At 43.2% G+C, this 288,358-nt stretch overlaps 7 protein-coding genes across 7 annotated transcripts; 3 read left to right on the top strand and 4 right to left on the bottom strand.

Annotated features, from left to right (window-relative positions):
• Window positions 1-79,379: 79,379 nt before the first annotated feature.
• SULT6B1 (sulfotransferase family 6B member 1) lies at window positions 79,380-93,345 on the bottom strand. The gene is made up of 7 exons (XM_056852882.1): window positions 93,098-93,345; window positions 91,068-91,180; window positions 90,046-90,135; window positions 88,181-88,307; window positions 82,655-82,749; window positions 80,095-80,251; window positions 79,380-79,655 (listed from the first exon to the last, which is right to left on the bottom strand). The coding sequence occupies exons 1-7, from the start codon at window positions 93,291-93,293 to the stop codon at window positions 79,525-79,527; spliced, it is 909 nt and encodes a 302-aa protein (XP_056708860.1). The 5' UTR covers window positions 93,294-93,345; the 3' UTR covers window positions 79,380-79,524.
• Window positions 93,346-97,260: 3,915 nt separating this feature from the next.
• CEBPZOS (CEBPZ opposite strand) lies at window positions 97,261-99,958 on the top strand. Its single transcript, XM_056852504.1, has 4 exons — window positions 97,261-97,384; window positions 99,328-99,372; window positions 99,548-99,632; window positions 99,720-99,958. Exons 1-3 carry the CDS (start codon window positions 97,279-97,281, stop codon window positions 99,628-99,630), a joined length of 234 nt encoding a protein of 77 aa, XP_056708482.1. The 5' UTR covers window positions 97,261-97,278; the 3' UTR covers window positions 99,631-99,632; window positions 99,720-99,958.
• Window positions 99,651-125,853, bottom strand: CEBPZ (CCAAT enhancer binding protein zeta). Its single transcript, XM_056853349.1, has 16 exons — window positions 125,731-125,853; window positions 122,287-123,788; window positions 120,317-120,548; window positions 118,387-118,546; window positions 116,878-116,966; window positions 116,448-116,501; window positions 115,456-115,558; window positions 115,136-115,204; window positions 113,802-113,868; window positions 111,256-111,356; window positions 110,401-110,461; window positions 105,907-106,097; window positions 102,562-102,645; window positions 101,818-101,879; window positions 101,649-101,730; window positions 99,651-99,820 (listed from the first exon to the last, which is right to left on the bottom strand). Exons 1-16 carry the CDS (start codon window positions 125,851-125,853, stop codon window positions 99,681-99,683), a joined length of 3,120 nt encoding a protein of 1,039 aa, XP_056709327.1. The 3' UTR covers window positions 99,651-99,680.
• Window positions 125,854-126,146: 293 nt separating this feature from the next.
• Window positions 126,147-138,232, top strand: NDUFAF7 (NADH:ubiquinone oxidoreductase complex assembly factor 7). Its single transcript, XM_056852503.1, has 10 exons — window positions 126,147-126,219; window positions 126,942-127,105; window positions 128,589-128,669; window positions 129,296-129,406; window positions 130,829-131,036; window positions 132,754-132,812; window positions 133,652-133,765; window positions 136,702-136,845; window positions 137,253-137,426; window positions 137,923-138,232. Exons 1-10 carry the CDS (start codon window positions 126,147-126,149, stop codon window positions 138,136-138,138), a joined length of 1,344 nt encoding a protein of 447 aa, XP_056708481.1. The 3' UTR covers window positions 138,139-138,232.
• Window positions 138,233-145,294: 7,062 nt separating this feature from the next.
• On the bottom strand, window positions 145,295-203,804 carry PRKD3 (protein kinase D3). Its single transcript, XM_056853210.1, has 18 exons — window positions 203,131-203,804; window positions 182,312-182,450; window positions 181,294-181,425; window positions 180,230-180,387; window positions 178,971-179,160; window positions 175,821-175,893; window positions 173,784-173,978; window positions 171,860-171,983; window positions 163,951-164,028; window positions 160,456-160,732; window positions 158,911-158,963; window positions 153,787-153,859; window positions 151,811-151,917; window positions 150,741-150,902; window positions 149,236-149,334; window positions 148,632-148,899; window positions 147,364-147,449; window positions 145,295-145,869 (listed from the first exon to the last, which is right to left on the bottom strand). The coding sequence occupies exons 1-18, from the start codon at window positions 203,419-203,421 to the stop codon at window positions 145,696-145,698; spliced, it is 2,679 nt and encodes an 892-aa protein (XP_056709188.1). The 5' UTR covers window positions 203,422-203,804; the 3' UTR covers window positions 145,295-145,695.
• Window positions 203,805-236,749: 32,945 nt separating this feature from the next.
• QPCT (glutaminyl-peptide cyclotransferase) lies at window positions 236,750-263,658 on the top strand. The gene is made up of 7 exons (XM_056852723.1): window positions 236,750-236,884; window positions 247,705-247,851; window positions 251,787-252,068; window positions 252,160-252,339; window positions 253,023-253,122; window positions 255,874-255,990; window positions 263,458-263,658. The coding sequence occupies exons 1-7, from the start codon at window positions 236,750-236,752 to the stop codon at window positions 263,604-263,606; spliced, it is 1,110 nt and encodes a 369-aa protein (XP_056708701.1). The 3' UTR covers window positions 263,607-263,658.
• A 4,303-nt stretch (window positions 263,659-267,961) lies between these two features.
• Window positions 267,962-285,937, bottom strand: SLC30A6 (solute carrier family 30 member 6). The gene is made up of 14 exons (XM_056852574.1): window positions 285,918-285,937; window positions 284,324-284,410; window positions 282,503-282,587; window positions 282,033-282,075; window positions 277,430-277,495; window positions 276,696-276,776; window positions 276,399-276,434; window positions 275,821-275,915; window positions 273,903-273,951; window positions 272,411-272,530; window positions 272,223-272,325; window positions 271,311-271,358; window positions 269,228-269,296; window positions 267,962-268,501 (listed from the first exon to the last, which is right to left on the bottom strand). Exons 1-14 carry the CDS (start codon window positions 285,918-285,920, stop codon window positions 268,004-268,006), a joined length of 1,383 nt encoding a protein of 460 aa, XP_056708552.1. The 5' UTR covers window positions 285,921-285,937; the 3' UTR covers window positions 267,962-268,003.
• Window positions 285,938-288,358: the final 2,421 nt, after the last annotated feature.

Here is a 288,358-nt window from a genome sequence, read left to right as displayed (position 1 = left end):
CTATATACAGCCTTCTTGGATCTAAAGGGTGCCTTCAATTCCATATCAAGAGATCTATTATGGGATAAATTAATTGGAATGAATATTGATAGAAGATTACTACTTCTCATTAGAAGGCCATACACCTATAGTTTGGCATTGGATCTGACTTTCCCAGGCTCATGATTGGCCCAAGAAATAAAGTTGAATTTGACTGGGCAGTCTGAAGGTAACCACCCCCAAAATTCAGCGGGAAGAGTGAAAATGACACCTGACGTTCCAAGGTGAGGTCATTGATGGATATCATTAGCATACTGACAAAGAACCAGACGATTGAAATGTAGGTAAATTGTAGCAGGAGTGGAGGTGATACTTTCCCCATCAACTGGAAAATGGCCCCTTCTGATGAAACATCTTTTGAAGCAGGGTATATGATCGTATTACGTGTGCTATGGAGATGGAGGGGAGGGGTGTAAATGCCTCATCCTGCCTATGTGCTGAGATGTGCTCTGGACATGGCAAGCCAGATATATTTTCTGAAATCTATTCCAAGAAAATCCCCATTGCACCTTTAGGTTTCCAAAGAGGGGTGCGCCCTTTAGGAATAACTAAGAAGAGATTGGGGATCAAATTGGAATCTCAACTGAGGAGAGGAAAGGGGCCTTGCAAATAATTTGACTGGTGAAAAAGTATTTTCGAAGGCATTTACCTACAACATACAGGTCCCTAGAATTTTCCCCCAGAAGACTAACAGCAACTATAGAGTCCATCCTCCGAAGCAGCCATTTTCTCCATGGGGACAGATCTCTGTCATCTGGAAGAAAGTTGCAATTCTGGGAGATCTCCAGGTCCCACCTGGAAGCTGGCAAACCTAGACCTAGCAGCAACCTCTGGGTGACTTGATACCACCCAATTTGCATGACTCTACTAGGAATGGCTGCTTCCTCCTGTTCAACATCAGCCACCCTATGAAAGCCAGTGTGGTATAGTAGTTAGAGCATCATAGTAGGGTCTGGGAGACCCTGGTTGAAATCCCCATCTTGCTGTGGAAGCTCACTGGGTGATTTTGGACCAGTCACATGCTTTCAGGCTAAGCTACCTCAAAGAGGGGACAGAGCAAAGGCGAGGGAATCTGATCACTGCTCCTGTAAATTTTTGGCAGGTCTCCACTTGTTCCCTTATAAGTCCATCAAAATCAGTGGGCTTGGAAGGATAAAACTCTGCTTAGGATAGCACTGTAAGCCTTACTGTGAATCTTGCACCACCAGCCCACACGTACTGAAATAGCTCTTCTCTTCTGTCCTTCTCTCTATTAAGAATGGCACGTGCTACTTTAGAGGAGGCCAAGCCACATATTCTGAGTAGGTTTCAATATGGCCATTGTCTAGTAATTGATGCCTCCCTGCTGTTTAATTCTTTTTGTAATTGCACATTGCTATCTAGGATTTTTTGACCTTCAGGTCTTGAAGTTTTTCTTTTGCATTTCACATGGTATCGGTGATATCATGCAGAGTTTAAAACAGAAGACAGGTGTTTTTCATTTCATGTCAAAATCGGTGCTTTTCATTCAGCGGTCTGTTAGAGAGTTGGGGGGGTTGCTATGGTTGTGCTGTTTGTCTTTTTCACATCTGTTCAGTTTAGTTAAATCTGTGTCTTTTTGCTAATGGTAGTATCTTTTCCAGTACTTTCTTTTCTCTTTATTTCTTCAAAGATTTTAATGCAATTTCCACATTTATTGTTTTCGACTGCTGTTTTATTAAGTGCTTGTCTGTTGTCTGCTATTACATCCGAAGTCTTTTCAAAAAGTGCTTCAAGAGTGCTTGAAAGCTGACCTGAGGTGAAGATTTTCTGACAGTACTGGGGAAGGGGGTAAACCATGGGCTATAATTTTCTTCTTATGAAGGCAGTTAAGGATGGGTGTCCTGGTGTGTTTGTACTAAAGTGCCTGGCAGAAGCAGAAAGCACGACAGTCCTTGTGTTTATTCATTCAGAGATTATGACAGAGTTTTTGGCAAAGTGAGTGTTTTGATACCACTAGGTTGTTTCCGTCAATCTCTCGTTCGTTTGCGGTCTGAGAAATGACTCCAGTTTTCTTTTAAATGGGTGGATCTTTCTCAGCCTAGTTGATGGCCAAGTCATTGCAAGATTTACAGTCCATTCCTAAGGAGAGTTACTCCAGTCTAGGCCCATTAATTTCAATGGGCTTAGTCTGGAGTAACTCTGCATAGGATTGCACTGTTAGTGTTTAAGTCTGTTGAACCCACCTACCTCCTGCCAAACTCAGCCTTCATGATAATGACTACTAGCATAGCTATTACTAATAATATTCATAAAGATTCATTTAGCTCCAACACTGCTCTAGGTGATGCACAGATGTGAGGAAGCGGGGAAGGAGATTCTGTTCTGGTTTCCTCACCTTTATGGACCCTCACAAATTTCTCCCTGTTACCAGTAGCTGAGAGGAGGATTTAATACTCTTTCTACCCCCACCTTCTGTCACCCTTTCTTGAGTGAGGAGAGTTTCCCTTTCCTTCCCTTTCCAGTAGAAATAGAAAGGATTAGAGACTGAAGCGGAATTTAAAAGTCTGAATAAAAGGATGTTTATTATTTACAGAGAGGTTTTTAGATGGTTGGTTTTTCTTCAAGAGAGGCACAAAGCTTAAACGGTTACAGGCGGTTCAAAATCTTAGATGGTTTCAGGCACAGTTCTTATTTCAAAGTTCAGTTTCCTCAGGATACTTAGATGTTATTCAAAATATTCATAGACTCAAAATACTCGGTGTAGACTCAGACTAACCTTGCACACTAAATACCAGTGAGTGGAGGTTCATCCCCAACCTTTCCCACGCCTTAGATTTGCCCACCTCCTGTGGAAACAAATCACTCTTCCCCAAAACACGGAGTTAGGAGTCTCCCTGTTTCAGAAGCCACCTCCCACCAAGAGACTGAAGAAAGGGCTATCACACACTGCCACCATCTTCCCCTTTTCACTACTCAGGTTTGGTTCTAAACAAGCTAGGTAGTATTTGAACAAATGTTCTCAGAGTCTCTCCACACCACCACACGGTTCAGGAGCTCAGAGCTAAGGACTCAAGATCTCTTCTCTCCCTCCAAAAAGAAGCCTGTCAGCTTTCCAGACTCCGACCACTGCTTGCTGGCATTGGCTGACGGTTACCAAGACTCAGGGTTTAACCCTGTATCCGTCATAACAGGCAAACAACGCACACAGCCCTGCTGTGTGCTTCCAGTCCACATTTACAAAAGATAAGAAGGGGAAAGTGGAAGATGTTGTGGCCTGATCACAAGGGTGGGAGAGGGAAAGTGAGTCTTGTCCTATACTCATGCAGCAGAAAGAGGTGGTGGGAGAGTGCTGAGGTACTTTTTGTGTATGTGCTGTCAAGTCACAGCTGATTTATGGCGACCTTGTAGGGTTTTCAAGGCAAGAGTTGTTGGGAGGTGGTTTGTCATTGCCTGCCTCCACATCATGGCCCTGATCTTCCTTGGAGGTTGGTCATCCAAATACTCACCAGGGCTGACCCTGCTTAGCTTCTGAGATCTGACAAGATCAGGCTAGCTTGGGGCTATCCAGGTCAGGGTGTTGTGGTACTAGAATGGCCTGTATCAGTGTAGACTGCAGGTGGGGGCTCACGTCTTTTTTTTTAGTGTCTCCCTACATGAACAGACTGTTGCGAGTACAGTGAGAGAAAAGCGGAAATGGTTATTGCTGCAGGAAAACTCCTCCCTGTTTCTTTTCCACAATGGACTGTATTCTATATGAATAATTTGCACAGCACTCTACAGGAATGGAGAAGAGGGTGTGGTTTATGAGAAGGGCTAAAATGGTGGGGAGTTGGAGGGTGGAGCTTGAGGATTTCATTAAGAGTCCTCATACCTTTTCACCCTAAATTGATTTCTGTCAAACGCAATGGTACCTATGAATCATAGATGGCACACATTTCTGTAATGGCAATCTCATGTACACAAAGCAGATGCCCTCTAGCCACTGAACATGAATCTCTGGCACGTTCCTGAATGCCTGCTATGATGTGGCTGTCTATCTGACTACTCACTGTACTTCAAATCATTTCAATTACCTTTGATGAATAAAGCTGCCATGGTAGGTCATGTTGTACTATCACACTATGATATGAGGAGGCAACTGAAAAGATCAGTTTCACCTCCTGGAGGGATTAACCGAGCATTTTAATGTCCTGCCACCTTGTACCGCATTGCCAAGCAGGGTTTTTGTACCAACTGTCTGACATGAAAGAATCGTTGTTCTGTGTGGTGCTTTTTATGGGGAGAAGGGAGAGTTCTTGCCATTGCATTGAACAGATATTGATGCCTACAGTGTTCCCCTGTGCAAAGAATTGAGAACAATCAGAATGCTTCTTGTTATATATCAGCAAAGGGAAAATATGATATTGGGAAAATGTGAACTTATTAAGCAGCACAAAAATATTAGTCTGGAGAAAGAAGCCCTCCACCCAAGAGAATGAACAAGCCTGAACTAGAGAAAGGAAAGATTGCCAATAGAAAATGTGTCAAAAAGTTCCAGTACATACAGTTAATCAATTATTTTGGCAGCCGTTCGAAAGCCAGAAAGAGAAGAAAACGAAACTTCAGCTCCGGTATATGTGAAAAGGCGATGACCTCCAAACCCTTAGGCACGAGCCTTTCTCCTCTATCTCTTTTCATTGACAGTATCAATCAAAAGACTTCTATTAAAACAGAGTTAAGGTTGGATATCCACTGATTATTCCACAAAAATCTGGAGCCAGGCTTGGATAAAACCCTTAAAAAAAACATTTCTGTCTCCTCAAATGTAATCACAATTTTTTCTCCTTCCACATGGCTAAAATATAATCAGGGCACAAAATCAAATTGGTAATCCCTGCTGGAAGCTGGTTGTCAATTTCCAAGCTGGCCTCAGGAGGTTATTCTGAAAATTCATTAGGCAAACCAGGATTTGTCATATTTAAAGCTTCAGTTCCTATTATAGTCACCGACACAACTCAGTAGATTCCAAATGTATTATGGCACAAAAATGTTATGCCTCGAGGATATCCAAGTGCTAAACTTATTGAGCACAGCAACCTTTCTAAGCAATTTCACCATCATATTGTTTGCTGTTAACTGGAGCTTTTCTCATCTCTTGCTCAATTACTTTACGGTCACTACTGAAACGCAGCAAGAGACTTCCCCATCCTTGTTAGCAAACTTCCATTTTCAGGATCTGTTCTCTTTCTCTAACCTTATTGATAAACCTTCATCTAGATTAGATTACTGCAATGTGCTGTAGGTAAAGTTGACCTTGAAAAGTGCTCAAAAAAATTGATACACAGTGTGGCTGCCAGGATTTTGACTGGAATGGGTCATAGGAATCATATCACTCCATTCTTGGCCCATCAGTGCTAGCTTGCGGTTTGTTTCCAAGCTCCATTAAAGCTGTTTGTATAGAACTTTCAATCTCTATATGGCTTGGGACCAGCATATCTGGAAGACCACCTACTTCCATACGAACCTATCCAACCACTAAGGTAATCTTTGGGGCTCAGCTTCAAGTGCCCCTGCCTTCTGAGATTAGGCAGGTGGCAACCTGAGAGAGAACCTTCTCAGCTGTGGCACCAAAATTATGGAACTCTCTCCCAGCAATATTCTTCTGTCACCAACTTCTGCCAGCACATGAAGACTTTTTGTTTCATCTGGTGCTTCCTCAAAGATTCCTTTTTACTGCCCTAAAGGGAGAGAAAAGAAGCCAGCATGGTGTAGTGGTTAAGAGCATTGGCCTCTAATCTGGAGAACTGGGTTTGATTCCCTACTCCTCCACAGCAGGAGCAGCAGACTCTAATCTGGCGAAACAGATTGGTTTCCCCATTCCTTCACATGAAGCCAGCTGGGTGACCTTGGACTAGTCACAGTTCTCTTAGAGCTCTCTCAGCCCCACTTTCCTCACAAGATGCCTTTTGTGTGGAGAGGAAGGGAAGGAGATTGTAAACCAGTTTGATTCTTCTTAAAAGGTAGAGAAAGTCAGCATATAAAAACCTTCTTCTATGTTTTAATTACTGTTTTACATGCTTTTAATATGCAATTTAGTTTAGTTTCCAAGTGTTTAACGATATGTTTTATAGTTCAGTTCAATTTTATTGCATATGGCCAAAGGCTGTTACAAAAATTAAACACTATAGATCCGTATGGCAATCATTAATAAAAGTTACATATTAGGAACAAATTAAAGCCTTTATGGGTATGTTTCTCTTGCCCTCTGGATCTTATCAATGATATGATATGTTTTATAATGTGTTTTTTTAAAAAATTCTTAGCCTCCTTGGTGGCTCTGGTTGGATAGAAAGGCAACATAAAAAATTTGTAAATAAAAAAAATATTTGGGGTTAGGGTCAAGGCAATGCTCATGGGGCCCACTGCTATATACACATAAAACCTCTCCCCCCTTCAGACCATCCATAATTCTTTCCTTTTAAAAGTCATAGAATCATAGAGTTGGAAGGGACCACCAGGGTCATTTAGTCCAACCCCCTGCACAATGCAGGAAATTTACACTACCCTCCCCCCACACCCCCAGTGACCCCCACTATATGCCCAGAAGATGACCAAGATGTGTTCCCCCTCATCATCTGCTTAAGGCTATAGAATCAGCATTGCTGACAGATGGCCATCTAACCTCTTCTTAAAAACCTCCAGGGAAGGAGAGCTTACCACCTCCCAAGGAAGCCTGTTCCACTGAGGAACCGCTCTGTTAGAAAATTCTTCCTAATGTCTCGACGGAAACTCTTTTGATTTAATTTCAACCCGTTGTTTCTGGTCCGACCTTCTGGGGCAACAGAAAAATAAGTCCTTCGGTCCGTATGCTGTAGTGTTTCACAGTTCCCAACCCCTCATCCTTATTTTTATTCATTTGCTCTTTCCCCTTATATTTCTTGGCTCTGCCTGGTCAAATGTGCTGCCTGATGGTTTGTACTAGGATGAACCAAGAAATGACAGAGATTGTGAGAGAAAGGTACATAACCTTTCGCCTCCTGGAGATGCAAAGGGGCTGTGGCTCAGCTGTAGAGCAGAAGGGCCCAGATTCAGTCTCTGGCATCTCCTGTCAAAAAGGTCAAGTGGAGGTGATGTAAAAGACCTCTACCTGAAACTCTGGAGAGTCACTGACAGTCAGAATAGACAATACTGACTTTGATAGACCAATGGTCTGACTTGGATTGATAGACCAATGGTCTGAGTCATTGCCTTTCCCTTGATAAGTGCAATTCCTTGTGATTTGAGTGACACCAATGTGATGATGGATTATGAGCTGGTTGGCATATTACTCTCAAATGAAAGTTCTCTGAAAAGGGGGGAGCCATCATTCAGATATGCACATGGAAGGTCCCGGGTTCAATTCCTAGCATCTCTAATAAAAAAGACCTCAAATAACCATGCTGGGAAGGATCTTTGTCTCTGTTGCTGCACATCAGAATAGATGGTATGGGTTTAGACCAGAGGCAGCTTTTTATATATCCTGGCTAAAATAGGTTTGCATCTATGGTTTGGAACACTTTAGTTATTCCATCTCCATCCTTGGAAAGTCCTCCACAGTTACCTCCTACCCTTTTAACCCCTTCTCCCCACTTTAGAGACAGTCCCAGAAAGTGATTCAGAGCATGTATTCACACATTGCATCCTGATCTAGTTGACAGTGCAACTGACCACTGAAAAGGATGGATATATAAGCACAGATCTTCTCAACATATCACACCTACTCTCTTTACTCATTTGACTTCTGGTTGGCCCAACTTGTTTCCAGGCCATCCAATCAGCTTTCCTCTCAATGTGGAAAAGGGAAAGGTTGAATATTTGGGAGAGAGAGGAAAGGTGGTTTTCAGGTGCAACAAGCTAAACTGGAATAGGTTGTTTTTCAGTGCAGCTGTGCATGGGACATTCCCTCAGAATGGAGAGGGTTTGAAATGGGGGGGGGAATTGGAGCCTATTGCACTAGAAATAAGTGCAGGGAGATCAGTGTGCTGCAGTGGTAATACTAAGGGTTTCAGTGGTAAATTGTGAAGAGCTGTGCTGGTCTATGACTGTTTTAATAAAGACTGATTGTGTGCTGCAGTAGGGGGGGGGGGAGGCAGGAATGTCCTATCCACTGACAGAAGTGCCTTGCATGAGCGGAAAATTCAGTCTGCACCCAGCCCAATGAATCGCCTGCCAATTTCCCCAAAAGCCAAGTCTTCTTTGTAAGAAAGGTTTGAAATAAGCCAGACTTGGTCATGAGTCACACATGTCCTGCTCCCACCTTTGTGCCACAGTGCAGGCTCAGAGAAAGAATGATTTCGCAGCACTCTTTTTCCACACATAAGAGTGATGGGAGAAAACCAAGGATGAATAAGGGCAAAAGACCTAGGAGGGAGGAGACGGATCAATGTCAAGTCGTTTTTTCTTCTTCTTCGCTGTCTTCCTCGTCCTGCTAGAGGAGACAAAAGAAGAGAGAGGACAGTGTACTGGATAATGGAGACACCACCATACCTAGTGCAGATATTACCCTATGCAGGGCATGTTGCAATCAGCACAGATCATATACTCACATCCAAAAGGGTCTGGTGAGAATGGAGTGACAATGAAGCAACACTCCCCACTCCCTCTGAAGGTACGCCAAAGAACACAAAGGTCTTTTAAGCATGGGTTGGATCTCCCTGCTTGGACCTGGGTTCATCACACATTAAAGTAACCCAGGTTGGGGGAGACTGTATGCATTGGCTTGAATGATCAGGGACGAAACTGTGTGCTAATCGAGCCATGAATACAGAAAAGCAGTCTCCCAAGCGCAAATCAAGTCCCACCCCTTTAAATGCTGCTCCATAATTGGCTTACTTCGCAGTGCTCCCCCATAACCCAATTGCCGCATTAAAAAAGCATTTTAAGAACAAAAAACGAAGCTACCTGAAAGAAGGGGGAGAAATCTAAGCCTCGTTTTTAAAAAGCCTTTCTTTTGCTCAGAAAGAGCTCCGAGGTAGCAGGAAGCACTTGAATCCACGCCTCTTTACACTCTGCTTTGTGATTGGCTGTGAGAGAAGCCAATCTTCTGTTTTCCCCTGTTTAACCATCTGCATGCTATATTGAGGAGGGGGTTGGAAAAGGGTGGGGCATGATGGCGCGGGGAAGCTCAACCCAAGAACAGAGTATGCACACTCTGTGACTCCGGAATGAGCCAGGATGAAGGGTTTAATTTGGGCCAGAAGAGGAATGGGAAAAGCCGGGTTCATCTTGCATCAAAACAGCATTGAGCTTCCAAGGAATGAGATATCGTGCATACTGAAAAATTTGATCCTGACTGAAATGGGTAATAAAGGAGGTTAAAGCGACCATGCATAAAACACCAAAGAGCCTATTTTCAATTCATTGCAAAAACAGCACCTAGAAACTGAGGCACAGTGGTGATTTGAAGAAAACAACATAAGCAGCTACAGGGTACATTCTTTGATCTGACATTTCGTCATATTATAAACTTTATTTCTGTTTTCACCTTCAGCAAGTAATGAAGCAGAAGCAAGAAGAATGTGGCTGTTATATGGCATAACTACTCCAGTGCATGTAATTTCCAGCGTAATGGGGAGGAAATCCATTTGCTCAACGGCAGAGATGCTGGTATCTCAGTTCAGTCACTCCTTTCCTTGAGCCACTGTCTAAATCCACTTGTAAGAAATCAGAGACATTTGGGAATGTGAAATACTTGACCCTCTGTAAAGTCTTAAAACAAAGTTCAGTTGGATGCATTTGTCTAGCAGGATAAGTATGGATTTCTTTTCTTCTCTTACAGATTCTTTTACAGGCTGAGGATCAATGGAAGCACACTAAAAAAAAAACCTCTCCAGGAACTCTGTTACACAACATTCAATTGCTAACTTTCTAGCTTTCTTAAATGATCAATATACTTTGTCTAATTGAAAAAAGAAAACCCTGTACACCGGTATCTTTTTCAAGACGCTGCTAGGAAGGCCAGTGAAAAACCTACATGATTTGAACATCATTTTAGGATTTTAGGCTTACCAGAATGTCCATGGCTCCGTGACAGATTATCGGTTTTACTTGCAAGAGGTCCTAAATTCAGTCCCTGGCATCTCCAGTTAAAAGCATCAGGCAGTGGGTGATACGAAAGAGTCACTGGAAGCTTCATTATACTAGAAGGGCTTTGATGTATTTTTCTGCTGTACATTATGACACTATTATATTATTAGGATGTTTACTAGATTACAATTCTATGACCACTGAGGATTCATTAGATTCAACTGAGGATGTGGGTCATCCCTGACCATTAGCAAGTGATAATCATCAGTTATACTGTGTGGTTCATAGTAACAATGGTGGAGCCATGGCTCAGTGATAGACTACATGATGTGCATGCAGGAGGATCCAAGTTCAATCCCTGGCAACTCCAGGTTTTTTAAATTTGAATTAATGTATCAAACAGAAAGCCACCACCCAAACAAACAACAATAACAAAACAAAACCTTTTAACTTCAATTAAAGGGCTCACAAAGCAGGAGCTGGTATTCCGGGGAGTCGCAGATGACACACAGGGCTGATGGATGACATTCTAGGACAGCTTCATATGTTCAGCTGACCAACAGATGGTGTACTATTCCTTGACACACCAGACTGGCATTCTTGTTATGATAAATATTTCTTGGTAACAGAGAAACCACATTGGGCACTGCAGTGGGAAAATGGGTATAGCAGGACACTGGCCCCCCCACCAAAAAAAGTGTTTTTCTACTCTATGTAGAAATAAGAAATTCTGGCCAGGCTGCAATTCTAGACGTACCAATAACCTATTCCTTTGTATGCTTACTGAGAGGAGTGATATTACCAAATTAATACATTCAGGAGCAGGGCCCCATCTAGGGTTGCCAGCTCTGGGTTGGGAAATACCTGGAGATTTTGGGGGCAGAGCCTGAGGAGGGCAGGGTTTGGGGAGGGGAGGGACTTCAATGCCATAGAGTCCAATTGCCAAAGTGGCCATTTTTCTCCAGGTGAACAACCAATCTCTATTGGCTGGAGATCAGTTGTAATAGCAGGAGGTCTCCAGCTAGTTACTGGAGATACCTCCAGCACCAGACAGAATTTTTCTTGTGCAGAAGTCCTGAACTGGAAGCAATTCCACTAAAATCAATAGGGATTCTTTCAAAGGCTGTAGTCACAATCACTACACATTGAGTGTATTCATCTGAGTTTGTTTGTTTTTGCTCTTCTCATGTCAGTATCCCCCACTGTCTCACAAGGCGCCCAAGCAGTCTTCCATACCATGATGATTTACTTATGTTACAATAAATCTCCATCTGTCTGTCTGTCTGTCTGTCTGTCTGTGTCTCTGTCTCTGTCTCTCTCTCTCTCTGTCTCTGTCTCTGTCTCTCTCTCTCTGTCACTCTCTCATTCACCTCACCTCACCTGCAGACCCCAATACAAAAGACTGTAAGGAACTTCACAACCTGCTGAAGAAGTTTCCTGAGGGGCAAAAGAGCAAATCTTCATAGACATACCCAGGAATTTCAATCAAAGGTTTCTATTGGCTCCCTATGATCCATAAAGTGATTCTTTGGCACCCTGTTACCCTTCTGGTATTTGTAGCTTTGAATGCCTGTATGTGTGTTACCTAGGGTTGCCAGGTCCCTCTTTGCAACCGGAGGGAGGTTTTGGGGGCAGGGCCTGAAGAGGGATGGAGAGGGACTTCAATGCCATAGAGTCCAATTGCCAAAGTTGCCATTTTCTCCAGGTGAATTGATCTCTGTCGGCTGGAGATCAGTTGTAATAGCACGAGATCTCCAGCTACTTCCTGGAGGTTGGCAACCCTAGTTACCTTTTTTATTGACATTATTGATTTCTGCATGTGCTATCATTTTTAATATTTTATTATGATCTTAACATACCGTATGCTGCTTCAAGCATTCCTTTTGAAAAACACGGATTATTAGTTTGCTTAATGAATAACTTTTTTTAAAAAAAAAGAAAGGCCTGCTTACACCCATTTTGTATATAAAAGCAGTGTGTGTTAGAGTAGTTAGTACTGGACTGGTGCTGAATAAAACCCTTTGTTCCAAAAGAGTGAACTAATGGGTGAGATGCTCAAGGTTATTGCAAATGTTTTAACCTGCCTACTGATCTTGCACTAGGCTAGTGCTACAGATACAAGGGTAGTGTCAGATCTCCTTTTTGAAAAAGAAAGTGTTCTCCTGCACCAAAGCTTTCTCTAGCTTTGATGATGACTCTTCTGAAATTGCTTATTTTTCAGATCAGTGGAGAGTGATACTGAAGGGTCTCGGATCATTACAGAACATGAAGATCCTTGCACTTCTCACTATATTGTGAGTGACAGCAGTATATAGACTGAGCCCCTGACAATATAATCAGCAAGCTGAGTTACAAAACTGACATCTGAAGGAATTTTTCTACTTAAAATACTTCCTGTATGTAAAGGGAACTGAGTTAATTCCATTCCAGGGCTCATATTAAATACTGTACATAGATCACTTCCAGGTTGCAAGATCAAATATTCATAGATTTTATATTCCCTCTCATGGCTATGAAGAACCATTAAGTATTATTTCTCACTAACCCTCACAAATTAGCAATGATATTACAAAGATCTGCAGCTCTCAAATTGTTCGCCTCTCCCCTTGCTCTGGTGTTTCTAATGGTACTAATTCTAACGCTCCTTCCCTGGAGGTTTTTAAGCAGAGGCTAGATGGCCAACTGTCAGCAATGCTGATCCTATGACCTTGGGCAGTTCATGAGAGGGAGGGCATCTTGGCCATCTTCTGGGCATGTGTGTGGGAGGTAGTTGTGAGTTTCCTGCAGTGTGCAGGGGGTTGGACTAGATGACCCTGGTGGTCCCTTCCAACTCTATGAGAAGAAGAAGAAGAAGAAGAAGAAGAAGAAGTTTTTACACCCCACTTTTCTCTACCTTAAGGAGTCTCAAAGCAGCTTACAATCACCTTCCCTCTCCCCCCCACAACAGGCACCTTGTGAGGTAGGTGGGGCTGAGATAGTTCTGAGAGAACTGTGACTAGCCCAAGGTCACCCAGCAGGCTTCATGTGGAGGAGCTGGGAATCAATCCTGGTTCTCCAGATTAGAATCTGCCACTGTTAACCACTACACCACACTGGATATATGCAGGCCTTTGGCACTGATTGAATCAAAATGGCAAGGATTGGAAGAAATCCTGCAATAACAGCCTCTGACAAAACTTCCCCTCACTATCAAAGCCTTCCCCTTGACCATCATCCTGGCCCACCACAAGACTGCTCTTGTCAGAGTTGCGAGTGTACACCTGTGTCCTGGGGACTTGTTGCTTTCTCAGCAATCAGCAGTGCATTTTGGAGACTTCCAAGGAGGAGTTTCAGGCTAGGGCTCAAGGAAGAGTACTCTTGAGCTGCATGATTGTGCATGCAAACAGTTGGGGCGGGGGTTTTCCCCCTTATGAGTGGAACCCAGTCGTGTGCAATCTGGTTGCTTGTAGGAACCAACAGCCTTTTCATAGCATTTCAGCAGCTGCTTAACTCTACAGGCAAAATTAATATCCAAGTCAACACATTAATTTCTGGGCTCCTTCAGCTGAATCCACAGATTCTCCCAAAGCCATTGGAACAATCACACAAAATAAGATCAAAAATTAAGCAATCCATAGTTCTCCTCAACTCATAGTATTATGTAGGGTCAAACACAATTGGGGTCTTCTGATGGGATGGGTCTTTTATTGTAAAAACTCATTTGGACCAGTCTTAGACAAGCTATGTCCCCCAAAAAAAGAAAAACAAAAGCTTTCTCTCAATATTAAGATATGATTTTCCAGCGTTTACAGCCACTCACAGTTAGATGTTCCACATGGAATGCACAACAATCTCCCAGTGCTATATTGCTGCAGTCTTAGCAAAAGCCACCATTTCTAGTGGCAAACTACACAGAAACAGGGTCTGAAATCCATTTTGTTCAAAGAAGGAGGCTGTAACTAGGCCAATTCAGAGCTGAAAATCTCGCAAATTAACATCCAGTTAGGCAATTATTTTTGGACTCCACAAACCCATTCTACTATGTGATTTACTCTTCAGGCAACAAGAATAGATGAAGCGTACAACACCTGTACCGGAAAATTATTTAGCACAGTCCCGCGTTAATGATCTGACCACAGCTCTTGAAAAAGTAGAAGGCAAGCTGAGGCAGAAACATGAATATCAAAACAAGGTGAACTATACTCCGGTCCAATTCAAAAAGCACGTCTTTTGCAGGGAGGCCTTACAGTAGTTAAGAAACTGAGCAACCTATCCTTTCTAAAAACAAAGGCCAATCTTGCCCCTTTGTAGTACAAACAGACCTGGTAAAGTAATTCATTGAAAGAAAATATAGGACATTGGTTGAAAAGAAGGAGCAACGCGTTCAAGATGGAACAGCAGAATAAGACTTGATCTATATGTCATTGCAGGCCCCCTGTACTTTCTGAGGGGCATTGTCTGAGGAGGAATTGTGAGGAAATTCTGAGGACTCAGAAGTCTTGCTCAATTCAGATGGGAAAGGCTGGAATGCTTGAAGGTAATTCACATGGGATGGTGCTTAGGGGGATGCAGCATGGGGAAACATTGCTTGCTGTAGGACCTCCAAGCTTCACTGTGCAACCCCCCACCCCCAAGCACCAGGGAGGTTTTGGGGGGAAAGCCTGAGGATGGCAGGGAGTCCAATGGCCAAAGCGGCCATTTTCTCCAGCGGAACTGATCTCTATCAGTTGTAATAGCAGGAGATCTCCAGCTACTACCTGGTGGTTGGCAACCCTACACAACAAGCATGCAATCATGTTCCTCATGAAACTGAGCAATCCACAAATCATGAAATGTTGACGTCACATATTGCAGTGTCAGCATATTTGAGGGGGCATGGCACCTTCACCATGGCAACAGGAACTTCATCCTAGCTAAGCACAGTTCAGAAACTTCAAAGATAGAAAATGCAGTCGCTGAAGTGATAACAAAGAGCTTCCATAAAGACCACATGATGATACCAATGCTATACCCATAATACTGATTCTCAGCTTATTTGTGAATCCTATTCAAAGTGCTGGTTAAAAGCCCTTCATTGCTAGGGTCCAAAGGACCTGAAAGACCACCTGCACCAGCATAAAATAGCCCAGATCCTGACTTTGTCTGGGATAGGCCTCATTGCAGGAACCTGCCCTTTCAGAAGTTTAGTTGGTGGGTTCATCTGGAATGGCTTTCTCAGCTGCCACCCCTTCATTGTGGAATTTCTTCTCCCAGGAAGTAGGCATTTAAATGTGTACAAACTGCCAGAATATTTCGAGAGAGGAGGTTATTTTGTTGGCTTTAAACTGTGATGTTTTTATTGTGATTTGTAAGCTGCCTTGTGCCACAAGGAAGAGCAGGATATAACTATACTAATACATCAATAAATAAATCAGCCAGATGCATCCATCTGCATCTTTATAGACCTTTGGGATACATTTGAAGACCACTTTGCTCCTGAAAGCCTTTATTGTTTTTAATAGTGTTTTATTCTCTGTCTGGAGTTTTAAATTGGATTGCATTTTTGCTGTAATGTTCTTGAAGTGCTTAATAATTGTTATATTTTTTTGTGTCTATCATAATTCACTTGATGCATTATGATGGGAAAGTGGGATACAATCAATAAAAATGAAACCAAGCATTTTAACTGGACCACAGGTCCTGGGATCCAGTGTTTTAGCCTCAATTCTTGTTTAATCCTCCATAACAATCCGGTCCAATGCAAATATTTGTGGTATAATTATAATGGAAAGGAAGCCATAAATTTCTTCCCACCAAAGAGTAAATCATAAATGTTATAATTCCCATGATTTTATTGGGATTCCAGGCACTTAGGCAGTCCTTGTGTGAAAACTTGCAAGTAATTATATGAGTTGAAAACATAATTACTTACAGTTTATAACGATGTGACCAGAAGATTATTGTTCTATCTGTGAGCACTACATGTGGAAAGGGTCCTGATAGCATTTTGCTGTTGTGTTCTTTTGGTCCTGGAAGATCTTAACCTATGGTTTTTTCACTACATATAAAGGTGAGACTATCACCTACTGTGCTTGTAAGAATGAACGTAGAAAATACCATCCATTAAGAAGTGTGTTTCTGTAAGCCTTCTAAAAATGTCCAGAGGAGGGCAACAAAGATGGTAAGGGGTCTGGAGACCAAATCATATGAGGAAAGGTTGAAGGAGCTGGGTATGTTTAGACTGAAAAGGAGAAGACTGAGCGGGGATATGATAACCATCTTCAAGTACTTGAAGGGCTGTCACATAGTGGAGGGTGCCGAGTTGTTTTCTGTTGCCCCAGAATTTCGGACATAAAACAACAGGTTGAAATTAAATCAAAAGAGTTTCCGTCTAGACATTAGGAAGAACTTTCTGACAGTTAGAGCGTTCCTCAGTGGAACAGGCTTACTCGGGAGGTGGTAAACTCTCCTTCCCTGGAGGATTTTAAGAAGAGGTAACAGCCCATTCCTGAGCTGAGGCGTACTGGGACGGCGGGGAAGAGGCACCTCTTCCTAAGCCACTCCTCGTACACCGTTAAACAAAAAAAAGCAGTGTTGCGGCTTTTTTGTTTTGTTTTGTTTAACCGGTGCCTTTCGCCCCATAGGGAATAGCGAGGCTGTACCTGCTAAAAAGCAGGTGTAGCACCGCCATTCCCGGCACCGGTGGAAGTGGCCGAAAGGGGATAGGGAGCCTCCTAACTGGCAGCTCCTCCCCCCGCCCCACCCCTGGAACACCCCCCTGCGCCGGCGTGGCCTCTCCACACCGTTGCCGGCGCCATGGAGAGGCCATGCCGGCGGAGGGGAGAGGCTCTGTCCCGCGGTGCTCAGCCGCCGCCGGGACTGGCCTCACCGCTGGTGTGAATGTGTGTAAATGCATGATTACACACATTTACGCCAGCAGCGAGGTCACGCCGCCTCCTAACAACTTTCGGCCCCATTCTCAGGAATGGGCTGTTAGATAGCCATCTATCAGAAATGCTGATTCTATATCCTTAAGCAGATGATGAGAGGGAACGCATCTTGGTCATCTTCTGGGCGTGTAGTGGGGGTCACTGGGGGTGTGGGGGGGGAAGTAGTTGTAAATTTCCTGCATTGTGCATGGGGTAGGACTAGATGACCTTGGGGATCCCTTCCAACTCTATGATCCTATGATTCTATTCTATGGCATCCCATGGCATATAATGATGAGTCAATGCAAGAGACCAAAGAGGAAAATAATAATTCAATAGAAACCTAAAATGACAAAAGGGCCCAGATTTTGTTAATTTCACAGTAGCAGTTCTATTGATCGGGGGGGGGGGATTCAGTTCTACCTACACATGCTCATGGCTTTTATTGATGTAACGAACTCCCTTCTTATTTTGTTTCCGCTGCCATCTGAGAGGCTGAATCCATCTTTAAATAAAATAGCGTAAAGCTTTCAAAATCACCCTGATTACCAGTTTGCTGTCATAACTCCTCTCTTGTAAGAAAAATAGTTTAATGCATTGACTGTGCTTGAGTTTTCCGGCAACACCGGCAGAGAGCACTGGATGTACTGGGTGCAGGAAACTGTCCACCCCATCTTCAAGATTTATTTGCTGGCATTCTAGGATTACAGTGTTAGAAATAAAAACAAGACAAACAAGCATTCCTTCCTAGAGTATCTATTTATACACTGTGGGTACCAGAAAAACCATGTTTCTATTTTCCCCATTTTGATGGCTGTAAAATAGCTGATGCATCACGTCTGCCCTCTGTGGCCTATCCTTTACAACAGCCCTCCAAGCAGAGCAGTTATTATCTGCAGTGTGCTCTGACGGCAGCTCTGGCTCTACTTTATCACAATCTCAGGCAAAGCAGAGGCATCAGCAAAGTCTCCATGTGCATTTCAGACTCTCTCTGATCGCCAAGGTACTCAAACGCATCTTTAAGTCCCGTTGGAGTCCGAGAGAGCTTTGACATGTGTTTAAAGCTAAAACTGCTTTGTTGACGAGGGATGCCCTGCTAAATGGAATCTGGAATCTGAATCAGAAGCAACCGCTTGAGAGCTGGAGTCCTGTCCTGTGCAATAGCCTGGTTAGTTAAGCTCCCTTTGCCAGACCCTGAGAGCAGGTGCACTTGGAGTGAACAACAATCTGGAAAATCGACATTAGATGAGGAGCTATTTGCCCACACACTCAAAAATGAAGGCATGGCACAGAGGTACAATGGTTAAACTAGATGTTATTAAAAGGCCAGACTGCAGCCATTTATTCACATTACTTAGTCTCTATCTCTACTGGGGTTCCCAACTGCCTGGGGAGGGTGGGCAATTGCCCACCAACTCACCAGGTTGCCTGCTGACCCTCTGCTGGCTGGTAGGTGGGCCAACTGCCGGGGGGGGGCAATCCGTGTGCGCCATGCATGCAGGCTACACCGCCAGCTCTTTCGGGTTACCCTGGATGTGACAGCAACAGTCTAGCAATCTCCCCCAAACTCTATGGTTTCCATAGAGTTTTCAGAAGGGAATTGCTAGAGAGTCCCACCCGCACATGGCTCTTCGAGGGTAAACCTGAAAGTAACAGAATCGCACTGTGCACGCTACAGAGAAAAACTTTCCCTCATGGACGCATGCATGAGGCTCCCATCGAAGGAAAGGTAGGACCTGGCAACCCTAATCTCTACCCAGCTGGTGCAGGTTAAATCTAAAAGCAGCCCACTGAAGGCTGTTTACGGAAGGGCAAGCCCACCCTGGTTCAAAATTCAGCACAGCTAATGCTGCTGTGCCTAGCCTTTTATTGCCTGCACAGACAAGTACTGAGCCTCTCTCTCTCTTCTCCCCACGCCAACTGCAGCTAGGGTTTGAGTGATGCAACTCAGCACTAAGGGAGCTCCACCCCCATCCCTAGAGTTGCCAGTCTCCAGGTACTAGCTGGAGATCTCCTGCTATTACAACTGATCTCCATCTGATAGAGGTCAGTTCACCTGGAGAAAATGGCTGGAGATCAGTTGCAATAGCAGGAGATCTCCAGCCACTACCTGGATGTTCAGCAATATAATCTTCTTGGTAATTGATTAACACAGTTCTTAGAACTATTACTATGTATGGGTGTGAAAGCTGGACAGCGAAGAAAGCTGATAGGAAGAAAATAGATTCCTTTGAAATGTAGTGTTGGAGGAGAGTGTTACGGGTTCCGTGGACTGCCAAAAAAACAAATCAGTGGGTTATAGATGAAATCAAGCCTGAACTGACCCTAGAAGCTAAAATGACTAAACTGAGGCTATCGTATTTTGGTCACGTCATGAGACGACAAGAGTCACTGGAAAAGACCGTCATGCTAGGAAAAGTTGAGGGCAGCAGGAAAAGAGGAAGACCCAACAAGAGATGGATTGACTCAATAAAGGAAGCCACAGCCTTCAATTTGCAAGATCTGAGCAAGGCTGTCAAAGACAGGACATTTTGGAGGACTTTCATTCATAGGGTCGCCATGAGTCGGAAGCGACTTGACGGCACTTAACACACACACACAGAACGATCCAATGATTAGTATCATGCAAAGTAATCCCCCACCCCCATTTATCTAACAGATGGGATTACTTTGGATGATACCAATTATTGGATCGTTCTGAGAACTGTGTTAATGAATTACCAAGAAGATTATATTGTAAAATAGAGATTGCACTGTACATGTACTGTATACACTGTATATATTAGTAGTAGGATAGTAGTTAGTACTGTTGATTGTGATGTATACATTGTTGTGTCGTTATATATGTGTAGCATAATACGATTTTTGCAATTATGAACTATTTTATCCTGTGCTGATTTTCTAACCTATACGGTATAGGCACAGAGGTGCCTCTTTTTTTGGTTTGTAACCACCTGGATGTTGGCAACCCTACCTACCCTTGACAATAAGAGCCCAAGTGTGTGGTTTATTTTGTTTGCTGTTATTTTCTTCCAGGCCACTCAGTACTAGCATGTTGCCTCCTCAAAGAGTTTTGCAGGACAATGATTAATGGAGAAGGGGGAATCATTGTAGTACTTGTTGATTAATGATGACTTTTCTCCAATTCACTCCTCATCTATTACATGTGACATTCGTAAAAGGCAACATAAGGTTGACTTTGTCGGTTTCAAGATTTTAAAGTGCCTAGTGATGAGAGATCCATTTGTACTCTCAAAAAAAATCTATTATTTAATTTCCTTCATCACAGAGGTTAACAAATTATTTCCATAAACCAATTTCCCCCATCAAATACCAAATAAGGGGCAAGATAAATGAAAAGTGATTTCTTTGTGCAAATATTAAGTATACTCAAGGCTTTCTCCTACCTTCTTTCCTCCTCTTGTCCCAAGAGGCACTATACTGAATGCAAACAGTTTGATTTAACCATTTGCTTCTCCTCAAAATGCAAGGACAAACATATTGGACTCTCCCAGCTTTTATTTTGTAATTATGTTCACGGGTATTAAAGTGGGAAGATGTGGAGGTATGGGATGTTTGTGCTTGTTATTTAAGAATGGCCGTCAAAACCAGAGAAATCGCTCTAACACATTTTTTATCCCACCCTTCTTCTAAGGGTGGTGTCCAAGAATCTCCCTTCCCTGTTGTATCCTCACAGCAACACTGTAAGGCTGAGAAAGCGTGACTGGCCCAAGGTTGCCCAACAAGTTTCTTAACAGGCAAGGGATTAGAACTCTGAGCTCCAGATCAGACTTTCTAAACCAGGGGTGGGGAACCTTTTTCCTGCCAAGGGCCATTCGCACATTTATAACATCTTTCGGGGGCCATACCAGGTGTAGATCTCCCGGTGGGGGGGGGGAGAGGCTAGGGTTGCTAGGTCTCCAGCCACCACCTGGAGGTTGGCAACCCCAGAAGAGGCCACACAGAGAAGGCCTGCAGGGCGCCCCTGCTCCCCCCTCCCAGGTGGGAGGGCAGCCAGCGGTGAGCCCCAGAAAACGAGGCACCAGGGGGGCGCAGCCCACAGTCGATTGGCAAGGGAGGAAGGGAGGAAGGAAAACAGAGAAAGAGGAAAAGGGAGGAAGAGAGAGAAAGGTAGAAAGAAATGGAGAGAGGGGGAGAAAGAAAGAAAAGAACGGAGGGAGACAAAGAAAGAGACAGAAAAAGAGGGAGAAAGAGAGGGAGAGAAAGGGGAAAGAGTGACAGAAAAAGAGGAAGAAAAGAGAGAAAGGCCTCCCCCACACACACACACACACGCGCATGCTGGCTTGCGCGACCGGGCCCCAGCCTCCCCACCTCCCCCGCCCACACCCACGGCGGCGCATGGAGCCCCAAGCAACCGGGCCCCAGTCTCCATGCCCTCCCCCCCCCAGAGTCCATAAAAAAAAACCCAAGCCCAATCAGCTCCCGCATGCATGCTCTGCCACCGGGAGCCGCTGGCCTCTCCCCCCCGCCCCGCTGCTCAACAGTCGACAGGCAGCGAGAGGGGCTTACAATGTGCCGCAGCGTTCCTGCATGCCGCAGCGGTAGGGGGCAGCCTTGGGGGAAGCGTCCCTCCCCCTCCCCTCTCTCCGACCAACAACTGACAGTCGGTGAGAGGAGGTCCAAAGGGCGCTACAAGGGCGCTGTAAGCCGTGGCCCCAGGAACACCTTCGGGGAGGGCCGCCCTGCGCCCCGCCTCCGTGGCAGGGTTCCCGGAGGTCCCGAGGGCCACAAAAAATGTCCTCAGGGGCCGCATACGGCCCCCGGGCCTGAGGTTCCCCACCCCTGTTCTAAACACTGCCCCACACTTCCTCTAATGTTATACTGCTTGCTTGCTTATAAAAGGAAGAACTTCAAGATTTGTGACCCTCCTATCTGAACCCTACTTGCCACATTCAATCTGACAGCACATTCCATCTCAGGCAGCAGCTGTTTTTGGTCATACCAACCATATTGCCTTGTACATTCTTGTGTCATGTGTTCTAAGGGCTAGTCAGAAGTTCTAAAGTAACTCAATTGTTACGAGGGCCAGATATGACATAAATGTCACTTGGTTGGGCTGGGCCATGCCTCCCCAGCCCAGATCGAGAGTAAGGGGGTGGTTGCCTCGGCTGGCTCGTAGGCTGAATAAGTGCTCTCAATAGGGTTGCCAACCTCCAGGTACTAGCTGGAGATTTCCTGATATTGCAACTGATCTCCAGCCGATAAAGATCAGTTCACCTGGAGAAAATGGCCGCTTTGGCAATTGGACTTCATGGCATTGAAATCCCCCCCTCCCCAAACCCCGCCCTCCTCAGGCTCCGCTCCAGAAACCTCCCACCAGTGGCAAAGAGGAACCTGGCAACCCTAGCTCTCAAGGGGCGGGATCCTGCCCCCGGAACTTATGTTTGACACCCCTGTTCTAAAGTGTGGTGGAACACGTTTACTGCATTCATGGGCATTTGATATCAGGCTAGAGAATGTGTGTGCAGCCCATTCCACCATCCTTTAAAACATTTGTATATCTTCACGTGGTTTATCCTCCAGACAGCCTCAGTCCATGTGTATGTAACCCAGTCCCTCCTGGTACAACTAATGAAGCAGGATGCTGCATATGAAGGCTCATTACAATGTTGTACCAGGAGGGACTGAGATTTGTTCTTGGGGGAGAGGGGGCTCCCAGGAACAGGATTTCAGGGGGCATCTTGTGCTTCCATGGAAGGGGGGTATTGTGTTCTACAGGCAAAAGTCCTTGTACTGGCAGAAATGTTAGTCTGAATGCAAGCCATAACTCTGAGAGCCAGAGATCTCTGAGAACATTTTCAGCACACTCTACAGATACTAGGAGTCCATGGGGAAAGCCTTGACAACTAAAAAGGTAAAGGTCCCCTGTGCAAGCACCAGGTCATTCCTGACCCATGGGGTGATGTCACATCCCGACGTTTCCAAGGCAGACTTTGTTTATGGAGTGGTTTGCCAGTGCCTTCCCCAGTCATCTACACTTTACCCCCAGCAAGCTGGGTACTCATTTGACCGACCTCGGAAGGTTGGAAGGCTGAGTCAACCTTGAGCCGGCTACCTGAAACCGACTTCCATCGGGATCGAACTCAGGTTGTGAGCAGAGCTTTTGACTGCAGTACTGCAGCTTAACACTCTGCACCATGGGGCTCCTATGACAACTAAAACTGTGCAAAATTAATATGAACTTTATTGTGCAGTCATGCCACAGAGTCAGTTTCTTTTGGAAAGTGCAAAACACTTATGATGCCTTCAGAGTGAGTTCACAAAGCAGATCTCTCCACATTCCCTCTTCAGCCTCCTGCTCCCTTTAAAACAAAAACAACTGCTGCTAAGGATAGGAAAGCCCTCAGGGTGGGATATGACATGGAAGGCTACCGCAAGAAGGAAGAATTCCACAAACTCTTTCACAGTTAATTGCATCCAACCCAATATGTTTATCTGTAGATGTACAGGTTGAGCAGGTATTAAGGGGGTAGAGTAGCAAATACATAGGCAGTGTGAATTCCTAGTTTAGATTCTATATCCCCCATAAAACATAACCATCTCTGAGGGTTTTCAAGAGGTCTAGAGAAAAATGTTCTGTTCTTTTAACAGAGGTTTAACGTGTAGAAATGTGCATCTAAAGCTTTCCACCGCATGGAGATAAATAACATCACTGGTTAAAAAAGCATGGCATTGATCCTTTATTAAAGGGGCAGGATTTTTTTTCTCCTAGCAGTTGGCAATCCAGTCTCTGAGTCTGGTAATGTCTTAAGCTGCTTCTTTAAATATACTGCTTGAGTCTGTGCCAAAGGAGCACCATTAGCCTGACCAAGGATGGTATTGGTACCTTGCACATCTTAGGGCAGGCAGAAATTGCTTCTGCAGAAATAATCACATTTTTATTTTTCCAGAAGTTCTTTATTAGGTGTCTTCAGCCTTAATTTTTTTCAGACTGGAAGGGACACCATGTGTATAGCTGGCTCCATCTTTATTCTAACATCCTTCATGCATGGTTACTTTGACTCACGTTTGCCCCTGGACTGACTCGGTTGTTCCTTGGAGTTATGCATGCATTTTCTGTCCCTAGGAGTTGACCTCACACCTGATACTTCTTCAGGGCAAACAACCACCATGCCTAGGATTTTGAGAATTCAGATCAGAAAAGAGTGGGCCAAGGGAGCGTCAAACCCAAGGTAAAATTCTCATGCATAAAAGACCTATGTTGGAGAAGTAGAAGGGCTTTATACACTGTGGTTGTTGTATTACATTCCTTTTTTCCATGATCCAAGTTCCTCTAGAATGCATGGTAAAGTCGCACCTTCGGCTTTGCCTACAACTGAGAGCACAGATGTGGCTTATTATTGAAAGCTGCCAACATCTACTTGTGAATTCATGAATCCCTGGGTGAGAGCATTTAGTAGATCCAACAGCAATTTAGGAAGATGAGAAGTTGAATATTTGGCTGGTGTGAATGGCACTGTGATAACGGTGCCTCTGTAGAATCTCCCAAAATAACTCTCTCCGTCGTTCATCTGGATGAACAGGTAGGGAAACTTGTGTGGCTGACTGATCTGTGTGACTATAGCTATGGGGAGAGGCATGGTTCAATGTCGAGTGTGTCATTTGCGTTCAGAATAGGGCTCAGTTCCTGGCATGTCCATTTAAAATGATGGCAGGCAGAAGAGCTGGAAAAGACCCCTGCTTGGAACACCAAAGTGCCTTTGCCAGTCCAAACAGACAATAAAATGTCCAGTGTTCAAATGGAGGATTCTTCTACACAGCAGTGATTTCCAGGTTATCTGTCATCAGCTCTGTAAATACAGAGCCTCCACGTGGCAATTTTCCCTGCACTTTCCTTGCCATGCCACCCCTTCCCCCCAGTAGACAGATCTTTGTTTTCTTTTTTCCTTTTTTGTAAGAGAAAATGAGGATATAACAATAAAAGAAAATGGAAATATAACAATATAATATAACAATAATCACACAAAGGCTTGAAGAGAAACTAAAACCGTGATGCTAACTTAACTAAAATACCCATAACAGTGAACCCAGCAATACTTAGGGCTGCCAGGTCCCCCCTCACCTCCAGCGGGAGGCTTTTGGGGCACAGCTCGGGATCACACACACGTCATTTCCAGTTTACAACTGGAAGTGCCACCTTGCGAGGAGCCTTATGCTTGGGTGGTAAAAGGCCCTTGTAATGCGTTTACACACGGAAGTGCTGCATCGCAAGCGACCCTTTACCACTCAAACTAAGAGTTTGAGGGGTATAAGGCCCCTCACGAGGCGGCATTTCCAGTTGTAAACCAGAAGTGACGTGCTGCGGCGTTTATGTGAGCATGCACATTTACCTGCCGACCCTCAGCTGGTCAGCGGGCAGAGGGGTGAATTGCCGGGGGTTTGCCCGCCACCACCGGGCACCTGGCAACCCTAGCAATACTCTGTTTGTCTAAAATCCGCATTATTATTACATCACTACCTCTCTGCAATTTACACATTGGAGTGTTTTTTCCATCCTTGAAATTGTTAAATTCCAGTCAGCGTCCAGTTCTTCCGTATTTTTGTCGTTATTATAATATGTCAACTTAATTAAAGCATAGGTTTATTTAACCTTATCAAGCCAATTATTTAAATCAGGGAATTTATTGTTTTTCCAATATCTCGCAAGATTTGTTCTAGCATCCGTTAGCATACGAGTAGACAGATCTTTGTATTATTATAATGTTCTGAATCTGATGCTGCTAATGACGAAAAAGTGTTGAGTGCCCCTCCCTGTACACACTGTACTTATCTGGTATTGACCGAGTACAGGACATGTGCCCTGGCTTCCCCACCTTGCTGCTAAACTTGTACAGAGGCTTAACTTACCAGGCCTTTTCTTTCACTTGTTTCAGAGTTCATCCAGAGCTCCACACACTTTTAAAAAGAATCTACCAACTGTTGTTTGTTCAGAAGAATGCTATCAAAAGAACTGCTGAACCATGTTATTTGAAATTAAGATGAAATTTTGGTAGAGCTGAGTTTGTGGGGAAAGCAAAGCACACGGCAAGTCAGTAGCGTGCAAATTAAAATTAGCCTTGCAAAACCTGAGCGCTCTTTAGCTGCCCTGCAAGGCGGTGCTGCTAAATCTGTGAAGCTATGAGTTCAGACAGAAATTTGTTAGCCGATTCATAGCTGCTCCGAACCCAGCAAAATGAATTCATAACAGAATGATAGAGGCATCTGAGAGGTCTTGCGATTATGTGCATTAGGAACCATGAAGAATTAAGATACGAGATGTCATCGGTAAATTGGTATATTTTAGCAGGAAACCCATGAGAATCACAACAGGGGGGAATCCTATCTCCCACCTCCACCACCACCCCGCTTGCTTACTTGGCCAGCTGCTCACTGGCCAACCCACCCAACTGCAGTGCCACCCCCTCCATCTGCCTGGCTCACACAGAGGCAGAGGTGGCAGGGGGCGATGGCAGCTACCTCTCCTTCCCTTTTCTTCCCCCCCCCCCCGCCTACCCACCCATCTGCAGGACCAGCTCCCAATGCCTGCAGCACCGGCATCACCCGCTCACCTCCCCTGCCACCCACCTGGCATGGTGGCAGATCCTGCCGCTTCCCCCTACCTGCCACCCACGCAGCTCACATAATCATGGGCAGCTGCTCCTTCCTTTAAAAAAACAGTGACCAAGATCTCTCAGAGTAGCATCGCAAGATTTTGGTGTTGTTGTTAAAACTTTAGATTTTTTATTGTGTTTTTTGCACCCCTAGGGGATGCCCCAAGTCTTTACAGTATCTGTACCTATAGCCCCATTGTCTGGGGTTTTTGACTGGTTGATGGACTTGCTGCTGGATTCAGAAGCAACTCTCATTCATAGGGAACAGGCAATTGTTCCCAAATGAGAGTTCCAGCTGGTGACTGGGAGGAAACCAATAAGGGTTATTACCAGGGGCTAGCAAATGAGTAAGTATAATAACATTATCAATAGTATTGACCTGCCTCAATTTTTTTAGTGCCTTGGAGAATGATTTGCTGTTGGCTGTCCATTTTTATGTCTCTCGGCGACACCCTCTAGTGACAGATTAATTCAGCAAAGCTTTCAATATAATAGTGTTGTTGCCCAAATGGCCTACCTCTGAGTGACCCCCTTGCAGGTCAAGAGCACACACACACATCTATCTGGGTAAAATTAAATTAGGGACCACTGCCTAAGTATACCAAGGTCCAGAATTTGGTAGTAGCACTTTTCTATGGGAATGGGAAGGTTCCCAGAAATAAAGCAGGTGGAAAATAAATCTTTATTGAGTCTAAATCTTTACTGAGAAACATAGATCAAGAAAAGCAGAAGGCAGACAGCTGCAGGCTGTCACACACATACACGCACACAGAGAAAACCTTAACCCTAGACAACCTAATACTTAAGCAATAAAAGCACACAATAAAGGGGAAGGCAAATGAAAACATACAAGCCTGACACAATGAGAGAGACCTGGGGGTTTAGAATCATAGAGTTGGAAGGGGTCATACCGGCCATCTAGTCCAACCCCCTTCTCAATGCAAGATCAGCCTAGAACATCTCTGACAAGTGATTGTCCAGCCTCTGCTTAAAGACTGCCAGTGAGGGGGAGCTCACCACCTCCCTAGGCAGCTGATTCCACTGTTGAATAACTCTTCTCTCACTGACTTGCCCTCCACGGCCTCTCAGGAGATTTCTGATTAGTCCTCGATTGCGAAGGCCTCCAGAAAGGGTTTGGCCTCTTTTGGTCTACTCAGGGCCCGCAGGATCTCCTGAAAGCAGGGGGCATCTTGCAAATAGGACTGGGTATGGGATGGTCTTCACTTGGGCTAGGTCCACTTGATATTGCCAGCCTTCCCAGATCATTGGGATTTTTACTACCAGGTATTCTTCCACATGCCAATGGAAGCAGGCCACCGCAGCTTGGCAGACCACTGACAAACAGGATGGTAGCAAGTGGGCTCTTATCAAAATTGAGCTCCCACTATCCACCAAGGCCTGGACCAAAGTTCCTTGAACCAGGATTGAAATCAATAATGGGGAAGGTTTGGTAGATGGAGCCACCACCTGCATTGTTTCATCCCACCCTAAGTTACACTCCATTGGGGGGCATTCTTGTCGCAGATGACCCCATTCCCTGCAGGTGTAGCAGGGTCCCACACCAGCACCTTCTTTGGGGGTGGCCCCTCTTTGGTTTTGCCGCCCCCTTAGGGCAACCGGGGGCCTCCACCCAAGTTTCCAGACCCAGGGTTACCCATCAGGGCCATGGAAAGCCTGCTATGGGTAAACCATTTAGGGGGTTCTGGGGTGCCTGGAACCAGGGTTCGAGCTTGGGCATCTCCCTGCTGCTTTCTTGGGGCTCAGAAGCAAGCACACTGTTTTTTTTAATACATTTTTAATTTTCACACTACATACTACACAATAAATATACAACACATACAGTACCAGATTTACATACAATACATTCAGTACCACGTTTACTACCTACTGTAATACAAACATAACCACTAACAGTGCACTAAAATATAACCTTACATAATTTCATTATGAATTCATCTAAGATAAAAAATATAATATACTGATCATTACTAACAGACTTATTATAATAATTATAGTATTCTTACAGTCATAATATTTATGCTCTACCTTTTTCTCATATTTTACCACCCCTGTACCTCAATAACTTTTACCATATTATATGTTCTCCCCAGGGGTGATTAACCATCTCATAGATCTACACATAGTTGTCCTCTCTAATAATTTGCTTGTACAAGATCCTTAAAGAAAAAAAGGAAAAGAAAAACTACTCAGTTTTCTTACTATTAAACATGCCATTACTAAGCACATAAGTAATACAATTCCCATTTTAAAAAATTCTTCATTAGATCTTTTGTTCACCAGACTTGTCACTTTTGCCATCACTGCATATTCTGCTAATTTGCTTCTCTAATCCTCATTGTCTTCTGACTTCCACTTTGATGCAATAACATTGTCCTCATTGTCTTCTGACTTCCACCTTGATGCAATAACAACCCTTGCCACTGTAATCATATAGCTCCCCAGTTCCTCTGAAAACCTCATTATATCAATTGGTAGTATTCCCAACAACATGCTTTTAGCATCCAATGGAAATTTCACTTTTAAAATTTTCTGCATTTCTGAATGAACTTTTATCCAGAACTTCTTAAACTTCTTACACGTCCACCATGCGTGGTAGAAAGTCCCATCTGTCTCCTTACATTTCCAACAATGACCACTTACACCTTTATTCATTTTCTGAATATCCCTTGGTGTAATGTACAGAAGCAAGCACCCTTTCCATCAATTTCGTTGCCTACCCCAGGTCAGAGGGTTTGTTGTAGGTGATCCACTCTTGAGCCTTCAGCCAGATCACCTGGAACAACTGCTTGATGACCACTTGGTCCACTATCTTTTTGTCTCCGGCCGTCTTGGGTTTTAGCCACCAGTAGGCAGCATCCTTCAAGGTGGTCACAAAGGTTCTTGGCTGCTCGGATGTTCTCCAATTAAGAACTCAAAATTTTTGCCGATACATTTCTGGGGAGATTTCATACCAACTGAGAATGGCTGCCTTGAGTTGGTTGTAATCAGCCCCTTCATCTTTGGATAAGGCTTTCAAGGCAGCCTGTGTGCGACTGGTCAGATATGGTCTGAAGATAAAAGTCCAGTGATCCCAAGACGTGGCCGCATTCTCAACCACTTTGTGAGGTCCACCCCCTGCCTGCTGGCCTTTGACACCTTCTACCATTGGTGATTCCAGCTCAAACAGAGCTTCCTCGGCCTTAGACTGGGACTGGGAAGATAAAGTTGTTCTTTCTTTGTCCCTGGCTGAAGTGTTCCCCAGTGTTGAGGGAACCTTTCAGCCTATATCCTCCCCAGCCACAGCTGCTGCACTCACATTTATAGGGTTAGCTCAGTCCTCTTCCTTCCCTGGGAGCCGTCCTGGGTCCGCCTCCGGGGAGAGCATATACAGACTTTTCAGCCTGACAAGCTTTCCCAGCTCCCTGCCTGGCCAGTGCAGGGCCTGTCCATTTCCCTCACCCTGCCCCGGCCCATGCTCTGCCACCACCAATCAGCTGGGGAATCAGCTGCTTGGTGGTGTGGACAGCTTTACATGCATCCAAGCCCATTTCCTCCTGCAGCAATCCGGGGCGTCGGGCCTTCTCCAGAGGGGAAGGGTTTGAGATCTCCGTCCTCGAGTCTATCTCTCCTTGCCTCCAGTCTCCACTGCACCTCGGCGTCCAGCTGTGGTGGTCCCAAGGTAAGTGCTGCCTTTCATCCTGGCTGAGGGGGCGAGGGTTTTCCTCAGCCTGTCCCAGGCCCGGCTCACTCCTCGGCCTGCAGGGGGGGGGGGGGCTTGGAAAGTTCAAAGACCAAAGAAGAAGAAGAAGAGTTGGTTTTTATATGCCAACTTTTTCTACCACTTAAGTCAGAATCAAACCGGCTTACAATCACCTTCTCTTCCCCTCCCCACAACATACACCCTGTGAGGTAGGAAAGGCTGACAGAGTGTGACTAGCCCAAGGTCACCCAGCTGGCTTCATGTGGAGGAATGAGGAAACAAATCCAGTTCACCAGATTAGCCTCCACCGTTCATGTGGGAAAGTAGGGAATCGAACCCTGTTCTCCAGATCAGAGTCCACCGCTGCATTTGTTCAAAATTTCAAACAAATCAGTGGTTCAAGTGGTTTTTGACTAAGCAGCTGGTGGTGGGGGTGCAATTCACTGGCTTGTTTGTCAGTCCCAGGCCAAACAGGGCTTTAAAAATTAAAATCAGCACCATAAAATGCAACTGGAAACCAAGAGGCAACCAGTAATAGGAAACCAATAGGCAACCCATGACACATTGCAGTAGTCGAGGCCTGAGGTTATAGTCACATAGCTCTGAGTGGGTATATTGGCTGAGTCATGATCGGGGATCATCTTAAAAGCAAGATATCAATGTGAAAAGGCCTCTGTGTCCTGGCAATCCATAATAGCTCACTTAGCTTCACCTCATGCTCAAAACCTAGGGTTCAAATTCTAGAGGCTCTGCAAAAAAAAAAGCTGCAGATATTCAAGCTCACAAAGCCTACCATTACAAAGTAAACAAGGAAAATGTTAAATATAAATTATGGGGGGGTGAACTTTCTGCACCAGTTAGTAATTCCACATTAGTTAATCCATCATTAAAAGATGTGACTTCGGGATTCGGAAGGTGTTGTGGTTGCCACAGGAAGAGGATTAGCAATGAAGACTCTGGTTTAAATGGTATTTAATAGACATTTAAATTTTCACTCCCTTCTCTTGGACAAAGCAACAACTACACGTCTAGCTAACAAGTTTATTAAGGTACACAGGTGACTGCCAATTGCCTAGGAGCAAAATAAGTTGATCACCTTTAATACCCTCAGAAAAACCAGCAAGTTCCTGGATCAAAGTGAAAGTGATCACATCGTTTTTATTCTGGCAGCATCCCTAGAAAACTAGGAGATTATGGATGGGGGGAGTCTTTGCTATTTCCATTTAGATGCCTGGACCAAAGTCAAGATATATACACGGTCTTTACAAAAGTGTCTTATTTTTCCTGAGATAATTAACACCCCCAATGCTTTAGAATTATGCCATTATAGTCCATAATCTAAGAACTTTTTAAAAACTGTGCTGCATTCCGCAAAGGTAATGCTGGCAGAAAAAAAATGTGATGAGCATTTTATAATACTTGGAAATAATAACACCGTTTCTGAACTTTTCTAAGTGAAACCTTTACATTCGTTTTCAAAGCCAAGACACCTTGTCAGTGGACAGATGTAGACTAATTTGCAACCAATGTACCCCCACTGGGGTTCATAGTCAACGTGGTGTTCAAGGAACCATTATAGTTAATGAGTTGCTTCTAATTGCACCTAATTTCCCAAGCAAGATATTGAAAATAGATCCCAGAGAGACAAAGCATGTGTTTCGGTCATTCATACACATCTTGGACACTAATGGGCTGCTGTGAGAATCAAGGCACAATATGTGTTGCGATTACAAGTTTTTTTCTCTTTTAAAAAGGAGAAAAATATTAACCTCCTCCATCAAGAGCACGCCTGTGCCTACAACCAAACTTTAAAGTATTTCCGTTCAAAGAAGAGTTTAGCCTTAAAAAATATATAAAAACAAATCTGCATTTCATGTTCCTTGATCAAGTATTTCATATGAAATGACCTGCAGGTGTGCAGTGGGCAGGAGACATTTAGGACTCATCCATCTGTTTGTGAGCCTTCAAGAATAATCCCAGAGGGAGGGAGGGCCTAGGTCAGGGGTGGGGAACCTTTTTTCCGCCAAGGGCCATTTGGATATTTATAACATCATTCGAGGGCCGTACAAAATTATCAACTTAAAAATTAGCCGTCCAAGCCCCAAGCAGGCAGCTGCCCCAGATGATCCACCCACGTGGCAAGCAGGCAGGCATCCAACCGGTGGCACACTCACCCGGTGGCACAGGATGGTCTGTTGCACCAGCTGGGCGTGGCCGTCCAACCGCACGCTGGAGTTGCTCCTGCTCTGCACAGTTGGGGCCGGATTCTACAGCCGGCTCCTGCTACCTCCGCCTGCAGGGGTGAAATGAGGACACACTGGCTAAGAACTCCCCCCACACACGCATTCTGGCCCTGACCCCTTTAACCCCTCCATTGTCGCCATTTCCGCCCCCAGCCCTCTTGTAGTACAGAGGGAATACATTTCTCCATGGCCCGGGTGGAAAAGGGTTAGCACAGTTTCTTGGGCGGTCCTAGCAGCTCCATAGCTAACGACTCTTCTGCAAGGAGGGGGAAAGGTTCCTTTTCTTGGCAAAACAAACTCACATCCGCCTTAAATAGAGGCTATTCCTGTCCGCAGGAGGGGATGGATTGCCAGTCTTAGATCCTTCTGAGCTAGAGATCTGCCAGGACCCACGAAGGGCCAGACCAAATGATTTTGTGGGCCTTAAACAACCCCTGGGCTTGACGTTCCCCACCCCTGGCCTAGGTAGACATTTTCTGCCTGTTGACTATCTCCTGTCCTTTATACATGAGAGCTGTAACTGGGCTCCAAAGGTTGACTGGCAAAATGTAGGCAAAGGTAAGACAATGTCTCCCCAGATTGCTAGGGCTAAGACAGGATCACTGAGTCTGGGTTCAAAGAAGAGGCTTAAAATGTTTTTCCAGCAAAGGCTAAAGGCTGGCTGAGGATTTAAATAGTTCTGACAGTAGGTATATATTCAAGCCTTGCCTTTCTGGAAAAGATTGCTGGTTAATGTTGCCAACCTCCATGTGGGGCCTGAAGTTCTTCCAGAATTACTATTGATCTCTGGACTACAGAGATCAGATCACCTGGAGAAAATGACAGCATCAGAGGGCAGACTCTATGGTATCACATCTCCACTGAGTTCCCTTCCCTTCCCAAACTCCACTCTCCTGGGGCACTGCCCTCAAATCTCCAGGAATTTTCCCAAACTGGAATTGGCAACCCTACTGCTGGCAATTAAAAGTGTCGCATTTGATTATGATGGTGGGTGCTCTGGCTGGGGTGGGATGCTTCTTAGACTCGTGGAACATAACAAGACTGTTATGTATGTAGATAGTTAGGCCGGTAAGCAGGGGAACACCTAGGAGCTTGAGTCCCCGACGAAGGATCCTAAACCTGCACGTGCCATTGGCCCTAAGCCGGCGCACGCCATTGGTGACCCGGGGTTGTTTCCCCCCTATCACGGATCAGGGGGGAGTGGCCACGGGCTACCAGGGGGGCATATAAGCAGGGCCGGTTCTCTGTGTTCTCTAGTTCTGTTCACAATAAACACGTTGCTGTTGGAACTCCGTCTCTGACCTCATGTGTCCTCCCCACGCGGACTTAACAAAGACAGTCGAGGAAAGGCCTCAGGGGCCACAACTCGTTCCGGAATGGTTTGTTCAGAGTTTGAGTCTGAAGAGGAAGGCAGGACTACCTCCTGAGGCGAAAGAGATATCCCAGTCTCTTAAGGCTTTTTGTAGGCGTTGGGGGAGCTTCTGGAGGTTTCCTAGATGCTGCTGTCTATGGTTGTTCCAGGACCCTAGCTTCCTCATCATCAGAGTCTTTGGGTAGAAGGTTCCAGTGACTTGGTCCTTGAGAATTTTATACTCACAACAACTCTTTTGAGATGCAGCTGAGAGAGAGACCAGCTCAAGGTTATCTAGTCACTTTAATTAGCAGGGACTTGAACCCAGGGCTCATCAGGGGTTCAATTGTCTTAATGAAGTTATTCTGATGGTTTTTTAAGCCATTGTGTTATTATGTGTGTTTTAATTTGCCAGCCACTTTGGTGGCCCTTATGACGGTAGAAATGTGGGGTATAATTTTTGTAAAATAAATAATCCAACGTGAATTCCTATGCCACATTCCCTTGGGTTTTAATTTTTAACGAAACCTTTGTAAATCCGGTTGATTTCTTAGGAAGCATGCTTACTCCTCTCCTTTTAAATCAAATGGACATGAAGTACCTACACTGAGCGGAATTGTGCCCAATTTTTTTATCAAATGCCCCACTGAAAAATTACTTTAACTGCAAATGAAATGATTCAGATAATAACTACGGTACCTTTCCACTTCTGAAAAAATACAGTGCGACATGACAGCATCACGTTCTTCCCTCTTTTTTAAGGAACATTAAGATAAACTACTCTTTCCTGAAGGTAACTAGTCTAGAATAATTTAGCCTCATGATTCAGACAAAAATCCACGTGATACCAAGGCTGGTGATATATTATCCATCAGATAAAATCCAAAAGGCACCACATACAGCAGCTTGCAGATCATTCCTGCAGGGCTAAATGCCGTGATACACAAATTCATAAAAGCAGCTACATTTTTTGAGCCCATGCCTGCTTGAAGGGAAATTGTGAAAGTGATTAGAGGGGAGGCATTCATCCATTCCCTGAATTTCTCCCTCGTGGGACTTTTTTAAAAAATAAAAAAAAATTCCCTATCTACAATGGCCCCTTTCGCCTCTAGCGAAGTGTGGATGAAAACAGCTCTGATATGGTACCCAAAGGCAAAATGGATATTAAATTGTGCAATCTTACTGCTAAGCTTTTGCCAAGGGGCTGTCCATCTTCCATGATCAAGAGGTGCTACCTCATGCGCTGTCTTTGGAAGGCTGAGACAGAGTATCAGATGATGAGACGCCATTCTTTTTCCTGAGGCTTCGTTCTTCCACATTTCAAAAGCAGACACCACAACCCTCCCCAGAGATTCCCTCATTATAAACAAATTGAATATTCCTGACACACTGTCTTAAAACTACAGGACTTTCTTTGCTTTTTTTTTTTAAGGCAAGGAGAACTGAGCATGGTTTTGAAGAGTAATTTTCGCTGACAAATTTGCACGTAAGCAATGTGCAAATACAATTTTATTTACTTCCGTTTTCTCCAAAGCAGCTTACATTGTTCTCCCCTCCGTTTTATCCTTACAACAAGCTTGTGCGGTAAATTTAGGCTGAGAGTGTGTGACTTCCCAATGTCCACCCAGCAAGCTTCCATGGGGATTCAAACCTGGATCTCCCAGATTCCAGTCCAACAGTCTAACACACCACACTGACGAAACAGGGTTGCACCTACCTGTAACTTTTGTTTATAGGGTTGCCAATCTCCAGGTAATAGCTGGAGATCTCCTGCTGTTACAACTGATCTCCAGCCGATAGAGGTCAGTTCACCTGGAGAAAATGGCCACTTTGGCAATTGGACTCTATAGCATTGAAGTCCCTCCCCTCCCCAAACCCCGTCCTCCTCAGGCTCCACCCTAAAAACCTCCCGCCAGTGGTGAAGAGGGACCTGGCAACCCTAGTTGTTTATCTAGTGGTCTTTTGTGCGTGCATACACTGAGGACTGCACAAGGACAGGCCAGCCACAGAGACATATGTTCTAATGTTTCCGCTCAGGGACTGCTCACCTTCCCAGTTGCATGCCAGCATTTTTGCCAAAACTGACATGTGGCCAAGGAAAGGGAGTGCTTCTTCCCTCAGTTCAGAGACTGTTTCCTCCAAGCACCAATCAGATCCTGAGTGACCAGCCCATACATCCTTGGTGGTTTGGGCACCATGGATGCCAGTATCAGATTTGTCCACTCTCTTCACTCCAAGTACACCATCGGTTCTGAAAAGTGTATTGGAACCTTATCCCAAAAATGATTTAAAATAGTTCTAAGGGTACATCTCTCTGCTTGGGAAATGCAAATGTGGGAGAGGGGTGCTCATATGTTCAGGATTGCTATAAAACACAAAAATGCTTCTGCAGTCTCTGTAAGACCCCAGGCTTATTAAGTAGTGCATTCTGTTAGTCTGCACACAGAGCTGCTATTAATAACAGGTAAGAGATGAAGCAGAATAAATAGTCGGTGTAACATCATCTTGCCTTTGTAATGGTTTTGGTTTTTTTTTTTTTTTTTTTTTCAACACCCTTAAAGGAATGGAGAATAACAGAGCATTTATCAAAGCTCTTAATCTAAATTCAGTGCTGGGTGACTGCTTTGCTTAACAATGTATTTATTACAAATTATACTCCTTTCCTAAGTCAAAGTTTATTAGTTTACCAAAAAGTGGAAAAATATTATTGTGACAATACATTAGAAGGGTTCCAAACCTGGACTAAGTTTGTATAGAAAGAATTACATTCATGAGGGTACCTGAAATAATGCACACACACAAATATTCACTATTACTTCTTCAGCCTTGAGATAACACATGAAGCTGCCTTATACTGAATCAGGCCCTTGGTCCATCAAAGTCAGAATTGACTACTTAGACCAGCAGCAGCTCTCCAGGGTCTCCGGCTGAGGTCTTTCCCATCACCTCCTTGCCTAGTCCCTTTAACTGGAGATGCCGGGGATTGAACCTAGGACCTTCTGCATGCCAAGCAGATGCTCTACCACTGAGATAGTTCCCCAGAGGTCAAATGTAGCACAATTACCATCATTTGTATAGACAGTTGTAAGAGAGGAGACAGATGAAGCTGTCAACAATCCATCGTTTTCCTCTTCTGCCCCTGTTGGGGTCCTGGGTTGTTTTTTTCCAGGAGTTGATTTGTTATTTTTTTAAAAAAATATTTCCTTCTCTGTGAAATAGAAGTATAGACTCTGTGGTGACTAGATGGTCTTTGTACTGCTATTTCTTGGTGCTTGTTGGAAAACAGCTCCAGTTGCTGACCTCTGAACTGCTTGGTTGTTGGTTCTTGTAGGTTATCCGGGCTGTGTAACCGTACCAAGACCACGGTCACACAGCCCGGATAACCTACAAGAACCAATGAACTCTGACCGTGAAAGCCTTCGACAATATTTTGAACGCCTCTGCGGGGAGGAAATATTTCAACAGACCCGGAGGTTGGAAACACTTCAGAACAAGAAAGCACATCTACTTTGTTCTTTAACTTTTCTACTGCGATGCAGAGAACCAAGACCACGGTTACACAGCCCGGATAACCTACAAGAACCAATGAACTCTGACCGTGAAAGCCTTCGACAATATTTTGCTTGGTTGTTGTTGTTTTACATTTTTGAAATGGGCACTACTACACTGTTGTAAATTGGCACCATTTCGCCTGCGAGGCAATATTCCTGATGTCGTGACACAATAATGCTAATCAGCTTAAACTAATATATATATATATATATATATATATATATATATATATATATATATATATATATATATATATATATATATATATATATATATATATATATGATGGTATACCTCTGCCAACATCAGTAAACAGAGGGAGAAGTGGATTCATGATCCATAAAGTATATTATTCCAAAAGCACAATATCCACGGATATAACTCATGCTGCAATATAGAGAGGAGTCCCAGTGTGGAACCACCCCTCAGATTGGTAGTAGTATTTTAGAGAAAGAACTAGTGGAGTTAAGGGTCCCTGGACTGGACTCAGGGCAAGGCCAGTGGAAGCATGAGGTTGGCAGAAGTCCCTGCCTCAGGCAGGGAATTTGTGGAGCTACTGAGAGAAAGCAAATGCTGGAGGGGAAAAAATGTCTAAAACTCGCCACCTCTGGACTCATTGGGTCTTGTACAAATGGCTCAGAAGCCCTTCCAAGATCAATTCCAGAGAGGCTGCTGTGTTACTTTGTTTGTAGCCAAAACCACAGAGTCCCTGTGGCAAAAGCTTCCATGAGTGAGAGCCCTTGCCATCAGATGAATGTAAGCATCGCCTCAGTGATCAGAAGTGTAAATCCACTACATTGTAAACAGGAAAATGGTATGGTGTACTGGTTGCCGGGTCTTAGGCTTTGGCCCCCATGAGTCTCAGGGTTCAGGATGCTGGGAACCTGTCAAATCTAAGTGTGAGGGGGGGAGTTATCACAAAGAGAGGGGAGCAAGTTTAGCAAAGCAGGACTTGGACATTGCAATGCAGAGCACAAATGAAAAACAATCCAATCGAACAGTAAATAAAGCAGAGTGGTTATAAACCGCTTCCAAAATAAGTATGTGTACAGGCTTCCTAGAGTGGCAATTTAAGGGCATTACCACCTTTTCCAAAAAATGAACACAGAATATAAATGTCCAGGTTGCAAATGTTCTCAGCAAATTGCATAGGATGCACTGTTCTAGCACCATCTTGGACCTAGAACCCACTGCTGCCGGCCACCGGAGAAGGCCAGCCGCATGGATGTGCATGATCAGAGAGGCAGGCAGCCTTAGCCTTTTCATCTAGGGTTGCCAACCTCCAGGTACTAGCTGGAGATCTCCTGCTATTACAACTGATCTTCAGCCGGTAGAGATCTGTCCACCTGGAGAAAATGGCCCCTTTGGCAATTGGACTCTATGGCATTGAAGTCCTTCCCCTCTCCAAACTCCGCCTTCCTCAGGCTCCACCCCAAAAACCTCCTGCCGATTGCAAAGAGGAACCTGGCAACCCTACTTTTCATCTGATGCTCAAGGTGGCTTTTCACTGAATTACTTAATATCCAAAAATGCAACAAAGTGAATTAAAATGTACCTAGCCCTTCATGTATCTCAAAGGGCTATCTGATTCCACAGAGAAAAAACATGGGGGGAGTAATTAAATGTAACCTATATCATAATTTTTTTAAAAACACGCTGTTTGGATCCCTCAAGCCGTGAACCAACTCTGAACATAACCAATACAGAAGCATTACAGAGGTTTAGCAGATATAGCTTTGGCAAGTTCTTCTTTCTGTCGAAATAACAGTATTGATATTAAGATATCTCAAAAGATAACATTACACGGAACAGAATTACATGGTGGAGACGTAAGATACATTTCCATAATTTTCTACGACTGGAACGTTTTGGCTGGGTTTCACTCGTTTCTTGATTGCAACGTTCTATATAAGAAGTACAAACCATCAAGCAGAAAGAGAACTAAGCTTCCTGATAAATATTGCAGCTGGAAATACCTGGGCTTTTAATGAGTCGCCAGTTTTGAACCATCTTGCTTAAAGGGCTCACCTCTGAGCCAGCAGCTGTGCAAATACACTTTTATTTGGCCAGACATTTTGTACTTCAAATGTCTTCTCTTCTAAATAAACTTTACACTGCGGAAGGGCCTGGAGGGGCCTCTGTTGTCCCCTGGTGTAAGTGAATGGAAATCACATGAAGTCAAGCGGGATGGGCACCAGGGCTAAATTTGCCCCACAGTCGACAGCCATGTGAAATTAAATCACTGAAGTCTTTCTCGTCTCTGCCTAGAGACATCAGCCAGCTCAGAACAGAGCAGGCCTTTAGGGAACATGGAGAAATGGAAGTGATTAATACAAAACTGCTAATCTCCTCTTTGGTTGCTTTCAGAAAAAGGGTGCTTTCCTGTTATGGCAACATAGCTTTAACAGTACTGACCATCCCTGTTCCCAGTTTAGGGAAAGAGGCAAGGCTATGCTTCCTATCAAATGACCGCCTTGGTGCAAAGCAAAATAGGCTTTTTTGCTTCATTTGAAAGAGAGCTACATTCAAGGGCAAGAGAGGGTGAGCCGCCAAAGAAAACACAAAATAAGGAGAGGGAGGGGGGTTGGCTTTAATATTAGTTCAAGATGTGGATCGTTCAAAATGTTCCAAGTAAGGTATATGTGGCAAATTACGGTGATGTCACAGGCGCCAGCCAATAGTTACCCATGAAGAAGAAGAAGAGTTGGTTTTTATATGCCGACATTCTCTACCATTTAAGGAAGAATCAAACCGTCTTATAATAACCTTCCCTTTCCCTCCCCACAACAGACGCCCTGTGAGGTAGGTGGGGCTGAGAGAGTTCTAAGAGAGCTGTGACTAGCCCAAGGTCACCCAGCTGGCTTCACGTGTAGGAGTGTGGAAACAAACCCGGTTCACCAGATTAGCATCCGCCGCTTATGTGGAGGATTCTCCAGATCAGAGTCCACCGCTGCAAACCACCGCTCTTAACCAGTACACCACACTGGCTCTCGTGACACTATGGGCGAAAATGCATGGTCGCTTTAGACTCCTTTATTCCCTGGCCATTAACGCATGTCCGATTTGGTCTGCTTCACCCCCCCCCCCAATGTAGTGGTTTTCTAGTGGTCACACGCACGCTGGCCCCGCTCTGCGGATCAAATCTACTACGAGCGCGGTTTACTTGCATGTTTTCCAAGACCCGTCTTATCACGGAATAGAGATCACAATCAAGATAAATCCGGTTGTTTCGTCATGTGTGAGCTTCCGGGTCGATATTCCATCAGTCCTTGCCACCCAAAACTCATATAGGCACTCCCACCGCCCCTCCCATCAGCATTCACAGCGTGGTAGAGTCAGTAGCACACACTTGCTTCCAGCCATTTCCCACTCTCTGATCTCTTTCCACTCCGTCCTGTATGAAACTCTTCCTCAGTGCCTGACTGACTGATGGCAGCTGTCCTTACTGCGTTTATATTTCTTCCGTGGCACAAGCTGCTCGCCACACATGGCCACATAAAAGGAGAAAAACCAACATCAGGAAGTGAGGTATGTTGGTATACCGGCATATAATTATAGGGGGGGGGAGGAAGACGCCAAGCACGCACAGTCGCGTGACTGTGATGTAATGACATCGGTAGCGATGAACACGCCTTGAATATCCCACGTTATCCCATGCCCCAAACACATGGAACATCGGGTGGTGCACATAGTGTGGGATGGGAAACGGACATGTGTTTACTTTTATGATCCCAGATTAAAGTAGTGTGAGATGAGAGAGAGATTAACCGGTGACATCTTGCCCATGCGTTAATGGCCAGGATCGAACGCACGTTCGGCGAAAACGCATGCATTCGATCCTGGCTGAAACAGGGAATAAAGGAGGCTAAAGTGACCATGCGTTTTCGCCCTATGAGGACCAGAGTAAGAAACTGTCAAGTGGACAGCAGGCATAGAGCTTTGGTAGCAAACTCCCATTAGTGTTGTGATTCAACTGAGGTGCGTGCTCCTTAGCAGCATTGCTACCTGGGCAATGTCACCTGTTTTTAAGATTACACTAGCACCATGGTATTCCAAGTTATAATACAGGCATGAACTTGAATGTTGAATCAAGAGCCAGTGTTGCAAAGAGATTGGAGTGCTGGACTTGGGTCAGAGTAACCTAGATTATTGTGTCTGCTCAGCCATGAAGCTGAAAGCGGGCAAGGAAGGGGCTGTGGCTCAGTGGTAGAGCCCATGCTTTGAATGCAGAAGGTCACAGGTTCTGTTTCTGGTATCTCCAGGTCAAAGGATTGCAGGCGCTGGGAATGACTTTTCTCTGTGTCCCTGAAGAGCTGCTGCCAATCAAAATAGATAGTACTGAGCTACATGGGCCAATGGTCTGAGTTGGCATAAGGCAGATTTTCACCCTTGTCACAGTTAGGGAATTTCCAAGAGAATGTTAACTCAACTTCGAGTTCAGTTAATATTATTAAAAGTAATTTCCAGGCAGTATAAAAATATTCCATATAATCTACATGTTTGTTTTTGTGATAATGGCAGTAAAGGTAAAGGTAGTCCCCTGTGCAAGCACCAGGTCATTACTGACTCATGGGGTGACGTCACATCTCGACGTCTCCTAGGCAGACTAGGTTTACGGGGTGGTTTGCCAGTGCCTTCTCCAGTCATCTACACCTTACCCCCAGCACAAAGCTGGGTCCTCATTTTACCAACCTCGGAAGGATGAAAGGCTGAGTCAGCCTTGAGCCGGCTACCCGAAACTGACTTCCGTCGGGATCGAACTCAGGTCATGAGCAGAGCTTTTGACTGCAGTACCGCAGCTTACCACTCCGTGCCATGGGGCTCAGCAGTACAGATGAATATTACCACTACTTATATTGGTGTCTACCTCAGTTAGTCTCTTGCCTTGAAAACCCCATAAGGGGTCACCATGAGTCGGGTGCGACTTGACGGCACTTTACACACACACACATATTGGTGTCTAGCTTTAGAAAATCCAAGGCAGGATTTTCTTTCACAACTTCCAGAGGGACAGAGGTCTTGGCCTCTATTTCTTTGCTTTGCAGGTTCTTGTGTGAAATTGCAATACTATAAAATTGCAGTCGTATTTATTACATTTTATTAGGGCAAATACACTAGAACTGACTGATCAAAGTGTTTCAGTCCACAGCATGTGTCTGCCAAACCATGTTCCCATATGGGAGTTAGGGCGTTTGGCTGTTGTTAGTAATAAAGGAAATGGGCTCTATTCATACTTGGGTGCCATTTCTTCATTATTAGTGGTATTAGATCACCTAATCCCAGCCTGAGCCCATTCATTCCATATGAAGCCTGGCCCACACATACAGCAGAAGGAGATGAGAGAAGTGAGGTGGTAGAGGACTGTACCACTTCAAACACAGGTGGGGGTCATGTGTTTCCATTCCTCCCTTACGGAAAAAATGTTCTGCAAGGAGAAAATCAGCACAACAAAGAACATGCTGGGCTAGAACCCTTATCCTTGTTGTGCACTTTTTAAAAACTTTGCAGGTTATTTTGCTTTAGATGTGGAAGTATTAAAAATGCCACCCCAACCAGAAACCTGAATTGGTACAGCCTGTTCTTCCCTCTCAAGAATCTACCCTCCCATTCTGCTGCATTTGTAGGCAGACCTTAGTGGTTGATAGGCTGGTTGTAGTCTGAAGACGAAAGCCTGTTAAGACTGAGGATCAAGAGGCAGCCCAATTGGAAGTACAGTTGTCAAGTGCCCATTTAGAGAATGACGATAATGGCCCTTTACATTTTAAAGGGTGGGCATACTAGCTATCAGCTGTAAGGTGGTGAAATAATGCGCTGTACATAGGGTTGCCAGGTCCCTTTTTGCAACTGGCGGGAGGTTTTTGGGGTGGAGCCTGAGGAGGGTGGGTTTTGAGGTGGGGAGAGACTTCAATGCCCTAGAGTCCAATTGCCAAACCGGCCATTTTCTCCAGGTGAACTGATCTCTATCGGCTGGAGATCAGTTGTAATAGCAGGAGATCTCCAGCTATTACCTGGTATTTGGCAACCCTAGCCATAGACCAGATTCCACTGTAAAGAGACCTGGTCTACAACCCACAGGAAAGAGTCCAGAACTGACTCTGGACTGACCTGGTTCCTGCAGCCTATCTTTGACACCACTGGCCCACCCCAGCAATGGGGAAATGGCAGGTGGGCCAATTAGCAGGCTCCCCAACTCTCGCAAAGCTTGGATGCCTTGCAGGAATTTAGAACCATGCTTCATGAGAGTTGATGCGCCCACCAGCAGGCCCAGCAGCCTGCCTGCCATTTTCCCACTCTGCTGCCTCCAATGCTAGTGGCCAGACCTTTATAGGGCAGGAAGGCCTGGAACACCCCAGGGCCTCTGGCAAGGTCCAACGCAACCCTGAAGCCATCAATGGTAAGTCTGGGTGTGGACAGCCTCTGGAGTACAGAGGCCTGGAGTGGTATACCACCTACAGGAAATAATGGGCAGTAACCCTGAGGTCTTCCCATAGAAAACAATGGACCAGGTACCAACTATCAGCTGTAAGGTTCCGGGGGCCTTCCTTAGGTTCCATTCTTACCACTTCCCCCTCCCCATTTTAATTCCATATGGAGAAGTAGAACAGGGCATAAGTAGAACAGTTTATAAAATATTAGGAGTATACTGTTCCAGTATTTCCAGAACAACTTTCTGACACAATAGCAATAATCCCAATATTTAACATAATGATAAGCACACCCTTCCTGACTTCCTGATACAGAATTATTATTTTTTTACCTGCATACCCCAGGAGCAGATCATAGTTGAACGTTTACTTAGCATCATAGGCATCTGGGAAATCTATAGGCAAACTAATGACCACAGCTCCCTAACTTGGCACTTGGTTCTTTTTTTTCTTGGTTTTTTTTTTTTGGAAGGGAGGGAGGGAGATCTGGTGAGAGAGAGGGAGGGAAGGAGGGAGGGAGGGAGAGAGAGAGAGAGAGAGAGAGAGAGAAAGAAAGAAAGAAAGAAAGAAAGAAAGAAAGAAAGAAAGAAAGAAAGAAAGAAAGAAAGAAAGAAAGAAAGAAAGAAAGAAAGAAAGAAAGAAAGAAAGAATTTCTAAGTTATTTTTCCTCCGAAGTTCTCCTTAGAGAGTTCTTTGGGTAGCAGATTGACAATGTTGCAGGAGTATATATGTTTAAAAAAATTAAGAAGCGAGTAAAAAATAATAATAGGAGATATTTTAGACTGAAAGTGGATAATATGGGGAAGAAAGGAGAAACTGAAGGAGAATGAGAATCAGCTACTTGATTATGCTTCTGGGGCAAAACTGCTCTAGTAAGCATAACAACTCGCTGTTCCCTATTTGTATCTTATCACATCCATGTCAGGATTGCTTAATTTATTATATAGTTGAATGGCCATATTTGTATTAGTCTGTGCTCTGCACTATCAACTTTGCCTGTTCAATGCAGCCTACAGTGTTTCCTCATACATCAGCAAAACCAAGAGCCGAGAGAATACACAAGCACACGCGCACATATTCCAACACAATTTTATAAACCAGGGCTGATAAATTATACAGCAGAACAAAGACAGCTTGAGTTTATTTTTGCTGGCTTTCAAGACTGAACAACAAACTTGATTTTGTCATTCACGTCGCAAGATGGCACGAAGAACACTGCTATGAGAATACGAATGGGGGACTAGAAGAGGCGGGTTTCCCACACACTCCACTCAGAGAAGGTCACGTACATGATCACAAAGAAAAACTGTATTTTGTTACACAAACAAAGATATAAGACCCAATCCTGCATTTCTGACATACACATGCCTGAAATCATAAGTCATTTGGGATGCCCTAGGGCAACAGGGACAAGCCAAGTCCAGGGCCATGGCACAAATGGCCATGCTCCTGGAAGCGAATTTGTTCTCTGCATACTGAATAGCAACCCCTTGCTTCTGCTCGGAACTGCAATTTTCAATTCAAACTGCTGCTCAGAATATTCAATAGATATTATAACAACATGGAAATCTCAGTAAAAGCCAACATTTTGCTCTGCTTCTTTATGGGCTCTATACTTTTGTTGCTAGACATATAATTTCAACCACCTGAAAAGGTCCAGATTAAAAACAACATATGCTGAGGTGCCTATAAAATGTAGACATGGGTGAGTGGATGAATGGATGCAGAGACAGACGCTAGCAAATCAGGTAAAGGATGCTTCTTTAAGCAGATACACAGCAACCTTAGAGTTACACCCAAGGCCATTTTACTTCAGACAATTAAAGAGTTAATAGGCTTAGAAGGGTATAACTGTTTGGGATTGCACCATTCGACTCTGCAATGCAAACTTTTTGTCTTACCTGTTTCAATCACAGCAGCCCTTTTCAGTATAAAGAATAATAAAGAATAATAACTTTATGTATCCCTCGACACTGTGGGCTATGCTAACCTTATTCAACTCGTAACATAAGAACATAAGAAAAACCATGCTGGCTCAGACCAAGGCCCATCAAGTCCAGCAGTCTGTTCACACAGTGGCCAACCAGGTGCCTCTAGGAAGCCCACAAACAAGACAACTGCAGCAGCATCCTGCCTGTGCTCCACAGCACCTAACAAAATAGGCATGCTCCTATGATTCTGGAGAGAATAGGTATGCATCATGACTAGTATTCATTTTGAATAGTAGCCATGGGTAGCCCTATCCTCCATGAACATGTCCACTCCCCTCTTAAAGCCTTCCAGGTTGGCAGCCATCACCACATTCTGGGGCAGGGAGTTCTACAATTTAACCATTAGGAATGTTGCCCTGCCCTCACTTCTGCTCTCATTTGGTTGCAGAAATTCCGCAACTCTGTCACAGAAATTATATAGATGCAGCCTCTCAACTGGAAGAGGTGTTGGGCCTAGATGCAGAGCAGAACGGAACTAAACTACACTTCAAACCTTCAGTAAAAAGAGCTGTGGCCAGAGTGAAGGACCACTGAGAAGATTCTGGCAGGTAGATCTGGACAGGGAGCAGTAATAACTTTTTAAGAGCAGGAGACTTGATGTCAAGACACCTTGGAAGCTATTGGACCTTAATATAAAATACACTTGAAAGGGTTAAATACCTCTTTCCCCCCCCCCACTCATACACACATACATTGAAGCTGCCTTATACTGAATCAGACCCTTGGTCCATCAAGGTCAGTATTGTCTACTCAGATCAGCAGCGGCTCTCCAGGGTCTCAGGCAGAGACCCACGCACACACACACAAACCCTGTAAAGAGTCACCATGGACTCTGGAGAAAGATTCCCTTTGCCCCTACCTTACATATTTAAAGAAACACATTATGCTAGAAAAGAGAGAACTGGGATTGCAGACAGTGAGAAAACAAGCTCCATTGACATCAGTAGGATTTATGTCTTATGATAGTGATTCCCCCACATTTTGAAGTGAAGAAGTGTTTTGTTACTGTCTGAATCTACGACCAATCAACTTCATTTGGTAACCCTGAATGCAAATGTGCAGAGGGAGAAAAAAATCTTTCTCCACTTTCTTCATGATGTATATTTTTATAAATCTCCATACATAGAAAATGTACACTTTCCTCCTTCTGTGGGGCTATCTCCACCTACATTCTGCACTACGCGTGTAATGCTATTCAACTGTCACAGCTCACTCAAAGGAATCCTGAAAGTTCATTCTGAGATATGCCTTGAAATCCAGCACCCACAGACATTTTAAAAATTCCGAGGGCATCGTCCCTGGTTAAGTATGTGAAGATGTGCAAAAATTACGGGAAAGGAAAAACATGTTGAGAAAAGTGGTGATTGCTAATTGCCAGCATGCACAATTAGATCAAAATGATATGAAATAGATTTTAAACATCACGCGACGATGGAAGACATCGACGGTTGAGCAAGGAAAAATTTAGAATGATTCCCCCCCCCCCACATAAAAAGGATTTTGAACAGCTATGCCAGATTAAGGATTCTCAAACACTCACAGGTTCAGCTCACCATCTGTTTGCCAGTGGCGAGCAAGGATATGATGGTTCATCAACCAGTTTGATGTTTGTGCATGTTTCCAGCCTGTTTGCCAGATTACTTTTCAAGTATTAAAAGTACAGCAGAGAGCAAAGCAATCAATAGTGTTTCGCATATTATCAATATTATTTTGTGCATGCACATTTTTGCACAGCCTTATGGGAGGTGTAGTTCCCCCTCATGTCATCTGATGACCTGCTGTAACCATCCATAACCCCAAGCAGAATCAATCTCCCCTACTGTGCAGATGCAAAAGCCTTCCTAAAGGGGGGGGGGGGGCAAACCTGAAATTCCACCACTGCAAGGAAATTAAACTCTACCACTTCAGCCAGAAATCAGAAAGAGATTGAGACTGGGAAGGGCAGCCATGAAGGAGCTAGAAAAGATTCTGAAGTGTAAGGATGTGTCACTGGCCACCAAGATTAAGTTAATTCATGCCATCATATTCCCTATTACTATGTATGGGTGTGAAAGCTGGACATTGAAGAAAGCTGATAGGAAGAAAGTAGATTCCTTTGAAATATGGTGTTGGAGGAGAGTGTTACGGATACCGTGGACTGCCAAAACAACAAATCAGTGGGTTATAGACCAAATCAGGCCTGAACTGACCCTAGAAGCTAAAATGACTAAACTGAGGCTACCGTATTTTGGTCACATTATGAGAAGACAAGAGTCACTGGAAAAGACCGTCATGCTAGGAAAAGTTGAGGGCAGCAGGAAAAGAGGAAGACCCAACAAGAGATGGACTGACTCAATAAAGGAAGCCACAGCCCTCAATTTGCAAGATCTGAGCAAGACTGTCAGATAGGACATTTTGGAGGACTTTGATTCATAGGGTCGCTATGAGTCGGAAGCGACTTGATGGCACTTAATACACACACACTTCAGCCACTGAGCAGGTGCAAAGCTGCTTGACAGACACTCAAGGTGGCCAATGGCTATACAAACAGATTGGGCAGCTGGCTTACAGGTCATTACAGCTGTGGAACCAGGTGTGTTTTACTATTAAATATGTTCACCGTGAAATTTGTAGCCTCTCTATTGCAAATGAATTTTGTAAAAACAGAGGGATGGAAGTTGTTAAAACTGGCACTTAGTTTGCAAAGTGTAGATTTTTATGGCTGGAGGAGGACCTTGTGATAGGGTATGAGAACACACTCAGGATTAGGAACGGAATGTGCAACCCACACATTGTGCATTATGATGAGTAGAACAGTGCCGGTATCATGTGAAAATTGATCAATGCGGCCTTAACGGTAGCTATGTGCGAAAGAATGCAAAGAGAAGGGAGGAACTCACAGACCCTTAAGGGAATAGGGGGGGAGCCTCTCTAATAGTCCAGATTCTCTCACTTTAACCCTTCACTTAACTGGAAAGCCTAGCAGGTGCTCTTCTGCTGCATCGAAGCACGTGCTATGATTTCAAGTCTAGGAGAAAGTTAAAGTGAGCAATTACAAATTCCCTAGCTTTTGCTGAAGCCCTGAGATTTACAGGCACTGGGGCAATGGCTGCTTCCTTGCTCTTGCATGAATGCAAAATAAGGCAGGAAGACTGCCTGGTTCCTCATTCCCCAAACCTGCCCAGGCCTGGGAGATTTTATACCCTTTGTTAGGGTTGCCAACCTCCAGGTACTAGCTGGAGAGCTCAGCTCCTGCTGTTATAACTGATCTCCAGCCAATAGAGATCAGTTCACCTGGAGAAAATGGCCGGCTTGGCAATTGGACTCTATGGCATTGAAGTCCCTCCCCTCACCCCACCCTCCTCAGGCTCGTCAGTGGCGAAGAGGGACCTGGCAACCCTACCCTTCATTCTTCCACTCAGCAGCCTGGCCCTTGCCACTGCTCCAATCAAATTCACAGCTTCCTGTGGCTACAGTTTATTAAAAGTAAGAAGTGTCAGGAGACTTCTCAAGCATCTCATTGAATGCACTCATGCTTCGTTTGAAATGCAAGATTATTGTATTGATTGAATACTGGAGATATCAGAAGTGGATTAATGACTTCTGACAAATAGCTGGTATCCTGCTTTTTTTTCCCCTAAAAGAAATGTTTGGGGGGGGGGTTTGAAAAACTTTTGCATTTTTACATTCTTTTTCATTATCTTGAGGTCAGAGCTGCGGAATTCCCTAATGCATACAAATAAGGCTCTTGTTCCTAAAATCTGCACATTTGTCTTGTGCTGAAGAGATCATTCCAGGACACTGCTTTTCCTTTACAGATGAAATGTTAGGCAAGGATGAAAAAGGCTCACAGAATTTAGGAAAGATCAGCAAGTGGAATCTTAGACTTCCACTAGCTGCTGCTTTGGGATTTATTTTTCTTCCATGTCCACATCTTTCTGTTTATCTGATTGTCTTCGGCTGCTCTTGAGCTTCCATGCTTGGAGGTACGTGGTAAAAATCTGCTCCTTCCTTGCCGCTGTCTCTTAACTTGGCTGAAAATCTGCCATTTGATATCAATCTTCCGGTGAAACACAAGCGGCCCCTGTGGAGAGATAACCTTTGCTTTTATTTGCATCTGCCTAGTTTGACTTATTGCAGAATTATGCCCCCAAAATAACATTTTAATAAGTGTTTACATGCTACCACTCCCCAAAGACTAGGCTGATAAAATTCTTCCTCAGAACTAATTATGCTTCAAGACAAGGTTACTCTCTGTGGGTAGCGCACAAAGTCGTACTGCAGCAAATGGACCTTTTGGCAAAGGCAGGGCTCCTCCATGTGGACAGCGTTGCAGATTTGTACAGGTGAACAAGTAAGCAAGTTAGCCTGCATTTCAGAACTTGGAATTGTCCTTTTTTAAACTATTTGGGACTTTGAGAACATTGTTTTAGGATCAAACCATACATTACTCAGAGTTCCATGTTCCAATCCTTTCCTCCATCTTTTTTAGAAATAATAATAATAAATAAATTTTATTTGCGGGTAGTATGCCAGATAAAACAGGTAAAACAGAAACTGACCATACAGAGTAGATGTTTACAACCAAGGCCAACGAAATTAGGAATCACCCAATGTTACATTTCGCAGATTAAGGATGTACATTAAGCGACGTAGCTTCATTGCTACTGCACAATCTTTTGCAACCTGGGTGTTGACTGGAGAGCTGTCTCCCAGCAGAAACCTTTTGGTCCATTCACACTGATCACCAGAGCCCATTTCCCTAATCAAAGGGTCAATACTATTGAAGTGGGCTGACTTGTAGAGGGGACATCTAAAAAATACATGCTCAATGGTTTCCCGCTCCCCTGTGTTACACGGGCAAAGTCTCTCCACCCTGGGGATCTTCTTAAATCTCCCTTCTAATATGGCAGGTGGTAGGGCTGCACATCTGGCCAGTGTACTGGCCCTTTTTAGAAACTCAAAAGTGCCCTGCTAAGCTGTGTCTGAATGGAAGAAGGGTAAAGTTCCAGGAAGAAAGGACATCCCCACATTAATGTAAGCAAAGAAAAGGAAAGAACCATGCCCATAAAATACAAAGACCCCCAGTTATCCGAATGGGTTTGTTGGGGTGAAGGACCACTGAGAAGATTCTGGCAGGTAGATCTGGACAGGAAGCAGTAATAACTTTTTAAGAGCGGGAGCGTTGATGTCAAGACACCTTGGAAGCTATTGAACCTTAAAAAAAATACACTTGAAAAGGTTAAATACCTCTCTGTGTGTGTGTGTGTGTCTCTCTCTCCCAGCCTTGAAATAGTTGATCCAGGTGAGAGAAATCATGCGCAGGCATCACTCTGGCACTGCTTTGCAAAAGCAGTATTTCCACAGCCACATTCACTCCTACTGCCCCTCCCCGCCACTCCCGTGCCAGCACTATTTGGCGATCTTTGGTTTTCTTTTAAAATTCAGTGGAAGCTGAGATTCCCCTGACAGGAAAGGAAGCCCATCAAGGCTTTTAAACGAACCAAGAAAAAATATGTTAAGGTTTAGATTTACCCATAGCTGTGGCCTCCCATTCATGAGTGTTAGCTTTTTGCTTTTTCCATTTTTTTTTTTTTGATGAAGCATTGGAAGGATACTTGATGCTCTTCTCTTTCCAGTGTGAGATACACACCTCCTGACTACAATTCCCTCACAGCAAGGATCCCCTCCCCATGCAATTAACTAATTACATGTGGACTGGATTTTGCAGTATTGCCCTTGCCTCTGGACTGGCATTACTATTGCAGATCAAATCAAATGGATGGAGCATACTTTGAGCATTTTCATGTGTGAGCCTCAGAACTAAGCTGCACCATATGTGAGAGCTCCATAATTGGATTGCTCAGCATGTTGTTAGTGGTTAGAACGTCAGACTAGGATCTGGGAGACTCAGGTTGAAACGCCCACTCAGCTAGGAACACTTGCTGGGTGACAAGACCCCTTCTGGGCCTGACGCAGACTTGGGAACAGACTTCTCAGATGATGAACAGAGAAGCTAGAGACTATCCCGGAGGAAGATCTTGGGGCTCAGGTGATAGTATCACCAGGCTGGACCCAGAACCTAGGGTTGCCAACCTCTTGTTGGGGCCTGGTGTTCTCCCAGAATTAATACTGATCCTCAGACTACAGAGACCAGTTCCCCAGGAGAAAATGGCAGCCCATCCCTGTTGAGTTCCATCCCATTCCCAAACTCCACCATCCGCAAACTTTGCCCTCAAATCTCCAGGAATCTCCTATCCTGAAGTTGGCAAGCCTACCGGAAACTCTGGACTCTGAGGTGTTGGGTAAGGGGCTGCTTCTGAAGCCTCGGCTCCAGAAGAAGCTGCCGACCCCCGTGAGGCAGCCACCCATCTTCCCTGTACAGCTAGACCCCAGACCACCAACCCTTCAGGTTCCCTACCATGTGTAGGGTTGCCAGCTCCGGGTTGGGAAATACCTGGAGATTTGAGGGGCAGAGCCAGAATAGGGCAGGGTTTGGGGAGGGGAGGGACCTCAATGCCATAGAGTCCAATTGCCAAAGCAGCCATTTTCTTCAGGTGAACTGATCTATATCGGCTGGAGATCAGTTGTAATAGCAAAAGATTTCCAGCCACCACCTGGAGGTTGGCAACCCTAACCATGCAGCATGAGCGATGGAGACTATGGGCCTATGAAGAGGTAGCACAACAAAGAAGAAGTGCTAGGCTTTCAGCTGGTTCTCCTGCTACTGAACCTGATCACTGCTGTGGCATATATAGTTCCTTGCAGGATCTGGTCTCAATGCAGCCCCAGCTGGATGAAGGCCAGGAAGAGGTGGGGCCTCTTTCCTTTTCAGGATATTTAAGCCCTAGGCAGCTCAAAGGGCCTTGCTGGTTCAGCCAGTCCATAGAGATGGGTGTTTCCATACTAGACCCAGAGTTTACTGCTGTCCTGAAGGGAAGATTCTAGCTCCTGTGTGGATCCTGTTCTGGAGAGGGTGGAGTTTGGGGAAGGGATGGACTTCAGTGCCATAGAGTCCAACTGATGAAGCGGTCATTTTCTCCAGGTGAACTGATCTCTATCGGCTGGAGATCAGTTGTAATAGCAGGAGATCTCTAGTGACTACCTGGAGGTTGGCAACCCTACCAGCAGGCTATAAATAAAGTACAATAAACATCTATGGTGTCCATGCATTTTGTTTCTCTGGTAATCTCTACCCCACATACTGCTATTAGCCATGATAGAAAAAAGACTGGGAAATATGTTTTCCCTATTGCAACTAATTTAAGGTCTATGGAAAACAGATGTGAGGAAACAGCCCAGCAGACTGGGTAACAACTAGGGTTGCCAGCCTCCAGGTGGTGGCTGGAGATCTCCTGTTATTACAACTGCACTTCAGGTGACAGAGATCAGTTAACCTGGAGAAAATGGCAGCTTTGGAAGGTGGACTCTATGGCTTTATACACCACAGAAGTCCCTCCCCACCTGAAACCCCGCCCTCCACCAGCTCCACCCCCAAAATCTCCAGGAATTTCCCAATCCTGAGCTGGCAGCCCTAGTAACAACTAACTGGGATCGTCGTTCTAATCCAAACGGAAAGAGCTGTGGCTTCTTTTTGATGCAAAATATAGTGCTGAGAGATCAAGTGACGGATCTCCCTCCCGACTGGCTCCTTTTGTGCCACTGATGTTAACATCTCACACTAGCAACAAAAACGACCTTTAAAACTAGTGTGTTTTTATTCCAGCATGAGTTACTCCATCTGCTTCAGGTGAACTAGACTCCAGTCCATCAAAGTTCACATTAGAGTCCAAATGTGTTAGCCTATAAGGTGCCGCAAGACTCCTGATTATCTTCTGGCAGTTAATGTAGGGCAGAAAGCTGAGGCAAAGTATTTCCAACATGAATAAGTATTTCCTCCAACAGAGGATTTACATTTGTGGATAACAGAGCCGAGAGCTGGCTTATGTCTCATGTGTGAAAGCACCCTTTGAAACACCCACTGCTAAATATACCTAAATATCCAGAAATAGATATGTTATCAGGGACCCCTGATAAAGTAGCTATTATCACATATATATCTAGCTTTAGATACCTGATATATTATCATTGTGGTGCCTGATATAGCATTCCAAATGGCATTCTTCCACATGCACATATAAACTATTTGGGAAGGGGCAGTGGCTCAGTGGTAAAGCATCTGCTTGGCATGCAGAAGGTCCCAGGTTCAGTCCCAGGGCCCAGGCATCTCCAGTTAGTGGGACTAGGCAAGTAGGTGATGTGAATGACCTCAGCCAGAGACCCTGGAGAGCCGCCGCCGGTCTGAGTGGACAATAATGACCTTGAGGGACCAATGGTCTGATTCAGTATATGGCAGCTTCATGTATGCTCAACATAAATCAAAAGAAAAATAATAAAATATTAAATAATTAAAATGAACAGTTAAAAACCCAACCAGTGACACCCCAGAGTAGAAAACATTTAGTACCCATGTCGTATCCATTCTCTTTGACTCCCTTCCCATCCAAGCCGTTTTCTCCCATGGCTGAGGAGAGAAAATGTCTTTTCGGGGTCACACACACACATACGACTTTATTTTCCTCCGCTTTGCTTCTCCCTACGTTGCAACTTGGTTGGGTCCTCCAAGCAGTCTACAACTGCAATCTGCCTCATAGCAGAGAAGACCAACTGTGTTATGTTAGTTCTCAAAAATATTCCAGCCAGAGCTGAGAAGCAGCCCCCCCCCCTTTCACCCGCCAAATACATTTAATTTTTTTGAAAATTCAATAAAACAGAACTTGTGCAAAGAGTAAAATTGTTGTGGAACATTGCCATCTAATGGCCATCCATACTCATTACATGTCAAAATATGAATTCCAAAATGAAACCTTTTGCGGCTCAGTCATACCATCTGGTTTTGCTTCTCTTTTTTTTAAATACGTGCACTGTATTCTTTCATGCATATTATTTTCAAGCGGGGACACAAATTACGTTAAAAGAAGCTTTACCTCTGAAAACAGTGAGAACTTCCCATCGATTTTAATGGCGATGCAGTACTTGTCAGAAACAGGGTTGCCGCTTTGAAGCAGAGGCAGAAAGAGCGAGAGCGTGCACTCTTGATCTTCTGCTTATTAATCCGTGCTGTCCTTTTAGATCCCTTTCTCTCAAATTATGCTGATCAAGCTAATGATAGTAAGATTAACTAGTTGTTATCCTCCCAAAGTTCTGAGATTATTGAATCTGTGGCTAAATTTCTTGGTGATGTAATTAAGAGGCGAGGTGAAATGATGTATAGTGGCTAGGTTATACTCTGTTTGATTGCTTGGTGGTGTGCCAATAAAGGTATTGAAATTGAATCTTCTGCTTATTGTATGGCACAGAGTTGTGCATCAGGTCTGGTTGCCTCCATTCTGGCACTCCAGCTGCCCGTCTCTAAGGCCATTTTTGCATGGTAATTAGCAGCGCGTTCCAGGCTGAATTGCCCTGCATATTTTTTTTAATTTTGCACGCTGAACCGTCATTCCGGAAGTGACTGCGAAGTCGGCGCATACCTGCTTCGCATTACAAAAGAGCCCACTTAACGCGACCTTTGATGTTGGCCCCAAAGAAACCCCCTCAAGGAACAATGCAAAACAGCAGAGGCTCTTTAGCTATGCATATGCTAATGACTATGCAAACAGGAACAAAGGAGCAGGCGAGTGGGGGGGAGTGAAGCTTCTCCTTTTATGACGGAACCGTGAAAAGGCATTTTTAAAGTCGCATTTTAAAAAAGAGCTTTAAACAAGCATCAAAATTGACCATGCAAAAATGGCTTAAGTCTGTTGCTCATACAACAAGGCAAGAATCCTGCTTCCTACAGTAGATGGAGACGAGTTATCAGATGGTTTGGATATGCTGGAGCATATTGCCATGCTTCCTCCATTTAGTCCTTGTCACACACACACACACACACTAGGGTTGCCAACCTCCAAGTACTAGCTGGAGATCTCCTGCTATTACAACTGATCTCCAGTCGATAGAGAGCAGATCACCTGGAGAAAATGGCCGCTTTGGCAATTGGACTCTATGGCATTGAGGTCTCTCCCCTCCCCAAACCCCACCCTCCTCAGGCTCCGCCCCAAAAACCTCCCGCCAGTGGCGAAGAGGGACCTGGCAACCCTACTCCAGCCGATAGAGATCAGTTCACCTGGAGAAAATTGCTGCTTTGGCAATCAGACTCTATGGCATTGAAGTCCCTCCCCTCCCCAAACCCCGCCCTCCTCAGGCTCCGCCCCAGAAACTTCCCACCGGTGGTGAAGACGGACCTGGTAACCCTAACACACATACACACACACAATATCAGTGCTGGAGCAACCTGCTTGCCTTCATGATTTTAATCAGAGCAAAGAAATACCAAAGAAGGCAGAAAGAAGGCTTGAGGAAAGGAAAGTAGCAGTGAAAACTTCTGGGTGGGTACTCCATTGCCACTGTGAATGCCTGTACATTCTCAGCAGCAACAGAGAATTATCTGTATAGCAGCAGCCTTGCTCTCTTGTAGGTACAGAGCATGGGATAGCAGTGTTTTCATTGTTTAATATTTGCTCATTCTCCTGTTGTGAAACTCCCTGCCCCAGGATATGGTGATTGCTACCAACTTGGAAGGCTTTAAGAGGGGAGTGGACATGTTCATGGAGGAGAGGGGTATTCACGGCTACTAGTTAAAATGGATACTTGTCATGATGCATACGTATTCTCTCCAGGATCAGAGGAGCAGGCCTATTATCTTAGGCGCTGCGGAACACAGGCAGGATGGTGCTGCTGCAGTCGTCTTGTTTGGGGGCTTCCTAGAGGCACCTGGTTGGCCATTGTGTGAACAGACTGCTGGACTTGATGGGCCTTAGTCTGATCCAGCAAGGATTTTCTTATGTTCTTACAATTTATTCTTCCCCTTAAGAAACTCATTTCTGATTTCATCCTATCTGGGTCCCAGTATTGCATCTAAACTTGTAATGGCTAAAGGACTTAAATCAGGAGTACAAACTCAGGAGTTACGCGGATGATGTAGTACTGATATGCCAAGATCCAATGCAGTCTATGGCTGAACTAAAACATCAAATTAATCAATTCAGCTACTACTCGTAAAACATCAAATTAATCAATTCAGCTACTACTCGGGATACAAATTAAATCAACAAAAAACTGATATGATTTCCTTCAATTTGTCAAATAAAGAAAAATCAGAATTATCAGAGATTTTACAATGCCCAATTCCAAAACAAAGTGTTAAGTATTTAGGAATCAAAATCCCAGTTGACTCACTGTTCGATTTAAATTACAAAGAGACTTGGATGAAAATAGAGAAGGACTTGGAACAATGGGACAGACTTCAAATATCTTGGCTAGGCCGAATTTCAACAATTAAAATGAATGTGTTACCAAGAATGAATTTTTTATTTCAGACATTACCAATTGACATCAATAAAGCAACGATAACAACATGGCAAAGAAGTATCAATAAGTTTGTTTGGAAAGGAAAAAAATCTAGAGTTAAATTTGCGGTTTTATAAGATGCTAAAGAAAGAGGAGGATCCTCACTACCAAATTTATTTCTGTACTATCAAGCCTCTGCACTATTGGCCGTGACAGATTGGATAATCCAACCTGAAAATAGAACAATTAGATTGGAGAAAGCCTCCCTGAAAAAAGGATTCCATTACTGGCTTTGGTCTAAAAACATCAAGAATTTACCAAAGAACGTGTCTCGGGAATCTACTTTTTACCATTTGATTAAAACATGGAATTTATTGAAACCATCTCTTAGCCCGAAAGCTCCCAGACTAATGTCTCCAACAGAAGCATATATGGACTTTGAGAGTCGGAAATCCAATGACTTTTTGAGGTATGGAGACTTAATAAAAAAGAATGGTCAGATCAAATCTCTTGAGGAATTGAAAGAAGAAAATATCAAAATATCATGGCTGGCATATCATCAAGTGGTACATGGGTTAAAATCTGATTATCACCCAGTCGACAATTTGACAAACTTTAAACAAATAATAACGAAATCGCAAGATCACTTATTATCTAAAATCTACAAGATGTTATTAACCATGGAGACGGCGGAGGAACAAGTGAAAACATGCATGGTTAAATGGATGCAAATTTTCGGTGAAAGGATTCCAATGGCTGAGTGGGAGAAAATGTGGAAATCTGAAATAAAATTCTCCAGATCCCAGGATGTCCGAGAAAATTGGTACAAGATGTTTTACAGATGGTACTTTGCACCAAAAGACTTACAAAAGATGTATAAATCTAACCAAGCGAATTGTTGGAAATGCTCAGAGACAGAAGGGTCTTTCTTTCATCAATGGTGGACTTGTAAAAAAGCTCAGAGATACTGGAAGCAAATAGATAATGAGATCATGACAACTCTTCAGACGAATTTTGACTTAAATCCTAAATTTATGCTCTTGGGGATGATCCCAGCTCAGTTACGAGCTGTACAAAAAGAATTTTTTCAATATGCGACCACCGCAGCGAGAATTGTTTACGCAAGATATTGGAAAAACAAAGAGATACCCAGTCTGACAGAATGGATTACAAAAATGATGGAATTCGCTACTATGGCAACGCTTACTGATCAGTTACAAGGAAGACAACATGAAGAACATCAACTGAAATGGCAACCCTTCTACAATAAGTATGGTTAAGATTGTTTATATTTAGGTGATTTTATTCTAATTTGGTAATTAATAAGACTTGTGTATATAAGAATCATATATCGAAATACGGTGTAGAATTAAGTATAGAAATATAATGATAGATGGGAAGTATTTTTTTAATTCAGAAGAAATATAGTGATATAATGACTCATAAATGATAAAGAAAATACTTGATTACAAAAATGAGTAATGACAGGGTCACAGGGCACACACAAAATGTTATCATATATTATGTTTCCCTTTTACTTATTATCCCTTTTCTTTTCTGTATATTTGAAAAAACAATAAAAATTATTTTTAAAAAACTTGTATTGGCATTTGCCCACTTAATAACAGATCCCAAGTGCTGGTGTGCAGTGCTTAAAACTGGAAGATTCTTTAGCCTGAGTTACAGTAGCCCCTCTCCAGGGAAGGAGCAAAAGATGGTGGAACAGAAGTAGTTTTCTTACACAGGGCTCTGTTGGTATGGATGTGCTCTCTGATGGCAAAGTGGGTTGTATTCACACAGACCCATCCAAGGTACCAAATTCAGTAACAGACAAGACACACCACACCTGGGCAGCATCTCCCTGCTTCTGAAAAGAGTTTCTGCCTGGATTTCACTCTCCTGTATCAGCTACAGATTCTAGCCTTGTGCTAATGCTGGGGCAGACTTTTTTAAATATCAGAAAGTATAATTTGTGAATAAAATTAACAATTAAATACAGAACAGCCATTATTTTAAGAAGGGACAAGAAGAACAAAATAAAACACTTAGGGCCGTTTAGCTTGGAAAGAAGGCGGCTAAGGGGAGACGTTATAGAGGTCTATAAAATGATGCATGGTTTGGAGAGAGTGGACAGGGAGAAGCTTTTCTCCCTCTCTCATAATACCAGAACGCAGGGTCATCTGCTGAAGCTGGAGGGTGAGAGATTCATAAATAGATAAAAGGAAGTACTTCTTCACACAACACATAGTTAAATTGTGGAACTCCCTGCCCCAGGAAGTGGTGATGGCTGCCAACCTGGCAGGCTTTAAGAGGGGAGTGGACATGTTCATGGAAGATAGGGCTATCCATAGCTACTAGTGAAAATGGATACTAGTCATGATGCAGACCTATTCTCTCCAGTATCAGAGGAGCATGCCGAATATATTAGGTGCGGTGGAACACAGGCAGGATGCTGCTGCAGTCATCTTGTTTGTGGGCTTCCTAGAGGCACCTAGTTGGCCAGTATGTGAACATAGTGCTGGACTTGATGGCCCTTGGTCTGATCCAGCATGGTTTTTCTTATGTTCTTGTAGCAAAACTAAAAGAAAGTTAAACTAAGGAAAAACTGTTTTCAGAATGCACATAAATTCAACTTTTTCTTTTCCATAATTCAGAACAGCCCCCACTATATGTGTACATTACCACATGCTGTCTGCTATGTTTTAATCTTATTGTTCGTTTCAATCATTTTGCCCCCAGACATACTTTATCCATTTTTTCACGGACAGGATTTTTTAATTACTCCCGTTCCTTCAAATGTCAACGTTACAGCAATCAACAGATTTAATATCATGATAAAGTTTTAATATTTGAACACTGTATTATGAATCTAGTGGTAAATCACAACCTACCAATGCCCTTTCCCCCAAAAAACAGTTTGCACCTTAGGGCATTTCTATCACATTTATAAGACATTGACTGATGGGTGATTACATCAATTGTGGAAGTTAGCATTACACATTCTATTGAATTTGTGAGAGCAGACCCAAAAGCACAATTATTGGAATGTAAATAGTGTGTTTGAAATGGGGGCGAACAGTTAGAATCTAAGACTGCATGTCTGTGCAGTCTACATTCATGTAGGCATGTTCTGCATTTGCAGATATGTCAACCAAACACACTTTCAAAAACAAAACAATCTTTATCCATTCATATGAAGCTGCCATATACTGAGTCACAGAGTGACCCCTTTAAAATCTGTTCCAGTATCTTCCCTGGGACAGAGGTCACACTGAGTGGCCTGTAGTTTCCTGGGTCATCCCTCCTCCTATCTTGTGGCACATCTGCTGTCCTCTAAGAGGTCTTGAAGATGATAGACAAAGGCTCTGCTAGCTCTCTAGAACAGGGGTGTCGAACTCATTTGTTATGAGGGCCGGATATAACATAAATGTCACTTGGTCAGGCTGGGCCATGCTGGGAGCAGGGGGGTGATCTCACCACCCCAGATCGAAAGGGGGGTTGCCTTGGCTAGCGAGCCCATAGAGGCTGGGAAGTGGCAGCCTTCGCTGGCAAACCCACAGTGGCCTACCCACAGTAGAAAAGGAACCATCAAAACATTATTACAATGGACACTCCTACACATTCTACAAATCAATTGATATCATTGTTGGCTGAATGATTCTTAGGGTTAGATTGTTAAGATTAGACCTGCATCTTCCTAGAAAAGAGGTTTAATTTTTCATCCCCCAATTCTTAGCAGGCCTAATGTGAGACATAACTATCATCTCTAACTATTCAGATGAAAATCAATATGTGTGCGTCACTTCTTTCATAGATATCTTTGTTCCTATTAGGTCTCCTTCATCTCCCTGCCCATGATTTATAATAGGAGTGCAGCATAAATTCAACAGAATGGAAGCAAAGCAGCTCTTGAGATTCCTGTGGGGTAGAATTATAGTGTATCTGTTTTTTGATCAGTGATTGCTTGGAAAAGATTACACCTACCACTAGAAAACGAGACACACACTGCCCATAAACACCAATTATTCCGAAGAAAGCACAACAGAGGATAGAATCATGCCTTTTTCTCTCTCCCTCCTCCCCCATACTGCAGGTCTAATTAAAACTCGGAAACAAAATTAAGAGGACCTAGATTCTCAGTTGGCAATTATTCAGTCACATCTGGCAATCCACAGAGAACGAAGATTACTGTTTAACTCTGGATATATATTTTTCCCTCCCAGCCTTGTATTCTCCCTCCATGCTGTTTCATTGTAAATATTTTAAAGAAGCTTATTCGTTGTTGTGTTGCTGGAAAACCTTGACGATATGGGCAAGCACTGTAAGCAAAATGTCTCTTCCAAAACCCACTGAATTAAGAAGAACGATCTCCAGCCAGGCACCAAAGCAAATCCATTATTTCTTGCATAGGCAATTTTCCAAATGCTGTTTGTTTTCCTTCTCTCTGAACAGTAAGTATCCTTCTTCATAGCTGATTTTTCTTGCCAATTTACCTTCATGTTTGGGATACAACACTTTTGTCATTTCAGTTGAACAGCGTCTTCAAATCACAGATCTCTTTTATCACCCTGGCCATTTATGCTTGGTAATTAGCAGCGCATTCCTGGGTGAAATGCCCCCCATATTTTTTTTAGTTTTTCACGGTGAACCAGGTGAACCGTCGTTCAGGAAGTGACTGCGAAGCCGGTGCATACATGCTTTTCATTACTTAAGAGCCCCTTTAACACTACCTTTTGTGTTTGCTTCACCCCCACACCGAAGAATCCCCTGAAGGAACCATGCAAAATGACACCCGCGTGTTAGCTATGCAAATAGCGGTTGGCTAATGGAAGGAAAAAAGGAGCAGGCGAGTGGAGGGGGTGGAATTTCTCCTTTTGCATCGGGACCATGAATAGTCATTTTAAAGGTCACATTTTAAAAAAGAGCTTTGAGCAAGCTTCAAAATTGACCCTGCGTAAATGGCCCCTGTCTGTTTTTTTCATTTGTGAGGTCTACAAAAGACCAATTCTCATATTTCCTCATTACACATGAAAGCTCACATATGTACAAAAAAAAAGGAAATATATCATAATAAAAATATGGCTGTGCAAGGGGTATTTTGGTCCCAGTATGCATCCAATAGCCAGCATCAACATCAGCTTCTCTTGACACATACAGGTCTGTCAAATGGTAAGGAGGAAGATTATGGCAGGCTTCCTTCCTTTGTCAGGTTCAGCTATGAGTCATGTCTTTTAATGCAGAACTCTTCCATGCCTGCTTCCTGCATCCCGTTCCACCATCTACTGGAAGCACCATTTGGTTTGAGAACAGCCAGGCGTGCCCCAAAATGGTATTGTGCATGGGGTGTAACCAGAGAAAGACTGGGGAGAGGTGGGTGGAGTCTGGGCCAAGAATACTCTGCCCAGTGGTCTTCTACCCTCACCTTCCAAAGTAAACTGAGCAGGAATGCAACACCGATTTTTTTTAATGCATTGTCCCATTCCCTGTACAAAAAAGAGCCATCGTATATGAACTATTCCTGAATTCCCCTCTGTTTCTGCAGGGCCTTCCTGTTGGTGTGAAGGTGACTCAGCATGTCTGGACACTGGGGGTGGGGGAAGACAACACACACACCATGGGTGCCCCCTCATTATCTAAACTGGAAGTTCCTCTGACTACTCCTTCTCTTCCCATCCCTTTGGCCATTTATGCAGGGAAGATTTTGCCGCTCGCTAGATGCACAGTTTTCTAATCCGAAGTTTAAAAGCACTATGCATGGGGGCGTCTCATCCTGAGGAGTAACAGGAGTAAATGTCCACCAAGAAGAAATCACTGGAGAAAAGCTGAACATTTGAGTCCTTCCCCCTTGAAAATGCTACTTTGAGATTGGATGTGGTTCCATTGATTCGTTGAGCTTTATTTACAACCTTCTGAGTTGGGTCCTAAGATTTGTGAGCAGACGTCCACTCATAGAGCAAAATTTTCCTACCACTCCCCTCCTGCTATAGCCCCCTCCCCCACCCCAATGCCTCCAGGAATTCACAGGAACAACACTGGGGGCAATGCGGAGATCTGGAGTAAGAAGGGGAAATGGCAAAAATCCCCACTACCATCACCCCGCTGCCAGTGAATGTGCCATTGTGTCAGTGGAAATAAACCATGGGATCCAGTCCAGTGGTACGATAAGGGTGGCGATGAGAAATTTTCCCTTTTCCCCACTCCCTTCTGAGTTCTTTTATCTTTGGTTTCCTCCGCCTGCTACTTACCAGAACAGAGCCAGAGAATGTAATAGGAAAGACAGACCTTTTGCACAGATACTCTTTAAACAATACACCAGACGTATAACAGTGAACCATCCTAGTTTATTAAACTTACAAGAGAAATATAAGGCAAAGAAAGAAGCAAATACTTGACTAAATATAGAAGACATAAATTAACAAACCCACACATGCAAGTTGATGTACAGACAAACAGTTACAGAGGCCTCTGGGTCACTTACAGAGAGAGAGACAGAGATGGCAACCATTCACTGGGTCCGTGGTCTCTCCATGGAAGGACCAAGGACTGGACAACTGGACCAGCCTTTTATAGGTTGAGCCGTGAGAAAGGGGTCTCAAACGGCCCCCTCCTGTCAAATTCTTGAGGAGATGAGTCTCCACAAATCATGACTAAATTTGTTTGGAAATATCTTGTTCCATAATAAGTTTTTCAGGTCCAGGTCTCTGATAAATCTTGTTCCGCCCGTCAACTAGTGTATGTAAAACAATCCCCCCCCCCTTACGTAAGCAGACAATTTGTTGCCTGCTCAAATGACCTTGTTACTCTAAACATGATTTGGAGCACTTAATGTGCTTTTGGGGTGACTTAGCTCCTAGCAATGCAATCTCCTATGCCCTTTAGGGTCAAGATCCTAATTGGGGATGGGGTCAGCTAAAAGTCAGGTCTTCATATGGCTTCTATGCTACAGATTAATAAGCTACAGATTAATAAAATTGGTTCTTCTTAAGCCAAACCCCTATAAAAGAATTCTCGCCACAGGTGGACAGACAGATAACAATATTTAATCAACTCCAGCAATTTCCTGTGGGTATAAGAAATCTGATACACACACTTATAAAGACAATACTGGCCTTGAAAGACACCGTTCTTTAGTCAGGACACAATGGTAGGTTTTCTACGCAACTGGCCTTTAGCTACTGGACCAGGATCCTCAAGTGGTTGTGTCCTGATCTAAGATGGGTTTCATTGTGACACAACCAGTATTTTCATTTCTTGGTATGTGTGTTTAGGTTTCTTTTGCAAGAGAAGGAGTGGGGTGATTTCGGAGGACAGAGGAAACTTTATCTCTAATGGTTGTCAAATAGATGGAGATATTTTGGGAGATATGACTTTTCAAAGCTTGGCATGACAACAAGCTGCACACATGAGAATTCTTTCTTACTTGCAGGTATTAAAATGAGCCCTGCTCTCTTTTGCACCTGGTTACACTGAAGAGAGAAAGAGAGATCTGGCATATTTGATCCCAAAAAACTGTGAAGTTTCAAGTTGCAGTTTGGGATTAAATGATTTGAACCTCCAACAAAAATTACAGCTGATAGAACTGTTTCCATCAGTGAAGAGTATTGTACCCCTCCATATGCCCCCCAAAACGGTGCTCTTGGGGGATGGGTGCCCCCAGAAGTTGCATGAGGATAGAGGTCTGCAATGGGAAGGACCATTGGGAAGGACCATCATCAAAAATCTCCCCTTCCCAAGACAGAAATGTTAGGCAGGTTTCAACCCAATTTCATTCATTTATATTCATCTTTCTTCCATCAAAGAGCTCAAGATACTTTATTCAGGATTCCTAAGATCTCTCCCATACAAGGATGCCAGCCTGCAGGTGGTATCTGGGGATCTCCTGGAATTACAGCTCATCTCCAGACTACAGAGATCAGTTCCCCTGGAGAAAATGGATGCTTTGGAGGGTGGACTTTATGGCACTGTACCCCAATGAGGTCCCTGTCCTCCTCAGGCTCCATCCCCAAATCTCCAGGAGTTTCCCAACCTAGATCTGGCAACCCTACCCCTTCATCTACCACTGGTAGCCAGGAGGAACCTGGCAACCTTACTCCCATATAGGCAATAAAAAAAAAAGACTGGCTTACCTTCAGCAAGATTCAGGTACCACGTCCCTTCAGACCATTAACCTAGGACTAGTGAAACTTAAACATCATTCTTGAGTCTGAAAAGAGTGAAGACTTCCCTGGCAAAATGTGGCTACCCTACAAAAGATATAGCTACTTAATTGCATCATATACATGGCAAGGACCGTCAAAGGTCCATTTATCTGTGCCTACTCTTATAAACTCCAGCCAAATGGAAAAGCTCTCATTGACATACTTTCTGACAAAAGAAATACAGTCAACTGTCAAAGCAAGACCACCAGCAATATTAAGAGTTGAAGAAAAGAGAAATCAATGGCCTAGATAGATTTAAAATATCAGGCCTCTGAAGGCATAAGAGATCTGTCTTCGGATGTGCTAACAGTGCGCCTAGAGAGTAATGTCCTCCTTTTGTTTTTAAAGTATTTAGCAAGACCCATCAGCACGCTCACAAAGGGAATCTGGAATGTTTTATAAGCAGTGAGCAATTGTGCACAGGGTTCAGCTAAATCTCTGTTGCGCCACATATTTCACAGCCGTATGCGTCAGATGTTTGCTCTCTGTACCTCCTTTCCTTCTCAGCCATTCTCAGTCCACACTCTCCCTGGGAATACAACAGGAACTAATTTAACTGTATGTATCACAGAAAATTAACATTTAATTACAGCAGGCGTTCCTATGATTGCTTTAGTGGAACAGCCAGATCATTCAGAATTTGGGAAACTGAAACAGAATTAATGAGGAGCAGGGACTGAAAATAAGAACAAAGCATCATGAGGAAGTACTGAAGCCTCGGAGAATGACTGGGTAGTATGTATGTACTGGGCCAACAATACGATCTACCCATTCGAGGCTTTGGCCCAAATCACTGCAATCAAAGGAATATATCTATGGTAAGATCCAGCACAACTTGACGGTTGACAATGAGGAAATTGAAATTGTTGAAGACTTTCTCTTCCTTGGCTCCATCATCAACTAAAAGGGAGACTGGAGCCAAGAAATCAGAAGGAGATTGAGACTGGGAAGGGCAGCCATGAAGGAGCTAGAAAAGATTCTGAAGTATAAGGATGTGTCACTCACTGGCCACCAAGATTAAGTTAATTCGTGCCATCATATTCCTTATTACCGTACTATGTATGGGTGTGAAAGCTGGAAAGCTGAGAGGAAGAAAGTAGATTCCTTTGAAATGTGGTGTTCGAGGAGAGTGTTACGGATACCATGGACTGCCAAAAAAAATAATCCACTGATTTGTTATAGATCCAATCAAGCCTGAAATGACTCTAGAAGCTAAAATGACTAAACAGAAACTATTGTATTTTGGTCACATTATGAGACGACAAGAGTCACTAAAAAAGACAGTCATGCTAGGGAAAGTTAAAAGCAGCAGGAAAAAAGGAAGACCCAACAAGAGATGGATGGTCTCAATAAAGGAAGCCACAGCCCTCGGTTTGCAAAATCTGAGCAAGGCTGTCAAAGATAGGACATTTTGGAGGACTTTGATTCATAGGGTCGCCATGAGTCGGAAGCAATTTGACGGCACTTAACACACACATAACACAAGATCCAGCATGTACCTTAATTATATTAACCAGGCTGCTACAGTTTTAGGAAACAGCCTCATGGCACACTCACATAACAATTATGATTTTGAGTAGTTTTGCAAATTGTTGTTTCTAGTGAAGTAGTCCCAGAGAATGGTCTGAAGGCATACTTTGCAGTTCTGTCACTGAAGTGAAGCAAATCTGTTCCAGTAAGCGTCATGGTATAACTTTGCACACACTCCATCTCATTTAAAGTGGGCTATTATACGGGCAGGTAGGGATGGTTTAGCCCCATCTTGTCAGATCGCAAAAGCTGAGCAGGGTCTATACTTGTATGGGCGACCACCAAGGAAGGCTCTGCAGAGGAAGGCAATGGCAAACCACCTCTGCTTAATCACTTGCCTTGAAAGCCCCTTGCTGGGATTGCCATGTATCAGCTGTGACTTGAAGGCACTTTACACGCATACTCACTCGCAATCCTTTCAGTGCAACAGTTTAAAACCAACCTGGGCTATTTGTCTCTGGTGTGCTAACATTCATTGTGACCAGTTTAAATGAGATACTGGGCACGTGGGTCTGTTCTTCCGTCCCCTAAATCAGGCCTAAGTTTCCTGCATCGAAGTTTGCCTAGAAAACATGTTTAAAGCTTGTTGGAGGTATAAATGTGAGCAATAAATGAAGCAAAATTTCTCAGATGTTTATGTGGTTCGCCTTTTCACAAACATTGGCCTAGAGACGAGAGTGGAGGAATTGTTACAGCATGCCCTAGCAGTGGGAGGTTTGGGTTAGACAGCCCCCTTACATCCTTAATTTCTCCCCTGCCCAGCAGAAGAGGGGCACCATCAAGGTTGAAGAGTGCCCCCTTTTCATATGCTCTTTGGCCGTTCCAATTTCATCTGGGACATTTGCTGCAGAAGGAAGAAGCCGTTGGGTGGAGGGTTATCTGGTGTTGTTTTTCCAGACCACCTTTTACGTTGCCTTGAAAACCCCGTCCTTCCATGCAAAGCTTTCATAAGGGGAGGCATCAAAGAGGCTGGTGGGACACAAGTGTTGCTTGATGGCTGGACAGTAGTAGGGCCTTTGAAACAGCTTGAGGCAAATCAGAGAAGCTGGGAATACTCTCTGCCCTGCTGGCTCTCACGTAGAATTGAAACGTAGTTCAGGCCGTGCTTCGGCCTCCCAAGGCACTTAGCCAGTTACAATAAATGGGTACCTGCACTATTAGGGGTTGCCTGAGGACAGCATGATGACAGCATTCACTGATAAGGGGAAAGCAGTGCCTTCCTCCTTCCCACTATGCTGAATCCGGAGAACAAAGGAATGGGACTTAGTGAAGCCCCCAATCCTCTCCTCCCTCTACACGATGAACTTACTTATTTCCGTCTTACAGGCCATTCCTGAGGCTGGGGGCCAAACAGCCTTAGGAGGCGACGTGATCCCTACGCTGGCGTCCATGCCACTTGCATCGTGCCAACTGGCACGGACGCCGACGTAGTGCCACTTATGCCAGCCCCCCCTGGACCGCACCAGCAGCGCGGTCCTTGGATGCTGGTATGGCCTCCCGCCAGCATCCTCCCAGTACAAATCCCTGGGCCACCCTCCCGGGAGGCATTCCCAGGGCATTCCGGGAGCGGAGCTGCCTTTAGGCAGCTTCCAAACCTCTTTTGGCCCAGGAATGCCCCCTGAAGCAAAAATAGTGCCCCGCCACCTTTTTGTTGATGCAGCATTGCTGTTTTCAGTAAGGCTTTCTCCCCCCACTTTTTTTTGAGTTTTCTATTTTTTTTATTACCCTTTTTTAGCCTCGCAGCAGCTGAGAAACTTCATTGGAGGCACCGAGGCAGTGCTGCGGCCACATCGTCCCCAGCCGCTGCTTCTGTCAGGAATGAGCTGTTGTATTGTGAAAACAACTTACAAAAATAGCACCATATAAGAAAAACAACACATTCTGAAACTTCACTGAAACTACACAAATGGTCAGAAACCAGGCTCTGTGTCCCAAAGCCTGTTCAAATGGTGGTGTTGTGGTGGTTAAAAAAAAAAAAAAGTATTCTTCTACCTGTCAAGGTATATGCTATTTCCATTTCAACACTCTACGCTACCTAGGTTCACTGTGGATCCTGATCAAGGTGAGGTAAATAGACTTTTTAAAAGACTTTTAAAACCTTCCTCCAAAATGTGATTTAAGTAGGGAAAAAAATATTTTAAAAAAACCTTCCTCCAGGAATATCAGAGTGGTGTGCATCGTCCCTCCTCATATTTAACCTCACAGCAACCCTGTCAAGTAGACTAGGCTGAGACGTAACTGGGCCAAAGTTACCTAAGAAGCTTTAAAGCTAGGGGAAAGACTTGAGCATGGGCTGACATCTTATCTGCGACTTCCGACTGGCCTTTTCAAAAACTACTTCCGTAGATTACTGTCACCAGTAACCACTCTTGAGTTTCCAAACTTGTTGCTTTTTAGGAACACAAAGAATCCATGCATGAGGGGACTTTCGGCTTCAGGGACTGGAGTCTGCTTGTGCACAGGGAGCACACCTTTTCTTCTGCCTCAAATGCCATCGCCCAGGCACCGTAAAATGTTACAGCTCTCTGCACAGTTTAAAGTTTGCGAGTGTAGACAGTGTTTTTGAGGGGGGGGGGATCTCACAAATCGGAAATGTTTAGAAGCCCAAAAGTTAATTTACACTGGAGAAGTTGAGTATCGATATATGTGAGATGGCAATGCAGGTAAAAGAAATCAATGTATATTTAACTTCCTGTTCATCTCCAGGTCAGAATCCTGATAGTCTTAAGTGTTGGGTATAGAAAGCGAATTTCGTTTCTGCCAGACAGTCATGGGTTAATTTGTTTATGTTGATTGTTTAGCCAGACTCAGGATGATGATGTAATGTAATGTGTCATTAGCCAAATTGGTCAAGCAAAACGCCATTGAGGACATGTCTTGGGTCACGTAGGAACAATTGTGTTTATTGCCCTCTTCTTTTGTTAAGAGTGGGAAAAGAGTTGCAGTTAGTCACCATTTTGGACTTCACAGCAGCAAGATGCACATCCCTGCTCCTAGGAGCCGAGATGGAGCAAAAGGCCTGCTTAGATGCCTGCTTGTGTAAACTGGCAAGTTTTATAGAGAACTAGATATGTAGAAAGGAATTGCTATTTTGTATCCCAGTTACCCTATCCTGCAGTGGTTCCCAACGTGGGGCACAGGCCCCACAGGGGGCAGTTTGAAAGCTGGTGTAGACCAGGTTAATGGCCTTTTAAAACTTCCTCCACGTCAATAGGAGTTAACTTTTTGAATAATAAGAATTATATGTCGGGTGGGGGGGGGCATCAGGATTTTAGAGATGCTTAGGTGGGGCATGGCCAAAAAAAGGTTGGGAACCCAAGTAAAGATTTTGATTTTCTTAAGACAAAGGAAAGACTCTGTCTGTTTATTGTGTGCTCTGATTGACTCTTTCCTAACCATAATCAAACGATTTATCGAGTTAAACCTCAAAACTAAGCTGCATTCATGCAACTGTAATCACTGCTAGAGGAGGTGATCTTTGCCTTGAGTTCTGATACACATTCTCCTAGCCCCTCCAATTAATTCAGCAGCTCCTATCATTGGACAGCTCCACTCAGCCATAATTAAGCCAGTCCTGCTGAGACACATGGAAAATTAAGACCATGCCCACTAACCCCCATTTTACAGGGAAAACTAAATGGTGATATTGACATGTTAGGGAGCAAAGTAGGACTCACTAGGGAAATCAGGTTTCTCTTTACGTTTCTTTGCATATTTAAAATACTTTTATCCCCAGTTATTTTTTTAAAAAACTACCAAAGGTCAAAATATAAATAATAAAAATAATGCATAATTTTTTTTAAAATAGTAAAAAGCGGCCGCATTTTACAAATCAGATTAATTAAAACGATAATTAAAATCGTTAAAAGGCAAAGATTAAAAAGCAAGAATAAAAAGCAACAGAACGGGTTTTACATTCTGTAACTGCTTGTAGATGGCAAATTTCTGTAAACGTTTTCACAAGACTAGCTGCTGTCAACAATTATGACACAGTCCCTCATCCAACAGAAAATATGTCTCTTTGTCATACTAATCATAGCTGATGTGAACTGCTTGTTTCACCTGGATAAAAAATTGGGTTCTATTAGAGAATCCGAAATTATTGGAATTAGAGGGATTTAATTTACGTTTCGGGTAGCATGCATATCTTTGGTATGAAAAGGAGAAAGTAAATAAAGAATTTAATTCCCATATTATTAGGCCTGCTTTATTACAAACATGGAAAAAGTATAAAAGATTTTTGGAAAATAAGACCCTGGATGGATTAATCCAATAGAAGCTTTTATGAAGAGAGGGGTACATTTCCGCGGGCAGACGTAAGGGAAAGTTTTGGTGACTCTCCGAATTTTGATTGAACGCGTCACCCAAACAAAATTGGAAAGCTGAGAAATACCCAGTTTTGCAGTTTCATTTGCAAGTAGATTGACCCCCTCGGGGCCAATCTAGCTGTTAGGTGTAGGTTCCTCACAGCTACACAGCAGCTTCAGGGAATGGCTATTAAAAAATAAGGCAGAGCACATTTGAGCTTGGAATACTGCCATGGGAGAACAAGGTGCTCCTGCCTCCCTCTCCCCTCTTCTGTGCTAAAACAGCACAGGTTATTTCCCTGCTTCTTTCCTTCACGTGCATAGAATACTCCAAGTGGAGCAGCAAAAATGGGGAAACAACTCCCCTCCCAAGGGCTGTTTTGGCATGGAAAATGGCTGGGGGGGTTGCCAACCTCCAGCTACTAGCTGGCGACCTCCTGCTATTACAACTGATCTCCAGCTGTTAGAGATCAGTTCACCTAGAGAAAATGGCAGCTTTGGCAATTGGACGCTATGGCATTGAAGTCCCTCCCCTTCCCAAACCCCGTCCTCCTCAGGCTCCACCCCAAAAATCTCCCACTGGTGGCAAAGAGGAACCTGGCAAACCTACTCCCCACCCCCCACAGTGGCATGGGCTATGCTTTATTTTTAATAAGCATTTAAATAACCTGGACCCAACTCTTTTAAAAAATGCAAGCATCTAGTTCGGCCCTTTGAGGCCAGGACAAGTGGAAATAAAAGAGAACTTGATGGGTTCAAAAGGGGAGCCAGGATGCATTAGAGCAGGGGCAAAGGAAAAACTGGTGCATGGTGGGGGAAAACTGGAAGGATTTGAAATTGTAAAGTCCTGTAGTTAGAAGAGGATTTTATTGATCAGACCAATAAATAGGGTTGACAACCCCCAGGTACTAGCTGGAGATCTCCTGCTACTACAACTGATCTCCAGCCAATAGCTATCAGTTCACCTGGAGAAAATGGCTGCTTTGGCAATTGAACTCTATGGCATTGAAGTCCCTCCCCTTCCCAAACCCTGCCCTCCTCAGGCCCCACCCCAAAAGCCTCCCACTGGTGGCGAAGAGGAACCTGGCAATCCTACCAATAAAATTCTGGCTGGCTGAGCAACTCTTGCTACCATTGTACTGATCAATGTAGAAGCGCTGACCAAGCCCCGTATGAAGCAGTAAAGAAAGACCTATACATTTGGTACTGTGTCCTACATTTCAAAGGGGCCCCGTGGCGCAGAATGGTAAGCTGCAGTACTGCGGTCCAAGCTCTGCTCACAACCTGAGTTCGATCCCGACGGAAGTTGGTTTCAGGTAGCCGGCTCAAGGTTGACTCAGCCTTCCATCCTTCCGAGGTCGGTCAAATGAGTACCCAGCTTGCTGGGGGTGAAGGGAAGATGATTGGGGAAGGCACTGACAAACCACCCCACAAACAAAGTCTGCTGGGAAAACGTCGGGATGTGACGTCACCCCATGGGTCAGGAATGACCTGGTGCTTGCACAAGGGACCTTTACCTTTTAACTACACTTTAAGCATTTGTCTGGGGGCTTGTGGAAACTGATCCATGCCAAAATGCTTTTAACCTGAATCAGTTCCTGTTGGGTAAAAATAACGGAGTACCACTTTAAACATGATAACACTGCAATACTGTAATATGTGTAGGGCCCCTCATTGCCTAAAAATTACCAGTTTTATTAATGTAAGAAAGCAATTTCATTGCTTTACAGCCATTATGTTAGTCATTCCGAAAATAGCCCCCAAAGTTAAACATCCCATCTAAGCACCTTGCTGACCCATTCAAGTACTGTGTACCAGCTAGAACGCACTTTTCCATTTCTCAGGTGTGCTTATTCTCCCTCTCTTACAGACCCTTGGAGCATTAACAACCATAAACAATTACAAAGTAATTTAATTTCAGCACTCCAAAATAGACAGCCATGAGTATAGCATCAAGGGGGATTAAATATAGGTGGGCCTGAAATAGAGGTGGGATTGAAAAATCACAGAGTTCCTTAAATTACAAATGCATTGCAAGGTGCTAGTGCTCTCGCCAAAGCACCGTCATTATTGGGAACACAATTGCAGATAATTGCCGCGGTAGTATAATAGATACAACTGTATTTCAAGTCCCCCTTTCATTATAAATCCATTTGGCTTCTGCTCTAATTGCCGGGCTGCCATCAGGATTTATTTGCTGTCATCTGTGCCTTGTACTTTTATGTTCCTTTTACTGTAATTTAACATTAATTATATTTCCCATTAAGATACTGGAAAATGCTGCCATTTGAACCGTCCGTGTTTTGTAAATGAGAAAATTGATTTCGGCGGCCTCACCTGCTTAGATTCTATTTCGCTTTGTTAGCAACCTGTGCCATAACTCTCTCCCTTTACGGGTTAATGATTGCTGCTCTGAGCTCACGGGTGCAACCATCTTTCTCACAAAGAAGATTTACAGTTTGCTCTCTTTTCCACAAACACCATCCTAGGTGTTTTTCCCCCCTCCTGTTCTGCCTCGTTGTTCATCTCTTTCCTTGCTTTGTTTTTGCCGTCATAACTTGAGTAGAAATTTGTTTGCTGGCCTGGAACACAAATCTGGCAGAAACTTCTGTGCACGACTTTTTAAAAAGCTCCTTGCCAAATGTTTCCCCCTCGGAAAAAACTCCTTCCCCAAATTTCCGTCATTTCACTGGTGATGCCTTTTACTTTTCCTGTCAGTATTCAGTGGAGCCCGTGGACTGCAGGCCTTTAAGAAAGGAAGGCAGCCCACGAAGACAAGAGGAGAGGCACTGACAGCTCTTCACTGCCATTCCTGACTTGAAGTGGCCTCCTTCAAACAGAAGCACACCAGATACGGAAGAAGCTACTTCCCCTAGGGTTGCCAGGTCCCTCTTTGCCACCGGCGGGAGTGTATTGGGGCGGAGCCTGAGGAGGGCGGGGTTTGGGGAGGGACTTCAAGGCCATAGAGTCCATTTGCCAAAGCAGCCATTTTTCTCCAGGTGAACTGATCTCTATTGGCTGGCGATCAGTTGTTATAGCAGGAGATCTCCAGCTAGTACCTGGAGTACCTCCAGTTAGTACCTGGAGCTAGTACCTGGAGTTTGGCAACCCTAACTTCCCCACTCACAGCTTCAAGCCACCTTCCCCCATTTGCTTGGCAGTGGTGGCCCTATGAATGGCTGGGTCCAACTGGTGACTGGCCCATTCTTGCATTTTAACACCACTATGGGGTAGCCTTCCATTCTTCTGAGGTCTGTAAAATGAGTACCCAGCTTGCTGGGGGTAAAGGGAAGATGACTGGGGAAGGCACTGGCAAACCACCCCGTGAACACAGTCTGCCTTGGAAACGTCGGGATGTGATGTCACCTCATGGGTCAGGAATGACCTGCTGCTTGCACAGGGGACCTTTACCATTTTATGGGGTAGCCTTATATCATCTAGAGGCAAGAGGATGCCTTCCTAACTGGATGTATAGTAATCCAAGCTGGGCTAATTTATACAATCATTGGCAGAGATTTAGGAAACGAAGCAGCTTGATAAAATACTACCACTAACCAGCTCTTTCCTATAAAACATTTGACAATGACCATAAATAATAAATGAAACTGATAGGCTCTTATCCTTAAAAATTTGCTCCCGCTATCAAGGGCTATCTAACTTACTGACACCAGTTGCCCTGCTCATGAATAATACTGTTATTATGGGGCTGAAAGGCAGTGTATTACAGCTGATAAATTGATGCTGGCTGCTACTAACAGAGCTACTCACCAGCTCAAAATAGCAGGGCTGAACAAATTCCAGTAAAATAATTCCCAAGGAATCTGCTAAATTCTCTTTAAGGGAGTAGACTGTCTTATGTTTATCTAAGGGGGTGCAGAATGTTGGCAGGATAATTAACAGCAAAAGTGCACAAGCTGATTAAAGTGTAGGTAAAGCTTTATTCGGGGACCAAGATACTTGATAATGAAGAGGAGAGACAGAGATAGCATCCCAACTACATCACTAGCTGAGAGGGAGAGAGACTAAGGGCACTTTCACACATGCCAAATAATGCACGTTCAATGCACTTTGAAGCTGGTTTTTACTGTGTGAAATGGCAAAATCCACTTGCAAACGATCGCTAAATGCACTGAAAGTGGATTCAAAATGCGTTATTCAATGTGTGAAAGTGTGAAACTTCTGAGAAGAAGCAGGATACTGCCCTAAGAGTAGCAATTTGGAGCCAGATGAGGAATGACACTTAAGAGAAGGTGCTGACCTCACTGTCCTATCTGATTGGGTGAAAACGCATGGGAAGTTTTGCCTTGGATTTGCCACTCTCTAGATGCACATTTTCCCCATCTAAAGTCTTAAAACTCTGCATGGGGGCTTATTTTTGAGTTTTGAGAATTTGGCTGGGGAAAACGTGGATTCAGAGAGCGGCAATTCCAAGGCAAAACCTCCCATGTGTTTTTGTTGTCTTCTTGCTGCCCCCTGCAGGGTCTTCTTCTCTTTTTCTTTGTACATCAGATATTGCTTGTTCCAACACAGAACAGGCCCTGAGATAGGTTCAGCCTCATTGAAGCAAGAAAAGGAAGAACATTGAGGCTACAATCTCTGCATGTGTATGTGGGAATAAGCCCCACTCAGCTTCTAAGCACGCATGCACAGGAACTGGCTGTATTTCAAGGTGGGAAATCCTCTCAGGTTGTAGTAGAAATGGGGCCTTTAACTGACTGGCAGGATTCAGAGGCTTGCCAAAGGCTACCCAGTGAGTTCATGGTAGACAGAGGGTTGGATCCAGAAATGTGTGAGTGGAAAGGAAAATGTACTTGGGGCGGTTCCACTGGTGCAAGCTATGGAGCGAGGGCTGCGGCAACACATGGCATTTAAATATAATTTCGAATGAAATAACAATGTGCACATGGAGCAATGCAATGTACAACAGATGGTTCTTGTGAGGTTGTAATTGGCTTTTGAAATTCTATCTGAAGAAATACCTTGTGCTCTGTCTTGTGCACTTAGAAAAGATAGTGGGGATAAAATCCCTTTCACTTAGCACAAGCAGATGGTGAGGAGTCATTGCAGCACTTCCACCAGGACTGTTGTACGTGTAAAATATTCCATGGGATCCAACCTATGATATCCGAACTGGGCACCTCTATAATTTCACAGCTTACTCTCTTGCAGCCCCAACCCCTCAGTTGGCCTTACTTCCATGTCAACTGGCCACAAAAGAGGGACTTGGTCAGAATTGGATCGGATCCTTGTTCATTAAGCCGTTGCTTGAAACCCACGGACCAGCCCTTTTCCTTGTTTTCCCTACATGATCAGTCACTGCCCTACACAAGCCTTCTCATCCTAACAACAAACTTCATGCAAAAATGTAAAAAAAATCAGCTCCTGTGTGATGTTCACATCCAGAACCCAGTACCACACCCTATGCATGTCTTGCTTCCTGCTTCTACTGTAATCTTTGTTGTTCCTGCACTCTCCCGCACTGTTGTCTTCCTATCACATCATCTGCTACTTGATCTTTTTAAACAGAGATAACAGGGATTGAATCTGGGACTTCTTGCATGCGAAGCAGATGCTCTTCCACTGAGCCATGGCCTCATGCCAAACTCTTGCTTTATCTGCTTGCGTTGTTTTTCTGGAACTTGGCTTGGCGCCTGTCCCTGTCCTGCCCCCTCTCTCTTAGGTGGGAAGATCCACCCAGGCAATGTCTGCCCTGTTTCCTGATCCTCCCCCAGTCCCAAAGGCCTGATCCTGCTACAGGAATAGCCATGCTCCTCCATGGCAGAATCAGGAGGAGGGGGAACCCCTTGATACCCAGTAAAGCATTTCCACAATAATGCAATTTTTTTCACACAACGCATAGTTAAATATTGGAACTCCCTGCCCCAGGATGTGGTGATGGCTGCCAACTTGGAAGGCTTTAAGAGGGGAGTGGACATATTCATGGAGGAAAGGGGTATTCATGGCTATTAGTTAAAATGGATACTAGTCATGCTGCATACCTATTCTCTCTAGTATCAGAGGAGCATGCCTATTATTTTGGGTCAGTGACGGCGAACCTTTTAGAGACCTAGTGCCCAAACTGCACCCCAAAAACCACTTATTTATCGCAAAGTACCAACACGGCAATTTAACCTGAATACTGAGGTTTTAGTTTAGAAAAAACAACTCATACATTAACATCGTTTGTCTTAAAAGAAAAACACAATAACAGAGCTTTCAATGACACAAACAACTTTTTATTGAAAGGTAACCCGTGATGGACTTTTCTTCCAGAAATTTGTCCGATCCCCTCTTAAAGGCATCTAGGCTAGATGCCATCACCACATCCTGTGGCAAGGAGTTTCACAGGTTAATTACATGCTGGGTACGTGGGTGTTCCTCTTTTAGTAGGGGATTTCACTGAAAGGTGGGAGGCGCCGCAAAGCCCTCCCTGTGGCCCAAGTGCTATGCTCCCCTCCAGCTATGCCACGCTGTGAACTATGCTCCCCTCCAACCTAGCTCCTCTCCAACCCCACCATTGGAATCACCTTCACCACAGACTCAACAGAATGCTGTCTGCGCCGCACCCTCATGCCGTATGTGAGCCGCCCGGCATGTGAGCCGCCCTGCCACATGTGATAGGGGAGGGAGGAAGCGCTCCCATTGAGCTGCTGGGCAGAGGGGCAGGTGATGTGAGAAATGCCCTCAGGCACGTGTGGAGAGGGGGAGGGGAGCAGCCCGGCTCCGCGTCCCTCTGGCTTTCTAGTAACGAACTCAGGCGAACTCTGTGCTGGGGCAACGGTGCGCGTGCCATAGGTTCACCACCACTGTCTTAGGTGCTGTGGAACACAGGCAGGATGGTGCTGCTGCACTCGTCTTGTTTGTGGCTTCCTAGAGGCACCTGGTTGGCCACTGTGTGAACAGACTGCTGGACTTGATGGGCCTTGGTCTGATCTAGAAAGGCCTTTCTTATGTTCTTATGTTCAACCACTGACTGCAAATGTAATCCTTTAAAATATACAAGACTAACAAAAATGATTACATTTAGTCAATGACGTCTTATTTATTTTTTAATATACTAAACACAAAAGTAGTAACAAAAGTCTGTAGATATTCTTTCGGAAAGTGGTTGAAAATTCATCTCAATGTGCTAAATACATTTCAGATTAATTTATCAATCTTGAGTACTGATAGCATACAAATCTTCTTTCTTGGTCTGTCCGGAGACCTAATGATGCTCCCTGTGGACATCCCATACCATTGTCAAACTTCACTTTCCTGACTGAGTTTAGTTATCCTATCCACATAGGAAAAATTATAAATCCAAATCCATCAGGATTATATACCCCCAAATTTAGAAAACCCAAAGGTGGAATTCCCCCCATGTTTGGTTTACACAGCTTTACAGTATAAACTGTACAGTATAGTTGATGTATCTGACCAAGTAACAAGTGAAAACCTTCCCACATCATCAGGAGCTGAACAGTCGACCTGCATTTATTTTCGATAGCAGCTCAGCCCCTTGTACTGTGATAACCTCAATATTTTATAAAGGCAAGGAAATGGTTCTCAAATGGTCTAGGATTGTCCAGTGTCCGCTCAGGGGTCCTGCCTGACTCACTAAAAGATCTCAACCGCAAGTCAGGAAGCAAGCATGCATTTCCTGCTCTGCTCTTCCACAGGTCCTTCCTCCCACCTGTCTCCACTGCAGTAGCAAACGGAAATTTGGTTTCGTCCCACAGCAGGTGGGAGCACAGAATGGGCAAAACCAGCCTGTGGAAGAACAGCGAAGGAAGCCCTGCAGCTGCAGCCTCTCTTGCCAGTTCTTAAAGAGTAGGGTTGCCAGGTCCCTCTTCACAACAGGGGGGAGGGCTTTGAGTTGGAGCTTGAGGAGGGTGGGGTTTGGGGAGGGGAGGGACTTTAATGCCATAGAGTCCAATTGCCAAAGCAGCCATTTTCTCCAGGTGAACTGATCTCTGTCGACTGGAGATCACTTGTAACAGCAGGAGATCTCCAGCTAGTACCTGGAGGTAAGCAATTCTATTAAAGAGGCAGGCAAAACCTCCAGGTTGACACCTGTCTGTCCTACCCACAGCCACCTTCTTTTGCTCCTTTGAGACATCATGATGGAGATTCTCTTAGTCTCTCTGGAACAGGCTATCCTGTGCTCTACTGAGTATCTTGACAAGGCCCAGCTTATGAAAAACGCATCCTAGAAATCTGACACTAAAGAATATTGCAATCTCTGAAAACTGCCACAGAGAAATGTGTGTTCTGATTTTGGTTTTTCTTGAGCGTTATAAAAGAAAATGTTAATGAAAATGAAACTATTCACACTTTCAGGCTTTGCAGTACACATCATACTTAAGTTTTGCTTCCAGCTTTGTTCCCGCTAAGCACTCCTTAAATTTTGCATCCATTTTCTGGTTTTGTGTTTCATTGAAAAGGCTCTTCCAATCACCTATTACACCTAGAACAAAAACGGGGGGGGGGGATTTTGACTATAAAGATAATTTGATAATCAAGAGCAATGCAAAAGCTTCACAACTTTAGGGTAACTGGGTACAAAAAACGTACACCTAACTTGCTTGAATTGGGAGCTGATTCCCCTCTCCTCCACATGAGCAGTTGGCGCTAATCTGGTGAACCGGGTTGGTTTCCCCACTCCTACACATGAAGCCAGCTGGGTGGCCTTGGGCTAGTCACAGCTCTGTCAGAGCTCTCTCTGCCCCACCTACCTCACAGGGTGTCTGTTGTGTGGAGGGGAAGGGAAGGTGATTGTAAGCCGGTTTGATTCTCTCTTAAGTGGTGAAAAAAGTCAGCATATAAAAACTAACTCTTCTTCTTCTACAAATCATACCGGGGGGAGAGAAAGCAGTATTACTAATTACATTTTTTTTAAAGTGTACCTTTCCGGAAGAGAAGGGGACCAGCTGCACCATGCGTCTCCTTTGATCTCTCCCTCACCACTTGGAAGGAAGCCCTATCAGCAATAGACTGACTTTGCTCCATGGTCGGAGCAAAACCCAAAAACTCAGCAATCTTCTTCACTCCAGCAAGCAAGTCCTGAAAGCAATATAGTGGCACAGTTGTTTATTTAGAACATTTTTATACTGCCTTTCCACCCTATCAGGGTCCACAAGGCGGCGGACCTTAAAGACGTTAAGCCATTTAAACAATGAAAATACAGTTAAAAGTATAACATCCAATTAAAACACATGTCAAGGTAGCAAGAGCAGTTCATTTCCCATTGTAAGCTAGACTAGGCGATTGTGTCTCAATATTGGATTCAGAGCACGAAGTAGTGCTGAGCGCAGCTCTGCCTTCTTTGGCCTAATCTCGTCAGAGTCAATAAGGACATCTCTATTAAACACAGGATCTAAGATCGTGATTCTTGGGTCCAGCTCCATCCTACGGACTGTCAATCAGAGATGCCCTTCCAAGTTTCTTGATGGGAATTCAGTTCCCAAGAATGCAGGCTCCATTTGCAGTGGGGATGCAGTACACTGAGAGAAGGGGCTCATGCCTTCCATCTGCACCATTTTCAAGACTTGAAGTGGCCTTGGGGGGGGGGGGCACTATTTGCCTGATTGAGGAAACCTTCATGTACCCCATCAGTATACACAGAGTCCTCAAGTGGGCAAATAGTGGCCCCCACTTGGCCATTTCAGGATGGGAAAATGGACAGTATGGCCGCTGAAGCCCCTTCTCCCTAAGCACTGTGATTCCTGACCTGGCATGCCTGGAAACTAAATTCCCAGCAGAGGACTCCTGAGTGAATTCTGATAGCGTAGACACAAGCAGGCCCACAAATACATACTGATTATATGGTATACAATACAAAGGATTACCATCCTCCACTTTGGGCCTCCTCCCCCGGCACCATTCAGTTGGCCGGCAGGGGTCTTACCAGTGTCAAAATGAGACCTAGCCACCGACACATTGACATCACTTCTAGCCCTCATCAGAAATCACATCATCACGTCGCCAACTTCGTAGGGACGCTCTGGTATTTGGGCAAAAACTCTATGGTAAAAACAGCTTCCACCATAGAGTTTTTGCGCAAATACCAGAGAGTCCCTGCGTCGTTGGCAATGTGATGACATCACTTCCAGCAAGCGCCAGAAATGATATCAACACGTTGCTGGTGACGTGGGGGCTAGGCCTCAGTTCGATGCTGGTAAGTTCTCCCACCACCCCCTCCCCTGCCGGTTGCCAGGGGGTGCCTGGCAACCCTAACAATTCATACTATTACAACTGTACTGCAGAGAGGTGAATAAGCAATTCAAATTGAAAACCAGGTGCATGAAGACTGTAGCAGTCAGAGGAGCATGGGATGTACCTCTGCTCCCCCTCTGATCCACATACCCAGGACAGACCAACTTATTTGGTCCGAAAACTTATTTGGTTCTTTTCTTTTCTTTTTAACATATTTATTTTGTAAAACAAACAAAACAATAACAGACATACACATCCACACAGTCTTTTTTCACCCTTTTCGGGGTTCCGGTAAATAATAAGCCTTTTTAAAGATTTCCTTTTTATATCATTAAAAAAAGGAAAGGTTAATCTGCCTTAATGTACAGTTCTGTAATCATAGCCATTATATCTGCTTTTGTTATAATTGCATTCCTAGCTATTCCCACTACTTCCCCTTCTCCACTTAAAAATTATACAATATTTATTATAGCTATTCTTGATTGTATTTATGTCCTAGTTTTGCAGCTACATCTAAATACTATTCTCTGCTAACTTCTACTTTACTGTATTACACCTTAAGTTTTGCATATTCATAATAAAACGCCCATTTCTTCTGGAATTCTTTCATCAGTTCTCCTATTAACACTGTTCTTGTCATTAATATGAATTTTGAGGAGAGTCCGCTTAATAAAATGGCTCAGGTATCGGAGCTGTGGCACAACAAAAAGAACTTTGTCAGACCTCGATAATGGGGTTCGCTCTTCATGCTTTCTTTAAAAATCTGGTTTGTCATACTAATCACAGAATTATAATTTTTGTTTTTTGCTGTCATAGCACAGCCAAAACGTTTTTTTCTATGATGGCATCCCAACAACCCCACACACAAATTTTCACCTGGCAGCTACGCTATCAAGTTTTGGGTGCAAAATTAAATTATTTTAATTACCCATATTTTAGTGAACAATTATTTTGATGTTTTTATAGTAGCTATCACTATTTTGCAGGCTGTTTTTTACTGGCTATATCATGTTACGATATTTTATTGCCTTAGTATCTTCTACTGTTTGATTGGAAGCCCCTCTGAAAATTATCTGAATTGAAATGCTGAGAAAAAGGGTATATATTCAATCAAACTAGGTGAGCCCTGACTCAAGTTAAGCTCTGGATCCTGACCTCATCCCCTTTTACAAAATCCTTGTGACTGCAAGTCAGGCCCTTTACCATCAGGAAGTAAAGATATCCCTTGCTAGTAAGTCGGAATAAGCTCACCTCTTTTAAGTCTTCGTATGTCAGCAGCAGAACATTTTCGTCGTCAATGTGGTTGTTCCAGGTGACTGCATGGTCAAAATAAGATCCCCAGGCAACTACAGATCAAAGACAGTCGGTATCAAAATGACCTTATTATTACTGGAAGGTGCCACAACCTTAACAGTAGGCTGATTCTAAAAAATGTTTTGTTGGGTGGGCACTCTATCCTTTCATACCCCACAAGAGTCATAGACAGTCAGAAGGAAAGGGAGCAGATTATTATTCTCAAAGAGAATCACTAAGTGCAATCCTAGGCAGAGTTACTACAGTCTAAGCCATCTTTTCAAAGGACTTAGACAGGAGTAATTCTGTCCAGGATAAATAACACTGTAAGAATCTTGTTAAGTTTTCCTCTACTCATGATAAGAGGTCAGTTCTTGAAAACATCCTGTACATTCACAGTTCAACTTGGTTGGAGACAGAGAATAGATTTTTCAGAGAACTGAAAATGATACAATAAAGTCATAATTGTTCATAGTGTGTACACTCATCCCACTGTTTCTCTGGTAAACAGGTTTTGCAGGGCTTTGTAGTGGTTCAAAAACCTGTTTGACCAAATGTGACAATATGACAAAAGGAATACCAGAAACAGCAATATCTCTAGTATAGCATTTTCAACTCTCTTCAAGTCTATAACCTTTTTCAGATAGATTTACCAATCAAAGCACTATGGCTGAAGGGATACAGATGTCTCAACTTCAGAATACCCCTCTGTATGGAAGTAACAGGTATATGACTTTAAGAACGTTACTTGCTAGAGGGTGATTAAGTGTTTAACCTTGATTGGTGGGGGAGGTTTTTTAAGGCACTTGCCTCGGCTTGGAAAATCTCTTTTTTTTTCTTTCTCTTTCGACAGCCTTTACTAGTTTGTGGAATTATTTTCTTTTGCTTGTTTTGAATGGAGAACGTTGCTTTTATCTTCTTGAAAATAAACCTTGTTTTATAAAATTAACGAGAGAAGCCGTGCATGTTGTGGTGCGAATTTCCCGGGGGAGAACCAAAGGCCGATGAAATAAGGTTTGGACAAAGAAGAGCCTTCAACCTTGTAGTCAGACGAACTGTACCTTGCCCAGGGGGAGTTTGGAAGGGCTGTTATCAGCATTCCAAACCCGGACAAGAAGTTGCTGGCTCATACATGGTGGCAGCGAAGGAGACCCTGGATGTGTTCGTACCGCAGCAGCTGTGAGTAGCTCTGAGGATTAACAAGCAAAGCAAGTTTGTTTTTTGTTTTTACTTGTCTTCCTAGTAAAGTTAACATGAGTTTGGGTCAAGGGGGTTCGCTATCTGGCAGCCCATCTGACCAAGTGATTTATAAAACAGAGACTATTGGGCTGTCTAGCTGCACTAAAGAATTTTTTCCTGAATCACCCTTGAAGCCACAATTCAGCATTGAAGATGATCTGCAGGGCCTAGGAATGAGTATGTTGGACTATAGAAAATTGCCAAGTGTTTCCCAGAGACGGGAGCTGTATTTGGAAACAGACCCATGTTTATGGCAGAGTGCAACACGAAATAGAATAAAGGAAGATTACGTGGGCACCTCACTTAAACAACTACAGTCTTCAGATAGTGCACAGCCAGCAGGTAATGGAGTTAACCCAATGTCATCTGCAGTCCCTCAGGGCCTGCATTCTCCAGCAGTGCCACCAGCAGCACCAATGGATCAGCTATGTACTTTGCTAGCTCAGTTGCTTGGGCAAAATGGACAATAGATGAATATGCTCCAGACCCATCTCATCCAGAACCAGGATGATAGATGGTCCCGTCTAAAGTTCCCAGAGCTGAGGTCAGGTGAAGATATTTCAGCTTTTTTTGCCCTGTTTGAAGTAACAGCAAAGGACTATGGTCTCCCTGAGAGAGAGTATATGGGAGTACTTAGGCGCTGTGTGCATGGAGAAGTTGCTGAGTTGTTAGCTCAACTAGCCCCAGATCAAGCAAGAGATTACCAGTATTTTAGGAATTTGGCCCTCCAGCAATTTGGGCTCTCTACAGAACAACTGAGAAGACGCTTTCGTACTGCCAACCTGAGACCAGAAGAGTCTTACAGTGCATTTGTGAGCAGAGTTCACAGAATGTGTGTAAGGTGGGCAGAGAGTGCACAGGCACACACATTTCAAGATCTGCTGGAGTTGATAGTACGAGAACAAATTTTTCAAGCCATTCCTCAAGAGCATGCAGTTTTAGCTCGGGCCCAGAGACCTATGAATACACAAATACTTGCAGAGGTGTTAGATGAAGTTGCTGCTGCAAGTCAACCTTTACAGTCCAAGCGCTTTGGGTTTATTAGGTCTGAGAGGGATTGGCCACCCCTGCCCCCATGACAGACAAGAACTGAAGAGTACCAGCAAAGACCATCAGCTCCAATTCCCAGACAACGCTTTTTAGCACAAGCAGAGGCTTTGGGTCAGGAACAGAAGGAACACATCAGCCTTATGCCAACAGTGGGAGTTTGTTATCACTGTAAGCAAGGGGGACATATTCGAGCTCGATGCCCTTTATTGGTGAAAAAGGGTGCTTCGCAGCAACCAAGGATCCATCGAATTGCAAGTCAGCCACTGACACAGCTGGCAAATCAAGACCAACATCAAGAAAAGCAAAGGGAGACAGAACATCAAGAGAGTCTTGCAACAACTCCCTTAGGAGAAGCACTTCAAACCCAGATGATATGTAAGCAAAGACCTGGGGGAAGTAGTGACTGGCCCGCTAGAGAAGTGCAATTAGGAAGAGAACAGCAAAGCCAGTCCCAGGGTACAGTCCAACTATCAGAAGATAGAATTGAGGTGAACAGCATTGATTTGTCTACTGTCCCTAAAAAACCCATTTCATGCTATATCAGCCAAGAACAAGCTGAATGGTGCTCTAAAAAGAGGAAAGTCTATGTAGAGGTACAAGAGAAGGCTCTCCTTAGAGCAACTTGGGACAGTGGGGCTGATATGTCATCTATTTGTGAAACCACATTTCATGATTTAGGGCTAAAACCAGATGGGAAGATAGAAATTCGAACTTATGATGCCCAGCCTAAAGAGCAGCTTGTTACTTATGCTAAGGTCACGGTAGGGGACTGGACTGATGATATTCCATTGCTGGTTCATCAAGGAGATGATCCTGCCTTTTTGCTAGGGATGGATGTCCATTTTAAAATGTCAAAAGCAGGGGAATGCATTAGGCAGTTCCCAGTGGTTACTAGAAGCAAGGCTAGGGTTGTTGAGATGCAAGTGCCAAGTCAGAGTGAGGAGAGCCCGCTACTATATACTCAGCAGGAGAAGGCAGGAGAACAGGGAGTGAGGGAGCAAGCTTTACAGCAGTTAGATCAAAGTGACCAGTCTCCGTTTGAGACTGAAAGTATGGCTCAATCTGCGGAATTTGATTCACAAGTCTTTAGGAATTTGCTAAAGACATCTTTAGATCTACAACAATGTCGTGAAACTGCTGAGAAAGTTAATTTGCCACTGGATAAACCTGGAGACAGTAAGATATTTTGGCACAATGATCTTCTTTATAGAGAGTTTATACCTAAAAGGAATAGATCATTGTTACAGTCACAAAAGCAATTAATAGTTCCTGAGCCCTTTAGAAGAGAAGTCTTAAGACTTGCCCATGACCTACCATTGTCTGGGCATTTTGGATTTAAGAGGACTCTTGCTAAGGTCACTTCAGCATTCTATTGGCCTGGAATAAGTAAGGATACTAAAGAGTATGTAAATTCATGTGAAACATGCCAAAAGGTAGGATACTCCTCCGACCATATAAAGACGCTGTTGGGAAAGATCCCGATCGTACAAGTACCATTTTCAGAAATACAGATTGATGTCCAAGGACCTTTTCCCCCTACTAGATCAGGGAAGAAGTTCATTCTTGTTATTATAGATCGGGCAACCTGCTTCCCTGCAGCTATTCCTTTAAGGGTTGTTACTGGCAAGAACATCTGCAACACTTGAGAACTGTGCTTCACAGAATTCAACATGCTGGCCTGACCATTAAGCCATCTAAATGCCAAGTTGCTAATTCTTCTGTTGTGCATTTGGGTCATCAGATTGGGGGTGGGAGAATTTCACCTCAAGCCATAAAGGTGGATGCAATTGTTAACTGGCCTATTCCTGGGACAAAAAAACAAATTTTGAGTTTTTTAGGAGCCTGTGGATTTTATAGGACGTTTATTCCTAATTTTAGTGGCCTGGCATCGGTTTTAACTGATTTGTGTAAGAAAAATGTTCCTGTCAAAGTGCCATGGTCATTGGAGTGTCAGAGGGCCTTTGAGCTTCTTAAAGAAAAACTTGCTCAGGCCCCAATTCTTAAGCCACCTGATTATACTAAACCTTTCCTTGTCAGGACTGACGCAAGTCGAATTGGCATAGGAGCCATTCTGATGCAAAAGGACGCAGATGGTTGTCTACACCCTGTGGTATATTTGAGCCGCAAACTGCTTCCTAGGGAGCAGAAGTACAGTGTTATAGAGCAAAAGGCGTTGGGGGTGGTCTGGGGATTGAATAAGTTGAAAACCTATCTAAGAGGGACACATTTCTACCTTGAGACAGACCATAGCCCGATAACATTTATTCATAGGATGAAAGAGACAAACTCTAGAATTCTGAGATGGGCTTTGTCCCTGCAAGATCTATCTTTTGAAGTTACTCATATTAGAGGGCAAGATAATATTTTGGCAGATTCTCTGTCGAGGTGTTATATTGATTCATAAGAAGTTTATTCATACTGTTATTTTGTGATGAATTTTTGTGAATTGTATCTTTGTATTCAATCCTGCAGGATCAACATTGATGCAACCCTGTTACTTCACATTTCAGAAGTTATGATTACAGAAAGCTCCTTAAATGTTTTACAGCTGTTGTTTTATCGCAGGAAAGTAGATACCTGGTAGATATCTGCTTTCTGCGTGGGGGTGTGTATGGAAGTAACAGGTATATGACTTTAAGAACGTTACTTGCTAGAGGGTGATTAAGTGTTTAACCTTGATTGGTGGGGGAGGTTTTTTAAGGCACTTGCCTCGGCTTGGAAAATCTCTTTTTTTTTCTTTCTCTTTCGACAGCCTTTACTAGTTTGTGGAATTATTTTCTTTTGCTTGTTTTGAATGGAGAACGTTGCTTTTATCTTCTTGAAAATAAACCTTGTTTTATAAAATTAACGAGAGAAGCCGTGCATGTTGTGGTGCGAATTTCCCGGGGGAGAACCAAAGGCCGATGAAATAAGGTTTGGACAAAGAAGAGCCTTCAACCTTGTAGTCAGACGAACTGTACCTTGCCCAGGGGGAGTTTGGAAGGGCTGTTATCAGCATTCCAAACCCGGACAAGAAGTTGCTGGCTCATACACCCTCACTGCAAGGAAAATCAGAGCTGCTACAGAACCCAATTCTCCCCCTGCTAGGGAGAGCAAACCTCAGATCAGATGGGTGAAGCTGTAATTCAGTCATCCTGATACATTTCTCCTGCAGCGTTGAAACTCCCAAATCCATACAAGAGTAACAAAAAGTACCTTTCCCATTCATAAATTCTGAAAAGAACTCCTCCCAAGAGTCATAACTTGGAACACTTGGAGCATTATTGTGAAAATGGAAAAACGATGCAGCTGTATCTTTAGGATTTCGAAACACCACCAGTATCTGGAATGAGATAAACAAGACAACAATTTTTAACTCGCCTGCTCATGAAGAAGACCACCATTTCACAGTCCACTATAGGTATCTTATAATATGTCAGCCACAGCTAGAAGTGATTGATTCTTGTGTCAGAGAAGCAGCAGGTTGAAAAGGTAGGCATGGTTAAGTCCACAGGACTCTCAAAAAGCACAATCTTGGACACCCTCGCGTCTTTGATTTTGCCTCCCTGGAAATCAGGGAGAGTGGGTGAGCAGGTATGAGCAGATATCCCACATACAGAATCTGGTAATCTCTTGTGGCCATCGAGGCTCTGTTGCCAGGGGGTGCCCTGGCTGCATTCTTTGGATAGCAATTAAAAATATTTCATACGCTGATGGCCAGCTTGGTGTTGTGGTCAGAGAGCAGAGATTAGGACATGAGAAACTTCCTGGAGAGAGGGATCATCTCTCAGCCTAACCTACTTCACAAAGTTGTTGTGGGTATAAACTGGAGAATAGAAGAATAATGTTACCTTGAGCTCCTTGGAGGAATTATGGGATTTTTAAAAAAATATAGAAAGCTATGCATTGTGCTAGCATGGCATAGCGGTGAGATGCCAGACAAAAATCCAAGAGACCCAAGTTCAGCTCCCAACTCCGCCACGGAAGCTCGTTGGGTGACCTTGGCCCAGTCACACACCCTTAGCCTAACCTACCCCACAGGGTTGTTGTGAGGATAAAATGGAGAAAGGGTGAATATTGTAAGCCACTTTGGGTCTCCACTGGGGAGGAAAATGAACTATAAACGAAATAAATAAGCATGTACCTGTATCCTACATGCCGAAAAAAGGAATCATACCTGTTGGGACATGCCACAGAGAATTCTTGATTGACTTGACTTCTATGAAGAAATAGAGGATGGTACTGAGTTGTTTTCTGTTGCCCCAGAAGGTCGGACCAGAACCAGCGGGTTGAAATTAAATCAAAAGAGTTTCCTACTGAACATTAGGAAGAACTTTCTAACAGAGTGGTTCCTTAGTGGAATAGGCTTCCTCAGGAGGTGTTGGGCTTTCCTCCCCTGGAGGTTTTTAAGCAGAGGCTAGATGGCCATCTGACAGCAATGCTGATTCTATGACCTTAGGCAGACCATGAGAAGGAGGGCAGGAAGGTTTGCATGAGTGTTTGGTTCTTGTGGCCCTTTCTTGCATGCCCAGGGTGTGCCAATCGCCACTTTGGGATCAGGAAGAAATTTTCCTCCAGGCCAGATTGGCCAGGGATCCTGGAGGGTTTTTTATTTTTTGCCATCTTCTTAGCCTGGAGCTGGGGGTCACTGGGGGTGTGGGGGTGGGGTTGTTGTAATTTTCCTGCATTGTGTGGGAGGTTGGACTAGATGACCCTGGTGGTCCCTTCCAACTTTATGATTCTATGATTCTATTAAATGCATGTTTTCCCCTCGGAATGTGACTGATCCAATCCACAGCTTAAAACTCCCCTACCACTTAACCACTTGCGTTGTACTAACAGCAACTGCCAGAAACATGACAAGACACACACACACCCAACAGGAGTGAAAGTAACTTGGATATCTGTCAGTACTTTCTAAGTAAGACTCAAAGCAGAAAATGGGAAGTACCACTTCAGCCACTTTCATGCTGTTACTCCATACCAGCCCGTACCCACTTATTTTCACCCCTGCCCCCCAAGCCATGAATCACTGCTGTAAATACCTCCTAATAAATTCTATAAATGAATCAGTCACTTACCTTGGCTTTATTTTTGAAGGTGGACTTAGGAAGATGGTTGTAATTGAGGTGTGTGGCCACGATCCTTGGAGATGGGAACTGTTTCATCCTCTTTTTTAAAAACAGAGAAGTAATATCATTGTACATGTACAACAGCAATTTGCTTTATGTTCACATATAGTATTTCCATACTAACCCAAAGGCATTTGAAATAAGAGGATTCTCAATAAGCCTGGTGACCCACCAAGCTGAATGTGAGCATCACATCTTGCAGGTGCTTAATAACCACCCTGTATCTGCAATCCAAGACAGGCAACCAAACCACAGGAGGGTTTGTGAGCCCTCGGTGGACTGTTATAAAGGGCTCATTAATTGAAACGGTTCCTCATGTCTTATTTTACTGTAGTTTCTATACAGAATCTCGTAATGAACTATTAAGCCCCCTGTTGGTTAATAGAATGTTTCAGATTCTTTTAACATTTCCTATTTATTGAACAATTGTTTGCCCCAAATTTTGGAGACGGTGGCACAGTTTTGCAAGTTCGTTTTAAAAGCCCTCCAAACAGTTAATTAGATGGCAGTATCAAAAAACAATGTTATTCGATGTAACTGTCTTCTAACCATTCTATAAAGGTAGGATTGCCAGGTCACTCTTCGCCACCGGCAGGAGATTTTTGGGGCGGAGCCTGAGGAGGTGGGGGTTGTGGAGGGGAGGGACTTCAATACCATAGAGTCCAATTGCCAAAGCGGCCATTTTCTCCAGGGGAACTGATCCCTATCGGCTGGAGATCAGTTGTAATAGCAGGAGATCTCCAGCTCGTATTTGGCAGTTGGCAACCCTATATAAAGGGCACCTTTTAATATTTCCATCCCTTTTGTATCCTTATGTATTGTCTTTTTATGCCAATAAAGGAATGATGATGATGAAGGTCTCATTAAATACTTTGTTTTGGTAGGTCACAAGTTGGGTGGGCCTGCTCCAGAAGCTCTGGTGCCCGTCATTCCATTGATCTCCTGTGAGGAGTGTTCTGCAACATACTGACCTGAAACTTTTCAGGATCTCCACACTCAATGAAAGGCAGTTCTGCATTCTCATGCTTAGTTTGCAGTGTTGTGACAATTAGATCATTCACGATTTGAATCAGCCAATTAATACCTGGAACAAAAAAAAAGGATTTAAAAAATGAGTAGGCCATATGCTTCTCGGCGGCTGCAGGTCCTTTCATGATATCGAGTTGTGCAAAGTAAACTGTGCCTGGATAGGTTGGCACAGAAGTGCTGCCAAGCTACTTCAAAGCCTTTACCATAGGCTGTGCTGACAACTTGAGTATTAACCAGAACACAGACAAGGCTGGTTAATGTAGATAGAAGTTTAAGCCCACGGATTCCTTCAGTTGTTGGAAGCTGAATTCGATGACTCAGAAAGAACTCCTGTGCAAATACAATAGGGGACACCTGTGCCTGGCAGTTTCAAATTTGAAGCAATGAGGAAACCTTGGTTCCCACAGAAACTCTATGTACATTTCACAAAACTCAAGGAAGTGCTGGACCAGATTATTTATCTTATTATTCCAGGTGAGCCACAGCAAAGATGGCTGTCAAAACAACCTATTTTAAAACAGTACAAAAAAACCAGCTTAAATGACAAATAAACCACAGCCACTTCCACACCATACTACACCCGTGGGAGAAGTGAGCGAAGAGGCTCTGGTATGGAACAGAAGCATGAATTGTAGACATTATACAGGAAAGAAATACTATCACAGAGACACACGCAGTTATTTTGTCCCAGAATGCTGGCAAGGTTGTTGGGCCAAGAACTGCCGAGGCTCATGCCCTTATGTAAACCCAAGAAGCCTAGCTCCTTAACTGGAAATGTTAGAAGACACTCTGTGCATGCTCAGGCATACTTTTTTAAAATTATTATTACACTGTTTAATTTCAAGAGTGTGGTACTGAAGGGATGGGGACCAAAACCAAGAGCACCTGCAGGAGAATTGTTCTCCTTACCCTGTTGTGCTTAGTCATGTTTATGCTTGCCTGTATCTCAGAAATAAAATATGTTCGTCCTGAACCATTCATAACAATTGATTGAAACTAGATTCCAAATCAATTATCAACAAACAATGAAATTTAAATTTAAATATATGGCACTTCTAAAGGATTTTTTTAACCCTGGCAGGATCTTTTATCCTAGTACATATTAAAAAAAATTCAAGTTGGTCTTTTATGATCAGGTAGTTACTTGTAATACTGAACAATCTACTGACACTCCAAGAAAGGCAAATTTATTATGATTAACAGTATCATTAGTATAGACAGATTTCAGTCACGAAGAGAGAGAAAAAATCAGTTGAGGACAAAGATGTCAGTACAACATGCAATAACATTGTTTTTGTGGATTAATCCAAACTGAATTTGAAAGCGTGTTAAAACTGTCACGCGCTTTTATTTGTACCAACTTGTTTTTCCCCCTGCCAGCTTCACTGTGCAAACTTCCTTAACACACTTTTATTTAAATTGTCACATGGAACATTACTACCAAGACAGTTCCCCACTGCCATGGGACACTCCTCAGTCTACTGAGGATACACACTTCGGGTTGCCAACCTCCAGGTACCAGCTGGAGATCTCCTGCTATTACAACTGATCTCCAGCCGATAGAAATCAATTCACCTGGAGAAAAATGGCCAGTTTGGCCATTGGACTCTACGGCATTGAAGTCCCTCCCCTCCCCAAACCCCGCCCTCCTCAGGCTCCGCCCCTAAAACCAGTTGCCAAGAGGGACCTGGTAACCCTATCAATACTTCCTCCGCAGCTGGGCAAAATTAACGTTAACTAGTAACAGTAGCTGTGGAGGTGGTCAAGAACAGAGGTGGTAGCTTTCAAGGGGTGGTGGTAGCTTTCAAGCGCATTAGAAGCAGTACACCTAACTGCTGTTATGCTTTGCAAGCTACTTAATCTGCCACAATTTAACTGCCATTTCAACAATGCTATTTAACATCTTCACTTATTTTAACATTTTCTCATTATTCCTGTAGGACTCTAGGAAATAACTTGAGGTTGTATTCACCGCATTTGGGATAAGACACCAACACCAAGTCATCTTTTCTGGCTTCAAAATCTTCCAGAGCTTTAAATGTTTCTGCGCTGCATACAGTGGTGGGATAGAAGGTCCCCTGATAGCAAAACAGAAGCTCCTTGAGGTTAAGGCCTTTGGATTTTTCCAGGGCTTTCTCAATTTCATCTACAAACGTTTTCTCAGTCATGCTTGCTTCTTCTGCTGTGAGAGCCTCCAGTTTTGTTAGGATACCAAAGGCCTTAAAAAGGGTATTTTGAGGGGCGGAGTAATCAATCTTAGCACCAGCTTTTTGGATTTTCTTTTACAAACAAGCCAGCCAGATCAGCTTCCTTATCTCCTCCCTTTCTATTCTCCTAAAGAGAAAACTGAGACACTTCTCTAACCCTATGTGCTGAAAGGAGTCTTTATGCTTTGCAAGCAATCCTCACTAAAGCTAAGTAGCATTGCCATGATGGTTGGAAAAGTCAAACAAAGATACAAGAAAGAAATTGCTTGGTTGACATAGCAAACAAAATATTACATTCAGCATTGCATAACTATAAAAGGAGGAAGTTTCTCATGGAGTGATCAAAGGCTTCATAACATGCTTTGGTAGCTAGTTTAATGCTTAATGAAAGTTCCCATCTCAAGATTACCTTGTATTACTGCAAAAGAAAACATTCTGTGTTTCAGCAGCACTATCTTACATAACAGTTTGATAGTGAAAAATGCAGTGCAAGTCATATCTGATTCCCCCTGCCAACAACTGTGGGGGAGGTGATGTAGCTAAAACCAACCACTCTAAACCAAATTTTCCACATATGAGTCCATCCCTGGATTTACACACAAGAAATTGCTTTGCTGGATTACAGAAAAAAATCTGTTCCAATGATGTTTCCAGGAGTGGCCATCTAAATGCCACGAGAAGCTCACAGCCGTGTCCCCTTGTCTCTAGCATTAATAAAGTGGTACACTGCCTTTAACAATGGAGGATTTTATTTATATACCCTTTTCTGTTGACATTTCCGCTTGTACAGACGAAACTAACCCGGGCATTACTTTCATGGTATCTTTCAATATCAGACTCATTAAGGGCTGTGATGATGTTGCATCAAGGTAAATAGGTGTGAACTAAGGTTGCCAACCTCCAAGTAGTAGTCGGAGAGCTCCTGCTATTACAACTGATCTCCAGATGATAGAGATCAGTTCACCTGGGGAAAATGGCCACTTTGGCCATTGGAGGCTATGGCATTGAAGTCCCTCCCCTCCCCAAACCCCACCCTCCTAAGGCTCCGCCCCAAAACCTCCCAACGGTGGCGAAGAGGGACCTGGCAATCCTAGTGCAAACCCTTGAAGGTACATTGGTCCCAAAGAATATATTTGCCTATTATATTCGGTGCTATGGAACTAGGGTTGCCAACCTCCAGGTACCTAGAACAGTTTGTTTTTATTCAGGAATGAACATTAATTCCTTTGGGACTTGGAATGAACATTAATTCCTACTGGGACCCTTTTGCTTTCTGTTTATGTATATAATATGTTTTGATTTATTGATGAGCATTATATGAATGAAGATTGCAGTATCTTATATCATTGTATTTGAGTTATTTGTAATCTCAGAGCCACGTGCTGTTGTTTATTAGTAATAGATCTCCCGCTATTGCAACTGATCTCCAGCCAATAGAGATCAGTTCCCCTGGAGAAAACGGCTGCTTTGGCCATTGGACTTTAAAGCATTGAAGCCCTTCCCCTCCCCAAAACCCCGCCCTCCTCAGGCCCCGCCCCCAAAACCTCCCGCCGGTGACGAAGAGGGACCTGTATGGAATGAATGAACACACTGCAGCACTCGTGTTGTTTGGGGGCTTCCTAGAAGCACCTTGCTGCCCACTGTGTGAACAGACTGCTGGACCTTGGTCTGAGCAGCGGGGCTTTTCTCACGTTCTTAATAAGAAAACACAATTTATATTATGCAATGTAACTGTGATGGTTTTATAAGTGCCCTTATCTTTTTTATGTTTTTGGATTTTATATGTTTTCTTTTTGTGTGTGTGAGTTTTGATTGATGTATATTCTAATTTTTTTCTTTTTTAATTATTATTATAAAAATAATAAAAAATTATATAAAAAAAGAAAGCACTAATGTCACGTGAGAGGAAGTGGTGACGTCACCAACTGACTGCCGCGCGCGCTGAGACGCCCCTCCGTGCACTGCGCATGCTCTCGCTCGACCTCCGCTCTCCCGTTCTGAAGACAAGGAAGGAAGGAACAAGGCCTCGTCGAGGACTCTGAGGCTGGTTGTGCGCCGCTGGGGACACTGGGAGTAGGGGAGGGTGGCGAAGGTACGTGGGCGCTGCAACGGCTGCCGCGTCAAGGGCTACACGGAGTCTGACGCCCGGACGAAGCAACGCCAACGCGAGGCTCGCCGTCCAGGGCCTCGAGGAGGAAGTAGAATGACGTGTCGTTTCCGGGTCGCTTCCGGGACAGCTGGAAAGAGCCGGGCCCGTGGGGGGCGTGGTCAACTGACAGCCAGCAAATGGCATGTGAAGGGAGGGGCGAGTGTTGAGCCGCGTCCCATTGGCTTGTTGGCTGCAGAAAACAAGTTGGGTTCCGCTTTGGAGAGCCATCGTTGCCCAAACCGGAAATTGCAAAAACAAATCTCAGAATGCAATTCAGTGCCTACCTGTCTGGTCCATGTGTATGTACCGCATGCATGCAGTTCCTTGCATGCAGTCCCCGTCACAGGGGTGAAGTGAAGATCTATGTGTGAGGCTGAATGGGTTTTTTTTTTTTTTTTAGCTAAGGCAAGAATTGAACTGAGGACTTCCAGCTCCATCTCACTGCATTTTGTTCCCCCACACCAGCATGCTATGAAACAATGTGCATTGTGCTGGTGCTGCATAAAGGGTCATGTGTGTGTGTGTAAAGTGCCGTCAAGTCGCAGCCGACTTATGGTGACCCCTTTTGGGGTTTTCATGGCAAGAGACTAACAGACATCTGAGCTGAGCCAATATATTCAGTGGTATGAGATGGGGAAGTCATAAACAGCATAGGTATTGTAGGCAAGCTTTATCAATGTGTGTGTAAAGTGCCATCAAGTCACAGCCGAGTTATGGAGACCCCTTTTAGGGTTTTCACGGCAAGAGACTAACAGAGGTGGTTTGCCAGTGCCTTCCTCTGCACAGCAACCCTGGGCTTCCTTGATGGTCTCCCATCCAAATACTAACCAGGGCTGACCCTGCTTAGCTTCCGAGATCTGACGAGATCAGGCTAGCCTGGGTCATCCAGGTCAGGGCATAAAGGGTCATACACATTCAGTATCAGAAGGAAAAGATTAAAGCTTCTACGTGGGTTAGGAAGTAGGGACACTTAAAGCCAAATAACTTTCCTAAGTCGACTGTATGGGAAGCAAGCTTCACTGCTATGAGTTCTTGACTCCCCCACCCAGTATTATTAGCACAACTTTAAAATATTTTGCAGCATCAATGCAGCCAAAGGACAATATATAGAAAGCATTTATGTCCTGGTAAAGGTTTTTCTTGTGACACAAGAGCAAAAAGGATTTCATGGAACCGTAAAATCTGACCAGTATATTGGGCTTTTCCACATGCTCAACTTACTCCTGATTTTCTTGGCAGTTGATCCACAAGCATTGAAATCAGTTCTTCCACACATCTGCCCTCCTTGCGCATATTCACAGTTGTGGAGTCAGTTTATTTTCTTCTGCACATGCCTTCAATAATGAGGATTTTTCAAGGGAGGGTGCTGTTGTCATTGATTGCATCACAGCGCACGCACACACCTTTTTTTAAAACGTCCCTAAAATATGAAAATATTGCTATACCGTTGTAACAATAGGCTTAGCAGGGTCTCTGCATCCCCCGCTGTAACTGGTGGTAAATATGCTTCCGCCATCTAGTTGCCTGGCTGAAACAATTCAACTTCTATAATGGTTCAGGTGTCCATTTCTGATTAGTACATTAAATCTATTGGTAACTTTTAATACGGCGTCTCCGTTTGGTATATAGACAGCAGAAAGGCATTCTTACTAAATAATAGTATCTATCCCATTGGAGACTAGCAGGAGAATTAGCACAGTGGGAAAAAACAAATATGGCTTTTCTATGATAATTCTGTGATAATGCCTGAATGCTTTCTCAGTAGTGAACTGGAATCTCCTGGAAGCTGGCTGCACAATGAATCCTCTTCTGGCAAAAAAGATCATGAAAGGCGTTCTAATCTTGGAAGTTTTGGGATTTGGTGGAGCCTATGTTCTATATCACGAAATGGACACAAGTCAAGGTAATGGGATAAACATGATAAATAGATTTCTGTCAAATATAAAGACTAACTGTTCAGAAAATTTGTTATCAAAAGAACTTTTGATAGTTTCTAGTTTGTTTCTTAGTCAGAAGACTAATCAAATGTAGTTCCTTTTCCGGGACATTATAAAGAAATTTAGGAACTTCAGTACAGGCTTTTCACCCAAATCTTGTGATACGTTAGATGTTTATTTGGTTATTTTGGTCTGTTATTTTTTGCATTGATAATGCATTCATCCAGCACAAGAACCTTCCTCCAACACAAGAGGCTTTTTGTGCTGGTGAAAGGAGCTCTTGTGACAGACAGTCTCTCCTTGGATCAGAAGAATGTGCATCCATGGAGCAGAGTGACATGTCCATTTTTTATGACTTTCTTTCCTGATTTGGCGATACATACAGAAGGTAACTGAAAAGCTACTTTCCGGTGTCACTCTGATGCTCCTGCCACAGTAATCAATGAATGTATTTGGACCCCTTGGCATAGTCAAAAGAAGTGTTCCGATTTCACAATAACTTCAACTGCTATCAGCTTCTGGCTCTAGATCAGAGGTCCCCACTGATTCAGAATTCAGCACTTTTAGAATTTTGAGGATGGGTAGTGGGCATCTCTACAAAAGGGGTGCTTTAGGGGGCTGGGCCAGTCTCATATTGTTGGGATTCCAGGTCAAGCATCCTCCTGCAAAGTTCTGCGGACAGAAAAAAACGATACTGCCTGAGTTCTTCTGAAGCACCTCCTGGTCCAGTGAGATGGAGGAAAGCCAGGAATAGCTTTTGCTTTAGGGGAGAGATACTTTGTTGAAGAAGCCAACGAGCACCAGAAAACCCTTTGGTGGGTGCAATGGTGTCCACGGCCACCACATTGGGGGTTACTATCCTCTGGAACAGAGGTTCCCAAACCTTTTGAGTCATGGAGCACTAATTTTCACCTAGCACCCGTATACTAGCACCAGTAGTATTTTTCTTTTCATTCTCTTCATGGAGCACTAGATGTTTTGCGGAGCAGAGTTTGGGAACCTCTGCTCGAGAATATGGGAGTTGTAATGTAACACTACATTGGTAGAGCTTAGCATTCATTTTACAAAGCACTTGGCTCCATTCTCCCTTTTCTCACTGTCACTGATTCTATTAAAAGAACATGTCAGGGGAATGTTATAGAACTCTACACTAGCTGGCTTTCTTGGATTTGCAGAGGTCACATTCAAGGCTTCTTTCATGTATCAGCTGGCCGAGATAAAACTTTTTCATGGTACCAATCAACCTTGCACGTTAAATCACGTATGGTGGGCACTTTCCCTACAAACAAACCAGGATTCTCAACTGGGAACAAGAAACCACTGTTTTGAATACTTGTTTGCAGGCAACACAATAAACGCCGTTTGGCAGTTCAGACACAGCAGCAAACTGTGGGGTGCCACAAAAGTTTAAGTAGGCAGTTAGCTGGCTTTGTGTAAGCACAGAAGCATATGCAAGTCCAAGGATCGACCAGGGAGTGACCAGCCACGTTTGCAATTACATCTGAACTAAGTCATTTGGAAACCGTCTGTAACACAATGAATGAGAGCCAGGTGGTCGGAGTGTTGGACACCAGGGAGACCCTAGTTCAAATCCCTGTATGCCATTAAGCTAACTGGATGATCTTAGAGCAGGCGCTCTCTCTGAGGCTATCCTACCTCACAGGGTTGTTCTGAGGTTAAACAGGAAGAAGGGAGAACCATGTATGCTACACCTCAAGCTCCTCAGATGAAGAGCAGGATAGAAATGCACTTAATAAATACATAAAATAAGCAGACCTATTTGGGAGGCAGTGTAGGTATGTAGGAGTAGTAACAAAACTAGAAATGTATGAATTGGGTAATTGCTGCAACTAAAATCTGTTGCAGTTCACTGTTACACACAGTCTTCAAAACATTTTCATTTTCTTAGATTTCAGGCAAAAAATGAACAGGAGATACCCATCTATCCTGGAAGGTATGTTTGACCTGCTTATAATTAGTGTGCTCCCATTTTTTCCTCTCCATTTTACTACAGATTAAAGTATAGCAGGGCTTTTCTCTCCTCAGAATTAGAATAAAAGCATAACCAATTGTACCTTTGAAAAATTCATTTGCTGTGCAGAAGATAACAGCAACTCTTTATTTTTCAGTTTATTATAAATGCAATGAATGGTCTGGTATTTATGGCCTAAGGGAAAGAGATCAAGAGACATGGCTGAGCAGTAAAGCCTAGCTGTAAGTGGAAAGAATTTTCAAAGAATTTATCTTTAAAAGGGGCAATAGCTATTTTCTGGTCTTGTTGCTTCTGTGTTTGTTTTTCAGGGGTCTGTGCCGGAACTTCTTTTTTTGCCGGATGATACTCTTTGCATCTTTATTGTGAAGCCACCTGTCACGCTCTACCTCCCACTTGAGCTGTTTGAAATCTAGCGAAGAAAGACACAGAGCAAATCAGAGAAGTTGGCAAAATAGCAAATGTCCTTTGAAAAACCTGACACTGAGCTTTTGCACAGATTCAGAGACTGCTGCCTAAGCCAAGAGTGACAAAAGACATCAATAAAGCATGAATGGCTAGTTTCTGTATCCTCCTTCTTCATTAAACAAAACTACATAATATTTTACGTTATAAAATCTACAAAAGTTGGTTTTCTGCATAATTGAATTATTTGAATATTTTCATAGCAGGCATGATCAAACTTTATAAAGACAACGAACACAGAGTTTATGGTATACTTCTAAGGCCAGAATTTATGCAATTTTTTTGGACGTGTGTTTCTTCTCTTAACTACCGTATTGTCCGGTGTATAAGACGACTGGGCGTATAAGACGACCCCCAACTTTTCCAGTTAAAATATAGAGTTTGGGATATACTCCCCCGCAGCCGAGGCCCGCCCCTCACGCGCTCCCCTGCCGCCCCCCTTCGCTTGCCTTTTGCACAAGGGCCGGGAGCCGGGCCGGGGGGAGGCGGCGCCTGTTCCTGGAAGAGCCCCGCCTGGGGAGTTGGTCACATTCTTGGCCGCGCTGCAAGAGCGGAGCCAGATGCACCAACGCGCAGGCGGGGAGGGAGGGAGACGGGGGGCCGAGGAGGAGCACGCAGCCCGCCCGCATTCGCTCAGCCCCAAACCACCCTCAGTCTGGGCTGGAGCGTGGCGCGGCTGCAGTGGGCAGGAGCCAGGAGCGGGTGGGCAGGAGCAAGGAGGCAGAGAAGGCCTGCCTGCCTGCCTGCCTGCCTGAAACTTCCGAGCCGGACTGGAGAATCTGCCTGGGGATAAGACGACCCCCGACTTTTGAGAAGATTTTCCTGGGTTAAAAAGTCGTCTTATACGCCAGACAATACGGTATATTAGAATTATGTGTTTGACCACTGCTGTCATTCCAAAAAAAAATGGGGAAATCGAGTCCTATCATCATAATTGTCTACCCGCTATCCTTTTCCAGACTTTTCATGTACAAACACATGATTTTATAAACAATGTATTAACAGAATCCCCAAACGCAGAATTCCTATGTCCATAGTTACCATGTTAATGGTCTTTTGTATCTAAGGGTATCTTCTAGTATACAGTGAGATGTGATCACTCCAGCTTTGGAGAACAGATTGAAGGGAATGGAGGTTAAGTCTGTATATTTTTGGAGCAAACTCTGCAGTGACCAAATGCCTCAGTTGGAAATACTATCAGCCACAATATGCAAATGGATGTTTGTGCTATTCCACAAATACCAACGAAAAATATTTTGGCTCATTTTGCAATATACCTCCTTCTCTGCCCAATGCTGGGGGAGGACATTTTCTTTGCTCAGAAATACAGGTAAAGTTAAAACACAATCTGTTTATGTGGTAATTTATCCACATTCTGTTTTGAACACTCATCGTGAATAACTAAGACAACTAATTATCTAGTATTCTTTGAGTCTGAGTGCCAGCTTCCAAAAATTCTACACTGTTTTACAATGGAATTAGTTATTTATGTAATTTTTGGATATATGAGCAGGCTACAACAGCGAAAACATATTTAGATAGATGATTCTGAGGAATGCTCTTCCAGAAGCACTTCAAAAGGTCAACAAGATGCTATGTCTGAGTAGGCCTTAATCTTTGTGTTTTGTTAAGACAAAACCTCTTTGTTTACAAAAGGGGGCAGTAAGTGAACTGACTGAAAACCTGGTCTTCAAATACCATAGACATTTAAGAATATTTCAGTTGTTCCCATTAAGGTGTCGTAACCACAAAATCTACCAAGAAAAGTCACTTACTTGCATTTTCTTTATTGGCCATTGCATTCATCCCAATACTGTCAAACTTGGACCCAATGTTTTCATCCAGCAAGTAGCCAAACTTCAAAGAAGCAGAAGTCAATTAGTGTTTCAAAATACTACCACACAAAATGCATTTTATCAGATAACAAAATGTAGTGAGACATACTTCTTCTGCTGCAGCAAGCATTCCAGTATCTTCGAGTTTTCTTTTCCTGCTTTCCTTTGGTCCTTTAAATAGAAATACAAATAAACACTGTTGGCAATGGATTCTACATAAAAAGCCAAATGTGAAGGCCGTGCAAATGTTACGCTAGCCATAGTTAGTATTAAGGGTAAAAGGGAGGAGAAGGCGGTAGCGGTGTGCAAGTCTATGGGGTGGGTTCTTCCAATCCCTTAACAGTGATTATGTCTGCACCAAATCACTAGATTGTGATTTTCCAGCCTTAGGGCATTTACATTTCTTCTTCTGTGCAGGAGTCACCACAGTTGTTCTCCTTTGCAACTACACTGCTATGGGATCCTTAAATCAGTTGCAGTTACCCCTGTCTGCATCTCTCTGAATTGGATGTGAAGATTTTCTTGCATTAGCAAAACTGAATGGAAGTAGTAACTGATTGGGTGAGCGTTCCATAGGTAATCTTAAATGTATCATAGTATTCATTCAAAGAAACTAAACTGCAGTCATTTCTGTCTCAGGGGTCACTTTTTCCTAAGGATGCCATTAAAGTAATGTCCTCATCTCTAGCCGTCTTGGCTGCTTCATACCTCTGTTCTCTCTGAGTTATTTGTAATTTTGAAGGGGGGGGGGACAGAATCGTAGTGATCTGAGCTAGCACACTCTTCCTTGGCATTACATTCCATATTCTTCCCAGGCTCAATATGCATCAGGTATTAAAAGTCTACATGTTACCTTTCAATGATCCAGCAAAATCCCTATTTTTTGTCTTTTTGCCTTTGTTACTACTGACAGGCTTGACTTGGTCTTCGTTTTCATCTGTCATCACCAAAAAAGCAATTCAGACTTTATTCAGAATATGTGTAAAAGACAACAGTGATAATGAGAATTCTTGAATATTCCATTTAGAGTATTTAACTGAACAGTGGAGCCTAAAACACATAGAAGGTTTTGCCTTGGATTTGCCGCTCTCTAGATGCACATTTTCCCCACCTGAATTCTCAAAACTGGGGGCTTATTTTTGAGTTTTGAGAATGTGGCTGGGGAAAATGTGCATTTAGAGAGCAGCAAATCCAAGGCAAAACCTCGTGCGTTTTCACCCTGGGATTTTCTCATTTAGTTATTTTACTTTCTTCACTTTACCCCACCTTTCTACCCAAAGAGGCTTACATAATTCTCTTCTCCTCCATTTTATCCTCACCTGTGAGCACCCAGGAAGCTTCCATGGCAGAGTAGTAATTCAAACCTGGGTGCCCCAGATCCTACTCAAATTAACAGCTACACCACACTGGATCTCAGTTCCTACTTAGAGAGTACACAAGCCTTCCATTCCCTATCTCAAATGTTTCTGCGTGACTCCTTGGATAAATGGCAACTACAGTACAAAATCTCTGCTTACTAAATTGTGTTTGTTGAACAGGTGGATTTTATAGCCTCTTCTGACTGCTGTCAATAATGGCAGACTTTTCCAGTAAGCAGAAGGAAACCTATTTCCCCGTAATAATTCCAAGAAAACACCAACTATATTCGAGAGCCGTTGATGCGAATCAAAAGCAGAGGCAGCAAACAGAGCGAGCATTTGTTTGACCTAAAAAATGTGTGAATTCCCACAGGGAAAAGTTACTGGTGCCTTAAAATATCACACACAAAGAAGCATTGGTCTATCTCCCGCCACTCTGTTCAATACTGTTTGAAGCCGTCCTCCAGGCAGAAAAGCCCTACTCCAAATTAAGTGGCTCTTCTGCCAGAGGAAGTACAGGCCACTTGGGGTATGTTAAAACTTTTGAGAAATTCACGGTATAATAAACAGGGAAAATCAAATCAAAAATTCATTAATACAAGTGGCAACCCACAAGGACTCGCAGGAGGCATCTCATTTCCCCTCCCCCCACGACTTCCTTTTCGTTTCCTGAAACTCCCAAAGCCTCTCCCCTTTTCCTGCTTCCTTTTCTCCTGCCCACCCAACAGCCAACCTACATTTATCTGCTCCTTTGTCTTCAGGTTTTCCTCGTTCCCCCAGCAGCTTCTACCTCGAAAAACTGTGGCCAAGTTGTGTGGTGTTAGCAACTGGGCCAGGCCCACTTGCATGGTAGGGAACCCTCAAGGACTTGTGGGGGAACACCTCACTTTCCCTGTATGCCCCTCCCCACACTGTTTCCTCTTTCCCATCTCCTGTCAACCACCATATTCTCTCCCCTTTCTCTGCCTCATTCTCACCTTCTAAGCCATTCACCAACCTACCTTTTATCTGCCTCCTATCTTCAACTACATTTATTATTTATTTACTTCATGTATACCCCACCTTTCTCCACCATGGGAATCAAAATATTATTCTCCTCTTCTCCTTTTTTTCTCTTCACAACAACCCTGTGAGGTAGGTTAGGCTGAAAGTATGTGACTGGCCCCAAATCACCCAGTGAGCTTCCACAGCAAGATGGGAATTCGAACCTGGGTCCCCCAGACCCTACTTTAAAGCTCTCACTGCTACACAACACTGGCTTTCATACAGTGGCTGCTGTTGAACAGTAGCAAGCAGCCAGGCCTAGGTGAGTCATGCAAGTCCGGTGGTATCAGGTCACTCAGTGGCTGCTGCCAGGCCTAGGATATCAACCTCCAGTTGGAGCCTCAAGATCTCCTGGAATTACAACTGATCTCCAGATGACAGAGAGCTGTACCCCTGTAGAAAATGGCTGTTTTAGAGAAGAGATTCTATGGCACTATATCCGACTGAGGCCCTCCCCAGACTCCACCCCAACATCTCCAGGAATTTCCCAACTTGAAGATGGCAACCGCTAGGTCTTCCCTCAAAGGCCAAAAACAGCCCTGGAAAGTACCCTGCCCCCTGCCTTTTTACTCACTGAAACCCAGCATGGAAAGCTGTGGTTGCCTAGCAATGGCCACTGAGGGAATCTATTTTTTAAAGCTAAAGGAGCTCTTTTTATCTCATCAAATCTCAGAAGCTAAGCTGGGTCGACCCTAGCAAGTATTTGGATGGGAGACCTCCAAGGAATACCAGGGTCACTATGCAGAGGCAAACAATGACAAACCACCTCTTAACATCTCTTGACTTGAAACTCCTGCTGTGACTTGACAGCAAAAAAAAAAAAGTTTGTAGTTTTCACATTTTTTTGCAAACCTGGGGCCCTTTTCTCATTTGAAGAAGTTCTGCCTTGCCCGTTCACCGCTCCAGGCACCAGATTTAAGTACTCTCAGATTTGGCTGACTTTGCTATTAGTACATTGACTATTTCTGAAATGTTTATTTTTGGAAGGCGTCCTATTTCTAATTCAACCGCATGTAATGAGGACACCAGCACTACTGTCCTCGTGGAGAAGAAATAATTATATAATGTTTGGCAACTAAAATTATTCCGTCAAAACCAAAGGCTAATGCATATGGTCATGTTTTCTCCATCAGCCAAGCCTGATGACGGCTTACAAGCTGTTTTTTGCAAGTCACAGTACTTCTGCTTCAAGGCTGTGACCTAGTTTAGAGGAAGGAGTGGAGTATTTTATTGAGGCCAGTGGTTTTCTGCTTCACAGATGCAGAAGCCACTGCAATCATATTCCCGTGGGAGCAGAGCTGAGCACCTTGGACACAAGGTTAGTAACACCTTAGCAGAAAAGGGCAACAGTCCAGTAGCACCTTAAAGACTAACAAAAATATTTTCTGGTAGGGTTTGAGCTGAATGGCAACCCTAGTATCTGAAGAAGTGAGCTGTGGCTCACGAAAGCTCATACCCTACCAGAAAATATTTTTGTTAGTCTTTAAGGTGCTACTGGACTCTTGCCCTTTTCTACTACTGCAGACAGACTAACACGGCTACCCACTGTGAGTAATACCTTAATTTGTCATCCTTGCCAACTGGGCAACAGCCTAGGCACAGACCAACTTCAGAACTTTCCAGCATAGCAAATGCTCTCCTCTGAAGAGTTCCATTCAAAAAGGATCATACTGCAATAATTATCAGATGGAGCCCCAGGGCACACCTTCAGAGTGTCTGCCTACAAATAACTCATTGTAATTTCAAATTACAATTTCAATAAGATGATCTATTTTAACCATTCTAGGGATTTTTACCTGGATTGGTATCATTGTCGGACACATCCATGAAAGTCCCCCCTTCTTCATCGAGGTCTTCTCCAAAGTCTTCATCCATGCTACCCAGAGACACTTCCTCATCATCAAAACCATCGAAGTCATCTTCATCAGAATCTTCCCAGTCTGCCTCGTCACTTTGGCTTTTCTTACCACCACTGCTTTTGATATTGCTAGAAATAATTAAAAAAAAAAACATTAAAGTGGAAGGCCACACATCTGCCTCTCTCAAAGTGCTCGAATAAGAAATTCAAGATTAATAAATAATCTTGAATTTCTGGTAAGCAAGAATTTAGAAGAAGAAAAAGTTGGTTTTTATATGCCAACTTGATCTTTTAAGGAGAATCAAGCCGGCTTACGATTTCCTTCCCTTCCTCTCCCCACAACAGACACCTTGTGAAGTAGGTGAGGCTGAGAGAGTTCTGACAGAACTGTGACTGGCTCAAGGCCACCCAGCTGGCTTCATGTGTAGGAGTGGGGAAACCAACCCTGTTCACCAGATTAGAGTCCACCGCTCTCTAACCACTGTACCATGCTGGCTCTCTCTTTAATTCATAAAGCCATCAAAACATGCTTGTGTGTGTGTAAAGTGCCGTCATGTCGCAGCCGACTTATGGCAACCCCTTTTGGGGTTTTCATGGCAAGAGACTAACAGAGGTGGTTTGCCAGTGCCTTCCTCTGCACAGCAACCCTGGTATTCCTTGGTGGTCTCCCATCCAAATACTAACCAGGGCTGACCCTGCTTAGCTTCTGAGATCTGATGAGATCAGGCTAGCCTGGGCTTTTTGCTAAGGCTATTTCACTCTATAAGAAGCTTTCAACACGTCTATAAGCAATGTCTATATACAGGGGTATGATCTTCCCTTATATGAAGAGGGGTCCCCGTATGACTCAACAGAGGCTCAGTTCTCCCCTTGCACGCAAAGTGTGTGTCTAGGCAGCAAACCAGGGCAGTTCAAGTGGATAAGTAAGTAATGGGAGGTCCAGTTTTTCCATCCTTCCCTTTCCTTAAACTTGGTCAAATGACCTGGTATGCTGGTCTGTACATGCAGCAAAGAGAAAAACAGGCCACAGACTATCCCTACGAGGAGAAGTCTAAAAGCCCTGTAGAAGTCTAAAAGCAGCTACAGAACCAACACAAATTGCTATACCCCTATAGAAAAATGCAATTTCTCAAATAATGGAGCTGCAGTACCAGGGGGAAAAATTGCTCTAAAAGAAACACACTAACAGTGCAATCCTAAGTATTTCTATTCAGAAGCCAACTGAAGTCTATTCAAGGGGGATTTCTCCCAAGAAACTGGTCTTGGGCTGGTACTGTAAATAACCTAATGACTAAAACGTTCACACAGACAAGTCTGTAGTAGCTGTGTAAATATTTAGGGGTGGCTCCCTGTCCTTACCTGGATGGCCCAGGCTTGTCCAATCTTGTCAGATCTCAAAAGCTAAGCAGGGTTGGCCCTGGTTAGTATTTGGATAGGAGACCGCCAAGGAATACCAGGGTCACTAGGCAGAGGCAGGCAATGGCAAACCACTTCTGAACATCACTTTTCTTGAAAACCCTATGGCAGGGTCCCCAACCTTTTTAGGCCTGCACGCACTTTTGGAATTCTGAAAAAGGGCACTGGCCACAAACACAAAATGGTTGCCACAGAAGGCAGAGCCAATCACAGAATAGCTGCTGCAGTAGGCAGAACCAACCACAAAACGTCAGGGATCTAGGTTATACACAACTTTAATAGATACTCTTCAACATTTCAGGAAGAAGCTCTGTTTAACAGGATGCCTTTTAATTTGCATGGCCAATCAGAAGCCCTGCAGGGACAAAGCTTCACCTAGCCCCGCCCACTTTCTAAAAGCATTTGGTGGGTACCAGGAAAGGTGCCAGCGGGCGCCACAGTGCGCACGGCCACCATGTTGGGGACCCTTGCCCTACCAGGTTGCCATAAGTCAGCTGCAGCTTGGCGGCACTTCCCACCACCAACGACTCCTCGCTCACCATTAGTCTCCTCATCATTTCCTCCCCTTAACATTAAAGAATCTCCGGCTCTCTGCACAAGAAGGGAGAGCATCACACTGCAGGGGCAGCACATGAATGAGAAATTGCAAGGCTGATATATAAGGGCTTCCCCTGGAAAATTAAGGGGTAGCCTCCCCACCCCAGTTTGTAGGCATCCCATAATGGGCACTTTCCCCCATAATACAAATGCACTAATGAAACTGAATTACATGAAGTACACCATGCATGTTTTGATGAATAACTTTCAATCCAGGCATTAAATCTTCTAAAACTTTAGTGTATAAAAACCCTCCTGCAGGTCAGAATTCCATCCAGTCTTTCTGTTTAATGTAACACAGTTCAGAGTGCATGAAATCTGAGGCAGTGGGAACAAACAAACAAAATACAATGCGCCTGTTAAATCGCCATATACACTCATCTTTGCTTTATGGGCCAAGAAGGTGGAAGTGCTATGCTACCAGATGGCTTAGCTGACAGGGAGTTGGGAAAGAGAATGGGGGTGGGGGGGGGGACAGACCCAAAGCAATCAAGTGAGATCACTCCTGGAAAAAACTGTGATTGCTAATCCTGTTGTTTCTAAGGGCCAAACCAGATGTGCAGGTTTTTAAAGAGTTGGGACTGGTTTCCCTGATTCAGGTCACCCACAGCCACACAGCAGCTGCGGAGAATGGCTGTTTTAAAAAAAATAAATAGAACAGGACAGCCCATTTGGGCTCAGAATGTTGCAGTGGGGGAAGAAGGGCTCCTGCCTCCCCCCCACAAGCTATTTTCCTGCAATGAAACAGTGCTGGAGGGGATTACTTCCCCATTTTTGCTTCTCCACGTGAAGCATTCTGTGCACACGGAACAGCAAAAACGGGGAAACAACTCCTCCCAGCATTGTTTCAGTGCAGGAAAATGGCTTCAGGGAGAGGCTGGTGACCTTCTTTCCCCATGGTGGTATTCACAGCCCCAATGGTCTCTCCAGCGTGGTGTAGTGGTTAAGAGCGATGGTTTGGAGTGGTGGATCTGGAGAACTGGGTTTGAGTCCCCATTCCTCCCCATGAGGGTGGAGGTTAATCTGGTGAACTGGATTTGTTTCCCCACTCCTAACTGCAAAGCCAGCTGGGTGACCTTGGGCTAATCACAATTCTCTTAGAGCTCTCTCAGCCTCACTTACCTCACAGGGTGACTGTTGTGGAGAGTGGGGAGCTAAGGTGATTGTAAGCGGGTTTGATTCTCCCTTAAGTGGTGTAGAAAGTCAGAATAAAGACCAACTCTTCTTCTTCTTTTAAAAAAAATCCATTCCCCACAGCTGCTGTGTGGAACCCAAGTTGGGTCTGGGGAACTTGGACCCAACTCTTCAAAAACCTGCACCTCTAGTTTAGCCCTAAGCCTTCCCCCAATGCACATAATGACCTTCCTTCTAGATTAAAAATATCAAGCTTCCATAGGTATATAGAAGCAGCATGTGTAAAGTCACCTGACACCCTCGGAATGCAATGCCATTTAATCAGCATCAGTGTAACAACAGGGCGGCTATCTCCATCCTTTTAAAGCACACAGAAACAAAGTGGGAATTCTAATTCATGCTACCGACTGAGGAAATGGCACTTGGGAAGGGGAGAAGGGGTTCATTCAGATCAATTCACAAAGACTGTAAGACCTTAGATATATACATGCAAGACATACTGTTGGCCACATCAAGGACAAGCACATCAGGGGAATGAGCACCACAGAGCATACTTTACACAAAAGCATGCGTACAAAGCAGCTTGCAGGATAATATTAAGCTGTGGAAACAGCATATTTACCATCCAAGGGCTCTCTTCCCATACTACCCACCACCAAACAAATTAATAAAACGATGGGAAGAAGATTCCCCTGTATTATTCTGACTAAGCCAGGACTAGAAATCACTCCAATTAAGGACATAAGAAAGGCCATGCTGGATCGGACCAAGGTCCATCAAGTCCAGCAGTCTGTTCACAGAGTGGCCAACCAGGTGCCTCTAGGAAGCCCGCAAACAAGATGACTGCAAAAGCATTATCCTGCCTGCGTTCCAATGCAACTAATATAATAGGCATGCTCCTCTGATTCTGGAGAGAATAAGACAAACCCAAAAAAGGAGAAATCAGACAAGAACTTGCTGTAGCCACGTTAAATATGAAAGATGAACCCTTTAAGGATGTGTAGTCATTCTGAAAACCCTTTCTGTCCTCAAAGTGGGCAGTGGCTAGAAAGATACCACAAGGATGTAGAGTTTTGCACAAGTAATCAAATTACAAGGAAGTTAATTTAATTTGGTAAGCCCACCACCAATACGGTCAAATTTCAGAAAGGAGGGGAACAAGTTTCACTGAAACTTGGTTTTCTTAAGAAAGTTTTACAACAACAATGAGAAACCACATGCAGTAGAGTATATAATTCTGGACTATACAAAAAAATTGTTTTGTTTTGAAACACAAACATCTTACCCAGCAAAATTAAGGTCTTCCTTACTAATTGTATCAAAATAACTATCTTGTTCAAATGAATCTGAAAGAGACAAGATGTAGAGGTTTGATTTCACAATATTAAAGCAAATGAAACATTTTAATTTGGTTAAAAAACATCGGTTCAATGAACAATGTTGGTTGGGGTTACAGTTTTCTGAGGAAATCTGGCAGTTATACTGATTCACGTTTCTGTTCCTTCCTTTTTACAGTTGTTTTTAATTGTATTTTTATTGAGTATTTTTATTTTATTGTACTTAACTTGAACAATAGGACGGGCAAGCAAGCAAGATTATAAATAAATCATGACGCGTTGCAGGCAGGTTTAAAGATTTCAGGGCATTTTGCAGTGCACCGTAAGCATTCAGTGAAGTCCAACTAGATTTCCTCACACACACCTCTGAATTGGGACCCATTTATAGAGAGGGGCTGTGACTTAGCAGCAGATCATCTGCTTGGCATGCAGAAGGTCCCAGGTTCAATCCCCGGCATCTCCAGTTAAAGGGACCAAGCAAGTCGGTGATGTGAAAGACCTCTGCCTGAGACCCTGGAGAGCCACTGCCGGTCTGAGTAGACAATACTGACTTTGATGGACCAAGGGTCTGATTCAGTACAAGGCAACTTCATGTGTTCAGTTATCTAGCGTTTCATCAATTGGATCAACCTTACAAGATCTGTCAAAGAACTGTATTCCAGCTGTGTGTGTGTGTGTGTGTGTGTGTTAAGTGCAGTCAAGTTTTTGTCTTTTCTCCCCTTAATTCCCAGCTTTAAGGGGAGTCAAATCCACTACCCACCCTTGGCAAGGTTAAGGTAAGGAACTGGGTGCAACAGCCTTACCTAATGCTCTTTCAAACTCATCATCATCCACATCTTCCACACTTTCATCATCTCTCACCGGTCTCCTTTTTTCCTTCTCTATGTTCACCTTTGTATAAAATCTGAGGATTAAAAATAAAATGATGTCAACAAATAAATATATAGGGATTAACACAATATGCCAACTGGTCAAAGTCATAATAAAGTAAATTTCCCTGGGTTAATTTCCCAACTCTCATATACTTGTTCCAAAAGACACTTGGACCAGAATATTCCCTTTCTTATGACATCCCAGTGCCAGAAATAACTGCCAGCCCACCCCAACATAAGTGTTTATTTGCTGACGACGGGAGGGGGGTGGCTCCAGCCAAACATGAGAGCATTGGCATGATGTTTAGAAGCTGTACATCAGGGATCCACAACCTTTTTGAGCCTGCAGGCGCCTTTGGCATTCTGACACAGCATTGGTGAGCGCAACCACAAAATGACCACTGCAAGTCACAGCCGACTACAAAAAGTCAGGGAGTGAGGTTAAGCATAACTCTAACAGTAGCTTTTCAACATTTCAGGCGGAAGGTCTAAAACAGGAGGCCTTTTAAAATAAACATACCGTTTCAAAATATTTCCTTGCATATCCACACAGCTTAATATTAGCCGCTCAGTGAAGATCCTTGTTCTGAGGTGGCAGCTGCTCCCAAAGTAACATTTCTTTTTAAATCTACATGGCCAATCAGCTCTCCAGTGGTCCATCATTGCCCCACCTGGGCTAAAGCGCCATCTGGCCCCACCCCCTTTCTAAATACACTTGGCAAGAGCCAAGAAAGATGTACTTGAAGGGCTGTCATATAGAGGAGGGTGCCGAGTTGTTTTCTGTTGCTCAAGGTCGGACCAGAACCAACGGGTTGAAATTAAATCAAAAGAGTTTCCGTCTAGACATTAGGAAGAATTTTCTAACCGTTAGAGCGGTTCCTCAGTGGAACAGGCTTCCTCGGGAGATGGTAAGCTCTCCTTCCCTGGAGGTTTTAAAGAAGAGGTTAGATGGCCATCTGTCAGCAATGCTGATTCTGTGACCTTAGGCAGATGATGAGAGGGAGGGCATCTTGGCCATCTTCTGGTCACTAGGGGTGTGGAGGGGGAAGGTAGTTGTGAATTTCCTGCATTGTGCAGGGGGTTGGACTTGATGGCCCTGGTGGTCCCTTCCAACTCTATGATTCTATGTTGGTGGGAACCATGTTGGGGACCCCTGCAGTACAGACGCAGATATAAATATTCTCCCAAATGGTAAAATGCTGCTGTGAAAATATAAAATTGCTAAAGCTATTTCATAAATGAAACCATACACTTATTTACTGAGACAACAGCAATCACCTTCACACAACCATTATTTTATTTATTTAAAATTCATTTAAAACATTCTATCCTGCCTTACCGCCTCAAACTCAAGGTCACGACTTCTGCTAAATCCATTCCTCTGTGTTCTGAACAAGGCCTACACAAAAGTCTACTTCCTCTTATGAGTCAAAATAGTTACTACTACAAGGAGTCACCAGGAAAAAGCTATACAAATGGGCCTACCTAATATGGTATGGCATTAAAACGTGCCACAGTTTAGCCACATGTCACATTTTCAATTTAAATCCTGTATTACTGTGCCATCTTAGAAAGCTTCACAAAAGATGAGAAATCCCAAATCACCACCTAAAATAAAAATGGATGCTGGCACATCTCACCATAGCTATTAGCTGCTGATGCAACCTGAGCCAGAGTACTGAATAGCAGCAGAGAGCAGGGAACAATGTTGTCTGTGACAACAGAAGCAAACAGGAAGAAGCAAGTGCAAGAAAGAGGGGAAATTTCAATGGTGTAAATGTTCTGGGAAAGCTCTCTGTGACAGTAACTATGGGACCTTTTCTAAGGATTGTCTAAAGGTAAAGGCAGTTCCCTGTGCAAGCACCAGTTATTACTGACCCACGGGGTGATGTCACATCCAAACGTTTACTAGGCAGACATTGTTTACGGGGTGGTTTGCCAGTGCCTTCCCCACTTAGGTAAATTTCATTATGGTGCCTAAAATCTCTCAGTAAACAAACAAACAAAAAAAAAACAGCTTCAAACTGCAAAACAGTACAAGTTTGTATTAACAACACATAAACATGCACCATACATATGGTACACCAAACATGGACAATGTCCAACCAAGTAAATACTATATACAATTAAAGCCACTGCAGGGAATATCTACAATCCTGGGCTTGAGAGCATCTTTTTTTCTCCAAGAGGTAAGGTAATAATTGTATATAGTATTTACTTGGTTGGACATTGTTCATGTTTGGTGTACCATATGTATGGTGCATGTTTATGTGTTGTTAATACAAACTTGTACTGTTTTGCAGTTTGAAGCTGTTTTTTTTTTTTGCTAATTAATTCACAGCTTGCTAATTTTTGTGTGCCTAAAATATCTCAGTGGCATCTCACAATCTCAAATATTTTTTCCCGGCAGTGACCCTCCCATCACATAGTGGAAATGCCATTGTTACATAGAAATATAATTAAAAGCTTTCCATTACCTGTGAAAAAAGACTTCATCTACTGGGATTTGGCTTTCATCTTGTGCAAGAAACTCCTGACTGTTCACTAGAAATAAAAGACATCGTAGCTGTTTCACCAACACGAAATTGCAATAAAAGTCATTCAAATTTCCTGCACTGTATTTCCAATTTATCCTCAAAACGACAACTCTGTGAGGTAGGTTAGGCTGAGAGATGTGATGGCCTAAGGTCACCAGTGAGCTTCTATGGCACGAGTGGGGATTCAAACCCAGTTATCCCAGGCCCCAGACCAACACCCCTATATGCTACACTACCTCTCATGTTCTTAGCACCTAAAGTCAAACCAGTGATTGTGATCACAAGCTCCTTTGTATCAAAATGGCAGTTTTGCCTGGATAACTTTCAAAAACAACATACAGTCCATTATATAATCTAGTCTGGTAAGAGGTTTTCTGTCTTAAATCAATTAGGCAGAAGAAATGTGGTCACAGGATATCTTGGGAACATGGATTAGAAATAGAAAGTTGAGAAGTTCCAGCCCCACCCCTAGAAAACACCCTTGTATTTTTAAGTATTTACTACATTAGGATGATGCTGCTGTTAATCTTGCGTCATGACTAAGGATATTCCTTAAAAAGTTAACTCTTCATCAGTCTCTTACACGTTTTAACAATTATAACATGGACCTCCTTTGGAAGCTTATTTTAATGGTGTTTTATAGTCAAATATTTAATAACAGTAATGATCTGAATGTGAAAACCGGAAAAGTTCTGAACTACCTTGTAATGAAGGCTTAAGAATCATTGGGGTTGGACTTGATGGCCCTGGTGGTCCCTTCCAACTCTATGATTCTATGATTTTCTAATAGAGGCAGCATAAATAAGCATCATGGAACCCCCCAAGTTGCCTGTTCAAATAACAAATAAGCCAATACACTTTAAGAAGGGAAATATAATGTGAAGGCCATCAGGATCCCTTATCCCATCTTTCCCCAGAATGAAATGCATTGTGCTTGCACAAGCCCTGAAGGGTCATTTTTTTCCTGTTTATTATAACTCAGCTGTTACAATAAAATGATGTTATGGCACTGATCCAAATGTGTACAAAAAGAAAGGTGAGCTACTCAACAGGCATCTGTGGCTGCAATCCTAAAAAAACTTGCCTGAGATAATCTCCACAGAGTAACATGGGCCTTACTTCCAAGTAGGCCTTCTTAGGATTGCTCCCTGTATGGAAATCCTTTCATCCCCAGTGTGAAATTTTTAAAAGAATTTCTCGTAAACCCGATGGGGATTACGATAAGACGGTGTATTTGTGATTAGAGTACAAATGAATAAAATATCTGCACTTACCAACAAGATTTCGTATGTTACTCATGGACTGTTTCTTCTTCGGTTGCATCACCACACTGCTGGTGTTCTCTGCAGCAGAAAGTCAAGAGGTGATTAAAAAATTACTATCTTTCACCTGCACCTTCTACACATATCACACACATTTGCAGCAGGCCTATGGAGTGACAGAGCACAAGCAGAAAATCCCAGTCCATTTCCTGGCACCTCCAGTTAAAAGATCTCAAGTCGCAAATGTTGGGAAACACATAGTTAGGTGGACCAGTGCTCTGACGGCGTAAGGTAGCTGCATATTATCAACAAAAAATGTACAAGCTTCATACCTTTGCCTTTATGGCCTTTGGGATTTCTGTACACAAAACGATCCAAGAATCTCATTAGTGTGAAATCTTGTAGAGGATCACCTGAGTATTCAATGGAGTTCCCCTGAAAGAAAGTCAAAATTCACAGTGCAAAATAAAACATGGACTGAAAAGGTGTAAGAGACGGATATGTTTATAGACAGGTCATGATACTGAGGGATGAAATCTTGAAGATCGGGTACAGAAGAGGTAAAAGAAAAGGGGCCAATTGCAAGGTAGCAACTATCAGAACAGCCCCCTTAAATCTCTTGCCCACTGCCGCCACAGTCCAGTCATCTGCCCTTCCTCCCACAGTTATGGTGAGGGGGACTTCAGAGCACCACCCAGCTGGTAAGGAAGAGAACAGACAAAATAACACAGAGGCCATTTATGCTTGATAATTAGCAGCGTGTTCCAGGCTGGAGCGCCCCACATATTTTTTTGAGATTTTCACTCTGAACTGTCAAGAGCCCCTTTAAGGCGACCTTTTGCATTTGCTCCACCCCTGCCTCGAAAAATTTCCTCAAGGAAGCATGCAAAATCACAGCCAAGTGAATGGGCAGTTGCTAATGGAAGGAAGAGTGGGGAGGATGAAACTTCTCCTTTTGAGTCAGGACCGTGAATAGGCATTTTAAAGGTCGCACTTAAAAAAAAAGAGCTTGGAGCATCAAAACTGACCCTGCATACATGGCCAGAGAGAACAATCAGAAAGACCCATCTCTTCTTTAAAAGCAGGAGACTTAAAGGGCCACTTCGGGGTTGCAAAATACTGACCCCCACACCAGATGCTTCTCAGCAAGGGAGGGGTGGGATGACCGATCAGAGAACGATGCCACCATTCACTTTCACCTCCCCTTGTGTCTGGAAAAAGGAAGGACCCAAGCCCTGCTATGCACAGGCTATCTCCAAGGCATGCGCCAAGGGTCATGCTAGAACACAACCAAAGTGCTGAAAACAGAAGAAATTCAACTCACCTCTAGGATGGTTTTTGCAAAAAGGGCCACGGATGGATGAAAGTGTTCTGAAAGCTGGAGAAATAAAAGCCATCCTGTTAAGAGCTACTCAGATCTTGCTGTAAATATTACATTTTAAAATAAATATACAGTATGAGGAGTTAGCTGAGGAAAAGCTCCACTGGGAAAAATCATGCTTAGAAGTGATAAGCTCACAATTTCAGACAATGGGATTTCAGATCTATTTAAAACTCTACTGCAAAAAGGCTAATCTCACCTTAAAAATAAACGTATGTAAAATGTATACAATAAAATAAGAGCATTTGAAAAAGGGTTGCTAAAACCACTGGCCATTAAAAAGAAGTTTGTGCAAAGGTTAGATTCCGTCTTATTAAAGGCAAATCTTAATTCCTGGTGAACTCTTTCTCCATGAAAATATTAACAATTGTACCTTCTTGAGTTCCCAAAAGCTTGTCCTATCTGCTCCACAGTATAAAGGATTTCGATGTAACGGGTCATAGCCATCCAGGTTCTTGCCACCTGGGGGGAAAAACGATTGAAACGCAAAAAGATAAGCATGTTTAAACTGGGGTGCCAGCTGCTAACTGAACAGTTGAGAGATGTTCCTGCAGTACCAACGCAAGGGTGTATCAGAAGCTGTATGCGGTGCTCAGATTTTATGCAACTGGGGTGGGCAACATGCAGTCCAAGCCAGAACACTGACTCCCATCTGAGATTTGGCATTCTGATCCCTCCCCTCCCCTGCATACCTGAAAAGTCCACTCCCACCAGAGACCTGGCAAGGGCCTTCCCAGCCAAGGGATCAGAACACAGACTCCCACTTAGGCGGCCGCATTCTGACCCCTTCCCTCTGTCCCCATAAAAAATTGGCCGAATCCCAGAAGAAGCTTCTGTGGGGAGGGGATTAGAATGCAAACGGCATTCTGATTTACCTCATCCTCCCATTCTTCTTTCGCATTCCAGGGGGTTGAGTTTCATCTGAGAGCCCCCAAGGTACAATGCGGAAATCTGGGGTTGGGGAAACACCTCTCCACCCCTCCCCGCACAGGAAATTTCTCTGCTGCATCTCTGGGGCTTGCAACTGAAAGACAAGCTTCTGAATGCAACAAAGAAGTTTCCGGGGGGGAGGGGAGATCCAGAATGCACCTCTCTATCCGGGGAACAGGTGAGCGGTGGGGTTCTGACCCCCCTGGGAAATGTCTCACCTCATACTTCTATTGTGGGTCATGATGGAGCCTGGCACCACTGCAGGGCAACCAACTTAGCTCCAGTTGGGCTCTGTTATGGCCCATGTAACGGTATGAGTTTTGCACCTTTGTCACACAATCTCTTAATGCCCATGGTTTAAACAGCAGGAACTAATGCAGGTCAGCAGCTCATTGTCTTATAATAAAAAGGGAAATGCCCTGCTTGCTCCACAAAACTATCAGATGTCAAATGTGAAGCAGGGTACATGAACGTGTGCTAAAGCACATAGAGTTCAGAACAGGGACTTGGAGAGCTAGACTCACTTTCCCTCACACCCAACATCTGTCAACTTCAGTTCTCGTTCCGGGAGTAAAAGCAGCCTAACTTGATAAAATGAACAAAATGTGGATTTCTTTAAAGCATGTTTCACAAGAGTACTACAGAAGTGATAAACAATGAGAGGCAATGACGGAACTCTAAGGAAGTGCATCTCTCTAGGGAGAGGTTAGTACCGCAGCAGCTACAGTGGCTTCCTGTCCTCTTATCTACTAAAGGTACATCCAAATAATTTGGCACAAAGCCTCCACTTGCCTCCTTCAACCACATTCATAAATGAATGCTGGGTTAGTGAGGTCGCCCTTGAGTGATATCCCTCAAATGAAAAGTCTGCCAGTATTAAGACATGCTATTAGGAACCCCCATCATTACAGTGATTCCCAGACCAAGCTTGGAAGTTTACAATTATTTTTACCTGATAAGTTCTGGTGATGGACCCAAGAAGCTCTTGAACCTGAGTCATGAAGTTTCACAGACTCCGCCGTTCTTTTATTTCCTTTCTCTACATTTATAAGTTTTGCCTCCTCCTCTTCAGTTTCTTCAAGGTCATGAAAATGTTCCTCATCGTCCGATTCCTAGGAAATAAAATTAATTAAGCCTCTGGTGGCAACTGTACATTTTCTTATTGGAGCAAGCTCACAAGACAACAAGAGATATAAATCACAGAAAGGCAATTTCTCTCCTCTCATCATACCTTCACTTGCTCAAGGTGCAAAATAAGATAACTGGAAAGGAAAGATGGAAAATTACTTCAAAAGAGCAAGTAATACCATGAAGGGGTTAAACCTACTAATTTATTATACCGTATATACTCACGTATAAGCCGAGTTTTTCAGCCCAAAAAAAGGGCTGAAAAAGCCGAACTCGGCTTATACGCGGGTCAATACGGTAGAGGGGGGAGGGAGGAAAGAGGGGGGAACTTACCGCCGCCGCCTTTTCCCGGCCGGGAGCGGCCTCCAGAGGACCCCTGTGGCCGCAGGGAGGCCACTCAGCCGCCCCCGCCACCTTTTCCCAGCCGGGAGCGGCCTCCAGAGGGCCCCTGTGGCCGCAGGGAGGCCGCTCAGCCGCCCTCACCGGGCCCGCGCCACTTCCCGCCGCCAGGAGTGGCCTGGGGGGGCCTCCTGCAGCTGCAGGAAGGCCGCCCCCGCCGGATCCGCCGCTTCCCACCGACAGGAGCCCGGTCAGGTAAGCCTGCAAGGGGGGGGGGGTTATAAGCCGACCCTCGGCTTATACGCGGGTGCCTAATTTTTCCCCATTTCTGGGGAGAAATTAGGCACCTCGGCTTATACACGGGTCGGCTTATACACGGGGAATATACGGTATTTTGTCTAGTATTGTGCACAAACATACGTTCAGGGTGCCTGAAAGGTTTTGTTACAATCTTCTTAATCCCAGGATTGGCTTTTGTTTTCTGGAAAAGCTTGTAGCCCAAATAGTTATACAAAGCTGAAAAATGCGATCGTAATAATATACCAAAGTATCAGAAAAATACATCATAATAATAGCGTCAAAAACCAGGCACTGCACATTATGGCTCTATACTCTCAGCATGATGTTCACAAGGTGTGAAACCTGTCCACCATAAGTAGCTGGGTAACTACCGTGTTCACAGAAAAAGGGTATATTGTGAATTATGCGCAAACAAATGTGCAAACACTGAAAATGAATGGAAAAAGGGAGGGGGAATTTCTACCCAGAACAGACCGGGTAACCAAAAGCGTTGGAAAAAAGGGAGGAACCTTATGTTTGGCATTATAACTGTCAATTTAAAAAATCTAACATTAGATTCCCAAAACTTTAATTGAATTATAAATAGTAAAAGCTATGCATTAAAATACATCAATCTTTGTTTCTAAACACTAGGGGAATGTGCCTATTTATGTAATCAAAGACTGATGTATTTTGATGCAATTTTTAATGTTTATAATTTGCTTAAAGTTTTGGGAATATAATTTTAGATTTTTTAATTGACAGTGATACTTCCATATATAAGGTTTTTCTTTTCTTACCCCCACCCCCACCGCCCTTTGAGTTACCCAATAAAATCTGCAGGTCAGCACATAGACACATAGTCCTCCTCTCTGGAATTTTTCCAGTGGTGCCACTCAATACAGAGCAAGTTGCCCATTTCCACCAGTGTCTCTGGAATTCACCCCATCACAACAAAATGCCTTTTTATTGTGAAATTACTTGAAGAGAGTAAAAATTTTAAAAATTGTTGGATAGTTCTTACACTGAAGTAAACCATTTATTTCAAGAAAATAATCATTTGTAAGGCAAAGTGAAATTAGAAGCAGAAGATTTTAACAAAATCAACAACCAGAGAAAGCAAAGTGACACCATACCACATGATCCTGAAGTTGCACCCATAAGCCTGGCCTTATTTTCAAAAGTTCAGATACAAGGTACAAGGTGCCACAGGTGAATGGGGGCATTTGTGAGCAGGTGACTTGAAGCAGTCGCTTGATAAAAGCTTTCACCCGCCGCAATATAATATCAGCCTTCAAAGATTTGTAGAGAAGGTTGAGGAACATTGACTGTTTGGCACACAGAGTTAATCCTGGGTCCAACAACTTTCTACAAAAAAAAAAATACAGTTATCAGTATTAACTTAATATTAATTCACTCTAACTATTTAATTGGATTTACAGCAGAAGCCAAAATACTTAAAACATTAAAATCAGTTATTAGTAGAATTTTCCAAGTAGCTTATAAGCAATGGCTAAAGAAATCAATAAAATTAGATAAAATCAAGAGATATGTCCGGTTTTCAAGAAATTGATTAGTACTATTGATGCACAATAGTTCATCTTGCCTATCTCCATTAAAAGTGGGCATCTGCTTTAAAAGAATAAAAACCTAGATTTTAAATACTGTGCACAAAAAGGGCTTATATAAGCAACGAACAATCCTGAGTTAACTCCTGCTCCCACAACTGATGACTTACCGTATATACTCGCGTATAAGCCGAGTTTTTCAGCCAAAAAAAAGGGCTGAAAAAGCCGAACTCGGCTTATACGCGGGTCAATACGGTAGAGGGGGGAGGGGGGAGGAGGGAGGAGGGAGGGGGGAACTTACCTCCATCACCGCCGCCGCCCGGCCCAGGCGCCTTCCTCTGGCCGGGAGGGGCCTGCCTGCGCAGGCAGGAGGCCCCCACCGGCCACGTCGCCGCTGGCCGCGCGCCTGGCCGCCTCCCTCTGGCCGGGAGGGGCCTGCCTGCGCAGGCAGGAGGCCCCCGCCGGCCGCGCCGACGACGACCACGCGGCTGGGCGCCTTCCTCCGGCCGGCAAGGGCCTCCTGCCAGCCCAGGAAGGCCGCACCGCTGCCGCCGCCGCCGATTCGCCGCCTCTTCAGGTAAGTAGGGGGTTCAGGGGCTCTTCCCCCTCCCCCCCTTGGATGGCACTGGGGTCGGGGTGGGTTGGGGTGGGTTGGGAGGGCCCGGAAGCCGGCGGGAGGGCGACCTGGGGCAGGGGCCCTGCGCTCTAAAATGGCGGCCGCCATTTTAGAGCGCAGCATTGCCGGTAAAGGGAATTTCTTATTGACCCTCGGCTTATACGCGGGTCAATAAGAAATTCCCTTTTCTGGCCTCAAATTTGGGGGGTCGGCTTATACTCGGGTCGGCTTATACCCGAGTATATACTGTATATCAGGGGTGAGGAACGTCAGGCCCGGGGGGCGTTTAAGGCCTGCAAAATCATTTGGTTGGGCCCTTCTTGGGTCCTGGCAGATCTCTAGCTCAGAAGGATCTAAGACTGGCGACCATCCTCTGCCACCAGGTGATTAAGTGCATCACCGGTTGGATGCCTGCCTGCTTGCCAGCACCCGGGGGGGTAATCTGGGGCAGCTGCCTGCTTGGGGCTTGGTCGGCTAATTTTTAAGTTGCTCATTGTGTACAGCCGTGAATGACGTTATAAATATCCAAATGGCTCTTGGCGGAAAAAAGGTTCCCCACCCCTGACTTATATAAATACAAGATGTGTGAATCGTTGGCTGGAACGCATTGAGAGAAAGGAAGAAAAATGCTGGTTCAGCATAAGATTCTTTCCTCTCACTAGATAATCAGTAGGAGGGTTCTGGAAGAGCAGCACACAGATACAAGCATCACCTTAAAAACTAACAGGGACAAGCTTTCATAATCAACAGTCTAGAAGCATCACAACCTTAAAGGAAGCACAGCTTTTTTGGGTATGCAGAGGCGACCCAAGTGAAGTTTCCATTCTACCACAACTTAAAACACACACACACCATGTAAAAAACAGCCATTCTTCCACAAAATTATATTTGACGGATACATCGATACCCATCTAATGCTTACTTATACAGAGCGGTGTAATATCGGTCGGATATTGTCTGGTTAGAATCCATCACTTGAAACAGCAACATCAAGGCCTGGATGCTGGTGTTGAAGTTCACAACGTGCAACACTTTAAACAAAGTATCCATCTGTTCCTTTACTTTTTCATCACTCGTCTGAGCGTAAGGATATGCTCTGTTCACCCCTGTTAAGAGAGCACTAAGCATTTTGGACTCCACGTCTTTTTTTTTGACGCAAGAGCCGAAAAAGGAGAAATAGAGGGCGATGAGCTTATTAGCCAGCTCGCTCTCTTCATGGCTAAGGACCAGCTGGTTCAAAAAGCAAACTGCATAGTACTGTGCTTTAGGACTAATGTTTGATCGGTAGAGAAGCCTTTCCACTTCGTTACACACCACTCCTTTCATGTTAGGGTGCTTATGAAGCAAAGTCTCCAAGAGATAAGATGCTTTGGTGGCGACTTTGTTTTGAGGATCTCCCAGTTTATTGACCAGCTGCACAAGAAAAGCTTTCTCTTCCTCTACCTTGTTACAGAGAAGTTCATGAGCCACAGCAAGCGCACGAGCTTTCGTTGCCGTCAAGGGATCATGAGACAGAGCTTCCAGCACTTGCACAAATTCAGCCACCCAGTGCTTCAGATGATGCTCAAAGTACCACAGTATCAGGCGTCTGTCCCTCGAATCCTTGTTGCCGCTTGAAATCTTTTCCAGAGTGCCAAAAGGATGTTGAGAGAAAGTGCGCAGTTTACGATTATCCGGTAAAAGGTGTGTCATGAGAAGCTCCTTGAATGTATCCATGGCCATTAAACTCTGTCTTCTGCTGCCTTTCTTTTTGATCATATTCACCAAAGTCTCTATAAAATGAAGGGAGTGGACAGCAGCATCTTGAGTAAGAAGAGTCATAGCAGCCATTCGGTCTGCAAGAGTACCTGATGACACTACAGTTTTCATCCAAGCAGAAGATGATCGCTTCTGCATATCTTTTTTGCTCTTGTAGAGGTCAGCCTCCTGCTGGTACAGCTTTTCTGCCAAGGCCTTATACTTGAAAACAAGAGAGTGATCTTGGGGTTCAGCAGAAAATTCATTTGTATACTCCAGATCATACCATTTGCCTCCTGGTTTTATCAGCAGCATCTGCCGCTCATGAAAGTGAAAGGTTTCTTCTTCCTTTTCTTTCTCATCTCTACAGGGAACTGGGCATTTCTTACTGTCTTTGGCATTACCCAGCTGTATCTTCCCTTTGCTTTCTTTCACTTGATTTTCTTTTTTTCCTGTTGCAGTTACATTTGCTTTCTTTTGCTTCACTTTCTTCTGTAGCTTTCCTTCTGTTTCCACAGTGGTTCCCTCTTCTTCCACCACTTGCAATTTCTCAGAATATCTGCTCACGCCCAAGGATTTTACAAAAGCCTCCAGTTCACCTTGCTTTAGATCATCGATTGATCCTTTTTTGCCACCATCTTCAAGTTCTTCAGTCTCATCCAAAGCAGCAAGCATGAGATAATCTTGCTGCATAAAACAAAAGAATGACATCTCAATAATATGTTTATAGACTACATTACCAGGCATCGCATACTTGATAAAAAGTCCAAACCACACATATACGGGGGGGGGCGGGGTAGAGCACCTCAAGAAAGGAGTCTAGTAACAAAGGAGCTGAGTAACTTAAGTCAGAGATAAAGAACAGTAAGCTTTTCTGTATTTAGTATACACCAGTGAGAACAATTGTAAGGTGTAAGGTAGTCAATCATCTTCACATCATGTTGGGATTTCAATAAGCAAAGCAGACACAAGAGTAGAAGGGCAGCCAAGTCACATGCTTGCACCAAAGAAACAGAAGGTACTCAATGAGTTATCTACTTCTCTGCTGCTCTCACTACTTTCCAGTCCTTCATGAAAGAAAAGCATACAACTCAAATGTTATTCAACGCAAGAGGTTTCTTGCATTTGCCAAAAATCCCACTTGAGCCACCGTGGTGTAGTGGTTAAGAGCGGCAGACTCTAATGTGGAAAACCGGGTTTGATTCCCCACTCCTACACAGGAAGCCGGCTGGGTAACCTTGGGCCAGTCATAGTTCTCTCAGAACTCTCTCAGCCCCACCTACCTCACAAGGTGTCTGTTGTGGAAAGAGGAAGGGAAGGCGATTGTAAGCCACTTTGAAACCCCTTAAAGGGAGAGAAAATTAGGGAATAAAAACCAAATCTTCTTCTTACTGTCGAAGTGCAGTATGTTGACAAGACCACCTGAGAAATCAGAACAGGTAGCCTCTGTGCAACAAAAACAACTAGCAATCTTAGGACAATTTATTGCAACACAAGCTTCTGCAGTTTAAAACCACACGGGCTTTAACGAATAAAAATATCACAGAAGTTTCTGCCACGATAAAAGTATTTGTCTTTAAAATGTCAGAAGACTCTTTGTACAAAACCAATGAAAGAAAGTTGCTTGAAAATAAGAACTACTGGCTGTTGTTGTCAGGTTGTAGCCAACTTATGGCAACCCCATAGGGTTTTCAAGGCAAGAGACATTCAGAGGTGGTTTGCCATTGCCTGCCTCTGCGTAGACCGTGGTATTTCTTTGTGGTTTCCCATCCAAATACTGACCAGGACTGACTCTGCTCAACTTCCAATATTTGACAAGATTTGCCTAGCCTGGGCTATACAGATCAGGGCATTCACTAAATAAGGGCACCCAAAATTACACAAGATTATAGATCCATTAAGCTGCCTTAGAGAGTACCAGAACAATGGACCAAAGGACCATGTAGTCCAACATGGTCTGTTCTAGCGTACTCTACAGGGTCTCAGGTGTGAAGGGTCATTCGCAACAGCCCCCTACTTGAGACCCTGAAAACAGAAATGCCAGAACTGGACCTGGTACTTTCGGCACAAACACATGCCATATTACTTAACTACATTGCCTTCCAAAAAACAGAAGCGAGGCACAAAATCCACATCTCACACACTACAGAGAACTCACACCCAGAAACTAAACCTGTTTTCTGTCACTTGAGTTATCATCTCTTTGTAATAGGGTTGCCAGGTCCCTCTTCGACACCAGCGGGAGCCTTTGGGGGCAGAGCCTGAGGAGGGGGTTGGGGAGGGACTTCAACGGCATAGAGTCCAATTGCCTTTTCTCCAGGTGAACTGATCTCTATCGGCTGGAGATCAGTTGTAATAGTGGGAGATCTCCAGCTAGTTCCTGGAGGTTGGCAACCATACTTTGTAAACAGGATCTTTGCACCTTTAACAGCAATATAACAAGCAGAAATCTCTCCCAATGTGAATCTTCAATGCTTGGTAAAATCAACCTGTTAAACGTCCGCCTGCCAAGAGCTGCGCAAAGGGAAAGTTCTCAAAAAAAAAAAAAACCACGTGTTCTCACACACCTGGACATCCACACGTGCACTCTCATCGCTCTCGCCAGGCCACCTATAGATCTCTCTCTCACCTGTGTTCCCCCGAGGCGGAGCACCTCCTGCAACGTAAAACCGCTTCCATCGTCCGCTCCTTCTTCATCATCGTCGCCAAACCCACCAGACTCCCCGAGATTCAACTTCCCCACTGCCGCCATCTTGCTCCGCCGCTCCACGCATGCGCCTCTCCAACTTCCGCGCGACGGCGACGGTCGTGGCGACCGCCCGGCGAAGGAAAGGTCCTGTCAGATACAGAAATGACGGAACGAGCCGCTGGTTTAGGGAACAAATAAGGGGGAGCGCTCGGGCCCTTGTCTCTGCGGGCGTCGCTAGTTCAGTACGAGCAGCGAGAACGTAGAACCACATGGTGTTGTTGACGGGAGGTTTGATCTATTGAGCTGCCAGGAACTACCGGTGCTTGAAGAAAGGCTGAAGCGAGCTCCGCGTGGGAATGCCGCTCGCGTTCTTAGGGCGATCCCTTCTGCGATCTGGCGCGCGGAGCGACCGTTTCCTCCGTCTCCATGGTAACCATGAGGCTGGAGGGGCTCGCGCCTGTCTTCCAGTTTCAAAAGGGGGGGGGAGAGGGCTGGGAGAAGTTGCTTGGGGGGGCTTCTTTATATATATTATTGAAAAATTATATATATATATATATATATATATATATATATAATATAATAATATATATAATTGAATATATATATTATTGAAAAATATATATATATATATATATATATATATATATATATATATATATATATATATATATATATATATATATATATATATATATATAATTTTTCAATAATTACTATACATCTCATTTGACAATACATCCTATATAGCAATCTTTAAATCAATAAAAAGATAAAGAATTATTAGGTGTATGTCTTCGGTATTAAGTATAATTAATTATAGTTGACTTCCCCCCACCGACTTCCTCCCTCCATACAAATATCTGGTATCTCGTTTGTATTAATATTTTCTAATCCTTATAAGTCATTATTTTAATGTTATACTTTCCCCTCATTTAATACATTTCGATAAGCCATCATAATATAGTATTAATAATAAAGAGGGGGGGGAGAAGAAAATCATTAAAAAAAATAAAAACAGAGACATAACAAAACTCATTAACATAATTGTCTCCAGTCGCTTGGGGGGCTTCCATGTTGTCCACTGTGCGATGGGTCCTGACTCAGAGGACCCAGTAGCTTCAAAGTGTCGTGACTGTTTTGTTTTGAAACAGGTGGTTCATCGACATGGAGATGCCGGTGCTTCAGCTCCGAAAATAAAGTAGAGGAAAACAGCCCAGTGACTCCAATGCTGAAACACCTTATGATGAAAATCAAGTCAACTGGCCCCATTACAGTGGCCGAATACATGCGAGAAGTCCTAACCAATCCTGTGAAGGTAGAAATGGTGATACCATTACACTTGTCTTACACACAGATTGGCTTGCAGAGTTGCACTACAGGAAAGTAACTTCCGGGCCCACGCACTTCCACCCCCTCCACCGAAACAATGTCTCTTTGAAGCAGTGGCCCTGAAAGTGGGAGGGGGCAGGGGGGGGAGTCTGCAGCAGGAGATGGGGAATCAACAAAATCACCCTCCCTTCCTTTGCAAACAGAAATGCTGTTCTGCAAGGAACTGCTGCTGTGCCAAAACAGAACAGCACCATCAGTTTAACACCATTGGTGTTTGGGATGAGAAGCTCCAGCTTATATTATTCCTCAGTTTCAACTTATTTTTTTAATTGTTAACAAGCCTTTTGCGCTTGTTCAGATCCTAAACTGTGACCTGCTGTTCTGACATCACTTTTGAATGCATTTCTGTATGTCCTTCTCTTTTGGCTAAACTAAACATTACAAAACATGTGTGTAATAGTTTTCTGATGGATTTTTTTTTCAGTTAAAAGTAGCCATAGGGTACTGCCACTCTGAATGGAAAGGGAGCGATTGTTCACACACATGCACTGCTGTTCTGCTCAAACTGATAGCCTCTCATGGTTGTTTTTCTTTTAAAAAAGAAATCAGAAGACTATTGCATGCATCAACATTTAATGCTAAATTGGCCTTTTCTATTGATCAAGTGCATTTGAAGGACCTTTTTTTTCTTCCAGTTGTAGTCACATACCACATTTCTGATATCAAAACCATCCAAAACATGGCAGGTTGAAGTCTTCTACCTTAGCTGGCAAATTTTGGATTTGATGGATGATTCTTACCAAGTTGGTTACAAAATTATAAAGAAATGAATTTATCAAATTGAGAATAGAAATTGGATTATAATTTAAAACTGTACTGTTCAATTACTATTCCTTTACTGTAGAAGTAAAGATGTGCAACCAAATAATATAGTCCTCTTTAGCCTTGCTGGTGTCTTAATTCTTGGGCCCACAGTTCCTAGATCCCCCAAGGTTCCTTCTTGTCTGGCCACCCCCTTCTGCCAGTACAAAACAGGTTTTCCTAATCTTTAGGCTCTGTGTAAGTTTTTTTTCCCATAGCATTTTTTTTCTAGTTCTTGGCCCATCCTGTTCTCAACTCTGTTTCATAAGCATCTTCCAGCCAACTTTCTCTCAGGGTCACTTGTGTCTCCAGTCTGGAACTATTCGACCTCTTGGGTCCTCTTAAGATGCAACTTCCTAGCTATTCTTAACTTGCCTCATCTTTAGCTCATCAACAAAATCTGCTTTTGCAGATTCAAAATAGTGTTTAAGAGGAGAAATATTGTTAATATTTGCTTTACATTGGAGATACGCCTTTAAAGCTACCTTTTGTTGTTGCAGTGGTCTAGGAGGTGAATTGATTGTGAAGGGTTAGTAAATTCAGTGGAACAGAAAGAGTTACATTTCACAAGTAGGATATATGCTGATAAATTCTCTCTTTTCTCATAGGGATATTATATGCACCATGACATGCTTGGAGAAAAAGGAGATTTTGTTACTTCACCTGAAATAAGTCAGATGTTTGGTGAGGTAATTTAAGTACAGTTATTTCTTAAAGTAGATTATTATAAATCTGTTATGAATATTGGGTCATGTATATCCTGATAAGATCCAATAGTATTATATGATGTTACTATTTAAGCCTTGATTCTTGCATATTTTATGCATCACTCATTATAAGTATACAACACATTTATAGCTATGTTTTTAAAGGATTAGAAAAAGACTCACATTTTGTTTACAATAAACAATATTAACAATTTATAGTTGTATTAATAACTAATATCATATCACCAGTAGTGAAGGGAAAACAGGCCAAACAATTCTCAAACAAATCTGATATAATTTGTTATGAACATATGAAATGTATGCTATAGAGCACAATTTGAGGACAGCAAGTCTCTATAGGTAATTTTTGATAGGAAGTGAATGAATTAAAATGAAGATTAACAAAACTGCTGATTATCCACATGGAACTGGGCATGTCTTCTGTGCAGCTCTTGGTATAAGAGCCGGGGTTCTGCTTGGCACCAAAACACAGAACTGTAGCCATAGTACTTGGATTTTGTGTTTTAAAATTTTCCATTTAATATACTTGTTTCTTTTCATTTGTAGCTGTTTTCTAATAATTGCTCTTCATCTCTTTCTGTTTACAGTTAATAGGTATTTGGTTTGTTAGTGAATGGATAGCCTCTGGCAAACCTAAAAAAATTCAGCTGGTGGAGTTGGGCCCAGGTAGAGGCAGTCTTACTCATGATATTTTGCGGGTAAGTACAGACTGTAGGACAGGGGTGAGGAACCTTTTTTCCACCAAGGGCCATTTGGATATTTATAACATCATTCGTAGGCCATACAAAATTATCAACTTAAAAATTAACCGACCAAGCCCCAAGCAGGCAGCTGCCCCAGATGACCCCCCTCCCCACATGGCAGGCATCCAACCGGTGGTGCACTTGCCCACCTAGTGGCACTGGATGGTCTGTTGCACCAGCTGGGCGTGGCCGTCCAGCTGCATGCCGGAGTTGCTCCTGTTCGGCCCGGTCGTGGCCGGATTCTACAGCCGGCTCCTGCGACCTCCGCTTGCAGGGATGAAATGAGGACACATAGGTTAAGAAATCCCCCCCCCTCCCCGCACACATTCTGGCCCTGCCCCCTTTAACCCTTATTTTGTCGCCACTTCCACGCCCAGCCCTCTTGTACAGAGGGAATACATTTCTCCATGGTCCATATTAACACAGTTTCTTGGGCGGTCCTAGTAGCTCCATAGCTAACAACTCTTCTGCAAGGGGGAAAAAAGGTTCCTTTTCTTGGCAAAACAAACTCACATCTGCCTTGAGTAGAGGCTATTCCTGTCTGCGGGAGGGGGCGAATCGCCAGATCCTTCTGAGCTAGAGATCTGCCGGACCCCCAAAGGGCCAGACCAAATGATTTCACGGGCCTTAAACACCCCCAGGCCTGACGTTCCCCACCCCTGCTGTAGGACATCAAGTATTGTGGTTTGAAAAGTAATTTGTATTGCATTTTTAAAAAACTTAAAGCTGATTCCCAGGATTCTGTATATTCCACCAGCAAAAATCAATGTGATGCAGCACAATTGTACTCTTGCGGACTTCTAGATATAAGCACTTGTGACAGACAGCTAACTGCTGATGCCTTGTACCAGTCTGGGGACCCTGACTGATAAGGGGTTAAAAACATTCTACTGTTGACCTGGGAGAGTGGCAGTTGAAAGTTACACAGGTTGGCAGCTAAAGAGGAAGAAGGAGAGAAGTGTAGGATCAAGGAGGATCCTGAGATAAGGGAAGTGAAACCGGTAGTCCTTCCCTGAAGGAAATAGCTGGGGAACCATCACAGTCTTTCTAAAAATCTCACATTTTTAGTGCTATATAGGTTCCCAAGCATCTTCCACATTGTGCTTATTTCCTGGAGAGATATTTGCTTATTTGCAGATGTGTAGTCCTGCTACTCTGGTGAAATGTCATGGTTTTGGTCATGCCACCAAACCAGCTGATAGGTCAATTATCATAAATACCTGGAGTGGGCCACAGGTCACCTTTGAAAAATAAGGGGAACATCCACATGATTAAGAGGCTACAGTTAGAATCTCATTTCTAAGCACAGCATAAAAGTATTCCTTTACACCACAATACATACTTTGCTTCTAAAAGAATGTTCTTCTGTACTTACAGGTCTTTAATCAACTGAACTCTTTACTAAGTAAATGTGACATTTCTGTTCATCTGGTGGAAATCAGTCCCAAGTTAAGTGAGATTCAAGCATTAACACTGGCAGAAGAAAAGGTAGAATTAATGGATAGTTCCCCTGCTTACATGCAAGGTGTTGCTAAGACTGGACTTCCAATTTTCTGGTACCGGGACATGAATGATGTACCAGTAGGTAAGGTTTTACTGGTCTGGTGGTTATTTAATTAAATATTCAACCATCATTAGCTCCTTTCTCAAATTGCTTACATCTTTTTAGGATTAAGAACAATTTCAACAGTGGTATATAAGTTGGGTTTGGTTCTGCTTTAGGCTTTTGAATCCGTTTGTAGAGTATGAAAGCTTTCATTTTTGTGCTAAATGCAGTCTTTGAATTGCTTTTCATTTTCTGTTTTAAAACTAGTGGCAAATCCCAAATGCATAGCATTGCCAACATAATTAATTCCTATAAACTCGCACTTCAGTTTTCTGTACTGCAGGAGCTTCCTCTTCACACAACACATAGTTAAATTGTGGAACTCCCTGCCCCAGAATGTGGTGATGGCTTGGCTGCCAACTTGGAAGTCTTTAAGAGGGGAGTGGACATGTTCATGGAGGATAGGGCTATTCATGGCTACTAGTCAAAATGAATACTAGTCATGATGCATACCTATTCTCTCCAGTATCAGAGGAGCATGCTGAATATATTAGGTGCTTTGGACACAGGCAGGATAATGCTGCTGCAATCGTCTTGTTTGTGGTCTTTCTAGAGGCACCTGGTTGGCCACTGTGTGAACAGGCTGCTGGACTTGATGGGCCATGGTCTGATCCAGCATGGCTTTTCATACGTACACACAGATAAGCCATATTATTGCTGTAAAAAGATGGAAGGGTATACAACTGCAGTAAGCAGGAGGAATCCTCAAAGGAAGGCTGTTTTGCCTCTTGTGCAGAGCAAACTCAGCTCACTTTGGACAATCTGCATTTGGACAAGAGCAAGAGAGAGCAACTTTGCTGGATTCCTCTTCCTCATTGTACCGGTAGCTCCCAGTGCTAAATGGCACACTGTCCATAAGAGTCCCCTGATCCTTAGCAAAGGGTTTTTAGGGTGGGGTGAGGAAGATCTTATTGCATGAGTATCTTCTATTCATGCAACCTTAGACTCCAATGCAGTGACTTTGTTAATTATTGTCTAAAGTTGGTGATGGGGGAAAAATCAGGAAGGAAACATCTTCCACTACATCTGCTTGAAGAAACATAGTGTGCATGTTTCACAGCAGAAACAGCTGAATCCTAGAAAATAAGCTTAAAGCAGGAGTGTGTGTGTGTGTGTGTGTAAAGTGCCATCAAGTCGCAGCCGACTCACGGCGACCCCTTTTGGGGGTTTTCATGGCAAGAGACTAACAGAGGTGGTTTGCCAATGCCTTCCTCTGCAAAGCAACTCTGGTATTCCTTGGTGGTCTCCCATCCAAATACTAACCAGGGCTGACCCTGCTTAGCTTCTGAGATCTGATGAGATCAGGCTAGCTTGGGCCATCCAGGTCAGGGCTAAAGCAGGAATAGGAAGGAATTATCTCTTTGCATGCTGTGAGAAAAGTGTTACACATTAAATCAGTTGTGCAGTGTCTTGGGGAACAGAAGAGCCAGTTGACCTTTGTGATTACTTGTCGTTGCAAGAATTTTTGAACATTCAGTCCTGTAGCATGTTGTGCAAGATTTCAAAACAATATCCAAATTTCAATGGTTGCCCGTTTTTAAAACTCGCTTGTTAATTATCTTAATTTTTTATTGGTAGAGGTACCATAGGTAGATTTCTTATTAATTAGCACTTTCAGATATTCACACTGAAGATATGATTAATGTGGAAAACGTTATTTATGTTGAAACCTGACTGAAACTATTTTTCCCCTTAGGAAACAGTTTTTTTTTAGCACATGAGTTCTTTGATGCTCTGCCTATACACAAGTTTCAGGTATGATCAAAAGCCTGCAGTGTAACTTTGTATAAGAAGCATGTGTTAGAAGAGAACTAAATACAAATAAGTGAAGGAGATTGTATAGTATGCGACTCATATTTTATACGGATACATTTCTGTAAGTTATTTAAACCAAGCAAAATTACACTTGATAAGATACACAGAAAGATGCAATATTGGTAGCAGAATTTTTTAAAACATACAATTTAAAACATACAGTGCATACTACCCTGATTTTAGAAGGTCTGAGATCAGCCAATCTCTATGGATTGTATCAAGTAATAGGTAATAATGTAGCTAGTAATGACACAATCAGACAATCACCCAGAAGGACACAAACAGCTTACCTGTCTGAACTGACAATAAAAAGGTTAAATTTTGTATTTCCTGATGTTGTTTGTACAACTTCATTTCTGATAACTTGAATAATTTTTGAAAAACTTGTCTAAAGAAGATGGGGCTCTTTGATATATCTGTTTGCTTTAAAAGGTGGGCCTACATTTTCACTTGAATTTTTTTTGTTCTGATTAAGAATTTTCATTGATCTTGATAGCTTTATTACTAGTTAAGACACTGAGAGGCTAACAAGTACGTCCAGCAATACCATCATATGCAAAACAAAAATCGTCTTCACAAACTTGCTGTGGAAAAGATTAGCTGAATAATAAACAGTGTGTTTAGGAATACATGATTAGGATGTTTATTTTGGTCCACTGTACAATTTGTCCCCAAAGAGCCGCATATTGGGGGCTGCAGCCAATGGACCCAAGCCAGATCTTATAGGTTTGTTAGAATGCATTCAGCTACATTAGATGAACATTATTTTAAATTGACAGAAAACAGAAAGGGGGTGGCGTGAGTTGTTGGTCGACACTGATCCAGAAGCGCCTGACAAGCTACGTTTTGTCCTTGCACCATTTGCTACGGCTGCTTCAGAAGCCTTCATACATGTAAGTTTAGGATTATAAAACTGTATATCCAGGCCAGCCCAGTCCTATTCAGTCCTGCTGATGCTGCCATTAGGTGTTCAGTTTCTTAAAATGTACTGGATTTGTTTCCCTGCTCCTACACATGAAGCCAGCTAGGTGACCTTGGGCTAGTCACAGCTCTCTCAGAGCTCTCAGCCTCACCTACCTTCCAGGGTGTCTGTTGTGGAGAGGGGAAGGAGGTGGAGATTGTAAGCCGGTTTGATTCTTCCTTAAGTGGTAGAGAAAGTCGGCATATAAAAACCAACTCTTCTTCTACTTATTCAACTTGTTGCCACCATTTCAAACATAGTTTGCTGTGCAGCAGCAAAATATTACACAGCCCCTCCTACGGGAGGGGATGTGGCTCAGTGGTAGAGCCTCTGCTTGGCATGCAGAAGGTCCCAGGTTCAATCCCCGGCATCTCCAGTTAAAGGGACCAGGCAAGTAGGTGTTGTGAAAAGACCTCAGCCTGAGTCCCTGGAGAGCTGCTGCCACTCTGAGTAGGCAATACTGACTTTGATGGACCAAGGGTTTGATTCAGTGTAAGGCAGCTTCATGTAGTCTTTGGTAAAATATTTCTTGAACCTTGTTCATCAGTTTATGCTCTTCTAATCAAACTTATTAAGACAAACCAGAACATTGGACTTACCGTGAAGGTTTCTTTTACTTAAAGTAGAGGAGGACACTCTGAGACATTTGGACACCCCTCCTCCCATGATTCCTGGAGGCAGGAAGTAGGTTGCTGCTTACCATCTCTAGTAGGGAGGGAGTGCCCGCCGCATTCAGTTTGGAGACGTTTACAGCTCAGCCATTGACTGTGTATCTCTCAGAGACCAGAATACCTGATCTTTAACTCAGAAAAAAACATTCAACTGACAAACCTGGTGCGCACTAAAGCTGGACCACAGACAAAGAGCCATAGAAGGTGAAATGAACTGTTTTGGAAGAAACACTGAAAAGGAATAAAAAAAGTCAGCACTGAGGTTGGCCTGGCAGCTGCCCCACCCCCTCCTATTAAACAATTCATAAACATTTCTTCCAAAGGACAGCTCCCCAAAGCAGGGAGAATCAAGAGTGTCCTCCTCTACTTCAAGAAAAAGGAACTTCCATAGTAAGTCTAATGTTCTGTTTTCACTTGAAGAGAGGAGGCCACTCTGAGACATTTGGGATCATACCAAGCAGTGCACCCAACGGGAAGGAGAAACACTAACCAACCATGTCCTTTATGGTCCCAGGACCTGCTGCCCAAAAGCTGCATCAGTTGAGGCAGTGGGGTCCACTTTGTAATGCCTAACAAATATGGACATGGACACTCAAGTGGTCAACTTGAAAGCTGCCAAAGTAGCTGCACTCCTGATTATAGCACATTCAGTGCCCTCTGGTACTTGCAGCCCCTGAGAGGAATACACTAGTACTGTATATTCCCTTCGCCTTCTGCTATGGGTAGGTCTGAAGACCTTTTTGCCATTGATCATGGGATGCAAGGCTACAGACACTGTCCAACTTCGTGAAAGGTCTAGTGCGCCTAATATAGATATGTAAAGATCCATGGAGTGCCAGTTCTTCTCCTTTGGATGGGATGGCTTTGGACAGAAAAAAGGTAAAGAATTTTCAGCCAACTGATGGAACCAAAGGTGAATTCAACGTGGGGTTGGGATGGACTGCCACCTTATCTAAATTTCTTTGTCAGCTGTCAAAACAGATGGCTATTCAGTGCCCATTCCTTGGTATCCCGAGGACTGCAATTGAGCCTGTCCACTTGATCACTGAGGGAACTCCTTACGTATTTTGCCTTCAGAGAGGCTAGCTGAGTCTTGGCCCAAGACAGCAGAGCTGCTGCTTCCTGCTGAAGGTTCCGGGGCCTGGTGCCCCCTCAACAGTTTATGTGGGCTTTTGCTGCTATGTTGACCATCTGAACAAGGATGTTGAGATTGATAATCTGGTCCTGTTAATGGGCGAGGGTCAAATGGGTAGGTACCCAAATGGGTAGGTACCCAAGTGCCCAGCATGTAGCAGACAGTGGGCTTCCCAAACAGATAGGCTGGCATCGGTCCCTACCTGCTTACTACTCCCACACATCTGCTCCTCATTGTCTACAGCTCCGTCTGACTCCCCTTGCCATTTGTGGGCTTCTGCAGGGCGTACTTGGCTTTTCACAGGGCCGCCAACATCCTAGTCCGAGCCTGAGTGAGAGGCTCTTCTTTGGGAGACAGGTATGGAGGCCTGGTGGGACACTCTGATGTGAGTCGTCTTCCGGCCCCTTTGCTGGTGAAAGAAAGTTCCAGAGGTCTATAGAAGCCCTGCGCTCACAAGGAGGCAGGAAGAAAAAGCTGAAGGGGGCAGGCACCCCCCTCCCACTAGAGAAGAGCAACCTACTGACTGCCTCCAGGCAACATGAGAATACGCTAACATCTCATGGCATCCTCCTCTGTTCAGGCGAAGAACCCTCTCCGTGCCTAAAGTAAAACAAACATCGTTTATCTGTTGTTCAGTTTCCATCTCACAGTGGAGCTTTTCACAAGGCTGTTTTATTGTACAACAGTTATAAGGAGAGGGTGGATGTCCACATGCCTTTCCTCACGATTTCAAGGCATTACCTTCCCTATAAATTTACCGACAGAGCTTCCCCCCCCAAAATACTGATAACTATAATTGTTATGATTTACCATGCAATGCTATGCAGAGTTATTCCAGTATAAACCTATTTAGATAAATTCTCTTAAACTGGTATAACTCTAAATCGGGTTACACAGGTAAGTTCCTCAGTGAGCCGTTCAGCACCCTCAAATGTACAATTTTCATCATTTCTTGAGGGTAGCACAAACACATTAAAACTGTTCCCTGCTCACTCTGTGTACGTTTCCCATCCCTTACAGTTTGAAGTATCGGTATTAACTAACCCCTGTGTTCTAACTTAGGAAAAGGAATCCCGGGATCATGTGGAAGTGTGCCCTGATGCAGGCATCGTCATCCAGAAGCTGGCACAAAACATAGAAAAGAACGGGGGAGCTGCACTGATTGTAGACTATGGTCATGATGGAACAAAGACCGATACTTTCAGAGTAGGTTAATTTATTCAAGCTCTCTTGTCCTGCAGGACGTACACGTGTGTGTTTAAAGTGGCAAAAGGAAACAGCTGGTTATTTCTTCACTCCATGGAATAGCCATTGAAGGAAGCAGCCCCTGAGTGAAAAATAAAGTACAAATAGATACGTGGCCCTCCATTGACATTAATTTTCTTCCGTCAGAGAGAGATGTGGCGCCCCTTTTTAAAAGGTGAATGGTAGAGGTGAAAGGTTAGCTCCAGTTGGTATAAGGCAATGTGCAAGCAGGACTATCACTTTTGTCAAAACAAACAAAACAGCTCTGCATTTATGCGGTATTCAGCCTTAAACCTAAAAGACCACACTACCCAGCTGAACCTTGTGAAGATTTTTCCTTCCCCCTCTGATTGGTTTTTTCCCCCCAGGGGTTCCGTGGCCACAAGCTACACGATGTATTGACAGCTCCGGGAACAGCAGACCTCACTGCAGATGTTGATTTCAGTTACCTGCAAAGAATGGCACAGGAAAGAGTAGCTGCTTTAGGTCCCATAAAGCAACAGGACTTTTTGAAAAACATGGGAATTGACATTCGGCTGCAGGTAGGAGCTACTCTTTGCCACAGAGGCATAAAACATAGTTTCACTAAATTTAATGGTGATAATTATGCATGTAAGATATCTGTAACTCACTTATAAGAGTCTTTCCTTTATCCCTTAGAAGCTCCTTGATCTTGAGCAGCGTAAATCTAATGTTTGAGGGATATAAGGACTGAGATAAATCTTGCCACTGACAATGTAGCCTTGGGATCCCTGTCACTTAATAAAAAAGGCATTATGTCAGACAAGGAGGCATGTAACTCACTTATAGTGGAACCCCTACCTATTTTTATGCTAGAATTGGCCGCCCTTTTACAGTAGATAGAGCCAACAACAGATACAATCTACTTCTGAAATAAACACTTCACCAGATTTACAATCAGGGAAGGAGGGGAGAATGAGAATTCTGGGATGGGAAAATAACTGGAAGGTGATAGACTGTCAACTGAGATGGACAAAGCCATAATACAGAAGAGCGTTAACCCATTGTTCGCTTTAGGTGCTGTTACAGAATGTGAAAGATGCAGTTACTCGGCGTCAGCTACTCCAAAGCTATGAAATGCTCATGGACCTGGATAACATGGGAGGATGGTTCAACTTTTTTGCTCTTCTGCCTCACTACAGACTTGTGGCTTCTGACAAGCTAAAGAAGCCACATCATTCAACACCATTTTCAGTACCTGTTGCTGGTTTTGGTGAACTCTTATGGAAATGAGCCCTAACTGAATGTTTTTTGCATGAGAAAGATTCACACTTTGCCATTCAACTAAGCATTATAGAACCAATTGTACTGGTATTTCAGTTGTAATATACAAGAATGAGCCTAAATGGCTATGCTGTAAATACCCATTCATTTGCTTTATAGCATGTAACTTGCTGTACATGTTGCATTATGCTTCCAATAATGTTAAAAGAGATGGTAAATTTGGGAAGGAGACAAAATATATTCTGGGATTAAAAATATATTTTTAAATAATTCACCTAACCTTGTATTTTAAAAGATATTTAGTATGTATCTGAGATTGTTTGGCTTTAGCCAAAAATTTGCAAGTTACTGTATTATCATGTCTTTTTTCTAAACAGACTGGAACTTTTCAGTTTAGAAAAAAATATAACAAAGAGGGGACATGATAGAGATTTATAAAATTACACATGAGGCCGAGAGAGTGGATAGAGACAACTTTTTCTCCCTCTCACTAAATACTAGGACTAGGGGGCACCTAATGTTGATGCTTGAAAGACAGACAAAAGGAATTACCTCTTTACTAAACAAGTGATTAAAATGTGGAACTTGATGCCAGAGGATGTGTTGACAGTCCAAGCAGAGATAGCAAGGGGACAAATTTTCTGATGATAGATCCATTAGACCCATCAGTGGCTACTAGCCGTGGTGACATAAGGGAACCTTCACATTCAGAGGCAGAAAACCTCCAACTTTTGGTGTTAGGAGGAGGCAACACTGGGGGATGGACTTGGCCTCTATGCCCGCTATGCCGCTGGTCTGATCCAGCATGGCTTTGCTGATGTCACACCTTATGATAATGAGTAGGATCTTGTCTTAACTGGAAGTGCATACCTTCTCCACCAGAGCAAATAGCAGCTCTAGGTGCAAGCAGCATAAAGAAAAGGGTAAGGATTATTATTCAGGGCATGGCAACTGTAAAAATCATTGGAGATCCAATCCCAGGTCTTCTACTCTGTGTCATGTACTTATGCCCTCAGGGAAAGGATATTTTCCTCTGTACAGATCTGGTCTCTCTGCTGGATTCGATCCAGTGTAGACATTGTGTGATTCTGGTATGCCAATTATTGCATTTCTACTCCATAGATAAAATTAGAGGAGCAGTGACCACAGAGGAATTCTGAACAGGAAGCATCTACCCTAATCTATGAAGGATTATAGCAAAAAGGAAGCCTGAATCTCTGCATAATTTATTTTGTATTGTACTTGTGGTAGCAAGATTCCCATCAGCAATTGACCAAACAAATGCTCTGTCTCCCGGGGGGGGGGGGGAGGGCTGTTAAGGTTTGCAGATCAGTTTCTTTGACAAGTTGTCTCTTTGGGGTTAAAACATCACATTGGTCCAAGGACAGGATCAACCTTATGGGGCTGGCACCACTTGGGAAGAATTCCCAGAAGATGGTGAAGCTTGAGAGGATCGAGTGGGCAATAAGAGATACAGAATAGCAGTACAAAGTAGCCTAAGAAGGTGAGGTTTTGCCAGTTGTGGGTTTTGTGACTGTTGCATTGTGTTTGGGTAGCTTAAAGTAGGTAATAAGGTCCAAGACAGGGTGAAGAAACTAAATTTCAGACACTGTTTTGCCCTAACCTGCAAGTTTTTTTTGGCTGCAAGTTTCTAATACTAGCAGCTGATTTTATGGAGTTACAGCAATGTATGTGGTGCTTTACAGAGTTGCACCCTACAGTTACTTTATAGCCATATAGGTCTTCTGTAGCTGCACCGGCACAAGGGATCCCAATACAAAAGCCAAAGAGCTGGGAAGAAAATACAAAATGAGGAAAGCACAAATGATAGGGAAATAAAATTTATTTTTGAGCTTAGAGGATATTTACAAACAATGGGGCATATAAAAATATAAAAAAGTAGTTGACAGTGTCTTTTTGAGGCTACAAGTTTTACATGAATATCTTCTAGCATCAATACCGCACTGTTTCTTCAATGAATGCAACTTAACTAAAAAAAACAAAGATTAATAATGCAACACTGGGTACAAATTTACCTGGAGCAACTGATTAAAGACAACTTTGTCAGTGACTCAAAAGCTTTGATTTAATAATAAGTCAGGCATTCATAGGAGAGTTAGAGTGCAAGCTATGCACCTTTATTTATGGTTTTTATGATGTGTGTAACAGCTATTAGAGTAGAAACATTCCAGTTATTTCACATATTCAGCCACAACAGGGTTTGTAGTCCTACTCTATTGGTCCACAACATTGAATTTCAGACCTCTGAAAAGCATTTTTTGAAGCATGTGTTATAATGTGCCTTCTTGGCTTACTGCTCTTTTAATATGGTGGCGTAATACTGAAAGTGATCTTAAGTATAATTGGAAGCAGTTTGGATCACATCTTGACGCTACAAAAGTTTTTTTTAGAATAACATTAAGAGAAAACAATGAAACAACCCACTTTCATTTCTAGTGCAGCAGTTATCTCTCTGGAAATCCAGTATTAAAGTGCCGGCTTAACAATGGTCAAACAGCCATTTTCAATGTTCAGCCCCATCCACTGAATATAGAATATTCCCAACTGTACATTCAAAAACAAACTTTCAGCCTGATTAGGAGTAGTTTCCAATCATTTCCGTCAACCCATCACATTGACTATTTAAGCCTTACTTATCATCCTCATCCCTGCTGAAGAAATTTCTTTTCGCTGACAGCACATACTGTGAGAAAAAACCTAGTAGCAGATAAAAGTAAGAATGGGTCTCTATTGAATTTACTAATATCTATTAGCTATTTAATGACCCAACCACAAGGATAACCACTGGAGAATTATGATTCCACCATTTTGAAATCAGGTTATGGGAAAGCCTCTTCCATCTTGACTCATCTCTTGTGCTTTTCAAGCAGCTGCAATATTCTAGAAGGGTTTTTTCCCTGGTAGTTTCTTGAAATAAATTTCAAATTCAAGATGGTACACACTGAAGTTCTTACAATCCAGCCACACATGGAATGGATAACAGTCAAATGACAAGTAAAAGGCTAATGACTGCAATCCATAAGAAAGTTTACCAGAGTGCTTAGGCCCAATTTACAAATTATCACTATAGCAAACTTGCTGTTACAACTTTGTTCCCTAATGGTCAGCTCTCATGGTACAGCTGTAATAACTAAAAGTGCCAATCATGTGGATCACCCTATTCATGTAAGTGGCACTTTTACACATGATGGTTTTTGACAAGGGACCTCATCAAAGACTCCTGAGTGAACTTAGTAGTCAGGGGATAAGAGGACTTCTCTTATGGTTAAAAAATTGGTTAAATTACAGGAAGCAAAGAGCAGGAATATTTTGTTTATGTTATTTATAGTCCACCTTTCTCACACGGACTCAAGGCAGATTAAATAAAACAGTTGATATTATAATGCCCCTGTATAGATCAGTGGGGAGGCCTCATTTGGAATATTGTGTACAGTTCTGGTGACCCTATCTCAAAAAGGACATTGCAGAGCTGGAAATAGTACCGAACAGGGCAACCAAGATGGTTGGAGCACCTTCCCTATGAGGAAAGACTGAAGAGTCAGGGACTTCTTAGTTTAGAATAGAGATGACAAGGGGGGACATGATAGAGGTTTATAAAATTATGCATGGGTGGAGATAGTTGACAAAGGTAACTTTTCCTCCCTCTCCCAGAATACTAGAAACTGGGTGCGTCCAATGAAGGTGATGGGCTGTAGATTCAGGGCAGACAAATGGAAATACTTCTTTACACAGCAAGTGATTAAAATGTGGAATTCGCTGCCAGAGGATGCGGTGATGGCCACAGGTATAAACGGCTTTAAAAGAGGATGAGACAGACTCACGGAGGATAGGTCGATCTACTAGCCATGGTGACGAAAGGAAACCTTCACATTCAGAGGCAGTCAGCCTCTGTATGCCAGTGACAGGAGGCAACATCGGGGAAGGCTTCTGCCTCTGTGCCCTGTTGGACCTGCAGAAGAACTGGTTGGCCAGCATGCGAGGCAGGATGCTGGACTAGGTGGACCACTGGTCTGATCCAGCAGGGCTCTTCTTATGTTCTTATATGACATGAGAGCTGACCATAATGGTTTTGTGACACCACAGAAGTAATATGCAAATTGAGTCCAACTCACATATGCAAGCCATACTTGGTATGGCATGTTTACAACCAACTAAACTAAAACCACTAAGGATTACAGACATATGGCTCCCTCTGTCTGCTGTGCAGGAGTACCTGGAATTAGACTGATGTTTCTTATGGGCCACACAAATATGACCTATACACAGAACCAAGTGCAGGACACACAGTGAATGAATTATTCAGTGTTATAATACAGATACATCCATTCATCAGACCATACAAACCTGACCATACCGTCTGAAGCAGAAAGCAGCTCAATACATAGATTTTAAAGATGATAAGACTTGGAGTGAATTTATGCATGCAGTCATTTGGTGGAAAACGTGCCCAACTCAAGCATGCGTATATGAAGGCCAACATGATCAGTCACCACAGACAGAACTTTCATCTCACTTCAAACAATTCTTCTCAATAGTGACACGTTTCCAGGTCTCCATCTGCAAGTCATCGAGTGATGGGTGGGCATGTATGAAACCAGCCACTCAATTTTATATTCAAATACTTTAGCTCAGATGGCTTTGATGATAAAACTGTGACTATGCAATTCCAAATGATGCTGCAGTCTTTATTCTAGAACAATGCTATGTATCTGAAATTAGTTCATAAACCACCCCCATAACTGAAATCTAAACATCAGAGAAATGCTACCACTAAAACAGATAAAATATAAATCTGGCAAACTCCTATACCGTAAACAAAGAGGGATGAAATGTGCTTCAAATTAAGTTACTGTACAAGACGTCTCTAAAGCTAGCCCTATGTCAGACCTCTAGATTACTTAAATTCACCTTGCCCTTCTTGTGGCTTCTAGTATTTTGGAGAATGGTCACATCTCTATACTGAGATGGTACAGAGCAGCCACAACACATCCACAGCTGAGGTCCTACAACAGCATCCGCCGCTAAAAGAACAAGTAAAAACAAGGAGCTGGAGAAGTGGCCAAAACATTGTCCTTTTGAATGGAATAGTAAAATTGCTTCCCAGTGACCAGATTTCAGAAGCAGTAAGCTGACTGGCTATTAAAGGTCATGACACAGAAAAGCCATAGGCATGTATGGGTATAAGATGGCCACACAGCTGAAGCTCTTATTACAGTTTTTGTCGCAGGTCCAAAAGCAGCTTGCCTCTTCTGGACAAACAGGTCACGGTGAGTATTACAGAAAGCTCCAGATGCATCCTGGTGTTCTGTGGCACATGCACAGAGAACACGGCTTCCCTGAATCACAGGAGATTTCCATGGAAAGACGTGCTTTCATAATCACCACCAGCCAATTAACTGTCCTGGATACTAATCTATCATAATACAAGAGCTGAGGGGAGAGGAGAAATGTGAAGCCAAAGTTTTCTTTTACATGTACAAATCTCTATGATTTAGAGTACCTGATACTTCAATGTTAATTCTGTATGGTCTTGCAGAATGATCATGCAAGCTAATACATTCAGGAACAAAAAATGCTGAATGCAATCATATGAGCAGGTGTTTGCCCTTAACGACACTATTTACTGTCCTAGAACTACCTGTGCAACTGGACCCAGCATATACAGCAACCTTCTCACACCTGGTATTCTTGTGAGCCCTCCTGTGCATCGATTTAAGAATAATTCATAGCACATAAGGTGCACAGTAGCTATCCCTGCACATTGCATTCCTGCAGTTTCATTCCCGAAGTGCTGCCTCTATCATTTCTCATGAGTCAACTGGGTAGGAAACTGGAACTACAAAATTCATAAAGTAACTGGCTTAGCTTAATAAAGGGCACTGACGAAACAGACCATTTCTTATTGGGAGGAGAGACACATCCGAGGCTGTCCTTTTAGGTCCACTTAGTTCCTGTCCCCCTTTTATGTGCTTACACAAACAAAAGCTGCACAGTGCTAGGTGAGGTGTTTACTCACAAACTGCCCAACTAGAAGGAAGGGAATACTTCAGTCCAGCTGCTTTCCCTGTCTGTGGATCTTCTAGAAGAAAGGCAGCTGCATCAAAGGCAAGTTGTTTCTCAAAAAAAGCAAGGGGGGAGAAAGCAGGTTGGGTGCTTCATTCCATGAGCCTCAAAATTTAAAGACAGCAAAAGAGAAAAGGAAAGGAAATGCCACTTTAACAAAATGGAAGGCGACATTTAAATTCTTTATGTATTTAAAAGACTGTATCTTCCTCCGTGAGCACAGATACTGTACTACAACCTCTAAGTTAACTGGATTAATTGGAAATAAAAATTTAAACAGCATTCCTAACTGTATGGTCTTAAAAACTGAAAGTATCTTTTAGATCACTACAACAGACCTAGTCAATTGCCCAGACCTAACATGAACATGAGAGGTATTCTTTCAAAGAGGTACCCAAAACCTTTATTATTTTAACTTCCCATAAACCTTTTCAGACTGGAAGGCTAAACTACATAAGGTCATAGGCATGCACTGTATGCTACCTGGCTAAAAGCCAAGTATGACAAGTGCATATGAAGAAGAACTGCACGCACAGCTGGAGCTTGTGTCTCAGGCAGCAGCTCCCACTGAAGAGGAAAGGTGCAATTTCAAACCAAATAGCAACTTTGGTCTAGCAGAGGGAACTGCAAGTACTAAAAACAGCAAGTCCCCTCCCCCTTCTTTCTACTGCATGTAAAGTAGAACTTCCCATCAGGTAGAGGAAGGTCCAAATCCTTGACACATCCAAGTCACACTAATATCTGCCACACAGTACTGACTTGCCATCTGTTGTTGATTACTGCTCTCCTAATACAACCAAAAGGGCTAAGTAACTTGTCAGTATTCATTGGGAATGTGAAGTACTTTTACTCCATTGTATTTCCATAATCAAGAGACTGCTCCAATCACACTGAAGAACCTAAGAATCACATCTTGAACTGTCTCAATATCATCTGTCCCCTTCACCTTTATTGCTTTGCCAAGTCATACCTGTTAAATAAATACCAGTTTTTCTATTGGCCTTACAATCAAGCTTTTTTATAGTTATCTAGTCATGGCATACAGTTCACCTTCCTTTTTTATTTTATAGCCTCCTAAAAGATGCATCTAAATACCAAAAATAGAATTCTATGGTTTAAAAGGTAAAGACTAGAAAACCATTACAAATTGTTTTGTTATTGTGTAAACTACAAAACTGGAAAATTCGCACACTGCATCATCAAGTCTCTGTGCAGCACTTCATCCGTCAGTAACATCACTGTGATGTACAGGTAAGGCAATGTTACACAAAATACTTCATGGCTTTTAACCCAGTGCTGGATCACATTCATAGTCATAGACACCAGAGATGGAGAAAGACTTCCCAGGTCATCTAGTCCATCCACAAACTGATGCAGGATCCTCCATTGCTTCGTAGACTGAATCCCCTGAACAGCAAAGAGCAATGCTTGCTTCAGCAAAATACCAGTACGCATTTAACTTAAGTGCCTTTCTCCAGGGAATTACGGGTCTTCCTCCATATCATCTGGATTGGGGGCCATAATGAAATGTTTGGGGTATACAAGATTGTGTTCATAAGCGTGTTCTTCCCAGCGAGCATCATCACTCTCGTGGGTAATATAGCGCTCTCCAATGCGAGTTTCAAACTCTCGAAGGTCAAGCCAAGTTTGATAATCCTGAAGGGGGAAAAAAGTATAGATTGTGATTTGAGAAACACAATAGTGAAAGAAAAAGGAGCAAGTTTATTGAAGCAGGGAATGGCCTCTAAACACAGCAAATCTCTTAACAGCACTAAGTTCTTAAGATGAGTAACGTTCTTCGCCCACACCTCCCTGCCTCTGCAGAATCGACATCTACCACAATATAATCCAATGTGACTTTCGCAAATCAGGCATAGCCAAGGCGCTTTCTTCCTACAGCCTCTTTCACAGAACAGAAGCCGTCAGCAAGGAATGGCACCAGCACAACAGAGCTGAACGAGAAGCCAAACTTTACCCATTACAACCCCCCAGTAGGCTTTATGCAGCACCTTCTTGCTCCAACAGCAAAGCAAGGCAAAGCCTCTAGAAAGAAGTTAGCCATTGGGATCCAAGACTGACCAGGCCTCAAAGAACAGACCACCACCAGAACTGCAATACCCTGGGCACCCCTGTTGATCGAACTCCCAGAGCATCAGCTGAAAAGTGGGGACATTCTTGCAAATTTTTGTATGTTGCTCCCAAAGGTGCAGAAAACATTTGCTGTTCATAAGTCAGGAAACACGACTGATCCTCTGAATTCGCTTGGTTCACCTTCAGTGATGTCATCAGGTAGCCAAATCTTCCTAACCCTTTTCTCATTGCAACTGATTCTCCCCTGCAAGTGCAAATCAGAGTGGGCATCCCTCCTTCCTGTTTGCCAGTCTTCCCTTTGCCAGTCTTTCCTCCACCAACTCATTTTTTCTCTCAACAAATGTGGACTGGGGACATCTGGCCCTATTCTGTCATCGGTACCGAGGGTTGGATGCATAGTACAGACGCCACTGCTAGCATAGGATGCGTATTAAGAGGTCTAGCTCTAAAATAGCTAGATGCGAGTAAAGTAGCATCTTAGAGACCAACAAGATTTTCAGGGTATAAGCTTTCAAGAGACATCACTCCTTTCGTGAGATGTCTGGCAAAGGGTGCTCTGACTCTGGAAAGTGTATGACCTGAAAATCTTGTTGATCTCTAAGGTGCTACTTGACTCATATCTAGCTGTTGTACTGCAGACCAACACAGCTACCCTCTGAAACTAGCTCTAAAATGTTATGAAAGGGCCAGAGTCAGAATTCCTGGTTAGTGGAGAAGATCTGAACTCGGAATGGAAGGAAAAGTCTAGAGCAGGAAGGAAGTGGAGAACAGGTAAGCACTTAGATTTGTCATCAGTGCTCTCCCAGGAGTCTAGGCAGGCAACACAAAACTGCGTCTAATACCGCACTTTGAACAATCCAAGAGCCCAAACTAAAGACCCTACGTGGTTCCCAAAAAGGCTGAGGCGCAAAAGAGAAGTATTCTATAACATTAGGCAACTGAACTCAAATGCAAACAGTAACATTGTACTAAAAAACTTCGTATTTTGTAAAGCCTCGATGTTCAGTCACATTATGATTCATGTAATTGGATTGGGTAAAATATACATATCAGGTATACCTGTAACCACGGATGACTAAGAGATTTGTCAACGCTGTAACGTTTTCTCATCTTCACTTGAAGCAAATTGTTTATTAAATCGATAGCTGGAGGAGGAAGCAAGCGAAAAAGGATAAATATTTAATCTCTTGCCTGTGCCCCTCAATAATAGTTCTGAAAGGAAAACTGCAGATCAAAGTGAGAGATTTAAACAAAACATTTAAGAGCCAAAAAGGAAAGCATTAAAGGCCTGTGCATATGTGTGAACACACTGTAATGGAGTGTTTCATCTCCCTCTGAAATCAAGAACCAAAGTTCCATTGTTTGTAATTGGATTTAATGGCATCCAATGCTATAATTCTGTAAATTTTAATTGGGAATATATCCTATCGAATTTAGCAAAGCTTACTTCTGAGCGATCATGCATATGATATTTTCAAAACAATACATTTTAACGCTTGCAAAGAAAAAAAGTTTTTTTTTATGTTCTTAGAATTATTACGTCTGAAAGTTTCCATTCAGTGGAAAGGCATGCGGTTAAAGGAAATAATGGCAGCCAGTGTGGTGCTATGGTTAGATGGTTGCACTACAATCTGGGAAACCTGGGTTTGACTCCCCACTTTACCTTGGAAGCTGGCTGGGTGACACTGGACCAGTTACATACTGTCAACCTAACCTACCTCACAGGGCTGCTTACACTGCTTTAGGTCCCCACTGGGTAGAAAGGCGGGGTATAAATTAAGTAAATAAAATAATGAACTGCAAATTGTCTGAATGTAGCTCTTGGCTCCTCTAGAGACTTCTTTATAAAAAGATAAAGGTAAAGGTCCCCTGTGCAAGCACCGGGTCATTCCTGACCCATGGGGTGACGTCACATCCCGACGTTTCCAAGGCAGACTTTGTTTGCGGGGTGGTTTGCCAGTGCCTTCCCCAGTCATCTTCCCTTTACCCCCAGCAAGCTGGGTACTCATTTCACCAACCTCGGAAGGATGGAAGGCTGAGTCAACCTTGAGCCGGCTACCTGAAACCAACTTCCGTTGGGATCGAACTCAGGTCGTGAGCAGAGCTTTTGACTGCAGTACTGCAGCTTAACACTCTGCGCCACGGGGCTTCTTTATAAACAGGCCCATTTTGCCACTGCCTTCCCCCCAGGCACTTAATTAGCGGTGTTCATAGTTGCATACATCATAAATGCTATGAGCTATCTTCTTAGGAACCAAGTATGAGTATACAGAAATTATTATGAACCAAGATATTACATCCCCCCCAAAAAATGTGATTAAATTTACCTTCACTAGATATTTCCTTCCAGGGATTTGGTGGATACATAAATGCTGCATTTTGTATCTGATCATTTATGTCTTCATCCTCATTAAATGGGAATGTACCACTAAGGCTCACGTAGATGATGACCCCCACTGACCACATATCCAGAGATCTATTGTAGCCCTTACTCCTAAGCACCTCGGGGGCAAGATAAGCTGGGGTTCCCACCACAGACCGCCTGAAAGACTTCTCGCCAATAATGCGTGCAAAACCAAAATCACACAGCTTCACCTGTAAAGCAAAAATACTCCTTGATTAAATCATCACACAATGAACACACAAACACGTCTGTCTATAAAATGAACAAGTCTGTGATGGCAGACGTTATTTAACACGCAGCTTTGGAGTTGAGGCTTTTGTGCCTTTTTACTTGTGAACAATTTATTCAGACACCTACACGTTTACTTAAAATCGGGGCATGGCCTTACAAGATATGGCCACAGTATAAAAACAATGCTCAATAATAAAATACCAAAGCCAGCCTCTGCTTCTTCCATTCATGCAAAAATTACGAATGAAAATCCTATACTGCTGCCAAGTACACAGTCATCTCTATGCTTTACCCACCTGAGGAAATGGCTCAGCTGATGCTAAGAGTACATTTTCAGGTTTTAAATCACAATGCACTATGTTTTTGAAGTGTAAATTCCTCAAAGCAACAAGTATCTAATAGAAAGGGGGAAAATAAGTTATTATTTAAAAAATCACATAAATACCAAAAGGTCAAGCAGACGAAAGGTGCTGAATTTTACAATGCATCCGAGATTTGACAAGAAACCTATTAGCTTGGATCCAGCCGGCTATTTTGTCCAATCTCACTGAATTCTCCCCTTTACTAGAGTTCCCCATACCACATGACTTTTGTTTGTGCAGGTGCCTTGGTCCACAGCATAACCTTTTTGGTGGTCAAAGTGGACCACCGCCTCCCTTTTCCCCCAGCAAAAAACCTAGCTGGATCCAACCCATGCAGTTTCTCTTATAGTCTGGAACTCTTCACAGAGCCCTGTGATAATGCAGCTCTGAATATCATTCCCAACATTCAAAGCCAGTGTTGCAAGGAAGAAAGTATAGGGAGACCCATATTCATATCCCTACTTAGGTATCCTCACACAATATTTTAAACACCCAAGAAATCAAGAAAAACAGTTCATCGCTTCTGAAGAGCAGAACATATTCATTTTGATTCAAGGACTCTAAAACCATGTTTCTAAACACATGGATTCTTCTGCCAGCATCAGTCCATGTGATAGCACTTCGTTATGGAAGTCAGCTTTATGCAGTTAGATAAAACAATGCAAGTTGTTGCCACTGAGTTATGATCTGCTAAGCCCACTATCAAAAATGTTACCTTTAAGCAGTTTTATGGCTAAGATTTACTCCTATATGAGAGAATCATCCAGAACATTCACTGTCCACAATGGTAACATTTTACCCAGGTGAACTGTGCTCAGCAACAGTACTTCCAAAAGCTTTTGAAGAACGCAGTTATACGATTAGTTTTCCAGACAATGCACAAAGCTGTCCTGAATAGCAGATATACAAAAGACTAAATTTATTGGCACTTCAGAATAAGGGGCTAAAATACATCTATTAGATTCTAAGCTACCCACTGTATAATTCGCATGGAGATGGCTTCTGGTTAGTGTTACAGTCTTACAGGTAGTTTCCTACGTCCTTACTGATGTTAATAAAATCAGGAATAACCTTGTATAACCCATTCTGGTCTCCTGTTGTGCAGATAACCTAATATAAAAGCAGTCATGAAGATATTTTAAGATCTGTGACTATTTTGTTCATGTAATCCCCGCATTTATGTATTTGTACATTTTCTCTTTTCCTTACTACTGGACTTATCAATAAGTCTGAACGACGGTTGAAATAAATATGCTGACTAGCGTTACAAGCAACTACAGCTGTATTAATATGTTGCTCAAATCAATTCAATAGCCTTTTTAAAGAAATATTTTTGCTGAAGAGAAAGCAATGAATGAAAGACTTCATTTCATGTATAATTTGTGAATGTTAATTTTTCATAAGAGGACAAGAATTTTTTTTTTTTAAAAAATACCCACTTGCGTGACCATGAACTTAGTGATTCTTTCTGGAAGCCGGCTTTTCTCACTAGAGAGAATCATCTCTAACATATCACCATGCAGTTTTTCCATCACAACAAAAACTCTCTCTGGAGTTTCAAACATACATTCCAGGTTTACAATCCCAGGGTGGTGCAAATTCTAGAGAAGTATAAAATGTTGACATAAAAAACATGATAACATTGAGTACTGTAAGAAAGACACGAAAATATCTACTACAGACAGGCTGTTTTAGATCTGGATATTAGCTATGGCTTATTATTCAGAAAACACTCAGGAAATCAGAAAATGATGTGATCAAAGCACTTTTAGAGAACAAGCCTTTTATTTTGCATTAAGAATATACATTGTGGGATTTTAGAGTATCACTGCATCTAAGCAGAAAGGCACAAAGGCCCTAAGTGGGTGATGAAAGCCAACTGAGAAGGGGCACCAACATCCAAGACGGGGATCTCTCATCTATTGGGGGAACAACCCAGGTATGCACACAAAAAGATTTTGTCAATCAAATAAAATTGGAGAAGGCACTAAAAAAAAGACAGAGGACAACAAAATGTGCTTCAGGAGGAGCATAATGTTAAGGGCAGCTAAGTTTCAGTTAAAAGGGGGGAAAGGAGGGAGGCAAGACAAATGGAAGCAGCAGGAGGGGGGACATTTTAGGGGTGGAATAGGATTTCTAATTGCCCCCCCTCATGATTCCTCCTGGCCCCCCAGCCTGTCACTAATTGTAAATTGTAAAGCAGTAAAACCAGCCCACCCACAGACAAAGGAAGGGATTCTACAAACTTGGAGGACTTCCGAAGTACGCAGATGAATAGAACTCTGGAAACCAACCAAACAAAGGGGGGAGAGAAAGCAGATGAATATTGCTGAAAGGAAAAATGGAGGGCGGGGGTTGTCTGCTCAAACCCTTGAGAGAATCCTAGAGGAAGAGATTTTGGGGATGGGATTTCAAAATTGTTTGTGCTCCCCATTAATCCATGCATGCCCCTACCTTGCTATAACACAATTGGATATTTCATAACAGATTCAAATAATCTCTTTTGTACCTGCAAGATGGCCACTTCATTGCGCAGCTGACTTTCCTGCTTTGTAGGGAATCGCATTTTATCAATAATTTTAATTGCTACATCCCTTCCAGACTTCCTATGTTTTCCTATAAATACACAAACAAAAAACTTTTGTCTAAAAAAATCTACCAAAAAGGACAGAGTGGGAACTTACCTATTTATACTGTTAAAAATGAATGATAATGCACCTTTTGTTACAATACTACAACTAGGACAACAATTCTTTCTCTCTGTTCCAACACTCAACACAAATGCACAATAATGGATTGGGATCGTGCCAATCCATCCCATGTTCCTGCCTAACCTGAGTGTGTTAGACACTATGTTTGCATAGGAGCCTACACATGCAGAGCCCACAGGGTTAGGCCCCATCTGCATGATTTGTAGAACACAAAACCAGAGTCGGCAGATCTCAGGGAGAGGACTTACCCAGGATGGGCTTTAAGTATAAGCACAAGTCCAGCTCATTCATGCCAGGTGGGGATGGAGCAGTTGTACCCCAAAGATGGCAAAAGCCTGATTCACATCCACACAGGGCTAAAGTCTGCATCATATCCAAGTACCTTCTCTGTTTTTCTGCTTAAGGTATATACTGTCTATTCTGAAGAAAAAATGCATCCATACAATCTTACTGTAACACTGACAGCCCTGCACATACGGGGGGTGGGGGAAGAACAAGGAGAATGGAGTACGAAAGCCTCCTGTCTCTATCCACTAGTGGTCAAAAGGAACAAAACCTTGTTTATCAGTATAGATTGACATAGAGCTAATGGACTGCAATAAAAGGAAAATTGTTCCTTCTCAAAATATATTCTTTCTTTGGTATCTACGCATAATAGCACAATAATAAATAAATTCAACCAGAATTTGCTCCATGTGATCCTCCACAGTGTATTAATGCTTTCTCTAGCAGTTTCAATATGAAAAGAAGCTTATTGTTCTGATCATGTCCACAGTCTCTTAAGAGGGAAATCACTACTATTCTCATGCTATTAGGCAATTAGGTCTGGGGAAAGCAATCTGCCTACTATTACACAGTGAATTAATAAAACAGTCAAGATTGTAATCCAGATTCCAATTGAGCATTCTATCTTCTAGGTGACCACTTATTCAATGAAAATAGGTTGCACAGTAATTATATTAGAACCGTAATACTACAACATGTATTAATAAAAGGGAAAATGAGTCTAAGAATATAGGAAGCATTTACACAAAAGAACAGGTTGACTGGTCTATTTGAGAGGTGTGCAAAATATAAATAAAGCTTCAAGGGGCACACAGAATGCTAAAGAGAGGCTACAAGGATACCATACTAATGCTATTTTAGAGGCCTAGCTAGACCTCACCTGGAGTTTCTTATTCAGCAATGGTGGTCCTGCATTAAGTCAGGGTACAGTAACTGCCCTGGAAGATGGTTGCACGGAGCAAGCAGAAAGACAGTACCTGCCTTAAAGATTTAAGGATAAGTAAAAGATGGAAATATTTTGCCTTATTATCACCAGCTAAAATAAAAGCCAACCTAATGGCAATATTGCCTAAACATCTAGAAGGTAGCAGGAAAGCCAAATGAATGGGAATGAACATGACAAGAGACTGCACAAGACAGAAAGTGTTTGTCTCCTGGCCGAGGAAAAGGAATCACATGAAACGGGGTTGTCGAACTGAACTGCAAATACAGATCAAGGCCCTGTTGGCTCAGCAAAAATGGTAAGACGTCCACTCATAAGTGGATGTCTAGCCCTTGTGGCTGCAGAAACAAGGAAAAAGTTGTTAAAAATCTCAAATTCATTGTGCCATGCATTTCATTTGGCTGTCCATGTTTCTGCTTTTGTCATCATAAATAGGTAAGTTTGTTCTACTTCTCAACCTACTCATTTCGGGAAAAGAATACTGCAGAGTCACTAAATAATGCTTCACAACCCTGTACTTGAAATTGAATGTTTATTCAAACTTACCTCCATACACAATACCAAACTGACCGGAACCCAGCACCTCATCAGCAAAGATCTGGTATACAGAACTAACATCCTAGTAAATAGAGGGAAAGCACCCATTAGGGTAAATCACTTGAGGTAACAACTCAAATGGACAATACAAAAATGATAATAACTGCTCTTCATCTACACTAAAGGCTGGTTCATCATGCGATACAAAATCCTTGAGGCCACCGCAAAGAACTTTCAGACCATTTCCCCCTTATCATACAGTGGTCACATTGCGTACCCTAACCACTTAGTGACTCATCTGTACAAAAATCACTAGATTGCGAGGGAGTGTACCCAGATTATTACCTCAGAACAGATTGCCATCACTGTTCCACCATGTGAGGGATCTGATAACTCTTGGAATAGACAGCCTATGGCATTATCGATCTAAGGTCAACTTGAATTTTAAGAACATAAGAACATAATTCACAGTGGGTAGCCGTGTTAGTCTGTTTGCAGTAGTCAAAAAGGGCAAGAGTCCAGTAGCACCTTAAAGACTAACAAAAATATTTTCTGGTAGGGTATGGGCTTTCGTGAGCCACAGCTCACAGCACGAAAGCTCATACCCTACCAGAAAATATTTTTGTTAGTCTTTAAGGTGCTACTGGACTCTTGCCCTTTTTGACTATAAGAACATAAGAAAGGCCCTGCTGGATCAGACCAAGGCCCATCAAGTCCAGCAGTCTGTTCACACAGTGGCCAACCAGGTGCCTCTAGGAAGCCACTAACAAGACGAGTGCAGCAGCACCATCCTGCCTGTGTTCCACAGCACCCAAAATAATAGGCATACTCCTCTGATACTAGAGAGAATAGGTATGCAACATGACTAATATCCATTCTAACTAACAGCCATGAATACCCCTCTCCTCCATGAATATGTCCACTCCCCTCTTAAAGCCCTCCAAGCTGACAGCCATCACCACATCCTGGGGCAGGGAGTTCCACAATTTAACTATGCGTTGTGTGAAAAAATACTTCCTTTTATCTGTTTTGAATCTCTCACCTCCAGCTTTAGCAGATGATCCCGTATTCTAGTATTATGGGAGAGGGAGAAAACCTTCTCCCTGTCCACTCTTTCCAAACCATGCATAATTTTATAGACCTCTATCATGTCTCCCCTCAGCCGCCTTCTTTCCAAGCTAAACAGCCCTAAGCGTCTTAATTGCTCCCCATAGGACAGTTGCTGTAGTCCCCTAATCATTTTGGTTGCTCTTTTCTGTACCTTCTCAAGCTCTGTAATATCCTTTTTTAGGTGTGGTGACCAGAACTGTACACAGTATTCCAAGTGTGGTCTCACCATAGATTTGTACAAGGGCAGTATGATATCAGTAGTTTTATCCTCTATTCCTCGTCTAATTATAGCCAGCATGGAATTTGCCTTTTTTACAGCAGCCGCACACTGGGTTGACATCTTCACTGAGCTATCCACTACCACCCCAAGATCCCTTTCTTGGTCTGTCGCTGCCAGCACAGATCCCATCAGTGTATATGTGAAGTTGGGATTTTTTTGTCCCAATATGCATCACTTTACACTTACTCACATTGAATCTCATTTGCCACTTTAATGCCCATTCTTCCAGTATGCAGAGATCCTTCTGGAGCTCTTCACAGTCCGATTTTGTTTTAACCACCCTAAATAATTTGGTGTCATCTGCAAACTTGGCTACTTCACTGTTTAACCGCAACTCCAGGTCATTGATGAACAAGTTGAAAAGCACCGGTCCCAACACAGATCCCTGAGGCACCCCACTGCTCACATCCCACCATTGTGAGAACTGACCATTGATTCCTACTCTCTGCTTCCTATTTTTCAGTCAGCTCTCAATCCATAAGATTGTCCTCTTATCCCGTGACTATGAAGTTTGCTTAGCAGTCTTTGGTGGGGGAGTTTGTCAAAAGCTTTTTGGAATCCAAATACACAATATCCACAGGCTCATTCCTGTCCACATGCTTATTGACACTTTCAAAAAACTCTAATAGGTTAGTGAGACAGGACCTACCCTTACAGAAGCCATGTTGGGTTTTGCCCAGCAGACCTTGCCCTTCTATATGCTTGACAATTCTATCTTTAATAATGCTTTCCACTAATTTACCCGGAACAGACATTAATCTAACTGACCTGTAATTTCCTGGGTCCCCCCTGGAACCTTTTTTATAAATGGGTGTTACATTGGCCATTCTCCAGTCCTCTGGTACGGAGGCTGATCGAAGGGACATATTACATATCTTTGTTAGAAGTTCAGCAATTTCCCATTTGAGTTCTTGAAGAACTCTAGGATGAATACCGTCTGGTCCCTGTGACTTGTTAATTTGCAGTTTTTCTAGACGTTCTAGGACTTCCTGCCTTGTTACCACTATTTGCCTCAGTTCCTCATTTTCCCCTCTCCAAAATCTCTGTTCAGGAGAAGGAATCTGCCCTGTATCTTCAACAGTGAAGACAGATGAGAAGAATTCATTTAGTTTTTCAGCAATCGCTTTATCCTCCCTTAGAGTTCCTTTACTCCCATTGTCATCCAATGGTCCAACCGCTTCCCTAGCTGGTTTCCTACTCCTAATATACTTAAAGAATTTCTTATTGTTTGCTTTTATGTGTTTAGCAACATGCCCCTCAAAATCTTTTTTTGCATCTCTAATTATCTGCTTGCATTTCCTTTGTGCAAGTTTGTGTTTGCTTCTGTTCGCCTTGTTTGAGCAAACCTTCCAGTCTCTGAAGGAAGACTTTTTTTCTTTAATTGCTTCCTTCACCTTACATGTTAGCCATGGTGGTGACCTCTTGGACTTCTAATAAACCAGTCTTGTAAAACCCACATGTGAAGCCTGGCATGAGGAACTACAGCTGTGGTAGATGCCATAAGGCCCAGTAATTTTTGAATGTAGACCATTTTTTTGGTATCTCTGTTCGGAGAATTGAGAAATGAATTTTTGAATGGCTCGTGCCCTGGGGACTGGTAGTAGTGCCTTATTTTTGGTAGAATCCAGAACCACCCCAATGAATTCAACAGGAAGTGTGGGTGCAGCTGGGACTTTTCAAAGTTGATTACAAACCCCAGTGTGTTCAAAATGTCTATGGCTAAGTCCAGATCGGACTGCAATGATTGGAAGGATGAGCCCACGAAGAGCCAATCATAGAGGTAAGGATACACAGAACAGCCTTTCAACCTCAGGTAAGCCACCACAGCTGAAACACATTTGGTAAAAATGTGTGAAGCTGTTGCTAAACCAAATGGTAAAACAGTATACTCATAGTTTTTTCCTTCACATTCAAACCTCAAAAACTTCCTGTGTGACTCATGGATGTAAATATGCATCCTTTAACTCTAGAACTGCAAAATTCCTCTCCACAGTGTTTGAAATAGAAGCTAGTAGAAAACATCCTCATGGCGGCAAAGTGAGAACTGAGGTAAAGGAACGTTCCCCGCCTCAGTCACGTGACTGTTTGGGCGGGAAAGGCTTGGCTCAATATGGAGAGTGGGGGAGCACTCCTCAGGAGCTTTAAAACCCTTCTAGAAGCTTGGTAGTCTAACTCTGTGGCTGGCCTCCCCTTGCGCACTGCACTGAAGACACAACAATGAACACTCAGTTCTCGCAGGATTTCCAGGATGGGTGGGGCTCCAGTGACTCCATTAAAAGGAGTGTCAGCAAAAGGCCAAGGAGGAGACACCTGGGCTCTCTCTGCAAGGCTGTGGAGAGACCCAGCGTGGAAGAGAAAGGATACAGGGTGATTGTAACCCTCTTCTCTTCCAGGACTGAGGCCACAAAGATTTCCCACAAAGGACACTAGAGGGAGCCCAGGTTCCAGGGCCTGACCCAGCAGCCCCAGCAAAAACGGTTACATTTTACAACATTTTACTTGTCAACTAAAATAAGCTGCTTAACCCTTCTGCCGGAGACACAAACTTATTATTGTGTTGTTGGAATACGTCTGTGCGAGTCAAAGGGGATTTATATTCCCCCCCTCAACCCAGAACTGCCATCCATCGGTCCACACAGCAACTTCAGCAAATCACTTGCCAACATACATTTATTGTAGGCTGCCCTTTGCTAGACTGACATTGAGGGTTGTGACTAGTGGAGAAATTGATACGGAACCCTGCCTGTCACAGTGCGTGATACAATGTTCTTGCGGTCACCAAAAGGACTTTGTACTGTATGAATTGCTGCCATGTTAAAAAAAAAAAAAAGATTATGACACTGTTCTTTACCGTGAGTCCTGCCCATTTCCCCCTATGACTCCTGTTAAGCATGCTGCTAAAAACAAAATGGGAACACAGCACAAAACTGACAGACTCTGTTGATCTCCACTGGAATCGGCACTCTAAAAACTTGTCTTCATCTGAATGTCAATGCTGTAAAAGCCAGCCTTCAATTCACTTGGTTAGGCCAGTCTGTGTGACAAATAGCCTGGGGAAAACCCTTTAAGAACCAAAGCTCTTTCTTTGTTTTTTAAATCATGCTAAATCAGGAACATTACCCATAGGCAAACCAGGAAAGCTGTCAAGCATTCACACAACTCGAAGTTGCACCCATTTATGGATCACTTATAAGTATACCTTATGATGCCCACAATTCTAGCATCTTACAATGAGTGCAAAAGCAGGGATGGACCCCAGACTCTGCACCAGCCTTTCATATGCCTCACTCTGACAGTGGGTGAATTGCCATAAGGCCTGGTCCATAGTCTAGTGTGCTTCCATAAGTCCCAATGGAACAGATCAGGAATCCCCAGTGCAGACTCAGGAATATACCCATACTCCACACTAAGAAGTACCAGGCTGGAAGAACTAGCCTGCCTCTGCTATTGAAATTACATTTAAATCAATTCTGTAATCAGAAAAAAATATCTTTATGATATCATTTATGGGGCTTCTCATTCTGTGGGCTTTTATCCTATGAAAGTTAGGGGACTCTACCATATTCATAACTTCTTCAGAGAGAGAAAATTAATCACGTTAAACAAGCTATGCTGCTTAGTGGGAACATGGAGTTCTTCATCATTTCATACGCCTTGAGCCTTAGTTATTTTGAAGCAAAATAGCTGCATCCAGGGAAAACTGATACGGCCATGTACACTTTTACTTATATTACGTGACTCACCACATTTTCTTGGATCTGGCAATTTGAAACAGAAATGCTGACAGATAGTTCTGCTGTAATGAGAAAAAATACATGGTTTAAACATGGAGGGAGTATTACCATGAAAGACTAGTGGCCTAGCAGCAGCCAAAGTTTGGACTGATGTTCAATCAGCATGCAAACTCTACCCTAGAATCCTCTGAATACCACTAATCCACAACTTTCAAAGATTTCCATTGCATGCCCAACCTACTCCACTAATACCACTACCATCTCCATTTCGAGCCTGTGTGGTTATTTTCCTTCAGCCCTATCATACTAGCCAACCTACTGCTTTCCCAGTGGGGCAAACAACAGCTCCCCTGGGTTGTTTCAGGCAAAAACAGCATGGAGGAAAGATTAAGCTTCCTCTCTCCAAGCGCTGGGGTCTTACGAACATAAGAAAAGCCATGCTGGATCAGACCAAGGCCCATCAAGTCCAGCAATCTGTTCACACAGTGGCCCACCAGGTACCTCTAGGAAGCCCAGACAAGACGACTGCAGCAGCATTATCCTGCCTGTGTTCCAAAGCACCTAATATAATAGGCATGCTCCTCTAATACTAGAGAGAATAGGTATGCATCATGACTAGTATCCATTTTGACTAGTAGTCTTAATCCAAGTTGGGCCCCCACAGGCCTAGGAATTAAGTTCTTAGCATGGAACTTACAGGACACATCTGTCAAAAGTACTGGTGCAGACACAAAGGGGACCCGAGGACTTTGTAACATGTAACCAGGTCCTAAGGATTCATTTGAGTTGGGATTCACTAAGGATAACCAGGGAATTTGTTTGATGTCTCAGCTGAGTCCTGCAATGTGTGATGGAAAGTAGCTCTGGCATGTGCAGGGTGCATTTCCTGACCGCAGCTTGTCCACCTCCCCAAAACCACAATGAAAGGTGCCAATGGCATCAATATCTTATAGGCTTGAGCTGGAGCACCTCTCACACAAAGCTCTGCCACCATCTCCTTTGCTCAGTGCAATGTGCAGAAAAGCCCAATCCTACTCTAAAAATCCACTCCTGGTTTTTCCCTGGCTCACAAAATTGCTCTCCCAACCATGCTGTCTCGCCCCACACAAAGTTTTCCATTCTTCGTCCCCATAACCAGCAACCTTGCTTTTTAAAAGTACTTACTTTTTAAAAAAAGGCTTTGAAGGTTAAGTATGGAGTCAGAATGTTAGCATATAAGCCTATTTAACAGAACACCAGGAGATGTAAGATTGCTTACTGGCCCAGCATTCTACATGATTGGTTAGGCATGGTGGCCAGAAAGTTGGATTAGGATTTGGGAGGCCCAGGTTCAAATCCCCAGTCTACCATGAGAGCCTGCTGGCTGACCCTGGACCATTCACACACCCTCAACCTAACCTACCCTCACAGAGTGGTTGTACAACATAAAATGGAGGACAGCATATATTAGGGAGGAAATGACCTCAACGTAGCCAGGCAGACAAATGACAATGTTTTCCTGAACCGGGGATTCGAGCAACGCGGGGAGAGGGGAGCGCCTTTCTGCTTCCTTACTGTGAACGTTCCCTTGTCCTGCTACAGTGCAAATGCTAGTCTGAGGCGTGACTGGCATCAAAGCTTGACGGATCGCTTTCTCCCAGCTCTGCGCAACATCCAGCCCAACTCCAGTGGCAGCCAGAACTGGATTGTGATGGTTGCTGCCATTGTTCTCACCAACGAAGTACACCATAGTGTCTGTGATTATCTCAAAACAGTGAGGGTTGCTGCCCTGCACTGCATTGGAGAAATCCCGAGGCTGGATCACCTGAAGAATTTCCGAAAGCGGAATCTCCTAAAGGAAACACAAAGTGTTAAGGTTTTTTTTAAAATGTATGCACCAATAAATACCATCAATAAAACCAATAAAGTCACTGGAGAAAGACAATCATGATAGGAAAAGTTGAGGGCAGCAGGAAAAGAGGAAGACCCAACAAAAGATGGATTGACTCAATAAAGGAAGCCACAGCCCTAAATTTGCATGACCTGAGCAAGGCTGTCAAAGATAGGACATTTTGGAGGACATTGATTCATAGGGTCATCATGAGTCGGAACCGACTTGATGGCACTTAACACAAACATGCACCAATAAAGTATTCAGAAGTACATTATGACAAAAAATGCACTCAACTGTTGTTTATTTTACATATTATCAACCCGGTCAGTGTTTTCGTAACTGTTTCAATGGAAGGACCTAGCTGTTTGGAAACCCAACTGTTTCCCTCCTAGGTAATGGGGGAGTAGCCAACTTCCATATCTCAAGCTACCTCATGTTAGTAGCCACCTCTTCCTCTCCTCCTGCTCCTGGCAGCCTGATGACCTGATCTTTGATTCAGAAGTCAACGTGCTATATCTAAAGCGGAAGGGAATCTTCCCCTTCCAAGCAAGGATAGACACCAATTTTTGTTTTTAATGACACTTCAAGTATTCTGCCATTCTTTTTTTTTGCCCTCACAATGACTCTGCAAGCTGTATCCATAGGTAAAGCACAAACAAACAGAACAGCACAGGAAGCCAAGAATGTCTCAACCACAAAAATAATCAAAACTAAACTCAGTGATCAGAACAACAATGGGTCTATGGTTTATGCTGAATGTTTCTGAGTCTAAAAAACAAATTATTAATATCACCACAATGGTAAAAGACAGCTCAACCTGGAAAGTTCATCCTAAATAGCTCTCTTCTGTAGTACGGGCCAAAATGGTTCCACCTAGCAGTTGAACAACGCTGGTAAGGCAGCTAACAGGTGATATACGTAGTGCAGAGGGACGACAGATGTCCAGGACAAAAGGTCGTTTGGTGGCTTAGCAGTTAATCAGCCTAAATGAAGTATCAAATAACCATGAATGAGAAAGTAGTGTGCCTGAAAGGCTACAGTATATTGTGGACACATTCGGTCCAGGTTGAGCTGTCTTTTACAATCAGTGTGGGAGTGGGATACTCCCATATGCTCAGCTGCATTTGGAGTCCAAGGCAAGCATTTCACCACCTCATTAATCTTCACGCTTATGAACTTGTGGCTAGATAAGGACTAATGTGGAATATGCTCTTCTACAAGAATTGTAGTTCAACTATTTTTGAGCTCATTCACTCTTGGGCTGTGACTGTACCATTGTTTTGATTTTGGTTGTATACTACATAGCAGTTGTCTTCATATGTACTGGATGTTTATATTATTGTGGTGATATTTATTAGTAATTTGTTTTTTAGACTCAGAAACATTCAGCATAAACCACAGACACATTGTTGTTATGATAACTGAGTTTAGTTTTGATTATTTTGTGGTTGAGACATTCTTGGCTTCCTGTGCTGTTCTGTTTGTTTGTGCTTTACCCAGGTTCCAGCACAGGTTTCTTTTTCTTCTAGCTATATCCATAGATCAAGACCAGTTGCATCCCTCTCAGGGCCTTATATTGTCGTCGTCCCCCGCCCGCTCCATCCCAACATGTCTGCCACAGGTTCTGTCTACCAGTTGTGTGTTGGGAGTTCTGTGCTTGGAACTGAATTCCCAGATGTGGCAGAGCCTAATCTGGATTGGGACTGTGAGGCACACAGAGAAGGCATTTAAAGCCTTCCTTGCACCCAGCACTGTTTTCCCAATCTGAAACTGCCTAGGGCAGAGATGTTGAACTCATTTGTTACGAGGGCCAGATATGACATAAATGTCACATGGCCGGGCCATGCCTTGCCAGCCCAGATCGTGAGTGTGGGGGGCGGGGGGGCTGCCTCGGCTGGCAAGACCACAGCAGACTACCCAGCCCAGATTGGGGGGGGGCGCCTTGGCTGGTGACTCCACAGCAGGCTCAGCAGCCCAGATCGAGAGTGGGGGAGTGGCTGCTTTGGCTGGTGAGCCCGCAGCAGGATTGCAGGCACAGATCAGAAACAGGGGATGGCTATATATTGAATGTAATTGAATATACTAAGAGAAAAGGAGAAAAAATGCATTTATGTTTTTAGATGCAGAGAAAGCTTTTGACAATTTTTCTTGGTCTTTTTTAATGAAAGTTTTACAGAATATGGAATGTGGAAGATAATTTTTAATTGGACACAAAGTATTTATACAAAGCAGCAGGCTAGAATTTTAATAAATGGATCTCTAATGGAAAAAATTGAAATAGCAAAAGGTACATGACAAGGATGTCCAAATTACCAATATTATTTTAGTAATGGAAATATTAGGTATAAAAATTGGACAAGACACAACAATCTATAGGATAAAAAAAAGACAAGAGTATAAAATGAAGAGTTATGCAGATGATGTTGTGATCTCAGTAACAAAACCAAATATCTCTTTAAAGAATACAATGAACCAAATAAACAGACATAAACTGAGTAAGAAAAAGACAAATATAATGTTATTAATGGCATCAAAAGAAGATGAAGAAGAGATAGAAAGAATAACAGAATGTACAGTTGTAAAAAACAACAACATTTTGGGGAATTTATGTAACCAGGCATAATGATGGCCTCTATAAAGATAATTTTCAAAGAGTCTGGACAAACATCGGGACAAAGATATGCAATGACAGGAAAAGTTGAAAATGTCATGTTGGAAAGAATCTCTGCAATTAAAATGAACGTATTACCAAAGCTGATTTTTTAAAATTTCAGATGCTACCAGTATATATAAATGAAAATATTTGGGAAAAAATGTCAGAGAACAATAAATAACTTCATTTGGAGTAGAAAAAAGCCAAGAATTAGATTGAAAGTTTTACAAGATGAAAAAAAAGAAGAGGAGGACTAACTGTTCCAAACATTAAATTGTATCGTCAAGCCAACTGACATGGAATAAAATGCTATAAACAAAGAGCAATTTAATTTAATGAGGTTGACAATAGAATTGCAATGTTGAATGGTAAGCTTCATATATACTGTTATATAGAGTTTACGTTTTAATGTTTTAAGGTGTTTGTGGTTGTTCATGGTTGTTAAAATAAAATAATTTTTTTTACAAAACATATGTTAGTTACTATAAAAAACACTGTGGCCTGTATTTGTGCTATCACTTACCTTGTAATATTTTGTTCCAGATTCATTCTGAAATAGTGTAAGGCATTTGCTGTCCAGCCTCCAATAATGTCTTTTTCTCTGGAAGAAATATAGCAGGGTGTGTCAGACACATTAGAACTCTATTAGGACCCTTCACTCAAGTCAGTCCCTTGGATTTCACTGGCATTTATATCTGTTGGTGCTTTAGACAGCAACCTTAAGCAAAGCTTTCAAAATTATGTCATTTACGCTTCAGAATTCTAAAAACCTAACCCTGTGAATTAAAGCAGCATTGCACTTACATGTAATGGTTGTTCATCGAGTGGTCTTCTGTGCAGACATACATGGGGTCTGCACAGCCGCAGGCCTGCCACAGGGGAACAATGTCCAAAGCTTTCTAGAAGATTTGAGACTAGGAGCGCCCCTCACTCCCCTCTGTCTCATGCTGGAGCTTCCCACCCAAACGGGCACATGACAGAGGCGGGGAGAGCACTCTTTCCTCAGTTCTCCCTTTGCCATCATGGGGAGGCGAGATGTAGAGCAGAGCCATCAAAGCAGGGAAAGGAGGGAGGGATGTATGCCTGCACAAAAGACCACTCAATGAACAACAGTTACAGGTAAGCGCAACACTGTTTTCATCACAGTGGCTTCTGTGCAGTCCACGTGGGAGAATAGCAAGGTCACTTACTGAGGAGGTGGGCATGAGTTGATCAGCGAAAAATTGATTGCAGTACTGCCTTGCCCACAGCAGCCTCATTTCTCGAATCTATGTTGATGGAGTAATGCCTGACAAATGTCGAGGGAATAGCCCAGGTCGCAGCGTTGCAGATGTCTCCAAATGAAACCTTTGCAAGGCAAACTGCTGAGGACGCCTGGACCCTGGCAGCGTACGTTTTCAGTGGAACTGAACATCTCACAATCTGCTTCATCGTAAGCTACGTTGAGAGGATGCTTTACCCTTGTCGGGCCCTCTAAAACCGATACATATATCCTGGCCCTTCCTGAATACTTTTGTACGGTCCAAAGAAAAAAGAAGTGCTCTCCTAACATCTAATGTATGCAGTGTTTGTTCTGAGGTGGATGTTGGAGATGGGAAGAAAACTGGCAGGGCTGTATCTTGAGCTAAGCGGAACCAGGAGACTATCTTTGGTAGGAAGTTCAGGCTAGGACACAGTACCACTTTGTCAGCGTGGAATTTCATGAAAGGAGGGTCACAACTGAGGGCATGTAGCTCTCCTAGTCTGCATGCTGATGTAATAGCCAGCAGAAAAGCAGTTTTGTATGACAAAATAGACAACTCAGACTTCACCATAGGTTCAAAGGGTTTATGCACAGGTTTTGTCAACACCAATGACAAACTCCACTGTGGGATTGGAGGTTTAGAGGGGGGTATAAATTAAGAAGGCCTTTCAGGAACTTTTTTGACAGAGGTGCAGAAAATATTTTTGCCTCTGACACCAGAATGAAAAGCCAATATTGCCACCAAGTGCACTTTCAGAGATGATGTTGCTAACCCTTCATCCTTAAGTGATAGCAGGTAATAGCAGGCAGGATGGTGCTGCTGCAGTCGTCTTCTTTGGCAGCTTCCTAGAGGCACCTGGTTGGCCATTGTGTGAACAGACTGCTGGACTTGATGGGCTTTGGTCTGATCCAGCAGGGCCTTTCTTATGTTCTTAATCAAAAATGTGTGATAATGGGCATGTATCCGACTGGATTCCATTTTGGGGTGCCCAAATGGTAAATCTCCATTTTGAGGAGTAGGATCTTTGTGTGGCCAGCTTACGGGAGGTGACTAGAACGGAACCTTGGCTTACCTGTGAGGGTTCCTTCTTCTCTGGGAGAAGAGGACATCTTCAGCAGTGGGTTTTGTCGCTCCTATGCTCAGGGAGGCAGGATCTAAAAAATTTTAACTTCAACTTCCTGTCCTTTGTGCTAGGACCGCCCTCTGACTTCCAGTTCGAGGACTTCCCAAGCATAAGACAGGAGTAACCGAAACTGTAACAGGAACATGAAATAACTATTACAGAAAGTCAGTTAGTAACCAAACCAGGTAGACAAAACTAGGAACAGAAGGTAGGAATCTTCTGGTTCCCCTAGGTACTTGTATGTACTCGATCGTATGATTCTGCAGCAAACCTTCACCCTGGGTGGGCAAGATGTCCTCTTCTCCCAAAGAAGGAACCCTCACAGGTAAGCCAAGGTTCCGTTCTCTCTCTAGGTTCAGAGGACATCTTCAGCAGCGGGATCTTCTAAAGCTGTTCCTTCTGGGTGGGATTAATCATCTGATGCTATGTGCTGCAGAACTCTTCTACAGAAGGCAGTGTCGGAAGAAGAGTAGGAGTTGATTTTATAGTGTCTCACAAAGGTAGAGAGACTAGGCCACGTCGCAGCCCTGCAGATTTCTTCGACTGAAGCCTGTTTGTCAAAGGCTGCCAAGGTAGCTGCGCTATGGACTGAATGTGCTGTGATTCGGGAGGTGAAAGGACTGCTATGCCTGTTCCTTCTGGCAGTTCGGCTAAGGGACAGGGAAGGTAGGCAGGTTCTGTGAAATTAGAGGTCACCTTGGGAAAGGTGGAGTGTGGTCTTAATCTCACCTTGTCCCTATGAATATAGCGAAACCAATTGACAATGTGATTAACCCTGCGCGTCTGCAGACTGAAGTTATGGTCATTAAAATAGGAACTATTCTCAAGAAATTTAAGTTACTCTCCCTCAAGGCTCGAGGGAGGTTTGGTTAAGGTATATAGTATTAACTTAGGTCTCCACATGGGGAAACGGTGAATTATTGGAGGTCTGCTTAGTTGTACCTCTTTAAGAGGTATATGTAAGTACAGAGCCATCTATAATGATAGAACTGTTGCTATGACGGCTAGTTGGTGGGGTAGATGTAATGCCCTAAAATTCATTTTTATTTCTTTCTGTAGAAGTTTTCCAATGTCTAGATGTAAGGAATTGGTCTGTTCCCTGCGATACTATCTCACAAGGAAACCCTGATGTGTTGCGTATGCACCTGGTTGCTGGCCTTTTGGTCTCTGTAATGGGGTTGATCACTTCATTGTTATACCCCCAGTTTAACGGCCCTCACCTTTCAGGAGCCACATAGTCAAATTTAACCCTGTTGTAGGGTGCCCCAGGAAGTTGCGATTTTCCATGGTTCCTGAATCGTCAACTGTCTCAGTGTGCCAAACCCTGGCCTTTGCGACCAGAATGGGGTGATCAAACACATGCGCTCTCTGCTGAGACCTACTCAGAACAAGTGTCCGTACTGGTAGCAGTGGGAAGGCAGATAGTATCCCTTTCAGCCATGATCTGAGAAGCACCTCATAAACGAACTGTCCGGATTCCTCCAGTGAGATTGTCCCCTTCCTATGGTGTGTCTACATATCCATCTGTGACAGATTTGGTCTGACCTACAGGCAGACACACACACAGACCTGACTTTTCCCGCTAGAATGTCCATCTAGTAAGCTGCCATAGACCCTGCAGTGGTCTGGAGGGAAATCTGGCTCGAGGAACCCCTCCTATGCGTGACACCATTTTAACTAACAGATGTGCCAGGATTGTTACTTTGCCAAGGTGAATTTGGCTACTAATCTGGCTGCATATCTCAATTGTTTACCGTTGTAGTGGTAACAGCAAGGAAATCAGTCTGTGTGTTTGGCAGCTCCCAAATGTTATGTATCTGGGATGGCATTAAGGAAGCTTCTTCCTGTTCACCAGGTATCCGTGGGGTGCTAGCACTTGTTATTCTTAACGTGTGAGGAATTTATGTTCGTCTTGGAGTACAATTTGATAAGCCAACCAGGTATGCTGTACCTGGATGTCCTCTTGTCTGAGCGTTAATGGGGTAATGAGGGTCACTAGTACTTTGGCCACATTCAGGGTGCCAGAGCCGGACCACATAGGAGGCCGCTGCATATTGGGATAAATCGGCAAAAACGGATTTTAAGAATTTAATTAACGAATTATAGTATAATGTGATTTTAATTAATGTATAATAATGTGATTTTTTTTATTAGTCACTACACCCCATCGGAAGTCCATTGGTGATGGGCACTGTGGTGGGTGGAGGATTTTTGAAGTAGGGCGTAATATATATTCTTATATGTATAACAACGTATGTATAATAGAATTGTACGCTCTATGTATGTTTGTATTATTTTTTGTCTTTATTTTTATTTTTATTTTACTATTATTTTTTCTTTTTTTTCTTATTTTTCTTTTTTTTTTGGATTTATTATAAAAATCAATAAAAAAAAATAAAAAAAAAAGGAGGCTTTGGGCTGATAAAGTAGATGGTCACAAGTGAAGCATAGGGACTTGCGATGCCCTAGATGCCTAGGGGTATGTCGATAGTCCTTTGTGAAAACTACTGAACCTAGAAATGTACCTGGATGTTAATTACTCTAAATGTTGGTGTCCCTTATTATTAGCCTTGAAGAGCTTGTCTCCCTCGTCTGAGCAGAACAGCTGGTTCTACTATTGTCTATTAGATCTCCTCTACGAGAGTAGTTCCTGTTAATTCCAGGATCCTGTCCTCTTATTCCAACTAAAATGAGGAAGGATACGAGGTAACCTAAGGCTGGTCGTGCGGAAGCCTGCCGTCCCTTTAGACCTGTCTGGGTAAGGCTTGTCCTGATGGCAGTTGTTAAGGCAAGTGACCTGGCAGAAAGACGGTCATGGCATGTAGGGACACATCTTCCTGCTTTTAATACCGCAACTAGACCCTCTGATATTCTGGGCTTGTCAGTAAGAATGAGCTGGATGAGTTTCAGCATCCAAACCATTGTAGCCCCTGGAAAATGGATGTGGTGTCATGTATTTGTATGGCTAATGATGAAGATTCATGTGCCTTCCTCGCCAAGAACTCAGCTTATCTGACCCTGTTTGTTGCCAAATCTTTTGGATTTGTCTGCCCCCTGGTTCTGGAATTGTGAGCCCTTGTTGAACCTGGGTCCCTTCCAGAAGGATCCCCTTCCAGAGTTCCAGTTGCTTCTCCTTCCATCGAACCTGGGGTGAGCCAGGGAATGGGATGTCCGAAAGCAGGAAGAGTATGAGCCCTTTCCTTCCCTCTCAATTTATTTGGGTAACGCTTTTTTCTTGTCTTTTGTTTCAATTAAAATGTCGTCAAGTTTTGAACCAAATAGACGACCCCCTTTAAACGGGTATCCCAGGAGGATGGATTTAGAACCGAAGTCAGCCGACCACGGTCTAAGCCACAGAGCTCTCCTGGCGGCGGAGGTTGCTGCAATGGATCTGGCCAATGATGACATAGAATCCAGGGTAGCATCTGCCATAAAGTTTATGGCTTTTGAAAGCCTACCGAGGCCATCCAGAACTCTTTTGTTGTCCTGTGGGACCAGGTCAATTAACTTCCTGACCCACATAATGCCGGCCCTGGCCAATAAGGCAGCCGTCGCAGAAGCATGAATAGACATGGCTACAGCCTAGTGTGCCTTTTTACTGGCATAGTCAGCCTTCCTGTCAAGAGGGTCAATATTTCCTGCTCCATCCTCGGAGACCAGGCTGGGCAAATGCAGGTCTGCCACTGGAGCCTCCACTAATGGGGTCTGAAGCAGGTTCATGGCCTGGGGCTCTAGGGAATACAACCTCTTGATGGAAGCAGGCAGCTGTTTATTGGAGAGTGGTTTGTCCCACTCTGCCCTCAGCAAGTCCTCAAAATATTCTGGGAAAGGGACAGAGCATGATTGATTCTTCAATCTGGCAAAGAACTCCTTGTTGCCCCTGAATTTAGTCTTGTTCTTAATTGCCTCTGTCTCTTCATCTTTGTGAAGATCCAGGGCAGCCATAACCTTTACCAGTAGGGACTGATAGTCTTCACCAGAGAACAGACAGGACTGCTGCTCTTGGGCCTGGGCACCCTCTGTCTCTTCCTCCTCGGTTGAGGAAAACTCGCCCTCCTCCCTCTCTTCCCTCTCTTCTTCCTCAGAAGAAGTATCAGCATCTTTATTGGGGTTGGTGGGGGGGCTTCTTTGCCGCCTTGGTAGGCCAGGCATGGCTTTGGCCTTTGTGAGACAATCTGCCCAGTGATTCAGCGCATACGGAGCCCCTAGTGGGAGAAGGGGAGGACGCCCTTGAGCTCTCTCTCTCTCTGAGGGAAGGGTAGCCGAGTTGGGCAAATTCCTGAGGGCTTTTCTCATCCATTCAATTACATTCCTTTCTTCTGTCCTCCCCGCCGCCAAAACAGAAAAAGGAGCCTGTACGTTACCACCACTTGTCCCTGTAGCAGAGCCTCCACTGGGGCCAGCAATACAGGAATCAGCGTCCTCCTCTCCCTCGTAACCCTCAAGGGCCAAATGGGGAGGCGCGGCGGTGCTTTTTTCCAGGCACACTTTCTTCGCGCCATTTTTCCTGCTCTCTGAAGGTTGCTTCTTTTTGCCTGCCGCCGCTCCCGCGGTCAGCTGCTTTCGCCGGCATTCCCCCTCGTCTTCCCCTGTGGCCGCGCCGCTCTGACTGGGGGAGAGAAGCCCAGCCACCTGCTCCTCGTCTCCTGATAGAAGCTCTTCAGCGTGCTGTTCTTCCCCGGCCGCCATTTCTCCCGGAGGAGGAGAGGGGGGGACGGGAGGTTAAGGTTTGACGAGGACTCAACAGAGGGAAGCTGCAGGAATTAGGTGCAGGGTCGGAGGGGATGTTAAGTAGATAGGGTAAAATAGTATGGTAGGTAAGAATAGGAAAGAAAATAAGATTTTGCTCTAGAGCTCAATCTAAACTGCTACTCCCTCTGAGGCAGGAGGAGAACTGGAAGTCAGAGGGCGGTCCTAGCACAGGGGACAGGAAGTTGAAGTTAAAAACTTTTAGATCCTGCCTCCCTGGGGGAGCGACAAAACCCGCTGCTGAAGATGTCCTCTGAACCCAGAGAGAGAACTTCTGCTGCTCTGTCTGCCCATTTGCCTAATGCTGGATCAGCCAAGCTGTGAGGTGCAGTGCCTTCACACCGCAGTGGAGGAGGGGACCCAGGTAGAGAAGGTCTGCTAGAAGAAGTTCTCTGAACACTCCTTAAGTGAGAGTCCAAAGGGTTGTGAGCCCCACCCTCCTGGGCCAGTATGGGGTTCTTAGGGTGCATGCACAATTGTCTGCTCTCAACTTGGCAATAACCTTGTGAATTATATTCAGGGGAAGAGGAAGCATAGAACAGGCCCTCCTTCCATCTGAACTGGAACTCATCTCCAATGGAATCCTCGTTGGATGCTGCCCAAGAGCAAAACAGGGGACAAAACAGGGCATTTTCCCTGGAAGTGAAGAGATTTATATTGCCCAACTTCCAGGAATGGGGTCAACCCAATATAGATCTCTTTGCTTCCAGGGAAAACACCAAGTGTCCCCTGTCTTCGAGGCGTTCACTAGAAAGCTTCAGAAAGTATGACCTCTCCTTGCAGCAGCAAAGAAAGATCTGAGGGAAGAACACTCTCCCCACTTCCATCACATGCCCATTTGAGCAAGAAACTTTGGTGCAAGACAGGGGGTGGGTACGCTCCCAGATCCACAAACCCCCTGGAAAGCTTTGGAGATCATTCTCCCACAGCAGGACTGCGACTGCGCAGACCCCCATGTGTGCCTGCACAGAATCCACAACGATGAAAGTAAAAGCGCCCTTTCCATTCCCCCGCCTTTCAAAACATCACTGTTGTCAACAACAGAGGGAAAGGAAGAGAGAAAAGGGAAGGCCACAGGACACAGAGTGGGGGACCAGGCCATCTGACCACAGGCTGCTTAACACTGTCCACACCCTCAGCAAGATTGAACAGGCACATAGGGCTTCTGTTAACCACTACGGCAGTCAGACCTTAACAAGCACACTGCTTTCTTGAGGGTTTCAAAGTAGAGTTCTTAATTTAATCGCACAGTAGTTTATAGACCTTGTTAAGATACAAATATTATGTGAATAAGTAGAGAGCTTACAATTACTGACCAGGTTGTCTCTGCTAGTGTAGTGGACCATCCAGCCTTCCTTCACCATTGTACTGCTCTTCCGCTTTGTGTGCTTGATTGACTGTACAACCCTCATTAATGGAATATTATTGCTTGTTGATGGGCTGTTGGGGAAAAAAGAAAGAATGGCCCTGCTCTAATTACCAGTATTTTAAAATGCTCAGTGTATTTCAAAAGGAATATTTTTCTTGTCCAAAAATCCCACCTCAACTCTCTTCTAAATACAGTTATCATTACTTAGCCAAACCTGAAATGAGCACTCAGTTGGCAAGATTGTATTTTAATCATCATCCATCAGTATCAGGCAGACAACTGACCACTCCAGGGGGGAGCCAGCATGGTGTAGTGGTTAAGAGCGGTGGAGTCTGATCTGGAGAACCGGGTTTTATTCCCCACTCCTCCACATGAGCGGAAGAGGCTAATCTGGTGAACTGGATTTGTTTCCCCACTCCTACACATGAAGCCAGCTGGGTGACCTTGAGCAAGTCACATTCTCTCAGCTTCACCTACCTCACAGGGTGTCTGGTGTGGGGAGGAGAAGGGAAGGTGATTGTAAGCCGGTTTGAGTCTCCCTTAAGTGGTAGAGAAAGTCAGCATATAAAAACCAACTCTTCTTCTTCAGCAGGCTCTGCTGTGCGCTCTTAGGTGTCTTGCAATGTAAGGGGGGGAAAGCTGGGCACTTTTTTCAGCACATGCACAGCAAGCATCAACACTTTGGAATGTGAGCAGACAGCTGAACCCAAGCATCCTGTGAGATTATAAGATTTCCCGGGAGTACCTATGCACGACATCTACTTTCTTCAGACAATTTGTACTGGACCACAATTGCCATTGTCAAGCAACCTCTGGAGGTGGTCATGTGCTCCAGCCAGCTGTTTCCCTCATTACTTCAAAGCTCCAAGTCCCTTTGGGGACGGGAGTGTTCCCATGTGTAACAGCAAGGCAGATGTCAAAAACATAGCTGGCTGGGATAAAAAGTGATTATAGAGCTATTCGGCACTAAATAAATATGTTTCCTGATGTAACAAATTGCATGAAACATCCGATTTTGCATCTGAGGCTTATTAATCCAGGCCCTACAGAAAGAAGGCCATGCAATATTTTGCACACTGGTACACATTTGCTCAGTACAGCCCCTGCCTATTGATGGAAATGTAGGGAGTACAGATGGAAGATGGAAATTTGATCTTTGGCAGATGGGTATATACATAGATGACTTTTTATAAGACCAAGTGCTTTACAATGTCTCTAATTAAATAAATCTACTTTCCATTATGAAGCTGAAATATGACTTCCCCAAGGCCGCCTGAGTCCATGGCTAAGCATGGATCCAAGTCCCATACTTTTACCAGTTCTCCTCCTCTCTCTTTTTTTTAACATTACGAATGGTATTACAAACCCTCAAGACAGACAAAACAGAAACCCAAATAATTGATCCTTGTATACACACTTAGAAATGCAAACCACCCTGTTAGAAGTCATATTCAATAAGCCAAAGTGGATTCCTTTATCCCAACATACAGTTTACACACACGCAAAGGGAGCTCAATTGATTCCTTATGTAACTTCATTTAATTAATTGATTTGCATTAGGATTGGAATTTTGGTTTAGGGTCAGAAGAATAAAGTAGTACTGTATATCTAGGTCAGCACAGCATTTTCCATCAACTTGTCCGTATAGCAAATCATTTTTTAATAATGTAATTGAATTTTCATTGTGACTCTCACAAGACTGTAGTTCCAATTGGTATAAACATACATATTGCTAGGCTCTATATTTATGAAAACTGTTCGTTCAGCTGTTTTTTAAAAAAACTCAAGGCTATGAAAGCATGCCTTGCAAAACGAGGCTTCACAGAACTGCAAGCGCAAAGTCCCCAACGTAATGTCTTGATTTCACAAACCTAATGGTTTTCACAGCTTCTTCATCTTTGTCCCCATCTAGATCTGCTGGATCCATAAAAAACATTTTGTCCTCAGGAGGAGATGGTTCTTCTGCATCATCCAAGGTCCTGCCACCGTCACTATTCATTTCACTGCTGTCAATCTCCATTGGCATGTCAGTATCTTGACCTGGACTAGCTGGTTCTTGTTCCCCAAAAAAAAAAAAAAAAGACGGAAAGAGATAGATTCAATGATTCAATTTTTAAGTCAGTAGAACATGATACAATTTGCATCAAAAAACTGATCGGGAATAATATATTATTGGCAAAACAGTTTAAAATCTTTTGCAGCTATGAGTCCATATGTATCAGAAGTAGGAAAATCAACCAAATGCAGACACATGAGGAGAGCTGGCAGAGACATTATTTGGGCTGAGTGCTCTGGTTTGCCAAGGCCACTTCATGCTCTGTAGGTACTTCCTGACACAGGGCAGTTCTCCATCCATGGAAAGTTGGCATAAGCATAATGCTTCCACCTCCTGTGCCAGCTGACTCCTGTCGGCTGATGTATGAATACTATGACCAGGTCTTTCCAGGAAAGGGTGTGGACAGGATGGGGATCTGAGAGCACAACTCCCATTACACCTGGTTCGTTACTAATGCAAATTTAGTTTCGTGCAGTCTCAAACAGAGCGGAGTAGCCCAGGATTGGAAGTCTTAAAAACTGGAGGGGGGGGGATATCAACCCCAGCATTTTTAGATTGCCGCAGACTGCCACTGAAACTAAGTTGAGAAAAAGAATTTGATAGCCATAATAGCCAAACATTTCCTTCAAGCTGCTTTAGAAATAATCTTTTAAAATTAAAAAAAGCTAGGGAAAAGGTATTCAAATGGTATTTTTTGGTTCATACTATCAACTAAAGCTAAAGGATCAAACATAAGATAGAAATTCTACCATACAAATTAAGCTAGCCTCGGGGCAAAGAAGATAAATATTTAATACCGCTAAAAGGCCTGACTTACCAGTAACCACTACCACAGGACTCAGCATCACTTTCTGCTACTGATTATATATGTGTCAAGGTACAGGTATGGACATCCTGGTTTCATAGAGTTGTTGTTGTTGTTGTTGTTGTTGTTGCTGTATGGGGATGTTTCTAGGCCCGAGAACACAGCATGGCAAATGTATGTATTCTACTTAATATCTTCTTACTGCCATATGTATTATATTTAAAAACAGCTCAGCTAGCCAAAAGAATTTCATTTTCCCTTTTCCAATTTTAATGTCCAGCTGAAGTAAAATGAACGATTTGTTGTCGGAATCAGTTTGTGACATTTTGTGTTAACAAATCATGGGAGTGTCCCCTGAGAATTTGTTTAATAAAGTATTTAGTTCTTCGGCTCATTTGAATCAGACATCACAGGTACTTTTCACACATGCTGAATAATACACTTCGATTGACTCTCAGTGCACTTTGAGGCTGGATTTTACTGAGTGAAATGGCAAAATCCACTTGCAAACAATTGCTAAAGTGCATTGAAAGTGGATTCAGCATATGTGAAAGCGCCCTGAAATTCTTTACTAGAAATAAAATGCTGACCATGTTTTGTTTTTTTACACTTTTTCATCAAAATAACGTCTAGCTTTTGGAATGGCTGGCTCAAAGTAGTATAAAAATTTGTTTCCAGAAATGAATGCACTTTCTAGCTCTTTGTTTTCCAATGAAAGTAGCCTATCAACTGCTGGACATGCCAAGATGTTTGCCTGTTTCATTTCAGCAGAGATCTCTTTATTTCTTTACGTTTATTATAGTCTCCCTCTCTCACTGGGACTCAAGACAGATTATGCAATGTGAGTCAATACGATCAACACACTGTTTCTAATTCTCAGCGCATTCATAAGGAAAATTCTGTACAACAACCAACCAGCAGATATTGAATGAGGCAGGCACTCATACAATTATTTCACGTTTGTACACTCAGAAATTGCTAGAACTAAGGTCTGCAATTGTGCTATTTTTCCAGAGGCACTTTAAAACATGACTGCTCTTACCTCCATTGAAAACTACTTCTCCAAGACAATCCTTCGGTACTTTAGAGGCACAACGTTTGTGGCAGTTAAATCTGCAATCTAAAGTGAGAAAAGGTGCTTATTTAAGTCATTTTAATCTACCTTTCTGTCATTAGGGATGCAAAGCAGATTACACTGAGCATTTGAAAGAACAAAAACAATTTAAAGCCAGACAAACAGCAGACCATCCAACTGCCCTCAACAACATGATCCAATCATCAGTTAAAGGCCCACCCAAATAACTAAATAACCCATCTTGCAATAGTATAACAGAGTAGATGTCCCCTGTCATTATCAGGGAGGCCATTACACGATGTAGACATCACTGCCGGAAAAGCCTGACAATGGCTGTTACCGCACTAGGTATTCCCAGTGATGTTTTTTATAACATTTCCAAACTCTTGATACATCGCTTTAAAAGGGTTTTTGGATGCCACGGCTAAAAAATGGTTGGAAGATTTCTTCACAGCTAAAGGGGCCAAACAAAGTGTGAACAGTATTTTTTATAACAGTTTCAAACTCTTAATACATTGCTGGGAATACCTAGTGCGGTAACAGCCCCTAATGTGCTAAGCCTGCACTAAAGGACAGGGAGCAAATTCTGGTTGGATGCCACATGCGTATATACTACAGGAAGCGGTCCCACAAATATGCAGGTCCTAAGCCAGGGGCACTCAGCATGAGGCCTATGGGTGCCATGGTGCCATCTTACACTTTTCGCGGCACCCACCAAGTGTTTTTAGAAAGTGGGTAGGGCCAGGTCAGGCTTCTGCCATCTGATTGGCCACTAGAGACTTGATTGACTGTGCAGATTAAATAAAACAGTGTTTTGGCAGCAGCTGCCACCACAGCACAAGGATCTTCACTGTGTGACCGAGGGTCAGGTGTGTGTGTGTGTGTGTATCCACGCAAGGAAATATCTTTACACAATACGTTCAGTTTAAAAAGCATCCTGTTAAGCAGAGCATCTTCCTGAAATACTGAAGAGTTACTGTGGCAAGAATTTTATATTAAACATTGGTTTGGTTTAAGAAGAACCAATTTTATTAATCTGTAGTTTAGAAGCCATATGAAGACGTGACTTTTAGCTGACCCCAGCTCCAATTAGGATCCTGCCCCTAAAGGGCATAGGAGATTACATTACTTGGAGTTAATCACCCAAAGCACATTAAGTGCTCCAAATCATGTTTAGGGATAGCAAGGACATTTAAACAGGCAAGATTTTCTGTTTACGAATGAAGGAAATTGGTTTTGTACACTGGTTGACGGGCGGAACAGGCAGTTTATCAGAGACCTGGACATGGAAAACTTATTTTGGAACAGGATATTTCCAAACAACTTGTAGTCATGATTTGTGAAAACTCATCTCCTGGAGAATTTGGGAGGAGGGGGTCGTTTGAAACCCTCTCTCACGGTTTAGGCTATAAAAAGCTGGTCCAGTTGTCCAGTCTTCGTCCTTCTCAGGGAGAGACCAGGCTCCACAATTTGTGGTTGCCATCTCTCTTCTTTGGAACAACCTCAGAGAGCTCCGATAATTGTTTGTTTGTCTGTCAAATGTGTGTGGGGTTTTGTTAAATCTGTCAAGTATTATTCTTCTTTTTGCCTTGTAACTCTTTGTAAGTTTGAATAAACCTATATGCTTTACTGTGTGTGTAGTCTAAGAGTATATGGTCAATCTTTCCTATCACATTCTCTGGCCATCGCTTTTGGTGAGTAAAGCAGGCAGGGAAATTCCAATAACAAAAAGAACCGAGAAAAGGGAGAAGCGGGGAAAATTCTCCTGACAGTTTGGTGCCGTCAAAGACTCGGATGTATTAAAGTCATGCATCGCATCACTCCCTTACGTTTTGCGGTAGTGGCAGCCAAACAAGCTGCCACAATTTACAGCAATTAAATCTCTAGGTTAAAAAGGCAGCCCCACATAAGTATGTTACAATAGTATAGCCTCGAGGTCACTGTTGCATAGATCAACTTGGCCAGATTGTTACAGTCTGTGAAGGGAGCCTATTTATCCGCAAGATGAATCTGAAAGAATGTACTCTCTGCCACTGCCCCCACCTTCTCTTCTAACCAAAGGGCAGGTTACTTTAGTGGGCTTTTACTGGTGGGTCATGTATAGCCCAATACTGAGTTACAGTCCAGCCTGTGGAAGGTCAGACAAGTACTGCCAACAACACTTTGAGTCTCCGAGATTAACTTGACTCTCAGAGACTGCTGGAGGAAGGTACGAAAATTCAGGAATTTTACATTCATCCACTTTGAAAATTTCTGAGGCCCGGCAGCAGCTACAGCATACTGTGTTATGCCCTCACAACACAGCTTTGGGCTCTTGTGCTGTGGGCCCAATTCTGCTAAAGGAAAGGGTTTTGTGGCTACACTGCTGCCTGTATTCCCTAGCTGCAATCCCAGAAGCTGCAGTCCAAAAGTCCATGTATATCTGAAGAGAAACAAAGCCAGGATGTGAGTGTGTACGTGTGAAGAGAGTAAAAATGCAATGTAATTCAATTTGAGGTAATAAGAAGGGGAACAAGAAAAAATGAGAATATAGCCCCTCTTCTTGGATAAAGAGTATCCAGTGCTTTAATCTCTCCTGCCTTTATCATCTCCCTTCGTAGAGGCACAGAAATGTTTTAAATAAATAAAGGAAAGTAGGGCAAGAACTGAATAGAATTTGCCTGTACAATGTGCCTACAATTTTAAGTAACGCTGTCCGCTGATTTACAGTTGATTTACCGTCTTGGTTTTTAACTGATTAACAGAACACATATATAACCAAAACTTCGCTAGAGGTGCCTTTAAGATAGAATTTTAAGCAAGGACAAATAATTTACAACTTAACAATCAAAAGCAACCAGTTACTGACAGAAACAGTAACCTTTATAGTTTCTTTCACTCCTTATTACAATAACACACCAAAATGGCTTCAAATAAATGGGCCCTTCCCTGTTAGCCCCACTACTAAAAAGGGCTCCTTACTGATTAATCAACTAAATCAAGTGATTAAAGAGTTCAAAGCTGGAACTAGTACTTTACTGAAATAATTCTAATCTCAATTTTTCATTTTAAAGGAAGAGTATTTAACATTAAATAATTATTTCTGTTAACTTTGCTCCTGCAAAAAAATTTTTAACTCCTACCTTTACACTGCATTCCTTGGCGGAAAAGGCCCTTGAGCAGCCGTTTGCAGTACTGGCATATGGTGGGTCGAGTGTAAGAATGAACAGCAAAGGTATGAGGAACCTTCACCCTGCAGAGCACCATCTTTTCCATCCATATCGGACGCCCACTCCAGGAGGGAATCCTCTTACTGGGTTCCGAGTGACAACGCTGAAAAGAAAGTCTGATATACTTGGTTTGACCTTGTGAACATACAAAAGCACTAATGTGAAGCACCAATTCCTTTATGTACGTACTTTTGTTGCCAAAATCTGGGGATTTTTTAAAGTGTAGCCCACCGTGTCGTGCAAAGCTAACACTGAGAACAATTCAACAATAGACTTGCAAACCTGATTGCCCAGGTCTTTTCTATGCCTTCTACCTGGCTGTTCCTTTTCAGGTTTCCTTCAACAGACTACTGCAGACAACGTCTTTATTACTAAAAGGAAGGTCTCACACTGGGACTCCTTAACCCAACTACAGTAATTCGTGATGAACCGTGTGTAATATAAATCAGCATATTACTACAACTAAGGTTCGAACTACACAATATTTTTTTAATAAATCAGGGCTCTAAATTGCTTAATTTCTAAAAATGAAGGATGTAAACGTTTAAGCCTGCCTGAAAGTTGTATCATCTAATCTGGAAGCTAACTTTTTTTAAAAAAATAATACCTACTGTGAATTCTTTTTAAAAAACAGTATTGGCTTTTAACGCTACCAATATCTATCTGCACCACAGACGACAAGACACTGTAGTTCTTTCTACTTGTCACGCTCAGGGTAACATTGAAGCATGTTTATTTTAAGGGTCACATTTTAAAGATAAATTAGATCAATAGTGATGAGCCTAGTAAATGATACAAATAGGAACTAATATACTTTGGTACTATAACTTCTCCAAATACATGGTTTGTTTGTCCCCCTCCCCCCCCATCAAAGTGCTGCCTTTGCTAGCACAAGTACTAGTACGGCAGCTAACCAAAGATTTTTATTTTCCTGTGGTGGCCAACGCATCCCATCAGCATCAAAGATGTCTCAGGCAAAATCACAGCCCAGCTCCTACACGGGGTCCCTATATGGATCCAAGCTTTTGGTTCCAACATGGAAGCCATCCGATCACCTTTCCTCCATGCATTGTTGGGCACTCCCAGAAGTGTGACTTCTTCAGTCCTGTGCCTAGAAGCTGGCAGTTTAACTGTAAACTATTTTTTTTTCTCTTCCAGGCGACATTAAATACCTCCTCTGTGATCAAAGCTGTGTATTCAGTTTGTGCTGATCTTGGGACCGAAAGTGCAGCTCCTGGTAAAGACACATTAGATAAACGCCTCTTTCTCACTCCGCTGCAATTGTTTGGAATCTTGAAGGCGCATCGCTTGTGGTAGTTTAATCCACACCCTAATTGAATTAGTATGAGGGAACGGTGGGTGGGCAGGGGAGGAAGAGAGAAATAAGATAACGTACTTACTAATATTACTGAAATGTAGTGTCATGTTTTCAGAAAATACAGATCAGCTCAGAATATAGGAAAGCTAATTCAGTTTAAATTTTATCTCCTATAACACTGAAGTAGTGGTGTAACTAACAGTAAACCTTGGCACTATGTGGACTTTTTTGGCCTAAATACTTGCTTTTTTGACCCGGTTTGACCCTGGCTAAAGCCAGAAAACAGGGCCTATTATGCAATTCACATTGCTGCTGATCTTCCTCAGCTCTCTTCCCCCAGCAGACTATCTAAACAATGTACTCCTGGCTCCAATAAAACCACAGAAGTTAAGAATAACCCAACGGGCGAGAAGTCTTGGGTAAATAATACCTGGACAACAATCGGTTGACAGGAATGCTAGAGAAGCTGCTGCAGCCAAATTAGCAAAGGCTATACAGAAAGAGATCCCCATTTTGAATTCTCCTCATTAGCTCCGAAAAGCTGAGGCAAGAAAAGGAAACCTTTGCTCCTTTAATACTGGTGTTACCACATTGCTTCTGATATTGCAATATCACTGCTCTTTGCATACACTAAACCTTGTAAACAGGATCAGGCTTAAGTATCTCTGTGAAACCAACCCTATATGCTTGGCAATACTCTGAAACATAGTTGCTAACTTTGTAAGATTACTCTGAAACCGGAAAAAAACCTCTAATTTCTGAAGTACAGTAATGTGTCTTATTCTAGGACTTTTACAACTTTTTAAAAAAATGTAATGCATGCTTACAAGCAAAGACATTAGAAATGTGCACTACTCTCTGGAGGCTTTTAACAGAAAATGTCTTGTTCTAAAAGTTTACAGTTATGAACAAGCTTACCTTCACATTTCAACCCTTGTCGTACCAAGCCCCAGAGCATCTCTCCACAATAGTCACAAAAAGTAGGGGCCTTGTAGGAGTGGACATAAAGCATGTGAGGACGAATCTGGAAATCTTCAACTGTAGCCAAGGCTTTTTAAAAAAAAAACAAATAAGAGAGGGATAAGTCCTACTTCTTATGCAAAGATAATAAAAACACCTACTAAAACCATTTTTAAAGCAGTGGGTTCAACCAACAGCCTGCCCTTGGTAGAAACCTTAACAACTCTCCTCAAATCCAATAAAAGATATGCACTGTAGAATAGGCATCTATATCCAAAATTTTAAACAGCTGTTTTTGAAAGATACTGAAGACTTTTAAACAATATTTAACTCAGAGATCTGACAACCTTCTAATATGATAACATTTATATAAATCACAGATGGGTCAATGGGGTACTTCTTAGGCCAGAGCCTCCAAGATTGGTACAGGCTCTAAAATCAAATCCAGACGCTCACAGTCCAGAACAGTGATAATCTCAGAGTTCATTTGCTCTGCCCGTTTTGAGGCTAGAGAAGCAAACATCAGTTCCTTGCAATGTCTCGGCTTCTTGGGTTTTGATGATTTTGCCCTTCTCTTCTGGTTTTGGCCAGTCTCTCTGGATTAGACTTGAGGAACAGATGAAATTTAACAAGAAGGTGAGACTTTCTCCCCTCAAGATATGCACCAAAAAATTAGCACTAGAAGTTTCCAACTGCCAGTTCTGCACAGTTGCAAAATTCAGCAGTATGATGCACAAAGACCATGAAGTAGTAAAAAGTGACATAAGCTGAAATATAAAAATTCAAAAATCTTCATACTTTCAGTTCATTCAGGTGTCATCTCATCTATCTCACGCCAAACAACCTTAACTAAAGATCCATATAGAAACTTCAAATTTCAGCTCGTTCAAAGCAAACACCCACTGCTGTTTTAATTAATGCTGAGTATCATACCAGAACCATGAAGTTAAAATTAAAGTGGCCTCAACATCCTTACCAGACAGAACAACCTCAACAAGGTCACCTTCGTGTATCTCTTCAGCTGATGTAATCCGCTGTAAAATATTTTCTGAGTTCAGGTCATGGCGAAACAGGAGGATTTTGTCATACATGCCAAAAAAACCACACTCTGGGAACTGCAACAAAAAAGGACATGCCATTACATGCTTATCTTTTTTTCCAATATTACTATGGAAAATCTGAAAGCAAGTTTTCTTTACAGCACATACCACTGATCTGTTAATACAATTGCTCAGTGGTACTCACTTCGAGACTCACAAACAACCACAGCTGCAATCACCACTAACTACCATTAACCAAAAGAGACCCACTACTACATGCCCTGTGCACCACCCCATCAACAAACATAGTCATCCAATAACATTAACTATTAATATTAAACTATAAATATAACCAGGAGGGAAGGCAGTATGGTATTGCCCAATCTCATCAGATCTCGGAATCTAAGCTGAATCAGCCCTGGTTATTTATTTGGATGGGATACCACCAAGGAATACCAGGGTTGTTATGCAGAGGAAGACACTGGCAAACCACCTCTGTTAGTCTATTGCCTTGAAAATCCCTTAAGGGATCGCCATGAGTCGGCTGCAACTTGACAGCAATTTACACACACATAAATATAACAAAAAACTTAAGTGCAGCAAAACTGAAGTCCACTAATGTATTTGTTGCATGCATTTACTTCTGGACAAACTGCTGAAAGTGCAAAGCAAACACAAAATCTTTAAAAAAAAACCTTAAAAAAACCGAACAGCAATCCTCTAAAACTACACACGTGTTACTAAAATGCAAAGCTTTCTGCTTGGTTTTTTCATTTGCTTCGATGGAGCTGTAATGCTGATGAATTACAGATTTATGTTTGCCTTGCACAAATGTTGACAAAAATAATTTGCCCATTTAAACAAATTATTTTTCCTTTCTTCTAGTCTTTCAAACAGCAAGTTGGAATTTGTTCTCTCAGATTTAATCACACAGCAGTATGGTATACACGTAATAAAGTATTAACGCTAATCTGTAAACTTCTTCCTCTGCTCCTCTTTTGATAAAAGACATAATAATTGAAGCTGTTGATATGTGATAATACACCTTATGGGTTCAAACAGAAAAAAATATTGAACAGAAAAAAAATCTATAAGACCATATTTATGTTGTCACATTTGGAACTTAGTTCTATGTACACACTATGTTAATCAAAAGCCAAGGATATTGCCAAGCTGGAGCCAGTATTGACATTACATTTTCATATTCATATATGGAAGCATCCAGAAACCAACGAAGGATGTAGGCTATCAGAACACCAAAAAGGGTAAACTCACACATTCTTGACAATTTTATGGCCACTTTTGTGAGTATTTAATGAACTATTACATAACTCCTTAAAGCTTCAAGAAGGTTTTGTTAATGAATAAGAACTCATGCCCCACTTTGTTCCACATTTTAAGGTAATTATTCCTCCCTAGGAGGTTGCTCAGGAGCCCCATGGCACAGAGGGGTAAGCTGCAGTACTGCAGTTCAAGCACTGCTCACAACCTGAGTTCGATCCCAACTGAAGTTGGTTTCAAGTAGCCGGCTCAAGGTTGACTCAGCCTTCCATCCTTCCAAGGTCGGTAAAATGAGGACCCAGCTTGCTGGGGGTAAAGGGAAGATGACTGGGGAAGGCACTGGCAAACCACCCTGTAAACAAAGTCTGCCTAGTAAACGTCGGGATGTGACGTCACCCCATGGGTCAGGAATGACCCGGTGCTTGCACAGGGGACCTTTACCTTTAGGAGGTTGCTACATATGGAAAATGAGATAGGACAACATCTCTTCCCTGGCTACCAGGATCCATAGCCTCATTTCCTTATTATCTGTTGCTATATCATTGCTTGGGTATCTCAATTCTAGCATTACAACCCTTATCAAAAATCAGAGGGGGACAAGAGATTGACATGTCAAATTGACATGTCAAATTAAGCAAACAAAAGCATGTAGCTTTTGCAGTTGCCAGTCTGCCATGGTGGGGAAGGGTAGGGACACACCTTAACTACATTTCATGAATGAATGCAAGCAGCAAAACCATTCTGTTCAACATTTATTACAGCCTTGGAGGCATCACAACAAGGCTGAGATCCTGTAGTCAGCTTCACACCAGCACCCTTTTGCCCTGGTCCTGCCTCTCCCAGCCTCAGCCAGATATTCTTCTTCCTCCTCTTCCCATTGGCTGGCTCTCCTTCTTCATGTCCACCTGTACCTCACTCTCTCTCCATTTCTGACTCATTCCACTCCTCCTCCTCTCCCTGTTTCTCAGTTCTCTTGCTCCTCTACTCTCTTTTCCCTCGTTTTACCTTTTGTACTCCTCCCTTGGCTGCTCCTTCGTTGCTCCTCCTGTGCCCACATCCCTCTCCCACCGTCTCCCATGCCACCATCTCACAGCCTCCGCTCCAGCTGGGCCTCTGCTCCAGCTGGCTGGACTCTCCCCCAATGGGAGCTCCAATCATTCCCACACCTGAACTAGGGCATGCCTTTCTTTTGGTATAGTTGAGGCCAGCAGCCAAAGGCAAAGGCTCACTGGCCAGCTGATGTTCAAGAGTGGTGACCCAAGTAGCCCCAGCTGCACAGAGCTCCTCCATTGCTGCAGCACATCCTTCCACTTGCCCCCACCAGAGTCCAGGTGAGGAGGGAACAGGGCTCCCCAGCCGCCAGGGCATCAGAGTGGCTATAAAATTATTTAAAAGGCATTTTACAGAGGAGCATCTATAATACTGAAAATATCTCCCAGGAGAAAGAAACATACATTGATTGCTACAATGAAGTTGAATAAAACTACTTTCCTTCCTTCCTTAGAAGCTGTTTGAGTCATAAATCTTGAGCAACATAAGTCTAAATCTATTGTTTAAGGGATATAAGGACAGAGGTAAATTTTGCCACTGCAACTTTAGGATCGCTATCACTTAATAAACAGGGTATTAGCTGAGACACAGAGTTACTAGTCCGATCTGTTAGAAGAGGAAAAAACTACTTTCTAGTTGCTGACAGCCAACACACCACCAATGTATGCAGAGTTTCTTTCATTCACATTTCTCCCACTTGCCCAATATGGACAGCCTAGTTCCATTTTCTCAAGATGGTCAACTAGGCACTCATCTAAATTCCCAAAATCCCATTATCCATTAATTTTCTCATTGCTAACATGATCTGTGTAAATATCTATTGCCATCCTCTGGCCACAACACAAAAGATTTTAAAAATTGGCTGAGGACTATACTTTTTAATTTGCATAATAAGCATGGGAAACTATTGTCAGCTAATTGAACACCCATTTCTTCACCATCTTAAAAAAGAGAGAAGAACCCATCTGCTAGACATTTATAGCAAAGTATTCCTGGAATTTAACCACTTGACTTCTGGACTTGCTTTTTAATTTCTTGGTTGCTTTGTATTTCCATGTTTGAATGGGTCTTTTAAATTTAAAAAAAAAATAGGACATCTTCTCTAGGGTGACCTCATCTGTACTTTCTTTGGCCTTAACAAGTATGCATATCTTGGCTTATAAAATGCTTTGCTCTAGCACCATCTCACCACAGCTGTTTGCTACAAACAAGAAAAAAAGAAGGCAGGGTTTAGAAATTACCTTATACTGCAAGGAGTTAAATAAATTCAGCAAGCAACAAGAAATAAAGTAACAACCATTTGTAATATTTTGATCTCAAAATTCTGACTTCATGAACCAGACACCACTGAATAAGCCTGCTCCTCCCATGCATATCATTAGTTCCATTTAGGACACGTTTTGTTCTGCGATTCAGATGTTCTCAAACAATTCTGCAAGGTTCATGGAGAAGTACTCTTGAGTAGTTCCTAATTTAAGCCACAAACACACAATCTGGTTTCCTAGTAAGTTCACTTGCTTTTGTGATCAATATATTAAAATACTTCACTTTTGCCCCACTGGGAGCATTGAAAATACACACATGCACCCACCACATTGCCATACACAAAAATGCTTTGCTATTTACGGGTCCTCTTGTCATTTTCATTCTGCCTCCTTTTGATCCATGATGAGCCCACTTGTGCTGCCCTTTTGGAGAAATCATATCTGTCCTCCTCATCCAAAGGGTTTCTCACCAGAAAAGTTAGGTGAGACTCTGTCAGAAGGTACGTGCACATGAAATAAAGGAGGTCATGCTGGCTAAGAGAAAGGCAGGAGCGGACCGTGTTTGCATAAACTTCAATCATGGAGCATAAAGGCCAGTATCTCGGCCAAGGAAAAGACAAGCCGGAGATAAATCATTCGGCACAATCAGCTCCATACGTACCACACTGCAGGACATTTTGATTCAATCAAAGCACCATGCTCAGATTGCCCAGCCTACACGGAAGGATGTATTCAGAGACTGCAAAACCTGTAACAAAAGGAGGCCTTTGTGATGGTGCCCACCCTTTGTCCCATTCTGGTTCTCCTTATTTGGACAGTCACCTATTTTCAGAACTCTTCCTGAACATACCACCTCTCTGTCTCAAGACTTTCCCCTTTCCTCCCTGCTCAGTCAGTCCCAAGGCTCACTTAAGAAATTTGCATCTCTAATCCTCGTGTGTAGCTGGGAGGGAAAAAAAATTATTTTGCTGCCACATCTAGGCTGTCTTCATCTCCTTGCAAATACTTAAAGCCTGGGTAGTGCCAGAGACACAAGCCAAAGGGCTCTTGGCCTGTGGCTCACAACCTAAGGTCTGCATTGGAACTTTGTCAAAGAGTTCAACAAAAAAAAGCATGGTGGCTGAAGCCCGTATTTATTTATTCAGAAGATTTGTGTGCCATTTCTCCAGAGACCTGCCCAAAGAGGCTCACAAAATACAATAAAGATCATAAAAACAATATAAGAATAATAAAACAAATAAGGAGCATAAAACAACTTTCAGCAGCCTAAATCATATTAATAAAACAGTCCTCAGGCTAGATGGAAGCAGACCATAAATGCAACTTTTAAAAAAGATGGAACCACTCAGTCAAAAGCCTGGGTATAAAAAGAAGTGGTTGTCTTGGCACATAAAGGATACAAAAGTAGGTATCAAGCAAGTCTCAAGGAGAAGGGCATTCCAAAGGTAAGGCACCACCACTGAAAAAGCCCTGAAAAAGCTACCTGCCTCTGAAGGCATTGGCAAAGACAGCAAGGTTTGGGAAGAGGATCTTGACTAGTGGGCTGGACATTACAGGAGGAAACAGTATTTCAAGCATATGACCTTCTAGCTGTGTGTTAAAACCTACATCAGCTAGGGCAGGCAGCAAGGTAAAGGTATTCCCCTGTGCAAGCGCTGGGTCATTACTGACCCACGGGGTGACATCACTTCCTGACGTTTACTAGACAGACTGTGTTTATGGGGTGGTTTACCGTTGCCTTCCCCAGTAATCTACACTTTACCCACAGCAAGTTGGGTACTCATTTTACCAAGCTCGGAAGGATGGAAGGCTGAGTCAACCTTGAGCCAGCTACCTGAAACCGACTTCCATGGGCTCAAACTCAGGTCATGAGCAGAGCTTTTGACTGCAGTACTGCAGCTTACCACTCTGCGCCACGGGGCTCTACCTAGGCAGCAAGAGATAAACAGAATCACTGGTCCATCTAGTCCAGCATACTGTTTCACATAGCACCCTGAAGGGCCAAACAGGTTACAGAGGTCAAAGCCTTTGCCTGCTGCTGTCTGCCAGTTCCCATGGAGAGCCTAGGGCCTCTCCTGCTCAAGGGAGGGGATTATAATGCCCCAAGAAGCAAATTTTTGTAAGACACTCAGAAACTAGGACAGCAACAAGAAAAATAAGCTGCATGAAAGTATATTCAGCTGTCTCACCACACTAGATGAAACGAATGAATAAGGCAGGAACACAAAGGTTTATTACATGAAGTATTAATAGCTACTGATATGACCCAGAACTAGACTGAAAGAGACAAACATTACCGTACTTCATTTGGCGCAAAAATATGATATTTTCTTAACTGTGCACTCAAGGAGATTCTGTGCCGATATTCTTCCACACCTCTTTTAAGCAAGATGGCAATGGGTAGTTTATATCTGGACTGTACCTTTTGCTAAATGATTTCCTCCTCTTTCCACCCCATCTCATAGTACTTTTTAATGAATTTTTGAAAGCTTGTGCATTAAGCCCAATGATTTCCACATTTATTTAGATGACATGGGCAAGTCTTAAAATCCTCCTGTGGCAGTTAGAATATGCCCTCCGACCATACCCTGGTACTGTTTTTTTCAAACTCTTTAACCAGTTTAATACATTCATTTTGTCTGTACTGAAACAATACATACACACTGTGGAAGAAAAGTGGCCCAACAAACAGTGCATTCCTCAGGAGAGTTACTCCAGTCTAAGCCCATTCATTTTAGTGGGTTTAGACTGGATTAACTCTCCTTAGGAATGCACTGTAAAACTCACAAGGCATATGATGTTTCTACAAGTTGTCTGTAATGTTACCCTTTAACAGTTTCTTAAACTGATTTTAACCTGTAGAATACCATACAAACAATAGACTATCCATAGCCAAGACAGATTTCACGTTTTTGAGCTTCTCTTCTGCTTTTGGTGTGCAAGTGTGATAGATAGATGTGCAATTTTAAGTGGGTAGATATACTTAAATCCATAGATGGCCACTCCAGGAATGTGGATTTACAGTTGCATTTCAGCCTCCCTACTATTTTTGTGTCACCTGTTAAATACTCTTATTTTTAGTCCTCTGGCCATCATTATTTCCCTCAAAGCCATACACATTTAAGAACAGCTTTTTAAACAATATTTTAATGTCCCCCACTGCATCTCAGTATAGTCACAGGGAACTATGACCCAGCATCCAGGTGTCTTTGGAGGTGGGTGACCATCCTAAAAGAAAGAGGATTACAAATAACATTCTAACAGGAAAACAGCATAATTGTGAACAGTGGTAATGTGCATTAACTGAACTAGGACAAGTTTTTCACAGCTAATTAAAGTGGTTTAAAACATATACATGATTTCCGGCATGGATACGTGATTCAATAGCATGGATTGTAAGAATTTGATGTGTATGTTTATATGTTTTGTAATAGTCGTTTGGAAAATAAAAAAAACTTCTAAAAAATCTGCAGAGGGATCCAATCCATTATCTTTCTAAAAGTACTTTTGAAAATATGCATTTGACAGACAGTGTCTGTCTGACAGAACAACCCAGGTCTCAGGAATTTTGTATCCTGTCTCGTTTTCTGAGCAGCCCCATGAAAGCTAAGGACTTTACAGCACCTCTGGCCAAAAAGTATATTAGAATTAATAAATAACAGTATGCCCAACAGGCAAAGTGCTACCCTCGCATGCTGTCTAGAGTACCTTGAGATGTACAAGAAGCTTAGAAGATATCATGGCCAAAGCAGGATACCTTACACCTGAACCAGTTGCCTTTCATGTTATATGCCCCTGACTAAACCACCTGCACCTAGCACAGTATGCATTTTATCAGGGGTTGTGTCCCTGGTTAGTGACGTGCTTCCAGCATTTGTCACAAAAATGTAGTACATTGGTCAAATTCTACAGATTATCCTGCATTGTCCCCTGCAGTGTCTGAAAAAACCATAACCACTTAAACTTATCCTTTGAGCAACACACAGCTACACCTGCTCACAAGTTTCCTCAAGAGTTGGCAAAGGTAAAATAGCACAGATTAAAACTACATATTGCCACAGTTCCTCATCAGTATATTTACTTGCATGTACATGTGGCTGCGCATACTTTTAAGAGTCATACCAGCTCAAGTCAATGTACTTGGGAGTGGGTGCAGCTGTCTTTCATGTCAAGGGCTGAATGGTTAAACCCATTGACCCCCTACTCTGGTCCAAGCTAGAATCCTCAAACATAGATAGAAGGCTCTTGTTGCTGATGCATGCCTTTCATGAGCAGACAGTGCTAAGAGTTAGGTGTACCAGAAATGGGCATCTCACTGATCCAATAAACACCTATAGAGGAGTTAGACAAGGCTGTCTTCTTGCTCCTACGCTTTTCACCTTCTATATAAACAACCTGGTTAGTTCTCTTAATGCACCAGAACTTCATCCACCTAAACTGGCGAATAGGCACATCTGTTTTGCTTTATGCGGATGATGTTGTGATCTTATCCAGGACACCAGTGGGATTAAGGAGAGCGCTTGCAAGAGTGGCGGTGTTCTGTGAAAACGAACGATTAACAATCAACTATGAGAAAACAAAAGTGATGGCCTTTGGTAAACGTCCTAGAAATAAGACTTGGAGTGTCAATGGACAAAGGTTGCCCTAAATAGGCAGCCTCCACTTTAGTTGGGGGAATTAGCTGAGGAAGCAGAGCAAGAGGGGGTAACTGGGATCAATAACCTATGTATACCAGGATAGTCCTGGGGAAAACTCTCCAATGAGCAGGCAGTTGTACAGTTAAATGGGTTTTATATTAAAGAATAAAAATAACGAACAATATAATTTCAAGTAATGGATATACACTCACAAATCATACAAAAAAAGAGTGGAGATTGGATAGGGTTTGGGGGATGCATGATATTTACCAGTCTTGAAGGGAGGTCCAGGGAAAGCAGCGCTGAGGAGAGCAACGGCCAGTGTTTTTGGGAGCGAAGAAAAGAGCCCACACACGTGGGAGTGTATGCATGGATTCAAGACACCCACACTTTGAATGGCCAAAGGACCAATATTTATACCCCAAAATGGGTCCTAAGGACCAATATTTATACCCTAAAATGAGATAAGCTGGCAGGAAATCCAGAGACAAAGAGCTGATTGCTTTTCCAGAGTTCGAACAAAAAAGTTATGAGGAGCTTGATGAGTCATCAGGATCCAAGAGAATGCCTGCGGTATTCTCCTGAATACTGATTGATTGCTGGGATGGGTGCAGGTAGGGTAAGTAATGGTCTGCTCCGGAGAGCTGATTAAATCACCTTAGGTGATACAATGGAGATTATCCTGGCAGGCACACCTTCAGGCAAGGGGAAAAAGAACAGCTGCCAACCACCTTACTGCCCAAGTTAAACACACAAGATGGATCCCAAAACGCTCTGAGAGGCAGCCATTTTGTGGGGAGCAGTGTCTTGCTCTTATGCCAGGCTTTGGCCCCCATGCCTTCATGGCACCCCTTAGCGGGAGGAGGTGTATGAATGCTTACAGTATAGCCCAGGTATAGGTCTGCCACCTCCAGAAAAACAAGGTCTCAGATTCTTATGGGTTTTGCTCTTCATGCGTATGTACTACAAACACACAAAGTAGCAACACAACAACAACGATGGACAGTGAGACATAGCAGTGTACTCATGCATGCTTGAAGGAGACTGAAGACTGTCTTCTGTTCAAAGGACACACTTATCTCTCAGCTGTTGCTCTGATGCAGCAAAGAAGGTGCAGCCCACTAAAATGGCAGATTCTAGGTAAGTAAAGTTCTTGAGCGCAAGCCTACTGCAAAGTATCAGCTATCATTGGAGAGCTGCCCAATCAGCTTAGATGTTACTTGTTCTTGCTCAATGTTACTGTTGCTCAGGAGACAGGTCAAAGTGCTCCCTACTGGAGAAGGGAACTGCTACCTTGTGAACAACTGGCTTAGCGATTCACTGCCTACTGCCCAAAGCAACAGCAGTCTTAGGAAACATTCAAACAGTGGCGGGAGGGGAAAGGTGAGGGATTACAAATTAAATATAGAATGTCACTTTGCCAGAACAGTTTTGTTCAATCTTGTTCTCAGTTCCAACTGGCAGGAACAGTCTGGGGGCTTTGCATGCCCCAAGACAGTGAGCACGTATGTACTGCAAAGACACGTTAATTCTGTTGGGTAAGTATTACAACTCTATGCCCTTAAGTAACTATACCTTTGTGATCAGCCATCACTTCATTTTGGCTTTGGGTAAATTAAAATACTGGGGTTTTTTTCCCCACAATAACCATTCTTGGCATGTTCGGAGCTGTTTTTGCTTCCATTTGACCTGTGTTCTATCAACTCAAGCCACTCAGGTTATCATCTTGGCTATATGAGATGAAAAGGCTGCATAAAAAAATGGGCAAGCCTTCTCAGCTCACCGGCAGAGTTCCTTTTCTGCCCTCTGTAACAGTGGGCTTCAGCTCACCTGAAGAGCTTCCATCTCATCACTCCAAAGCTATACATTATTTATACATACTCTGCATACACAGAGTTCCTCTGTAACATCCAGTACTGGTCACAGGAGCCAGACAATGAATTTCCTCCCACCATCTGACAAAGTAATCGCTCACTAAAATTGTAAACCCAGGACTGAAGCACATCAGATTTCAGGTGGGATCACACATGACCAAACGCTCCACCTCCACACAAGAATATTGGTAAGTCAGGGAGAAAAGCTAGGACCAAACTCTCCTCTCTGAAACGTAGCTTTCGCCATGGAAGAATATTAAATAATGTGAGCAGTTTGAAATAGAACATCCAGGCAGTGGAGAGCCAGCATGGTGTAGTGGTTAAGAGCGGTGCTTTGGAGTGGTGGAGTCTGATCTGGAGAACCGGGTTTGATTCCCCACTCCTCCACACGAAGACAGCTGGGTGACCTTGGGCAAGTTACAACTCTGTTAGAGCTCTCTCAGCCTCTCCTACCTTACAGGGTGTCTGTTGTGGGGAGGGGAAGGGAAGGTGATTGTAAGCAGGGTTGAGTCTCCCTTAAATGGTAGAGAAAGTCGGCATATAAAAACCAACTCTTCTTCTACCACCTCATTGATGCCAATGCTGAAACTGCACTCTCTGCTTTCACACCAGACTCCCTGTATATTTCCTTCCATCCAGCATATTTCCTCCCATCTCCAGTCTCTCCAATTCACCAGCCAGAGCCCTATTCTTTGTTTACCAGCGGCAAACCTATTAATCACCCACAGGTGTTTCCTCAAAGCAAGGGATGGAGATCGGTGTTTGACTAGACCTTCTTGCCCCTCTCAGTTTTCACCTACAAGTTCCACCACATTTACAGGAACCCCGGGAAGAGCACAGCTGCTAGACCCAATAACTCCCCCATCCTCTCAGTCAGGAATCCATTGACAAGTTGATAGCTAGGCTTTATAGTCACCTATGGCAGATACTACTGCCCCTTTACTAAAGCAGCCCTTTCAGCAGAGCAGCGCACAGTACATTTCTAAGCAGAGAACCAGAATGACCCAATGGATAAGGAATTGGAAGTTAACCTGAAATGCCTTAACTCAGATCTTATTAATTTCAGGCTTGTTCACACAATCAGGAATGCCCAAGGTAGCCACTGATGTGATATAAATGCTGTAAGTGATATAAATGCTATAAATCTATGTCTAGACAGATAAGAAGCTGAAGGCTGCTTTCTACAACACACTTAGCTCACTATCTCACACCGTTCACAGAGCACCTGTGTGTGCACAAAACTATGCACATTGGTTGTCGAAGGGAAGTGTTCCAGTTTTTTATTAGGAATGGTCAGCTTCTTCATCCTGGGGGTCAGACAATACATCCTTCTCATCCTCCAGAGCACCTTGAGAGACTCCAGACAGCAAGTGGAAGAACCTTTTATCCTCCAGCCAGCATATACTCCTCTCCTCATGAAGTTAAGAGAGACCTTTCCAGAAACCTCTGGGGTGATCTCCCACTATCCAATGGGAGGGGCATCTGTCAGCAGAGGAAAAATAGCACAGTTTATGGAGTGGCTCCTATGGCTCCCTATCCAAGCTGCTGACTCTCAAGGACTGCATTTCAGATCAGCATGGTGTAGTGGTTAAGAGCGGTGGTTTGGAGCTGTGGACTCTGATCTGGAGATCTGGGTTGGATTCCCCACTCCTCTACGAGTGGCGGATGCTAATCTGGTGAACTGGGTTGGTTTCCCCACTCCTACACATGAAGACAGCTGGGTGACCTTGAACTAGTCACACTCTCTCAGCCCCACCTACCTCAAAGGGTGCCTGTTGTGGGAAGGGAAAGGGAAGGTGATTGTAAGCCAGTCTGATTCTTCCTTAAGTGGTAGAGAAAGTCGCCATATAAAAACCAACTCTTCTTCTTCTTCATTAGCACTAATTCCTGGATAAATGTATTTGGGAAGCAGCACCAGCAAGGTCAAAAGCTGCATACAAGGAGATGCTTCTTATCTCGCAGCTCTCTCATTTCCCACTACAAAAGACATCTGCCAGATGAGAGGAGCCCCAACTACAGAGCAAAGAGGAACAAGACAAACTCTAAGACAAAATTGAGTGGGAAAGAGATGGACGGTGTAGGACAAAATGGAGGGGGGAATCTCCTGATCTATCATACAAACTACGTATCTTGTTTTACATAATCAACTTTTATCAGGATGAGAGAAATAAATCCATACTTCATGACCTTGGACAAGTTACTATTTAAAACAGAAACTGTAAAGCATTCTATTAAGCCACTTTGTGTATATAACCACCTTTCTGTCCACTAGGAGTACCCAAAGTGCATCATTAAGACATCCAGGGACTGCAGAAGCAAGGGCAAGAACACTCTGGCCTCTGCCACCTGCCAGAGGTTAAAGAATCACTGAGAGGCTGCACTCCCCACTCTTCTCCTCCACCATCTCAGTGGGAAGACCAGCCATCCAGAAGAGAACAAACAGCCCAAGAGACATCACTTCCCCTTTACCATAAAACAGAACTCAGCTCTGCCACCTGCCCCGGAGCCACAAAAGAAGGAGATAGTCTGGCCTCTGCCACCAGCCACAGGTATAGGGCCACTGGGAGGTTGCATCCTTTTCCCTGGAAGAACAGCAGCTAGAGAAGATGAGCTTGGCCCACAACTAGTTAGACTGGTTAGCCCACTAACTTCCTATGACTTTACATTTGCTTGAAAGTCACATATCTGCAAAGCTGATTTGTAGGTCACATGACACATGTCTTAGAAGCAATTTTTTTATAAGTTCAACCATTCTTTCTGACTACAGGAAATCACCTTTGAATGTCCTTTTTATGCAGTAAACTCTGCCAAAGTCTCCACTGATGAAGCATTAATGGAAGTCACAGCACAACTGAGATTACATCTTTTGTGTCTACATGATCTAGGATTTCAGGAGGCAGTGCTTTCCATATTAGAAAAACATTATTTAATTGAAAAACAATGTGCATCTCCATTTCATTTTTTCACTCCATCAGTCATGCAAATGTTCATGTAAATTACACCAGTTCTAATATTAATCATGCTGCCCCTTAAGAGCAATTTTTCACATTTAAGAAATGAACTTTAACTTGTATAAACTTTTTAAAAAGTTTTAACACTTTTTTTAAAGCGGCAGACAGACTGAAACATGGGCAAGAAGCAGAACCAATAAACAGTGTGTGTTTAATTACCTGTTTAGTCTGACAATTGCTTCTAAGGCAGGCGAGCCAGTGACTCCTGGTTTTTAAAATCATTTGTATGCATCCTAAGTGGAACTGGTATATATGAAGGAGACAGGACAAAGAACTGCCACTTATGTGCAAGGTGGCTGAAACATCCCTTCTGGCATCCATAGGTGGGGGGGGTCAATAAGCAACCCAACTGCTTCCCATCAACAGATATCTTACTCAGAAGTCCAGCCCATTCATTTCTTTTAAAAAAAAAAGATTCCTTTTAAGCCACCACTATTCATTGTACTGTTTGAGGGCAGGGGAGGCAATAAACAGGATTTCGGGGAGCTGTCTCAGTGGGGTCTGTATTTAGGATTCACCATTTCTAAAGCTTCAGAGGAACCAAATTTAGCTAAATCATTTCAGTTCAGCCTCTCCACCCACAAGGAATTGCAGCATTTTCAGTACTGTATAACAAAACAGACATGACGTTTGTCAGGGAAAGTTGTGGAAGAATCGGGGAGCAGGAGAGATGAAACAGAAAAAGAAAAGTGTGCACAAAAGTACAGTTTTTAATCCAACATCTAGTCCTGAAACTAAATTCTCACCTCCATATTCACAAAATAAAGGGCACAATTTAGTTTATAAAACACATTTCCTGGACTCTAAAACAGGATGCAATAGCCTAACAAGTTATCATTTGCTTATTTAAAGTCCAAAAAGTATTATTTTCAAGAGAATACAGCCTTAAGACAGGCCCTCCAAACTAGTTCTAAATGATTATATTGATTATAAACATTAGTATAGGCCCTTTTCAGTCACATCACCTAAAACAATGCGTAATATGCTTACATTTCATGAAAAAAAATACTTATTCTTACTGAAAGAGCAATTATCTTACCGTACTAAAATATTTCCATGAAAGTTAATCTAAACGCTAATGCCAAAGTAAAATGGCTCCCTTTATTTTCTATATATCTATAACTTCTTATTCTAAATATAAATCTCAAAACAATCATAACCTAACACGTATCTCAAAACAATCATAACCTAACAGGTATACTATGCTTTTCCCCACCTATTTTAATACAAAATTAACTTGGCTTCCTGTGAATGGCTTTTATCAAAATTGCATTCAACCTATAGTCATCAAATATTGTTTTAAATGGAAAGACAATTGGATATTATGCAAGAAAAGGAAGAAACATTAATGAGCCAAGATGAAGAAGAGATAAGTCAAGTCTGAAACGTATGCTTTACAGATGGCATAAGAGAAAATGATCAAAAGACAGACAACCATAGAAGGCAGCTTCAAAGACACAGCTAAAAGGATGGGGAAGTTGCACTCAGACATAAGCAGAAACAGCTCACACAGAAACAACTTCGATGCGGTGAGACAGATCAAAAAGAGTGATGCGTGTGTAGTGGGGAAGAGAAAGCACTTTTAAAATAACTGGAGAACATTGCTTTAAATGGAAATCTGAACAGATGTTGTCATGCTAGACCCAAAGAATAAAGAAACTAAAGAGAGAAAAAGAAATAAATCTTTGCTTATCCTAACTTCTTTTGGTTAAGGAACATTCAACTCTAGGTGCTATGCAGAGCTCTCCATAAGCACAGTAAATAATTCACTCCCAAAACATGCAATGCTAATACTGCAGACTTGTTTTCACGTCAGTACAGTAATCTTAGCCATATAGAGGTTAGTGGTGTCTCTCTGAAGTAGTCTTACTGGGCTGTTCATTTCTTCCATTACTGAGACTGGAGGATTCAAGCACTGCCAATACAAAGGCACAGAGTCACCTTACCTATACTATCATTTAGAAAAGACAAAACAAAAATCGTACAAGTCACAAAAATGGAGGTGGGGTCTTTGTAACAGTCTGACAGGGGACAACACCTTTGGTGCCTTTCTGCATAACATGACCACACCTCACCCTTGCATTTCTTTCGCCAGTTCCCAGACTCACGGAAAAGCAACAGGAATCAGATACTGGAGCTATGCTGTGCCTCTTAACAGCAACTAAAAGACACTTCCCTTCAGCAGGGAGAGATTAAAATGTAAACCAGAATCAGTGTTCCCAAATGCATAATTCTGTGGCAAAAGTGGAGGACCTAAAAATGGCCTGGATTCACCAGAGCATTTCCATGGACAGAAGGGTTTCTCTCCTTCCTCCTCCCATTGTGACCCAAAATGCCTGCCTCCCTGAAATGCTTCTCCTAGGAACAGTTCTTCAGGAGGCACTCAGGGCTGCAGTGGAGGGGGAGGGATAAAACTGTGCTCTGTGGGTGAAAATCTTTCTGTCTGCAGAAATGTTCAGGTGGAGCCAAACCAATGTGCCTTGGATGGGACATTTCTGTTTACAGGTAATACAAGATCACAGAAATGTCAAAAAACATTTGTAAACCTACCTTCCAAGGATAACAATGAACTGCCTAAAAATCTGAAACAAGTGCATTTCAAACCTGCATTTATGTTTTCATACATGCACAGGACAAGGGAGGGAGACTAATAAGTGCTTTAACATGTAACATGCTATACTCACTTATATTATGGTAAGAGGAAAAGTCATTTGGCACAATAGCAGACTATATTAAGGAAAAAAGGGTTAACTGGACTTGGAAAAAAGTATAAATTTTAACAGGGATAGGTGAATGAGAAATTATAAGCAGGTCAACGGTTTGAGGAAGTGAATTAAGAATAACAGCAAAACCCAAAGAGCTGCTGTAACAGTGCAAAGGATGAAACTGAACCATGAGGGAGAGGTTGGACAGAAACCAGAAGTATGCCCAATCAGATGAGTGCTGGCAGTTCAAAGAAAGGAGAGCACATAAGATTGGGTAGAAGAGGAGAAAAAGAAGAGCAGCACTTCAAAGGATGTCAGAAATAGAACAGGAGCCAATAAAGGAATCGCTGTTGGACACATCAGTTATGACAACAGAAATGGAGTTGGGGGGGATTTAAATGGGAAGGCTAATCTGAGATAGATAATTTTAAAAAGATAATTAACATAAAACACGAAATACATTTTAAAAAAGAAACAAATAATGTTTTGTTTAATTTAAGTTCATTGTGATCAGTAATTCAGGACTGAGAGTGTGTAGTTGGGTCAGTGAATGGCCCAACTTGCAGATAAAATGTTAACACACTTTTTTTTTTTAAGTTTTCCATCCTGAAACACAAGATTATTATCAAAGAAAGCAGAACCCTATTGTCTATTTCATAACACAGTTTAATACAGAGTACATAAAGTGACAGATTAAGACTGGTGGAGACCAATTTTCCAAACCCAAATTCCCACTGTCTTGCTTTTAGTGCATGTTTAGAAAATATTCTTATTGAGATTGAAATGTGTTATATCCCCCCCCGCACCCGACAAGTAACCATATTAGACACACACTACTCAAGAGAAATCTTGTCTCATGACAGCATGGAAACCTCTGAACAAATACATACACACACCCATGTCAACATGCACCAGTTTGACAGGGTCCCCTGCAGTTCTTCAGATACCCCCAGGTGATGACATACCTATAAAGGGGCACCTGGATCCAACTGGTTTTGCTGGTCTATGCACTATGCAAGCCCAGTGGATCCAGGCTCTCCTCTTTGGTTCCCCCTCCCACTCACTCCTTCAATCATAGCTACAAATATTGATTAGAAAGGATTAGAAATATTGATTAGAAAGAAGCCAGTGTGGTGTAGTGGTTTGGTTTCCTCACTCCCACACATGAAGCCTGCTGGGTGACCTTGGGTTAGTCACAGCTCTCTTAGAGCTCTCTCAGCCCCACCTACCTGACAGGGTATCTGTTGTGGGGAAGGGAAGGTGATTATAAGCCAGTTTGATTCTTCCTTAAGTGGTACAGAAAGTCAGCATATAAAAACCAACTCTTCTTCTTCTAGAAATAAGACCCTGAGCAGTCAGGTAGGATGGACTCATGCCAGGGAAACCTGAGCTCATATGACTATGTTTTGGCCAATCCCCCTATCTCAGACTAACCTATCTCACAAGTTGTCATGAGAATAGAGAGATAAACCACTTATGCTTTTCTGAGCTTGTTAGAAGAACGGTAGAATATATATTTGATCAATAAAAATAATAACTATACATGTATTTATTATTCTATATTAATGTCTATGTTTATGGATCAATCTATGCAAGACCGTTGCTGAAAAACAACTTATTGAACCACTAGCTGTTCTCGCCTAATGCTGGGTCAACTTGAGGATTCTTCTCAAGAATACCTTGGATACTGCATTTCCTATACAGTTAATATAATTTAGAACATTATAAGCCACTTTTAGAACTTTATAGAGGAAAAGCAAGATATAAATATAATAAATAAAATTCAGGTTTTAAGAACACCCAATATTTTTATAACACCAGAAAGGTCATACCCAAGAACAAATCATGAATTCCGGGAGATGACCAAAACTTGCTCACTGCATTTCTCATATTCACAGTTCGGTATTATAAAAGGCATACAACTTCTGCCATTTACCCAATACTTACCTACATGTATTCTTAACACAGAAATGTGAACATCACGCACAGTCCTAAATTTCCATAAAGTAATCAGGTCAAAGGAAAAATATGGATCAGCTGTGGAATGACGTAGGTAAGAGGGGCATTAACATTATAGAATTCCAATAGGATTGCTCTCAGTTTCTGCTTGACAAAGAAATGCTTTCATGTTGCTATATTACATACATGGTGAACATCTGATTTTAGAGCTTTATGCTTTGACGTGTCTCAAGATCTAGCCAAAGATCTCATCCACGGAGGGGATCTGCCTGCGCTGTTGGAGCAATACTGCCACCTGTGCACCAGCTGCAAGAGTACTCATGACCACCACCACCCCCCTCCATATTTCCTGATCAAGAGTTTATGCCTGCAGAGGACATGCACTCGTTCTGCAACTGCTGCTGGCATAATCAAGGCTTTAGTTCAGACACAGCTGTACTAAAGCCAATTGGAGAAGACGACCCAATCTGAAGTCTTAGTCATTTTACAGTACAACTGACTCCCCATATACAGTGCTTCTGAACTTAAGCTGAAGGCTGATCGAAGCTGAAGCTGCCAAGTACAGAAAGACTAAGAAAATGAACCAAGAAAAAGGAGAGGCAAATGTGAAGTCAGGAAGAAAATTAAGTCCAATTAAGAATGTTCTCTCACACACAAATGTATGAAAAAAATAGATTCAAAAGGGTAAGCATGGACTACTATTCTATACCATCTGAACTCCCCAGTTCTTCCTCCCACCACCACCCACAAAATGTAGTATATTGCTAGTATGGAAATGAATTACAAACAACAGACCCTATTATCTGCCAGAATTCCACTATGCCAGGAAAAATAAATAGTGATGGATTACTTGACAGATAAAATACACCTTCTCTTGAAACCTTGTACATATCCCAAAAGAAATAAAAGATTTCGTACCACATTTTAACAGGTCAGCACACACGCACAATTCAGAAAACCACTGAATTGTTTGAAAATCAAACCATCTGTTCAGTGCACTGTTTCAACTTACTTCCCCTGTACAACCCCCATTCTTTTTCCTTAAAAGAGCTGGATCTGACAAAGTACATATCAAGAAAAAAAATATTTACTTAGCCAAGATCCCTCTCCGGGGATTAACATCCTACTAGCAAATGGTCAAATGCAATATAAAAGGCAATACCTAGTAAACATGTGCATCAAATCCTTTTCACTGGTCACCCTGAAAACTCACTCTGAATGGAAAGGAAGATCAATCCTGTTGTATCAAGATTTCAACAATCTAGAGCACCAAGAATCTCATAAGGCATTTTCATTTCCTGGTACTCTGGAATGTCCATGTGCAATGAACAGGGCCCCCACAGCACTCGGATACCGTGCGTCATGAACTGCAGTTCTCCAAAACTTGTGCAGGAAGCAAGCGTAATGAGCCACCAAAGTGCCTAGGGGAGGAAAGCCCACTTTCTACTTGGCTGTGGAATTCCCTGTGTGGCCTTTGGCAAATCACCCTGGTCATGTTCAGACTATGGATTCCCCCAGGAATTTCACCAGAAAGGGAGTCCCACCTGCTCCCTCACCATGGAGCAGGAACCAACGATTCAGATACTCACGTCTCCACACAAAGATAAGAGCCAGTGGAAAGGGTAAATAAGTATACAAACCCAACAGCTGCTTCTGGTCCCCCTCCAAGTAAATTCTGGGGCAGGGGGTGGGGAGAATTATCTGAAGAGACCATTCTTAGCCTAACCTGCCTTCCACAGTTGCTGCGACACTAATGCATACTCTAGGCTCCTTGGAAGAAGAGTAGGATATAAATGTAACTCATGTTTTATAAATACATACTGTACAGGAACTGACTACAGGTTCACAGGTACTCAAAAATTCATTACTGCTTTTGGGTCTTCAGTTCCTGCTCACAACCTCAAAATCTCCTTTGGAGTTTAAAAGTTGCTACTACTTTTAACTGCAGAAGTTATTATACTATTCTGCAGGGGGGAAGTGTTCACTCCATCCCACCAATTATAATACCCTGAACAGTATTATAGGGGATATACTAGATCCAGCACTTCTACTGAAGAAGCAAGTTAATGCAGCCACACACAAAAATGCTTTCTTCCAATTCAGTCTGGCCTGCAAGATGGCCCCCTACCTTGAAAGAACTGATCTGGCCAACTGGATCGACACTACAATAACAAAGATTAGACTACTGTAATGCACTCTACATAGGATTCCCCTCAAAGTCAATTCTGAGACTCCAGTTGGTACAGAGCACTACTGGCGGGTTATTACCAGGAGCTAGGCAGAGAATGCATAGTACTCCCATTCTGTAATCAGTCCATTGGTTGCCCATCAGTTACCAAGCTCAATTCAAGGTACTGGCTATCACATACAACACCCCTGAAGATGATATCTGCATTACCATCCCTCCATCTACATTCCACAATCTGAGCAGGGCCTTCTGCCGGTGCCACCTTGCAAATGGGCAAGTTCAACCACTACCCGCACACATGCCTTCCCAGTAGTGGCCCCTACCCTGTGGAATGGCCTGCCTGAGGAGGTCAGGTATTCTCCCATACGTCTGACATTGGAAATGTCCAGAAAGATGCTTCAGAAAGAGACAGAGATTGTGGACTACGTTATTATGTACTGTCTGTTGCTGTAACTATGCTCCTACTCTGCAATTTCTGCATTGTTTAATGTGCCATGTTTAAATATTTATGCTTTGTTTCAGGTTTCTTTCACAGCTCTATTGCAGATTTCTGCAATCCAGACCCTATTGCACTGTTTACTGTATGTCCCATCTTGTTGACTGTATTTGACTTCCACTCTGTAAACTGTCTTGAGTCTCAGTGAAAAAGACAGACTACAAATAACAGAAATAATAAATATTATAGCTGCCTTATATTTTTTATACAGGCATAGTATATTTTAAATAAACAGCTGAATAAAATACATAAATGAATATAATATTCTGAGCACTCAGTTGTACTGTACCTTTTGATAAACTACAGAACACACTAGGTCTTTGACAACAGAAAGGGAGAGATCTTGAGCCTCAATGGTGACAGTCTCTCGCGTAAGACCAATCTGCAGCAGGAAGGAGACCCCATGCACCGAACCCCTGGAGTTAGTGAGACTCTGTGTGCTGAAGCTGCCATTGGACAGCCGACCTGAGAGCCCCGATTGTGGACTTGAAGATAATGAAGGGGTAGGTGGAGCAGCAGCATGAGACACAGGTGGGGAAAACTTCTGTAAGGTTGGAGGAGAAGATTCGTTCGATGACATCTGACTTGATTTACATTCGTCAAGCCTTACTTAATAGTAAAGAAAAAAATATAGGCTTTTTTCCTTTACCCTGAAATGTTGCAAGAGTATTTTCACGCTTCCCTTTTATGGTTCAAGAAAAAATCCTCTTGTCTAAGTCATCTTCATTTTCCTTTTCATTCTGTGCATGATAATATTATTTTGGCCAGAAGTTATTTTAATGAAAGGTTCTTTTTGCACAGCTTCAAATCAGCTGATCTAAAATACTTTGCCTTTAGCACCACATCCAGATGTTGGGAGAGGCTTACATCATTATGAAATTGTTCTCTTCAGAAACAGACATTGTTTTTTCACACAGGCTCTTTATTCCAGTGCTTTTGAGAACGCTTTGCTTTGGCTTGGGAAAAAAATTATTGCGCTCAATGATTCAACATCACACAGAGTTATAACTTACGTCGATACCCTTGTCAATTGGTTTTTTAGATTTGCCACACGTATTGTCTTGGAGTAATTTATTCGTTTTTCAGAAGTTCATGTTTTAATCCACAGAGATGAGAAAATAAGGTTACCCTCAATGGTCTCCGAGTTTTCATTTTTAGAAGATGTTCATCTGACAAAAGGAAGAAACATTTCTACAAATACACCTTCAATAAACATGAGCCGTGGAGTCACAAGTGTAGTCTGCAGCATTTTGAAGTGTTATGTGTTGCCTAGTGGAAGGGAAAAAAACCTAGTTATTTCACATGTACAGGAACTGTTACATAACACCATAATCACACAAGTTAAAAACAAAAACGAAACTAGACTCACAAATGCTTGTGCCACAATCCATTTGTTTACTTTTTATTAGATTCAGATATATTATCCATTCTACAGATCCTGTCAAGAACCTGATGTTTCTTCTTTGTACTCATAACCAGGCTACATCCATTGTAGTATGGTTCACTCAGCAACCACAGTATAAAAAATTATATCAGAAATACTCATCACATCCCTGTTTTAGAAAGTGTAATGACACCAAAATAATCATATTAAAGAAGCCACAACATTGAGGGGCAATAATACATTTGGAATACATAAGCATGGGGTAGGCAAATATGTCCACATGTAAGAGTTACACTGAAATCCATCTGTTTGCTATGTACTCATACCAAAAAATGTCAACGACTAGAAGTTATTGGTAGTTTGGGCATAACAGGACATGTATCCCTTACACACACAAAAATCCCAACCAAAATATCAACAATCCATCTTATCACTAAATACATCTTATCCAAAATATGCAAGCAGTACAACAGTTTTGCTGCCCTTTGTAAACATTACCCTTCCACAATAAATTCAGCATGAAAAATCAACCTGATAATATTACCTGTAATCATTTTTTCAGCAACCAGTATGCTTCCCAAACATTTTTTTTCTAAGAGCACATATGCACAGGAGCACTATGTTTCCAGTCTAATATTCTGCAATAACAGGAAGCACAGAAAGTCCCAGAAAAAGAGGTAGCATTTAGCTCCTCCACCCACACTCCTCAGCACATGATTGCTATCTGTATTGCACAAAAGGGGGAATTAGTGTGTATTCGGTAGCAAACGTATCAGGATGGACTGAACATGAGAACCATGTACTTGTGTGCACACTAAACTGCACTGACAGTGGAAGTGTATCTTTGTTTAGGATGCTATAATCCGTTTTGAAAGTCCTCATTGCTCAGCTTCTTCTTCTACGCTGCCCTAACCATCCACTGCTGGAATTCTAACAACCCAGTAATATTGTTTCCATCACAATAACTACTTACTGCTAATTCCTAAAAATGACTGCTTTACACTATTCCAGTGTTCACGCACCATTAAAAAGCAGAGTTGCCTCACAGCTTTCTCTTCACTTAAGAACTGTATATGTCATTTGACAATTATCTGACCATTTTTATTATGCTCAAAAATAGCAAAAAAAGTTTGTTCTCCTAAACAACATTTCCGCCCTTGTGCTAAATGCTGTTTCTGCAAGTCAAAAGCAAATGCAATTAATTAGCAACAATATCTTTATAACTGAAATTCCAAAGAGGTTGAGGCTTCATTTAAAGAATGAAAGTGGCAAATCTGCATTTCAAGACAAGAGTCAACAGAATCATTTATATAAAGGAATGACGGACAACTCAAGCTGATGTAGTGGGAGTCTTTGTCTGATGCCTACATTTCAGAAACTACACATTATAGAATCATAGAGTTGGAAGGGACCACCAGGGTCATCAAGTCCAACCCCCTGCACAATGCAGGAAATTCACAACTACCTCCCCCCCACACCTAGTGACCAGAAGATTCCAATCTTATGAGATGGGACACACACGGAAACACAGCTTGAGAAGAGCCAGCACTATTCAACAGCAAAATGAGGAGACAGCAAGGATACATAATATGCCTTCCCACATCCACAGAGCAATACTAAAATCATTTAATATTTTATTTACAGTTCTGCATAACTTTTCTCTCTCCCGAATATTGTTGCTACCCCCATTCGTGGGGGCGGGGAGAGCTTGTAGGACATAAGAGGAAAAGTAAGAACATATTACTTTACAAGATATCTGGCAGAGCAGTATGCTCCCAGGAACATAACAACGTTCCGAACAGGAAGAAAGCACAAGGCCAAGACAGCAGATATGTCGAGTCCTGAAGGCTCATCACCCAGTTACTATATATTCATTACATTAAAACAAGAATCTATTCTGTGCATTAAATGACAAAGTTATATAACTTTACCATTAACAGAACTGAAGGGGGAAAAAGATGGCAAATTTTGATTTCTTTCAAAACTTTTCATGAACTAATAGTAAATTATAACTTTTTCACAGCCTCTAAAACAGGGGTGGGGAACCTTTTTCCTGCCAAGGGCCATTTGCACATTTATGACATCATTCAGGGGCCATACCAGGTGTAGATCTCCCGGTGGGGGGGGGGAAGGCTAGGGTTGCCAGGTCTCCAGCCACCACCTGGAGGTTGGCAACCTCAGGGGAGGCCACACAGAAGGCCTGCAGGGTGCCCCCACTCCCCATCCCAGGCGGAAAGGCAGCCAGCAGTGGGCCCGAGCAAATGAAGTGCCAGGGGGGCGCAGCCCACAGTCGATCGGCAAGGGAAGAAGGAAAACAGAGAAAGAGGAGGAGGGAGGGAGAAAGGGAGAGAAAGGGAGAAAGAAATGGAGAGAGAGGGAGAAAGAAAGAAAAGGACGAAGGGAGACAAAGAAAAGGACGGAGGGAGACAAAGAAAGAGACAGAAAAAGAGGGAGAAAGAGAGAGAGAGAGAAAGGAGAAAGAGTGACAGAAAAAGAGGAAGAAAAGAGAGAAAAGCCTTTCCCCCACACACGCACGCACACGCTGGCCCCGCGCAACCAGGCCCCAGCCTCCCCTGCCCCCCACACACACACACACGGCGGCGCACAGAGCCCCGCGTGACCGGGCCCAGTCTCCATGCCCTCTCCTCCCCAGAGTCCACAAAAGCCCCCCCCCCCCCGGTAGCCCAATCGGCTCCTGCATGCATGCTCTGCCGCCGGGAGCCACCAGCCTCTTTCCCCCTCCCTCTCGCTGCTCAACAGCCGACAGTCGGCGAGAGGAGGTCCAAAGGGCGCCGCAGCACCGCTGTAAGCCATGGCGCCAGGAACACTCTCTGGGAGGGCCACCCTGCGCCCCGCCTCTGCAGCAGGGCCCCGGAGCTCCCGAGGGCCACATAAAATGTCCTCGGGGGCCGCATATGGCCCCCGGGCCTGAGGTTCCCCACCCCTGCTCTAAAATATAGTGTATCCCTCAACAAAAAAAGATAACTACAGAAAGTAGATGCTAGAGAATGTACTTTTGTGTTGATGCCAGGAAAATGCTGATTACTCCAAAGGTAAGGGACAATGATAATATCTAAATTATCAATTAAACTTGTATTGCCCGCAGCTATTACTTGGTAATACAGTATCCTAAACACAGTAGGAAATGCAAATGCAGCAGCTTCAAAACAGTGGGCTCATAAATCTGAACGCTGAAGTAAAAGGGAAGGGGCAATTTGATCCCAACAAGAAGAGAGTAAAGTAGTTTTATCAGACTTTCTGAACTGATTGAAAAGTAGTGTGTCAGAAGGCAGGCAGAAGGCTGTAGTAATCTAGGTGAGAGAGGACCAGGGCATAGTACCGTATATACTCGCGTATAAGCCGAGTTTTTCAGCCCAAAAAAAGGGCTGAAAAAAGCCAACTCGGCTTATACGCGGGTCAATACGGTAGGGGAGGGGAGGAGGGAGGAGGGAGGAGGGAGGAGGGAGGAGGGAGGAGGGAAACTTACCACTGCAGCCATCCTTCGCTGCCCGCCCGCTCGCCTTCCCGCGGCCTGGGAGCGACCAGCGGGGCCTGCCTGAGAGCAGGCAGGCCTCGCGGCCCCCCCACACACACACCGCCGCCCCCGCCCCCCCCCCCGCCGGCCCGCTCGCCTGGGAGCGGCCAGCGGGGCCTGCCTGCTCCCAGGCAGGCCTCGCCGCAGCCCCCCCCCCGCCGCCGCCGTCCCGCTCGCCTGCCGCAGGAAGGCGAGCGGGGAGGCGGCGAGGCCTGCCTAAGAGCAGGCAGGCCTCGCGGCCGCCCCCCCACACCCCCCCCGCCGCCTGGGAGCGGCCAGCGGGGCCTGCAGGCAGGCCTCACCGCCGCCCCCGCCGCCCCCCCCGCCGCCGGCCCGCCTGGGAGCGGCCAGCGGGGCCTACCTGCTCCCAGGCAGGCCTCTCCGTCGCCCCCCCCCCCCCGCCGCCGCCGGCGGCGGCCCGCTCGCCTGGGAGCGGCCTGGAAGCGGCCAGCGAGGCCTGCCTGGGAGGCTGCCGGGCCCGCGCCGCTTTTCGCCGCCAGGAGCCGGTCAGGTAAGCCTGCGGGGTGGGGGGAGGAGTTATAAGCCGACTCTCGGCTTATACGCGGGTGCCTAATTTTTCCCCATTTTTGGGGAGAAATTAGGCACCTCGGCTTATACGCGGGTCGGCTTATACACGGGTATATACGGTAACTGTAAAGGAGGGTGGGAAGCATTTCATTAGATCTTTAGATGGGGGAGCAAATATAGCTGCCATTTCTTCTCACAGGCAAGGCTGCAGAGTGTTGCCAGTTGAGATCTGAATGAACAAAGAAAGGCTATGCAGCCTGCACTTTAAAGCATTTATTCCAAAATGTCCCATCAGTTTCAACACTAGTCCTTCCATGACAGCAGCTTGCTGATTCTTCCTCAGTAAATTAGGAAAACGAACTCAAAGCACAACAGCCAAACCAAAGACAGTAAATCTAAGCCTAAAGATAAAAGAAAGAATCTGGCCAAGACAAGTTTCTAAAAATCAGGTCAAGATTCCATGCCTGTATCTTCCCTCATACTAACTCCAGCTTATACAATTAACATTTCAGTAAAGTTCTAAACTTTGTCCAAACTCTATTTTCCAAGCATGCAAATGAGAAAGAAAAAACCTATCTGATCAAAATTATCATTCAGGGTAGAAATGTCTCTCTTCCACTTTCTAAACTGCAATAACATTCAAAGTGAGTCACAGATGAAAAGACACTCTTAGGATAACGTCCGAGCATCTTTTTTCTAACAATTTGTAAGAACTTCAAAACCAATAGCTGAAAATTGAACAGCTAGATTACACAGAACTAAGAAATTGCCAAGCTTTTATGTCATCAGTACATTTCAAATATTTTATCAGTTTCACTACCTTGCCAGTGAAATACTACCGGTACTTCCTGATCCTGCAGTTTTGCCAAGGCTTGTAAAAAAAATCCAAAGTGAGTCTTCCAAAGTTTTTTTTTCATTAACCGTTCCGCCTAAAACTGTGTCCAGACAACACCTTATCCACATACTGCCGGATTCATGCTACAGCACTACACTGGTAATACAGGAAAGGTTTCTTCACAGAGAGATTCCAATTAACGCAGGAGCTATGTGCTAAAAGCCCATGATCCGATATATATTTTACTGGTAAGACTCACCGAGTTCAGTCGGACTTACTTCTCATGAAGCCTGTTCAGGATTGCATCCTTAACTTTTTGGAGCTACCTGAAATACAGTAAGGATGTTGCATTGTGCATGTTTAACACACAAGAGGCCAAGCCACCAAAAATACAAACTCACTTGTTATTAAAACACCAAGTATGTTTGGCCTTCAAGCCAAAAATCATGGAGGTCTTTCACATCACTGACTACCTAATCCAGTGGTACTCACTCTACTGGTCACAGAAAGCCACAGTCACAATTGCCATCAAACAAAAGAGCCACATAACTACTGCATGTCATGTGCATCAGCCCATTAAACAAACACCTATCATAATGTAATTATTCCTATTAAACATATGACTATAATCTTTTTAATTACCAGAATGCTGTTGCGCAAGCTGGCTGTGGAGAAAGGGGAGTAAAACCACTACTGCCCCACTACAGCCAGCTTGCACTTTTCCTGGCTGGCTGCCATGGTAGATGTTGTACTCTGTGGCCAGACTGCTCTCAGCCATCAGCATGAGGAACGGCATAATCCTCAAATTGTTTGTGGGTGTTAGGCACAATGAAAAGCCTTCCATAAGGATTAACTCACTTCATTCTCTATGTACTTCTCCACTACTTATACATTACCCTCAGCCTCACGCCTAAACCCGATCATTTCGGTAGCATCCTCCATTAGGTATAATTTACACTGAAGATCAAGGGTGCGACTCACAATCCACTGCAGTGGTGTCTTCCCACTGGAGAATGTTATTTCCTCTAACTTTAACAATGCTCTGACCTGGATAGCCCAGGCTAGCCTTATCTTATCAGATCTCAGAAGCTAAGCAGGGTCACCCTGGCAAGTCTTTGGATGGGAGACTACCAAGGAATACCAGAGTCGCTATGCAGAGGCAGGCCATGGCAAACCACCTCCAGACGTCTCTTGCCTTGAAGCCCCTACAGAGTTGCCATAAATCAGATGTGACTTGCCAGCAAAAAAAAAAGTTAACAATAAGCAACTTCATTGTAAGAGCTTAAGTAGAACGGGAATCACACAAAAGTGCATCACACTACACTTAAGGATGATCTTAGCTGGGCCTTTTCCCTTCCTTTCTTTTTTATTATTCACTTGCAGTCCAACAGGTTGCCAGGCTGAGAACTTGCTAGAGAGGCTTGTGTGCATGTGTGTAAAGTGCCATCAGCCGACTTATGGGGTTTTCATGGCAAGAGACTAGCAGAGGTGGTTTGCCAGTACCTTCCTCTGCACAGCAACCCTGGTATAACTTGGTGGTCTCCCATCCAAATACTAACCAGGGCAGGGCAGCTTTTACCAGGGACAAAACCTTTGCAGCGCTCTGAAACCCTGTTGCAGGTCTTGGGGAGAAGGCTCGCCTCTTCCCTATCTTCTCCCACTGGAGTAAGTAAGGGTGCGGGTGACCAGGAGGCAGACAAGGCGAATGGGCTCTTTCCCTCCCTGATGCAACTGGCAGAGGAGATAGTGGCCATTTATGCACAGGAGGTTTTGCCTTGGGTTTGCTGCTCTCTAGATGCGCATTTTCCCCAACCAAATTCTCAAAACTCTGCCTGGGGGCTTATTGTTAAGTTTTGAGAAATTAGGTTTTTTTTAAAAAAAAATTATTGTTTTTCAAACTAATTCACATTCGTGTCATTCCATTCACATAGTGTATAATATAAACAATTTCTACTTTATCACTAAAAATATATATATAATTGACTTCCCCTCTCCCCTCCTCTATCCATTTAATATCCTTTTTTCTCTCTTTGCATTTAAAGTCTAATTCATTATAATAACCCACATTTATCATTATCCTAAAGTCTAATCTTTAACTTTGATCTCTTAATTACTTCAAGCAATTTGAATTAGACCAAAACATACCCCTTAACATTTCCCAAATTAAGTTCATTTACACAATAGGTTGTCCATGCCTCCCATTCTCCCACAAATTCCGTGTTGTCCTTTTGATTTATTAATGCAGTAAGTTTTGCCATTTCAGCCAGTCCCATCATTTTATCTATCCAGGCAGTCTTATCTGGTGTCTCAGATGTTTTCCATTTCATTGCACAGAGAGTTGGGAGAATTTGGATGGGGGAAATGCGCATCTAGAGAGCGGCAAACCCAAGGCAAAACCTCCCGTGCCTAAATGGCCATTGGTTTCTGGAGTGGGGGGTAGGACGTTTCGGGGGGCCCGGAAGATAAAGCCGCCTTCACCTAGACGCAACTTCTCGCCCAGCCCGGGGGGGGGGGAAGGAGGGGGCCGGGATGATGTGGCCCGAGCGAGCCGCCGCCCGTCCACATCTGGGCGCTGTCGGCCTCCCCTTTCAGCCACATCTGGATGGGGGGGAAGGCCTCCCTCCTGGCGCGGGAGGAGGGATGCCCTGATGAGCCACCTCGGGGTACGCGGCTGCTTCTGGCTCCGGCGCCCCCCCGCCCCGCTCCCGACCCCCAGAAAGGGCGGCGTTGCGGGACCGGAGGAACTTTCCGCGCCGTCTCGCTCAGCTGGACCCCCCCCTTCCCCCGGTTGACCCCCGGCCGACCCCCGGCCACTCACTGGCGCTCCGGCCGAGCCCGCCTCTTACCGGGACGGGGAGCCTCACACGCATCTCCTCAGCGCCGCTCCCACTTGAAAGCACGCACCGAGCGCCTCAGCCGCCCGAGACGGGACAGGAGGGGGCGAGGGGCATGCCGGGAAGTGGAGTCTTTCTCCCCCCTCCGTCCCCCGCAGGCGAGGGGCGAGAAGAACTACAGCGCCCACTGGGCTTGTTTGCGGGAGGGAGCCGACGGGCTCGAGGGCGGCGCAGGCGCAAACCGCCGGCCAGAGTTTCCGTTACTTCTAGCGCCTGTGGCGGTGGACGTTCTAAACCGCCAGCGCGCGAGGGAGAGAGTGACACGAAAAGGGGGGAGGGGGGGGGAGAGAGCGGAGCGCGAGGAGGAAGCGGGAAAATGAGGTCACGAGGGAGCAGGAGGTGGCGATCCGCGAAACGCCACCTTGCGGGGAGGTCACAGTGGCACGAAATAGCCTTTCCTCGCCATGGGTCTGGAAGTGCGAGGGGGGCGACGCAGGGTCCGATATAGTAGGCCCTGTCCAAAGACCCCTCGCTTGCCAGGCGTGTTGTTTTGACGGAGCCGGGGAAGCTCTGCGTGCGCGTGAACACGGGAAGCGGCCTTATACTTAGGGTTGCCAACCTCCAGGTAGTAAATCTGTGCAAACGGTAGCCCTGGGCTGACAATGTTCATTTAGATCAAAATAACAGCCCGTGAGCTCATTTAGATATCCGATTTACTGACATAAAATTCAAAGTTAACAAAAATCGAAAATAATGATACTCCGTAGAGAAGTCCAAGAGAATCTGATGTTCTGTTTAGTCAGGAATTTACCTGTTCAACTGTGACTAAACAGAACATCAGATTCTCTTGGACTTCTCTACGGAGTATCATTATTTTTGATTTTGTTAACTTTGAATTTTATGTCAGTAAATTGCATATATAAATGAGCTCACATGCTGTTATTTTGATCTAAACCTCCAGGTAGTAACTGGAGATCTGCTATTACAACTGATCCCCAGCCGATAGAGATCAGTTCACCTGGAGAAGATGGCTGCTTTGGCAATTGGACTCTATGGCATTGGAGTCCCTCCCCTCCCCCCTCAGGCTCCGCCCCGAAAACCTCCCGCTGGTGGCAAAGAGGGACCTGGCAACCCTACTTATACTGAATCAGACCCTTGGTTGATCAAAGTCAGTACTGGCTACTCAGACCAGCAGTGACTCTCCAGGGTCTCAGGCAGGGGTCTTTCCCATCACCTACTTGCCTAGTCCCTTTAAATGGAGATGCCGGGGATTGAACCTGGTACCTCCTGCATGCCAAGCAGATGCTCTGCCACTCCATGGCCCTTCCCCAAAGTCACATGAACACATGAAGCTGCTTTACAGTGAATCAGACCCTTGGTCCATCCAAGTCAGTATTGTCTACTCAGACCGGCAGCGGCTCTCCAGGGTCCCAGGCAGGGGTCTTTCCCATCACCTACCTGCCTGGTCCCTTTAACTTGAGATGCCGGGGACTGAACCTGGGACCTTCTGCATGTCAATCAGAGGCTCTACCACTGAGCCACACACCCTCCCCGTGCAGTTTCCAACGGGGGGGGGGGTATAGAAGCAAAAAATTGGACCTCCCATTAGTTAATGTCTGAAATTCCTAGAGTATTTGATCATCACCTTCCCGTCCGATGATTTACCAAAGGCTACCCGGAGGAATTAACTCTCTATAACATTGCTGCTCTTCACGTTCGACAGAAGAGGGAGGTGGTTTGTGTAAGTTTACAGACAGCTGCTTAAAAAAAAAATTGATTTGGCCATCATATTTTTGAAAATATGAGTTAAAACTCCGCCTCTGCACTCCAGGGTGGCTATGCTGAGTACTCCCATGAAAAGAGGAAATGTGAGAAGTAGATGATATTGCTCAGTAGTTGCTGCAAGATGAATTCTCGGTGTCACTGTGACATTTGTTGGTCAAGACCCTGCTCTTCAGTGTGGATTTGTAATTCATGGTCATGTGTGGGTGTTTGTGAGATAATAATCAGCCCTGAACAGTTGGGCATACTACTTAATGACCCAGCAAATGGGCTCACTGGGCAATACCCATTTGCTACTTAATAGAGCTTCCCCACCCCTTCTCTCTATCCATTTAACACTGCAGTCCATATCAGCATCTGTCATTGTTTGGTTTGTAAGCTCATTTATGCATGGTTTGGTTTGTCTCACGATTCTCCCGCGATTGTCTTGATTCTCTGCCGGACTTATGCATGATGTTCTCCTCCATGGTGGCTCAGTTCGCTTCCGTCCTGTGACTTCCCTGGGTTTTCCAATCCCTGTTTTATCACACTTTTAAGTTTTGTCCCAAGCCCATCTCGGGCACCGGGAGGAGCATAGTTCTTCCCACATCCTGACACCCTCCCCCCCATTCTCCATCTCCTCTTTCAGCCATTCCCTCCACAATGCCCCAGGAAGCCATACTGGATACAGAGGTGAGCATGGGCACCTCCTTCTGTGGGTGCCCTCTGCGTTATTTTCTGCTTCTCCGATGGAATATGGCTATATCAACAAATCATCCAAAATACTAATCAGAATTGCAGAGAGAGGCAGCAGAGGCAAGGATCCTGTGTTCACTCCCCCCCCCTCACATTTGGGTGATGAGTTACCCACGGGGGTGGGGGGGAGCAAGTGCATGATTCTAGGGGTTGTGTGGGTTGTGTGATTCTTGCCGGTGATCACAAAGCCACAAGGGAGGAAGTGAGTGAACTTGGAGAAGAGATACTGGGTGGGGGAGGCTTGATGGCACATTTAGTTCTGCAAAATGGCCCTGAAATGCAGCCTGTTGCTCAGCAATGGTCTACATTTATAAATACTGAATGTTAAGAAATGGCAGGAACAACACTAGACACCCCCCTTCTCATTGGCCAACCATGGCAGGAAACCCAGTGTCCACTGGGGCTGTGAGGCACCCTGCAATGATCCACATGCCTGCCAGCTGATTAATGATAGAGGGTCCTTTAAAAGACAGCCATCTGATAATGAGCTCTCTCATGGCTCAACCCTGGGGGCAGGAAATGGGAGGTGAGAGATTGCTAGGAGGCTGCTATTTTCCCATCAGGGGTTAGGTCATGCCCCTGTAGAGCTTCTGGATAGAGGGAGGCCACTAGGCATGCTCCCAGGCCTGGCTTCTAGCTCATAGCCCTAGTTCAGCTCCAGCTCCTAGCCAAGATGGAAGTAGATCTTGAGGAGAAGAGGTGAAATAGGGTGGTGCTTAACTCCTCTCCCTCTCTGAGGCTAAGGGAAGATGCCTCTACCAAACTGGACCTGGGTGCACGATGGCTGTGGTATGGAACCTGGTGCTAAGCATGAAAGGTAAAATGCAAACTCAGTAACCAATGTCAAATTCTTGCATCTTATGTTGGGCAACTGAGTCCTGAGAAGTAGTACCTGTGAAGACTCCAGGGCCAAGGGCCCCATAAGAACATAAGAAAAGCCATGCTGGATCAGACCAAGGCCCATCAAGTCAAGCAATCTGTTCACACAGTGGCCAACAAGGTGTCTCTGGGAAGCCCACAACAAGATGACTGCAGCAGCATCCTGCCTGTGTCCCACAGCATCTCTCTGGGGAGGAGCTATCTTTTTTCACACCCTCGTGTGAAGCTGGTACTTTAATGTCTTGGTTCCTTTACATTGCCAACTCCAAGGGTCATCTGTCACTCTGTGGCCTGATTAGCTTAAGCCTCCTCCACTCGTTTGTATCTCACTATTAGGGCTGTGTTCCCTGTCTGGGTCCTTCTCCCCAGTCCTTGTGTTCCTGCCCTTACTATCACACCCTTCCTGTAATATTAATCCAGGGAATAAGCCATCTGTCTGGGTCAAGTGTGCAAAATTCCTCATGGCTGCTCTTGGGGCCAAGAATGTCAACTTCTGAGACTTCAGGAGGTGTGGTACATACCAGTCAACTGCTCTGTTACTGCTTTCAGCTGGGGCCTTTAATCCCTCTTCGCCTGGCCTCTCCTAGTTCCTCTTTCCTTCCTCTTACTCTTGAGCAAGCCAGCGTGGTATAGTGGTTAAGAGCGGTGGTTTGGAGCGGTGGAGTCTGATCTGAAGAACTGGGTTTGATTCCCCACTCCTTCACGTGAGTAGCGTAGGCTAATCTGGTGAACTGGATTTGTTTCCCCACTCCTACACATGAAGCCAGCTGGGTGACCTTGGGCTAGTCACAGCTCTCTTAGAGCTCTCTCAGCCCCACCTACCTCACAGGGAGCCTGTTGTGGGGAGGGGAAGGCAAGGCAATTGTAAGCCAGTTTGATTCTCCCTTAAGTGGTAGAGAAAGTCGGCATATAAAAACCAACTCTTCTTCCTCCTCTCAAGGAGGCCTTTACCTGATTGGATTCCTGTTTCCCTGCTCCTACTCCTCAGCAAGCCTTTCTCTTAAGGAGACCTTTACTCCAAAGGAGTATACAGGGAGCTAGTATAGGTGGGCCTTCCGTATGACTGCTCCTGCATTGGTGTTGCTGTCCCACCTTACCCTCTTCTCAGCTCTGCCACTGAGCTGCGGCCCTCCTTAGGGCCAGGCCCTGCTCTATGCCTTCTCCCCCAGAGGAAGGGAGCCCAGGGCGGTGACAAAACTCCTTGAAAAAGTTTGAGAACCACCACTGCAGAACATTCTGTCCAAATATTTATCATGCCAATGAATATATGTAAGCAAAGGAAAGGTGGTATTGCTAACAGAATTATTTATTTATTTTGATTTTCTTGTAAATGGCAAACTGCAGAACAGGTACATACTTTTACAGAGGTGAAATGCAAAACCACACTAATCTGTCACGGTAGATGATACATTCTGTCACCACTAATGATACATTATGGAATTCCATGCTCATGTCAAAGAAAGAAGCTGTTGTTTAATGATGACAAGAGGACTGAGAAATGAGGGTATGGGATCTGTTTTTACACATTTCACTACCTTTTCCTACAGATTTCTGCATGCATATTTAACTTCGTATGCTGTCAGGCATCTTCTGTGTGAAAAAGAAGAAATTCAACTTTAAATAGTGATTATTCAGCTCACCGCTGTAGATCTGGATCCAAATAGCTGATTATGCTCAAGGGTTTGAACTAGCCCTGTGGAATTTTTTGTATTTTGTCTTGAATAGTTGGCCCCAACTCATATTATAGACTGCTTTTGAAATGGCTCTCAGCTGCTGTTTGAAGTTTTTTTGAGGTACCCCTGGAAGCAAAGAGCTAGTTTGATGGCTCCTAGAATCTTGACCATAGGTGGGAGCCATGCCAAAATGGTGACAAAATAGTTTTAATTAGTAAAATTGTGGGGGGGGGGTTTTCCACACATTTTCTGAGGCCATTTTGGTTCTGGTTAACAGGGAATGAACAATATTAAGATGGCTTTTTCTTCTAAAGCTTTTATTTTTATTATTATGTGTTGTCTTAATATTATATTCAATATCTCTAAAAGGCACCTTTATTGAACTTTTGATAATACACAAATGTATATTTAGTCAGTTAAAAGGCTAATATATTAATTTCATTGGTTGAGAACCTATATATGGCCTCTTTCCCATGGCCATATTCTAATAAGAATTTAAAATGAATGGCAAACAAATCACTGACTGCTTTTGAAATATGTCTTAATAAGTAGCCAAAAAAAGTCAGTAAGATACTGTTCTCATCATAGTGAACATAGGTATCCAAAAGACTATAAAAAAATTGTTGTTCCAAAATGGGTAGAAAGCAACACAGCTGTTGTTTTTTCCATTCTTTTCGGTATATAAAAAACAGTTATATAGTAATTGTACAACCAGCTTATTTGCTTAGGACTGAATAGACTGTTTAAATTATGGTTTATTTTAAATGAAATTTGCAGAGGCGTATTGTTTTGCACATTTGAAAAGTTAGTACTGCCTGGGATTATTTTACTGATGAATGTTTAATGAATGCTCTTGTTGCTGCTAACATACTGTGCTAAATAGCTCACAGCAATCTTTGTTTCTGTTTTTTCACCCAGAGAGAAGCTCCCACACACTAGCATTTTGAGCATCATTAGGAGTGCTTGTGTAAACAGTTTTGAAGATGGAGCTGAATTCAGTATTTAAGCGAAGCAAGCTTCATGTCTATAAAGAACATTTTCTGTCCCATCCCAAATGTATATCAATTTATGAACAATAGCAGATGGATATTGGGTATTACCACTACCATTTTTGGACAGCAATTAAGCTTCTTTGCAAAGCTTAGCTATGTAGCATCCAATAGATTCTGTACTTTAATTTGTTGCCCTAAGCCATAGTAGCTGCTTTTTCATAGATTAGAACTGAGGTTGGATTAGGTGAAATCATTATTAATAAGCTGTAAAATAACACCAGCAGCAGTTTTAGCAGCTTTTGTTTGGGCCTTTTTTGATTCAGCATTTCTAAAGCAGATGAGATATTTTGCTTGTATTAGTACATCTCAGTGCAGCTTTTTATTCAACCATCTATAAATAGTTGCACACCTAACGGAGTAGATGCAGGCCTTATGTATGTGATTACGTGGCACAATTTTACTCAAGTCCTAAGCATTAGGACACTGATTATCAAGACTGACTGTGTAAGTAACCTAATTTATGTTTCAGTCATTTAAAAAATTATGATTTGGCAAAGGCCAGAACAATCAGCAAAATAGAACAAGATTATACAGCATGAGAAATCCAGTTGACCAGCATAAATAGTTAGCAGTAATTTAAGTCATCACTTTTATAATCAAGTGAGTTAGTTAATGTGGCATCTGATTTTAACTGCATCCATTCCCAAAAAGGCCAAGCTAGAAACGAACTTGTCCTAGTGAAAGCAACTTATTGGATACACTTCAAAAGTGGTTCTAATGTGAAAACTACACATTTTACTCTACAAGACCGAGAGCATCCAAAAAGCAATGGGGTAAATATTCACTCATGGGGTTCAGAGAAGCACAAGAGGCAGGCCTGCACAATTTGTTACCCAAAAAGTGGCACATAACCCATCAGCCATGTGAGGTGGCCTGTCAAGTGCTTGATGCATGTACATGCTTACATATGTACATACTTCTGCAATAGCAAAGAAGCTGCATTCAGCTTGGCAGGTTCCAAACTGCTCAATCGAGGCCTGGGATGGAGGCACATTTGGTTAACAGACAGTATAAGTGGCTTGGGAAATTGCCTTTGCTACAATTCTGGTAGTATATAATATTCCCTTTGTATTTATCTTCCCTTTATATTTGACTTCATATTCTCTGTGTTTATGGTTTATGGGTTAATTATGAAGTAATATTTCCGATGTGGGCACCATCACCTTTGGAGCCATAAGGATCATCCTAGCAACTTGAACACGTCAGATAAAACAGATATTATATATTATATTATGTGTGTGTAAAGTGCCTTCAAGTCGCAGCCGACTTATGCTGACCCCTTTTTGGGGTTTTAATGGCAAGAGACTAACAGAGGTGGTTTGCCAGTGCCTTCCTCTGCACAGAAACCCTGGTATTCCTTGGTGGTCTCCCATCCAAATACTAACCAGGGCTGATCCTGCTTAGCTTCTGAGATCTGACGAGATCAGGCTAGCCTGGGCCATCCAGGTCAGGGCATAGTGAATAATACGATCCCAAAAATGGCGCTCAGTCCACTTCCCCTCCATCAGACTATGCCAGTCTTTCCACTGCAGCAGAATGTTCCTGACCCAGCCACCCCAGTGCCTGTGTAATTCTCCCCATTCAGAAGGCTGCCAGTCCTCTATCTTTACTGAAACTCACGTATGGCGCCATCTGTCCAAATGAGAATGAAATATTCTCGTGACACTGTTATTTAATGTACGATTAATCTGAGATAATGCTTTGGAAATGCAACTTTGTTGTAGTGTCCTCCCAGTCTGTAGCAATGCCATTGTTGCTTAGAAAGTTGGAGCCAGCATAAGGGAGTGGCTGATCTCCATTTCTTCAAATGAATGAATTCTAGTCTCCCCGTTTGTTTTTCTTAAACTCCTTTGCATTTTTCCCCCTGTAGAACTCTGTTTCTGTTCAAAGTCATCCCAGCCTTGTCAGAGAGCAGCCCATTCTTTGTAGTATCAGCGAGCCCTGTGAAGTCTTCCTTTGTCTGATCTCCCCAGTGGGCTCTGTACTACCAGACAGCCTGGTAATGTTTAATGCTGCAACATCACAGTTTCAGTGGCACCGAATTCAGAAAAATACTTTGTTATTTCCAATAAGAAAAAATACCTCTCCCCGTTACAAATATTGGACACAGTAACTTTCTCCCGAAACATCTCTGTGAGCCAGGACCCTTCCAAATAAGGACCTTTCCACATAAGGCTAATAATGCTGCTTCCTCTTGATGCTTTGTTAGTAGCAGTCATAATCCACATAATGCATTGAAAGGAAAACTAGCATTGTCCCGAGGCAGACAGACTTTGGCTAGTTTACTTGTGAGTGTGTTGGTTTTCCTTCTTAATCATTGGAGACCTGCATCAGCACTGGCAAGGCTGTGTACATGGGCGGGGTGGGGGGACAGTATGTGCTTATAGGAAGTACTTTACATAAAGAGGCAAAGTACTTTAACATTTAAGAGCCTTCAAAATGGCACATGTCTCAAATCCACTCTACATCAGAGTGGTATCATAAAAACTCCAGCTATTAGATGTACATGATAACCGGGGTTTCATCACCCTTGCAAAACAAAACATTTATTCCAGTTTGAGCTTTTGTGAATCGGAGCTCACTTCCTTAGATACAATGGGAGAACACCCATGGCATGTGCACTTGCAGGGGCAAGAACTGTATTTTACCAGCAAGTTGGGTTAGAAGCTTGAGTGCTGGTAAATGGCAATTCCCTCTGCGAAAAGAGCTTGCTGGGGTGATGGTATCTGGCTGGCTCAGCATTGTTTGAACAGTCCCAGAGATAAACCACGGCATCTGGCAAAGCATTGTCTGTTTGAGAGAGCACCATCCTAGTGTATCTGTTGGGCACATTCAGAGGGTTCAGCAGTTTAGAACTGACATTAACATTAACTGGAGAAAAGTAGAACATTTTGTTTGGCATCTGGAACCTCTTGCCATATAAACATTTAAAAACAAAAAAATCTAAAACTGAAAGCCCTTGGTAACTTGGTCTCTTCAAGCTTCATTAAAGTTGAGCATATACTTTGAGAGAACAAATTGTTTATCCTGTAGTACCCTTGTCACAAGCAGAAGAATGGTTGTACTTTATTCTTGAGAACATATCTGTATTTCCATAGCATTTTAAATTTGTAGAGTGTTATTATCTGCCTTGAGTCCCACAGAGGAAGGAAGACTACAGACAACATAAATAAATAAAATAAATTACAGGCTTCACCTGTGATATCATGGTTGTGTGTGTTAAGTGCCGTCAAGTCGCTTCCGACTCATGGCGACCCTATGAATGAAAGTCCTCCAAAATGTCCTATCCTTGACAGCCTTGCTCAGATCCTGCAAATTGAAGGCTGTGGCTTCCTTTATTGAGTCAATCCATCTCTTGTTGGGTCTTCCTCTTTTCCTGCTGCCCTCTACTTTTCCTAACATGACGGTCTTTTCCAGTGACTCTTGTCGTCTCATGACGTGACCAAAATACGACAGCCTCAGTTTAGTCATTTTAGCTTCTAGGGTCAGTTCAGGCTTGATTTGATCTATAACCCACTGATTTGTTTTTTTGGCAGTCCACGGAATCCGTAACACTCTCCTCCAACACCACATTTCAAAGGAATCTATTTTCTTCCTATCAGCTTTCTTCACTGTCCAGCTTTCACACCCATACATAGTAATAGGGAATATGATGGCATGAATTAATCTAGTCTTGGTGGCCAGAGTCACATCCTTACACTTCAAAATATTTTCTAGCTCCTTCATGGCTGCCCTTCCCAGTCTCAATCTCCTTCTAATTTCTTGGCTGCAGTCTCCCTTTTGGTTGATGGTGGAGCCAAGGAACAGAAAGTCTTGAACAATTTCAATCTCCTCATTGTCAACCTTAAAGTTGTGTAATTCTCCTGTAGTCATTACTTTTGTTTTCTTGATGTTCAGCTGTAGTCCTGCTTTGGCACTTTCTCTTTTAACTTTCAGCAATAGTTGTTTCAAATCTTCACTATTTTCTGCCAATAATGTAGTGTCATCAGCATATCTCAAATTATTAATGTTCCTCCCTCCAATTTTCACTCCACCTTCATCTAAATCTAATCCAGCTTTCCTAATTATATGTTCTGCATATAGATTGAAGAGATAGGGAGATAAAATACATCCTTGTCTGACACCTTTGCCAATTGGAAACCATTCCATTTCTCCATATTCTGTTCTAACTGAGGCCTCTTGTCCAGAGTACAGGTTGCGCATCAAAACGATCAGATGTTGTGGCACACCCATTTCCTTTAAAACCAGCCATAGCTTTTCATGATCCACACAGTCAAAAGCTTTGCTGTAATCTATGAAACACAAGCTGATTTTCTTCTGAAATTCTCTCGTACGCTCCAGTAACCAGCGTATATTTGCAATATGATCTCTAGTGCCTCTTCCTTTTCTGAAACCAGCTTGAACATCAGGCATTTCTCGTTCCATATATGGTAGCAGCCTTTGCTGTAAGATTTTGAGCATCACTTTACTTGCATGAGAAATTAATGCAATGGTCCGATAGTTGTTGCAATCTTTGATGTCTCCTTTCTTGGGAATTGGAATGTAAATGGATTGTTTCCAGTCTGTGGGCCATTGTTTTGTTTTCCATATCTGTTGGCATATTCTTGTCAAGATTTTGATGGACTCCGTTTCTGTGGCTTGGAATAGCTCTATTGATATCCCATCTGCTCCTGGTGATTTGTTTCTCCCGATTGCTCTCAATGCAGCTTTCACTTCACTTTCTAAAACTGTAGGTTCTTCTTCAAAAGATTCTTCTTGGAAAGAATCTTTTATCCTTTCATCTCTTCTGTATAGTTCTTCAGTGTATTGTTCCCACCTTTTCTTTATTTTGTCCTGTTCAGTTAATGTATTTCCATGCTGATCTTTCAGCATGCCTAACCGTGCTTTAAATTTCCCTTTGATTTCTTGGATCTTGTGGAACAGATCTCTTGTTCTTCCTTTTTTGTTGTTCTCTTCTATTTCTTTACACTGGCTATTATAATAGGTCTCTTTGTCTCTACGTGCTAGTCGCTGGAACGTTGCACTTAGACTTTTGATTCTATTTCTGTCACCTTCTACTTTTGCTTCTCGTCTATCTCTGGCAATTTTAAGAGTTTCCTCAGACATCCATCGAGGTTTTTCTTTTCTTTTGGCTACAGGAATAGTCTTTGCACATTCTTCCTTGATAATATCTCTAGTTTCCACCTATAGTTCTTCAGGTTTACATTCACTTGAACTTAGTAATGCAAATCTGTTCCTTACATGGTGTTTAAACTCTTCCGGAATATTGCTTAGATTGTATTTTGGTGCTATGAATGTTTTGGTGTTTTTCTTAAGCTTTATCTTTATTTTTGATATTAGCAATTCATGATCTGTACCGCAGTCGGCTCCTGGTCTTGTTTTGGCCGAGAGAATAGAGCTTCTCCATCTTCTGCTTCCAATTATATAATCTATTTGATTTCTATACTGGCCGTCTGGTGATGTCCATGTATACAATCGTCTATTTGGTTGCCTGAAACATGTGTTTGCAATGAACAGATTGTTGTCTTCACAGAATTCTACGAGGCGTTCTCCTGCTTCATTCCGTGCTCCTAGCCCAAATCTGCCAACAACATTTGATTCTGCTTTGTTTCCTACTTTTGCGTTCCAATCACCTATGATTATCAGCATATCTTGTTTAGGTGTGTGATCAATTTCTTCCTGAACACTGGCATAAAAACTTTCAATTTCTTCCTCATCAGCATCTGTAGTTGGGGCATAAACTTGAAGGATGCTTATGTCGATAGGCTTTCCCTGAAGTCTGATTGATATTATTCGGTCAGACTTTGCATTATAGCTCCTGACTGCCTTTGCTACATCTTGCCTCACTATTAAAGCAACTCCGTTTCTTCTCTTTTTGTCATTCCCTGAATAAAACACTTTGTAATTTTCTGATTGAAAATGTCCTAATCCAGTCCACTTTAATTCACTTATTCCCAGGACTGAAATGTCCATACGTTCCATTTCTTGTTTAACAATTTCAAGCTTACCCTGATTCATGCTTCTCACATTCCATGTTCCTATTTTATGCGTCGAACAGCTTCGGACTTTCCTTTTGCATCTATTCATGTCAACCACTGAACGTCCTTTCGGCTTTAGTCCAATCGCATCATTAAGAACAGCGCTACTCGTACTTGTCCTCTGCTCTATATCATGGTTATTCGTATCATATCTGGTGATGAAACTTTTGATGAAAAAATTGATTGAACTAAGTTTTCCTAACCCCAGAGCCAAAGACTGGGCAACACCGGTTTCCACAAACATAGTGCAGAACTTTCTTGCCTATTGATGAGTCTGCTATTGAGTTACAGAAGAAGAGTTGGTTTTTATATGCCGACTTTCTCTACCACTTAAGGAAGAATCAATGTGGCTTACAATCACCTTCCCTTCCCCTCCCCACAACAGACACCCTATGAGGTAGGTGGGGCTGAGAGAGCTCTAAGAGAGCTGTGACTAGCTCAAGGTCACCCAGCTGGCTTCATGTGTAGGAGTGGGGAAACCAACCCAGTTCACCAGATTAGTGTCCGCCACTCACGTGGAGGAGTGGGGAATCAAACTTGGTTCTCTCGATCAGACTCCACCACTCCAAACCACTGCTCTTAACCACTATACCATGCTGGCTCTCAGGAGGATCCATAGCTCTGAAACAGAACATGGTGCTTGATATATATTCAGCCTCTGGCATGACTAGTTTCTAAGAATCTCAAGGAGCAAGCCTGAGACAGACCTTTGCCAGAGACTTCAGAGAGTTATTGCAACTCAGTCTACATAAACTAGTGATCTGACTCAGTATGGAACTGCTTCATACTTGAAAGGTCTATAACCGTTTGAACCTATCAATCATTGCTATGCCAATGTTTTGAACAAGCTGTGCCAACTAGTATTTCCTGTCTTGTTGACATTGTGTTTTATATCGAATATGCATTGGGTCTCAGCTGTTAAATGCATACATTCCATTGAGCTTATTGCCCTGTTCAGACATCATCACATTAAACACATGAATGATCTCCATACAATGTATAATGTATCTATGCTTGTTTGCTTGTACACACCTTAGATTAATCTCATGGTTCACGTAACTTGTACACACATTCAGCCCACCTGATTGCACAAACTGAGGTAAGAAGGTGCTACAAGGATGTGGTACAAAGTAGAAGTGCTGGAATTGCATCAGAACTCACTCAACGAAAACCGCTGTGTAGACAAATTGCACTATTCTACAATGCTACCTCTGGTTTGGAGGTCAGTTCCATACACAGCTATGTAGTTGCCGTGCGTTCAGCAACAACTGTATCGACAGACACAGGCACAGTGACTGCCACCTCGATTTTATCGTTGCCAATCTCTGAGAGCTTGTTTTTCTGTCTCGAAAATCCATTCGACATTTCTCAACTCTCCCCTATTTATTGCATTAATTTTGGAACTTATTTATGGCATGAGGCCACTGAGGGAAGGTGCTGTACACTGAAACCACAGGCAAGTCACTTTGTTATGCACAAATTCTACAACTGCCTAAACAGTAAGGTTGACAGCTGCTTTAGATCTCCCCTGCATTAACTTCTAACACCATTAACTGGCAAGAGATGTGTCAGAAAGGGACATATTCTGTACCTCTGTCAGAAGAGGTATAGCCATAGAAGACTCAGGGACTAGGAAATTCAGTCTGTCCCCCAGGGTAGCCTACTTGCTTCTACTACCCTCCCTTCTTATGCATTGATAGTCCCTTTTTCCCTATGCAAGGCAAATGACTCTTTAACCCCTCCTCTTCCCAGGTGTTAAGAACAGAGTCTTTATCATAATCATTCTTTTCCAGATTTGAGACAAAAACAAAAGTTTTTTAGAAGAAGAGTTGGTTTTTATATGCCAACTTTCTCTAACCTTTAAAGAGAATTAAACCAGCTTACAATCTCCTTCCCCTCCTTTCCCCACAACAGACACCCTGTGAGGTACGTGGGGCTGAGAGTTCTGAGAGAACTGTCACTAGCCCAAGGTCACCCAGCAGGCTTCATGTGGAAGAGTCAGGAAACCAACCCGGTTCACCAGATTAGAGTCCGCCGCTCATGTGGAAGAGTGAGGAATCAAACCTGATTCTCCAGCTTAGAGTCCACTGCTCTTAGCCACTACACCACACTGGCTCCCATCATCTGATAAACATAGCAGACCTTTCCTTAGTGCAAGGAGTGTTGGTTGCTAGTTGGTTGCAAATAGGTATGAGATGACAGCGGGACTCACATGCTTGTTAATGGCTCCCTAAAACAGGTGAGTACCCAGCTTGGGGGTAAAGGGAAGATGACTGGGGAAGGCACTGGCAAGCCACCCTGTAAACAAAGTCTGCCTAGGAAACGTCGGGATGTGAAGTCACCCCATGGGTCAGGAATGACCCGGTGCTTGCACAGGGGACCTTTACCTTTTTTTTAAAAAAAAAAACAGGTGAAAACGATACTCGTCCCATAATACACTTTTCCTGAGGGAAACAGGCATTGAGACATCATTCCAGGTGAATGATTGCCCGTTGTCCAAACAAAGCCTGTTATTTTCCCTTCCCTCTCAGTGTTCAGAGCATGTGGTTATATTTATTTTTATCCAACCCTCTAGGAGCTCAAGGTGGCATACATGGTCTTCACAAAATCCCTGTGAGGTAAATCAGGCTGAGTGGGGTTTGAAGCTGTGTCTCCTCAATCCTAGTCTAACATTGCCACCACTACACCACTCTGGCTTAGAAAAAAATCAAGTTCACTCGATGTCCATATACTGCTTGATACTGCGGTGCATAGCTAAAAGGGCAGAAAGCATCTCTGAAAAGACAGGTACTTCCATGGAACCCTGCTGTGCTTTTACATCTGCCTCATTTTCTATTAAACTGATGGTGTAAAATATCAACGACAACATTAATAACATTTTAAATGTTTTGAGTGACATCAGTTGTGCACTATTTTCTGTTTTAAAAAGATACTATACTGATAGATTTAAAAAAATAGTTAAACCATTGTGAGACTAAAACAACTATAACTGTTAGACTCTCACCATCAATGTGATTAAAATTAAAGATAAAATTAAATATAAAGATAACATGGCAAGGAAGTGGGTTTTTGTAAAACATTCAAAAATCTGTCTTGATAAAACATTCATAAAATAATAACTTTTGTTCTCCATGTCATGCATATCCTTAATGTTGCATTTGCCTGTGGTAAAATAAATGATCATTTCCTGATAAGATACCAGAGTGGTTTGAGGTTTCCTGTGGACCTCTTGAAACTGAAAAAATCTCTCTGTCTGGTTTCAGTTCATCAAAAGAAAGGGGAAGTTCAGAAATTATGGCTTTCTACCCAAGTTGTCCATCGCTTTGCCACATGTTCAGATTCACAAGCAGCATGATCTAGCCAAAGTTAAACCTTGTCCTATTGATTTTCCATGGGAAACTCTTAAGATGTAGCTCATTGAAATCAAGAGGAGGGGAAAATATTTATTTAACTTTGGTAGGATCCTACCCTCTAGGGTTAGAAATCTTATTTATTATCCACCTTGGAGGTGATATTATTCAGAACCTTTCCTGAAAGTCATGTAGACATCTTCTTTGGCAATATGGCACATGACACATGCCTGTGTGTATAATGATGTATTTTTTCTTCATATTGACCATCAGCCAACAATAACAATTCTTTTGTAATTGAGATAGGTTTAGCTAAGGTCATTTTGAAATTGAAGACAAACAGCAATTGCATAAAGTGCTTTTGGGAAAAAGTTGTTTTTTCAGTATCCATCAGATGGCGCTGTAACATTACCAACAGTTAAGTAAAGCAGTTTTTAAACTGTCTTTATAATCCTTATTCAAAATAATTGGACCATTTCCCTTAACAGTAGTCATTTATTTCAGTTTCTTATATCTACTATCAAGGAACGTCAATGTTCCCAGTATAGCTTGCATCAAATCACACGCCTTTCCTGAAAGGCCTCATTCTGTTCTTAGAAAATACATGCTGAAAAGTTTTTTTAAAAAACCTGAATTGTTTCTCATTTAGACTTTACATGGCACACACCACCTCCTCATTACGGTTGCTAACTCTGCTTGGGAGATTCCTGGAGATTTGGGGGTGGAGCTTAGGGAGGGACCTCTGTGGGGATGTAATGCCAAAGAGTCTGCCCTGCAAAGCTGCCATTTCTTCCAGGATAACTGATCTCTGCAGTTTGGAGATCGGTTGTAATTCCAGGGGAATGCCAGGCTGCCCCTGAAGATTAGCAAACATAGGTCTGCTTAAGGCTGAATACTAAATATATGTTTACAATTTACAGCATGTATAAGAATGTGTAAAGTGCCTTCAAGTCGTAGCCGACTTATGGCGACCCCTTATGGGGTTTTCAAGACAAGAGACTAACAGAGGTGGTTTGCCAGTGCCTTCCTCTGCATAGCGACCCTGGAATTCCTTGGTGGTCTCCTATCCAAATACTACCGGAGCTGACTCTGCTTAGCTTCTGAGATCTGATGAGATCCAGCTAGCCTTAGCCAAGAGCATGTACATAAGTACATAAGTACAGAAATTTGGATGTGGACTAAGGAATACTGTAACTTCTAGTTATACCAGGCAGGTGACACTGAGAAAGAGTTGGAGGAATGAAGAATCCAACTCAGGCTATGATTTCCCTAGGATAATATCAATACAGTAAGCATATGCTCATGTGGCACACACCCTATCTCTCTCATATCCTCCTTCCCTAAAGTTTTATTTATTAATTAAAATATTTGTATCATAACTTTCTCCCTGTGAGGGGACATAGTTGTTCTCCAGCACCTGGCCCAGAGAAAGTCTGTTTGATTTCCTGTCATCTCTGCCATCTAATAGTAAAGTAGGCAACTTGTTCTAATCATAAAGCAGCAAAACCAGGCCACCCACAGGAAAAGGTAGAAATATGTCTTGGCAATTAACAAAAGAAAAAAAATCCCTTCAAATGAGGACTGAGCATGCCTCAGGAAGTATGGGGTCAAAAGGAATTACAGAGGGGGGATAAAATACTGGATACCCGCACCCCCAACCAAATCTCCCTGACCAGGACTGTGTAAACTTTCAGGGATTTGAGGTGGTTTGTAAAAATATGTGACAGCACATAACACATCTAAGACCAATACAATTATTATAACCATAAAAAACCCACAGCCCACAATACTTATTTATTTACACCTCACTTTTCTCCCCAATGGGTACCAAACTATTTCCTCTTTCCCTCCTCCAGGCAACCCTGATATTCTTACCATGGTGTCATGTTTACTCGTGTATCCAGTTGGCTGCGTGCTTTAGTGGATACTATATGAATGAAATGTGGGTTCTAGTCTGGTCTTCTATTTCTATTTTGTTGCTCATAGGATTTTTGCTGGTCAATAGGTGAATTTGGGCTTATTCCCAGATTTCCCTTGGTACGAAGTAAATGTCTAACTGCGATGTTTTTCAAAGTTGATGGGTTTGGATGGAGAAAACAGAAAAAGAAAAACATTGTACAAATGACAACTATTTTGTTTGTTTGCTTGTTTAAAACATTTTAATGCCTCTTTTCTACCCAGTCGGAGTCCAGAAGGCAGAGAACATAAAAACATTAAAACAATTAAAATGCAGTTAAAATGTTAAACATCAGTTAAAAACAAGTAAACAAACAACACTAGAAGGAAAGCTAATAGCTATTATTGGGAGTATGCCAGATGAAACAAAAAAGTCATCTCCTGATGGTAAAAGATGCCAATAGAGGGAGGCAGAGGGATCGCCTTGAGGAGGGTGTTCCAAACTTTTGGCGCCACAACAGAGAAGACCCTTTCTCAGGTTGCCACCCATCTAGCCTCAGATGGCAAAGCAGTGCCTCCAAGAATAACTAGAATGAGCAGGTAGGTTCATATGTGTGAGGGTGGTCCTTAAGCTATGTTGCTCCAAGGTCATACGGGGCTTTAAGGATCAATACCAGCACCTTGAATTGAGGCTGGAAGCAAATTGGGAGCCAGTGTAGGTGGAACAGGACTGGAGTGATAAGGTCCCTAGGAACACTCCAGTCAACACTCCGGCTGCAGCATTCTGTACCATAAATTCTATTTTATCTTCACAACAACCTTTTGACCTCTGTTAAACTGACTTGGCCAGATCCTTGTAGTAAGCTTACTAATTGAACAAGAACTGAAATGGATCTAAATCAACCAAACTTACAGGCCACCAAACCGCATTACATTCCATATTTATTTATTTATGTTTAGATTTATGTTACTCATAGTCCACCTTTCTCACAGAGACTCAAGCCAGATTACACATAGTGTAATCAGATTACACATATGTGCAGTTTACACATAGTATAATCAACATAGTACAGTCAACAACATGAGGCATTCAGTAACCAATGCATTAGGATTTTAGAAGCCTGGAACCAAAAGAAAGAACAAGCATAGCATAAGTATTCACATGACACATTAAGCAATACAGAGATTACATAAATAGGATCCTATTTACAATAAGCTATACCCAGCAGTATAGACCAAAGTCCCTAATCATTTATCTAGGCAAGTTTGTAAAGCCATTTTGCACAATGCAACCCTATTACCTGTGCAGAACAGCCCTCTTGAATAGTTCAGTTTTGCATAGTTTGTGGAAATCCAGGTGAGTGGGAACTTTTCTGGCCTCCTCAGGCAGGCCATTTCACAAGGTGGGAACCACAACAAAGAAAGCACATGTAAGGGCAGCTGTTGATTTTGCCCATTTGCAGGGTGGCTCAAGCCCCTGATGACTTGAGGGATGTTGTCATGTTGGAGCAGAGTGTCATAAAAATCACAGGGTTCGTTGCCTAGCTGACATTCCAAATTAACTAGGCAGCAAAGGTAAGAGACTTTTAAAAGATTTTATTTGCTCGAACAAATGGTTGTCATGCATCCAGCAGGCAACCCCCAACTGTCTGTGCTCTAATAGGGTTGCCAGGCCAGCTCCATGTTGAGGAATATCTGGCAATTTGGGGAGTGGAGCATGAAGAAGGTGGGGTTTGGGGAGGGAAGGGAAGGGACTTAAATTGAGTATAATAACATAGAGTCCACCTTCCAAAGTGGCCATTTTCTCCAGGTGAACTGATCTCTGTTCCCTGGAGATCAGTTGTAATAGTGGGAGATCTCCAACCACCACCTGGAGGTTGGCAACCCTAGTGCTCTAACTTTTTATAATATTTTTCCTACAAGCCCCCCTTTTGTGCTCTTTGTGCCTGTGTACACAGCAGGGATTACATAGTTCAGCTTTTCAAGCAATATTTTATTAGCTTCATTCTATGGTTCTGATAACCTTCCCAGGTCTGAGAGTAACCCAGATGCTTCATGTCAAGGGCTGTCAAGCTGTTAGGTAGGGCCTTGCTCTAATAACCAAGCTCTTCACCAGCTGCTCATTAATGTCCCTTTCATATCTCACCAGGTACAACTTACCTCAGTAATAACAATTACAATTCAACTAGCAAACAGCATACACGGAGCAGACATGGAGTCTCTTAGGGCTGGCTTAGCCATTTTCCCATCTCAATAGGGAGAGAGGCCATCCTGCAAATAAGAGGGGCCAAGTCCATGAAGGGCTTTGTATGTGATAGTCTATACCTTAATAGTACCATCAAGAGCCAGCGTGGTTTAGTGGTTAAAAGCGGTGGCTTGGAGTGGTGGAGTCAGATCTGGAGAACCAAGTTTGATTCCCCACTCCTCCACATGAGCGGCGGACACTAATCTGGTGAACTGGATTTGTTTGCCCACTCCTACACACGAAGCCAGCTGGGTGACCTTGGGCAAGTTACAACTCTGTTAGAGCTCTCTCAGCCGCACCTACCTCACAGGGTGTCTGTTGTGGGAAGGGGAAGGGAAGGTGATTGTAAGCCGGTTTGAGTCTCCCTTAAGTGGTAGAGAAAGTTGGCATATAAAAGCCAACTCTTCTTCTTCTTCGCCAAGTAACAGATGGACAGCCAATGGAGCATCTGCAGAAATGGAGTAATATGCATGCTCCATCTAGCTCCCGTTAATAGCAAAGCTGTGCACTCTGGACCTGTTGGAGTTTACAAGTTGATTTTGAGGGGAGACCAATGTACAGTGCATTACAGTAGTCTAGTCTTGATGTTTCTGTGGTGTGAATCCAGGTGGCTAGATCAGTCGTATCAAGGTAAGTGGCCATCTTACAAGCTAGACTGAGTTGGCAGAGAGCCTTTTTTGCAGCTGCATTAATTTGATTCTCCAGCAATAAAGCTGGATCCAGTATGACCCCAAGGTTTTTAACTGAGTCAGCAAGGGTCAGTTGAATTCCATATAGCAGGGCATAGCATAGTATTCAATCTCCTACATACAGAAAACCATCCTGTTCCTATGCAGAGGGCAATAGGTTTAAGCAGAACAGTTGGCTACAGAGTACACACTCAGAAATTCTCCTGCCCTCTGATCTGAATTCATTTCACCATGGGCATAGCATATTGTTATTCTTAGTATTGTTATGAAGTACAAAAAAAACTCAAATAACCTCCCAAAAATGCCGGCACCCTTCACCCCATCAAAGGCCCTAACAAGAAAAGGGGCCTTGAAGTACTTTGTGAAACATCTGAAGATGGCACCCCCATCTCCTCAAGGAGCTATAGGGTGGGAGTTACTATGGAAGAAGCCCAGACTCTGGTAAATATCTGGTGGGCCACCCTAAGCAGGGGAACAGCCAGTATGTAGCCACCTGTGGACCATAGTTAGTGTACTAGTTACCACCCTAGTTGCTGTCGTTGTCAGCCATATCTTCTGAATGCACAAAGTCCCAGATTCAAGCCCCAGCATCTCCAGTTAAGAAGATCAGGCAGTAGTTGATGTTGAAGACCTCCGCCGGGGACCCTGGAAGGCTGCGGCCAGCTGGGGTATGCTGGGAATTTGCTTTCATGCAATGGAAAGATATCTTGGGCTTGCCAAAGCACAAAAGAGACTGTGAGGGCGGGAAACAAACAGCAACAATTCTTGGATAACAGTCAAAGGGAATGTATTGGAATCAATTATGTAATTAAACTGCTTCTGTTCCATCCCTAGCCATAATAAATCAATAATGTCCCCAGTGACCTCAAGTACTAATGGATGTGCTCTGCAGTTGATGGTCTCCAACAAATCAAGGTGCCCATGCTCTATTTTTTGTAACCTTCCCTCTAACCCAAATTTGAAATATATAGGTATGTGTGTCCCTTGGATCGCCAGCCCGCTTCCCTGAGTGGTGAGAAGTTCCAGGGATTGCACTAACAAGGAAGAGTTTCCTTTGGATGAGGGACTATTAGATTTTTAGTACTTTAGAACAGAATAGAATCATAGAGTTGGAAGGGACCACCAGGGCCATCTAATCCAACCCCCTGCATAATGCAGGAAATTAACAACTACCTCCCCCCACATCCCCAGTGACCCCAACTCTTCCCCCATGCAGGATCCCACAATCAAAGCAATCCCGACAGATGGCCATCTAGCCTCTGCTTAAATACCTCCAAAGACGGGGACTCCACCACCTTCCGAGGCAGCACATTCCACCGTCGAACAGCCCTCACCATCAGAAAGTTCTTCCTAATGTTTAGGTGGAATCGCTTTTCTATTAGTTTAAATCCATTACTCCATGTCCTAGTCTCTGGAGCAACAGAGAACAAGCTAGTTCCCTCATCAACATGACATCCCTTCAAATATTTAAACATGGCTATCATGTCTCCCCTCAACCTTCTCTTCTCCAAACTAAACAAACCCAACTCCCTAAGTCTCTCCTCATAGGGCATGGATTCCAGACCTTTGACCATTCTGGTCGCCCTCCTCTGGACACGCTCCAACTTGTCAACATCCTTCTTAAATTGTGGAGCCCAAAACTGGACACAGTATTCCAAGTGAGGTCTGACCAATGCAGAATACAGTGGTAGTATTACTTCCCTTGATCTAGACACAATACTCCTATTGATGCAGCCCAGAATCGAATTGGCCTTCTTAGCCGCCATATCACACTGTTGACTCATGTTCAGTTTGTGGTCCCAGATCTCTTTCACATGTACTGTTGTCAAGCCAACTATCTCCCATACTGTACCTGTGCCTTATGTTGTTTCTGCCTAGGTGAAGTACTTTACACTTCTCCCTATTGAAATCCATTTTATTGCTTATGGCCCAGCTCTCCAGGCTATTGAGGTCATTCTGAACTCTGACCCTACCCTCCGGGGTATTAACTACCCCTCCTAACTTGGTGTCATCTGCAAATTTGATTAGCATGCTCTCTATTTGATCATCCAAGTCAAAATATCCAAGTCATTTATAAAAATACTTTCAAATTACCAATTTTATTTACAAATGTACAAATACAGTGGAAAGAAATACAGGGCTTCAGCAAGTAGCAAAGCTACCCTTAGGGAGCTTTGACTCTCGAAAGTGTATACCCTGAAACTCTTGTTCATCTCTAAGGTGCTACTGGACATGAATCTAACTAATCCTGCATCCATAGGGTAATTTGCACTATGTAGCATCCTGCTCCCAGCTGTTTCCCCAATTTCAGTTTACTCCCGCAGAAACTCACTCTTCTCTCACTCATACTTTGTACGTTCAAGCTGCAAACACACTTTCCCAAGCGTTGTCTCAGTGTAGGGTTGCCAACCTCCAGGTACTAGCTGGAGATCTCCTACTATTACAACTGATCTCCAGCCGATAGAGATCAGTTCACCAGGAGAAAATGGCCGCTTTGGCAATTGGACTCTGGCACTGAAGTCCATCCATCCCCAAACCCAGCCCTCCTCAGGCTCCGCCCCAAAACCTCCCACCAGTGGTGAAGAGGGACCTGGCAACCCTATCTCAGTGCCATCCTGCAGCTAAACTACCATTTAAAAGAATTATCTACTGACATTAAGAAACCCTTTTGTCTGGTCCTGACAACTTATTCACCGTGATGAAGCTGGCCAAATTCACAACAGGATGTTGAATCAGAACTCCTGAACTCATTGCAGGCAGGACTACTGCTCCTTTCTTTGTAGTTGCTATAATTTTCCCAATTAATGTGGAATTATCTACTGGAAGGGAAACATCCAGTTCCCATGCATGTTAATTGAGAGTCTACTAGTGAGTCATGATTGGATTATATAGAGCTTGTTTCCAAGGAATTCTGGATGTACAGCAATTAATTGTTCTTAGGGCACTTCATAAAACCATTTAGTTATAGTGTGTTTGTTTTTTTGGCATCTTGCCAACTGAGACAAGACCATTTCTCAAATTATGTCTGTCTCTTGGCCACACTGGTCTTCCAATGCAATATGTCCCATGCTCTTTGGAGGGACATGCATACTGGAAACTCATCATGTACATTTATCAGCAGGTTCAATATGCCCCTTTATGTTCTCCTGAGAACGGGTCACAAAACACCTGCCAACAGATCTCCATCACTCTTTAGGCCTGGTGGGCCTACCCAGAGGTAAGCCAGCCACAGAGGCACCAGCCAGGCTACGGTGGAGGGAAGGGGAATAAAGTTTTCATGACATGATGGATCTTTCCATCTAGACTTGCCTTCCTAGGGAAGAGAAAAAACCACATCCAGAGTCCAAACTACAACCCATCAAACTGACTTTGCACATACTTATATGATTGTATTATCAGCCTTTGTGCAAGAAGCGTAATATAATGTGGACTTAAGTAGGCCTTCAAGGTAGTTTTAGGAAATTGAAATAAAGGCAACTATCCAGGAGTTTCCCAACCTGGAGCTGACAACCCTACCCCTAGGGTTGCCAGCTCCGGGTTGGGAAATACCTGGAGATTTTTGGGGTGGCGCTTGAGGAGGGCGGGGTTTGGAGAAGGGAGGGACTATTGGGGTATAATGCCATAGAGTTCACCTTCCAAAGTGGCCATATTCTCCAGATTAACTGATCTCTGTCACCTAGAGATCAGTTGTAATCCCGGGAGATCTCCAACCCCCTCCTGGAGGCTGGCTGCCCTACCTAGCCTCCTACCCCACTGGTGGCCAGGGGATGATCTGGCAACCTTATAACCCTCCCCCGAAAACATTTCATAAGTTTCTGCTAGCTCTTAGCACCTCAGAATGCCATTCTAATGCACTATCAATAGAAACAAAGAACGTGTTTTGATTCCCTACTCCAAAGGAGTTAAAAAAAAACGCACCAAGCGCACATCTCTTTCCATTTGCCTGTGAAAAACACAAACTGCTGTCTAGCACTAGTGCAACACTGTCTCTCTGGAGGGAGACAAGAGGAAATGAGGGAGGGGAGAGACCATCGCGCTGAGGCAGCTGCCCAGGGTTGAAGGATTAGTCATATGCAGGCCTCCTGATGCTGTTGACTCAGTGCCAGGGATGAAATTCTCTTCCCTCAGGAAACGTTGAGGGAAGCTGGGCTGATCGGCGATGTGAATAAACATAGCTCTCCATTTTATGCAGGCAAGACAGACAGGAAATGTGCGGAGAAGCAGGCGCAGCCCAATTCAGGCCAAAGCCAAGGTAAAAGGGCTGCGGAGTTAATCTCAGACGCCTCTCAGCGGGAAGGCTGCACACTCTCCTCCAGCGCTGCCCCTTTCCCTCCTCCTTCAGCAGAGCTCCTGAAGCTGCTTCTCATGTGCACAAGAGATCCTTTACAGCGAGAGAACCAGGAGCCAGTTGCGGCCACATCAGTAGAAGGAAGAAAAAGCCTGCCGAGGAGGCATGCCTGGGGGAGGCAGAGGTCGCGTGGCTGCAGCATCCCTGTGCCTGGCCTGGGCGCTCTCGGTGGCTCTAGCCTCTGACCCTCAGGTAGTAGCAAGTGGCAGAGGAAGGAGGGCAGACTGGACTCAGGAAAAGGTGGGTCAGCTGTGTTGTTCTGAGCGCTTTGGGTTTCCCCCCCCCCTCATTCTTTTTGCGGGGAGGGTAAGCATGAGAAGGGAATGATAGGGAGGCAGGGAATTAGTGTGGGAAGAAGTTGTGGGCCTGGCAGTCGTGAGTTTGGGGGGTGAAGGCTTTAAAATAGCCTTTTGTGGTCATTGCTCCTTCACTATTACCAAGGCACTGATTCAAATGTGCATCTTTATGACGACCGAGCAGTGTGTGGGAGGTCTGGGGTCCATGAGCTGTTCTACTATTACATGATTTATTATCCCTGTTGTTCTGCTTTTATCGTCTGTTTTTCTACATGTGGGTTGCCCAGAGCTGAGCTCTTACGTGCTGTTCCTCTATTATATGCTTTATATCTCTATTTGCTCTGCTATTATGCCCTGATTGTGCGTTTTCCAGAAGTGGATGGCACACCTTAAAGATAGAGGATACAGTCGAGTGGTGTACAGACAAACGCTACCCACTCCTCCTGGTTATTTTGGCACCAACCAGAGCACGCAGACACTATAAAAAGAAAATGCACATTAGATACAGGCTGATGATGTGCCAAACGAACACAAAATAGAGATACAGTGCAGATGTAATAGCCCAATCCCAGAAGCCCCACTGAGCAGTGCCAGATTTACGTATAAGCTAAACAAGCTATAGCTTAGGGCCCCACTCTCTTGGGGCCCCCAAAAAAATTTAAAGGGAAAAAAACCTGGATGTACATTTCCAAAATATAAGATAAAAAACAAATAAAATAAAACCTACATACAGCAACAGTGTTTTGCGTTGTGTAGGCTCCTATGATGTAAGTAATGGGCCCCGCCTGCTAGCCTGTTCCCTAAAATTTAACTGGTATGCTCCCTAAAATATCAATTACTTTGATAAAATACACATTTTGTTATGTGCAAATGGCTTTAGATACCTATTAGGTCCATAAATTACCATATAGCATATATTCAACACAAAAAACAGCGACAATTTGTTGTTGACAAAGGACAGCTAGACATATAAAGGGCCCCATTACCTTCAATAGCTTAGGGCCTCATCAAACCTAAATCCGGCCCTGCCACTGAGTTCAGTAGGATTTACTCTCAGGTAAGTATGTACAAGGGTTGCATGGTTAGCTTGTAATTTATGATCCGTGATGAAATGACTACGTGGCAACACAAAGAGCCTACAGATGGGCCACACATTGCATCAGCCACACAAATGTAGACCACAGAGCACCTCAGACACACAAATATTTAGTCCCGTAGCCATCCCTGAACAATAAGCTTTTGAACTAGTTGTTTACACAGGCTACAGTATTTTCATTTAGCAAGATGCCCGGCTTTATGATAGACAGGATGTATGTGGAAAGAGGAGCTGTATGTTGCAAGGACCACCAAGGCGAGGTAATGTAACTCTGTACAGAGTAGCGTTGCCATCCTCCAGGTGGGGCCTAGCAATCCCCCAGAATCACAACTGATTTCCAGGTAACAGGAATCAGTTCCCCTGGAGGAAATGGCTGCTTTGGAGGGTGGACTCATAGCATTATACCGTGTCAAATTCCCTCCCCTTCCCAAACTTTGCCCTACCCAGGTTCCATCCCCAAATTTCCAGGAATTTCCCAATCTAAAGTTGGCAGCCCTAGTACAGAGACTGGTGAATTGGAACATCGACACAGATGTTCTATGCTATTCTACTTCTGTTCCACTTGGTTTGGTTCTAGGAATCTGCATGGCTGTAAGGCATTTTGGACCACAAATTGCTATTTATATTGATTTTTTAAATGTATATGCTTCCATTCTGGTCCAGATATAGTCTCAATATATCTTTATGACCTCATATATAATCCACTACCTTCTTCAGTATCCTGAGAATCTTTGAACACAAACTGGAAGTGTGCCTAATGGTCAGGGAATAAAAGGGGCTGTAAGTGAATTTTCCAGTGGTCAATTCACTGAGCATAATTTCCATGTCGCCACCATGGTTCTCCATCCCGGTTTCCCCTTAAAGCATATTTATATCACTACGTGCCATGACAACATTTATTTACTCACAAAGTATAGGTTTTCCTATCATTTTGGATATTTTTATGCAGAATAGGTGCAACCAAAATACATTTAGGCCGTTTATGCACAGGTTGTTTCCATTGGATATGCTGCTCTCTTGATGCACAGTATTTGCAGTTGAATTTTCAAATCACTCTGCACAGGAGTCTGAAACAGACCAACCCTCGCTGTGAAACTGATCAAATAAGCAGCATCATAGGTGGTTTGTGATTATTTCAGCAATCTCGCTAGTCACAAACCAAAAAAACAAAACTGTTTGATCAGGCTGAAACTGACCGACACTCGCTGTGAAACTGACCAAATAAGCAGTCTCATAGTATTCCAGCTTAGAGGGAAGGGGTTGGATGAGGGGGAAAGACAAGTGTCAGTCTCAGGCGTCTGCCTCTTGTGTCCCTTAAGCAAACTCATCCAGACAGGTAGATCTGAAGCAGTAATACTTTATTAGGAACTAAAAGGCAAATAAAAGAACTGACTGCACACAGGCAGGCAAGGTTAGCAATAGAGACCCCTAAGAGGTTACTTGCTTAAAAACACTAGTACAGGAGAATAAGATAAACATTGCTAGGCAACAGCGAGATAAGCGGTTCTCATGAGTGGAGACAAAACACGCCGCAGCTGTGAGAATCGGCACAAACAAAAGTATACACACAAGCTTCAAAATCCTGGGAACCAAGGACTTGACTTGTGGCCAGAACTTGGCCTGAACTCATGTCAAGAGCCTGACTGGATCTTGCATTCAGTTAAGAACCTGACAACAAGTGGGAGGGAGAAGCGAGAATGGGCGTGGGGAGAAATCCCCAAATTGACAAGTATTAACAGGACAAGCTTTCGATTTGAGATCAAGGCAGACATTAAACTCAGAGTAAAACAGCATCCACAAAACACGGGGGAAATGCGAGGGGAGAGTGAGGCAATGTCTAAAGGTTGGGAAATACATGCATAATGAAAACAAAGCACTGAAGTACTTGGGGCTTGATGGCAATGGAAACAACTCCTGCATAAAAGGCCTTAAAGACAATAGGAAAACATACAGTTTTAATACCACAAGACTATTATTTTTAACTGTAGTGGCGTACTAGAGTGCCACAGAATCATATCTGGTGGAACCCATATATGCTATTCCAGATATGTTAGGATATATGCTTTTCACCTTCCCCAGTTCCACTTTTTACAGGTTCTCATTAACCCCATTTCTGGAAGCCTGCTGATTTTGATGTCCGTCATTACTGTTGTTATTTCTATCCTGCTTGGCAAGCAAGATATGGCCCCCAAAGGGCTACTATAAGCAAAGTAGCAATTGCAAGCTACTTATTGCTAAGGATGATTTGATTTTTGTAATTAAGCAAATAAGTTTGAAAATCAAACGTACCTCTTTCGTAATGCCCATTTCCCCTCAACTCAAGCATGTGGTGTACTGGAGAGATGAACCACATTGCGTTCGTCCCACCCACTCAGATCTGGTTTGGGACAACTGAGGAAAGCACTTCTTTTTCTTTTTCTCGGCTAGGTGGGTTGAGCAGTTTGTCGACAGAGAAGAGAGGATAAGGACAGCTGTAGGAAAGTAGCATGAAAACACTCATGCACAAAATCTTTGCAATACACTTTAGAACACTTTTGAGTATTCGGAAAAAGTGAACAATTTTTCAGTATTTGAGGGTGTCGCTCATAATCTGCAAACAAACCGCAATTTAAACAGAAGAGTGTGTGCTTCATTACTACTTATTGAAGGGCCATACTCCAAGCTTGAATGTGAATGTCCCCTTTATACAGTAGCTCATTCATAACACTGTAGTTTTGCAATATCTTCATTTTGAAATCTATAGCAAGGGTGGCCAGCATCAACAGATGTCCTGCTTGTTTGTTCTGAACTAGATACGTTGCTTGTTTTAAGAGAGCATTTCGTTTCCTGAGAGCAAAATGTATTTTATGTGTGTGGATTCAGGGTTACGGCATTAATGCAGGTTGTAAAGTCTTGGTCCAGGACCTAGTCAAAACACTGTAAATAGGAGGAAGAGGGCAGAATTTCCCCACATATTTCACAAAATGTCCAAACAATCCTCTTAAGGGCAAATAAATAAAATCACAGCTCTGAGTTCAGTGTATTGAAATTAGCATGTGTGACTTCTGAGGCTGCATACCACTTTTAAAAGCTCACAAAGTTCAAAGACGAGGGACTAAATGCCTATTATATGTGGATGCATATAATAGAACCCTATTATATTAGTATTGGTATTATATGCTGTATTATATATTATATTAATAGTATTGGTATTATATGCTGATGCATATAATAGGGCCATAAAACTGTTCTTTAAAAAACAAAGCAACTTTGAGAGTTGTTTCTTTGCAGCTAATTGCCCTCCGCTGCAGGTTTTCAAAAGTGCATTTGTCCCCACGGACATGCATTTTGGATTCTCAGAAGGGAAAGTCACTGCAGAGAGGTGATTTACAGTGTAGTACAAAACCGTAGCGCCTTTCTAGGTCCATGCTTTAAAATGCACTCAGATAAGGATTGGCCTTCAACTAGAATCTGGTGACAAAAGAAATTAGAAATTCTGAGGGGCGTCTGAGGCGATTCTCTAATCATCACGAAGAAAAGCAGTTAGCATCGTGTATTATCAGGCTTCAAAATACATGTGAGAGTTTGCATGTTTAAGGAGGTTCAGGAGGCTGGAGAGTTGGCAGATGGGAAGGAGATGCTTAAGGCCACCCCTACCAGCCATTCCCTGTTGACAAAGACTGTAGCCATGTCTTCTCGCTTATGGCCCTTTCAGGGTTTGTTCAAACTGTAGTATTTCAAAAGTATTCCTTACTCTGATGCTGTTTTCAAAATGCTTTTGGTCCATTTTGTTGTTTTTATCTTCTGGAATACAATGTGTTGTGTTGTTGTTGTTATTGCTGTCAAGTCACATCAGCGTGGTGCAGTGGTTTGGAGCGGTGGACTCTGATCTGGAGAACCAGGTTTGATTCCCCATTCCTCCACATGAGCAGCAGAGGCTAATCTGGTGAACTGGATTTGTTTCCCCACTCCTACACACGAAGACAGCTGGGTGACCTTGGGCAAGTTACAACTCTGTTAGAGCTCTCTCAGCCCATCCTACCTCACAGGGTGTCTGTTGTGGGGAGGGGAAGGTAAGGTGATTGTAGGTCGGTTTGAGTCTCCCTTAAGTGGTACAGAAAGTCGGCATATAAAAACCAACTCTTCTTCATAATCTGATTTATGGCAATCCCTGGTGGAGTTTTCAAGGCAAGAGACTTTCAGAGGAGTATTGCCATGGCCTGTCTCTGCGTCACAACCCTGGTATTTCTTGGAGGTCTCCTATCCAAATACCTGCCCAGGTTGAGAGATCTGATGAGATCAAGCTAGCCTATGTTATTATGGTTGGTTCTAATAAAAGGTATTACATAAATTTGGGTCTTTCATGTTTTATTATGTATAGTAAAAATAAAGACTGGCATCTATAAATGTTTGCACCATTTAGCCTGGGGATCGACAATGTCCTGATTTCCATGCTAAGTATTCTCATTATTATTATTATTTTAACTAACTCAGTTTGGTAGACAGCCCTACTGACTAATATGCATTTTGGGTCTTATCACCAATTAGAAAAGTCACATACTGCTTACCATGATTCATACTTCAAGAAACCTATAATTTAAGCATGATTCTAAACTGAAACCATAAACTCAGGAAACCAGCAAATTAAAGCAAACATGGAGCCACATCGTCAGCTTTTAGACTCTTCTGTTCTGTGTTAAGGCCTCCCACTCAACCAAACCATTGTAAAGATATGTATACAGAAGTTCATTGACAGACTGAAAGGAGAACTGAGGTTGTTAGGATAATTTCCTGAAAGCTAGAGCACCGCAATGTGGTATGCAGTAAAAGGTACACAGATTACTAGAAAAAGCTGAAAACGGAACATTGGTACATCTGTTCTTCAAAACAGGAGACTCAGAATGTACCATAAAATTAACTTCTACACTGCCTAGAAAGCTGAATTTGGGTGCACACAATTATCATACACTAGGAATGATGGCCTCCAGGTGGGACTTGGAGATCCCCCAGAATTATAGCTCATCTCCAGAGCTATACAGACTACAGAGATTAGTTCCCCTAGCAAAAATTGATACTTTGGAGGATAGATTCTATGGAATTGTGCTCCACTGAGGTCCCTGTCCTCCCCAGGCTCCATCCCCAAATCTCCAAGAGTTTCCCAACTTGGATCTGGCAACCCTACCACCACCACCACCCCGCCCCCGCCAGTGGCCAGGGGGACCTGGCAGCCCTATCATACGCATATATTCTAACACCGCCCGAAGGGATGTTTATATGCGGCCTTTATGGACCTAAGGCAGGGGCGGGGAACCTTTTTCCTGCCGAGGGCCATTTGCACATTTATAACAACATCCGGGGGCCATACCAGGTGTAGATCTCACAGTGTGTGTGTGGGGGAGAGGCTAGGGTTGCGAAGTCTCCAGTCACCACCTGGAAGTTGGCAACCCCAGGGGAGGCCACACAGAGAAGACCTGCAGGGCACCCCCACTCCCCCCCTCCCAGGCGGGAGAGCAGCCAGCAGTGGGCCTGAGCAAACGAGGCCACACACACACACACCCGCACACGCCGGCCCCACACGACCGGGCCCCAGCCTCCCCGCTTCCCCCATCCACACACACACCCGGCAGCGCATGGATCCCTGCGTGACCGGGCCCCAGTCTCCATGCCCTCCCCCTCCCAGAGTCCACAAAAGGCCCCCCTGAAGCCCGATCGGCTCCCGCATGCGTGCTGTGCCGCTGGGAGCTGCCAGCCTCTTTCCCCCCTCCCTCTCGCCGCTCAACAGCCAACAGGCAGCGAGAGGGGTTTACAATGTGCTGCGGCGTTCCTGCATGCCACGGCTGTAGGGGGCAGCCTTGGGGAAGCGTCCCTCCCCCTCCCCTCCCCTCTCGCCAACCAACAGCCGACAGTTGGTTAGAGGAGGTCCAAAGGGCGCCGCAGTGCCCCTGTAAGCCGCAGCCCCAGGAACACCCTTGGGGAGGGCCGCCCTGTGCCCCACCTCCGTGGCAGGGCCCCGGAGCTCCCGAGGGCCACAAAAAATGTCCTCGGGGGCCGCATACGGCCCCTGGGCCAGAGGTTCCCCATCCCTGACCTAAGGGCTGCATTTGATTCTATCTCCCGACATAGACTTTGGAAGAAACTGATGAACAGCAGTATAGACCACAGACTCCTAGTTTTGATTATGGCCCTTTACTCTAGAACAACTGCCTCAGTTGTGGTACACTGACTGATTCTTTCCCAGTTCAAAAGGGGGTAAGACAAGGATGCCTGCTTGCTCCCTCTCTGTTTAACATCTTTATCAACGATTTGGTGCCGCATATCAAAGCGGGAGCAAAACACCCCCCGTATCTGGCTGGTCAGCCCATACCACTTTTATTATATGCATGCGATGCGGTTTTGTTGGCAACATCAAGTGGGGCTGAGGTCCACTATCAATCTCTTCTTGGAATATTGTGATCAAGAAGCACTCACTGTGAATTACGCCAAATCAAAGGTGCTTCGCTTTTCTGCCACCAAGAGAAGAGGCTCCCAGTTTTTCAAGGTCAAAAACGGACAACTTGAATGGGTTGTACCTTCCGCTACTTGGGCATTGTCTTCAGTTACAACCTATCTTGGTCTGCCCATCTGGACCATGTGAAGAAGACAGCAAGATCCACCACTGTAATGGTAGAGAGGTTTTTTCGAAAAAAGGGGGCCAAGCACATCCCGTCTGCCATTGATGTCTTCAACGCGAAGGTGGTTTCCCAGATTCTGTATGGAGCAGACATTTGGATTTCCGGCGTGGATGAGAAGCTAGATTTTCTCAGGAGAATTATTGGAACTCCGAGGTGTGTTGCTGGACCTGCCCTCCGTATGGAACTGGCCCAACCCTCGCTTGAGGCACGTGCGTGGAGGAGAGCAATTAAGCTTAGGTTTAAGTTGCCTGACAACAATCTCCCGTCCCAGGCGGGGTTTCTCCATCTTACTCTTAAGGACCCGGCCCCCAATCCCTGGCTGAATCTGTTAGCGGAAAAACTAAACGTACTGGGACTCCCAATCTCTACTCCCTCTGACAACCTGGTTCCGTCTCATTTAGCGGCAATCTTGAAGAGATTGAAGGAATTAGATTGGGCCAGTACGGTTGGGAGGGCCAGACGTACTTGCTCCCGTCTGGTCTTGGGACTCTCTCCACCAGAGAAGCTTCCAGAGTTCCACTTTACTGTTTCAATCTTCTCACATCGTCGGGGTCTCCTTTTAGCACGTTTAAATGCTTTTCCATCCATGGTCATGTTGGGCAGATATACCGGGATACCTTTTCCGGACCGTCTCTGCCCATGTAACACGGGCGAAATTGAAATGTTGGACCATCTGATGCTCCGCTGTCCTCGCTGGTCTCAAGACAGAGATGCTCTTATTGCTCCAATCCTCACCAGCTTGAACCTCCCTCCACATGCCTGGGTGTTGCCTTTTTTGCTTGGCGACTCAATCAGTGGTGCAGCCACATTGAATGTTGCCCGATTTTTGGCCAGAGTGGCTTCTCTTAAGAAGAAAAAACTCCCAAAGCCTTCCTCTAGCAACTTTTAGTCAGTTCGCTCCGCCCCCAGTTTATTTTAGCTAGGAATTTTACTTATTGGGCTGACGCCTAATTTTTAGCACTGTTCCTTATTATGTTTACTATGTATTATGCTTCCTACCCTCCCTCGTCTTCCCTTCCCTTCCTTTCCTCCTCCCTTGGTCCAAGACTGTGGTCGTAGACCTAATAATAAATTATTATTATATTCTAACTTCGCTATTTAAACAAATGCTTATTCATAAACACACACTTATTCATAAACACACCCAATAACATATTTTTGTCATTTGCCAGCCCTCTGTCTTCCCCACATAATATGATGTACCTCCGCCCCTTTCCTTTGGTGGTCCTTTGAAATGGAAGCCTATTTCGTTCTTAGCAGCTTCAGAGGGTTGAGGAAGTCACCATACATGCTCCAACTTTTAGAAATCAGCCTGTGGCTGCTGCTTGCCGGGGTGGGGGAACACAGAATGAGTGTCCATATGAGTGACAGCTGGAAAAAGCTGACCAACTAAAAGACTACCATATTGTGTGCATGTTATGAAATGACACCCCATCGCACAGGTAATCAGTTTAGCATGCAGCAGGAATCTGGCTGGCCAGAAGAACCGCAATTGAGATGTTGTAAATCAAGGGCTCTTCTCCAAAGATGTTGGGGAGAGGGTAGAAGACATTAGCTTTACCTAGAATTTTTTTCCAGGAGCAAGACCTGAATAGACCTGCCTAGCCCAATCTCATCAAAGCTTGGAAGCTAAGCAGGGTTGGCTGTGATTTAATACTTGATCAGACGACCACTGAGGAAGACCGAGGGTGCAATGCAGAGGAAGGCAATGGCACTCCATCTCTGCTCATCTCTTGCCTTCAAAAACCCCATGGTTTTGGGGTTGTCATGAGTCAGATGTGACTTTTCAACACACAATCATTATTATAAGTGGTCAGAACAGGCCGAAAAAAAGGTCTTTCTTCCTGGATTGGAAAAGGAGGGAAGAGGTCATGTGGACACTGGAGAAAATATGGCTACTTGAAGCCAACTTGCTACTTGTTAGAAAGGTTTGGGTCCCAGGAACTGGCCCCATGCTCAAAGTAAAGTGGGGTAGAAGGTCTGGAAATTTTCTGAGAAAATGAATTCTAAATATTTATTTTAATTGCCTTCAAAGAGGTTTTGGGTGGCAGGAGGACTAAAACCTAGAATTTATTTTATTCTCGTGGGACATAGTTTCAGTAGAGTAGCCATGTTGGACTGCGGTAAAAGAGCTAGATTCAAGTCCAGTAGCACTTAGAGACCAACAAAATTTGGGGAATATAAACTTTCAAGAGTCAAAGCTCCCTTAAAGCCAAGCTCCCCAAAAACCAAGTTGGTCTCTAAGGTGCTACTGGACTCAAATCTAGCTGTTATACTGGTGGAAAATAATGTTTATTCGCTGTGGGTGTGAGAACAAGACTGGAAAGGAGCAGCTTTTTTCACAGAGGCCTGGCAACCTGGCCAGCTGGATCAATTCCCCACTTGGGCAAAAGAAGAGGGGTGCAGATAACAAAGGAACCAAAATATGTGTATTAGTAGGAGCGTTCATATTTTCTCTGCCAGATTGTGACAAATCCTTTAGATGTAGCAAGTGCCGTATGGGATTGTGCTTCTTTGCCTGGAGCTGCCAAGTCATAGCTCCCCCTACACACCGAGATGCATGGGAACTACTTCCTCTTCCTCATGCTACAAGCTCATGTGTCTTTGATATAAGTGAGAGCAACAGAATAGGTTGGTCAGGTTTCATTGTATGGGTCTTCCCCTTCCAGGCTTGGAGGTCCTTCCCAGTGCAGTAGTGATTAGGTTGGAAAGATCCACATGATCTGTCCCACCCACTAGTTTTGATATTTACAGACGTGCCACAGCCATGTGGGGGTCACATTAAGTGGGAGCCGCTCCGGTGTATGTGCATGAGGTCCACATTGAGTTGAACTGTGTGCAGCGCTGCAGCCTAAACTTCTGAACACTTGCATGCTCTGAATCTCTTGCCTGGAAAGAATATCCCAAGAACAATATATTTTATGTCCTTATTAGTTCTTTCTCTATTGATAGATGCAGAGTGTCAAATCCAAATTTCTTATGGTAGCTCATCATCTTGCCTCTGATTTTTTTCCACAGTATTTCCACCGTCCAACCATTTTAAACACAACTATTATTGAAGAAGTCGCCGCAAACACAGATGTAAATCAAATGTGGCAGTATGACCTGCTGCCGATACTGATCGAGAGATATCCAGAATCACCAGGGAGCTGGGCTGTGCGTCAGGTGAGACGGGACTGTCTGAAAATACAGTCTGCCAATGCAGAATTATCAAGGATAAACTTCCTCACAGATTGGGGTGGATGTAACCATTCTCCAGGTAGCTTTCCTCCTGCCTAAGGAGCATCCCCTCAACTTAAGCCGCTCTTCCCTACGATGGAGGAAGGCTCCTTCGGCTGGAGGAAAGCTTCAAAATTTGCTCAGAGGATTGGTAAGACATGGGTAGGATCCATGCCTAGGGTTGCCAGGTCCCTCTTCGCCACTGTATTCCTCTGGGTCCTAAAGACCGTTAAGTCCAAGAAAGGTATTTCTAATGCATTATAATGCCCCGTGAACTGTAAATGTGAATTAATGGAGTTAATCCATTGTACAAAAGGCTGATAAGCAGAAGATGAATCCAGAATAAGAAAAAGACTATGAGCCTGTGTGCTGTTGTTGCTTGAATTTAGTTCTTATCAGCATAAGTTTTTGTTTATTACCTGGAGGTTGGCAACCCTACTCCAGGACCCACCTGAAGGTTGACATGCCTAGTTACACCATTGAAGGGGGATGGTTTCCAGTGAAGTTTCTTAAACTTGCAGGACAGTATTAGGTGGGGAGAAGCACATGCTCTGAATTAATAGTCTCAGCAAGAAATACACTGACACTTAAAATAACACACAGTTTTGTTTTGCTTTGTTGTAGAGTATACAATATTTACAAAATGGTAGAGGACTGGAGAATGCAGTAATATCTTCATCAACAGAGTTGCCAGCCTCCAGGTAGTGAGGAAAACCAAAAACAGCACGGGGCTCGAGATGCTCTATGAAAATACACTGAGACAAAATCAATTTTTTAACTGCAATTATTCTATTATTGTAAACTTAATTTATACAAAATTCCAAAGGTCTGTAACATCAGTAGACCTAACAAAAAAATTGATGTTACAGACCTTTGGAATTTTGTATAAATTGAGTTTACAATAATAGAATAATTGTGGTTAAAAAACTGATTTTGTCTCAGTGTATTTTCATAGAGCATCTCAAGCCCCGTGCTGTTTTTGGTTTCCTCACTTCCTAGTTACAGCATAGGTGTTACTTTGTTTCTAGCCTCCAGGTAGTGGCTGAAGATCTCCCGCTAATACAATTGATCTCCAGGTGACAGAGAGCAGTTCACCTGGAGAAAGTGGCAGCTTTGGAAGCTGGACTCTATGGCATTATACCCCATTGAAGTCCCTCCCCTCCTCAAATGTTCCCCTCCTCAGGCTCCACCCCCCCGAATCGCCAGAATTTTCCACCCCGAAATTGGCAACCCTAATTATCAATAATGACATATCAGTCAATAGCCAATAGGATCCCGTGACTCTTGCACAACCCCTCAATCTTCATCCCCAACTATAACCCAGACTGTTTGCTCACATTCGTTCCTCCTTGCTGTTCTTATCTCCCTCCCGTGCACCTCTTTCTGTTGCTATCAAAGATCTCACTGTAAGGTTCTTGGGGCCACAACCTGTGTTAGTGCTCATGAAACTTTGTAAAGCCAACATACACCAACAGCATTCTGTAAATAAACTACCACAATCATCAGAGTAATCACAGAATTAATTTGAGGTGTTAGCTGGGAGAAGAATTGTATTTCCCAGCTACAAAATATAGGACCTCTCATGTTGGGAAAAGGTCAAATAGCTGCAGCAGAACTACAGCTTGGAGAGTAGAAGCCTAGACTGTGCACAGGCAACAATGGGGCATTTATTGTAGTAAAACCTGATTGTGTGGAAGAGTTATAAAATAATGGTCATCCATCTTAGTATGTCTCAACAAGGAGTTTGATAATGTCATTGATGAAGCAGACAAAGGAAACTTCTTTCAAAAAGGCAGCCTTTCTTGCATCAAATTATTTTGTTTCCTAGGAGATCTTCTGGCAGATAGCCTAAGCAGAGAGAAAAACAGTGACACCTCTAAGCATAGAAATCATTGGGCATTTTCAGGCAAGAATATATTCTGTTATAGGAGGAGGACCCAAAAGTAAAACCTCTTAGAAAACATATTACACTCTTCCTGATCCATTTCAGTTGGGATGACCAAAATGTCTTCAGCAGGGGAGATTCTCACGTGATCACCTGAGGGTGGAGTTGGTGTGTCTGAAATCAATCTCAATTCCATTCACAAACAAGGGATCAATTGCTTTAGACTCTTGGTTCTCTTTTCATGCATTGATATTGATTTTATATTTTCTTGTTACATTTGTTTTCTGCAATTCCTCTAGTATGATCAGAGAGGTAATCCCAAAGCCTGTCCAGGCCTGTACCCTTATTAGCCTCAGAGATGGCAGTACATTAGACACTTCTCTGGAGCTTGGACTTAATGAGATTTAGTTGGAGCTCCTTCCAAGAAAATATACAGAGAACCAAGGAGTCATATGATAACATTCTGTTCATTCCAAGTGATCTTCTCATATTTATTCATGTCTTGCTCTTTGTGTGATTTCATTCCCACAGGCATCGAGTTCTGGCTTTTTATTCACTTATTTAATTTCATAGAAAACACAGTTTGTATCCTTCTGAATGAATGACTGGCTTGAAGTCATGTTGCTTAATTTGTTCAGCATGTTTCTAATGGGCAAGTATCAGCATGTTATACAATAATGCCCCACTAGACTTTGGTTCCAATAACATTAAATGTACCTTAGAGATAATTTCTGAAGCAGATGAGACATATTGCTAAGGAAACCGTCAAAGCTACACCATCAATTATGGGCAATTAAGTTCATTAAGTGACACCAGGCGGGGTCCAGAACCTGGTTGTCTTCATTAGGATTCTTCTTTACATTTGGAACTTGGTATACAGTCTGCAAAAAGCTCCCCTCTCTCACACTACACCTACTTGCATGTTTTCCTAATTGAAAACACAATGGGAGTGTGAGCAAATTAGCTATATATTCCACATACATACAATCTTGGTCAGGGCTGGCTTCACCATTTGTTTGCTATCTCTCCATAGCCTTTTGGATAGCCCTGTTGCATGCATTCATTCCTCTCTGGGGCACCATTGGTCCTGCTCCAACCTCTAAGTGGTGGGGATGGATAAATAGCACTTCCAAGATGTTATTATATGGGCAACTGCCTGGAGAAAAAAGATCCTGTCCCTTTAATAGAGGCTTTATGGAATGTTATTTACCTCCATGCTCTGAAAAACTTCAGCAGCTTATTACGACTCATTAAGTTCTATTAAAGGGACAGGATATTTTTCTCCAGGCCTGCTGGTAACTCTGTGGGCATGCACTACCCATAGAGTCTGCCCTCCTAAGATCACTGCCACAGCTACTGGCTTAATAGTGACAGATTTAAAGGCGCGCAAATTGTTTCTTCAAAATTTGTCTTAAGTTTAAACCAGTCTGAAGCCAAGCATGCCCACCATTCCATCAGGCCAGCTTTGCACTGGAGAAAAAAAGTTACCTTTAAGAAAAACAGTTATGATAGTAGAGTTATGAGTTTGTATTGTGGAACTCCGTGCCCCAGGATGTGATGATGGCTGCCAACTTGGAAGGCTTTAAGAGGGGAGTGGACATGCTCAGGGAGGAGAGGTCTATTCATGGTTATTAGTAAAAATGGATACTAGTCATGATGCACACCTGTTCTCTCCAGGATCAGAGGAGCATGCCTATTGTCTTAGGTGCTGTGGAACACAGGCAGGATAATGCTGCTGCAGTCATCTTGTTTGCGGGCTTCCTAGAGGCACCTGGTTGGCCATTGTGTGAACAGACTGCTGGACTTGATGGCCCTTGGTCTGATCCAGCATGGCCTTCTTATGTTCCTATATTACTCCAGTGTAACAATTCAGAGGCAGCCATTTTGCCAGGCATTTCTCTTGCAAAGCTAGTTCCTGAAGAGTGTCTATGCCTGGGCCTGCTTGAAAACAAGCACTGTTCCCTCTCGAGTGACCTGTGGCTCTTTTGCCTCATAGCATATCAAGCACCGTCTGCAAGGACTACAGGCTGGCTGGATGGTTGAAGAAGACACCTTTCAGAGCTACACTCCTTATGGGTACCGCACGTTTTCAAATATCATCAGCACCCTCAACCCCTCTGCTAAACGCCATTTGGTGCTTGCTTGCCATTATGATTCCAAATACTTTCCACCACAGTGGGATGGCCAAGTGTTTGTTGGCGCTACTGATTCAGCGGTTCCCTGTGCTATGATTCTTGAATTGGCACATTCCCTGGACAGACAGCTTCATTCTCTTGAGGTATTTCTTACTCTCTCCAGTTGCTTCTACATTAATTGTGACTCAAGGCATGACGGCTGACTGTCCCTTTTCTTCCCTCCTCATCCCACAGCAGGCCGTCTCGAATGGGACGCCGGATCTCTCCCTGAAGTTAATTTTCTTTGATGGCGAAGAAGCATTCGTGCGGTGGAGCCCTTCTGATTCTCTGTATGGCTCTCGGCACTTGGCCAGGAAAATGGCAGCAACACCACATCCTCCGGGTGCCACAAAGACAAATCAAATTCAGGGCATTGTAAGTGTGAGCTATGGGGGAGGATTAAAGTGATTGTTTCAGATGCAGAGTGGTCAGCTGCAGTACTGCAGTCCAAAGCTCTGCTCACGACCTGAGTTCGATCCCGATGGAAGTTGGCTTCAGGTAGCCGGCTCAAGGTTACTCAGCCTTCCATCCTTCCGAGGTCGGTCAAATGAGGACCCATCTTGCTGGGGGTAAAGGGAAGATGACTGGGGAAGGCACTGGCAAACCACCCCGTAAAACAAAGTCTGCCTAGTAAACGTCGGGATGTGACGTCACCCCATGGGTCAGGAATGACCCGGTGCTTGCACAGGGGACCTTTACCTTCAGGCAACATTCCCAAAGAATTCTGAGAAACATTTATCCTGATTTCTGAGTAGAACGACTGTCTGAAATGTCTTAAAAGAATGCCAGGGAAACACTAGTGCTCAAGGAACAGGATCAGAGAGAGGCACCAACTTGCTTTGCGACTCTTAGATGTATGTAGCTGAAACAAGTAGGGACAGTCCTCTTTTGTTGTTTTTCCATATAATGGGTACAGATGACATGGTTAGCATTCACTGGTGTCTATCAACACAAAACTTGTCTGGGATTGTCAATAGTTTTTTAATATTCACTGTACCGTATCCACTGGTCTCTGAAAATAACTTTTAAAGGGCTTATTTCTTTATTGATTTTTATAGGATCTTTTTGTGCTGCTGGACTTAATTGGTGCTCGAAACTCAGTTTTCCCAGTTTACTTCCTGAACACTGCTCGCTGGTTTAGGAGGCTTGAAGCAATTGGTAAGGACAAACGATACAAAACACATGAATGAAAAAACCACAGATGCTGGGATGTTTACAAAACCAGCAATGGCTAGTGCAACTCCTGTACATCCTAACTAATTTTTTGGGTCTTAATTAAAGCTAATGAACCATTTTAAGGAGATAATTCACAGTGGGTAGCCGTGTTAGTCTGTTTGCAGTAGTCAAAAAGGGCAAGAGTCCAGTAGCACCTTAAAGACTAACAAAAATATTTTCTGGTAGGGTATGAGCTTTCGTGAGCCACAGCTCACTTCTTCAGATACAGCTAGAATGTGAATCCATCGGTCTTTAAGTAGAGGAACAGTATGTAAATGTCAATAGCAGGCTTGATTGGATTAGGTGTGATATGCAGAAGAGTGTGATGTCCAGGGGAGAGATGGGTGTGGAGAAATCAGCATTGGTAATGGGCCATGAATGCAAGGTCTTTATTCAGCCCAGGTAAATGCATTGACTTTAGTTTGAATATCAACTGTAATTCAGCAGTTTCTCTTTCCAATCTCCCTTTAAAATTCCTTTGTAAGAGAACTGCTACTCTTAAATCTGCAACAGAATGTCCTGGAAGGTTGAAATGTTCACCCACTGGTTTTTGAATACTGTGGTTTCTGATGTCAGACTTATGTCTATTTAATCTTTGTCTAAGAGACTGACCTGTTTGTCCAATGTAGATTGTGGAAGGGCATTGCTGGCATGTGATGGCATAAATCACATGCCAGCAATGCCCTTCCACAATCTACATTGGACAAACAGGTCAGTCTCTTAGACAAAGATTAAATAGACATAAGTCTGACATCAGAAACCACAGTATTCAAAAACCAGTGGGTGAATATTTCAACCTTCCAGGACATTCTGTTGCAGATTTAAGAGTAGCAGTTCTCTTACAAAAGAATTTTAAAGGGAGATTGGAAAGAGAAACTGCTGAATTACAGTTGATATTCAAACTAAAGTCAATGCATTTACCTGGGCTGAATAAAGACCTTGCATTCATGGCCCATTACCAATGCTGATTTCTCCACACCCATCTCTCCCCTGGACATCACACTCTTCTGCATATCACACCTAATCCCATCAAGCCTGCTATTGACATTTACATACTGTTCCTCTACTTAAAGACCGATGGATTCACATTCTAGCTGTATCTGAAGAAGTGAGCTGTGGCTCACGAAAGCTCATACCCTACCAGAAAATAGTCTTTAAGGTGCTACTGGACTCTTGCCCTTTTTGACCATTTTAAGGAGGTTTTTGTTATGCCCCAAAGAGATAGATCCTCTTTCCAATGGCTGATTTTATGTACATGTGGTGGCAATGTTTCCATGGTATTGCGTTTCAGACTCAGGGTGAAAACACACGGTCGCTTTAGCCTCCTTTATTCCCTGTTTCAGCCAGGATTCAGCCAGGATCGAACCCATCGTTCTGCCAAACGTGCATTCAATCCTGGCTGAATCCTGGCTGAAACAGGGAATAACGGAGGCTAAAGCGACCACGAGTTTTTGTCCTAAGATTCATTTTTTAAAAAGGGAGGTGGGATGCGAACTTGAGTTCCTTCTAAGGCCAGAAATATTTTTGTTAAACCACGTGGCAGGATTTCTAAGGAGGAGCCAGGTAATTATACTCTATTTAATTTCAGCAGCAAGGATGGTTTTTCCTAGACTTTGAAGGCAGAATTGTGCTCCAAATATACAGGACTGGATGGTTAAAATCAAGGAGATGTATGTTAATTTGAGACTAACAGTGCATTCCTAAGGAGAGTTACTCCAGTCTAAGCCCACTGAAATGAATGGGCTTAGACTGGAGTAACTCTCCTTAGGAATGCACTGTTACTTATTGATGCTGGATGGGGTTCTGTAATTAATTGGTTGACATTGTAAAAATCTTTATAACTGTTTTATGGTGATCATTCTTTGATTATGTTCAGCTTCTGTTGTGAAATAATAAAAACATGGGGGAAAACAGTTGGGCCAATTCATATGGTGCAAAGTCCTTATGGCCACCATGATGATTTGGTATCACATGTTAATTGGGAGTTCCATGCCACCCTGGCATCTGGGGAGCCATATTTCAATCATGACCACAGCATGTATGGAGAAGGAACTTCATCCCCCCCTCCCCCACAAAAAACTATTTCCCCTATCTGAAATGCCCCAGGAAGCTGATATTTAACCTTTTTGGAAAGGTGTGTTGCCATACCATGTAGGTTTCCCAATAGAACAAGTAGTAGCTCCCCAAGACTGTTTCGGTTTGCAAAAACAATGTGTGTGCAAGGAGGGAAGCCCTTTCTGCACATTCGGGTTGCCAGCTCCAGGTTGGGAAATACCTGGAGATTGGAGGGGGTGGAGCCTGAGGAGGGCTGGGTTTGAAGAGGGGAGGAACTTCAATGCCTTAGAGTCCTATTGCCAAAGCAGCCATTTTCTCCAGGGAAGCTGATCTCTGTCACCTGGAGATCCGCTGTAATAGCGAGAGATCTCCAGCCACCACCTGGAGGCTGGCAACCTTACTCCACAATACAACCTCCATATAGCTAGGAGGGACAGAACTCCCAGTACACTTTTGATATAGAGCCTCCATGGCAGCCATAACGGCTTAATTGTGTGAACTGGCTCCTAGAAAATCTTCTATGATATGAAAATTGTAAGGAAAACTCCTTCCGAGGGAATTTCCACTTCCGGCATACAGTATTTTTGTAGTGATTATATTGCATTCACTGCTTAAATTTTGTTGTTGTTTTTACTGCAGAGCAAAACCTTCATGATTTGGGTTTGTTGAAGAAACACCCCTCTGAAAGGCAATATTTCCGTGGTGAATTACTAAAAGGACAGGTAGAAGATGACCACATTCCATTTTTAAGAAGAGGTAGGAAAGAAAACTCATATTTAATGCTCTCCAGTTAGTGTACTAGGACCTATACTATTTCTAGCAATTGAGTAAATATACATGTTATTTAGGGTTGCCAGGTCCCTCTTCACTACCAACGGGAGGTTTTTGGTGGTGGGGTGGTGCACAAGTGACAATTTCTATTGATGGCAGACAAACAGGAAGCTACTATGGGCTACAGATGCCGAACCACAAGGTGGTCACAATCCCCAAGTTGGCTAACTTTAGGCCCTAATCTGAAAATTCAGTCATTTATCACTTGATATAATGTTCCAGATTTGTAAGTCTATTTGCCACCTCTTTGCTTGCCAGGAAACAGCCCATTCAGAAAGCAAACAGGCTATGTCAGAGAAGTCTCCACCCTTTCACCTGCGAGAAAGCAAGTGTCATCCATATCTTTTCCTTTAAATGCTGCAGTGGGGGAAATCACAGCATAGATCTCTGTGTATGTACAACTAACTGTGCACTCTCTAAGCAGTTACACCAGGGGTGTCAAACATATGGCCCGGGGGCTGGATCTGGCCCCTTGGGAGCTCTTATGCAGCCCATGAGCTAGCCAAGGCAGCCACACACATCCAGTCCTGATCTGGGCTGGCGAGGCATGGCCTGGCCAAGTGACATTTATGTCATATCCAGCCCTCATAACAAATGAGTTCAACACCCTTGAGTTACACCCTTCTAAATCCATTGGCTTCGATGGATTTACACCCTTCTAAATCTGCCCAGGATTACACTGTGAGTGCCTTTGTGACAGTAACAGCTAGGGGACTAATCTCCTTATTTCTACTCACACCTATTTGCATGATCACAAACCTCTTCTAGCTGAGCACCACTGGAGAGGGAAGTGGTAAGTACCGCAGAGAAGCCTACAGAGATAAGGGGGATAAGGACAGGAGAAATACAGTAGGCAAACTGAGGAATTAAAATGAGGGAAGAATCAGCCTGAAAGGCATAGGAAAAGAAGACAAAATAAGAAGAGTGATTAGACAGAGACCAGGGAGACAATGGAAGGAGGAAGCAGAGAGCTGTGTGCTAAAAGAACAGAAGGCAAAGCCAGCCAGAAAGGAAGCCAGGGGTGCCCTTGGGTATATAGCCCCATTTCTATATAAATACATTTGGTAACATGACTGTAATTGATTAAATCAGGGGTGGGGAACCTTTTTTCTGCCAAGGGCCATTTGGATATTTATAACATCATTTGCGGGCCATACAAAATTATCAACTTAAAAATTAGCCTGCTATATTTGGTCAAACATTAAGCCAAGAGGCGCAACCAGCAGAGGCTGCTCCGAGTGTTTGCCTCATAGAGTGACTGCTGTCCCCAGCTGGGCCCAAGAGATTCAGGCAGGGCAGCAAACACAAGACGTAGTGAGTGACAAGCCGCTCGGGGCTTGTAGGCGAAGGAGCCCGGTCCAGTAACGCCCCGATCTGGTACTTTCCCGCCCTACACGTCTTTTGCAGGACTAATAGGGGAAAGAACCAGAATGGAGAGGGGGTACTGACCAATCCCCAAGCAGGCAGCTGCCCAGATGACCCCCCCCCTGCATGGGCAAGCAGGCAGGCATCCAACCGGTGGTGCACTCACCCACCTGGTGGCACAGGATGGTCTGTTGCACCAGCCAGGCATAGCCGTCCAGCTGCACACCAAAGCTGCTCCTGCTCCTCATGGTTGGGGCCGGATTCTACACCCGCATCCTGCTACCTTCGCCTGCAGGGATGAAATGAGGACACACAAAGGTTAACACAGTTTTTTGGGCGGTCTTAGCAGTTCCATAGCTAATTACTCTTCTGCAAGTGGGAAAGAAGGTTCCTTTTCTCGGCAAAACAAACTCACATCCATCTTGAATAGAGGCTATTCCTGTCCGTAGGAGGGGGCCAGTTTTAGATCCTTCTCAGCTAGAGATCTGCCAGGACCCACAAAGGGCCAGACCAAATGATTTTGCGGGCCTTATACGCCCCCAGGGCTGACGTTCCCCACCCCTGGATTAAATCAACAACTGTAGCAGATTTATCACGGACAAATTTCTATCCCCAGGGCTGCGAGGTAAGGGCACACTTGCTTGTTTTTGAGCCTGTTTTGGTTGAGGTGTTACTGAATGAAATTGAAAAAGATTAAAAATGGACATTCATTCTAATTTTGTGGTCTCTCTTGAAAAATTTCAGAGGTAGATATATTTACCTATGGTAGCAAAAACAACTGAATCGTGTGGCACTTGGTATTCCAGCAGGTGTCTTGAAGCACAAGCTTTTGTGGACTTTGATCTCACTCAATCCTGAATTCCTCGCTCACTACAGAGAGTGAAGGATGTTCCTTAAGAGTTTGTTTACATACACTGTTGATCTTGTTATGTTGCTCCTCTTGTGCAGTAGCTAGCTGGAAATAGCTCACTCCCACAGATCGAAGCTTACTCATTTGATTGGATTCTGCATTCATTTTCACAGTAGGCAACACAACCACCACAATTATCACTTGCATTGTTTCACCTTTTGCCCTCACTTCCTGAAAAAAAGTTCTTTTTTCCCCTTAACTCAGGACATATGCATCAGCCCACTAAGGTGACTACTTCATATATTTTAGGACAGGGATGGGGAACCTCCGGCCCGGGGGCCGTATGTGGCCCCCGAGGACATTTTTTGTGGCCCTCGGGAGCTCCGGGGCCCTGCCACGGAGGCGGGGCACAGGGCGGCCCTCCCCAAGAGTGTTCCTGGGGCTGCGGCTTACAGGGGCACTGCGGCGCCCTTTGGACCTCCTCTAACCAACTGTCGGCTGTTGGTTGGCGAGAGGAGAGGGGAGGGGGAGGGACGCTTCCCCAAGGCTGCCCCCTACAGCCGTGGCATGCAGGAACGCCGCAGCACATTGTAAACCCCTCTCGCTGCCTGTCGGCTGTTGAGCAGCGAGAGGGAGGGGGGAAAGAGGCTGGCAGCTCCCAGCGGCACAGCATGCGTGCGGGAGCTGATCGGGCTTCAGGGGGGCCTTTTGTGGACTCTGGGGGGGGAGGGCATGGAGACTGGGGCCCGGTCACACAGGGATCCATGCGCTTCCGTGTGTGTGTGTGGACGGGGGAAGCGGGGAGCCTGGGGCCCAGTCGTGTGGGGCCAGCGTGCGCGGGTGTGTGTGTGTAGGGGGGAAGGCTTTTCTGTCTTTTCTTCCTCTTTTTCTGTCACTCTTTCTACTTTCTCTCCCTCTCTTTCTCCCTCTTTTTCTGTCTCTTTCTTTCCCTCCGTCCTTTCTCCCCCTCTCTCTATTTCTTTCTCCCTTTCTCTCTCTTTCTTCCTCCCTTTTCTTCTTTCTCTGTTTTCCTTCCTTTGTCCCTTGCCAATCGACTGCGGGTTGTGCCCCTCTGGCGCCTCGTTTGCTCAGGCCCACTGCTGGCTGCCCTCCCGCCTGGGAGGGGGGGGAGTGGGGATGCCCTGCAGGTCTTCTCTGTGTGGCCTCCCCTGGGGTTGCCAACTTCCAGGTGGTGACTGGAGACCTCGCAACCCTAGCCTCTCCCCCACACACACACTGTGAGATCTACACCTGGTATGGCCCCCAGATGATGTTATAAATGTACAAATGGCCCTTGGCAGGAAAAAGGTTCCCAGCCCGTTTTAGGACATAGGTTCTGCTCCATGGATAGGGTTGCCAACCTCCAGGTGGTTAGGAACAAAATAAAGTACCAAACAACGACTAGAATGCAAACACAGATTTAGTGCAAATTTCGTGCAAGTAAGACATCAGTGCAGAAAGTGAAACAATGACAAACATCACAATACAATTCTAGAATATATTGCGCCCAACGGAGTCTTCAATGAGAACGTCTAGTACTCTTTGCAATGGTCCCAAGGACTTCATATAAGAAGCAAAAAGCAGAACAGGTCAGATCGTGGTCGAAACGCAGTCCGGATTAACTTTGACGTTTTCACCACCGCGAAGGCGGCTTCATCAGCAACTCTGTTCGGTATCAGGAGACAAGGCTCCTAAATAAAACTCCTATATAATACAATAAATACTATAAATATTTAAAATTGATACAAAATGCAATAAATAGATTACAACAAAGTCTGCCTGACATACCTTAATATAAGAGTGTATCGAAACTCTACAGGGAGGAGGATAATTCTGCAGCGCTCACTGAGCTGCTCCGTTCAAAGTCGGATACTAAGGCTACAGGTGATGTTAATTTATACAGTACTTTCCAGCAAAATTCTTAAAGAGAACTCAACTAAAAGGTGTAAAGATATATAAAACTGAACCTAAACAATGGTAGCCAGATTGATATTAATAATTACAAAAAACAAGACAAATCCATTTCATTGTTAAGCCCAAACGGAGAGTAAGATTTAAATAGATATATAAAACGCATTTCCTGTTGTAATAAAATTTTTGTACATTCTCCACATCGAACTGATTACCTTTATAAGTCCAAATTATGAAAAATCGAATATCATTTTCGCTATGTTTATTATTTATAAAGTGCAAAGTGAGGGGAGCATCTAAAATCTTCTGTCTGATCCTAGATTTGTGCTCTCCTATCCTAAGCTTCACCTGACGAATTGTACTGCCCACGTATAATTTACCACACTTACATGAGATGCAGTAAACACATCTGCTAGTAGAACAGTTTGAGAATTGATTAAGTTTGAAAGTAAAATTGGACGTGGTAGATGTAAATGTTTTTAAAGGTAAGCTTAGGGGGCAGAAAGAGCACGAGCCGCACGGAAAATGTCCATTGATAGATGGGGTGAGTCTCTTAGGGCGGCAGTCTGAATGAACAAGACGATCTCTTAAAGAGACATTCCGTTTAAGACCAAACATCGGGGGATTAGAGCCCCGGCAGTGGCGAATCTCTACATGGTGGACTTCGAGAAGCGTTTCATTTTTTCCAACAATCCCTTTGCCAGAGATATGTTATTTTACAAACGTTTTGTTTTAAGAATGCTTTATTTTGCTTTAAGAATGTAGACATTTATTTGAAATTTTCTGAATGGATTAACACCTTAGATGAGCACTTGCACTTCACTGGATCTTACAGTAAAGATTCTATTTTCTTCTTAGATTTGGAATTATTTATTTCATTAGATAGAACTCTTGCATTTAAACCTTACAAAAAACCTATGACGAGAAACTCAGGTTTAAGATTCAATTCTTATCATCCGTATCATCTTAAAAGCAACCTACCCTATAGTCAATTTATTCGTCTAAAGCGGAATTCGTCTCAAGTTAAAGACTATGAGCAAGCTGCTCAACAACTACAAGCGGATCTGGCCGAAAGGGGATATCCAGAGAATGTTATATACAGTGCTAAGTTGAAAGCAGGCTTAATGGATCGATCCTCCATGTTGGTTTCCAAACAGAAACCTGGTAACAACCAAAAAAATTTTTGTTCACTTACCTTTAGTCGCCATTCCTCGTCCATACAAAGAATTATCAATAAACATTGGCATGTTCTTTCTTCCATACCTGGTTGCTCGAATCCCCCGATGTTTGGTCTTAAACAGAATGTCTCTTTAAGAGATCGTCTTGTTCATTCAGATTGCCGCCCTAAGAGACTCACCCCATCTATCAATGGACATTTTCCGTGCGGCTCGTGCTCTTTCTGCCCCCTAAGCTTACCTTTAAAAACATTTACATCTACCACGTCCAATTTTACTTTCAAACTTAATCAATTCTCAAACTGTTCTACTAGCAGATGTGTTTACTGCATCTCATGTAAGTGTGGTAAATTATACGTCGGCAGTACAATTCGTCAGGTGAAGCTTAGGATAGGAGAGCACAAATCTAGGATCAGACAGAAGATTTTAGATGCTCCCCTCACTTTGCACTTTATAAATAATAAACATAGCGAAAATGATATTCGATTTTTCATAATTTGGACTTATAAAGGTAATCAGTTCGATGTGGAGAATGTACAAAATTTTTTATTACAACAGGAAATGCGTTTTATATATCTATTTAAATCTTACTCTCCGTTTGGGCTTAACAATGAAATGGATTTGTCTTGTTTTTTGTAATTATTAATATCAATCTGGCTACCATTGTTTAGGTTCAGTTTTATATATCTATACACCTTTTAGTTGAGTTCTCTTTAAGAATTTTGCTGGAAAGTACTGTATAAATTAACATCACCTGTAGCCTTAGTATCCGACTTTGAACGGAGCAGCTCAGTGAGGGCTGCAGAATTATCCTCCTCCCTGTAGAGTTTCGATACACTCTTATATTAAGGTATGTCAGGCAGACTTTGTTGTAATCTATTATTATTGCATTTTGTATCAATTTTAAATATTTATAGTATTTATTGTATTATATAGAAGTTTTATTTAGGAGCCTTGTCTCCTGATACCGAACAGAGTTGCTGATGAAGCCGCCTTCGCGGTGGTGAAAACGTCAAAGTTAATCCGGACTGCGTTTCGACCACGATCTGACCTGTTCTGCTTTTTGCTTCTTATATGAAGTCCTTGGGACCATTGCAAAGAGTACTAGACGTTCTCATTGAAGACTCCGTTGGGAGCAGTATATTCTAGAATTGTATTGTGATGTTTGTCATTGTTTCACTTTCTGCACTGATGTCTTACTTGCACGAAATTTGCACTAAATCTGTGTTTGCATTCTAGTCGTTGTTTGGTACTTTATTTTGTTCCTGATTCCCGTATAAGTACCTAGTGCCTCCTTTCTCCAGCTCAACCTCCAGGTGGTAGCAGGAGATCTCCCGCTATTACAACTGATCTCTAGGCGACAGAGATCAGTTCACCTGGAGAAAATGGCCGCTTTGGAAGGTGGGCTCTGTGGCATTCTACCCCATAGAAATCCTGCCCCTCCCCAAACTCCACCCTCCTCAGGCTCCACCCCTAAAATCTCCAGGTATTTCCCAACCAGGACCTGGCAAACCTTTCCATGGAAGTTTACACTACAGTAAAGTTATTAGGCTTTAAGATGCATCAAGCTTTTATCATAGGACCTCTTGTTTAATTGTAATGTTATGCCTTCAATTTCCTAAAAAAGTACTTAGCATTTTTAAAATAAACACTCAGATTTCAGCGATTGACTGGTGGGAGTTTTGCTAGCACCAGACTACATTAAATTAGCCGTTTCCCATGTTAGAAGGCAGGGTTTAACTCCCCTTGGCAACACATTTTAGGCAGGAATGGAGCATGGATTTCTCAACCCTGTTTAATGTGGTCCTCAGAACAAGACATACAGCTTAAGTGATATCACATACAATTTCTAATACTGGAAACTGGTTTTATTACTTTATATTAGTATTGTGAATGTCCATTTCCGTATATTTTTAATAGCTGTGGGCCTTAGGACAGATAATTTGTATACTAAAATTCACCAAAAGGAAAACACCATGTAATTGGAGCAAAGTGTATTTGCTTTATAGATGCTTAACACTGGCTACTTATAGCAAGCTTCCAAAAATCTTAATAATCACTGCCTTATTCTTTGTTCTCTATTCCCACTAGGGGTGCCAATCCTTCATTTGATACCAGATCCTTTTCCTAAAGTGTGGCACACCATGGCAGACAATGAAGAAAATCTCGACAAGCCAACCATAGACAATCTCAACAAAATTCTACAGGTCTTTGTGCTTGAATATCTCAACATGTCTTGACAATGTCCTTGGTGCCACCAAATGGATGCTCAGTCTTAAATACTACCCCAGTCCATCATCAGTTATTCCCAAGAACAAGTGTCCAGTTTATTTAGGAATAAAATATTATCCTTGCTCTAGATGACAATTGGAAAATTGTTCATTCTTCATAGTTCAGTACTGACAATTCTTCATAATTCAGACTGATATAAGTTTTTAATTATCTCTTCCAAAGAAATGTACTGATGAGAGAACCTAATGTTAATTAGGACAAGTTGAAAAGAATCTCACTTATACCAAATTCGGTTGCAGCAATAGCAAACATTAAATAAAAACTGAAACCCATTTCTCATCCTATGAAGACATGAATAGGTCTTAATTTGCTCTAGCCACTACATTTGTTTATTTTACAACAATTTGACTAGAATCCTGTTACAAAGCCCTCCAAACACACTATTTTCTTTTTTAAAAATTCAGAGGGGAGAAATCTTAGCACACTGGTAGGAGAGTGCACTAGGCTCACAAGCGCATACCGTAGCTATTCCTACAGCAAATGCTATTCTTGTGGTGGTGGTGGGGGGTTTCCTGCAAAAAGCTTCTACCCTAGTGAATTTCATGGCCTGCTCTGTAGTTAAGAGTTCACAGCATTCACGCCCCATATATCACCCTGAAGCAAAGCTTCAGTTCCCAAGATCCACATTCCGCACAGGGTTTTATTAAAAAGGAACCGTGAGCTTGGATTACAACTGTTCATAGTAGAAAAACGATTGTGTATTAGATCATGTCATAGCTGAAGTTCATAGTAGAAAAACGATTGTGTATTAGATCGTGTCATAGCTGAAGATGCCCTGAATAGTTCAAAGATAATTTATCGGAGACAATGGGCCACCCCAACTTTACCACCTTGTTAACCTTCAGTAAATTTGAAGGTAATAATCTTGATGTGTTAACTTAAACTCAATACCATTGACCCTATAAACTTACTATAAGTTTTGCACTGCACATGTGGAGTCTGTAGTTAACGCATCATCTTAGTATATAATGCACACTGATGTGACTAGAGTTTTATTAGCCCGCTTTAGTAGCAGCAGCACAAATGGCGGTTTGGCTATTACAGGTAAAGCATCCTCCTCTAATTTCCTTTCAGTCCTCTCTTCCACCGGCCACCACAGCTTGCCCACAAGTGAGATGTTGCATTTTGTCATATAGTTTCAGTCATTTTCTGCCGCCTTCCATCTAGTACACGACAGCTGCTGAGTAGGAACATACTAATTTGGATATAAAGTAGCGGGAGCAGAACTTTCTTCCCTTCCTTCTGCTGCGGCCCACTCTGCCTCCAAACACACTACCCCCCTCCTCCCCAAGACAGAGCTGAGTGCAATAGAGAGGTCTGCAGTGGAAGGGAAGAATCATAGAAAGCCACACTCACCCCCTCCACTAGCAGAAACCCCCCCATTAACAGAAAACCAAGGTTACATTTAAACCATGGTATGCAATCATACAAGCAGTGTGGCCATGAAGGAATTCAATACACTCGAGTTCTAAGACCCCCATGCCATAAGCATTGTTCATAGAAGTACACATCCCTGGGTTTTAGGACAGGTAAGCCCTGTTGCACAGAGTGGTAAGCTGCAGTACTGCAGTCCAAGCTCTGCTCACGACCTGAGTTCGATCCCAACAGAAGTTGGTTTCAGGTAGCCGGCTCAAGGTTGACTCAGCCTTCCAACCTTCAGAGGTTGGTAAAATGAGTACCCAGCTTGCTGGGGGTAAAAGGAAGATGACTGGGGAAGGCACTGGCAAACCATCCCATAAACAAAAGTCTGCCTAGTAAACATCGGGATGTGATGTCACCCCATGGGTCAGGAATGACCTGGTGCTTGCACATGGGACCTTTACTTTTAAGGGGTGGCAGTTCAGTAGCTACCCTTAATTTGAATTGATCCATTTCCTACACTTTAAAATTCTTGAGACATCCCAAAATGTATGGTTGATTGTTAGCATTCCCCTCATGGTTTTTAGTACTCTTCCATTCTGAACAGTCAGTAACATTTACGTAGGGCACTATCTTGAATGAACAGCATCAGATCAAGCATTACTAGGTGACAAACTGAGTAACCAATTCAAAATGAAGGCTTTTAAGTGTGCAATTCCTTCTGAGTCCCAATTAAATAATTTTAACTCCTGGTGTTAATATCAAACACATACTTAATGGAATAGATTCCACAAATGTAATGTTAAATATCACCGCCTCTGTACAATCAGGGAAACATCTGCTAATCACCTCTTAAGGATGAAAAAAATAGACAAAACAAAGATGTTTTAGATAGACTACAGAGCAGAATACAAAAAGTAGTAATTCAAGAGACTCTTCCAAGCTTTTAGTTTTCTTACAGAAGCACCTGATGAACTTCAGGGAAGGAAGAAAGGAAAACTGTTGCTCCTTACAGGAAGAAAATTTAAACTTTCCTCTTAGTGCAAGAACTTCTCTGGAACACAGAAATCTTAAACATACCTGAGCCAAAATAGTACAACATTTTAAAGAAATCTTAAACCTAAAGGGAAAATCAGAAAAAAGATAACAAAAGTGCATAGGTCTCCACAGATATTTTTTAACATTATTTGATTGCAATTCTTCGTTACACAGAATACAACTGTTTCCCAAGAAAAACTAGCACCTTTGCAGTCATTAGTCAACCATTTCACTTCTGAATTTCTAACTTGTTTCAAACTTACAAAAATGCAAAGATGTGGATACAAGCCTTTAGAACAGAGCACCATACTGTTTACACATTTGAAAAGGCAAGTAAATTATCATCATACAATAAAATAAACTTTGTTAAATCACAGAGCCCATTCATTTATTTCCATGCTTAGTTTCATAGTTAACAGTGGCCAAAATGACCAAGATATACACAGTGAACAGGAGAATGCCTTATACTAGACCAACTTCTATTAGCCTAGGAGAATACCTTTTCAGTTCAAGAACTCTCCATCAGCCACAATGAATGCATGATTTCAATGTAACTCATACTGAAAGTCCTAAACTATTTACTTCTATAGTTTGACTGAGTGAAGGGGGCAGGGGGAGATAGCAAAACAACTGTGCCTAAACTATATCAAAGGACCAAAAAGTTCTTGCGTAGGTTCTGGTACCACTGCCCTGCTTCAGAGAACCACTAAATTGAAATGTCTGAAGCGGCAGAGGAAGTTTAACTACCCAGTAATGCATCCGGGGGACTCAAGACTTCCACCCACATCCTCCTTGCAGAGTGAGTAATGAATGTATTCTGGATCACCAACATGAGGGAGACTGTGTAACCTGCCTTTATTCTTGGGAAACAATTTGAAAGAGGAGGGAGCTTCCACGTTCTTATGACAGCAATCTGATTCCAGGAATGCTGTTCATGTTACTCTCTGGGAGGAGAACCAGCCACTCTGGTTTTCTGTGTTGGAAAAGTTGATGCTGGCTGTCAGTTGGATTTTACTAGCTTTAGTGGTTTCCCCCCCAATATGTAATAAGTCAGTGAGAATAGGACACAAAGAACTAGACAAAGGAAAGCATCAGAAACATTTAAGCTGTACCTCATTAGCAGGAAAGATTAACAAAAGCTAGACAGATACATCATTGCTTCAGACATGAGTTAGATATTCTGTATGAGCATCTTCCTTATTACCAAGAGATACTATTATTGTTCAAAAGCAGTTAGACTAACATCTGGATTGCAGTATGCGAACCAAAACACCCATTCATCATACAAATGCACTTCTTTTAAACCCTTCAAAGAGAATTACCAGGTTTAAAAGCAGTTCTCCAAGTTTAATACTTAATTTTCCAGCATACTGACCAGCAAAAAAGGACAAAAAAATGAATCTGCTAGTTAAACCCATATAAGAACCAAGAGATAACCTAACAGTGATATAGATAAAACAATCTCTTCATGTCAAAAGTGAATGTCAGGAGTCCGTTTGACCTCCAGTAGGTATTTTTTTATAGGAAATGCTTTTCCAGTGAAGGAAAATGTGACTTTTAAAATGTTCATGATTGCATCAGAGGCACTGAAGTTCTAGAAAAATAAGAATATTATGTCAACAGATAACTATCCCTAATTATCAGATTAAGAAGATACAGAAACCCATTTCGTTGTAAATTAGTTCTTTTCTGGATCTCCACTCACATTATGCTGGAACCACTTAGGGAAAAAATAAGAATATAATTCAGTTCTTTATTTATAAAAGTTAGGGTATTGCAGTTCTTGAAAGCATAAACTGCTTTACGATTACGTGAAAATATAAACATACATCTTCATGATTGTTGGAAACAGTTGATCCCTGTCACCTAGAAAATTTGAATTGTCTTGTAAAAGGTGAGGAATAAAATAAGTGGGGGGAAATCAAACAATAAATATGGGGAAAGTTCATTAGGGTCTGGTCTGATCTCGAGTGCCAGTTCCATATCTGTGAGGGGCATTTATAAAGCCAGTCCTGAATCCCTGGGTTGTTCCTATTCCCGGCATTCCAAATCCTTGAGTGAAAGCACTGCTGTAAGGTACAGTTCCACGGTTGAAGCCTAGACCATAAGGTCGGGTTTGAGCATTCAGGAGAATGACAGGGTTCATATTTTTGCCCGGTGTGTTAAAAGAAAATTCTGGAGGTGGGCTGCTTGGTTTGGCAGGAGTAGATGTAGCAGGATCGGAGTTTTCTGCAGTTTTTAAAGGAGGCATTGGAATGATGTGATGGTCTGAAAGGTTCAGCATGTTGTTGGCAATAGGTCCAGAGGCCAAGGTAGGCCTGATCCAGTCATCTTTGAAAATCTGAACAGTTAAAGTGGACACCAGAGTGTATAACCGATTGGTCACATGAGCAAGTACCATCTGTTCATTGGCGTCTCTTCGAATTCTCACATGTACTGATCCAGCCTAGAAAGCAAATTAAAAATGAACTCAGTCACATTAAAATTTTGGTAATATAGCAGCACTTTTGTCTTAAAATCCTGATACAATTTCTGCTTATCAAAGAGAAACTACTGGGATCTGTGAAGCTATTGCATTTAAAAATAGCAAGCAACACAGGTGACGTTGCTTGGGGAAGATGTTCTGGATTGGATTGCTCTGCCCAATTTTAGAGGTGGTCCAGCAGTCTCCAGCAGATCAGATGGAGAATGAGGTTAGAGCAGTTGATAAAAGCACCTTCTTTCACCATCATCTTGAGAAATGCTCAGCCCTTCTGGATTTGTCTGGTCTAGCCACGCTGATTTGTACAGCTCTGACTTCTAGACTAGATTATTGTGCCTGTCAAGAGGAAGCAGTCACCATGTGTATAGGGTACCAATATTAAAACAACTATATAAACACATAAGGCCAAATGATTCACAGGAGCTTTTATCTGAGTTGTTTTAATTTGTTGGATGCAGGGATCTGAAATTATGTTTGCAGCGGTGCTTGGAGGCTATTGAGCATGTTATGCACAATGCATTTCTCCTGTGGTTTGATTCTTTGGATCTACAAGCCAGTTTTGTTGCTCTTTATATTTGTGCCCATTTCCTCTGAAAATAGGATTTTATTTTGTCTGTTTTAACTGTCTATTGTTGTAAACTGCTCTGAGTTCTGGAAAAAATATATGAGATGGAAAATAAAAATACATACCAGAGAACCAAAGCCCAATGTCCAGAAATGCTCATTTCGAACCTCTAAGACGCCATCTAAAGTGGAAACCTAGGTCAACACATAAATGGTACATAGCATTGTTAAGAAACAAACCAAAATACAACCCATCCCCTTTCACTTTTTGGAAAAGCTTTGTGCATTAAGACATGAGATATATGATCTGATACAAAGCTCTCCAGCACAAGCCAAAAGGAATGAACTCCATGATCTCCCACAGTTCTTGCTTATTTTAGTGGGGCTTGTACTAGACAACTTCCTAGAACATGTCTTCTTTTCAAAACCTCTTTTTAGCTTCTTTTTAAAACTGCAAAAGTTGCTTTTTATAATGGCTTATTCATAAAAAGGCTGCTCCTCTAAGAAAACTAGAATTAAGCCTTACTGAATTCAGCTAGACTCTCAAATAAGCGCCGAGGTGAGACGGGTGGCAACCCAATGAAGGGCTGAAACTTTGGTACTCCTTCCTCAGGGAGGTTTGTCTGTCGCCTTCTATCATTGTCTTCTGCTAGCAGGTGAAGACTTTGGTTTCTTTTGGTGTACTTCCCCAAGTAAACTCTTATTAGCCCTGCTCCATGGCTGTGTTAGTATGTCTATGTATTTTTATTATATGGTTAAATATTTTACATATACATTTTAAATGCAGTTTAATGTTTTAAAGCAGTGATGCCTGTTGCCTTGGGGACCCTATTTGGGTAGAAAGAAATGTGTTCTAAAGAAACATGAAAACAAAACACCATTCATCCCTATTTTACACACGAAAAGGTGAACTTGAGCAAAATTGGGTGCCCCCGTGTGGCTTTTAGAAAAGGAGAGGTTTCAGATCCTCAATCAGAAGTCTCTCTGATATAGATTTACCTTTCATCTCGTTTGGTCCCATGTATGTTTGTTTATTTACTGTTAGAAAGGGCAAAACCTTGATCTCTACTTTGCAAAGCAGCAATGACCACAGGGAAAATAGAGCACACGAGAATCAGTTTCTGGCTCTTGGGCTCCTACCCCAACCACTTCATAACATGGCAGCCCTTTCTCACTTGAGAGTTTTAAAAATCAAAGCTTGTGAGTCTTTCCCCAGAGAGCAGCAGGGTTAGGAGGATGCAACGGGACAAGGCTGACACCTCAGCCTCCTCCGCTTCCCACCGACTACCATCACTGAAAGCCTAGACCGCCGGAATGACCCAGGCTTGGAGAATTCTTGCCTATACTGAATGAGATCCTTCTCCAAGCCAGTTATTCCAAGTGCTGGGTGGAAATTATGGCCTTGATTGGCTGTGGAGCATGTACTGCTGGCACAAGGTGGTTTTTGTCCCTCTGAAAGAATCTGGTATTGTATAAATGGAAGTACAGTTCCCTCAATGGAAAAATATGCGGCACAAATGGAAGCAAGGCTTAAAATCCAAGCCACTATGCACAGAAACATCAATTGTGGACATGCTATCTAGTGTGAACATAGACTAAAAAAATTTAGTTGGATAGCATGTCCGGCCAGGACATATCACATTCTCCCCTCGTTGTTGCTCACCCACCCTCATTGCCCTGGAGAAACAGAAATGGAAGGCAGAGTATAGCTGCAGATGTTGTGAGGCCACCAGAAAAGGAACAGATGTGCCTTAGTTGTTCAGATCCAAAGCTTGGAGTTAATTTGGATTTGTCACCCTTCTGAAGTTAAAAAAAACCTGGGGCATGTTGGGGCTGGATTTTGATTTAGTTACATTCCATTTGCAAAACTCCAATTTTACCTAGTTGAAACTAGAAACACCATGTTCCATTGAAAACTGAAGCAGTTAAATTTTAAAAAAGCAAATATGCATCTGGAAGACATGTGAAAGAGTGATCTGCCTCCATTATAACCTTTTAGCACTTCTGCTCTCTTCCTCAGAATGCAGGTTCCAAAACACAGGGGGCAGTTTTAGCTTCCCCTTCTAGAACCAGGTTCCAGTACCTCTGGAAAGCCCGTTGTGTCAGGCAGTCCACTAGAACAGCACCTCACCAGGTCACAGAGGCTGCCTCCAGAAGTCACAATTGTCCTGTCTCCTGTGCACAAGTGTAATATTTCATACTAACTTACCTCTCTTAAAAGTTTATCTAGCTGTCCGATCACATGAGGTGGTGTTGTCTGGAAAAACAAAATAATACTTTTTAACAGTTGCACGGTCCTGCCACAGGACATCGACTGTTACTGTGGCCTAGTAAATGTTGAGAAAAGGAAATTCTAGCACAATACTAAGCTTGTGACAGGACTTTCAAGCAAAATCTTAAAATGTCAGTGCTCCCTTCTCCGTTAATCCTTTTCCACTTCAAATGTTCACTTTTATCTGCTGACCAATTTGAAACATTAGAATTAGCACCCAAGTAACAACATATATATAAATCAGTGGCTTCTCCTTCTGAAGGCAAGTTCAGAATATTTTTCATACTTTGATTTGAAAACAAAAGTCTCTTTGATTGTTTTAACCACTGAACCACAAGACTGTGTGAAGAATTATCAGTCTCTTCAATGATCATTCTGTATAAGTACGTCTTCTGACTCAAGATAAGTCAGAAAGTGTATTAATTCCAGGTCTTAGAAGACCCATAATCCCAGCCAATGATCACTTCATGTTGTCTTTTAAGAACTTTATTTAAAATCACTCGGGTTACCCTTGAACAGTTTAAATAAACAAGATTCACAATGATACAGAACACTAGAATATGTGAAATTATAAATAACAAGACATGTAGGAAATCATTAGCAAGTGGTTCACCTGGCAGCATTTGATACCCTTCCTATATCTGAGCTCCTTTGTATAACATTTTCAAACATTTCACAAAATCAGTCATTTTAAAAAAAAACAAAGCTATACAATTAAAATCAAAACTCCTCACTGTTCACTGAAATTCCATAAAGCCTATTTTGGCATCCAAAGGGGTGTTTTATCTGCTTCTTGTAGTACATTTGTAGAATTAAATTGAAATGCCAGTCCTTATTATAATGCCTCACCTGAAGTAATACTTTTCCACTGTACACACTCATAGGATACATAGTGCCAAATGTCATCAAGGCAATGGCTACTGCAGATGCAGTGTCAACAGCAAAATAATTACTGAAACAAAGAAATGTTGTATTAGAGGGCACACCGTTTTCAATATCTATGAATTAATGTTATCGTTGAACGTAACGGTACATACTTAATTTCAATTAGCATATATGTAATACAAAGCGCTAAAGCCCCCGCAAGGTCAATTAAGATGAAGGGATTCATTCGTGGAAGGAAGATGCTGCTCAATCCAGGAATGATGCCACATAAACTAAAAGAAAGGAAGAAAAATATGGATTAACTGCCCTAAAAATAGAGGACACGGTAAATTAAAAAACAGCACAGCCCATTCATATGTATAATATCAATTATGTTGGTATCTCTCCTGCAGCCAGAAAACTGATCAGCCAAGTTATTGTTGTTAATGGACTTAAACCATTATACATTATAATAAAAAAATGATTACAGCATAAGCAACTTATTCATTCCTTTCTTCTGAAACGACATCAAGTGCAAGGCTGCCAAATTTCAATTACAACAACTGCTTCCTCACAGTTCTAAATAACCGTTTGTAGTTTCATAAAATGTTTTAGCTCTTTAAATGATACGATGGCCATCCCAAAGCTAACTACTTACTTAGTGAAAATGAAGGAAGTATTTTGTTTTCTCATATATATACAAATTTCCAGACAACTATAATTAAGGATGTCATCAGCCTCAATGAGTGAATATTACATTTTGATATGACAGACAGAAACCCAACGATTACTGAGAAATTGAGTTCCTTTTTTATGCATGTGAGGTCCCAACTCACTCATAAAGGAAGAGTATTCAGATCTGTCAATCAAAACTAAGGTAAGTACGGTCAAATATCCTCACAAGCATTTTCATATTGGTGTGACACAGGACAAATTGCAAGCTTTCTCCATGCTGAGCAGAGATTCTCTGCTCCTCCTCCTGCAGAAAACCTTCAAAAGGAACACACTTTTCTTTTGGGAGAAAATAAGTGTGATCAAAACAAGGCAGGACGATAATGCTTCACTTGATTAGATTGGCAACAGAAGAGCAGAGCTCCCAAATTATATATAAATTACTGTGACACTGGAGAGCTGGAAAAATCCCCAACAGGTTAAAAAAAATGCAAGGCTCATTTCTTTTACACAACCCAAAGAACAAGAACTGTTCTGTTAACTCCACAGACGACTATCTCAAAATAACCTAGGCAAATTTAACATATGAAGGAATAACCTCCCTGTACATTTATTTGTGAACAGTTTTCCCCCTGAATCCTGCCCTTTCGAAGATCAAGCGGCTTAGTTACCCAGCATACTTTCCAAGCCATTACTCAAGGCTACAGCATATAAATTCCAACACAACTTCCAACTACAGCATACAGATTCCTCATCTTTTAAATATTCCCCCCACGTCAGTAACTAATTTTACTTTAAGGTCACATGCAGCGTATGTGTGGGGGGAGGTAGCAGGACAGAGATACCCCAGTACTTGGGCATGTCCTGCAAGGCTAATGACTACAGTAGTTTTCCCTCCGGCCTGCAGCTGGGCAACTAGGGGGCTTGGTTTGGCCCAAAGGCCACCAGTTGTTGATCCTAAATGAACATCAATTGTGTCACTTTGCATCTTACCTCCTACTCAGATCTGCAACATGTTCCTGAAGCCAGCTTGTACTTGCAGCTACACAAAAAATAATATTGGTTATCATTAAGAACATATGCTTTACACCATGATTGTAATCAACCTGATCACACTGCAAATCTGTGACAAGTCACTTTATTTGCCATCAGGCAGATTTCTAAATTTGTTCCCTGCCACATAAAGCTTTAAGCACATTCCCTCTGGGGGCAGCTATTATCATAGTACTTACTGTATGCATTAAAAAGAATCACTCTAATAAACTGCAAGTACAATCTTATAGCTAGAGTGCCAAACCAGCTCTATTGTTCTTTTCACCTTGCTTATTGCACATGCAGTTCACCTTGCTTATTGCACATGCACCTTGCTTATTGCACTGCAGTTGGTCTAACAGATGTACATAACAAACCCCAGGTTTTTTATAAATAGTTAAATCTACTAATTGTGTCCTTTCCTTCATCAAAGCAGAATCCTCATCTGCATTCCTAAAAGCTTTTGCACTGCCCATGATCCCTACATGTGCAGGCCTTCTGCTATTGCCCTCTTCAAAGGGGTGGGGAAGCTGAAGCCAAGTTTCCTCAGAGATCCACAAGGTCGCTTGTGGAGAAATGCCCTTTACATCCCAATATTTTGAGTTTTGGGGCTTGCAAAAAACCCACACTTGCTTTTAAAAGGGTTTTTCTCCTGTTGGCAGAAGACAGAAATTGATTGCTCCTAAGTTGATTGCAACAGCTCTGACAAGTACTCAGCCATCCAAGCTAAATAAATGCCATTGGCTCTCCCCGCTGAAGAAAACGAAATGGCCAGCTCTCACCTTAGCTGGAATCTGACGCTTAGAAAGTAACAGAGACTTGGGATGTGAGAGTCAAGATGCTGGTAGAGGTCCCACATAGACCTCCACCATTTGAACACAATATCTAAAATGGGTGCCGGGGCAGGGAAGCGGTTGGTTGCTAGATAACTATCTTCGCAGGAGTACACAAGCGCAGTAAGCTGTCCCAGAAATAACCAGTTGTTGGGTAGTGGAGGAAGCAGGCGCTGGGCAAAGTCTTTAAATGGCAATGCAAAAAGAGAAGCTAGGACTGCTGGCTCTCGTGGAGAGAACTTCCAAAACTGACCAGCTGGTGGCATTGTACTAAAGGAGAAGCACAAGAAACCCCCTCCAAGAGTTGGGCGGACTTGGGAGACCAGTGCTTCACCAGGCAGAGATTCAGGAGGACTGTGGACTGCCCACATGCCTTGGAGGGCCAAAACAGAATGGGGCTTCCTGATCAGTGGGGCTGTTCTGTGACACTGCTCTTAGCAATGCCAGTCATTCACAGAGCCTTAAGCTTTCCCTTTCCTCCATTTGTCTATATGACTATGTCACTCCAGACCAAAAAAATCCCCCCCCAACCTTCTCTATTGCACTTTCCTCGCATTCCCTAAACTTTTTTTTTTCTCTCAGAAATAAAATATACTCTTGGGAAGAAACACATGATCACGGCTGAGTTAATCACATATGACCAGAATTCTTGTCTCACTGTCTTTTAAATTTGCCCTCAAGAGAGGCTTGAGCTCAACACTGTGTCCAGGCCTCCTGCTGTTAGGGGCAGGGCTACTGAACAATCTGGGATTTTAAAATTTTGGATGCAACAACCCTGTTAAGTACAAACTATGGTTAACAACCAACCACAAACCCTAATTAAGTATCCCAAGTTACGCCTCCAAACAAGCTATAAATTTCGGTAGGTCTGCATTTTGACATCACAACTAACCAGTTTTTCTCAATGCAGCCTACGTGCACCAGATTACTCAGGGGAGGGAAAGGAAGTTAGTAACAACCACAAATAATGGCTAGCAAGTACACCAAGCCAACTCTATGTTCATCAATATAATTGAGTTATTTTTCTACATCTATGTATTCCATACCTTCAGAGACATAAACAAAGGGCTTATTCCTAATGGAAAGCATTGTAAACAGGTTGAAAGAGAGCGCCACAAAGGTACCAACCAACAATCGACCCCTAAAAAGAGTAAAGAAATCAATCATTTTAAAAGAATTCCCCAAGTAACATTACTTGTTCGCCCATTTCTCCCCATTTATCATTATATTTTCCAGCTTTTCACGCCATTCAAAAATGCATTTTGAAGTAGAAAACTGAGAACTCAGCTTACTCTGACAACCACTAGTGCAAGAAAGACAGATTTATATAACACAAAGGGGGGATGCCCGCAAAACTCGGGGGGGGGGGGGAATCCCACCCTTACCCCATTGTTGAGCCAGCATGAGCCCAGGTTCAACCACTCGCACTGGAGCCCAGCAGTGGCATCTGTGTGCTGCTCTGGGCTCGAAGCGGCTCCTGGTATCCACAGACAACACTTTTTAATTCTTTTATTTTAAACTGGGAGAAATTTAAACAGTTCAAAACTAGTCTTGCATTGGAGTAAATGCCATATTTTATTCTTGTAGTATTTAATACTTTTGTATATTAAAAACTGTCCCTTACGTGTGAATCTCTGGTTGCTCCACAAATCGTTCGGCACTACAAGACACACAAGAATCACAGCTTTACAATCAATGAATTAACACTTCTATTAAGACATTTGTTGTGTTCATGTCATATCATCTTTATATTCCATATATGCAGCTATCATCAGGCCTGTTATAAAACAATCATCACTTGGAGTCATTGCAAAGGGTTTGTTTTTTCCTTACAGCATTTGAAAAAAAACCCTAACATTTCACTGCAGTTGATTTGATCATCTTATATATCAAGCAAATGTGAAGTAGTCAACAGTCCTACCTTTCTTTTAGTATAAAAAGAGCTCCAAGTTGTGCCAGAACTGTGGAAGCAAATACTGCTAGCACTTCAAATCTCTCAAACCTGGAATTTGAGAGAAAACTTTTAAAACCAACGTGATCAGATAACTCATTCTGATTTCATTTGAAGATGATGTACTACCACTGAATGCATCAAACTGGGATGATAATTCTCAGATGTTAGACTAGATTTAGACCACATCTGTAAATTACCAAAGTTGGAATCTTGTGTAAAGCTGTGCATGACTAAATCAAGAAATTTGAAATAATACAAATGCAGGAAGACTGTAGCCCAATTAAAATCAATAAGTAATTGTTTACTTAGAAAGAAAACATTTTACAGGTGCATTTACACGATTTGCAGACACTGGAAAACCCTGGTTTTTAACTCAAGACCTAAAGTGGTCATTAAGATAAACATAAACAGTTTAAGACAACCAAGGTAATATCTATTCAAAACTTTTGGACAGCTGAGAAATACCTCTATCTCCAGGCTATTTTACTACACTTAAGAAGAGTTCTAAAAAACTGCATGCACTACTCACACTAATCCAGACCTATCCAACACCTATTAGGTTGGAGAGTTTGGTTCTACAGGATTCTATAAACTGCCTTTGGTTCAATAAAAGCATCTACCATTATTTGAATCAACAAAGTAATATTTCAAACATCTTCAGGGCACATAATAAAATTATAATATATCTTACAGGAACTTACCCAAATGAATAAGCTGGACTGGGCTTCTTCATCATTACCCAATAACTTATTAAGCATGTTATTAAGCTGAATAGGAGAAAAACATCAATGAAAATGCAAACAAGGCAATTTAAAGGACTCTGCATTCCAAAATGTACCTTCAGAACATTCTGATAAATTTGTAATAGTAACCTAGTTACAGCCCATGGTTCTAAAACCAGTTTCAAAACAAACTCATTGCGCTCATTGCTGTTAATTTATACAGAACTACCAAAATGTCCATTGTTTATTTAGCAAAAGGAATAAACCCATCTTCCAAACAAGGGTGGTTACAACTAGAAGTAAATAAAAAGTATGATCACAGAAAGAGAAAGAGCTAATCAGTTCCAAGGGACAGTACACAGACATTCATTGTTCTCCTAACTTTGGGGTCTGTGTCAGCAAATGAAGAAGTAGAGTGAGAAACTGACAGGGAATGTGACCCTGCTAGTTCTGCTGGATCTCTCAGTGGCCTTCAATCACAGTGCCCTACTGAGCTGGCTCTCAGCACTGGGACTGGGGGGGCACCATATTACGGTGGTTCGAACCCTATCTGGGGGGAGGCTTTGCAGAGGGTGGTGCTGGGGGATTCTTGCACTTCCCCATGGCTGTTGACTTGTGGCACACTACAGGGTTTTCTTATTCCCCATGCTGTTCTTTGTGAAGCTGCTGGGAGAGGTCATCAGTAGGTTCAGGCTGCAGTGTCACCAGTATGCAGATGATACCCAGCTCTACCTTTCTTTCACATCTAATTCCAAAGATGCTGCTGATGTTCTAAACCAGTACTTTAGTAATGGGCTGGATGAGTGTGAACAAGCTGAAACTTCATCCTGACAAGACAGAGGCTCTCTGCGTTCGTAGAAAGGCAGACCTGGGACTTGAAACCTCTCCTCTCTTGGATGGGTTATACTCCCCTTGAAAAGCCAGGTTCTTGGCACAGTAACCTTAGAAAACCAGGTAGCTGTGGTGGTTCAGAGTGCTTTTGCCCAGCTCCAGCTGGTGCATCAACTATGTCTATTCCTGGGTCAGTCCGATCTAGCCACAGTGATCCATGCTTAGTCATATCTAGACTAGACTATTGTAATGAGCTTTATGTGGGGCTACCCTTAAAGAGTGTTCAGAGGCTGCAGCTAGTGAAGAATGCTGTGGCTAGACTGCTGGTTGGGGCCAAACTATCAGGAGCATGTGACCCTGATATTACAGCAATTACACTAGCTATGAATCCACTTGCGAGCCCAATTCAAGGTGTTGGTTTTGACCTTTAAAGCCCCACATGGCTGGGGATCAGGCTATCTGAAGGACCTTCTTCTCCCTTATGTTCCTGCCTGGGAATTAAGGAGGGAGAGGCCCTCCTGACTGTCTCATTAATCAAAGAAGCCCATTCAGTGGGTTCCCAAGTGGCAGCCCCATGATTAAGGAAAAACGTCACCACACAGGTGAACCTGGCCCCCTCACTCTTAAAATTTAGGAGGTAGTTGAAGACGATTTTATTTAGGACTTCATTTGGTTAAGTTTACTAGCAGTCTTGAGTTGTGATTTTAAATTCTGGGTTTTATGCTTTTTATTTTATGTTTTTTACATACGTTGTAAGCCACTTTAAGCTCGATAAAGAAGAAGTGGCTAATAAATGTTTTATATAAAGAATGTCTCTTCCTCTTGGCAGCATTAACAGCAGTAAGATAACTAAGTAAGAAAAGGCTGCAAAGTCCTCCTCATATGTAGAAGTTATAATAATAGTGCAATGGAATCAGCAAAGAGTGGGATTTTGCCCCCACCCATGCTGATCCTTCATTAAGAATAGGAAAGACAGGACAAAGAAGAGCAGCATGATCAAACAATGAAAGTCATGGACCTGGGTTTATTTAAACATCTAATAGCCATGTGTAAGAGCCAGCGTGGTGTAGTGGTTAAGGTGTCAAGCTAGGACCTGGAAAACCCAGGTTCGAGTCCCCACTCATGCCATGGAAGCTTACTGGGTGATCTTGGGCCAGTCACACACTCTCAGCCCTGACCCTGCCTAGTATTTGGATGGGAGACCTCCAAGGAATACCAGAGTTGTGACATGGAGGCAAGCAATGGCAAACCACCTCCGAAAGTCTCTTGCCTTGAAAACCCCAACAGGGGTCGCCATAAGTCAGCTGTGACTTGACGGCAAAAAAAAAAAATCGCCATGTGTAGACCCCCCATATGGATCAAAAATTCACAAAACAATACTACCAAGAACAAAGGCAGAAATAGCTGCAAACCTGGGGAAACTCTGATTAAAAAAAAAAAAAGTTCAAAAGGGAGGACAAATACCCCCTAACCAAAAAAAACCCACCACAATAACAGCAATATTTTTGCAGGTCAAACAATACAAACTGCAGAATCTGAAGAATTTAGACTAGTGGTTCTTAACTGAGGCTACATGGCCTTCCCATTGACTGATCTACAAATATTTGAAACATTCAGAACCTGGGAGGTAGCTAGTTTTTAGGCAGTCCCATCTGCAATGGCTTCTGACAGCCAGCAGCGGAGAGTTGTTTTGTACTGATCACCCCATCCTGAGAATAAAATTTCATATCGTAGATTTCTTCACCAGACCCCTAAAAAAGGTGAAATGGTCCTAACAGGAATCAAACCTAACATTAAGGAGTTGGCTTGTGGCCATCAGGCAGAAGGGTCTCATTGAAAGTATGTCTGAGACTGGCGTTTCACATGCATAGATCATAAATCCCCTATACAACTAGGGGCCCATGAGAAACTCACAGGGAAATCCCCCCTCTTTCCATGTCCCCCTGCACTCTCCTCCTCCTCTACAATTCTTCCTCCGGACTACGTACCCTGCTGCCACTGCCTACAGAAGAGAAAGAAGGAGGCTGGCAGGAAAAAACAGATGCTGAGTCCCAGTCAACTTGAGCTAGGAGGGAGCCCTCAACCACATAGCTGCCAATCCAGACAAAATATCACCAGCACTTGGCATGCAGCATCGGCTTTTCCCAGCAATGGCTTCCTTCACTCCTGGAGGCAACAGCTACTCTTTACCCCCTCTTCTCCAGTTCCCTCCCAGTGGCCTGGTTCCAATAGTTCCCCTCCATTAGCCCTGGTTCAATATGGCTGCTGAGGCACTGTGGTTGGGGATGATGGAGAAGAAGGCAATGATGTTCATTTCCTGCCCCGTTACTTGGCTGGGCTGAGGAAGAAAAACGTCTGAGCTGGTTGGTGGCTGAAATGGAAACGTGTATGGAGGGGTACGGAACAAATAATGCTGGTGGCTAAATGGGACCTTGCTCCCAGCACAACCTCAAGCAACTGGAGCTTAGGTAATTACAAGACCTGTTAGCAGATGGCAGCAGCAGCAGCTCTTCTGGCTGGCTGTTGCCACTATTTTTGTCTTGTTTGACACAGGCATGGAGCTGGGATAACCCGAGCTTTGAGTTTGAGGAGGAAGAAGCCCCTTTCCTTCTTTCACTGCTGTCTGTCTTCATCCCACCACTTCTAAAGCATCCTGAGGTTTGATAGGCAACCCCCTGAGATAGCAGCTGGAACTTCTCAAGATATCACTTTTTAAACAATAATTTAAAATCCTTCTCACCATTTGAGAAAGTTTTCAGTTTTTTTCTGCAAACTCATGGTTTGCCCCAGGGCTGAAGAAAAATCTGTATTGTCTGAATATGGCCCTAATTTAACAATCCGCATCTATGGCCATGTTCAGAATTAGACATAAGATAAACAAGGTTGCCTTGTCTACAGCGCTATTTATATCCTAATTTGTTCTTGTGGGTGGGTGGAGATTCAGTTATAATATTGCACATTTATTGGGCAGAAACGGACAAAAGATTAAACGCCACTAGTTTAGAGACCTCTCCCAAGCATCAGTTGCAATGGTGAGCTGCAGAGGTGCAGGTAAAGAAGAGGTCAAGGAGGGAAGAGAGCCACTGAGAAGGGGGCAAATGGGTTTTTAAAAAATCGACACAGAGGGACGTGAGGAGAAAGAAGTGGAGCTGCAGTAAGCAGAGATGAAAGAATGACCAACCCAAAGGCAGGGAGGGAAAGCTTGAGCTGGGAAAGAGTAAGGGCTAGGAGGAAGAAAAATGAGAACCAGCATAGGAAGGAGGGAAATGGGATTTAAGCTTTCCTGTCCCTCCTTCTAGGTCTCCAACTTGTATATACGATTCATAATGCAATACACAAGATTACAGGCTTGTAAGGAAAATTTCAATAAGTGCCCATTCTCCAATCATACCACCATGTTGACTGAACAGGAACTCTTGAAACAACGAAGCAGGTGCAGTTCAAAGAAAACATTCAGTGATCTGGGATCAATGGGATTGAAGCCTGCTTAATTTCCTCTAGACCACACCCAGTAGCACAAACTGCGTATTATATATTTCAGGAAACATACAAGCTCTTGTTTTTTACACATATAACACTATGAAAATATTTTATAGCACTTTTGCCTACAGAAGTATAATCAGCCCATGAACTATCTTCACATAAACACAATTACTGCATAAGTATCCTATAATTTTAACGAGTAAAAGCACAAGAAGTTACTATGTATGTATTTTACAAGTTAGATCAAGATTTTTAAAAGCAACCATACCTGAAAAGATCAAAGATGGTCAGGTAGGTGTATGCAGTTAAAGCTGTAGAAAAAATAGGTTTATATTAGCAGAACACCATTTCCAACAAAAGCTCATTTTGCTATAAAGATATGCTTTCCAAACTACAATATAGGATGTCAAACAGTGGGTCAGAGCTCCACGGGGATTGCAAAACAACTGCAGGAGTTGCAAATGTTGTGGCTGTTGGAGGAAGCCACTACTGCTGGAAGACAAGCAACAACTGAAGAACATTTGCAAGCAGATGTAGGGTAATTTTCTCTGATCCTATTATTATTCAGGCCAACGCCTGCATCAGAAAGGAATTCTTGCTGCCATGTGATATTCCCAAATGTATCTTTTATTTGTTATACCAGCCTTATGACAACAAAAATTCTGCTCGTTTTAGATTACTATTATGATATATATATATATTTACTATCAAAAAATGTACTGCAAGAACTGAACATACCTATGCTGTTTGTAGAACTGCACCACATAAGCAGGAAGCCAGTACATACTACATTTATTGCACCAAAGAGCAAGATTTTCCAGGTCTGTAACGGATAATGGTTAGAGTAACGATTCAGCAAAAGGATTCAAATTAAACTTGATAAGCCTCAACTTGATTTTAAAAGCTATGCAACATATTCATGCATACATATACATAATTTTGAATGGCCTATTTAAAATACCACCCACTTCAATCTCTTGCTGATCTCAGAGTCAGTCATGGAGCATATTCTGGGGGAAAGTATTTTGTGTTTTAGCTCACCTTTTGACCTGAAAATGGGCCGCCAAAGAAGTTCAAAATAGAACGCAAAAATTACATAACATGTCAATGACAAACAAGATTACATGACCAAAAACAATAAATAAGCAGCAGCTAGTTGCAGACCAATTCATAATATAAATTCTAACCAACCAATCAAAAAGCCTCCTGTATAAGAACTTTGCCCAGAAAAGTTTGCTAAACAAACACTAGACAAGCCTCACAAGGAAAATGCAACAGGTTAGCATGGCCTGTATTTGTTGTGGCTGGTGAGACTCAGGTTGCTGTGGCACTCAGAGCAAGACTTTATCAGATTTCTAAAAATCCAATAATTCAAATGGATCAACAGAATAAGAAGAAGAGTTGGCTTTTATATACCGACTTTCTCTACCACTTAAGGAAGACTCAAGCCACTTACAATCACCTTCCCTTCCCCACAACAGACACCTTGTATTTAGAGATTTTTTTTCTCCCACAACTATTAGATATACCTGTATCCTCCTCCCTACTGGTACTAACATTTAGCTCTAAATATACTAGGTACACTTTAGAACACAGAAGCGATGACATATCGAAGAAAAACAAACATAGCAAAAAAAGAGAGAGAAGACAATACATACAGGAGTTTAAAAATTATTTGCAGAAGCAGGTTTTAAGGAGAGTTTGAAAGAGACAGAGACTAGAAACAGAAAGAGCAGACTGGTGGTGGAGCAGGTAGCATAAGACAGGCTTTAAAGGGACAAACAATGTTTCACGAGGAAAACCCCAGAATAAAAATCATTGTCATTCCCTTATATTTGAATAGCCATTCTGAGATTGCATGGGGAAACTAGTGCAATACAGTCAATGTACAAAGGCAGCCAGCATCCATTTCCATAATCATAGCAGCATTTTCTTTTGCCTTTGGAATACAACATTGTAGGATAAAGTGATACAGTCTGGATATAGCTATACAACATTATGTCCCTGGATCTAGAGATGCAGTGTGGGCACTCGAGAGGGGGGGACTTAGGGTTGCCAACCTCCAGATTCTAGCTGGAGATCTTCTGCTATTACAACTGATCTCCAGTCAGTTCACCTGGAGAAAATGGCCACTTTGGCAATTGGACTTTATGGCAATGAAGTCCCTCCCCAAACCCTGCCCTCCCCAGGGTCCGCCCCAAAAACCTCCCGCCGGTGGCAAGAGGGACCTGGCAACCCTAGGGGGACTTTAGCCATGCACAGTACAACAGCCTTCTGAAACAGTCTATGTGACTCATATTTAAAAGAGCACTGATATAACTACTGTAATGAGCTGGTGGGGTGGCATGAAAAAAGATGGAGCACAAGGTCATTTATTAATGGAATATATCTTTCAGTGAAACATTTGAACAAATTGCCACACCCACTTCCTATACTTCGATTCAAATTTTTAAAAATGTGCTCAATATATCGATAGAAAAATTATACCCTGTATTTCTCTGAAAAGTTATTAAACTGATTTAGAATATGGAAAATAATATTCTAGAAGAAAACTCTCACCCTTTGATCAGCCGCTACTAATCTAAATTCCTGTGTTAACTTGCCAAGGAGAGATCTTTGTGATTTGCGAAACAAATGTATCGTCCCCTGCAAACACACAAACAAAAAAAGAACATTTTCTTGGTCGAATTCTTAATCTTTGAACAAACTATGCATTCTTGCAATAACGTTCTCACTAAATGAGATTTTTGAATACTTTGAAATAAAGAAAACAAATACCAGGGATATTGGCACAAAGCAAAGGTTCAATTGAAGGACACTTATTTAGGAACCAGACAGGCTCATACCTGAGTCAATACTGAATAGCTGGGGCAAGCCACCTTGGTGTCAGATGTCCCAAGAAAGCTCCTTATCTGTGACTGGTACAAACATACTTTCTTGTCAAGCTTGTGCATTCCCTTCACTAGCAAAGCACTGCCACAGGCTTCTTCATTTGTGAAATCTCAAATCAAAGTTCAATCTGTTATCATTTTTTAAGAGGGGTGTCTGAGCAAACAGGAGTTTCTTGCTATGACATGAGAATACATCCTGTCACTAGCAAGTTTGAAAGATGATAATACAGAACCACAATGTAGCAATTCTTTAGGGTTGCTTAACACTGAACACAGGGGTGTGGCCTTGTGCTGCAGTAGAAGTATCCTCAAATTTCTGTATAACCACAACGCAGGTATAAGAGTTGCTACGTTCTTTGAAAAGGCCAAGCCCCTATGCTTTCGGTGGCTAGTAAGCAGGCAGGAACGCAACAGCTTAAATTTGAATAACACTCACCATATTTGTAGCCCAACCGCTACAGTTTTAATATCACAACACTCCTTAAGGAAGCTTAGGCAGAAATTTTATATTAGGTATTGATCTAATAATGTTAGATAAGACAAGAATATATTAATTAAAATATACTTTGTATTAATATTATATTAGGTATTGATTTAATAATTTAGATAGGATAAGAACAGGTTAATTAAAATAAGATTGGGATTAGTTCCGTTAGCAAAAGTTTATACCATTTATTTTTAGATGGAAGAGGGAGATGGGGAAGTCATTTTATTGTTAAATTAGTGATATTACTTTTTTTTATTACTACTATTTTTAGTATTGGATATTGTTTCTATGTTGATATGTTAAATGAATAAAAAAAATGTTTTTTTTTTTAAAAAGGAAGCTTAGGCAGAGACCTAGTAACGTCTTCAGCAACACCAGAAAAGTAAGGGCTGAGAAAGGGCTTCATCCCGTTTTCCAGGCCCACTGTACCATACAAAGTCGATGGGAAAGGCAATTCCCCATGGAAGGGAGGCTAGGTGCCACGTTACTAGTCATCGTACAGTTACCAAAGGTATAAGAATCAGCACGAGAGGAATGGCGGCGACTTTAACAACCACTTTTCCCTCCCTCCTCCTGTCAAAAATGCGGTACCGGCCATGGCGCTGCAACAGCCCCAGATACCTCCACATCCACTGACTGCGGAGCGCAGAAGCTCTCCCTCGACTCTGCCCCCAACCTCTGGCCGCCACCTCAACAACGGCTGCGGGGACGCTCGGGCCCTACACCGCGGAGTTCAAGCTCCAACCGTCATAACCGCCTCAAGACGGCAACTCACCATATTGAGGAACAAGCGGCTCCCTCGGGGGGGGGGGCGGAAAAGGCGGGCTTCTGCGGTCGCCATGGAGACGGGGCGGCCGACGAATAAGGCGAGACGTCGTTGGCTACGCGCTGCCTCAAGCCGGAACTGACGACGGGGTTCCGCCAGGCCCGGCCCACTCGAGGCGCCGCGCTCCGATCGGCGCCGTGACAGAGTGGGTGAAGTACGCATGCGCTCTTGCCGATCGCTGTCGCGGGGAGGCTGTTGCCCTGGTGACGGTGTGGCATTGGACCAGCTGGTGGGCTGGCTGGGCGCCGTCAGCGATGCGAGGGCCCCAGGTGTCCCCTCTTCATTGGTGCACAGCCTGGAAACAGGTGCAGGGTGCATATTGAACAGGAGTCCAGTCAGTGGCACCTGAAAGGCTCACAGAATGTATTTCAATATGAATGAATGAATTTATTTACGGCAAAAGCCAGAATAAAACGACCAGGTACAACCTGTGAGAGATGAGGGTCTCTCTTGTTTAAAAAAATATCACAATTTAAAAACAGTTAAAACCAGTAATTTACCGGATAAAAATTAGGCAGTCCCGGTGCTAATCTTTCCCGTACGGATCTCATTTCAATATGAGCTTTTGTCAGTCAGAGCTCACTTCTCCAGATATGTGGAAAGGAAATAGGGTTGCCAGGTCCCTCTTAGCCACTGGTGGGAGGTTTTTGGGGTTGAGCCTGAGAAGGGCGGGGTTTGGGGAGGGGAGGGACTTCAATGCCATAGTCCAATTGACAAAGCGGCCAATTTCTCCAGGCGAACTGATCTCTGTCAGCTGTTGTAATAGCAGGAGATCAGTTGTAATAGCAGGAGATCTCCAGCCTGGAGGTTGGCAACCCTAAAAGGAAATCATTTGGGTAATATTTATAGGGGAAATTACAGAACCAGGCACTGACATCAAGACTAAAAGTATAAGGTTTCGTTCATCAAATGCATCCCTAGGGTGGAGCCTAGGGAGAAGAGGAACCTCAGCGGGTTATAATGCCATAGAGTCTGCTCTCCAAATCAGCATTTCTTTGAGGAACTTATCTTAGTAGTCTGGAGGTCAGTTATGATTCTCCATCCCCCAGCTGTAGGTTGGCAACCCTATAAGATAGCAGGAAAAAACCCTACAGATGATGATGAACTGTATGACAGTCTATTGTAGTAAGATGAAACCAAAATCTACTGGCACTTTAAAGACACACTTATTTTAAGCATTCATGGGTCACAGCCCACTTTGTCAGAAAGATATGTGATGGGGAAATGGGGCAGGAGTTTTCATGGGGCAGTTTTCATGGGGCAGGGCTGGAGGGGCATCAAGCCTTGGTGAGAATAACTTTTATTTCATATCTGTATAATGCGTATTGTCCCATGCTAATACTCACTGCGGGAACTCAGAATATGGCCTGTGAACTGTGAAAACTCATACTGAAGCGTGGAGTCTTAGTTGCTGCTAGATTTGTTTTATATTGTTGATGAAGACAGTTTATGCAGAGTGTAACCACCCTGGGGATCTATGACTGAGGACCAGAGTAGATGTAACAGCATCCACAGGGCTGACCCATGGATTCCACTGCCATTTTAAAGTGATTTTAAAATGCTGGAAGGGCCTGATCCTGATTGGCCCTGCAGCATAGTGGGCTGAGGTACTCTTGTTCTCCATCCCAGGCCTTTTCAAGTGCCTAAACAGCCCCCCATGGCTGTTTCAGCACTTGAAAAAGAGCAGGAGAAATAAGAGCACCACAGCCTGCCATGCCATGGTCTTAACTGGGATCGGCCCTCCACAGCATTGTGGACCCATTCATACCATCATGTCTTGTTTAAACCTGAGAGAACAATAAGAGTCTTATTTTGAAAGGCATCAAAGACCCTGAACAAGAGGTAGAGGAGCTATTGGCCACAATCTAGGTAAGAAATGAAAGGGCCGAGATACAACAGAAGGCTTGAGAGGACTACAACATGAAGTAGTTTTGTTGAGGCAGGGAGGAAGAACCAGGCATTTTTAAAACGTTCAGGGAGAGGAAGAGTTGGTTTTTATATGCCGACTTTCTCTACCACTGAAGGAAGAATCAAACCGGCTTACAATCACCTTCCCCTCCCCACAACAGATACTATGAGGTAGGTGGGGCTGCGAGAGCTCCAAAAGAACTGTGACTAGCCCAAGGTCACCCAGGTGGGTTCATGTGTAGGAGCGGGGAAACAAATCCAGTTCACCAGATTAGCATCCACTGCTCAAGTGGAGGAGTGGGGAATCAAACCCAGTTCTCCAGATCAGAGTCCATCACTCCAAACCACTGCTCTTAACCACTACACCATGCTGGCTCTGAAATGTTTTTGTTCTCTGAAATTGTTTTTCCATGGCCCAAATGTGAGCATGGGGGGGGGGGGGAGAGAGGCAGCAAAGAGACCCAAAGGAAAGCATAAGACTT

The sequence above is a fragment of the Euleptes europaea genome, chromosome 7 (genome assembly GCF_029931775.1).
Source record: "Euleptes europaea isolate rEulEur1 chromosome 7, rEulEur1.hap1, whole genome shotgun sequence".
NCBI lineage: Eukaryota > Metazoa > Chordata > Lepidosauria > Squamata > Sphaerodactylidae > Euleptes > Euleptes europaea.
The sequence above is the reverse complement of the archived record's forward strand: the minus strand, read 5'-3'. Positions and strand labels throughout refer to the sequence as shown.

Bases quoted from the DNA above. Each gene is read 5' to 3' on its own strand.
- SULT6B1 (XM_056852882.1), bottom strand. From the start codon at position 93,293: ATGACTGAGAAAACGTTTGTAGATGAAATTGAGAAAGCCCTGGAAAAA. The intron at 82,750-88,180 runs GTACTTTTTGTT...TTTGATCTGTAG, and splicing joins AGAATTTATGAATGGGAAAG to TTGCCTGGGGATCTTATTTT. The intron at 79,656-80,094 runs GTACACTTTAAA...TTTTTGTTCTAG, and splicing joins TCCCCTTCTCTTCCGGAAAG to GTGTAATAGGTGATTGGAAG.
- CEBPZOS (XM_056852504.1), top strand. From the start codon at position 97,279: ATGAATCCTCTTCTGGCAAAAAAGATCATGAAAGGCGTTCTAATCTTG. The intron at 97,385-99,327 runs GTAATGGGATAA...TCATTTTCTTAG, and splicing joins CGAAATGGACACAAGTCAAG to ATTTCAGGCAAAAAATGAAC. The intron at 99,373-99,547 runs GTATGTTTGACC...TTTATTTTTCAG, and splicing joins ATACCCATCTATCCTGGAAG to TTTATTATAAATGCAATGAA.
- CEBPZ (XM_056853349.1), bottom strand. From the start codon at position 125,853: ATGGCGGCAGTGGGGAAGTTGAATCTCGGGGAGTCTGGTGGGTTTGGC. The intron at 115,205-115,455 runs GTATGAAGCTTG...TTTCTGCTGCAG, and splicing joins CAAAGGCCATAAAGGCAAAG to AGAACACCAGCAGTGTGGTG. The intron at 113,869-115,135 runs GTAAGTGCAGAT...TTTTATTTCTAG, and splicing joins TAACATACGAAATCTTGTTG to TGAACAGTCAGGAGTTTCTT.
- NDUFAF7 (XM_056852503.1), top strand. From the start codon at position 126,147: ATGCCGCTCGCGTTCTTAGGGCGATCCCTTCTGCGATCTGGCGCGCGG. The intron at 126,220-126,941 runs GTAACCATGAGG...GTTTTGAAACAG, and splicing joins CCGTTTCCTCCGTCTCCATG to GTGGTTCATCGACATGGAGA. The intron at 132,813-133,651 runs GTATGATCAAAA...TTAAATTGACAG, and splicing joins TGCCTATACACAAGTTTCAG to AAAACAGAAAGGGGGTGGCG.
- PRKD3 (XM_056853210.1), bottom strand. From the start codon at position 203,421: ATGTCATCGAACGAATCTTCTCCTCCAACCTTACAGAAGTTTTCCCCA. The intron at 180,388-181,293 runs GTAAGCTTGTTC...TAATTCAATTAG, and splicing joins ACAAGGGTTGAAATGTGAAG to GGTGTGGATTAAACTACCAC. The intron at 149,335-150,740 runs GTGGGTATTTTT...CCTTTCTATTAG, and splicing joins CTAAGTTCATGGTCACGCAA to ATACTTGTTGCTTTGAGGAA.
- QPCT (XM_056852723.1), top strand. From the start codon at position 236,750: ATGCCTGGGGGAGGCAGAGGTCGCGTGGCTGCAGCATCCCTGTGCCTG. The intron at 253,123-255,873 runs GTAAGGACAAAC...TTTTTACTGCAG, and splicing joins TAGGAGGCTTGAAGCAATTG to AGCAAAACCTTCATGATTTG. The intron at 255,991-263,457 runs GTAGGAAAGAAA...TATTCCCACTAG, and splicing joins CATTCCATTTTTAAGAAGAG to GGGTGCCAATCCTTCATTTG.
- SLC30A6 (XM_056852574.1), bottom strand. The intron at 276,435-276,695 runs GTAGGACTGTTG...TGTGTCTTGTAG, and splicing joins CTTTTTATACTAAAAGAAAG to TGCCGAACGATTTGTGGAGC. The intron at 272,531-273,902 runs GTAAGATGCAAA...CCTTTCTTTTAG, and splicing joins GTTGCAGATCTGAGTAGGAG to TTTATGTGGCATCATTCCTG.